This window comes from Schistocerca cancellata, chromosome 2, assembly GCF_023864275.1.
Source record: "Schistocerca cancellata isolate TAMUIC-IGC-003103 chromosome 2, iqSchCanc2.1, whole genome shotgun sequence".
Lineage (NCBI taxonomy): Eukaryota > Metazoa > Arthropoda > Insecta > Orthoptera > Acrididae > Schistocerca > Schistocerca cancellata.
Genome location: NC_064627.1, coordinates 784,147,518 through 784,435,875, shown reverse-complemented (window position 1 = coordinate 784,435,875; position 288,358 = coordinate 784,147,518). Strand labels below are relative to the sequence as shown.

The window sequence follows — 288,358 nt, the reverse complement described above, 5'->3', positions numbered from 1 at the left end:
CCGCATTGCAGTTCCTTCTCTAAATCCTCGCACAAACGAAAAAATGGCTGACATCGAAATAAGTGTCCAAGGAATAGAAAAGCAACTGGAATCACTCAACAGAGGAAAGTCCACTGGACCTGACGGGATACCAATTCAATTCTACACAGAGTACGCGAAGGAAACTTGCCCCCCTTCTAACAGCCGTGTACCGCAAGTCTCTAGAGGAGCGGAAGGTTCCAAATGATTGGAAAAGAGCACAGGTAGTCCCAGTCTTCAAGAAGGGTCGTCGAGCAGATGCGCAAAACTATAGACCTATACCTCTGACATTGAACTGTTGTAGAATTTTGGAACATGTTTTTTGCTCGAGTATCATGTCGTTTTTGGAAACCCAGAATCTACTTTGTAGGAATCAACATGGATTCCGGAAACAGCGATCGTGTGAGATCCAACTCGCTTTATATGTTCGTGAGACCCAGAAAACATTAGATACAGGCTCCCAGGTAGATGCTATTTTCCTTGACTTCCGGAAGGCGTTCGATACAGTTCCGCACTGTCACCTGATAAACAAAGTAAGAGCCTACGGAATATCAGACCAGCTGTGTGGCTGGACTGAAGAATTTTTAACAAACAGAACACAGCATGTTGTTATCAATGGAGAGACGTCTACGTGTGTTATGGGACCATTACTTTCCACAATATATATAAATGACCTAGTAGATAGTGTCGGAAGTTCCATGCGGCCTTTCGCGGATGATGCTGTAGTATACAGAGAAGTTGCAGCATTAGAAAATTGTAGCGAAATGCAGGAAGATCTGCAGCGGATAGGCACTTGGTGCAGGGAGTGGCAACTGACCCTTACCATAGACAAATGCAATGTATTGCGAATACATAGAAAGAAGGATCCTTTATTTTATGATTATATGATAGCGGAACAAACACTGGTAGCAGTTACTTCTGTAAAATATCTGCGAGTATGCGTGCGGAACGATTTGAAGTGGAATGATCATGTAAAATTAATTGTTGGTAAGGCGGGTACCAGGTTGAGATTCATTGGGAGAGTCCTTAGAAAATGTAGTCCATCAACAAAGGAGGTGGCTTACAAAACACTCGTTCGACCTATACTTGAGTATTGCTCATCAGTGTGGGATCCGTACCAGATCGGCTTGACGGAAGAGATAGAAAAGATCCAAAGAAGAGCGGCGCGTTTCGTCACAGGGTTATTTGGTAACCGTGATAGCGTTACGGAGATGTTTAGCAAACTCAAGTGGCAGATATTTTGACTAAAGTTCAGTTTTGATCACTCATGTATGTTTTAATGATATAGGTAACCGGTTTCGGTTCTTTTTACAGAACCATCATCAGACCTGTGGATAAATTTTAAGAAATACTAGATACCAATCTTTAAATAAAATGAAAGTGTCTAATGATGTCAAAATTTAACAAGATAAGATAAAATTAATTATACCCATGGCTCCCTTAGGATGGTAGGCGGAGCTCTCCTCGCTGCTACGCAGTCAACTGATGGTTTGAGTGCTGAGCACGAGCTTAAATATGCAGAGGCTCCGCCTACTTCCCGTCACACTACTTCACAACTGCCAATCAGCGTTCATAATATGACGCCATCGTCAAAGTATAAAAGTAGGAAATACACTAATAACATAAAATTGATTCATTTAAATGTCTGATTAAAAGATAGTTAGTATGTCTACAGCTTATTTATATTCTGGATTTTTCAAGTGGGAGACTCTGCAAGAGAGGCGCTCTGCATCGCGGTGTAGCTTGCTGTCCAGGTTTCGAGAGGGTGCGTTTCTGGATGAGGTATCGAATATATTGCTTCCCCCTATTTATACCTCCCGAGGAGATCACGAATGTAAAATTAGAGAGATTCGAGCGCGCACAGAGGCTTTCAGACAGTCGTTCTTCCCGCGAACCATACGCGACTGGAACAGAAAAGGGAGGTAATGACAGTGGCACGTAAAGTGCCCTCCGCCACACACCGTTGGGTGGCTTGCGGAGTATAAATGTGGATGTAGATGTAGTGCGTACTTCTCAAGCGTTATTGAGAAAATCGCAAGATAGTTTCGGTCGCCCAATATATATATACCTGAAAGTGGACATTTTTACCATGAAGCGGCGGCAGCCGAGTGGTGGCCGGCACGGTAGCTCAGCGTGTTCGTTGAGAGGGTTTAGCTACCCTCAGTAATAAAAAAACTTAATGAACGAATTAACGGACAACCTGAACAAGTGTCATCGGAAGTCCGCCCCGAACAAATTCAACGAACAATATAGAACAAAAATGAGATTAAAAAAAAAAGTGGTTAGCGTTCAAGCCCCGTAATCGCTGGGTCGCTGGATCGAGTCCCGCTCGTCAGTTATTTTTTATTTTTAACACAGTCATTTTCTTTACTATTTATAAAATGGTTCAAATGGCTCTGAGCACTATGGGACTCAACTGCTGTGGTCATAAGTCCCCTAGAACTTAGAACTACTTAAACCTAACTAACCTAAGGACAGCACACAAGACCCAGTCATCACGAGGCAGAGAAAATCCCTGACCCCGCCGGGAATCGAACCCGGGAACCCGGGCGTGGGAAGCGAGAACGCTACCGCACGACCACGAGATGCGGGCTACTATTTATATTACAATTGATATAATGGGAAAAATACGTGTAATCGGATGAACTTTTATTAAATTTAAAATGTTATTTGGCACTCTACAAATTTTTATTATCACAAATAACATAATATTCATAACTACCGACTAGTAAACGACCAAACGCATAAAGTGATACTGAAAATGTATGCTTGTCGTGTCTTCAAAATTGTTCGCATTTAATAGAAAGAGAACGAGAAATTGCTTCTCGTGAAGACGCTATTAAAATACACTTGATACTGCATGGCCAATGACCAATGATCAGCACCGATATTTAAGGAAATGCTGCGTTATGCATGGTTTGCTTCCAAATTATCAGCTGAAAGAGAGGTTTTGAAAATGTTAACGAAGTTTTTTTCCACGGAAAACCTCAAAAGACATTGCGTCTGCGGAAACATAGCATTTATTCAAATCAACTGGTGCCGTTTAACTTTGTTTTTCATGTTTTTACGAAAAATACCATCCCGCAACTTGTAATGTCAAAAGCGACGATTAATTGTACGTCTTTCGAAAACCGTCTGTGCCGGTCAAAACTTGGAGGTAACAAGTCGTTTCGGGCTCCTTCCAGGTATAAGGGATTTCTCAAATCACGGACAAGCCTACATTTTCAGTATCACTTTATGCGTTTGGCCGTTTAATAGTCGCTAGTTGTGAATATTATATTATTTGTGATAGTAAAAATTTGTAGACTGCCAAATAACATTGTAAATTTAATAAAAGTTCATCCGATTACTCGTATTTTTCCATTTACATCAATTGTACTATAAATAGTAAGGAAAAAGACTGTGTTAGAAATAAAAAACCTGACGAACCTGGGTCTATCCAGCGACCCAGCGGTTACGGTGCTTGAACGCTAACCATTGTTCTTCTTGCATTTTGTTCGGTATTGTTCGTTGATTTCTTTACTCAGTTTTTGTATTACCGAGGGCGAGCAGGCCTCTGGCCGAACACGCTGAACTACCGTGCCAGCGATCCACCCGGCTGCCGCCGCTTCATTGGTAAAAATGGCCACACACAGGTATATATTTGACAACCGAAATTATCTTGCGATTTTCTCAATAACGCTTGAGAAGTACGCGCTACTGCTTACACATTGTGTTGTCCTCGTGGAGTACTACGACTGTACGAAGTTTGCAGTAAATCCGCGTTCCAAACGTCGTGGCCTCCCCTTGTGAGTCCTCGCCAGGACCGGCTAGTGAAGCCAGTGGCAGACGATGCTCGCAGCCGGTAACGTAAACAGCTGTGATCCGTTTCTTTCCGTGCTTTGTTTGTCCGTGCGGCGAGTTTGTTTTGCGCTACAGAATGTCTGATGCTTGTGGTGGAAGGTGCAAAAAAGTGTGAGTGCTAAACGGAGAGTTAAGCGATCTGCTCATTTTCTGCGCGGTCACACACGTGAGTTCGTGTGCTCAGTGCAGGAATATTTCGATAAGGAGAGAGACAGTCGGTGCAACTCTACTACCTCTAAGGTAGTCGAAAGGACTGCAGATGCTTTGAACATACATTAAAATACTGTCAACGAAATTTGTAAGGAGAAATACTGAGCAGAAGGGAAAGAGCCTGGTTCATTCAAACAGCGGACACCTGGTAAAAAGAGGACGAAACCACGCATAACAAATTTGGACTCTTTTCATCAAGATGCTGCTCGTCGCTACAGTTATGGATATTACGAGAGAAAAAACCATCCAACTATAAAGAAGCTGTGCATTACTCTTCGCGAGACATTTATTCGGTGGCAGCAAGACGTCTTTCTTAACAGATGTCAGAGCCGACGGTTTTCGGTATAAAAAATTTAATGGACGTAAAATTATATCGCAGAGAGGTGACATTGCAGCGTGGCGTTGTTGATTTTTAAGAAATATCGTTAAAGTGCCGTTTGAAGACATTGTGTGTCTCGACGAAATCTGGATACACACCGGTCATTCCATAAGAAAAGACAGGACAGAAATGGAAGATATATAGAAGTTCTGCTGCTCCCTTGGGAAAGGACGCAAGAATTATTGTCTTGCATGCTGGAATTGCCTCTGGTTTCGTGCCTAATTGTCTCCTCGTTTACAAATCGAGAGAACAGACGACTACCACGACGAGATGATCCACGATGGTTTTCTGAAATGATAAACGGGGCAACTATTGGAAAACTTGAATCGGCCATTTGTCGTTGTAATGGATAATGCCCCATACCCCATACCATTATTAAGGATACAGCTCCCGCGTTGGCAACAAAAAAATCCGACGTTGTTGGATGGCGCCGGCCTTTGCGACCGAGCGGTTCTAGGCGCTTCAGTCCGGAACCACGCCGCTGCTACGCTCGCAGGTTCGAATCCTGCCTCGGACATGGACGTGTGTGATGTCCTTAGGTTAGTTAGCTTTAAGTAGTTCTAAGTCTAGGGGACTGATGACCTCAGATGTTAAATCTCACAGTGCTCAGAGCCATTTGAACCATATCTGTTGAATGCAAAAACGCCACATTGTGAAAATTCAGGATGATTTTCGTAAGTCGGTGCTGACGGAAATAGCGAAAACAAATAAGCCACAGTTTCAACAGTATGTTGTGGACGAGGTAGCTAAAGAACATAGCCAAGGGCTCTTAGGCTTCTACCGTATCAATGCCACTGAAATGATTTGGCATAGATTAAACGTTACGTGGCAACAAATAACAAAAGCTTCACTGTGGCAGAATTTCAAAGACTGTTAGAGAAAGCAGTGGTGCAAACAACGCCATACAAGTGGAGTAACGTTGTAAGCCACACAGAAACGGTTGTTAAGGAAGCATGGAAAAGTGAAGTGAATCTAGAAAGCAATATTCAAAATATAATTACATCCTTGGGCAATTTTCAGTGACTCTTCCACGGACCAGAGCTCAGATAACGACAGTGTCGAGGAAGAAAGTGATTCTGAGCTACGTGGGATTTACCCTTTGCCATTTTTGGGTATATGTTTCGTATTTGACTAAATGGCTGAATGGTGTGTACTGCCTTTGCACAATAAATGTCTAGGAATACTCCTCTGCACAAGTACGGCACTCTACATGCACACTACAGTGACTGGTAGTACTCATGCAGTTTATATTATTTTAATGTTGTTAGTTATTGTATTTACATGGACGACTCAGAGCCATTAAACGATCCCTTTCGTATCGAATGCAACAACTGAACCTGATTCATTCTGATTATTGTAAAAATAGTGCGCCTCCTGTTGCGTTTGTTGAGATATACAAATACAAGGAATACGATAGCATTTTATACATGCGAGTGCATTTGATAAGCCACAAGAATATTACGATCCTGTAAAGCGAACTCAGTACCGCGCATTAAAAGGCGGCATGTGAAGGTAGTCCAGTAAATGCTGGTTCCCACCTGGGCTGCCGCGCGTCAAAATCGCATGCAGGGCCTTGGTTGACATGAAAAGCCGTCAGCGGCACGGTGCAGCCGGCTTTGCGTCGCGGTTCGTCCATGTGGAGCAGCGACCACTGCCACGTGCCGCGCTGCAGATCCGCGCCGCCAATCACAGAACGCGCTGAGCGTGACGTCAGGTACAGAGCCTCAGCTACACGAACTGTCGCCGAAGCGCTGGCGCCCGCGAGGCGGCAGCTACGAAATACTTATCATCCGATTTCGAGGAAACTATTCCGTGAAAAAATTTGATTCTTCTGCATCTGATATCTTCGCTCGATAATGTACTGAATTTCTTTTCGTTATTCGTCGTTGCTACTTGCTGTATCATTATGTCAACCACTACACGAAATTTTGTTGTGTGTGTAGAGGTAAGAAACGCATTTCGTAGACTTTCCATATAGTTCATTTTAGGTAATACATTATTGGGTATCAAATTTAATCAACACATCGAAATTGTTTTTAAAGTTGTGAGCAGAACGATAGCTATTACCATTCTCAAGATATTGAACGATTTGTCGGCGAACGGGATGCGTGCGGGTCGCGCGCCCGTACTACGCCCTGGTCGCCGTATATGATGTGTTATATCAGCTCCATTTTTTTGTAAACGGTTCAAGGTGTGGTAACATGTATTTTTTTTTTTTTTTTGCAAATGATTGCTCATTAAGAGTCACGTATTTTGCCTCATGATCAATATACTAAACCTTTTTACCTATCGAGATGTGAAAGGAACTACGGTTTTTCACAATGGCTCAAGGAACTTCTTTAACCAGCATTTAAAAGCACGTGATTGAGAATTGCGGTGACATAGGACACATTAATATTTACTATATTCTATGCATGGAGGCTTTAATTTAAATATAAGGAATGCAAATATTTTTAGTAGCTGTTAGTCCGATTACGCTGTTTCGTAAACGGCTGGCCCTGACTAGTTTTAGTACGCAATCTGACTGCATAGAATAACAACAAACAATGAAAGAAAATTTTCGTTAACACAGTTAATTAATTAAGTCCCCAGCAACTATAAAACCTACGAAACCAACAAAGGACAAGTGTAGCTGTTCTGTATGTGGTAGTATGCCTCAACGCACATCTGGCACGGTTCTTCTTCAACAAGACAAGAATTTTTAAATACCAATTATACTGACGTGATAAAAGAAAATTAGAAATACTATAATTGTGCAACAAAACCAAAATTACACTCTAATACAAGAACACACGCCAGATGCTTTGTTGACTGAACCTGTAATGACACATTATTCAGGTCACTGAAAGAATAAAAGAATAAAAGAAAATACCTCCATATATATTGACGAAATGCACTCTGACCATTACAATATCTCCATTAGAACAACATCTGCTATCTCTCCCATCAAACCACTGCATAAAACATGGAACAACACTCTCCACTACCACATCTCACTCTGACTTCACGACAAGCAGTGTCCACCACAACTTCTCGGCAAGAACTGCCTGCCGCTACGTCTCAATAAGCACTGCCAGTGGAGGCGGCAGAACAATACTCTCTGGCGCGATCTTTGGCGCTGTGGCTCAGTGTAGCCACCTTTCATCTATATAGACCTATAGAAGTTAAACTGAAAATAAATTGCTGGTACATCATAAGGAGCAATTTGCTAAGTATCTGCAACTATTGATTATTTCATTTTGTAAGTAACAAACGCTTCTTTCTTAATGAAATGTATTTTATTTGTTCCAGACGAGTTTCGCCTTTTACTGTAAGTTATCTAGAATGACTCAGTTTTATTTTGATGTGCGATATTTGTAGATTATAAAACAGTTCACATCTAATTTTTTTTTTACTTGTATAAATGATTACTTACAGTTAATGGAGTTTTTGGATTACATCTGCTTTTCCTCTAATCTTGTAACGTGCTGGAGGTCGCACTAAACTTATGAAACATAAGCACATTTTCAGGTTCTAAATTCTTTCCTCACAATTTTCATGTTGTTTGCGCTAATTGGTATGGAGCACTGTAATTCTTCTGTCAGTAACTACAGATATTCTACCAAAAACTGATTCAAAATCGAACTACTGTGTATTCAATTTATGTCTCTTCTTATTTGGCCACATGGTTAGTGGCACCATGTCACGGATTGTGCGGCCCCTCCCGCCGGAGGTTCGAGTCCTCCCTCAGGCATGTGTGTGTGTGTGTGTATGTGTGTGTGTGTGTGTGTGTGTGTGTGTGTGTGTGTGTTTGTGTGTGTGTTGTTCTTAGCATATGTTAAAGTAGTGTGTGAGTCTACGGACCGATGACTTCAGCAGTTTGTTCCCCTAAGAATTCTCACACACACTCTTCTTATTTGGTTTGTTTGTGTACATGTTGTTAACCTAACGAAGTATATGCTGAAAACGTTAAGTCCGTTCATTTCTGTTATCTTTGACTGTGTGTGTGTGTGTGTGTGTATTTGTGTGTGTGTGTGTGTGTGTGTGTGTGTGTGTGTCTGTGTGTGTCTATGTGTTTGTGTGTAGTTAGTCAGGGCGAGTTATAAAAAGTTGAATGTGAATGTAATAGCTGTCAGATAGTGGGTGAAAGTCTTCATGTTCAGCTGATTAGAGTTTTGGTTCAAATATTTTATGGAGGGGTTCTTGTAAGAGTAAACTCACTGCTTACAGTAATATATAAAATAGTAGAACAACAGTTCAACAGATGATTATCATCAGAATGTTATCAGCAAACCCGTTTCTCCTCATTCTTACATGAATCCCTCTTCAAAATATTTTAACCAAAACTCGAATCAGCTGAAAATGATAACTTTCCACCCACCATCCGATAGCAGCTGCCGCCTCACCGCAGAAAACGCTTGCCGCTGGCGTTGCCAGTTCCCACAATAGCGCGGCAATGCGGCATCTGGTAAAGGCCGGTTCCCACTAGGGCTGCTGCGCGTCAAATCCGCACAGAAACGGCGTGGTTGCCATGGAAACGCCGTTTGCGGCACGGCATAGCGGTGTCTGCGTCGCAATTTGCCCATGCCGAACCGCTGCCGCTGCCGCGTGCTGCACTCCAGGTCCGCGCTGCCAATCACAGAACGCGGTGAGCGTGACGTCAGGTACGGAACCCCGGGCCACACGAACTTTCGCCGAACCACTGGCGCAGACGCGGCGGCAGCTATGAAATACTTATCATCCGATTTCAAGGAAACTATTCGATTGAAAAAATTTATTCTTATACCTGTTACAGCCTGATATCTTCTCTCGATAAAGGACTGAATTTCTTTTCGTTACTCGTCGTGGTTACTTGCTGTATCGCATTTACGTAAACCATTACACGAAATTTTAATGAGCGTGCAGAGGTAAAAACTCTTTGCATGGACTTTGTGTACAGTTCATTTTAGGTAATGCATTATTGCGTATGAAATTTAGTCAACATATCGAAATTGTTTCTAAAGCTGAGAACACAACGATAGCTATCACCGTTCTCGAGATATTGAATGATATGTCGGCGGACGGGCTGTGCGGTGACCGGGCGCGGATCGCTCGCGATGCGACCGATACTTCGTCCTGCTCGTCGTTGTATCAACCGCAAATTTCGTAAATGGTTCAAGACATCAAAACGTGTTTTTCTGAAAACGATAACTTGTAAAAAGTCATGTATGTCGTGGCATGCTAAACATCCAAAATATGTTTATCTACCGAGATATGAAAGCAACTACAGTTTTTCAGAATGGGTAGATGAATTTTTTGACTGGAATTTAATAGCTTGTAGAATGAGAATTACAGTGACATGGAACACGTTAATATTTACAATATTCTATATAGACTTACAGAATTTAAACCAAAACTAATTTGCTGGTATGTCATACGATGTAATTTGCTAAGTATCTACAGCTATTGATTATTTCCTTTGGTAAGTAACAAACCTTTTTTCTTGCTCCAGTGTACCTTATTTTTTCAAGACATGTTTCACCTTTTACTTTAAGGCATCTTCAGTGGGATCGAGAATGATTCAGTTTTGTTTTGATATGTGATACTTGCAGATTATAAAACAGTTCACATCTTCTTTTACGTGAATAACTGATTACTTACAGTTAATCGAGTTTTTTCCGGACATCTCTGATTCCCCTAACCTGGTCACATGCTGGAGGTTGAACTAAAACTTAGCTTATGGAACATAAGCACATTTTTGTGTTTGCTCTTTTTTCTTCTGTCACTAGCTGTAGACATTTTACCGAAAACTCTGATTTAAAGATGTGGCCACACTGTGTTCACTTCATGTCCCTTCCTGTTTAGTTTCTTTATGTACATGTTGCCAACCTAAAGAATTATATGCTGAAAACTAATGTTTGTTTATTTCTGTTCTCCTTATATCTGTATGTGTGTGTGGCTAGCCAGTGATAGTTATAAAAAGTTGAAAGTGAATGCAGTAGGTGTCAGAGAGTGGTTGAAAGGTTTGGTGTTCAGCTGATTTCAGTTTTGGTTTAAATGTTTTGTGGAGGAGTTCATGTAAAAGTGAATTCATTGATTGCATTAATAGATAAAATAGTAGAATAACATTTCAGCGGATGATTATTATCAGAATACTAGCACCCAACCCCTTTCTCCTCACTCTTACATGAACTGCTCCACAAGATATTTAAATCAAAACTCGAAACAGCTGAACACGAAAACTTTCAGTGCGCTCAGGCATATATTACATTCACGTTCTATTTCTTCAGCTCAGCTTGACTAACTGCACACACATAGAAACAGATATAAATAAAACAGAATGAACAGACTTTAGTTTTCGGCATATGCTTCGTTAGGTTGGCAACGAGTACATAAACGAACCAAATAAGAAGAAACATAAATTGAGTACACAGTAGTTACGACTCTAAATCAGTTTTTGGTAAATATTCGCAGCCAGTGACAGAAGAATAATTGTGCTCCACACCAATCAGCGCAAAGAACACAAAAATTGTTACGGAAAAAGTTTGTAACGTGAAATTAATGTGCTTACGTCTTGTAAGTGATTTTATAGTGCGATCTACAGCCTGCGACCAAATGAGTGGAAACGCAGACGCCAGCCAAAACTTCGATTACCTGTCAGTAATCACTTATTCACGTAAAAAAATAAGACCTGAACTGTTTCATAATCTACAAAAGACACATATTTTCCACTGGAAGTGCCTTAAAGTAAAAGGTGAAAAGCGTATAGAACAAACAAAGTACGCCACAGGAAGAAAATGGCGTTCGTTATTTACAAAACGAATATTTCTGTGCTTGCTGCAGGTGATGGCCACGTAAACCACTTTACGCGTTATAATCTAATTGCCGATTCCATATTTGGTAGCAAAATACCGTATTTATTTTTTGTTTAGTTTCAGACGACGTTTGTGCATCCTTTAATATGCGTGAGAATGGTCACATGATATCTGAAGTCAGCGGAAAACGTATGCCAGCATATGTGAAAGTGCAGAACGATACATTTGCCACCGATGACTTCTACACAGTTTAAGAACTGTCAGTGCATTCGAAAGTCATGGATAATGCGTAACCAGTCATTGGTTGTTTCATGAAGGAATAAATGTCTTATGGAAAATGCTACAAATGGCAGAGTGGCCACAATAGTAATTGAACTTTATCATTTGCTGACAGTCGCCATAACAAAACTTCATTCAAGTTGTAAATTTTCCTTAACATAAGGCTATTTGCAGCGACTAATAGAGATGTATACACAAATACATCACAAATATATGTGCTAGAGGCTACATTAAACGAATATTCCGGCAATAAATACGCAACTGACCTACCTAATGAAAAGTGATGTTATTTGCTGTTGGGCTGCATTAACAATAAATACATTTTGTCTGTGTGTTGATACAGTGTTCCACAGTAGTCTATCCTCCGCAGACCTCTTCATTTCTACATAACTACTGCATCCTACATCCATTCTAATCTGCTTACTGTCGGCAAGCCTTGGTCTCACTCTACCATTTAGCCTCGATTACCAAACTGACTTTGACGCCTCATAATATGTCCTGTCAACTAACCCCTCTTGTAGACAAGTTGTGCCATAATTTCCACTTCCTCCTCTATTTAATTCCGTACCTCTTCTTTAGTTACATTATCCTCATATCTAATCTTCAGCATTCTTATTTATCACCACATTTTGAAAGCGTCCATTGTCTTCTTGACAGAACTATTCATCGCCAGCACCATGGTGAGGAATCATGAAAGAATAATACACATTTGGAACAGAGTTTTCGAAACCAGATTTTAAATTGTAAGACATTTCCTGGTGTAGCTGCAAACTGACAATACTTTATTGGTTACAAGCTGCAGTTTACAACTAAAGAGACAGTAAACGATAGCAAATTAAGGAGATGGAACTTGAATAAGTCAAGACCCACAGTTTTTTGATAATCTTAAGGATACCGTAAGGCAACGACTGACTGAAACAGAGGAAGGAATCCACTACAAAACGAATGGATATCTTTAAGAGAAGTAGTGGTGAATTGAGCAGAGGATGTGAATCGGAAAAAGCTACAGTAGAAATCGTTGGATAAAACGTGATATATTAAATTTAATTGACAAGGGGGAAAAAATAAAAATGCAGCAAATAAAGTAGGCCATGGGAAATACAAATGTCTAAATATGACATTGACAGAGAGTCCAAAATCAAAACGTGATTTTGCACTTGGAAAACATAGGAGACTGAAAATGAGAAAGAAGAAATAAAACTATGTTCTAAGGAAAAGCAACTGTCGAGAACGCATTTGGCAAGCCAGAACTAAGTAAATAAGAGAAGACTATAAGGTGGAGGAAATTGTAGAGAGGAGAGGGGGGAGGGGTTATACTAACTAACATGAGCACAATGTTAGATTCCAGTGACAAGTCTGAACACACAAGGCAGTACTGATCCTACCACTCAGCTAAATAGACAGACTGAAGAACAGTAAAACTGTGTTTATAGCATTTGCATGTTTAGAAAAAGGTTTTGATAATCTTAATTGAGAAACATTCTTTGAAGCTCTGGAGATCTCTTCGATAAAACACAAGGACACAAGATTAACTACAACTTGTACAGAAACCAGACTGCATTTCTAAGACTGAGTGTAGCCTTGTTTGTAAGTGAAACGTGGACGATGAATAGTTCTATCAAGAAGACAATGGACGCTTTCAAAATGTGGTGATAAATAAGAAAGCTGAAGATTAGATATGAGGATAATGTAACTAAAGAAGAGGTACGGAATTAAATAGAGGAGGAAGAGGAAATTATGGCACAACTTGTCTACAAGAGGGGTTAGTTGACAGGACATATTATGAGGCGTCAAAGAATTGTCAGTTTGGTAATCGAGGCTAAATTGTAGAGTGAGACCAAGGCTTGCCGACAGTAAGCAGATTAGAATGGATGTAGGATGCAGTAGTTATGTAGAAATAAAGAGGTCTGCAGAGGATAGACTATTGCGGAACACTGTATCAACACACAGACAAAATGTATTTATTGTTAATGCAGCCCAACAGCAAATAACATCACTTTTCATTAGGTAGGTCAGTTGCGTATTTATTGCCGGAATATTTGTTTAATGTAGCCTCTAGCACATATATTTGTTATGTATTTGTGTATACATCTCTATTAGTCTCTGCAAACAGCCTTATTACGGAAAAGTTACAACTTGAATGCAGTTTTCTTATGGAGACTGTCAGCAAATAATGAAGTTTAGTTACTGTTATTACCACTCTGCCATTTGCAGCATTACATGAAACAACAACCAATGGCTGATTATTTATTATCCATGACTTTCGAATGCACTGTCACCTCTCAAACTATATAGAAGTCGTCAGTTGCAAATATGTCATAATGTACTTTTACATACACTGCCTTACGCTTTTTGTGCAGTGGAGGCTTTTCCCCGACTTCAGGTAACATGCGACCATTCTCAGGGATATTAAAGGATGCATGAAGGTCGCATAAAACTATTTTTAATTACCCTTTTTGTAGGGGAAAGCAGGTTAAACAAAAAATAAATACGATATTTTGGCAACCAAACATGGAATCGGCAATTGGATTATAACGCCTAAAGTTGTAACTGTGAAAGCAATTATTATGACTGTTCCTTCACATCTACTTGCAAGACTGCGATCAGTGAGACATTATGGATATTGAAAACGATTCACATAATATTATAGTTGGTACTTTATGCCAAGGTGTTTGATCAGGGACGTAAAATCTTTCGGTAAAAGAAATCGACTTATCAAAGACTTCACATCTTGCCTGTAAAGATTGTTTTAGCGATGCTGGAAAGAGTAATTGGCAATCTGGTGTTATTACATGTAATTATAAAGTATTCTAAACCTTGCAAATAAACAAAATATCTTAAGGCAAAACGAAATAATAAATAAGAAACTTTTTAGGGGGCCATCACCTGCAACAAGCACAGAAACATTCGTTTTGTAAATAACAAACGCAATTTTCTTCCTGTGATGTACATTATTTGTTCTATACGCTTTTCGTCTTTTACTTTAAGGCATTTCCAGTGGAATATTCGTGATATTTGTAGATTATGAAATAGTTCAGGTCTTATTTTTATACGTGAATAAGTGATTACTGACAGATAACCGAATTTTTGGCTGGCATCTGCATTCCCTCTCATTTGGTCGCAGGCTGTAGATCGCACTATAAAATCTTACGAGATGTAAGCACATTTACACGTTAGAAACTTTTTACTTTCACAATTTTTATGTTATCTGCGCTAGTTGGTATGGAGCACAATTATTCTTCTATCACTAGCTGCGAATATTTTACCAAAAACTGATTTAGAGTCGTAATTACTCTGTGTTCAATTTATGTCTCTTCCTATTTGGTTTGTTTATGTACACATTCCCCCCCATGAACCATGGACCTTGCCGTTGGTGAGGAGGCTTGCGTGCCTCAGCGATACAGGTCGCCGTACCGTAGGTGCAACCACAACGGAGGGGTATCTGTTGAGAGGCCAGACAAACATGTGGTTCCTGAAGAGGGGCAGCAGCCTTTTCAGTAGTTGCAGGGGCAACAGTCTGGATGACTGACTGATCTGGCCTTGTAACATTAACCAAAACGGCCTAGCTGTGCTGGTACTGCGAACGGCTGAAAGCAAGGGGAAACTACAGCCGTAATTTTTCCCGAGGACATGCAGCTCTACTGTATGATTAAATGATGATGGCGTCCTCTTGGGTAAAATATTCCGGAGGTAAAATAGTCCCCCATTCGGATCTCCGGGCGGGGACTACTCAGGAGGACGTCGTTATCAGGAGAAAGAAAACTGGCGTTCTACGGATCGGAGCGTGGAATGTCAGATCCCTTAATCGGGCAGGTAGGTTAGAAAATTTAAAAAGGGAAATGGATAGGTTAAAGTTAGATATAGTGGGAATTAGTGAAGTTCGGTGGCAGGAGGAACAAGACTTTTGGTCAGGTGATTACAGGGTTATAAATACAAAATCAAATAGGGGTAATGCAGGAGTAGGTTTAATAATGAATAAAAAAATAGGAGTGCGGGTTAGCTACTACAAACAGCATAGTGAACGCATTATTGTGGCCAGGATAGACACAAAGCCCATGCCTACTACAGTAGTACAAGTTTATATGCCAACTACCTCTGCAGATGATGAAGAAATAGATGAAATGTATGACGAGATAAAAGAAATTATTCAGGTAGTGAAGGGAGACGAAAATTTAATAGTCATGGGTGACTGGAATTCGTCAGTAGGAGAAGGGAGAGAAGGAAACATAGTAGGTGAATATGGATTGGGGGGAAGGAATGAAAGAGGAAGCCGCCTTGTAGAATTTTGCACAGAGCATAACTTAATCATAGCCAACACTTGGTTCAAGAATCATAAAAGAAGGTTGTATACCTGGAAGAATCCTGGAGATACTAAAAGGTATCAGATAGATTATATAATGGTAAGACAGAGATTTAGGAACCAGGTTTAAATTGTAAGACATTTCCTGGGGCAGATGTGGATTCTGACCACAATCTATTGGTTATGAACTGCAGATTGAAACTGAAGAAACTGCAAAAAGGTGGGAATTTAAGGAGATGGGACCTGGATAAACTGAAAGAACCAGAGGTTGTACAGAGTTTCAGGGAGAGCATAAGGGAACAATTGACAGGAATGGGGGAAAGAAATACAGTAGAAGAAGAATGGGTAGCTCTGAGGGATGAAGTAGTGAAGGCAGCAGAGGATCAAGTAGGTAAAAAGACGAGGGCTAATAGAAATCCTTGGGTAACAGAAGAAATATTGAATTTAATTGATGAAAGCAGAAAATATAAAAATGGAGTAAATGAAGCAGGCAAAAAGGAATACAAACGTCTCAAAAATGATATCGACAGGAAGTGCAAAATGGCTAAGCAGGACAAATGTAAGGATGTAGAGGCTTGTCTCACTAGGGGTAAGATAGATACTGCCTACAGGAAAATTAAAGAGACCTTTGGAGAGAAGAGAACCACTTGTATGAATATCAAGAGCTCAGATGGCAACCCAGTTCTAAGCAAAGAAGGGAAAGCAGAAAGGTGGAAGGAGTATATAGAGGGTTTATACAAGGGCGATGTACTAGAGGACAATATTATGGAAATGGAAGAGAATGTAGATGAAGACGAAATGGGAGATAAGATACTGCGTGAAGAGTTTGACAGAGCACTGAAAGACCTGAGTCGAAACAAGGCCCCGGGAATACACAACATTCCATTAGAACTAATGATAGCCTTGGGAGAGCCAGCCCTGACAAAACTCTACCATCTGGTGAGCAAGATGTATGAGACAGGCAAAATACCCTCAGACTTCAAGAAGAATATAATAATTCCAATCCCAAAGAAAGCAGGCGTTGACAGATGTGAAAGTTACCGAACAATCAGTTTAATAAGTCACGGCTGCAAAATACTAACAAGAATTCTTTACAGAGGAATGGAAAAACTGGTAGATGCCGACCTCGGAGAAGATCAGTTTGGATTCCGTAGAAATGTTGGAACACGTGAGGCTATACTGACCCTACGACTTATCTTAGAAAATAAATTAAGGAAAGGCAAACCTACGTTTCTAGCATTTGTAGACTTAGAGAAAGCTTTTGACAATGTTAATTGGAATACTCTCTTTCAAATTCTGAAGGTGGCAGGGGTAAAATACAGGGAGCGAAAGGCTATTTACAGTTTGTACAGAAACCAGATGGCAGTTATAAGAGTCGAGGGGCATGAAAGGGAAGCAGTGGTTGGGAAAGGAGTAAGACAGGGTTGTAGCCTCTCCCCGATGTTATTTAATCTGTATATTGAGCAAGCAGTAAAGGAAACAAAAGAAAAATTCGGAGTAGGTATTAAAATTCATGGAGAAGAAGTAAAAACTTTGAGGTTCGCCGATGACATTGTAATTCTGTCAGAGACAGCAAAGGACTTGGAAGAGCAGTTGAACGGAATGGACAGTGTCCTGAAAGGAGGATATAAGATGAACATCAACAAAAGTAAAACGAGGATAATGGAATGTAGTCAAATTAAGTCGGGTGATGCTGAGGGAATTAGATTAGGGAATGAGACACTTAAAGTAGTAAAGGAGTTTTGCTATTTAGGGAGTGAAATAACCGATGATGGTCGAAGTAGAGAGGATATAAAATGTAGACTGGCAATGGCAAGGAAAGCGTTTCTCAAGAAGAGGAATTTGTTAACATCAAGTATAGATTTAAGTGTCAGGAAGTCGTTTCTGAAAGTATTTGTATGGAGTGTAGCCATGTATGGAAGTGAAACATGGACGATAACTAGTTTGGACAAGAAGAGAATAGAAGCTTTCGAAATGTGGTGCTACAGAAGAATGCTGAAGATAAGGTGGGTAGATCACGTAACTAATGAGGAGGTATTGAATAGGATTGGGGAGAAGAGAAGTTTGTGGCACAACTTGACTAGAAGAAGGGATCGGTTGGTAGGACATGTTTTGAGGCATCAAGGGATCACAAATTTAGCATTGGATGGCAGTGTGGAGGGTAAAAATCGTAGAGGGAGACCAAGAGATGAATACACTAAGCAGATTCAGAAGGTTGTAGGTTGCAGTAGATACTGAGAGATGAAGAAGCTTGCACAGGATAGAGTAGCATGGAGAGCTGCATCAAACCAGTCTCAGGACTGAAGACCACAACAACAACAACATGTACACATTGCCAACCTAATGAAGTACATGCTGAAAACTGAAGTCTGTTCATTCTGTTTTCTTTATATCTGTTTGTTTGTGCGTGCAGTTGGTCAGGCTGAGTTGAAGAAATTGAATCTGAATGTAATATATGCCAGAGCATAGTTAAAAGTTTTCGTGTTCAGCTGATTCGTGTTTTGATTTAAATATCTTGCAGAGGAGTTCATGTAAGAATGAAGACAATGGGATTGGGTGCTAGTATTCTGATAATAATCATCTGTCGAAATGTTATTCTACTATTTTATCTATTAATGTAAGCAGTGAGTTTACTATTACATGAACTCCTCCACAAAACATTTAAACCAAAACTGAAAGCAGCTGAACAATATTGTAAATATTAACGTGTTCCATGTACTGTAATTCTCATTTCACATAATCTTAAGTGCCATTTAAAAAAATTCATCGATCCATTCTGAAAAACTGTAGTTTCTTTCATATCTCGGTAGATAAATAGATTTTGGATATTGATCATGCAACGAAATACATGACTTTCTACAAGTTATCATTTGCAAAAAAACACGTTTCGATTTCTTGAACCATTTACGAAATTTGGGGCTGATGCAACCACATGGTTTATGACGAGCAGGAAGAAGTATCGGTCGCATCGCGAGTGAACCGTGTGCGGCCACCGCACAGCACAGCCTATCAGCCAACATATCATTCAATATTTCGAGAATGGTGATAGCTATCGTTCTGCTCTCAGCTTTAAAAAGAACTTCGATTGTTGACTAAATTTCATATCCAATAATGTATTACCTAAAATGCACTATACGCAAAGTCCGCGCAATGCGTTTTTACCTCTGCACACGCATTAAAATTTCGTGTAATGGTTTACGTAAATGCGATACAGCAAGTAACCACTACGAGTAACGAAAAGAAATTCGGACCTTTATCGAGAGATGATATCAGGCTGTAACATGGATAAGAATCAAATTTTTCAACCGAATAGTTTCCTTAAAATCGGATGATAAGTATTTCATAGCTGCCGCCGCGTCCGCGCCAGCGGTTCGGCGGAAGTTCGTGTTGCCTAGGGTTCTGCACCTGACGCCATGCTCAGTGCTTTCTGTGATTGACGGCACGGACCTGGAGCATGGCACGTGGCAGCGGCAGCAGTTCGACATGGGAAAAACGCGATGCAGAGGTCGCTATGCCGCGCCGCTGACGGCGTTTCCATGGCAACCAAGGGCGGTTTTGCAGCACGGCAGCCCTAGTGGGAACCGGCCTAATCCTGCTGCTGCGCTGTGGTGGGAATCGGCCTTAAGAAATCGCCCAGTTGTTGCTGCTACAAGAATACTGTACGCGTACACATATGCAAACCGAAAACGTCTCCCCCTAACACGCTCAACTGTGCTACGCTGTCAATCACATTGTTATTCTGATCTGACTATTGTCTCAATCGAAAAACTTTTTCACAATCAGAGATCATTAGACAGGGTGCTCTGTGCTTCAAATGATGTCTTCTACAGAAAAACTTTGCAATTTCCAAAGCTTTGCAGTCAGCACGTCTTTAGAGACTGCAAAGAGGTGAGGTAGTCATTTCAGACTACTACTCATCGATTCCCATTAGTCGACTTTGAGAACGCTACCAAGATGGCGATTCCAGTTGATGGAATAACGCTGTTACAGGCAGATGTGAAGGAATCCTGACTTCTAGGATTCCAAGCCGGGTGTTATTGTCTCCAATGCGTACAGGCGATCTTCGAGGTGCTGTAAAATTTAAGCTTGCAGAGTAGGCCAGGAACTTGCCAACCAGGTTGCACTCAATGTCGGCAGCTCTTCCCGCAAACTCGTCGCTGCCAATCCTTAAGTGTGCTGGCAAGGCTTGCCTCCAACTGATTTAACCACTTGCAGCTTCTTGAGGCCTGTACCGGACAGGGAGAGCCCCCAAAAGAAACAACTTGCCAGCCATGTGCCAGACACACACACACACACACACACACACACACACACACAGTCAAAGAGAACAGCTTTCAGCATATACTTAGTTAGGTTGGCAGTATGTACATAATCAAACCAAATAAAAAGAGTGTGTGTGTGAATTCCTAGTTGACCAAACTGCTGAGGTCATCGGTCCCTAGACTTACACACTACTTGAACTAACTTATGGTAAGAACAACACACACACCAATGCCTGTGGGAGGACTCGAACCTCTGGCGCGAGGGGCTGCGCAGTCCGTGACATGGTGCCACTAATCACGTGGCCAGATGCCCCACAGGTAATTGCAGCATATGCTTCTGTCATTGGCATTCCTTAATTTGGCTCAAGTAGTGTCTAACAAATCAGTAGAGACCTGGCCAGTGATACCTGTCTCTGATTCTGTCTAGGGTTTTCACAAATCCCAGGTGACCAGATGTTGGAGCATCGTGGAAAAACTTCAGGATATCTGGATTTAGAGGAGCAGGGATTACAAGCAGCTATTTATACCCTGTTGGAACATAGTTTCTCTTAAACAATATTCTGTCAATAAACTGGAGTCCTGATTGGTTGTCTCCTTCTCCTTCAAGGCTTCTATGATTGTCAGCAGTGTTGAATCCTCCCTCTTTTCAGCAGCAATGTCATTTAATGTAATGATGACTGAGATTTCATCCACGTAGCCATATTCTGCCAAAGGATTCTTTGAAAGACAATCAGTATCTTATATTTGCACAAACTTTCATATACCACTGTGATGTTCTCTTGAAGCCTCAGTGTGTACCTCACCAATCGACCCAATAGAACCTTCAGGCTAGTCAGTCAGCAGGGGGATTGATCATTGAGCCATGGTGGCTTTAATTTTTGTGGCATGGCAGTCCGCTGGCGCCACTAAGTATTTGGGTTGCCGATATCGATCTGATAATATGTCGCAAGCTAGGATCTTTGATCAAGGCATGTGTTGTAGGTTTGGCAGGTCCGGGCACAGTCCGTTGGTTGGTTGGCACATGGCTAGCAAGTTGTTGCTTTTGGGAGCCTCCGTCTGACCATATCGGCCCCAAAAAGCTGCGAGTGGATAAATCAGTTGGAGTCAAGCCTTGCCATCTCACTTAAGGATTGGCAGTGGCGGGTTGCGGGAAGAGCTGCTGATGTTGCGTGCAAACTAGTTGGCAATTTCCTGGCCCACTCTGCAAGCTTAATTTTTACGGCTCCTTGAAGATCGCCTGCATGGATTGGAGACAATAGTACCTGGCTTGGAGTCCTAGAAGTCATGGTTCCCTCACATCTGAGTGGAGTTAATTGTTCTTTTCTTATCTTTTGGATATCTGACATTGCACATCTGTGTTTCTTAGAAATTAGGTCTGTTACATTAATGCGCCTCTGAGTGACTGTATCTCCCAGCATCAGTCAGTGTAACTGATCGCAGTTTATTATTCCAGGCCATATTCCGTGCAAGTGCATGAGTGTTCTGTATTATAAATTTTTTAACTTGTGTCTGTAGTCGCTTTTGTGGTAAACTGAGATTTCCCACATCACAGGCTTTCTCGTCTGTATTATTATTTTCACATATTACTGATCCCTTCTGATGTGTGTTGGCAGGGTAGCTTTGACAGTGGACTGCACGTTCCTGTTCCTGGGGCTGGAGCAGAGACATGTTTGCTTTCTGCTGTGGCAGCACTTCCATCATCACATGACGTCTAGGTTGGCTGGCAATCTAGTGCCTCTACCAGCCACGTTGTGGTGGCTCAAGTTAAGTAAGTTGATCGTTTATATGTGCCACAGCGGAGTGTCGCCGATTAATCGGGAACTGTTAGGCTGTCCTATTTGGTGAATTCAGTAAGCTCATGAGGTTTAAAATGTGTTCTGCGAGCCTGAAGTTGCTCCTCGCTACATCTGTTCTTTGACTAATCATTCAAACCTTGCACCATTATTGCTACTTATGGAGTGCTTTATTTTTTAAGGACTTTTACTTGTCGATACAAACTGCTGAACCATTCCTTTGATCCACAGTCATTATCTAACTCCATTCATTGTGAAACTTGCCTGCTTGTTCCTGGTTAGCTGTGATTGCCGTCTGCTGTAGTTCTCAGCTTACCTTGTATTTTGGGAAACTGGATTTTTATTAAGGGTCATTGTCAACGTTCCTGGTGACGTGTACCAGTGGGAAGTCACATTTAAATTACATGTCCTCCTAACGTATGTTGTATTTGGTCAACTGTATTTTTATTAAGGTTATTGTGAATCTTTCTGCTGGTGTGTATCAGTTGAGAGTCAGAGTTAAACTGTATGCCTTCCCAGCTGTATGCCTTCCCAGCTTTTCTTGTATTTTGGGGGATTGTGATTTATTGCTTAAGGGATTTTTATTCAGACTTATACATTGTTAAAGGCTTTACAACTGATACAATCAGTGCCATGGCTTGTTACGCTTTCTATATTTTGGATGGGCTTTGTCCACTTGTGTAACATGTTACCCATGTTTGGAAATTGTCAGTACATTTAGTGCCTGTCATTGTAATTCATTTTACTGATAAAATTGTGTGTTGAACCCGCATGATGTGACTTTTTTCTTGAACTTGGGAACTGTATACCCCTGCTTACAAGCCCTGCTCTTAATGGTATAAATTGTTAAAGTTTGTTGTTAATGATGAGTTTTTAAAATGATTATGAGCAATGTTAGTCTTTTAACAAGGTTTTTTAAATTTAACTGTAATATTAAGCAACGAAGTTCATTCTATGAAACAACAAATTACGAATTATGTGGATCCACCCTCCATGTGTTTTCCTTAAGGTTATCCCAACCCTAGTTGTATCAGTGTTCTGTCACAGTGATGAATGGTTTGCCAAATAAACATTGCCAGAACTTCTTGATGGCCCAAAAAACTGCAATTTGCTTTTTCTCAGTTGTAGAGTAGTTCAATTTGGACTTGGAGAGTACTATGGAAGCAAGACCTATCACGTTTTCAGCGATGTCCTGAATGTGAACGAGAATCATCCCTATTCAAAAATTGTTAGAGTAAGTGTGGAGTTCTGTCAGAGCATTTTCATCGTGCAATGCTAGAACTGGAGAAGTTTTAGCACTTCCATCAGGACAAGGATAGACCTTCCTTATGCCTTGTTTCAAGTAAATTTGGCGTCTCCCTGCAACAGTTCTTGCAAAGGACATGGCTAAATACAGAAGTCCTTTATGAATTGCTGGTAATATAAGCAAATTCCGAGAAAACTTCTCACATCATGAATGTGCCAAGGAGTCGGAGAATCTGTGACTGCTCTTATTTTCTCTGAATTGGGACGGACTCAATCGCCATTCACTAGGTATCCCAAGATTTTTATTTCTTGGGCGAAGAAGAGGCACTTTTTCGGATTTAAGTGGAGACCTACAATCTGAACACACATGTTTGTCAGGAGGCTTAGATGCTCTTCAAATGTCTTAGAAAAAACGATATTGTCATCCAGATAGCAAAGACATATCGTCTATTTAAGGAGTCGAAGCAGGTTGTTCATCATACTTTCGAAGGGGGATGGAGCATTACACAGTCAAAATGGAGTAACTTTAAACCCATAAAGGTCCTTCTGAATTATAAAGGCAGTCTTTTCGTTGTCAGATTCATCAGCCTCGATCTGACAGTAACCTTGCTGCAGGTCTGCAGCTGAGAAATAATTTGCTTCTTTCAAACTGACTAAGGTAGTGGTCAGCAACCTTTTAACAGGCAGGGACAAAATGAAATAAAGGCAGGCCACACATGTTAGTAATTTTGTGTATCTGTAACTATATCGACGATATTTAAAATCCAAAAACAAAAATATTTACATTTTCATTTTATTAAGCGTCATTTTATTAATAAGTAGGAACAATGACAAGAAGAAAATGATAAAAAACAAACAAATTAAAAGAAAACGTCGAAATGATTATACATGTGAGACAAATCAAAATTTAATGTGATTTTTGATGCTGTATTTGACAATCTATTTGCAGAACTGGTTATGTTTATTGCACAAGAAGGCCCAGTCTCCTGCCACAAAGTTGGCAACAATGGCCACAAATATCTAGAATCTGGTATCTACAGGATCAACTCTCAAGATAGTGATAAGTTTCATATTGGTCATACTGAAAGGAATTTCAAGACTAGTCTTAGAGAACACACATATAGCCAATGAAGAATGAATTTCGTACAGTTTTTGATAAAGAAAAAATGCAGAGGATAATATGGAAGTGTTGAATAAGGCGTCAGAAGGGCAACTATTGAACCTACTGGAAGAAATAGAAATTATTTACATAGGAATTGGCAACCAGGACCACTGCTGAATGAACAGAATGAGTTCAACCTGAATGTGCTTATTTTGATGTATTCAGAAAACTACTAGCTTGAGCAGTGTCATGCACTGTAGAAGCTTTGCGTGCTGTCATGTGCCCCGGCCACCAATGGTGAGGAGACTGGGCCTTCTTCTGCAAGCTCCAACACAAGAAAACAAAAACTTCCAAGGGAGAAGACATAAGGTGGCGCCACTGAGATTCCACTTCTAGTGTTTCATCGACTATCGAGATTTTAATTAATGTCATTGTCCTGTTAATTATCTTACTTACACTTATGTTTAATAGTTTTGTCATCCTGAAAGTTTTTGATTTGTAAATGTGATATTATTTTCAAACTTTTTACTCTGGCTTCGAAACAGTTGAATGTTCTTTATTCTGCCAGTCTATATGCTTCCTATTATTACACTTTACAAATTTTATGTGGGTTTTAAGTGTGGATTTAATTCCCACATTTGTATGTCGATTCATGTTTTATAGTTATATGCTCTTTTTTGCACAGGAAATAAATGCAGAGCTATTACTTAAAATTATTTCTATAAATACAGGTTACACCAAGCTCATTACCAGTACTTACTAAAGTACCTAGATATATAGACTGACATCAATATATCAAGATATTTTGTGGTATTTATGGCTGGTATGAATGGCTGTTAATCTTATTAGTATTTTTTATTTGTCTTATGTATTTTATAATATTGTGATATGTATGCATAACTGTCATTCATGTTATCATTTTTCATTTGCCTCATGTATCACTAGGCCTGTTATAGAAATTGCTTAGGTTCTTAAACCACTGTTTTTCTATTTGTAACGTATATGCACATGGCAATGGCCAAAACCGATAGTTGTGAATTGTACAAATTATGATCATGATGGACCTTTACAAATAAAATAACTAAAGCACATTGTTTTACTAGTTTGTTGTCGCTATACAGGCAGCCAGGTTTTGCAACTATTTTGGCTATCTTTAAACACACACATACACCTAATGTGTCACTTTGAACTTGAACCTACAAACTGTTTGTTGTTTCTTTACTGACGATTTGGGTGCATTAATTTTATTTTTCCATAAGTCACACACAAGACATTCAAATTTTGCGTAACGCTCACTACAGTAATGCTGTTTAAGATTACATTCGTTTTGAACAGCAATAGTTTTTATAGCGTATTAAGCACAGAGGTTTTCCTGTACAGCCAATAAAAAAGTATAAATCTGCCTATGCATTGTTATACACATTATTTTCTTCCAGTACCTTCTTTTTTGATCCATTTGTGACAGTTATTAAGCCCACAACAGGGAGATACAACAACAGAAATATTATTGTGTTATATGAATATTATTTATCTCTGTGAACTCCAGTGTGGTAAATAAAAAACAGCTCTCACACTTACCGAAATTAAAAAAAAAACCAGTTGTTAGTTTCGTGCAACGCCTTGGATGCACATTAACTCGTTCGCTGGATCCGCCCGCACTGGTGGCACGTGGGCGGCAATTGTCTTTGCGGTCTGCATTTCGTTCGGTCGTCGTTGTTACTTCTATTTCAGTAGTGACGTGAAATCAGAATAGTTCCGAATGGTAAGACCTGTATTTAAATCAGTTGCAGGCCACAAGGAGAAGATTCAAATGGTTCTGAGCACTATGGGACTTAACATCTGTGGTCCCCTAGAACTTAGAACTACTTAAACCTAACTAACCTAAGGACATCACACACATCCATGCCCGAGGCAGGATTCGAACCTGCGACCGTAGTGGTCCAGACTGAAGCGCCTAGAACCGCTCTGCCACCCCGGCCGGCCCAAGGAGAAGACACGTGGGCAATATGCAGACCACGCGCTGCGGCTTGCCAGCCGCAGGCCTAGCGTGTCATCAAATTGCAGCTATGGATAAATAATTTTCTTCACGATTTTGTCCAGTCTGTGGTAATTGATGCAGAAACGCCATCTGCCATCCTTCTTCTTCAGTACAACTACAGGAGATCTACCGTATCTTCCTTCGTCGTCGGCGTTGTCGTTGTTGCCGTCAGGCACCGTTATACCAAGTGGAAAGGCGCGTCGATCTTAGAGCATGAGATATGATAACCTTAAGTCATTGACAACACACAACGGTCACGGTAGCACCTGATTCCAGAGCAGCTGCAGTAGTTAGGATCTACGAATTACCCCCTCTTGACCAGGTCCCCAAAACTTAACTCGTAACGAGATCCCTTCGAAGCAAATTGTCATAACGATCGTTTATAAAGGCTTCGTACAACGATAAGAAATGTTACAGTTTATGGAATAATAACAGATACGACCAAACTGTCTTGTTTCTTCTGTTTTATTTAGGATAACTTTGTTCACAGTTTTATTTCGCATTCACCACTCATTCACCGAAACCCTTTGGTGAACAGGTTTGGTTGCTTGACACCAACCTTCAATGATAATGATACAGTTTTTCTCCTTTTCATTAATTGAAGCCCGCTCTCCGTGATATAATAAAAAAACCGGTCTCAATACCGCGTCCCTCGTGAGATGCGTGTAGATTTATTCCGGAATTTACCGCCCTGTAGGTGTACTCAATTTAATGACCACACTTCGCTATCCGCGATTTCGTGTAACTAAATGTCCATTTGTTAGTCTGATTATACACCGTAGCTATTTAAAATTCGCCCCTATATTTTTCACAACGCACAATTAGCACTTCTGTACTTGTTTGTTTTTCTAAGAGTAAACGGAAAAAAAGACGCCGTATCATCGGCTTAGTCGATATAAAGCAAAACACCTTAATATGCCCAATTTTACCTCTTCTTATAAGATCGGCTACCCTACTCATTAATTTACTACATATTATTTCCAATAACACTAAGCAGGTATTGCCGTTATATTTTAATTGTATTCAAAAGCATGTTACTATTATTATGACCGACCAAATCGTAACAAATTGCGCGGCGTGCGTTTTTAACGATAACTTTACGCTATTCAAGTTCCGTTACAGCTATCTTGACTCGTAATGTTACAGAGAGAAGCAAGGACTCTCTGAAGGTTCAGCGATATCATCTTGTAGGCCTAACACCTTCTCCATCTTCTCCCGGATTATCCATCATTCAGCCTGTGACACTCTATATGAGCGCTAGCTCATTGGTGGATGATACCCAGTGTTGTTGTGTTTCACCATGGACCGCTTGGTCTGTCTTTCCTCCACTCCTGGTCTGAAAGCATCCGAAAATTGACCCAGGACAGGAATCATTGACAGTACGATAGTAGTTTTCACCCCTGTGTAATGGTAGCAGAGCACAGTTCTTAAGCGATAGTACTACGTTGCCCTTCCTGGACTGTTTGGCTGTCCCTACCCTAATATGTTTAAGGATGAGTTGTGGCTGCTCGTCACAATCAGTGATTCAAAGTTCTCCTTAACCATCTACAATGCATATGGCTGTCGAGGGTATGTAGATTTCTTTTGCGAGCTTGAACGGCTAGTTGCAAGTGCCAAAAGCCTCACATCATCTCGACTGAGGTTTGGAGCTCGTGCTGTTGATGACGACAGGATGGCAACGTCTTCAGCGGCAAACAGCCCATCAAAGCAATGTTTGCTGTGTGTGCTTGTCCTAATATTTCGTCAGTCCGGTACTCAGACAGTTCATAGCCTATAATTGCTTGTGGTGCCTGCAAAACGTTCCATCCCAGAATAATATTATGATTAAATTCAGCTAAAACGACAGAATGTATTCTGTCAATGATAGTTATTCTTGCAATAAGTGTTCCTATCAGCTGGATGTATTTCCTATTTGCGACCCTCAGCACAGTTGCTTTTGTATCACAGACTTGTCGGATCTTCATCCATGGTGGCCTCACTTCCATAGATGGTCGCCTTGCTTAGTTTTCCTGAATTAGGTGGCTAGGCGAGATGCTCGTACCTCTGTATGGGGACTGTGAACAGCTACAATATATTTACTTGTAAATTATAGATTGCAGCGATCAGTCGTCCTTTCTAAATTTTATTGTGCGGATCTAGATTTCGGCTAGAAGCTAGCCATTCTCAATGCACTATTATTTTCGCTCAATGCATGTAATACCTGTTGGTCGGGCTTCATCCACAGTTCATTGAATGAACATTTGATGGAATACTTTTGTGTATAAATGTTGCATTTGAGTCGAACTGACTGTGGCGTACTTCTGTTGACAACTTTATCAAATCGTGTACTTCATTGTTCACGATTTGGAACTTACATTCCACATGTGGGGCTCCACCAATCTGTAGCCCCTGCTACGTTTTCTGTGCATAATATCTGTGTGTTTCTTTCTTCAAAGTAATAATAATAATCGTACATCTGTAATAGCTGCTCTGTTGATCTAAGTGATTTGTTTGTGAAGGGAAACTGTTGCCTATTTCTTCCTATGTTTTATTTGGAAATCTAGAAAGATCTCTTACTGATCATAACTAATACCTGATCATTTAACTAATTTCAAGATAGATCGTTATACATGGAAGTACCTTACCAATTTAGTTAAATGCTTTTATTGAATGAGACCGCAGCAGTTTTCGTGTTTTCTGCTACACTCTTGAACTCATTTACAGTATCTATCAGCCACAAAGTATCCTCAATCGAAAAGTTTTGTGACCACGAACGCTTATCATTCATGTTTGACCCACTATTTCTACAGAAGACGACTTAGTAAATTTGAAATGTCGTACGTGAAAATACTCAGAATGCTCTTCAGCTGTTGCCATCTTAACTGGACATCAACGCCATTCTGGGAATAACAAACCGAGAAATAAAATGGCGACGTACATTGCGCACTGGAAGTTAACCCGTGATTAGTCCATATCTCGGTTAGCTTGCCCTTAGTGGTGCAACTTAGGAGATGCAACTTTTGTCATACCACAAAAAGTTCAGATTGTTCGTACCTTGATGTGCAACTTTCACCACTGCTCCCTGGCGGTGGTATTTCGGAATACGAGCATTCTGTCGCAGTTATCGTGCAGTAGTTGCTACTGTGATCTACTTTGCAGTGCAGACAGCATTTTCATCTCTGAGTGTTATTTCTTGTATAAATGTGTTGTTTCCCTTGATTTATCCCTGTGCGAAGTCTATTTTCGGATTCAGCATTTGGGTTTCGTCTTTCTTGTATTTCACTCTTGTCACAGCTCTGAAGCCATAACCTGCACTGTAACATTCATACCCGCCCACATGATTTCAATTGATACCACATTGAAAGCTGGGCAGCGACATAGAATTTGTGGCGTCCTGTGTGAACGGTGGCTCACGATGCCACTACAGCAAGCCACAAACTGTGGTGCCACATTAGATGCGTGTGTGAACCCGGCTTTAGATACAGTGTGAAAGCAAAATCCATGGCTGTAGAGGACACCGCCACTGTAAGCACCAACATGACATGCCAGTCGGATGCCATTCTGTGGGTATAAAAGAGGGAACTTTGCCTGTCCATGTTCACGACAGTCAGTTTTAGCCCCTGACAAATATGGCGGAGGATTTCATCGAAATTTTGGAATTTTATCCGAATCTGAAGCAGCAAGTGAACCCAGAAATTGTTATACAAAAAACAGTTTTGTTTTGAAATTTCGTTTGATATTGTAAATCATCGGAATAGAAATTTGGTTATGAAGGGTGCATATTACGAACAGCCTGGAGTCTTGAGAGCTACTTCATCTTCTATACTGTGAAATAAATCTCTTGTACTGCAAGTTCTTTGCTTTCCATATTTTGAGAGGCGATACTATGGATCAAAACAAGAAAAAACTGTCCACTAAACATGGGCTCTAAAGTGCATACCTGAAGAGCTATAAATACTTGTTCAGTGAAACACATCTTTCCTGCTGAACAAGTGATCACAGCTCTTATGGTATGCGTTTAGAACCCATGTGTACTAGACAATTTTTCTTGTTTTACTCATAAAAGATTTGTTTCACAGTACCGAAGATGAAGTGTTCATAATTCTTAAGCTATGCATTTTAGAAGCCATCATTACTAGACTTTTTTGCTTCGAAAGGTAGTTCCTGTAGTATCCCTCTATTCATTTAATACACTCGAAGGAAAAAAGAAACAAAAACAATGCACAACGAAAGAATTATCCGAGTTGTTGGGTTGATTTGAGGGAGGAGTCCAAACTGCGAGGTCATCGGTCTCATCGGATTGGGGAAGGATGGGGAAGGAAGTCAGCCGTGCCCTTTCAAAGGAACCATCCCGGCATGTGCCTAAAGCGATTTAGGCAAGTCACGGAAAACCTAAATCAGAATGGCCGGATGCAGGATTGAGCCGTCATCCTCCCGAATGTGAGTCCAGTGTGCTAACCACTGCGCCACCTCACTTGGTGAAATTATTGGAATGGGATAGAAATCAGTAGATATGATGTACATGTACAGACACGCAAGCGAGAACAATTTAAGAAAAACTGGATGATTTCTTCAAGAGAAAGAGCTTCACAAATTGAACAAGTCAATAACGTGTTGATCCACCCCTGGCTGTTATGCAAGCAGTTATTCGGCTTGGCATCAATTGGCAGAAATTTTGGTTGTCCTCCTGAGGGATATCGTGCTAATTCTGTTTAACTGGCACGTAAGACCATCAACATCCTGAGCTGATTGAGGGGCCCTGCCCATAATGTCTCAAACGTTCTCAGATGGGGAGAGATCTGACAACTATGCTGGTCAAGATATGGTTTGGCAGGCACGAAGACAAGCAGCAGAAACTTTCGCCATGTATGGGCGGGCATTATTTTGCTAAAACGTAAACCCAGGATTGTAAACTATGAATGGCAAGAAAACGGGACGTACAATATTGTCGATGTACTGTTGTGCATTTAATAGTGTCGCAAATAATAACCAAATGGGTACTGCTATGAAAAGAAATGGCACCTCAGACCATTATTCCTGGTTGTCGGGCTTTATGATGAGTGACAATCATGTTCGTTCCCACAGCTGTCTGGGGTATCGTCAGATACATCTTTGCTGGTCGCCAGGGCTCCATTCCAAGCAGGACTCATCACTGAAGATATTTTTACTCTATTCAATGAGATTCCAAGCCTATTGTGCCCATCACCACTGTAAACGGGCATGTTGATTTACAGATATCAATGATAGCACAAGGGGTGCTGAACTCAGCCTCTTTCTTTGAGCCACTTATGAGTGGTCCTTGTGGTCACTGAAACACTAGTTGCATGCTGTATTGATGACTATGATGAATCCATGGCTCTGAGTGCCTCTCTGACGATTGCTCGGTCCTCACATTCAGTCATCTTTCTAGGTCGACCGCTTCCTTCTCGGCGCTATGTTCAGCCATGGTTCATCCATTCCTGCATTGTCGAACAGTGGCTGTGTTCCTATTCAAATGTTGAACGATTTGCCGATTACTCCAAAAGGTTTCTTTGAGCCTCTTTCAAATGCTGAGATATGCGTATATTGTTCACGCATGGACCGTAGAGTATATGTTACAGCAGATGTTCATGGGCAACAGCATCATTACGTTGCAGAGCAGGAAGTATGTTATACTCCCTATAACTACTGATTGCTGCCTGACTCACATGCATGTCATTTAAATATTCATGCATTATCTGTCATCTCTGTATGCTGCAGTTTATGTTGTTGAAACCAAGGAGCTGCCCTCCGATGAATATCTGCAGCTGCAGTATGAATCAAATAATGCATTAATGAGCCATATGTACTCTAGATGAGATGAGAACAGAGGATGCTGACCCAACAGATCGCCAAGATACGACTGGCAAGAATGTGACGGACGTGGGTGGCGAAAGGTGGTATGTAGTATTTGTTAAGGTGACCATATTTTCTAGACTCAAATTCAGGACATTAACATATTTCCTAGGTCCAAATCCTGGACACATTAAAAATTTTGCAAAATAGGCTATATTTATTTATTATATGAGAAGAAGGTTTCAATTAAATGTAATAAATACAAAATATAAATTAAATTTGTTACAAAGAAAAGCACATATACATTTTATTAATACCTTCTAAGATGAATGAGTGTGATCAGGGTAACTGTATTTATCAGTGCTGTGAATTTTCTTTATCGAGTCTGTATTTTTCAACAACATATGAAAGAACTCGACACAAGTTTCATCATAATTTATTCTACTTACTAACATTGTTTCATGGTTTCTACAGCCAACTGTGTTTTGACACTTGTCCATATATTGTTCATGTGCGAAAATACCCTTTCAGTAGCAGCATTAGTGCCAGGAAAGCAAAAAAAGAAACTCCACTAGCTTGAGTACATTTGAGAATGGCACATGATTCTGGCTGAAATGAGAAATCATCTCAACCCATCTTTGACCTGGAACAGAGTTGTTATCCGTCCATTCAATGATTTTCTCAGTGGTTACAAACTGTTTGACACTGACATACTCATCATACATTACATTTTCTGCAAACTGAACATATGGCACAGTTTCGCTAACTAGAGAAGAAGTTCTTTCAGTATCATCCCATACAGGTATTTGATTCAAGGTAACCCAATTACTTTTTTAAGTAGGATAGAGCAGTTTCATAGAAAAATAATACAGCACCATGAAAACTCTTTACCTCTGGTGGAAGCAGACCTACCTCTGTTTCAAGAGGTTCAAGAATTATTTTAATTCTTGAGGGAAGGAACTGGTCTTCAATTTTGGACTGCAATGTAGTTTTCAACTTACTAATACCATCAGCCGCTTCAAATATAGTGACTGTCTGTCCTTCAACTTTTTTAACTGCTTCATGAAATAATGAAGCCTGACTGTGAACAAAGTATAGCCATACTTCAGACAAAGGGTTTTGAAAGAAGTTTTGAAGTAAATGGACACTTTTTTCAGATTGGAAGTATGATTTTAGTGGTTTAAACATTTTGATGACTCGCTCAACAGCAGGCAACAATGCTAACCATCTTGTTTGAGCATAACCCAAAATCATTGCAAAATCTGTTTCAACAAAGCTGCAAAAGTCCTTCAGAGTTTCAACCCTCACAATGTATGATTTGAAATACAGAAATATTTTGGAAACTACCATTTCTATATCTACAGGCAAAATATCAGTAGCTGCTCGAACAGTATCATGCAGTATATGAGCAGCACAACCAACCCCTATCAGTCTATGACCAAGTTCCACTTGTATTTTAGTAAAAACATTATTCTGACTTTTTCTTTCAGCAACTCCAAAATTGCAATTAGTATTATCAGCACACAGTCCAACAACTTTTTCTTCTAGGCTGTTTTTTCTGAGACAGTCTTTTAAATAGCCACTCACAATAGTAGATGTTTTCCCAGGCAACGATTTTAATTGTAATAATCTTACTTTTACACCAGTTTTGTAATCAAAATATCTGACGAGGATAGCAAAGACCTTAATCTCTTTGTGGTTAGATGCATCAGTCAGAAGTGAAATAAATGTCACTTTTTCTAAATCACGCCGCAACATATTTAATGCATGACGAGCTAACACATTCACAATTATTGCCTCCGTTTTTGTACGTGCACTAGCAAATTTAGGCCCTAATGTCGCTTGAAGAAACTTCGATGTACAGTCCATAGATCTGAAACTATGATTGTACTGAATTGTATGATACGCAAAAACGCCCTCAGTTGCAACTAACCTCTCCTCACGACCACAGAGTTTCTCTGATGTAAAAATTGACTTTAATGTTCCACTAGACGCTGCTGCAGAGACTGCTGTTTTATGTTTGTCACTTTTTAAATGTAGTTGTATATCACCATGTGACTTAGTGAGAAACTAGAAGCACATGTGTAGCACCTCACTTTTCTTTTTGAGTCCGAAGAACTAATGTCACTGATGAATGGAAATTCTTTCTGCACTTGTTCATTGAAGGAGCACTTGCGCTTCTTTGGTTCAAATGGCTCTGAGCACTATGGGACTCAACATCTTAGGTCATAAGTCCCCTAGAACTTAGAACTACTTAAACCCAACTAACCTAAGGACATCACACACACCCATGCCCGAGGCAGGATTCGAACCTGCGACCGTAGCAGTCCCGCGGTTCCGGACTGCAGCGCCAGAACCGCTAGACCACCGCGGCCGGCACTTGCGCTTCTTTGAACTCATTCTTGTGAAGAAGTATTGTGTTGTTATTGACGAGGAAAAACAACTAAACTTATCAAACGTAATATACCATAACATGACGTAACACAAAATTCAATCTGATATAATATGGCGCACACAGATGACAAATGGTGGTATTCTAGTGACCAACATACACAGCGTTGGCGACGCAGTCAACGAGAGCATATATTACCGTTCGTCAGTTCGAGTTACTTTGTATTTCGTCCGCGCGAATGCGTTCGAGTGCTAGTTTTTCCCTGTTGCCGTGGTCTCTGACTGCCCATTAGCTGTTCGAGCTGTGGCCAACACGTGTTTGCACAGTAGAAACAGTTTGATAACGGTTTCGACAATTTGTCGTACCCTCTTGTCAAACAATTCCCCACCATAACTAAAACTGATAATAAAATATACCAATACAGGTGAAATGAATGTCTAATTCGGGACAAATTGGGTCATGATTGTTAATTTCGGGACAAACAGGTGTCCCGAATTACCTTTGAAAAAATTCGAGACAGACACACAAAAATCGGGACTGTCCCGAAAAAAACGGGACGGATGGCCACCTTATATTTGTAAACTTTTTTTTCCTTTTAATTCATCAGTTTATTCACAATCTAAGACTTTTATTCACACACTGCAGTCTCATCAAGATACCAGCCGAGCATCTGAAGGTGAATTATTTAATAAAATTAGTTCCCAACCATATGATTTGTACGATTTAGACTGTATTCAAACTTTAACGGATTTCTTTTAGAACTCGTGTGGATGAGCACACACTTTTCATTATTCTGAGTCAATTGTCACTTCTCGCACCATACATATATCTTATTTTATTTTTTAAAAATTGGTTTCCATATTCTGAGGGATCAGTTAATTACCATGAACTGAGACATTTTTGACAGGAAATCACGAATCCAGTCATCCATACAAAATTGATTGACCATTCACACAACAGATGTTTACATACTGGTGTACACTTAAAAAATAAAGCTGAATGGGAAGGCCTTAAGGTCCGTAATATCTGTATTTCTGGAAGTCAATTAGAGCCTCACACAACCAGGTTTACAACTTTTAAGTTGCTACTTCTGCTGTATATCTGTACAGAAATTTTTAAATTAATATTTTGATAATGGGAAAATGAAGTTACCTGAGATATTTTCGAGTAGTGAGTGAACAAGGAAGGAATATTACTCATCTAGTTTGGAAACTATGTGTGGATCACATATCCCTCACATAGAATGGGCCTATTCGTCTATAATAAATATGATTTGTAATTTTATATCAAAAGATGGTTATTTACAATGTTGTGTCATGTGGTATAGAGAGCTATTACAATATGTTGCAGTCGGCATGGCTGGGCAAAGTTATTTAGAAATCAGAAACTGACTTGGCTTTTTTTAAAAAAAAAAAAAAAAAAAAAAAAAAAAAAAAAAAAAAAAACAGTGAAGCGGTAACTAAAATGAGGAGGAGATGGGGGAATTCCAGGTAGCAAGGAACAACTGGCAAAAACGGGACTTACCTGTGTTAAAATCCCGATGAACTGTCATCACTTGAGAGATTAAAATATGTTCCTATGGACCATGTCGAGCAACCAAACAACGGACGATGCCCCTCGTATATTTTATTCAAGATATTGGGGATATTGAAGAATAAAAATAAAGGTGAAAACTAATTAAAGTAAAAAAAATACAATGAATAATAAAAAAAATTATGCTTTGGGAGCCACCAATGATCGAAAAGAAAAAGATTATGCTGAAGGTCAAACCTACCAGAGGCTGACAAGTTTGTGTGTGTGTTTGTCACCAACATAACAGCAATGAGCAATCGTAGCGGCTGACTACATAAGCTACAAGGTGTCCAGTGTGTTGCTGGAGCGTGCACGGTGGTTGACATCTGGGCGGTTAAGGAAATTAAACTTACGTGGGCAACACGGAAGGTAATAGAGGCGTGCTGCTAACACTCAGCCGAGGGATTGGTGGTCACCATGCAAACTATTAGACACTTTATCCGTGTTACATAAGTATAGAACGTGGGTGATAAAAATGTAACATTGTTACTAAGGTGAAACTTTTTTAAAACAATTTGATACTTATTTCCATAAAATTAAAATAATGTACACCTTAAATGAATGAGAATGTCATACTTGTGGACCAGCAGTCGGAGTAAATTTTAGTAGCACAAGAAAATCGTAATAAGCCATCCAATTAGTTAGATGCTAAGACCCTATTCAAATAGTCAAAATTGGCCAGTAAAGCTAAGTGTCTTAATTCTGTTTCGTTGTTGAGAGTATTACCAGGGGACTGTCTTACGGACTTTATTAAGTATATGTCCTCAAACACATTTAGAGCAGCACCATTGCGTTCTTTATGTAGTATCTCCAATTTATTGTCTCCAGTCATACAGCTGAGACGATACTCCATAGCCATGCAAATTCATTAGAAGTCACATCGTAGTCAAAAGGCTTCTGGAAATCTAGAAATGAGGTGACTTCTATCAAAACCAGCTAAGTTGCAAAATTGATGAAAAAGAGTTCACGTTATCAATTTAAGGTAGAAGTGTATCAGTATCAGTTGAAACAAGAGTATGCTTCAAAAACGATTCTGTCTTCATGTCGCAGAGTACTGAATTACTGGTCATGCAACAAAATGGGCCAAGTCTTGGAGGCAGTGTATTCATAATCAGCCATGTCAAATGAGCAAAAGTCTTGATGTCACAACATATTTTTGTCTGGAGCCCTGTGTTATTAGATTGTGACCATATCAGGGGACCAAATAATTCCTTATATCATATATTCTTTGAAGTCATAATACTTCATTTGTATGTTGGCCAGCCAAACCTTTTTACTCATTTCTGTATTTGCATGCTTGTTACCTTGACTGGCGTGAAAGCAGTCTGGATTCCTGATAAATATGAACAGATGTTATCTAATTAGGAAACTGTTGTCCATCTAGTTGTGACTTGCATTACTGAGTCACAGGGTGCTGATGTATCGAAGCCACTTCCTCAATTGCATTTTGCTTTTGCTAAAACGATAAAAATTACTATGGAAAAAAAGAAAGAAACAGAAGGCACAAAATTCTGTCCATGTAAAATGTGAGGCATTTTACAATAATGATATTAGGCAGTACAAAAGTTTGTGTAAAGAGGAAAATCTCTGGCCCAAATGAAATTCACACAGTTATCAGAGGCATTCTTCCTGTGTCTAACACAAAAGAAAAAAAAAATATCCTGCAGAAACACTTAAGCTCGATACTGGAAAATCTTGAGTCATCCTAGTTTGATAAAACAATATTATGTTTATATGTTTATTTATTAGCTGTTCAGCATGTTTACCATCAACTGGCTTCGTCAAAATACATTTTACATATTTCATAAAAGTATAGTTATTTTTACATTATACATTATGCATACATATACATACATCTTTTTAGTAGTTAGTAATTTGTACATTTTACTCACATCATCATTTTATATATACATAAATATATATAAATACATAAACTTCTTACTAATCAATTTCAGCAGTAATCATTACACAGTTTACATTCAAGAATTAATTATATGGTTTTACACATTTAGTTAATGATAGTTACATTATTTAATTGTTTATACATGCCTTCCAAATTACTTCCAAGATATTCTTCAATTGAGTAGTATGCTATATTTTTGAGCCATGTGTGTAATACCTCCTTAAATTTAAAGAGGGTGAGGGTTTTGACAGATTGTGGCAGTTTATTACATAACTTTAGACTTAGGTGTTTGTGACTGTTGTGCGTCTGTGACAGCCTAGAATACAGTATGTGAAGCATGCAGCAACGCAAATGTAAATTCATTCTCTGTGTAAATTGTTGTATATTTTCTTTTATGTATATTAAGCAGTTATAGAGACTTAGGAGTGTCATTATGTTTAACATACTGGAGTGCTCCTTACAGGTTTCTCTTGGACCCAATCCTTGTATACATCTAATTGCTTTTTTTGTCATTTGAATACACAGATTGTACCTGGTGAATTATCCCAGCAAATCAGCTTGCTCTGGTAGTGAGAGTTCCAACACAGTTCCTGAAGTCTGCATCAATGGCTCACATAAAATGCAAAGAATGCTTTTACTCGAGAAGGATATAGAAAGCATCGCTCACACAAAACTGAGCTTTCTCTTTTCTCACACAATGTGCCGCAAACTATGGACGACAGGCAAATTCCATATACTTAGATTGCTGAAAAGCATTTGACACAGTGTCCCACTACAGGCTGTTAATGAAGGTATGGGCATAAGGAATAGGTTCCCAGATATGTGAGTGGTTCAAAGAGTTCCTAATTAATGGAACCCTGTACATAGTCCTCGACAGTGAGTGTTCATCACAGACAACAACACTGACAAGAGTGCCCCAGTATTTTCTGCATACATAAATGACCTGCTGGACAGAGTGGACAGCAATCTACAGCTGTTTGTTGATCATGATGCTGTTGTGTATGGGAAGGTGTCATTGTTGAGTGTAGGAGGATGCTAGATGACTTAGACAAAATTTCTTGTTGGTGTGAAGTATGGTAGTTAACTCTAAATGTAGAAAAATGTAACTTAATGCAGACGAGTTGGAAAAACAAACCTGTAATGTTCAAATACAGCATTAGCAGTGTGCTGCTTGACACAGTCACATCCTTTAGATATCTGCATGTAATGCTGCAAAGCAATATGAATTTGGGCAAGCCGTATAAGGATTATAGTAGGGAAGAAAAACTGTTGACTTCGGTTTGTTGGGAGAATTTTAAGAAAGTATGGTTCATCTGTAACGAAGACTGCACGCATGTAGGACACTAATGAGGTCAATTTTTGAGTACTGCTTAAGTGTTTGGGATCTGCACCAGGTCAGATTAAAGGAAGACATCAAAGTAGTTGAAGAGGTGGGCTCCTTGATTTGTTATTGGTGGTTTCAACAACACATCAGTATGACAGCAGTGTTTCGAGAACTCAAATGGAAATCTCTGGAGGGAAAATTGCATTCTTTTTGAGGAACACTATTAGGAAAGTTTAAAGAGCTAGCATTTGAAGCTGACTGCAGAACAATTGCCCTGCTGCCAATGTACACTTCACAGATGGTCCATGAAGATAAAAGAAATTAGAGCTCATACAAGGCATATTGACAGTTGTGATTCCCATGCACTATTTGTGAGTGGAACAGGAAAGGAAACAAATAGTAGTGGTACAAGGTACCCTCCACCACACACCATACAATAACTGGCAGAGTATCTGTGTAGATATAGATATTGTAGGTATGAGAGCAAATAGAAGATTTAGAATTACAATATTGCTCAGTACAGTGTCTATCGTATGATTCTATTAATATACTTGATTATTTCCAGATCATTTTCTTATTATGGTGTTCAAGATCCAAGCAAAATCCTGTTTCCTATTCTCATCAGTTTCTGACGTCCTTATCCGATGTGTGTTGAAATGCCTTTTTATTGCTATAAGCCTAAAGAAAAATAATTACAGCTTCACTTTACTTTCATTTAATTGCTTTTTTCACAGGTGTTTACATTTTAAAAAGAGTATAGTGTAAACCATTAATGGTGTAGCTATGAAAGTTAGTGTTTATAACCATAATTGTTTTCTCTCTAGAGGTTTGTGATCCATGAAGAAAAATTTACTTTGTGTAACTTGGCCAGTTTTGATACTAGATGCCTCAAATATCTTTTTCTGCACCCATTTCTTCACTCTCTTCTTTTCACGAGTACTTAGGCCTTGAATTTATAGCAAACTTAATTTATTCCCTTACTAAATTGCTGTGTTTCATTCTCAGCATGATGTCAAGTGAAGCGAATCCTGTGGCCTTGTGGCAAACAGGATTTATAATTCTCTTAGATGGCCCATGAAGCATAGTTTTTATGGCAGTAGATCCTGCGCAACATATTCAGTTCTCTGACAACTCTTTTGCTCATGTTTCCTTGTAGGAAATAACCTTAAACTTTAATATGCGCCATTCCCCTATCAATCCCCCCCCTCCCCGTCCCCTTTCCCACAGTAATTCTAGTAATAAGGAAATTAGCAAACTTCAGAAACTACTGATACTGCATGTGTTTAGATGCTAAATACACATTGGTATGAGCAAGTGCAGGTAGAATAAACAAAGTTTATGATTTCTACTTAACTTTGTTTTCATTAATGTCGAAATTGTTGTTTGGCTGTTTGTCTAGATGGTAGATTCTCCTTCTTGTGAGACATAATTGGGCTGTAACTTGAAAATTTGTATGCTGAAATAATATCATGATGCAGATTTACTTCACATCAACTTTTTAATGACAGCAAACCTGTTTTAACACTAGGTAACACACACTGTAGCTTTACATCATCTCAGTTCACAGACTAACATAATGTCTTGTAACTTTGTGCTTTGGCTGTATGCTTCCAAAAGTTTTTGATGTGATCACAACTTTTTTACTCTGATTGAGAGATATAATGTAAACCAGTTGTTCCAAATCCCTAATTCCACACTGTAGCAGTTTATCCACAATTAATTCATGGCTGATAAGATCAAAGGCCTTTTGAGATCAAGGAATACTCCTGCTGTATGCTTTCTGTCACTGAGTGCAACATAAATTTCATTTAGAAATGAATATAGAACCCCAGTTATTAATCTACCTTTCTGGAAAGCTAAAATTATGAGGCCTCAACAAACAGTTACTTTCCAGGAACTTAATGGTACTTTCATATATTGATTTCTAATTAACTTTAGTTTGTTTAATAGGATTGAGATGAGTTTGCAGTTACTGACGTCACCCCTTCCACCTTTTTTAAAGAGAGGAACCACTTTTGCTGCCTTCAAAAATTTAGGGAAATGTCCCAACAGCAAGGAGCAGTTTATTACATCTGACAAGGGATAGGACACAAGATTTCTTTGAGCTGTGTATCAGATATGCCACCAAAAACTCATGCGCGTGACTGCATTCAATTTTATAACACTGCAGAGTTCACCTGGTGTGATTGGAACAAGCATAATATCTCTATGAAGCAGTGCTGAATAGATACTCTCTGCCAGTTTAGTCTGGATTTGACCTGTGTTACATTAGGGGTTTCAGTCCACAACAATATGCATACATTGTTTAAATACAGTAGTGCACCCTACTGTACGGATTCATGTTGTACCTTATCGCACCCACCCATACCAGAGTTCCTCTATTTGTGACTCCTCAACTACAGCATTGTGCTTTATTTTGTTGCTTTACTACCAAGTCAGTTGCCACACAACTGCAAAGCAGCCCTTTTCACCTTCTACTGCCACACATTTTGAGTGAACTGACCATGATTTTCCTGCATCTTTGTTTCACATGCCAGTCTACAAGGTAGAACATTCATGTGCAATGCAATGAATTGTGTTCAAACCTAAAACAACACCACAAATATCCAACCTAGATCATCTATGGTGTTCCGATCTTCATCAGTGTGCAAAAAATGGCTTGTTTGGACATGGAATATATAATTGACATGTTTGGTGCTGTGCAATGGCACTTTCAATACGTTCCACAGGACTTAAATTCAGATACGAAGTGTCATTACAGTGCCAGAGAGAGACAGTGCTATCCAACTAGTTAGACAATGTGCTCTATTGACACTACTGTTTTGACTGCATCTAATTTGGACAGTAAATATTTTCACAATTGTGCCTTTCAACCCACTGACCTGTGCTCGGTGCTTTCATACGATACACCATGACTTCACCCGACTGTCACTCATAAAGCCGGTATCCCCTCCCCGTTGTGTCAGTTGGCTGTGATGTCATGCCTCCATCTGAATGACACCAAAATGATGTGACTTGGCCCAATCACTACTTTGTGAGGGGATGACACTTCCCTACACTGGCTGGCTGACGACATAACAACTTGTCATGCAGCAGATACTGATCTCCCGCCACACACTACATGTCTATGCTGGTTCCACAATTGTTTTGGCTCTTCCACACCAAAGTGATGATGGCCACACACACTTTGCCAATGTGTTGCGCAACCCACATTGCATATGCTTAATTGCAAATGCTACCCAAGGTGCTCAGTTATTGGATATGACGACACTACCAATGACATCATGCTGCAGGGTTTGTCCAGCCTGGAGAACAATGTTCCTGCATTGAAAAAGATGTTCCTGCAACACAACCAGGCAACATCCAATGGCATGATGGGCAGTGGTTATAATGTTTTGGCTTATCAGTGCACTCACTTTTGTTAAAGTTAACTACTGCTGTAAAATTTGCCATATTTAATATACCAAGCAATATTTATTTTGAATGAGTACAGCTCAGGCGCGAATTCATTCTTCGACAAGGAAAGGAAAATAGACAAAACAATCCTTGCCTTTTCTTTTAAGGTAGAGTATAGACAGCAGACATCCAATAATTTTTAAAATTATGTAATTCTTCCAGTGATACACTTTTCCCCTTTGTTGTTGTTTTACAACAATTTCTTTTATATTTTTATTTATCATTTCTTGGCATTTACTAGATATATAATTCATGAAACAAGTAAAAGAAATTCATAACTATGTGACAACACAAAGGTTCATATATCATGTACATAAAATTTGAATATAAGGTCAAATCAATTTTCACCAAAGTAATGTATCCCTTCAAAAAAGAATGAACAAATTGAAATACTTGTACTTAATTTTTCCAAAGGCTAATTGTTCAGAAGTTGGATACATCACAGAGACCACAGGAGAAGTGCAACAAAGAAATATGTGTCTTTAGAATAACAATTTCCAATTTAATTAAACGTCCTACACTCTGTCCGAACAGGCCTCGGAAGGCCCAACAGTACCGACCGACCATCATATCATCCTCAGCTAATAGGCATCACTGGATGCAGATATGAAAGGGCATGTGGTCAGCATACTACTTTCCTGGCATCTTTCATTAAGGAGCCATGACTTCTCAACCAAGTAGCTCCTCAATTAGGCTCACAAGGACGGAGTGCACCCTGCTTGCCAACAGTGATTGGCAAATCCCGGCAATTACCCATACAAGTGCCAGCCAAGCCCAACAGTGCTTAACTTCGGTGATCTGACAGGAACTGGTGTTACCACTGTGGCAAGGACATTGGCAATTAAATCTCCTACTTTGCCAAAATGGCTCTGTTACCTGCCAGTCTCATTCTTTCCTTTGTAGTCAGATGCTAATCATTGTTGGGAGCAGAAAAGCTTGGCGACAGTGAAATATGATAAGATGTATAATGCAATAGAATAATGTGTAGTACACAAAGAAAAGACAGTAATTGGATATTGTGACAAGAAATTTATAATGCAAGGTCTGAATTATAGAAAAATGCTAATGTACATGCGATGGTGCACAGATGCTGTGCAATTGACATGTCACCAAACCAATCACTTTCCAACATTATTATAAACTGGAACATGAAAAGAAGCTTTACATATCATTAGGAAAGAATGGTGGTGCATTTTCTAATAAATCAAAACATAGCTCAGATTAATTACTTCTGTATTAATGACAAATTACAGAGATGTGGGACAAGAGAGTGTCAAGGAGGAGACCATATTCCTTACATTGTTTTGAAACAAGATGATCATCAAAATTCAGTCATAAATAAATACATACAGTGCAATGATATGAGTTTAGTACCTCAGAATGATTGGCTCAAAGAAATTATGAGATATATTACATTATTACAACACCTACATTTTGCCAGGTGGACACATAATGCCACAATTGTAGCTCAGCAGGGGGACTGGGGTGGGTGTTGTGTCAGGTGGAGTTGCTAGAGGGAGAAAGAGGTGGGAAGCACGACGAGGGGTTGGGAATGAGTAGCTAGTGGTGTGGAGGAAGGCAGCAGGTGTCCAGGTCAGGAACACAGTGGGAAGGAGTGGCAGTTGTATGAGCTAGGCACGTGACATGAGGGTACCAGAGCCACTTGAGGTGCAGCACACAATGAAAACGACATTGAGGCAATGACTGGAAGGGGTTGGCAGGGCAGAGAAAGTGGAAACTGTTATGTAGAGCATCTGAGGACAGTGGGGTAGTGAAGATTGAGGCCAGGAGGATTACAGGAGTGAATTATGTGTTGCAAGTGTAACTCCCAGCTAAGTAACTCAGGAAAGCTGGTGCTGGAGGGAAGGTTCCAGATAGCATGGGTTGTGAAGCAGCCATTGAACTCAAGCATGTTGTGCTTAGCAGCATTGTGTGCCACTGGGTGGTCGACTTTCGACTCTATGCTTGGCTTCAGTTTGGTGGTGACCATTCATACTGGTGACCAGCTGGATGGTGATAATGCTCACATAAAATGCTGTAAATAGTTGCAACATAGCTGGTATATGACATGGTTGCTATCACAGGTGGCCTTGCCTCTGATGGGATAGGACAATCCTGTAACAGGACTGGAGTAAGATGTGTTGGGCAGGTGAACTGGGCAGGTCTTACATCTGAGTCTTCTACAGGGATGTGACCCCTGTAGCAAAGGCTTGGGAGTACAAGTGGCGTAGGGAAGGACAAAGATGAAGTGTGTGTTACATGGGCTATGGAATGTCACATTGGGAGGTGCAGGAATGATTGTGGTTAGTATGTCCCACATTTACAGGCACGATGATGTATAGTTAAGCCATGCCAAAGGATATGCTACACTTGGTCCAGTCTGATGTGATATTGGGCATAGAGGGGGGGGGACCGCTCCTTTTCACCTGATTCTTGAGAGTGGTGGAAGGATTAAGTATGTGTGAAGATATGGCATGGGAATTCTGTCTGTGGACTAGGTTTCAGGGGTAGTGTTTGTCTGTGAGGGCGTTTGTGAGACTGGGCAAGGTCATTCTTGTCACTGCATATACATTGTCCAACAGGTAGCCAGACTATTGGGGAGCAGTTTTTTGGTGTGGGAGTGGCGACAGCCATCAAAATGCAAGTACTATTGGTGGATAGTGGGCTTGGGGTTTTGGGATGCTATGAATGTTTCCTCTAGATGGCCCGTAAATGGGTTGGCATAGGAGGGTGACATGCAGGTTCCCACGACAGCCATAGATTTGTTTATGTACCTGCCCCTCAAAGGATAATAAGTTGTATAGGGATATAGTTGTTAAGGTGTCCAATGATAATTTCCAGAGGTTATGTCTGGTGGACTTTTCCAGGTGTTGGAGGGTAATGGTTTCAATTGTGAACATGTGCATGTAGTTAGGATTGCTTAGTAACAATATCTTGCAGAGCAATCAGAGGTGGGTCTGGGATGCCTACAACATGAAGATGTGTTTGTGAATTACCAGATTTATGAGGGATAAGGCTAGTAGAAACTGAAAACATGAAGATCATTGTGAAAGGAGAGGTGGAATCCAGAGAATGGAATTTTATAGTAAGGTCAGTGAGGGGGACTCCAAGGCTTACACAGCATTTAAGGATCAGGATGTGGGATTGCGTTTTAGCAAGGGTTAGGGATACTTTTCTGAAATGATGCAGGTAGATGGGGCACAGGTCTGTTCTGGATGGGATGTCACTATGAACATGGGAAAGGTCTTGGGAAATGGACAAGTGAAAGCTTTAGATAGCTGTGAGGAAACTATGGACAACAATGTATGAGTTTGGGGAGTGGAAAAACTGGGTGTAATTATGCTGAAAGCAGGATAGTTTTGTGATGTGAGGATATTCCGACCAAGTGTAAGTTATTGTTGTGCACTGAAAAGATACAGAAAAGATGCATTGTGTGAGTAGGGGTGGGTTGATTTGGAGGTGCAATGTAGTGGTTAGATGCTAATTGTGGTTTGGCTGATGGGTCATTCACAGGATGGCATGCAATGTAGTTGAAACAGCAATGACCAATGCTACAGGATGTCGTAAAAGTCACGTATGACCATGCTGGTTTAAGTTGGTGATGCATACTCATAATAAAGGTGAGAACACAGAAAGATGTGGACAGACAATGTAGAAGAGACAAAGTATAATGTGGCCAAGAACAAAGTTGACTACCCAGAGGCACAACACACTGCTGAGCACAATATGCTTGAGTTCAAAATGGGTCAAATGGCTCTGAGTACTATGGGACCTAACTCCTGAGGTCATCAGTCCCCTAGAACTTAGAACTATTTAAACCTAACTTATCTAAAGATGTCACACACATCCATGCCCGGGGCAGGACTCGAACCTGCGACCGTAGCGGTCACGTGGCTCCAGACTGTAGCGCCTAGTACCGCTCGGCCACTCCGGCCGGTGCTTGAGTTCCATGACTGCTTCATAACATGTGCTATCTGAAAACTTCCCTCCAGCACCATCTTTTCTGAACTATGTAGATGGGAGTTATCCTTGCAAAACATCCTTTGCCCCCATAATCATCCTGGTCTCATTCTCCACTAACCCACTGTCCCCACACCCTCTAAACAAGTTGCCACTTCCTTTGTCCTGCCACCCCATCTCAATCCATGCCTTCATGTCATCTTCATCTTCCACTACACCTCATAAGCTTTAGCACCCACGTGTTAGACACTTAGCCCCTACATCTGTCTCTCTCCCTCTCGCATTCCTATTGTGAACACCTGCTGCATCCCTCTAAGTCACTAGTCACCAATCCCTCCTCCTGCTTCCCACCTCTTCCTTCCTTCCTTCTAAGCACAATCCCCATGCCAGTCAACCTGCTTGTCCAGTCGCACACCTCTCCCTCTCTTCCTTCTAAGCACAACCCCCATGCCAGTCAACCTGCTTGTCCAGCTATCTTTGCTTACTACACTCCTGGAAATGGAAAAAAGAACACATTGACACCGGTGTGTCAGACCCACCATACTTCCTCCGGACACTGCGAGAGGGCTGTACAAGCAATGATCACACGCACGGCACAGCGGACACACCAGGAACCGCGGTGTTGGCCGTCGAATGGTGCTAGCTGCGCAGCATTTGTGCACCGCCGCTGTCAGTGTCAGCCAGTTTGCCATGGCATACGGAGCTCCATCGCAGTCTTTAACACTGGTAGCATGCCGCGACAGCGTGGACGTGAACCGTATGTGCAGTTGACGGACTTTGAGCGAGGGCGTATAGTGGGCATGCGGGAGGCCGGGTGGACGTACTGCCGAATTGCTCAACACGTGGGGCGTGAGGTCTCCACAGTACATCGATGTTGTCGCCAGTGGTCGGCGGAAGGTGCACATGCCCGTCGACCTGGGACCGGACCGCAGCGACGCACGGATGCACGCCAAGACCGTAGGATCCTACGCAGTGCCGTAGGGGATCGCACCGCCACTTCCCAGCAAATTAGGGACACTGTTGCTCCTGGGGTATCGGCGAGGACCATTCGCAACCGTCTCCATGAAGCTGGGCTACGGTCCCGCACACCGTTAGGCCGTCTTCCGCTCACGCCCCAACATCGTGCAGCCTGCCTCCAGTGGTGTCGCAACAGGAGTGAATGGAGGGACGAATGGAGACGTGTCGTCTTCAGCGATGAGAGTCGCTTCTGCCTTGGTGCCAATGATGGTCGTATGCGTGTTTGGCGCCGTGCAGGTGAGCGCCACAATCAGGACTGCATACGACCGAGGCACACAGGGCCAACACCCGGCATCATGGTGTGGGGAGCGATCTCCTACACTGGCCGTACACCACTGGTGATCGTCGAGGGGACACTGAATAGTGCACGGTACATCCAAACCGTCATCGAACCCATCGTTCTACCATTCCTAGACCGGCAAGGGAACTTGCTGTTCCAACAGGACAATGCACGTCCGCATGTATCCCGTGCCACCCAACGTGCTCTAGAAGGTGTAAGTCAACTACCCTGGCCAGCAAGATCTCCGGATCTGTCCCCCATTGAGCATGTTTGGGACTGGATGAAGCGTCGTCTCACGCGGTCTGCACGTCCAGCACGAACGCTGGTCCAACTGAGGCGCCAGGTGGAAATGGCATGGCAAGCCGTTCCACAGGACTACATCCAGCATCTCTACGATCGTCTCCATGGGAGAATAGCAGCCTGCATTGCTGCGAAAGGTGGATATACACTGTACTAGTGCCGACATTGTGCATGCTCTGTTGCCTGTGTCTATGTGCCTGTGGTTCTGTCAGTGTGATCATGTGATGTATCTGACCCCAGGAATGTGTCAATAAAGTTTCCCCTTCCTAGGACAATGAATTCACGGTGTTCTTATTTCAATTTCCAGGAGTGTATTTTTAAGGAATGGCTTTACTTTGCATGGGCTCCAACTCAACAGGAGATGATCCAACTAACCTGTGGGGGTGGTGTGCCACCAAAATCTGTTCTTAGAAATCGATTAAGAGAAGGAAAGTTATTTTGATGAAGTGGGAAATTTAAGAATTCTCTTGATAAATTGTCGCAGTGTGATACAAAAAGTGGAAGATTTCTGGCACCTGCTAGAAATGGATGAGCCCAGGCTGTGTATTGTGTGCAATCTAGCTTAACATATTACATGTACTAGTGAGGCCTTTGCAGCTTCTTATGTCGCGCATCATGCAGGTGTACGATATATGCTAGACCCTGAGGAAGGGCGGTGGGGCAGTAATTATAGCTCAGGACATAAATCTGCCTGGGGTAAAAAAAACAGCAAATCGCAAATATTCTGGTATGGAATGGAGGTTTCAAACAGGTGCCAACAAATTACATACAAAAACAACAAATTTTGGATGCAGTTTTGGAGAAACTATCTACATCTACATTTATACTCTGCAAGCCACCCAACGGTGTGTGGCAGAGGGCACTTTACGTGCCACTGTCATGGTCAGTCATGATAGAAATTAGGGTGATTGGCAAGCATTTTGGGCAACATATAAAAATGGCATTATAATTACTACTCAGTGGAAGTAGTGAAACTATAACTATTTATGACGTAGTCGTGAGGTGTGTGTAGAGACTGGTGTAATTATATATGAAAATGGAAAAATTTACGGAACTGGTCAACATAGAGCAAAAACAGTGCATACCATGTTGGACATGATATGGGAACAGTTCCACATGAGAAAAAGAAAAGTTTTTATAACTATGTAAGATATGTAAATGGAAGTGACAACATTCCAACTGACTCTGAGAGGGAGGGGAGACATAACCAGTTACTGCTGAAGAGTGTGGATAGACTATGAGGTACAAACCAATCACAAGGGGAAAAAAAAGAATTCAACTTGCAACTACTGATAGCAGGAACGTCCAGATAAAAATAAGGAAAATTGCAAAGATGCTTAGAAACAGCAGTATGCGGGAGGCATGTTGGCCTGGCAATGTGACTGTTGATATGCTGAAAAAGGCTGATTCAACAGTGGTGTCCTAGCTGGTAGAAGTTTTTTAAGTTTGGCTTGAACAGAGGGAAAGTAATAAGACAAGCAGTTGTCTACAAAGGAAATATTCTACATGACTGATGCAGAAAATTATAGAGCAGTCATTCTAATGTCTATGATTTGCAAGAAAGATAAATAGCCAAATGAATCTATATGACGTGCTACTAAGCATACTGACTTAGGGAAATCCAGCATGTTTTACATACACTAGACAAGGAAGAATGTTGGATTAGACGAAATTACTCTGGTAACTGATTGAACTAAACAATGCATAGGGTAATTCAGAAACTTCATTTTCTGTAACTAATGCTCGAAGCTGACACCAAAACTCCGATGAATATTTGTCATCAGTAACCTCACTATTTAAAATCTCTTGTATGTGTTGTCACCTCAGTTTACACACATGTCAAAGAACACTGTCTTGAGGTGTTCATATTTCTGCACAGTGGGGTGTTGTGAATAGTGACTGACAATAATAGGAGTCTGAGTGTCCAGTGGCAAGTATAAATTGCAAATTGTCATCATCACACACGTCATAGGCAGTAAATAAAAAGTTCCAGCAATTTGAATCACAGGTCTGGCCAGTGTGGCATGCATAGTAGAATGATGACATTGTAAGTGGTGTGGAAATATGGTACAGGCAACTGACAAATGTTCGAGAACTGCTCAAAGCCCAAAAGTTCCAGCGAACATACCTCAGTTGAAGCATTTGAGACCCATTATTCATAGTCAGTCTGTTTGATTTGCTCAATAATGGATCTGGATTTGGTGAGGTGGCCTCTGTTATAACTGGAACCACAGATTCACACTTGATGTGTTTCTCATTATTCATAGCCGATACAAGACATATCCAGTCACAGTAAAAATAACATATAACTGCTGCAGGTGAAATACTGCAATTTATTACTGCACACTTGCAAAAGCATTCAAGAAGGAGAATATAAAACACCAACCACACGGGCATAAGACAAAATGCATGACGACAAAGGAACAGAACTAAAGATATTACACACTATATCCCTTCAATGAATGTCTTGTAAGTGTTTGATTGTGTTGTCACAAGCTTATTTATTACTTATTGTACATGATATCCACAGATTCATATGTGGAAGTAAGCCATCTGGATGCAGAACAAGACTGTACATATAATACTGTAAACAGAAAAAAAAGAGTAATGAGTAAAAAATTATAACAGAGAGTAGTAGTAATAAGCTTTACAAGAAGTGTTATGTTCACCATTACTTTTGCTATACTGCGTCAGATTAAAATACATATTGTTAATCAGTACAGATAATTCAGTACCACTAATAGCTTACAAATTATATACAATAAGAAAATGATTAATAGGAGTTTCTGTTTAGTATGCTATAGTATGGATTTAAAGCTTTTTTTCCATTTACTTCAGTTTGCACATAAATCCTTGCTTTAAATATTTTATTTGATACTGCAAAGGAGCTTTTCTATGTAATAAAATTGGGTGTCAAACTAATTATTTTTGAGCAAAGAAATATTACTTCTTGTGTGTTTGATATTTTTATTATTATTTTTCGTTTTTTTTTTTTTTTTTTGATAGACCCAAGACATTTGTTACTCTGTTACTTATTTCCATATCCAATCTCTTGATTGTTATGTTGTTATGAAAGAGTTTTTATTATTAAGTATCAATGCAGTGTCTCAATGAACAAAGAAAACTAAAGCTTCATCAACCAACATTTTTATTTTGCTCACTCATACTTGACTGATGTACAACAATAAAAAATAGTAAAGAGTAGAGCAATGACAACCAGTGAAACAAGCTGGTAGTACAGCAGCAGTTTAATGTCCCCATCTTTGACATCTAGAACACTCCACATGACATGTTATTGATAGTCCCATGGATCCTTAATCTGTACACACATGTGTAGTTTGGATTTCCATGATTAGAATGAATCCTCATCTCAGTCATCGAATATAACTTAGGGCTGTAATTCTGTTGGACGAAAAGATTATTCTCATAAGTATTTTAATCTCATTAATTGTTTGTATAAGGGGCATTAAAAAGAAATGAGCTGGAGTCTGGAATACGCAAACCAGTGACAGGAGGATATTATCGTGGTATGTGTAATGAGGTGTGGTTCTGACCAGAGTGTGGAAGTTCACAGCCTGTCACTAGAGGGCACATGTGCACATCATGTGACTATACAGAGCTAGCAGCAGCAAGCACCAATCATCCAATGCTGCCAGTTGCATTGGAAACAGTGACGTGGAGGCATCGACAGAAGAGCAAAGAGGTCTTGTTCATTTTCTGACAGCTGAAGGAGTAGGAGGAACGGACATTCATCGAAGAATGTCACAAGTGTACGGTGAACACTGTCCCTTGGAAGTGTCAAGGCATGGCACAAGCACTTCAGGGAAGGATGTCATTAGCCGATGATGCACAGTCTGGAGCACCACAGTGCATTGCCGATGACATCGTCCAGGTGGTGGATGCCCTCATTATCCAGGACTGCCGAGTGACAGTGAAAGCCATAGTTGCCATGGTCAGATTGACCGTTGGAAGTGTTCACACCATCATTAACGAACGACTGCACATGCACAAAGTGTGTGCCCAGTGGGTGCCCCACAGTCTTCAAACACACCAGGAAGCATGTTGAATGACCTACTGTGTTGCTCATCTGAAGTGCTATGCTCAGGAAAGGAATGCATTCCTTGCCACGAGTGGTGGCTGGAGATGAGTCAAGGTGTCATCACTTTGAACCAGAATCAAAACGACAGTCTCCAGTGGAAGCATCCAGGGCCACCACCACTAAAAAAGAGCCAAGGCCATCCACATGAGTGCAGGAAAGGTTATGCTGACATTTTTTCTTCGACCAAGGTGGCCCCTTCTGATTCATTTCCTGCAGCATGGGACAACAGTGAATGCCCAGCATTACTCGCAAATCTTGACCACCCTTCGCCAAGCAATCAAATCAAAACAACCAGGCAATCTCACCCATGGGGTAATTCTGCTCCAAGACAAAGCAAAGCCTCATGCAGCCAACACTGTCACGGCACTCCTGCAGAAATTCAAATGGGAGGTTCTCATATACCCTCCATACAGTCCGGACCTATCTCCCTGTGATTACACCATTTTTGGCCCCCTTACAAAGGCTCTGAGGGGCAAACGATTCACTTCAAATGATGGCATCCAGCTGTATGTGCAGAACTGTTTAACACTGCAGCCCCGGGAATTTTATGAGACAGCCATTCACCGCCTTGTGTTACAGTGGGACAAATGTCACAGCAGCCAGAGTCAATACTTCTAACATACAGGTCCTGTTTCTGTAATTATGCCTCTGGCTCGATTCTTTATAAATGCCCCTTATAATATGACTGGTACAACTTAAAAAATATTAACAATAGAATGAATGAACAACATCCTTAGTTCAGCACTCTAGTTCACATACACACACTTTGTTGATGTTTCCAATAGTATTTCCCTTAATTAATTTACTCTTTAAATCGTGCATTTTGTCACTTTTGGAGTAGTGTTTCCTTCAATCATTTATTGATTCATTCATCCATTCATTCATCATAATCTGTAGATCCTATCATGAAGGAAGCTGTAAGGGATATGAAATGAGTCAAGGTCTACATTAACAAAGTGCAGAAGCTGTTGGAATCTACATTAATAATGAACTGCCTTTAAACTGCTATAATCTTTTGGAGCTTACTCTAGCTAAACTTAAAAGAGTAAAATCAATGGGAATTTCAACTCAATGAAACTTTCTGGCCAATTCATCCAGTAATAATTAACTAATTTAAAATATGAAGGAGGAGGATGACTGTGTACTAATACACTGACAGATCATGCGACAAGTTGTGTTATATTACTCCATTATTATACATGTACTGGAAAGCTAAATAAAGAGGATCTGTTAGCAATATTACTACAAAACAGGGCCAACAGTACTAACTTTAAAGTAAAATTTCATCATGCCAGAATAACTGAGCTTCATGACACTCATAACTGAAGTATGAGTCTGATCTTATTCTTTGTAAACAAGTATATACCATAATATTATTTTTTAATATTTTTTTTTTATGTCTGATCCTATTCCCATTTACAGTGCTGTGAATAGGATTACAAATGTTACATTGAAATTAATTCTTTCCCCATACTTGGTACAAAAAAATTACACACATATATTTCTCTTACTTTGAATGATTTTTGAGAAGTATTCATGATTTGTGGTGACTTGGGGGTGTTCAGAAGAAGTTTGGCCTTAACCTCCACTAGATAATTAAGGATAATGTAAGACCCGTCACTGAAATTGTGAAGACGGTTCTTTAAAAATTGCGACGAGCCTAGGATGAAGTGTTCTGTCAAAAAATAAATGTGGAATGGAGAGGTGACTGGAGAGGTCCCTCAAGGGAGCATGGCTGGTTTGTCACTCCCTCACAAGGTTGCTCCACACAAGCTATAGTCTCAATTTTTCTGATAAGAGTTTAGTTGTATGGCCAATTTCCAGAAGCATTCACTACAACCAGAGCACTTTTCGTGCAACCCCTGTTAGGTTCAAATATTTTTACTAGATCATTTTTAAAATAAATGTTTCCAGAAGCAGAGATTCCAAATAACTGCAGACAGAGTAGAAACAATTAATGAAAAGGCAGCTTGGACAGTACAAAGAGTAACATTCCATCAAAACAAAAGAAATATGTTAATTACAAAAGATAGCTAGTTTACTTTGCTTATCTTCATCCTGTTATCTCCTAAGGTATCATATATTGCAGTAATTTGTACCCTCACCTGGAACACTGTTACGGTTGTCACATAGATCTACAGAGTCAGTTCACAAACATGGTGGAGGTCACTGTTCAGGTATATCTGAACTCTAATTTTGACAGTATTATGAAAAGGATATTGTTATTATTCCATCCTGGGTTTTCTATTGCTAGAATTCTAACTCTGTCAATCCTGTACAAATACTCCATCATGAGATTTCTTGCTGACATTGATGACTCATTCGGAAGAAATGAACACGTTGATCTGTTTTCATAGTTCAGAGTATATGCCTAGTACAATCTTCTTTTACTTACTATTTACAATAAACTGCCTTTTGTTTCACAACATATGATGTGTGACTTTGCTGCATCGATTTCTTCCTTTCTCCTTGTGATGAAACTAAAGTTGTTACTGTTTCTTGATGTTTTCCATTCTGTAGTTTTTCACCACTTCTTCAGCATTTTTTGTTGATGAATACCTTCCTTTGTTCTTTTGCTTTAAAGTCAAAGACACATTGCTGGCTGTTCATCAATTATAATACCAAATTTTTTTCTTGAGTTTTTGCAGGCGATTTTTCATTTGACAGATGTCTTCTCCAAACAAAATCTCATCGTCAATATGTATTGCAAGACATTTTTCCTTCTCAGTATCTGAACGATAAACACATTGGTTAGATTTCAGTTGGAAGCCATTCAGTTTCTTATTCTGTTGTAAAGGAGCTTGTTTCAACTCTTACAATGCCTTTTTGAGCAGAGAAATTTTCCCATGTGCTTTGTATCCCTCTCAAAGTTGCACGAAAAAATGTTCTTTTACATTGCCTTTAAGGAAGATCATAATTGTCAAATCTTCTTGTGCATTTCATGCAGATAGGAATCTCAGGGAATTAATTTGTACAACAGAAGTAAAAATTCTTTTAAATTGAGTTTTCTTTGATATTGGTGACATCCTTTTGCAACTAGCTTAGCTTAATACTTTCCATTATCCTTTTTCTTGAAAATCCATTTTTGTGTAATTATTTCTTTTCCATGAGCAGTTTGTTTATTCACCAGAGTCCATGTTTCATTTTTATTCAATGATTCTTTCTTTTCATTTATAGCCTTAGTAGCATGACATAATTGTCACATCTCTTTCATAAATTTATTTGACATTTTAGTCTCTGATATGATTTTTATCTTCTTCTGAAGTTTCTATTCTTTTCTCTTCCTTCTTCTTGAAAAAACATTATATTCCATACAACATAGCCACAGTCTGTATATGCTACAAAAATGCCTTTTCACCTCTTCCACTAAGTTTTTTCTGAATACTGCAACTCCAAATATACCCAATCATCACAAAGATGATGATCTCCCACACCACATCTGAGCTGGAATCACATGAACAGTTGTTGTCAGACTTCTGTTCATGAGATAAGCTGCAGTCAAAACTGCACAGCCCATTTTGTTTCCAACTTTTGAATCAAAGAACATGCAGCTTGTTTTTTTCATGGTAGTAAGATTTATTCCTTCTGCCTTACCATTAACTTGAGGAGACTTTAATTGTGGAGTCAATCATTATACTTTCTTTTCACACCACTCCTTAAAATCAGTACTTCCATCCTTCTGTGTCACATCTTATTTGTTCTCTCTTCAGACTGGAACAAGCATCACTTTCATTTATACAGGGTGATTCAAAAAGAATACCACAACTTTAGGAATTTAAAACTCTGCAACGACAAAAGGCAGAGCTAAGCACTATCTGTCGGCGAATTAAGGGAGCTATAAAGTTTCATTTAGTTGTACATTTGTTCACTTGAGGCGCTGTTGACTAGGCATCAGCATCAGTTGATGCTAAGATGGTGACCGCTCAACAGAAAGCGTTTTGTGTTATTGAGTACGGCAGAAGTGAATCGACGACAGTTGTTCGGCGTGCATTTTGAATGAAGTATGGTGTTAAACCTCCTGATAGGTGGTGTATTAAACGTTGGTATAAACAGTTTACAGAGAATGGGTGTTTGTGCAAAGGGAAAAAGTTCTGGATGGCCGAGAACGAGCCTCCAAGAAGCCCTGATCTTACCCCCTGCGATTTTTTCTTATGGGGGTATGTTAAGGATATGGTGTTTCGGCCACCTCTCCCAGCCACCATTGATGATTTGAAACGAGAAATAACAGCAGCTATCCAAACTGTTACGCCTGATATGCTACAAAGAGTGTGGAACGAGTTGGAGTATCGGGTTGATATTGCTCGAGTGTCTGGAGGGGGCCATATTGAACATCTCTGAACTTGTTTTTGAGTGAAAAAAACCTTTTTAAATACTCTTTGTAATGACGTATAACAGAAGGTTACATTATGTTTCTTTCATTAAATACACATTTTTAAAGTTGTGGTATTCTTTTTGAATCACCCTGTATATTCCTTGATGTGACCTTCTGTTTCATCTTTTGTGTTTCAAAACATACGTACAATCAGCAACCTTTTCTCCCCCATTCTATTCAGTTCCTCCTCACTAGTTAGTTGATCTACCCATCTAATCTTCAGCATTCTTCTGTAGCACCACATTTCGAAAGCTTCTATTCTCTTCTTGTCTGAATTATTTATCGTCCATGTTTCACTTCCATACATGGCTACACTCCACACAAATACTTTCAGGAAAGACTTCCTGACACTTAAATCTTTACACGATGTTAACAAATTTCTCTTCTTCAGAAACACTTTCCTTGCCATTGCCAGTCTACATTTTATATCCTCTCTACTTCGACCGTCATCAGTTATTTTGTTGCCCAAATAGCAAAACTCACGTACCACTTTAAGTGTCTCATTTATAAATCTTATTCCCTCAGCATCACATGACTTAATTTGACTACATTCCATTATCATCATTTTGCTTTTGTTGATGTTCATCTTATATCCTCCTTTCAAGATACTGTCCATTCTGTTCACCTGCTCGTTGAGGTCCTTTGCCATCGCTGACACAACTACAATGTCATCGGCAAATCTCAAAGTTTTTAATTCTTCTCCATGGATTTTAATTCCTACTCCAAATTTTTCTTTTGTTTACTTAACTGCTTGATCAATATACAGATTGAATAACAGTGGGTATAGGCTACATTCCTGCCTCAATCCCTTCTCAACCATAGCTTCTCTTCCATGCTCCTCGACTCTTATAACTGTCATCTGGCTCCTGTACAAATTTTAAATAGCCTTTCATTCCTTGAATTTTACTCCTGCCACCAGCTGGGTTTAGGATACAACCCTGCCACACTCCCTTCTCAACCACAGCTTCCCTTTCATGCTCCTTGGCTCTTATAACTGCCATCTGGTTCCTGTACAAATTGTAAATAGCCTTTCGTTCCCTGAATTTTACCCCTGACACCTTCAGAATTTGAAAGAGAGTATTTCAATCAACATTATCAAAAGCTTAAGTCTACAAATGCTAGAAACTTATGTTTGCCTTTCGTTAATCTATCTTCTAAGATAAGTTGTAGGGTTAGTGTTGCCTCGCATGTTCCAACATTTCTACAGAATACAAATTGATCTTCCCTGAGGTCAGCTTCTACCAGTTTTCGTCTATAAAGAATTCATTTTAGTATTTTGCAGCTGTGATAGTTCGGTAATTTTCACACTTGTCAACACCTGCTTTCTTTGAGATTGGAATTATTATATTCTTCTTGAACTCTGAGGGTATTTCGCTTGTCTCATACATCTTGCTCACCAGATGGTAGGGTTTTGTCATGGCTGGTTCTGCCAAGGCTATCAGTAGTTTTAATGCAGTGTTGTCTACTCCTGGGGTCTTGATTTGACTTAGGTCTTTCAGTGCTCTATCAAATTCTTCACACAGTATCATATCTCCCATTTCATCTTCATCAACATCCTCTTCCATTTCCACAATATTTCTCTCAAGTACATCACCCCTGTATAGACCCTCTGTATGCTCCTTCCACCTTTCTGCTTTCCTTTCTTTGCCTAGAACTGGTTTTCCATCTTAGCTCTTGATATCCATTTTAGCTCTTGATATTCATAGTCATGGTTCTCTTTTGTCCAAAGGTCTCCTTAATTTTCCTGTAGGCAGTATCTACCTTACTCCTAGTGATATATGCTTCTACATCCTTACATTTGTCCTCCACCCATCCCTGATTAGCTATTTTGCACTATCTGTCGATCTCGTTTTTGAGATTCCTTTTTGCCTGCTTCAGTTACTGCGTTTTTATATTTTCTCCTTTCATCAGTTAAATTCAGTATCTCTTCTGTTACCCAAGGATTTCTACTAGCCCTCGTCTTTCTACCTACTTGATCCCCTGTTGCGTCACTATTTCATCTCTCAAAGCTGCACGTTCTTCTACTGTATTTCTTTTCCCCATTCTTGTCAATCATTCCATACTGCTCTTTCTGAAACTCTCTACAACTTCTGGTTCTATCAGTTTATTCAGGTCCCATCTCCTTCAATTTCCATCTTTCTGGAGTTTCTTCACTTTTAGTCTACAGTTCACAACCAATAAATTGTGCTCAGAGTCCACAGCTGCCCCTGGAAATGTCTTACAATTTAAAACCAGGTTCCTAAATCTCTGTCTTACCATTATATAATCTATCTGAAATCTTCCAGCATCTCAGGCCTCTTCCACATACACTAACCTTCTTTCATTATTCTTCAACCAAGTGTTAGCTACGATTAAGTTATACTCTGTGCAAAATTCTACCAGGCACCTTCCTCTTTCATTCCTTCCAGTCCATATTCACCTACTACTTTTCCCTCTCTTCCTTTTCTTGCCATCTAATTCCAGTCCCCCATGACTATTAAATTTTTGTCTCTCTTCACTATCTGAATAATTTCTTTTATCACATCATATATTTCTTCAATCTCTTCATCATCTGCGGAGTAGCTGGCATATTAACTTGTACTACTATGGTAGGCATGAGCTTCGTGTCTATCTTGGCTACAATAATGCATTCACTATGCTGTTTGTAACAGCTTACACGCGCTCCTATTTTTTTATTCATTGGTAAAACTACTCCTATTTGGTTTTGTATTTACAACTCTGTATTCACCTGACCAGAAGTCTTGTTCCTCCTGTCACCAAACTTCACTAATTCCCACTGCATCTAATTTTAACCTGACCATTTCCCTTTTTAAATTTTCTAACCTACCAGCCCGATTAAGGCATCTGACATTCCAAGCTCTGTTCCGTAGAACACCAGTTTTGCTTCTCCAGATAATGATGTCCTCCTGAGCAGACCCCACCCAGAGATCTGACTGGGGAACTATTTTACCTCCAGAATATCTTACCCAAGAGGACGTTACAAGGCCAGATCAGTCAGTCATCCAGACTGTTGCCCTTGCAACTGCTTAAAAGGCTGCTGCTCCTCTACAGGAACCACACGTTTGTCTGGCCTCTCAACAGAGACCCCTCGGTATCTACAAGCGATTTCATGTCAGAAGACCTTTTGCAAGCTGGTTGCAGTGTATTTCATGTAACAAGAACTTTACAGTTTGATAGTTGTATAACTAATGAAAGTCATATTTTGTAAGTTATGTGATATGGTATCTATGTTAAAGAGTATCTGTAAATACATGTATAGCAATGTTAAGTTAAGAAATTAATGTCATAGAACTACAGATAAATGTAAGTAATATTTGTCATTACCATATTTGTTAAATACTTGTTTTAAATTGTAATACATAGACTATATTGTATCACTTCACGATAAACTGCTGACTTGTCCACTATGTGCCAAATGTGATCAAACAGAACAAAATTAACTCAACCACTTAATCAAACAATGACAGATATAAAAGTTCACTGCCACAAAATATCCCTAGCTCTAACAAAATACCTGATCTTAAATGTTTGGATTTGATAGTCTATACAGTGTATCCTGATTATGTGGTGACTGAAAAAAGGAGGTCTTAAATACCTTGACCTTAAAAGTCTGTACTGGTGGTCCTTTCAGATCATACAAAAATTGACCAAAACAAAAAGCATCTTCATCACTGTCTACTGAAGTAATACCCTGTAGAAAGAGATGTTGTTATAGAAGATGCCAAACTGCAGGAGATAATAATAATTAATAATAACAATAATTTTACTGTCATTCGGCCAATAAAGCAATAGACAATATCACACATATTATAATTTAAAAGAAACAACAGGATTGTTATTAGTGTTATAATATTCTATTACAGTTGAAATATTCAGTTACATCATAGACTGGCAGTATTTGTTTGAAAGCTTGTACAGATAATTTTTATACAGATTGTGGAATCTTATTAAATAATTTGTGCCTCACGAGTTCATAATCGTTCAGTGATTTTGACAGTCTGTGGTATTGGATATAAATACATCTGTTCTCTCTTGAACTGTAACAATGTACATTTTCTCCGCATTTTGTTTCTGGTAACTTCTTTTTTTGTGTAAATTACAGCATACTATAAGTTTATTGCAGTCATGATCTTTCATTCACAAGGAAGCAGTTTACAGTGTATCTTACAAGAAGAACCAGTAATTACCTAATAGCTTTTTTCTGCAGTATTAAGATCTCATGCACACAACTATACTTCCCCCATAAAATACCATATGTTAGTATGCTTTGGAAGAAAGAGAAATATGATGTTCTAACAAACTTTATGGGTACACAATCCATAAGTCTCCTTAACAGATAAATTACTCTTGACAGCTTACACTAATATATTGTACATGTTGACTCCAAGGTAATTTATCATCTAAATATACCCCCAAAAACTTAACATATGGGCTGTGTTTTGTTGCCATTCAATAAGAAGCCATTTTCTTTAAACCAGTTGGAAGCTTGGTCCACTGTCTTTGCAACACAACTTTTAAGACTGCTGAGATCATTACTACAATGAACTGTACTAGACTTCATAAATGATGGCAGATCATTGATCATTATTAGAAACATAAAAGGGCCCAGTGTGGCTCCTTGGGGAACACCTACCTTAACTTTTCTATTCTTGACATTTCCTTGCCAACATAGACAATTTACCTATGGTCCTGTAGATACGAGTTTAATAGTTTAAGGTTGTTACCTTCAGTGCCATAGAATCCAATTTTTTTTCCAGAAGTGGTGTGTACTCTACAAAGTCAAAAGCTTTACTTAGATCACGAAAAGTGGCTTGAGAAAATCCTTTTGTCCTCAAACACTTGATGTATGTATTTGACTACAGAGTCTATAGCATCAACTGTTGACAAATTTTTCCTAAAACCGTACTGTGATTCACTAATTATTCCTAGTTTTTCAAAGTAAACATATAATTGTTGGTAAATTACACATTCCAGTACTTTAGAAAACGCTAGGGCTATAGAAATTGGCGTGTAACTTGAAAGTAAGTCAGTATATCCTTCTTTCTGTATTGGAACTATCCTACACACTTTTAGCTCATCGGGGAAATGTCTCTCAGCTATGCACTTGTTTATACAATATGCTAAGGGATACACAATATAATCTATTACTGTCTTTAGTACATTACAAGATATGTCTTATACATCTACACTGTCTGATGGTTTTAGCTGTTTTACTATCCCCCCTTCTAACAGCCGTGTACCGCAAGTCTCTAGAGGAACGGAAGGTTCCAAATGATTGGAAAAGAGCACAGGTAGTCCCAGTCTTCAAGAAGGGTCGTCGAGCAGATGCGCAAAACTATAGACCTATATCTCTGACGTCGATCTGTTGTAGAATTTTAGAACATGTTTTTTGCTCGAGTATCATGTCGTTTTTGGAAACTCAGAATCTACTATGTAGGAATCAACATGGATTCCGGAAACAGCAATCGTGTGAGACCCAACTCGCTCTGTTTGTTCATGAGACCCAGAAAATATTAGATACAGGCTCCCAGGTAGATGCTATTTTTCTTGACTTCCGGAAGGCGTTCGATACAGTTCCGCACTGTCGCCTGATAAACAAAGTAAGAGCCTACGGAACATCAGACCAGCTGTGTGGCTGGATTGAAGAGTTTTTAGCAAACAGAACACAGCATGTTGTTATCAACAGAGAGACGTCTACAGACGTTAAAGTAACCTCTGGCGTGCCACAGGGGAGTGTTATGGGACCATTGCTTTTCACAATATATATAAATGACCTAGTAGATAGTGTCGGAAGTTCCATGCGGCTTTTCGCGGATGATGCTGTAGTATACAGAGAAGTTGCAGCATTAGAAAATTGTAGCGAAATGCAGGAAGATCTGCAGCGGATAGGCACTTGGTGCAGGGAGTGGCAACTGACCCTTAACATAGACAAATGTAATGTATTGAGAATACATGGAAAGAAGGATCCTTTATTGTATGATTATATGATAGCGGAACAAACACTGGTAGCAGTTGCTTCTGTAAAATATCTGGGAGTATGCGTGCGGAACGATTTGAAGTGGAATGATCATATAAAATTAATTGTTGGTAAGGCGGGTACCAGGTTGAGATTCATTGGGAGAGTCCTTAGAAAATGTAGTCCATCAACAAAGGAGGTGGCTTACAAAACACTCGTTCGACCTATACTTGAGTATTGCTCATCAGTGTGGGATCCGCACCAGATCAGGTTGACGGAGGAGATAGAGAAGATCCAAAGAAGAGCGGCGCGTTTTGTCACAGGGTTATTTGGTAACCGTGATAGCGTTACGGAGATGTTTAACAAACTCAAGTGGCAGACTCTGCAAGAGAGGCGCTCTGCATCGCGGTGTAGCTTGCTCGCCAGGTTTCGAGAGGGTGCGTTTCTGGATGAGGTATCGAATATATTGCTTCCCCCTACTTATACCTCCCGAGGAGATCACAAATGTAAAATTAGAGAGATTAGAGCGCGCACAGAGGCTTTCAGACAGTTGTTCTTCCCGCGAACCATACGCGACTGGAACAGGAAAGGGAGGTAATGACAGTGGCATGTAAAGTGCCCTCCGCCACACACCGTTGGGTGGCTTGCGGAGTATAAATGTAGATGTAGATGTAGATGTAGAGATCTCAGAGAAGGCAGACATATGTGTATTAGCTGGTAGTTTACAAAAAATTTTTGAAAGAATCTCTGATGAACTAATATCAGGTTTGATAAAAGAATTTCCTACTTCCTCAATTCATTTAACAAAATAATCATTAAATTTTTGGAGGCATATATTAATTTTCTTGTTTCTTTCATTTTTAGCAAAACTATTTATTAATTTCCATGAGGCTTTGCACTTGGTGGAATTCTCAATACTGCTGAAATTGTCTGCTTTTTTGGCTTCTGCAATGGGTTTTTTTATGCTCATTCCTATATTTAAGATAGGCTAATCTGGCATTGTCAGTATTCAGACTTTCATATACATTGCGCAACAAACTTGGTTTTTCACATTTGTTAGTTTTTCACTATACCATTGATTTGTTTATTCATGGCCTTGCTTTTGAGGCCTTTGTCTATTGCTTTGTGAGAATGTCATCATTAAATTATGTCAAAAATGTTTTAAAGAACCTTTCAAATGTTATATTTGCTGATTCAGATTTAACACATAAATTTGCATTCTTTTCATAAACAGTTATCCCATAAGAGAACCTCCTGAAGCAAAACTTACATTACTAAACGAAATGCCATTTTGAGTACGATGAAGGCAAATCTACAATATAACCGTAATAAAGAATGTGTAAAACTATTGCAATGTGTGAAGGAAAATTACACAAAAATCCTTCATTTTATATACTATATCTGAAACTAATAGGCCAGACTATGAAACCAATTTACCATGCAGTATTTTTAAGAGGGAAACTATCATAGAATGTAACAGTGTTTATATTCATTAAGAGAGACTCTGTCATAAAACATGGCACTACTTCTGTTCAAAGAATGAGAATGCATAAATAATACTTCACATGTAACAGACATCTATAACAACATAGGTTACATTAAGAGAAGCATTGATACGTTGACACCAAACATACTAAAATGTTTGAATATAATTACACCAAATTTGCAAGGTTTGTTAAAATGTATGTACATGCATGTGCACTAAAGGACATCTCAAGAAGTTCACACAGTGTAGAACACAACAACAAATTTGTCTGGTATAGGCATGTGAATGTAGTGAACATGCAGAATCCTCTCACAGTACTGCCAAATATTTAGAATGAACTAATGAATAAAGATAGCAGTTTTCAATTGAGCATGGCCTGGGACCCAGCCTTGAGCATGATTAAAGAACAGTGGAAATCTGCTCCCATCATAGTAACTGAAAGGACAAAGGATTATTGTCACAGCACTGGCAGAGGCCCACGCTGGTGCCGGTAGCAGTGTGATTGAGAACAATGGATTGAGCTGCAGCCACATGATTCCTTCACAACTGCATCAGTTCCACACCCAGAAACTGCCAGCTAGAGGCTGTGGGCAATGGGATGGGATATAAAGACAGCGCTCAGTAAAATACCGTCAGTCATCATGAAATCCTGAAGATGACAAGAAGTTGGCTTGCCAAAATACTGCACCTTCTTAATAATGGCATCTGGCTGAATGCCCAAGATATATTCAAAATAACTTTAAATTATCATCATTCAGGGGTTATTGTGCTACACGTGTTGTAAGTCCCCTTTAATAAATGAAACTACCGTACCCAAGAAAAAGACTTAGATTACAATGAGAGAAAAACTTGGAAATATGCTAGATTATCTTGTGCACAATTAAATGTCACTGTTACGAAGAGTGCATTTATCTGTATCTATAAATAGGTAGCACCACAGTTGTTTCAAATGAAAGAAAAGAGATTACTGAAATAAGTTGATGCACTATCTACAGCTGAATTAACTGCACCATGTTGATGCCTCTTGAACTCATATATAAAGAAAAGGGAAACTAATAAAATAGAATCACTAAATGTGAGTGGCAAAACCATATGTAGAACCAAAGAGGGGTGCAAAATTCAATATATGAGGGTTGGAACTGTAATAGTGGCAACTATTTATTTACAGCTTGTACAAAATAGATACATGTTTCAAATATTTGCTGACCTTCAAAGTAGTCACCAGAATTGTGTGTAACCTGTTGCCGGCAATGTAGAAGTTGTAGGATACTCTTAGCAGTGCCAGTTGTGTTGACAGTTTGAGCGTCGTCGTCTATTGCCCGACGAATTTGTAGCAGTTTTGAAGTGAATGCCATGAAGTGTTTCCTTCAGTTTAGAAACTGAGTTGAACTCACAAGGGCTTAAGACAGGGGAGTGCAGTAAGTGGTGTAGCACTTGGCAGCCCCATCACTCAAACAAATCAGTAACAGCTTGCACTGTACGTGCTTGAGTATTGTCCTGCAAAATAATGGCCACGTCCTGCAGAAAGTGTCATCACTTCTGTCTCTAAGCTGGTCATAGGTTGTGTTCCAAAAATGAACAGCATAGAGACAATAATGATGACACTTTCTGCAGGACCTGACCATCATTTTGCAGGACAATGCTCAAGCACATACATAGCAAGCTGTTACTGTTTTGTTTGACTGATGGGGCTGCTAAGTGCTATACCACCTACTGCACTCCCCTGACTTATGCCCTCATGAGTTCAACTCAATTTCTAAACTGAAGGAAACACTTCATGGCATTCGCTTCAGAACTGCTACAAATTTGTCAGGCAATAGACTGTGCTGCTCGAATTGTCAACACAACAGACACTGCTAAAAGTATCCTTCGACTTCCATATTACTGGCACCACATTATAGACAATGCTGATGACTACTATGAAGGTCAGTAAAACTTTGAAACATGTATCTATTTTGTACGAGCTGTAAATAAATAGTTGCCACTATTAAAGTTCCAAGCCTCTTATATCTTGCTGCCTGTTTAAAGCACAATTCAAAGAAATGTTCCCAATACCACAAAATTCAGTTTAAAGTTTCATTTAATAAGTCATTTACAAAACGGTTTCCCATGCTATCTTAGTTTCCTGTGCCCTCCCCTGGTGTCACAACCACTGATTCATTTCAGATGTAACAGAAGAGTTTATTCCTCCACTCGCAGAACCATCCTAAGCAGGAATGATTTAACCATCTCCCTTATTAATTCAGTATTTAAAAAAAAAAAATATGGCTCAAAATAAAGTCTGCTCTGCTTGCTATTTGTCTTCATCACCCATATTACACCACACTGCCTGTCCCCTACAATGTATTTTTTCTGTATGGTCTCATCTACTTGCAGTTGCTCTCATTTCAAAGTTTCCTCATGTTCTCCTGCTCAGATCCATCATCTGTAGGGCAATGATAATGAAGAACCACAATACTAGTAGAAGTATGAAAAAAAGAACAGAGGTGTAAAAATGATTGTGAGTCAAATGTAAGTTAAAATATTAGGAATATTAACAGAAATATGAGAAAGAGGACAGAGATGGGAAAACTGTAGTGAGCCACGTGTACATTAAAACCTGAGAGACAGAGATCCAATTTCCATCTCTTCATACAGAACCATTTTTCATCTTTCAAGCTTAAAAGAAACAGTAATGGAATGGATAATCAAAATGACAGTAATACTGAAATGCATTATGTATACACATTGCATCTGTCATCTTCCGTGACATTTCCAGCAATAGGATGTTAAATATTATCAGTAAATATTATTTTTTTGTGCCTGTGTTTGTCGAGAGTCTGATAGTAAATATGACTAACAGAAAGCTGCACAACAGCTGCAGTTGAGTTGATATACCATGAAAGTCCTTTCATCACTCAAGGTTTCATTCATGCTCTATTTTTTGACAGTGCTGGAACTGTAGTGTGCAGTACTACTGTTGTGTACCAAGGAACTTTTCCAATGAAGTTGTTTAAATGGTTATAAACAAATCAAGAAAGAAGTGTGGTTTTCATGTCATTGGAATTGACAAATATACTGAAGATACTGAGCAGGTGATAGAAGTTTACTTTACAATCTATTTAATTAAGTCATATTACTTGTACAGTACTTGATTAAAAATCATATTTCTGTACTGTATGAGGAATACTTTTATCACATTCAGGAGGGGAAGGAGTCACGATTCAACTTAGGCTGAGGTTGTGCAAAGATTTTCTGAGAGATCGTGTTAAACAAAATCTTGTATTTATAAATTTGGGAACACTTATAAAACAACTAATGTAATTAGTAAAACTGTCTGAGGATACTGTTTTTTGTTGGTAGAGCTATGCATACATGAATCTGAGTGTGAAAAATTGATACATAATTCCAAATATTAAGAAAAGTACTGTAAGCCTGGAGCTGGTCCAAAATTTCAGAAATCCAGGCTCCTCATAACTCTAGATAAGAAAAATGCCAGCTTTATATCTCTGAAATACATAGTGTTTATGCTAGAGTTAATAATTCAAGTAAGATAAAACTAGGAAAATAGATACTATTTTTAATATGATCTATAGTTTTAATTTGGTGCTTGATTAAAGACATATATGCAAGCTTTACACATATGAAAGCTGTATGACTGTGTGGCACATCAAACTGAAGAAGTACAATTCTTGGTCATAAAAGCATGCAATACAATAATTATCACTTGATGTATTACATTTTTTAAGAACCTACATGTTAGAACATAGAAGCAGTATATACCCATATTGAAAACTCTTTTGGTGCACTAGTCCTTTCTCCTGTTGGTGACAGGGCCTGAGGAATGTGCTCCAGGGTCACTGCTGTCACATAAATTTCCGTAATCAGTTTAATTGCTGCTGAGCCTGAACTGCCATGGAAAGCCCAGCATTCGCCGGGCAAAACATTTGCCTGCAACACAGCATTTAAGTACTGTTATGGAAAGGTTGTCTATTTTTGTAAATATAAGGAATAGTAGTAAATTTTGCACAGAACAAACAATTGCTAGTTTGGAAGAAACGTAATTGGATAATTTCTACTAGTCATCAACTGTATGAAAATATAGTTTTGTAGTTGTGAATACAGAATTAGAAGTATGACCAAGGAATTTTTATCTACAACCACATCTGTACTGTGCAAACCACCTTTCAGTGTGCAGCTGATAGCTCTATCCCCCCCCCCCCCTTTTTCCCTATTCCATTAGTGAATAGAGCATGGGGAGTATCAATGTCGGCAATTTCTGTGATTTTCTTGTGGTGGTCATATCTGGGATATATGGCCATATCTGAGAGAAAGTAATATGTTGTCTGACTCTTCCTGAAATATTGGAATATCCACAGTAAACCTCTCTGTAAAGCACAAGCCTCTCCTGTAGTGTGTGGCACTGGAGTTTGGTTAGCATCTCTCCAATTCTCTCCTGATGACTAATGGTAAGAGTCCCAAACTGATGAATAACATTTAATAATCAGTCAAACAAATTTTAAGCCAGCCAGTCACTACTGCACTTAAATTACTTCTCTTTTTGATTGTCTCAGTTCATCATTATTACCGTACTATCTAAAAACAGAATAATCACCTGCCAGTTCATATCATTTTTAACTTGGACTAATAGTTACAGTTCCTTTTTATAGTGTATCATCAAACAGTTTCATTAATTTTCAGTCTATTTTTATATGCAGTCCAGAAAAACATATTCTTATCAGAGCACAAGGTCAAATACTCTTCACTGTCTGAAGTAATTCTACATGTATTCTTTTTCAGACAGTGATCATTTTTTAACACACTCCTTCTGCATCACTTCTCTGATCTCTCAATAATACTCCTGTGCTGAGGGTGCATAAAAGGCAAGCATTGTTCAGATGTACTTGTATTGATCTCACAGATATTTTACTATATACATCTTAAAAGATTACTGAAGGCAGATATTTACAGCGTGGGAATTCATTGTGATGTTAATCACCCCTCACTTACTTTTACTCTGAACTATTGCAAATAACTATTATGGAACAATGTCAGGACAAAAAATAGAGTCTGCGCAAGACTACACGTCATAGTAACGGAAAATTTAAATAACATCATAAAACCCTACCAAAATTTGAAATTTGTGAATATTTTGGTCCCTTCCTTGAGCTCCAAAATTGCAACACTCATTCATACCTTCAATAAATAAATATTTCTGACAATATGAAATTAAACAAAACACAACAAAATGATAAACCAAGGAAAAATAGGGGGAGAGAGAGAGAGAGGAACACACACCATTCATTCACACAAGCATGCATGCACACCTCATGCATACATGACTGCCAGTTCTGGTAGCTCAGGCCAGAAAGCAACTATCATGTGGGACGGAAGCAGCAGTCTGGAAGGGGGGGGGGATAGCAGTGTATGGGTGGGTGGGGAGAGAGAGGAGGCTGTCTGATGGAGCGTGTAGGGACTAGAATTTCAACAGGCACGCAAAGCACCAAGAGGCTGTGGGGAAGGGAGGTGGGGAAAATGGAGCAAAAAAGAAGAGGAATGGGGAAAGATGAGTGGGTGTGTTGGCAGGGGAAGGCAAGCAAAGAGGGTGGGAGATGAGAATAAAGAGGAGGTGATATGACAGAAGGGGTGGAAATTGTTGGGCAGGGGGTGCAGGGACAGTAAGTTACTGCAGGTTGAGGCCAGAATAATTATGGAGGCAGAGAATGTGTTGTAAGGATAACTGCCATCTGTGCAGTTCAGAAAAGCTGGTGGTGAAGGGGAGGATACAGATGGCTTGGGTAGTGAAGCAGCCATTGAAATCAAGCATGGTATGTCCAGCTGCATGTTGTGCCACAGTGTGGTCTACTTTGCTCTTGGCCACACTTCGGCGGTGGCCTTTCATCCTGGCAGGCAGCTGGTTGGTAGTCATATAAGTATAAAGAGCTATGCAATGATTATGGCAGAGCTGGTAAATGACATGGCTGCTTTCATAGGTGGCCCATCCACTGGGGGCCACTTCCTGTGCCTTCCTTGGCACCCTATGCTGTCTTCACACAAATATGCACCCTACTCAAACCTCCTAGTCACCCTACTTCCTTAACATCTTACAAAGGTCTATGCTGGTCATAATTAGATAGAAGACATATATATCACCAGTTCTCCTGTGACATCAGCCCTACATTTCAAATTAAAGTTGTTACTTCTCCTGATATTCTGCATCACGCGTTTTCTTATTTTATGTATAGCTTCAGATCTATGATGTTCCTCAAATCTAACTACTCCTTGGAATGGAGTCTGACAGCAAATATACATTTTCATGTGGGTTTCGTTTTATAAGGGGCTATCACAAAGTTTTCCGTTTGAGGGTGTTGCTGCAGCATATGTACAATGTAGCATGAAACTGATGTGGAGAAATAAGCACTGAGAAGTACAAAAAAGTTCAGTGTGCCATTTTTGTCTTTCTAATTTGCATGAAATTTGGTGCTGTTAGCAAACAATACTGATGAAGCAAAGGTTCAGGTAGACCAACTAGAATGATTAGCGGCAAAGGTTGGATTGCAAATTTTATTTGAGAAAACAGAAATGATGCCCAGCTTCCCAGTTGACACATCCCATATCTTACTCTATAATGATCAAAAAATTAAAGTAGTAAAAAAGTTTAAATATCTTGGTGAGATTATTACCTGGAATGTTAATGAAAGAGCACAATAGGTAGTAGAACATTAAAACTTCAGCGAGCGCAGAGAACCACGTGGCCAACCTACAAAAAATGATCTCTCTCAATAAATGCTAAATTTCGACATTACTCCTCCATCTTTAAACTGGAAGCAATATATGCAAGTGAAACACTATTCAGACTAAATACTCAAGCAACAACTGACAAATTGCAGAAAGTTGTTAGAAGAATATTCTGAACAATTATCAGTAAGAAACATCAAGTTAATGGGCAGTGGAGACTTTTGCCCAATTCAGTAGTGCATAAGGAAAGTGAGTCCATTATTGATACAATGTGGAGAAGAAGGATTGCACTTTTTGGCTACATACCTCCCTTAACAGATACTAGAATCCTGAAGCAACTTTTTGACTATTTCTGGAACATTAAAACCAAAAACATCTGGTTTAAAGAAGTTCAAAGTGATCTGGAGGAACTGAACATCACCACACACCAAATTCAACTCAGAGAAGAGAAACTGCTTCTGAAGAACAAATACACATGGCTGACATTCAAACCATCAGAACGGAAGAAGTATGTCATATATGCAGAAGAACGAGCAGCCAGATCACAGCGAATGGAGAAGTTTTGGGAAACGAAGAAATGGCTGACTACTAAGACCTAAACTTAATCATTGTAGACTCTGTTGTGTTATGTTTGGTTTTAGTGCTCCAATGTGGGCGTAAACTATGTAAATAAATAAATAATTTACACTGCCAAGCACTTATAGATTGCCACCAGTATGGGTTTCAACACATATATCCTAAAGAGATTACATAAATTCTTAGGTACCTAAAATGATTAATTTTACTGTGCATAGCAATGTTTTTAATAGATCATTAATATCTTCTGCTAACGTCATCAGACCATCCTTGACCTACCTATGTAATCAAACAATGAATAGGCACACTTTTTGACATACTTAATAACATACAGTAAAAATGGAGACAAACAAGTGTCGTCTAATTATAGGCACATCTCATTCAAACCCGTTTAAGCAGCTCACAATATACCTATCATTATCAAATGCTTGTCAACATATATAGTTCAGCATGCTTACTTCCCCTATCACAGATGAAGGGTCCAGAAAACTGATTCCTTGATCCACAAGAATACAGTGGCATTGTGGAGACTTTTCCATTAATTAATTATTCAGGCCCCTCTTTCATTACAGAATTCTAAGGTATATTATAGAGTTAAAGACTGGGTTCAACTATTATGTTCTCAATTTATTGAATAGGAATTTTAGAAGCCAGAATCTCATTTTACTCAATAATTCTATTTGTTTTTATTACACAATGCATACTGTTATGTTGATTTTTGAAGTAGCTCAAGAGAAATACTTGTTGCTCCACAAGGCTTACCTGATCATCTCTTCTGTCAAACTTTCTTTTAACATCTCAAATTTTCTTAATTGAGAATGTATAATATGCTTGTAATATTCATTTCTGCAACATGTGCACACCTTGTTTGCTTTGGCATTTTTTTGTGAACTAGTCTACTATCATACCTCAGGAAGGAAGTCCTTTTGCTTTATAAGATGTACATGATCATTCCAATTATCAAAAGTATTCAAAGGTATAATTCCAGGAACTGTTTCTTTTTAACAGCTGAGTATAATAGCTGATTTTTGTGCCAATTTTAGGTCAGAGTGGTGTGTGACAAGTGTCCTAGAGAAATAATGTAAGTGTAATAGTAATTATCAACGTGTCTGCAGAATCATTTTATCTTAGTTGTGCCTTTAATGCAATGCATGAGTTGATTTATTTTTATTCATGAGAGTTCTCTCTCATGGGACTGGATCAGTGGGTCACATTTTCAGGAACTTGGGTATGGATGGGTGCAATAAGACATGACATGAATCAATAAATTAGAATTCACTACTTTATGTATATAATGTATGTACACTGTTGTGGACCAAATGTCCTAACATAACAGAGATCATGTCCAGACTAAACTGGCATAGAATCTACTCAGCACCACTTGATAGTCAGAGATGAAGTGTTGGGGAGTCTCCCTAGTCGAGCCCGCACAGAACCCTTTGGAGTGGAGCAAGGAATGAGGAGAGAAGATGGGTGGAATGTTAGTGTGGCCACCTTCATGCAGGTGCACATGATCACCTACATCATGGCTGGCTGAGAGATGGTACGCAGTGGACCATTTCTCGCAGGATGGTGTTGAAGATGCATGCGACTAACCAAGCCACAAGCATTGCTGGTGTGATGTATGGCCAGACCATTTCTCACAGAGATTGTAGGGAATGAGTTATCTGGTTGGGAAGTAACAGATGAGACAAGGACAGCAGATTACATGCCATGCACAGCAGTTGTCGTCTGTTGTGAGAGAGGGCTAATTGAAAACAACAAATTGTAGCCATGACTTGGTCACGAAGCTGTTGCAGACATTCAGGAGGGAATAGATGTTGCAGAGGTGGCTTATTGTGTGTAACAAGTCGTCCACTAGCTGTCAGTGGAACTATGGTATGCCTCTGGAATGTCTTGTTCAGTGCAGTATCATTGTCCTCCAGGCAGAAAAAATGCTGCAGTAATGTTGTCATTGATAGTGTTGCCATATCCGGTAGGTGATCACCTCGGGTAGCATCTACAATTCAGCATGTGCAATGTGGGTTACACAACACAGTGGTGAAGTATGCATGGCCTTGACACCTGAGTGCAGAACAGATGAAACGATGGTGGAACCAACATAAATATTTGACGCATGGCTGGAGATCGGCATCCACCACACAAGTTGTTATTGCATGGGCAGCCACTGTAGGGAAGTGTTGTCTCCTCGTATGGCAATGACTGGGCCAAGTCATGTCATCTAGGTGTCATTCAGATGAAGCTGTGACATCACAGCTGACTCCAACATTGGGGAGGCGATGCCAGCTTCATCAGCAAGGTCAGGTGGAGTCATGATGTATTGGACATCTGGAATGGCATGGTAGTGAGAGCATTGAGGGGGGTACCGTATTTACTCGAATCTAAGCCGCACTTTTTTTCCGGTTTTTGTAATCCAAAAAACCGCCTGCGGCTTAGAATCGAGTGCAAAGTAAGCGGAAGTTCTGAAAAATGTTGGTAGATGCCGCCACAACTAACTTCTGCCGTCGAATATATGTAGCGATTCACATGCATGTTTTTCAGGCACAAAGATAAATACTGGCGCCAAAACCTCTGTGTCAGTAAATAAATAAAAAAAAAAGGTGGAAGACGAAATTTTTTCTCCGCCCCGAGTTTCGACCACTGCATTTTCATACATTATCCAACGAAGTAAATACAAATTCCGTATTGTTCGTCTTCGAATGTAGCAACATTTCAATGTACTGTACTACGAAAATCCGACTGGCAAGACTGTTTGGGATGTTTGTCAATATGGCCAACTCTACGTTCTGAATTTTTTCTACCTATGAGAAGAGATGGTTGCTAATAGGAACTTTTATAAATTGTGAATCACATGCAGTATTCTCTTCACCATAAGAATAATATGTATATAAACATTTTGCCATGTATTCTTTCGTGTTTGCTGCTATCTCATTTAAATCCTGTCTGCTTAATAAACTACGAAACTAGAGTGAGACAACAGCAAACGCCGAAGAATATACATATCATTTCATGTTTATATTCATATTATTCTTATGCCTAATAGTGATACAGTCAGAAATGAAGCACGTCAATTGACTAGATTTTTAAATCTAAGATGACTAATTTCTGTGTAGAATGTTATGTACTAAAGACGTCTGCAAAGATTTTCAAACAGAGAAAAATTTTCGCTAAACTCTCGTTCAGAACATCTTCTATCATACGCAGTCTATTATTTGGTTCTTGTTGATCGTCAAAGAAAGCAGCAGTGTTAGTATTTAGTAACAACAAATAGCAGTCTCTTGCCATTGTTTCGCTAATGAGACGATTCCTCTCTTTTTATTTTTTTAATTGTAAGCGGCGGTAGTGCGCACAAAAGCAAGCCACGCCGCGAGCGGCGACAGGCCGTAAACACTGATTATCAGAATGTGACAAACAGTGCATGACACAGTACAGTAATGCATTTTCAGCTTAGAGTGACGTAAACACCTATAACAAAGAGAACGGCACTTATCAGATCAAAGAAAAATAAGCATTCGATCCAAACCAGACGAAGCACGTGAAAAATGAAGGGTACCCGTATAAATATGGACGGAGCGCCTGACGCATAGCAATGGCTACCTGGTAAAGCCTAACTGCTAAGCTTACTACGAGAACCAAACTACTGTAGCAGTATCGTCATCCATTCGACCTAAATTGTGTCTCATATTACAATGGACCAACTTTGTTTTGATTTGGAGGTGCGGCCTAAAACTTTACTCTCCCCTTGAATTTCGAGTCTCATATTTCAGGTGCGGCTTAGATTCGGGAAAATTTTTTTTCCTTGATTTCGAGTCTCATTTTTCAGGTGCGGCTTAGATTCAAGTGCGGCTTAGATTCGAGTAAATACGGTAATGTTTGGCTGGACTCATGAGTTTTCAGGTTTTTGCCACAGTGGATGAGTCGGAACCACAGTGAGGCAAGATGGCAGTCTCTATCGGTGGTGTTGGTTGTACACTGTTAATTACAGAAGTTAGGAGGACTGAAAAACATGTCTGAGCACAGTTAAACTGATTGAAAGGCACAATTGTGAAAATATTTATGGTCCAAATGCGGCGCAGTAGAAACAAAGTGTTAATAAGAGTACATTATCTAACCAGCTGGATAGTGTGTCTCCATCCGGCACTGTAAAGACACTTCATACCTGAATTTAAGTCTTGTAGAGAGTATTGAAAGTGCTGTTGTAGAGCACCGAACATGCCAATCATGAATTCCATGTCCAAACAAGCCATTTCTTGCACACTGATAGGGGAGTGGAACACTGTAAATGCACTGGGTTGCCAGTACACTACATAGTTATGGCATTGTTTCAGATTTGAACACAGTTTGAGGCTTTGCACAAAAGTGTTCTACATTGTAGTGTGGCATGTGAAACAATGATGCAGGAAAATCACAGTCAGCTCATACAAAATGTGTAGCAGCAGAGTGCAATAAGGGCTGTATTGCTGTTGCATGGTAACTGACTTGACAGTAATGCGAGGAAATACAGCACAATGCAGTAGTTGGGGGCCATGCATGGAGAAACTCGAGCATGGATGGGTGGTGCAACGACATATGATGTGAATCACTACATTAGAGTTCAGTACTTTATTTACATGAAGTATATGTACCGTTATGGTCCAAAAGGCCTAATGTAACATAGGTCAAGTCTATACTCAACTGGCAGAGAGTATCTACTCAGTACTGCTTGATAGCATATTGGTTGAGGCCCCACACACTGTATGAATAAATTAATCAATGAAAACTCCTCACTCTTGAAGCTCCTTGTGTTTGATAATAGGAAAACCTTCTGCAATTCAAAACAGTAACATGCCTTTTGGAACTATTATACATTTCTTCAAAACCTATTATACATTTCTTCATAACAGAAAGCAATTTGTGTGTCACTCAAATCAAACGATTTTGGTTCCATGCTGCATTTTCACTCAGTGATATTTTATTTTAAAAAATGATATCAGGGAACCAAACACTATTTACCCAAAACTTACAGTTGTTGGACAAAAAATGGAAACATTGAAGAAATGTGTGCCGATGCTAGCCAGGCCTGCAGGTTGCATAGTTGTATTTGACCACGAAAGGAACCTGTGCAATGTCAACAACACATTGCAAATGTGAGTCATCATCAGAACAGAATTCTGTGTAGTTGTTAATACATTATGTCAGAGCTAAGTGAATTTGAACTTAGGCAGATTGTTGGTGCTCATATGGTGGTGCTTCTGTAAACAAGGTAGCTGAAGTGTTTGGTGTTTCAAAAGGTATTGTATCAAAAATTTATACAGCATATATGGAAAATGGAAAGACATCATCTGCTAAGTTGTAATGAAAATAGAGGACAACAGATGCAAAAGCCACTGCACAACTCAATGTCCACTTTCACCAAAAAAGCAACATAAAGGAAGTTCTGTTAACAGGGAATTAGAGAGTGAGCTGCAATTCCAAAACCATTCATCAGTGATGCAGATTCTCATAACAGGAAACTATTGTAACAAAGCCATAAAATCTGGGTTATGGAGCAATCGAAAAATGTAGTTTGGTTGGATGGGTCTTGTTTCACATAGTTTAAAACTTCTGGCTGAGTTTATGTCCAAAGAGTGACACAGTGATGACTTAGTCAGTCATATCATGATATCCCTCGGGCCCTATGGTGACTCTGCAAGGCTGCATTACTGCCAAGGATTATGTGACCATCTTGGCTGATCATGTCCATCCCAGGATACAATGTTTGTTCCCCAGTGGTGATGCAGTATTCTAAGACAATAGGGCCCTGTTCACACAGCTCACAATATCCAAGACTGTTTTGTGAGCATGAGAATGAAGTGTTGCGTCTCCCCTGGCCACCACAGTCACCAGATCTCAAACTTATTGAGTCTTCGTGGTGTACTTTGGAGAGAAGGATGTGTAATTGCTAACCATCTCCACTGATGATGTCTGCACCGGCGTGAACCTAGAGGTGGGAGCAAAGTTGAGTGCCTTCTCCAGAACCGAAACTGCCTCATGAGACAGTTCCATGTCAGTGAGATTGATGATTGTCTTGCATGGTGCCTCCAGTGATGGTTTATCCGAGAGACATGAGAATTTTGAAATCTGACGTCCAGTGGCCTTTTCATGTGCAGAATCGGCTGTCGTTCAGGTAACACCATCCACCCAGTCCCAGGTCCATGAATTAAACTGATTGGCCAGTTTAAGATGAAGTTTAAATACTTCCTGGGAGTTGTAAATCGGCCACCCGCCCTCAGGAGCTCAGTTCGTCAGTGCACCTGGCAATGGTGACATGTATGATCACCGAAATATTGTGCCCGTTGGACACTGTGAACCGGCAGTATACCTGTGGCCTGTTCAAGCAACAAATACGCTGGGAGAAACTGGAGAATCATACTGAAAATTGTTTACTTTTTATCATTCACTCTATTCAGTGATGTAGATCAAAACATAAAAAGAAAACACCAATTCCTGTATTGAATCTGAGCTTCTATGAAGAAATTTCTCCAAATTAATTTTTCATAATCAGCCTTAATTGTTCTCCAATAGTGAAAAACTAACTGCTTTTTAGTTAAATACACATTTTTCAATAACTACACTTTTCTGGAATACAATACCACAATTTTATTTCACATTTACTTGGTATTTCTCACCTGTATTATACGATTGGGCAAATTCTTCTGGGTACAGAGTGATGTACCCATCAATGATACACTGATCTGTTTTGTCTGTGTACCGCGAGTGGTGATGACACTTCCTCCTGTGAAAAAAAAAGATAGTCATAGCTTTTACACTAGAAACTATGATTGTTTGTAAAATAGAGGTAAATGTATTGAAACATGTGGTTTCAAAAAGAAACTGAACTTTTGCTGTATCAGCTTTATTGCTTATTGTAGAACATTTTAAGTATTGTCCCCTTCAAAAAAGTCCCCTCGGCTGTTAATACACCATTCCCATCATTTCTTCCAGTTTTGGAAAGCCTCCTGGAACATATTTTGTGGGATGGGGTGCAGATTTCTCATCACATTGTCCTGTACCTCGTCTATGGTTTGGAAATGACATCCTTTCAATGTATTTTTCAGTATGGGAAACAGGAAAAAGCCTGCTAGGGATAAGTCTGGAGAATATGGTGGATGGGACACAGTGGAAATGTGGTGTTTGACTAGACAGTTGCAGACAAGGAGTGACATGTGAGCTGGTGCATTCTCATGATGCAACATCGAACTGTGGTTTCTCCACAATCCAGGCCTCTTCCTGTGCACAGCATCCCTCATGCGCACTAGGATTCCCTGGTAGACTTCCTTGTTTGCCATCTGGTCACATGGCTCAAATTCATGATGGATAATGCCTTTGTATTAAAAAAACACAACCTACATCACCTTGATCTTTGACCAACTCACGCATTTTTTTTTTTTTTTTTTTTTTGATGAGGTGACCCTTTGGCCACCCACTGCGATGAGTGCATCTTTGTTTCAGCATCATAACCGTACACACAAATCTCATCACCTGTTATGATGTTCTTAAGAAAGATCTCATTGTCATTAAGAGTGGCAAGCAGTTCATCGCACATTTCAACACAGGTCTATTTCTGATCTTCAGTCAACAAATGCGGTATGAATTTTGCCCTGACACAACGCATCTCAAGTTTTTTGCTCAAAATTTGATGGCATGATCCTACATTCATGTCCACCTCCTCAGCAACTTCTCAAACAGTTATATGACGATTTCCACGAATCACTGCACAAACGATATTCACATGGCCTTCATCTGTTGATGTGGGAGGATGTCCAGACTTGGAATCATCACAGACTGATATTCTGCCCTGTTCAAAATGTTTAAACCACTCACAGCACTGTGTGTGACTCTTACAGTCCTCCCTGTATGCTTGGCTAAGCATTTGAAATGTCTCTGTGAAAGTTTTGACAAGTTTGTAGCAGAATTTCACACACACATATTGTTCTTCAAGCCCCTTCATTGCACTAAACTGACAAGCATGCTATACATGAGCTTACTTCACTGGCTGTGGTTTGTTTGCTAAATGTCTGAGTGACACGAGGCAAATAGCAGTTTGTTGTCTAAACCTGCGGCTAGGTGCACTCAGTAGCTGCAGCACACTCTCTCTGCTGGTTGGTGCACTGTTTCAAAAGTTTGGTTTCTTTTTGAACACAGCTTGTATGTTGTAAGTCACATGGTTTGTATTTGAAAATGGATTATAAAATGTGATTTAGCATTTGCTTGCCAGATAACATACATACATAACATACAAGTGGTATGGATAGCAGTTTAAAGCTTTACATAGTACATAACAGTTCAAAAAGTATAGACTTTAGTGTCAAGAATGGTTACATCAGTACCTCCATACACATCAAACCCACCAACAGCACCTCCACTTCAACAGCTACCATCCATTCCATATCAAGAAATAGCTTCTGTACAACCTAACTATCCATGGTCATTGCATCTACAGTAATGTGCAGTTCCTCTTCAAATATGCGATGGGGTCTCACTGAGGCCTTCACAGACTGAAATTATACTCCCAATCTTGTCCAGAAACAGATCTCCAAGTCTTCTCTCACCAGTGACCTACAAACGCCCACAATCTGGTAGCAAGCACTCTTCTTGTGACTTGGTACCAAGCCAGGACTGGAGCAACCGAATTACATTCTCTGACAGGGATTGACTACCTCTCATTCTACCATGAAATGAGAAATATTCTCCCCACTATCCTCTATATTCTCCCACAGTGGTGTTCTGCCAGCCACCCAACCTATGCGATACTCTTTTCTGTCCCTGCTCCACCCTTGCTCCCAACCCCTAGCCTAATGGCTCCTATTCCTGCAATAGACCCAGCTGCAAGACTTGTCCCAAATCACCAACTCCAGTCCTGTCACTGGCATTTCCTACCCCTTCAAAAGCAGCCATGTGATGTATAAATTTAGATGCAACCACTCTGCTGCATTCTATAAGAGCATGAAAACTAATAATCTGTTGGTCTGCATGAATGGGTGCTGCTAAACTATGGACCACCCAGTTGCTCAACATGCCTCCCAGAATGATTGCTTCACTTTAATGACTGCTTCACAGCCTGTTACATTTGGATTCTTCTCACCAAAACTAAATTTTCTGAACTGCACGGGTAGGAATTCTCCCTACATTCATTCCTGTAACCTCTGTGGCCTCAACTTTAGTCCCTGTCCTCCACCCGTCTATCCCCTTCCCTGATCTCATTTCAGTACACACCCACTCTCTATCTCACCAATGTGCCTACAAGTCCTTCCCCTTCTCCACTTCTTTCTTCTCTACTCCCCCTCCCCTCCCATCCCAGTCACCCATTGCTGTACCTGACCTAGCAGTCTATCGTGTTCCCTGCAAGGTCCCAGCAGGCTTCCACAGGCAGACTAGTGTCTCCCACCACCCCTGCTCAGTTTACCCTCCCCTCCCCAAATACCGACACCAGCTGAATTGCAGCTCACGTCAGACGCAGTCATAGCCAAGGCTTAGTGCTTGGAGACAGTAGACGTGTATGTGATTTGTTGTGTGAATGTATCAGACTTTCATTCAAAATTGAAAAAAGGTCTTGCACACAAATATGTTGATCAAAATCTTGCACCACTCTGCAACCTCATTATGGAGATAAGAAAATTATGCCTGAGGAAAACAATGCAGATGCCCTGGACAGTTTTAAAGCAAAAGGTTTTGTCATTAAAATAAGAATTACCTTGTACATCAATCAGTTACAGCTGTACATGCGAACCAGCAAATTTAGCACAAATTGCTTCTCGATGCACTGAACAATAAACCCATCTGTCCATAGTTGCAATTTTTTTCTCTTTCATTGTCAACTAAATCTTTAAATCTTTTATGCATGATATTGTTGGCATGTTGGTGGGGTATCCTGCATCGCCGCCAACCTGCAACGTAGCACTGCTATGTGGGTCATCGCTCTAGCTCCGCAGGTGCACTGCCCAAAGTGAGCTGAATTTTGCCTGACCTGCAGGACGCATGCTAGTTCAGAAGGCACACGCATGAGCAGTAAAGGGTGCCCACATCAACAGACCTTCTGCTTATATTCTATGTGCCATTCTTTTCAGCAAGTCCGAGCCCACATCCTAAGACCAACAGCTGTTTGGTAGTCATCCGCCTTATGGGTACAACTGTCCTTGCCCTATAAGCAGCAGGCAGTTCTGTCTCCACTGTCCGAATTAGAAGATTGCCAGCACCGCGCTGCCACCCAGACTTGATGTCCCCCTTACCACCCGGGACCACCACACATTGCAACCAGCTGCTCTGGTTGTGGACTCTAATGCTGCAACTCCTTGTACTGCTCATGAGATGGGACTTTAATTTTCTGCCTACTGTTGATGTCTAAGAAGACAACTTTTCAGAACATAGTTTCTTGGAGAGATTTGCTTGTGTTGTTTTCCAAGAACTCCAGTTGTCAAAGAAGTCATTCCTATATTTCCAAGAAGGACTTCCCTTAGAATGAAATTTTCACTCTACAGCGGCGTGTGCGCTGATATGAAACTTCCTGGCAGATTAAAACTGTGTGCCGGACCGAGACTCGAACTCGGGACCTTTGCCTTTCGCGGGCAAGTGCTCTACGGACTGAGCTACCCAAGCACAACTCACGCCCCATCCTCACAGCTTTAATTCCGCCAGTACCTTGTCTCCTACCTTCTATGGCTAAGCCATGTCTTCCAGGAGTGCTAGTTCTGCAGGGTTCACAGGAGAGCTTCTGTGAAATTTGGAAGGTAGGAGACGAGGTACTGGCGGAATTAAAGCTGTGAGGATGGGGCGTGAGTTGTGCTTGGGTAGCTCAGTCGGTAGAGCACTTGCCTTCGAAAGGCAAAGGTCCCGAGTTTGAGTCTTGGTCCGGTACACAGTTTTAATCTGCCAGGAAGTTGCAGGACTTCCCTTATTTGTTTTGAACTGCCAGTGGACTGCGGAACTTATATTTGTGACCATAACTGACTGTGTCAATAAATTGATTTTTGAGTGTCATCAACTGACTTACTGTGAAAGTGCCGTAAGCCAAGACACTTCAATTGTAATATCACCTCATAGAAAATTTGCATTAGACATCACTTATGCAACTGCATAATATACGAAGGTTGGAACTTCAATAGTGGCAACTATTTATTTACAGCTCATATGAAATAGATACATGTTTCACAGTTTTACTGACCTTCAAATTAGTCACCAGCATTGTCTATAAAACCCATTGCCAGCAATGTGGAAGTCTTAGGATACTCTTAGTAGTGCCAGTTGTGTTGACAGCTCAAGCAGCACAGTCTATTGCCTGATGAATATGTAGCAGTTCTGAAGCGAATGCTGTGAAGTGTTTCCTTCAGTTTAGAAATCAAGTTGAACTCACAAGGGCTTAAGCCAGGGGAGTGCAATAGGTGGTATAGCACTTAGCAGCCCCATCACTCAAACAAATCAGTAACAGCTTGCACTGTACATGCTTCAGCACTGTACTGCAAAATGATGGTCAGATCCTGCAGAAAGTGTCATCACTTCTGTCTCTATGCTGTTCATTTTTTGAACACAACCTACGACCAGCTTAGAGACAGAAGTGATGACACTTTCTGCAGGATCTGACCATCATTTTTCAGGACAATGCTCAAGCATGTACAGTGCAAGCTGTTACTGATTTGTTTGACTGATGGGGCTGCTAAGTGCTATATCACCTACTGCACTCTCCTGACTTAAGCCCTTGTAAGTTCAACACTATTTCTAAACTGAAGGAAACCCTTCATGGCATTCACTTCAGAACTGCTACAAATTCGTCAGGCAATAGACTGCACTGCTCGAACTGTCAACATAACTGGCACTGCTAAGAGTATCCTACAACTTCCACATTGCTGGCAATGGTTTATACACAATGTTGGTGACTACTTTGAAGGTCAGTGAAACTTTGAAACACGTACGAGCTGTATATGAATAGTTGCCACTACTAAGGTTCCAACCCTCATATATTGGGAATTCTCATTCATCTCTTCTGTCATTCCAAATCATTTTGAAGGGTAGTGACAATAGATTGCTAAACTTCCTCTTTTTATGCAAGCAGCGACTGGACCTGAGAATGACCTTCATACCATGAACAAATAATGAAGGGTAAACAGCACTGACACAGTGATTTTGCTGAACTGAAGAGAGTTGTAGCAACTGGAAAATGTCTTACTGCAACACTAACTTCCAGGAAGGAATGAACAAAGTCCAGACAGGCTGAGCCTTGGCCCACATGCATGCCGCACAACCAGCCTGCATGAAGTTTGGCATGCCATGGCCAGAACTGATATAGGGAATCCAAAAGTGGATAAGTTAACATACTGTTTTTGTCTAGTGAAAGGTATAACAAGCAACACTGGTCAAAACTTGGACAATGGAAGTTTGTATAAAACTAGAAACATAAAAGTCTGCATTCAAATATACAGGTTGTTCAAAATTTCTATTCACTCTGAGATCTAATAACAGAATAAATACATTTTTGCCCTCAACAAAAAGTTTCAAAAACAGAAATAAAAACACATGTACAAATGTACGTTATGGTATATTAAAACATCTCCAGAAACACACTTCTGCTGGAGAGAATACTGTCATTTACATACGACATTCACCCTTGCATGCGAAATGGTGTATTCTGCATTACTCTTACAGGGATACCGATAAACTCTACATATAGAGGAGTCTGTATATATAAATAAACAAATGAGATAGTGTATAAAGGCAATAAAGAAGTAACCATAAACTTGCTTGAAGAAATGGCAGTTTTCTGGATGTATTAATACATGCTGAGGTTGTAAAATGAAATTTAGATACAATTTGAATTATGGATACAGGTAGTATCAACCTAGGGCAAAATATGCCTTTGCATAAAAGTTGTATTATTTAATTCCAATTTTTAATATTTTAACTGTGTAAATGTACATTATAGTGCTTTATAAGGTGAAAGATAAACAGAAAAAGGTCCATAAACATGGAAGGATATTTCCTTTGATTTTTTTTTAATAAAAGAAAAATGTATGGGCACTTTTTGCCCATGCTTGGTGGTTCTATTAAGGCACTGTGAGAGGACAGGAAGCCAGAAATGATTAATCTTAAGTCTGCTTGTAGTGCAGCACACTATGCCAGGTTTATTACAGTAAATATATATATATATATATAATAGAGGGAAACATTCCACGTGGGAAAAATATATCTAAAAAGAAAGATGATGAGACTTACATATATATATATATATATATATATATCCGTTACCCCCAGAAACCATCCTTGTAACCATTGATGCCACTTCCTTATACACAAATATCCCGCACGTCCAGGGCCTCGCTGCGATGGAGCACTTCCTTTCACGCCGATCACCTGCCACCCTACCTAAAACCTCTTTCCTCATTTCCTTAGCCAGCTTCATCCTGACCCACAACTTCTTCACTTTTGAAGACCAGACATACCAACAATTAAAGGGAACAGCCATGGGTACCAGGATGGCCCCTTCGTACGCCAACCTATTCATGGGTCGCTTAGAGGAAGCCTTCTTGGTTACCCAGGCCTGCCAACCCAAAGTTTGGTACAGATTTATTGATGACATCTTCATGATCTGGACTCACAGTGAAGAAGAACTCCAGAATTTCCTCTCCAACCTCAACTCCTTTGGTTCCATCAGATTCACCTGGTCTTACTCCAAATCCCATGCCACTTTCCTTGATGTTGACCTTCACCTGTCCAATGGCCAGCTTCACACGTCCGTCCACATCAAACCCACCAACAAGCAACAGTACCTCCATTACGACAGCTGCCACCCATTCCACATCAAACGGTCCCTTCCCTACAGCCTAGGTATTCATGGCAAACGAATCTGCTCCAGTCCGGAACCCCTGAAGCATTACACCAACAACCTGACAACAGCTTTCGCATCCCGCAACTACCCTCCCGACCTGGTACAGAAGCAAATAACCAGAGCCACTTCCTCATCCTCTCAAACCCAGAACCTCCCACAGAAGAACCACAAAAGTGCCCCACTTGTGACAGGATACTTTCCGGGACTGGATCAGATTCTGAATGTGGCTCTCCAGCAGGGATACGACTTCCTCAAATCCTGCCCTGAAATGAGATCCATCCTTCATGAAATCCTCCCCACTCCACCAAGAGTGTCTTTCCGCTGTCCACCTAACCTTCGTAACCTCTTAGTTCATCCCTATGAAATCCCCAAACCACCTTCCCTACCCTCTGGCTCCTACCCTTGTAACCGCCCCCGGTGTAAAACCTGTCCCATGCACCCTCCCACCACCACCTACTCCAGTCCTGTAACCCGGAAGGTGTACACAATCAAAGGCAGAGCCACGTGTGAAAGCACCCACGTGATCTACCAACTGACCTGCCTACACTGTGATGCATTCTATGTGGGAATGACCAGCAACAAACTGTCCATTCGCATGAATGGACACAGGCAGACAGTGTTTGTTGGTAATGAGGATCACCCTGTGGCTAAACATGCCTTGGTGCACGGCCAGCACATCTTGGCGCAGTGTTACGCCGTCCGGGTTATCTGGATACTTCCCACCAACACCAACCTATCCGAACTCCGGAGATGGGAACTTGCTCTTCAATATATCCTCTCTTCCCGTTATCCACCAGGCCTCAATCTCCGCTAATTTCAAGTTGCCGCCACTCATACCTCACCTGTCATTCAACAACATCTTTGCCTCTGCACTTCTGCCTCGACTGACATCAATGCCCAAACTCTTTGTCTTTAAATATGTCTGCTTGTGTCTGTATATGTGTGGATGGATATGTGTGTGTGTGCGAGTGTATACCCGTCCCTTTTTCCCCCCAAGGTAAGTCTTTCCGCTCCCGGGACTGGAATGACTCCTTACCCTCTCCCTTAAAACCCACATCCTTTCGTCTTTCCCTCTCCTTCCCTCTTTCCTGATGAGGCAACAGTTTGTTGTGAAAGCTTGAATTTTGTGTGTATGTCTGTGTTCGTTTGTGTGACTGTCGACCTGCCAGCACTTTCATTTGGTAAGTCACATCATCTTTGTTTTTATATATAAATGAAACAGTGAACAGTGCAATTCGCATGGTAAGTGAGGAAAGCTTGAGGATAAATGAACATAAGAATTTTTATTTTTCATATTTGAAATATATGCAATATAACTATAAAAAAGAAGAAAAGGTATATCTGATTTGATTTGATTTTTTATTGGTCCAGTTTTTGTCATATAGCACAAAATGTACAATTGATATTGGACAAGTCAAAGATAAGTTACAATAATACATGGTATTAGCAATTAAAATTAGATACCTACTACAATTAATTTTGATACTTATTCAGAAATTCTCTGACAGAATAGAACAGTGCTTTATTAGAAATGCCTTTAGTTTAGCTTTAAATATTGGATGAGTAGTATTTTTTATTTCCTCTGGTATCTTATTGTGTAGTATTACACCAATGTTTATTATGCTCCTCTGATGGGTGGTTGTTCTGTGATATTTTTGATGTATATTTGATTCCCTTCTGGTACTATAGTTGTCTACACTTTTGTTCTGTATCAGTTTGCCTGTTTTCAGGAGGTAGTTCCTAGTGAACAAGATAGTTTCATAAATGAATAAACTTGAAACATTTAGAACACCCATCTCAGTAAAATGGGATTTACAGGACTCCACCTTTTTAAGGCCACAAATTATTCTTAAAGCTCTTTTTTGCATTCTAAAAACCTTTACACTGTGAGTTGAGTATCCCCAGAAAATGATCCCATATCGGATTAGTGAGTGGAACTGTGCATAGTATGCCTGCAGTACTGTTGTTTTGCTTGTTGTAGCCTTTAAAATTCTTAAGCCATAGCACACAGATGATAGTTTTCTACACAAGTTATTTATATGTGTGTCCCACTTTAAGTCTTGCTGAACCCAAAGACCCAAGAATTTTGTGACACTTACATTTTCTAGAGGATCATTTTTTAATTGGGCTTGAACAGACATTTGATTAGTTGGAGGAATTAAATGAAAATCGACACACACAGTTTTTTCAGTATTTATAATGAGTTTGTTTTCTGTGAACCACTCAGAAAGTCTTTTCATAGAACTTTCTGCTATGGACCACAAAGTTTCTGGACTGGATCCAGTGAGCAATATGCTGATGTCATCGGCAAACAGGATAGTTTTTGTGGGACTCATATATTCAACTAAGTTGTCCACATAAATCGAGAAGAGTAGTGGACCTAAGATTGAGCCTTGTGGTACACCATATTTTATTGGTAATTCCCTAGAAAGAAAGGAGTTGTTTCTTGTTTTATTCATTTTGTTGAATTCATACTGAAGTGATACTTTCTGCCTGCAGTTTTTTAGGTATGAACACAACCAGCTATGTGCTACACTTCTTACTCCTCGTCTGTCTAATTTTTCGAGCAGAATGTTATGGTCCAGGACGTCAAAGACTTTTGATAGATCTAGAAAAATACCTGCAGCTAATTTATGTTGATCAAGGGATTTTAAAATGCAGTCTAAGAATTCGAAAATTGCTGTCTGTGTAGATTTAGACTTTCTAAAACCATGTTGTTGTACTGTAAGAGGTGCATATTTATTTATGAAACTTAAAAGCCTGTCATAGAAGACTTTTTCTAGAATTTTTGAGAAGGAACTTAACTGTGACACGGGTCGGTAGTTTGATGTTTTTTTCAGAAGAACCTTTTTTTAGCAGTGGTGAAACTTTTACTATTTTAAAAATATCTGGGAATACACCAGTTTTTAAAGAGAGGTTGAAAATTTTTGCCAAGGGGTTTGCTATGTGGTGAGCACATGCTTTTAATATGAAATCAGGTACTTCATCAAGACCACTTGACATTTTATTGCTTAATGATTTAATTTTACTTATAATTTCATTGGGGTTTGTTTCATACACATACATAGAAGCATTGAAGGTCACTGACTTGCTGGAGAAACTTGGGACTGGTCCTTCAAGATTGCAGTCATAATATAATCAAGTTAAAAATTCACTCACTAACATTACTGAAATTTGTTTTCCCTTTTACAAACTTCCAGTAGCTGCACTCATAGCACATTAAAATAACATTTAAGTCTAAACACAACAAAATGACAAAAAATCACAGGCACTAACAAACTGTGTTACATAGATAAACATATTAATTAGCATTGTTGGGAAAACATTGAATATTGACTCGAAAATAGTTTCAACTATTCATTTATTCACGAACTGTAGAGTCCATTATGAAGTACCCATATGGACATGCAGTAAGTGAACACGTACATTAACATGGAGATCTCATTCTAGGGGAAACCTGAAATGATCTCGTGGGAACAACCAGTCCAATAATTGATTGTAGAGTGTGTAACCATTGGTACAAAGTTTATCTCTGAAGTTACCCTAAGTCATTCTATGTCTTTTACAAACTTTCATTTGTGTAGTTAAAAATAAAAAGTAGTGGTGTATAAGCTTTACCCACATAATTGGCGTACCCAACAATAAAAAACAAGTATAATCATGGACTGTTAATTATGGCGCCATGACAATGGAAGACATTCACAATCAGTTGCAAGCCATCAATAACAAGATTCAAGAAATTCACAATGAAACTCAGCTTTTGGCGCTCACTGTTCCTGCAACACTAAAAGTGGACACAGTGAAGTGCAAAAAACTGAACATTACAACAATGCAAAACATCATGTTTATTGAAGAAACGCCAATAATAATGTTGACTACACACCACCATGCATCCGATTTATCCACTAGGTCAGAAGGTGATGTTAAGCCCGATATGAAAATGCCGACTCTTCTGCTGATTTCGTCCACATTGCAACCCCACTCAGAAACCATGAACTGTCCAACCACCAGCTTGAGCAGGTCTTCTGCATTGTGTTTGCAGTTGTAGGCCCCACTGTTTTTGCCCAATGAAACACAAATTGGGTTTGTGGTTATGTAAAATATTTTCAGGCACCAACCAGCTGTTGATGATCACAAACATTTTATGCTGGTGATCAGCAATTTAGACCAGCAGGCAACAGCACTGGTGTGGGATATACTTTTCCTAACTCCATGTCATCAAGCTTACCTTGCTTTAAAAACTGCATTAATTGTGTGCTGCACTAAATTACCACACCAAAGACTCAGGCAAGTGCTTAATCAAGAAAAACAAAGTGACAAAAACCCTTGGGGAATTTGACAGTGCCTGTGAGGTATGATGGACACAATTACGGTTTCAGACAATTTGTTGATACTTATTTGGCAACAGTAGCTACCATCGCATGAGCAAGCAGCATTGGAAGCATGTGAAGATCAACTAAAAAACAAGTTGCTAAAAGTGGCCAAAAGAGTATATGTGACATCGGAGTCACCAATAACAATTACCATGATGTCACTGGCAGACAAGCATCAGCCAACTCCGCAATGTGTGTAAGTTAACTGTATTTTACCTCACTATAACCTTGACTACTGATAAATTTTAAAATAATAAATGTTTGAAAAAAAAAAATGCTTATGGAGAAGAGGAGAATGAGGGCTGCATCAATTTAGAAACAAACATATATAAGCTCATTGCAGATTTCACCTTGCGAGCTAACATCCCAAAGATATTCAGACTTACATATGGTTCCTCTTTGTCAAAATGTCTTGGCTCAAACTTGTCTAGAGGTTGAACTGCACGTGTCACATTACATGCCCTAAATTAAATACTTGTGACCCTTTGGTTAAATTGCCTGGCTGATGGCAAGTTTGTGAAATACATAGTTAACATAACATATAATAACAGCAGTAATAATATTGGGAACTAAATTAATGACCCACAAATGATGTAGGCCACACAGTTGCGATTTGGGTAGAATAACGTTTATTCAAAAAGACAACTAATAGTGAAAGTGGTCGTATTTAGAGTTACCGTTACACTCGAGTGCATATCCGCTTGACACAGTTCGATCATTCTCAATCTCATTACGAAACACAATACTCCATTTCGATATTTATTCGGAAAGTGAGAGTTCACTCCAGGTGCGAGGCTGCTCACCGCTCAGAGACTAAGTCCTGCAATATCACACAATGTGAAATTTTCTAAGTCGTTTCACTTCCTAGCTGTCTAAAGACTGACTGTCTGCTTTTGCATCTCAATCTGAACTGTACCCTTTGGTGACTCCAGCCGAACTGTCCGCTTTTGCATTTGCCCCAGCACTGTCCCCTTTCCTGTCTCGACCAGAACCGCATTCTGCCCATCTCCAACCACGTTTCCTGCGCACAAAACATCTTCGCTCAAATGACTAGCGCAGTTCCCTTTCCCGAAGCCGTCCATATGATTGGCTACAGCTTAATCTACATTACTTTACATTTTAACACATTTAAATAATCAAAGCTTGACCACTTTCACATTCTAAATAAAGTAACAATAATATCCATTACATAACAAACGTCAAATTCTTTTACATAAAACAAATACAATCTCCTTCTTAACTTTGAATGTCACGGCCAGTAGCCTTGCACCAATGTGATTTCTCATAAATAAATACATAAAAAAGTAACTATTATGCACAAAACTTTACAAAAATATTCTATTACCTAATGATTCAATAAGGTGTCATGCTGCCATTGTTCAATGTGTTTTATGTGGAGGAAATGGTGATCTGATGCGTAACTGAAAATACTAATAATTTAAATTTACTATATTTTTTAAACAAATAAAATTACACAGTAGTTATTTACAACATTTGTCATTTAAAAGATGTGCTTATATATGAAATGTTGATCATTAAGATCGACCAAAGCATTCAGATTTTTGTTACAAAACTTATTAATTTCACTTTAACAGTAAATCCTAAACTATTATAGATATGATCAATATTCAAGTTTTACTGGGATCACCATGAAGTTTTATGGTGGATGGCAGACTAAAATTACTGTGGCTTCGTTATTTTCACTACTACAGAATTAAATATTTTTCATAAATGTTTCCCGTTATGGCCAATCTTAGGTATCCTACAGGTATCCTACACCATGGCCTTTACAAATGTCTGCTTGTGTCTGTGTATGTGCGGATGGATGTGTGTGTGTGCGCGAGTGTATACCTGTCCTTTTTTCCCCCTAAGGTAAGTCTTTCCGCTCCCGGGATTGGAATGACTCCTTACCCTCTCCCTTAAAACCCACATCCTTTCGTCTTTCCCTCTCCTTCCCTCTTCCCTGACGAAGCAACTGTTTGTTGCGAAAGCTTGAATTTTGTGTGTATGTTTGTGTGTCTATCGACCTGCCAGCACTTTTGTTTGGTAAGTCTCATCATCTTTGTTTTTAGATATATTTTTCCCACGTGGAATGTTTCCCTCTATTATATACATTATTGAGAAAGATATTTACCTACCCTGGGAAAAAAGAAAACATAGATACTGCTACATAGACTAAATATAGTTTTAAAAATTAATATTAGATTCTAGTTTGTAATTTTTGACGTGTCTCCTGTGCCATAATCATATGATTTGTAAGTGTATGTTATGAGATTAATAAATCACAATTCACAATTCAGTCAAGTGGACCCTGGAGGTAGAAAAAGCTACCCAAGATCTTCAGCTGCTCACCCAGTGTCATCTGTGCCCCTGGCAATAGTTGTAATCACAAAAATGAAACAAGCCAAAAATATAAAAAAAAATATTTGGGTAAATAGTAATGTCACTGAAGCTAGGGCAAAATTAAAACTACTCCACAGTGCAATGCTGAATAATAGAGAGATTCCTGAGCTAAAGGAAGCCTTCAAAATATGGTACAGTAAAACTTCGTTAACATGAATCCAAAGGGCATCTTCTAACTTGTGGACATCTTCAGTATTGCTATGTCTCCGAGCTCTGTTAAAGCACTTCCCTAAATGATGTGGCGATACTGAGTTCCAGGCTGCTGCAATGGCTTTTATTGCATCAAGCAGATTCCACTTTGTGGTTGCACTATTGTTTTCAGCAGCATGAATTGCAGCTCTTACAAGTCGCTTACGATAGGCTCTCTTTATGAGAGAGATTATGCCTTGGTCCAAAGACTGAAGGCGACTTGTGGCATTGGGTGGAAAAAACTGAACCTTTATGTTGGATAGGTTCAGATCATGAACGTTATGGGCAGTACATCTATCCAATGTAAGAAGAACATGTCTATTTTGAGCAAGCATTTGACTGTTGAAATGAAGAAGCCACTTGTGAAATTATGTGCCATCGATCCAAGCTTTCTTGTGGTGAGAGTAGATGCAAGGTAAAGTTCCCATATTTATGTTTTTAAAACAACGTGGTTTCTCGGATTTACTGATAACCCAGGGACGAAACTTCTCACTGCTGTCAGCTTTACAGCACAGTACAACAGTCACATGTTGTTTGCTTCGTGCTCCACCATGACACTTATCACCTTTTATCCCCAGGGTGTGATTTGGAAAAAGATTGTAGAAAAATCCAGTTTCATCCATGTTAAACACATCAGATGAGGCATACTTTTCCCTCACTCAGTTGAATTCATGTAACCAGATGTTCGCACTTTCTTCATCAACTTTATTTGCTTCACCACAAATTTGTACAGATGAAATTGAATGTCTCTTTTGGAACTGATACAACCAACCAGCAGAACAACGGAAGTCTTCGATGCCCATATCTTCAGCAATATCATTTGCTTCTGACTGATTCACAGGGCCAGTTAAAGGTATGCTAGATGCACGCATATTATTGAACCATTCTAGCAGTAACGTCTCGACGTCTTCATACTTGGCAGTATGAAGTCATTTAGATTTGTTTCCAGAACCTGATGCCGCAGCATTAATAATTTTTTCTTGATTCTTAATAATCACAGATAAAGTAGATTTAGGTATTCCTTTCTGTTTTCTTGGTACCACAGTTCACTTCATCTAGAATCTTAAGCTTTAACTGTGCATTTAGAGCTGTCTGTTTCCTTTTTGCCATTTTCGCGTGCTACAGTACCGGTTGTAACTGTAGCTTTTATTCAGTATCCCAACTCAATATGGCTACGACTAACAGAACACCTGTCAAATCTGGTACTGAGTATGTTCCTAAATGCTTCTGCACACATTATTGAATGTCTTACAATGTACAGCATACGCTGATTGTTCAGGTGATAATCGCGGCTACTGACCTACAATATGTTAAAAACTAGTTAACAATAAGTATAATTAGCTTTGTAGTTACATTTCCTACATTCATTTTGGAAAAAAAATTACGCTTTAGAATACTCTAAGGTTGGAAGTTTGTGTTACAGTGAAATTTAATTACGCTTGGAACTGAAACAGAGTTCGTAATTTGCCTTAACTGAAATTCGTGTTAACCAATAAAACATACCATAATAACTAATGTATTACTGGTAGGACCAATACTTTTTTTTCACGTTAACCATGAGTTTGTCTTATGCGAGTTCACGCTAATGAGGTTATACTGTATATCAAGCACACTATAAGAACTTACTCACATAGACTAGGAGCAACTATGTAGCAAATAAGCTTCTTAACTCACATAATGTAACTGCTGGCATCTGGGCAGTCATAAACAGTTTTAGAACCTCCAATGACGAATCGTGTATGGGCTTTACTATTAACCACAATGGCATGCTCATAAAAGACCAACTGGAAATTATAAATATTTTTAATGAATATTTTTCTTCTGCACAGAAAGCCATAAATGACAAACACAAAAACATGCACTACAGTTTTAATGGTAATGCATGTGACCATTGTATATATCTAGCCCCCACAAACTGTGCAGAAATAATGGACATCATTAACTCTCTAAAACCCTCTAATTCAGCTGTTTTAAAAGCCTGTAGCCAAAATGTCTCTGTACCTCTGTCTGAAGCAGGATAGAATCAGGCACCTTTTCCAGACAGACTAAAAATAGCACAGATAACACTCATTTTAAAAAAAGATGACAATAACAAAATAGAAAACTACAGACCAGTCTCGATCCTTCCTGTCTTTTCCAGAATAGTTGAGAAAGTTATACACAACAGGATTATAAACTTTTTTAACAAACACAATCTGATGTTTGAAAATCAAAATGGATTCCTAAAAGGTAAATCAACTAGCCCTGCAGCTGCTCAACTAATTGAAGAGGTGTTAGGGGGTATCGAAAGCAAGGAACATGTAGCGGGTGTACCTAGACCCAGAAAAATCCTTCGATTGTGTGAATGTTGACATCCTATTAGACAATCTATGGAACATGGGCATTAGAGGCGCTGCTTATGACCTAACAAAGTGTTATATGAGCAATAGAAAACAGTTTGTTCAGTTTAAAATGGAAAGTGGTGTCTACAAATCAGAGATCATGTACATAAAATGTTGCCCACTGCAGGGCTCAGTGTTGGGCCCCCTTCTGTTCTTGATCTATGAACTGATATTAAGTACTCTACTATAAATTCCAAAATTGTTCTGTATGCCAATGAAACATCCATTGTGTGTAAAAAGGACTCATGTAATGAACTAGAGGTGGAGTGTAATAATGTGACAAAAGAAATTGTTAATTTTTTAATGAAAGCCTCTTAAATGTAAGCACCAGTAAAACATGTTTGATGGAGTTTAACAAAAGTAGTTTGAATAATGAAATTAAATTATATGTTGGCAATGAATTGGTAAAGAAAGAGTCTAGTGTAAAATTCCTTGGCCTAACAGTCCAAAGGAACCTGAAGTGGGACACACATATTGACTCCCTGGCAACTAAGTTGTCAAAAAATATATTTGCAATCAGTACTATTAGCAAGTTCTGTAAAGACACTGCAGTCTTAAAAACTGCATACCATGCTCTCTTCTCCTCTCACCTGAACTACAGTATTGAAATTTGGGGGGCAACAACCAAAACTAATCTAGATAAGCTACTCATTCTTCAAAAAAGTGGTGTGAGAATAATCTGTGGAGCAAAATATAGGGAATCTTGTTGCAACTTGTTTCCAAAAACAGGGATGTTAACTGTTATAAACACATACATTCTAAAAGTCATATTGCTTGTGAAAAGACTGAACCCAAACACTTATTCGGATTTCCACCAGTACAATAGTAGAAATAAAGAGAGATTTTACATCAGCAGCCACAGAACAGCACTTTACAAGAAAGGACCTTAGTACGCAAGTATAAAATTAGCTAACGAAGCAGCAGGGGGAAGTTGTAATTGCCTAGGAGGCTACAGGGCCTGTTCCTTACACCAAGGAAGATGTGTATGTTACACTGAATGTGATAAGGCAAAGGAAATAAGATGAATAAAACTGGGCTACACTGTAATATCCAAAGCAGAAGTCAGTTACCTATACACATATTAGTGGACTGTATTACCATTGATCTTTGGTTATCAAGTTATAAAAATGCTAATGCAAGTCTCAGTTATTTTTCAGTGTTTGTGATTAATGAAGTTTCTGTTGGGCATCTAATATACTTGCCTGTGTTTTCCAGTGCAAAATCTGGCATTGCAACTTTGTCTGCATCATATTTCTGTAATTCATTGAATATCATCCTCTCTACTCTCTTGATGATTTCCTCCAACTCTGTAAAGTAAATACATCACTTTACTACAGTAACTTCATATTCAAAGCTGTGCCAAGCAGAAATCACGATTAATTGTTAATGTTCGCTGTCAAGGCTGCACTACAAACAGGAAATTAACCACATTCAAGGGGAAATTACAATACACTTTATAGAAAAAATCTTTCACAGTGAATTTGTTATGTGATTCTACAGTTTATCTAATAGATTGCAGTAGTTCAATACAAATGAAAAATACAAATGGTGAGTCACAGATACGCACAACAGAAAGACTGTTGGAAAGTGAGCTTTAAGCAAAAAGGCGTTTTGTCGAAACACACACACACACACACACACACACACACAAATGCAAGTTACATGTGCATGACCACAGTCTCTGGCAGCTAAGGCCAGAATGTGAGCAGCAGTGCACAATGGGTGAGGCAACAGGGTGGTGAGGGTAATGAGGAGGCTGGGGTGGGGAGGGTCAGGATAACAGGGCAGGGGTGGTGGCAATAAAGTGCTGCTTGTGGGAGCGTACAGGGATGAGGTGGAGGACGAGGGCGGCTAGGTGCAATTGGGACGTTAGATGGAGGGCAGGGTAGAGGAGAGGATGGGAGGGGTAGAGGAAACGAAGAGAAGTAATAGGACTGAGGGCCCACTGGTGAAACAGAGGGCAGAGTAGTTCTGGAATGGGGATAGGGAAGGGGCTAGATGGATAAGGACAATGATCAACAAAGGTTGAGGCCAGGAAGGTTACAGGAATGTAGGATATATTGAGGATATATTGCAAGGACAGTTCACACCTGCACAATTCAGGAAAGCTGGTGTTGGTGGAAAGGATGCAGATGGCACAGACTGTGAAGCAGTTCACTGAAATGAAGAACATCATGTTGGGCAGTGTGCTCAACAACATGGTGGTCCAGCTGTTTCTTGGCCATGGTTTGTCAGTACCCATTCATGTGAACAGGTAGCTTGTTGGTTGTCATGCCCACATAGAATGCAGCATAGTGGTTGCACCTTAGCTTGTATATGACATGAATGGTTTCACAGGTAGCCTTGCCTTTGATGGGATAGGTGATGCTTCTGACCGGACTAGCATAGGCAGTGGTGGGAGGATATCTGGGACAGATCTTGCATGTAGGTCCATTGCAGGGATATGAGCCATGAGGCAAGGAGTTCGGAGCAAGGGTTGTGTAGGGATGGATGAGGATATTGTGTAGGTTCAGTGGGCAGTGGAATAGCAGTGTCAGAGGGATGGGAAGGATAGTGGGTAGGACATTTCTCATTTCAGGGTATGACGAGAGGTAGTCAAAACCCTGGCTGAGAATGTAATTCAGTTGCTCCAGTCCTGGTTGGTATTGAGTCATGAGAGGACTCTGGATCTCTGTGGCTGGAGAGTGGGACTTTTGGAGATGGTGGGTGACTGGAAAGATAAGGCACGGGAGATCTATTTTGTACAGTCTGTGGACATTTCAGTGAGACCTTTGGTATATTTCAAGAGGGAGTGCTCATTATTACAGATGTGAAGGCCACAGGTGGCTAGGCTGTATGGAAGGGACTTCTTGGTATGGAAGAGGTGGCAGTGGCCCAAGTGAAGGCTCTGCTAGTGATTGGTAGGTTTGATATGGACAGAGGTACAGATGTAGCAATTTTTGAGATGGAGGTCAACATCGAGGAAGGTTGCTTGTTGTGTTGAGTAGGACCATGTGGGCAAATGAGGGAGAAGGTGTTGAGGTCCTGGAAGAATAAAGACAGGGTATCCTCACCCTCAATCCAGATAATGAGGATGTCATCAGTGAATCTGAAACAGGTGAGGGCTTTGGGATTCAGGGTGTTTAGGAAGGATTCCTCTAGATTGTCCATGAACTGGTTGGCACAGGATGGTGCCATGTGGGTGCCCATAGCCATACCCTGCATTTGTTTGTAGGTAATGCATTCAAAGGTGAAATAATTGTGAGTGATGATATAATTGGTCATGGCGACTACGAAGGAGGTTGTTGGTTGGGAAAGGTACTCTTGAATAGCAGTGAGGTCATGAGCATTAGGGTTGTTAGTGAAAGGGGAAGTGGCATCAATAGTGACAAGCAAAGCAGGGAGTAGCAGGGGCTGAGGAGAGAGATGGACTCCAGGGAGAGGTTCTGAGATGGGTTTAAGGAATTAAGGAGAGACTGGAGATCCTGCTGGATTTCTGGAATGGGATCATTGTGGCAGGGCTTGTAGGTGGTTGAATATGACAGCTGGCGGAGTCCTTCTGCCAGGTAATCTTTGAGGTTCAAAACAACAGTGGTGAAGCCTTTGTCAGCAGGTAGGGTTGTTGCATTCCATCCTGGATTTTCCATTGTTCAGTAATTAAAAAGCAATTTTTTCTGTATACTTTCAAAAGTGAAGTAGCGTTCTTTTCTTTGTAATGCACTGAGCATATATGTTTGACAATGTAACTGGAGAGGTGAAAAAACTATTCACCATGTGGTGGCAGGAGAAAACACATAAAAGATGTGGAAACGTGAGCTTTTGGAGCCAGCGGTTTCTTCTTTTGACAGAAGGATTAAGGCAAAGGAAGAGGGATGGAGGAAAAGAACATGAAGTTTAGGAAATTGGAAGAGTTATGAAAAAAATGTACAGAACCCCAAGCAAGGAAAGAATCTTTCCTTCCAATAAGTCTCCTCTGATCTAGATTTCTGTGTGGCTTTTCTGCAACTCTTTCAAATCTTTTGTTTTTCTTCTTTCACTGCCTAATGAGTAGATTTTTTTATCTGTCCATATTATATTTTCAAACACTGATTATTTTCATACATGAAAACATGCTTCCAGTTAGCATCAGGTACAGATGGAAAAAATAATGATGCATTGCTAATTCTGTTTGCTAATACAGATCTTATTTTATGTTTATTTCTGTTTATTTCTCAGATGAAGTTTATAGCAACATTTATTTCAACAACAGAGAGAAATACACTAGTTCTTCCCTAGAAATAAAGCTAATTGGATTTGTGTCTTGACAGTGTAATGAAATTCATATTTTTCAACAGATATAAATTTTGTTATTATTCTGTTCATTACTTCGATGCTAAGAATATGGATTGACTACTTACATGGAAAAAATATATGAAAGGTAGAATTTTGTATAAATATCATAATTCTAGTAAATGACAATAATTAAGACAGTTACTGGCCTTGTAGGCCAAGTGCCAGGCCAGAGCGCCCATTACCAGAGCCAGGAGAGTGATGCAGTCCCCTCTCCCCTCCCCCACAGGCTTTTAGGGAAACAAAAATACATAGTGTAGTAAGGAGTTTTTCCTTCAAGAAAATGATTTAAAATTCATCTTCCAAAGTATTAAAAATACTCTATCACCCAGCTCTAGATCTATGCCCCTAAAATTTATCGCATGGGTGCCCTTTGTGTGTGTCTTTCACTGATGAAGGCTGTGGCCAAAAGCTTTATGTGAGTGTCTTTTAATTGTCCGTGTCTAAGACTTGGCATGTATACTTTAGGGTAAGTAGCAATCTGTCTTTTCAGGTACAGCTGATATCCCTAGCTGGTGTTTTCATTGTTTAATTATGTTATTATTGTTGTTCTTAAACTGTAATACCACTAAATTTCCAATATCCTTGTAAAAGTGATCTACAGATGAATAAAACTACTCCTTCTATTAAGTTATTACTACTACTGCCTACTTATCAGCTTTAGTTTGTTCCTCATGGAACATTTCCAACAAAAAACAAGAAGCATACAGTGAAATTGTGATTGTTGCTATATGAGTATATCTATGATGAACCACATTTCATGAAATCGATGTGAGTCCTCTAATAAATACTTTATCTGACCATGATGATCCAATAGTAGCAATTAAGCAAATATACCAATCAGGTTTAGCTAACAAGAGAAAATTAGCCTGCTGTTTCATGGAATTATAACTAAGTAAATGATAACCAAGTAACACTATTCAGAGAAAATTACTACATGTACAAGGGAGAGAATTTTACAAAAGGCATACAGTGAATGAGAAATTTAATTCTTTCAAAATATATTTTTTCAAAATGAAATTACATACCCTGATGAGAATAGCAATGAGAAAGACTATGTTAAAAGCAAATGTAGGGCCACTAAATTCATTGAATTCTTCCTAACATCAGCTGAAAACACACGGGGAAAATCGATCATCATAAGCAGACCCATTAGATTTACTTGTCCATTACTGATAAACAATAAAAACAATAAAAAAGATCTGCAAGCACCAGAAGCAGAGACCAATGAGTGTGCACTGGCTGAGGCTCCTGATGTCAAGCTCCTGAGTGTCAAGGTGGATAATAAACTGATGTGGCAACAGTATGTAATAAGTGCCAGCTCTGCACTGCAGTGACCAGAATATGGGAGTACTACCACATGTTTCATAAATTCACTCAATGCTGTGCTTCAGAAAAATCTTCTGCGGCAATACAGACAATGTCAAAAAAGTATCTATATTACAGAAGTCCAGTGTGAAATAACAATCTAGAAAGGATAGAGTGCTACTTTACACTTAGAGGAGGCATATCAAGTCACAGACAGGCACAGGTGGGGGGAGGGGGGTGGGGGGGGGGAGTGAAGCTACAAGTATGTAGCTTTTGGAGAAAGTCAAAAACTCACATGCATTCACATAAGCACAACTTGCACACAAATGGCCACTGTCATCTCCAAATGCTAAGGCCAGACTGTGACTGCCTCTTGGAGATGAGCAGCAATCTAGCTGGAATGGGTACTGGGGGTACAGAAGGGGTGTGGGGTGGGGAGGAAGAGGTGTAGCAGGGCAGGGGTGGTGATGATACTAGTGGTAGTGGTGACTGGGGGAACATGCAGGGATGTGTTGGGGACAGGACAGGGCTACTAGGTGTGACACTGAGAGACAATGATTTGGGGGGGGGGGGGGGGGGACGGAGGAGGGAGCAATGGAAGAGGAGAAAATTAGAGAATGAGAAGGACCATAATCATTATATGTGCATTAGTGAGATACAAGCCATGTGTACTATTGGAGTGGGAGTAGGGAAGGGGATAGGCAGCTGAAGATGACAGAGACTAATGAAGGTTAAGGCTAGGGGGTTTACAGGGGCAAAGCTGTTGTTGGTGGGAAGAATCCAGGCAGTGAAGCAGTCTTTAAAGTGTGAAAATGTTGTGTGGCATACTCAGGAACTGGTTTGTCCAGTTTTCTGTTCAACACCGTTTGACATTGGGCGTTCAAGTGAGCAGACAGCTTGTTATTTGTCCTGCCCAAGCAGAAGGAAGCTAAATTGATAAAACACATGGCTGTTTCCACAGGTAGCCCTGTCTTTGAGGGGATAGGAGACGCCTGTGTTAGGACCAGAGTAGGTGGTAGTGGGAGGGATGTCTTACATTTAGGTATATTGCAGAAATATGAGCCATGAGGCATGGGGTTGAGAGCAGGGATGGAGTAGGGACGGTGAAGGGTATTAAATAGGCGGTATGGGCAGCAGAGTACTGCTGTGGGTCAGTTGGGGAGGATGGTGGAAGTGATATTTCTCATTTCAGGGTATGTTGAAAGGTAGTCAAAACCTTGGTGGGGAATGTGATTCAGTTGCTCCTGTCCTGGATGGTACCGAGTCTTGAGAGGAGTGCTCCCTCATAGCCGAACACTTGATATGTAAGAGATGGTAGGTGAATGGAGAGACAAGGCATGGAATATCTGGTTCTCAACACGCCTGGGAGAGTAATTTTGGTCTGTGAAGGCAACACCTAGACCCGTGGTATATTTTGAAGAGGACTGCTCATTACTAGAGATCAGATGACAATGGGTTAGAGGTTGTATGGAAGGGACTTCTTGGTGTGGTACTGATGGAGAGATCCTTAAGATGAAGGTCAACACTGTGAATCTAGCTTTGTCAAGCTGAGGATGACCAGCTTAAGTGAATGAGGAACAAGGTGTTTTGGTTCTGGAGGAATGTGGATTGGATGTACTCATCCTCAGTCCAGGTTATGAAGATGTCGTCAATGATTCTCATCCAGATGTGGGGTTTGGCATTCTGGGGAGATAGGAAAGATTTCTGTAGATGACCCATGTATAGGTTAGCATTGGATGGTGCCAAGTGGGTGCCCATTGCTCTACTACAGATTTGTTTGTAGGTGATGCCCTCAATGGAAAACTACCTGTGGGTACTAGTACAGTTGCTCATGGTGACTAAGGAGGTGGTTTTAGGTTTGGAGTCAGTCAAGCATTGAAAAAGGCAGTGTTGAATAGCAGCAAGACTGTGGGCAATGGGGATGTTAATGTAGAGGGAGTTGGGCAGGTCCACATGTTGCCATGGTTGTTTCCACTATGCTGCAGAAGTTTTGTTGGGAAGCCCTTACACATCATGTATTTGTGATCTCTCCCCATGTGATTTCCAAATTTTAGGAGCCCTGGAGAAAGACTTGCACAGCTGGGTAGAATCATAAAGAAAGCATTGTCTCACAGTGGGATAAGACTATTAACAGTTATGAAGATTACTTTTGAAATATGTAACAGTTTACTTACTTTTTTCCATCCGTCTCATTAGCATCTGATTGCCCGTTTTGGGAGTGTAGTTTACAATTAATAGGTTGAACGCGTTGATCTGCAAGGGCAAAAATTCTCTCTGTGGGGGCACAGTAATAGCCACAATAAGGCACCTAGGGTGTGGTTGGGTTTACACACTTTATGAAGCATGTGGAAGGTAAGAGTGCCTGGAGTTTTAGGGGTGAGGGGTGTGATAGATCCAGGGGAGAGGTTCTGGGATGGATCTAAGGTTTTGAGGAGAAACATAGCATCAACTGGCACCAGGCTGGACTAAATAAGCTCCAGTTGTAAGAAAACTTGGACTTCTTATTTTAGTTGGGAGGAAACTAGAAACCTAAGAGCTTTAACTAATTTTTATTTGCTGAGAAGCAAAGTTTCCTGCAAAAGTTATGTTCAATGTCAACATGTTGGCAGTTAGAAGTCTGCTCACCTTAGCCTGACACAGAGGTCAAACTTAATGAAGCAAATACTTACTTAAAAATTATACCATACATTGAAGTTTCTATCTTGATGAGTCATACATCCCCTATTAAGAGAGGTTTGCCATTACATTGTAATTCTATATAGATAGCAAAGGACATGGACAAATCTATTGAACACAATGGATAGTGTGTTTAAAACAGAATATAAGGTGAATGTCAGCAAATGTTGAACAAGGGTAGTAAAATTTTGTCAAATTAAATCCAGTTATGTGAGGGAATCAAAAAAGAAAAAGGGACTCTGAAAGTAACAGATAATTTCTGCTATTAGGGCAGTAAAGTAATGCGATGTCCGCAATTCAGAGAGAGAAAAAAAAGCTTTTCCAAATCAAAAAGGATTTCTTAACATTTAATTTAAATGTAAGTTGGGAAATCTTTTCTGGAGGTATTTTTTCTAGAGTGCAGCCTTGAACAGAAACAAGACATGGACAATAAGCAGCACAGACAATAAGAGAATAGATGCTTCTGAAATGTAGTGTAACACAAGAGTGTTGAATATTGTGTTGATTCACTGGATAGTAATTGAAGCTATACTGAACAAAATTGGGGAGAAAAGAAATTCATGGCACACCTTGACTAAAAGAAGGGATTAGTTTATAGGACAAACACTTAGGAAGGAAGGAATCATAAATTCAGGAATTGAGGAATTTGTGTGCAGTAAAATTACTTAACTACAGTAGGCAGGTTCAAAAGAAAGTTCCAGTAGGTATGCACAGATGAAGAGGCTTGCACAGAACAGACTAGCATGGAGAGTTTCATGAAACCAGTCTTAGACTAATTGCCACAACAAAAAGTATGAATATTTTTAAAATGGTTTGAGGCAGAAAAGGAGTTCCTAACTACCAACTGCTCGAAAAATAACAATAGGAATATGACGGACAGTAAATGAATCTCTATATTTTGGAATACTTCATCATTGCTGTTGTTGCCAGACACCAAATGAGAAGAACAAAGGTAACAGTTTTATGTGATGCTGTGAAAATAAGTTCCTTTTGCATACTTTAAAAAGAAGTTGGAATTCCATCAGCCATAACACTGGACAGCAGAAGCTCAGATAAAAAAATTAAGTGTACCAAAAATGTACTACAGGAAACAGGTAGATCAATCAGAATCTTAGGTTTCAGAGCTGGCCAGTGTGTCTGAGCAGTTCTAGGCACTTCAGTCAGGAACCGAGCGACCGCTACGGTTGCAGGTTCGAATCCTGCCTCGGACATGGATGTGTGTGGTGTCCTTAGGTTAGCTAGGTTTAAGTAGTTCTAAGTTCTAGGGGACTGATGACCTCAGATGTTAGGTCCCATGGTGCTCAGAGCCATTTGAACCTTTTTTTCCCCTTAGGTTTCAGAGTTAAAGTTTCTTTACTGGAGCTTATATCTCTCCTGTTTCACAATACAGAGTGACATGCTCCCTTAATTGCTATTTTATTGTGCTCCTGTTTGAGTAACAGCTTAAATATTTTCTCAAAGTGAAAGATCCAACTTGTGTGTGTCTGTGTATTCCTGCTTGATCAGTTCATTAAATAGGTCCTTGGTTTACGTCACATACGGTGTTGAATAATTTCAGTAATTATTGACACATTTTTAAATTGTTTGTTAAAGTGAAACATTTACAGATTTTTCACATTAAATGTCAATGCTACATAAAAGTTGTGTTTCCTATATCACAAGTTTTATAGGAATATATCTATCTTTATTAATTTTTTAAATCTTTACCAGGAAAGTGAAAAATGATTTTTCAGATGAAATAATTTATGACTGGTCTTAGTCTTAGGAGGAAATATCACAACAGATTCACTGCATCGAAAAACCCTATGTTTTTTTTTTTTTCACCAAAAAAGCTGAGAAAAGTCAGGGACATTTGTACATTTTTTTAAAACTGTGTTGAAAAAGTTATATGGGCCTGAATCATTAGATAGAAAACTAGAAGCAATGAAATTCAAGTTAGCATGGAAGAGTTCCAGATGTAAACATGAGATCTTCTTCATATTGTACCGTAATGATTCACTGCTGATGTAACTGCACATCAAATCAAAAATTAAAGTGTGTACTTTGTAGTGGCACCACAGTTTAAGACAGGAAAGTTAGATTCAGTGCAACATTTCTGAGCACAAAAGTTACAGCCAGGTGCGGGCTGGATTGCAGTAAGTTATGCTGACCAGCGGTTGCGAAAGTAGAATGGAGGCCACAGGGCCGTCCGAATGCTGAAAAGCGTAAATGCAGCAGTTCGCATGGCGCAAGCTACAGGCAGAAGGGGCCCACAGGCGCAACCGGGATGTGGTGAGTATGTGAATCGGAGTGGCGCATTAGCAAAAGAGAAGCACACAGCCAAGTACAAATAGGTGCCATTTTCAAACAAGGCATTCAAGTGGGGCAGCTCTCCTGGTTGGCAGTGCATATCACACCACCGGGCTACACACAGCAACAGATGGGGCGCCAACGTCCCAGTCCACGGCGGGTCGTTGGTTCGACCCTCTGAGGCCGACGCGGGGTCCGCAGCCAGCCAGCGGCAGGCCACTCTTGGGCTTGCTACTGCAGGCAGTCGTCTCGGCTCCCGACACATGCCGGAGACATCCCAAGGTGGGGCCGCAGATTTGGACACCAGATCGTGGGCGCTTGTTGGCGCTGCGACTCGGGCCACGCAGACAAGGATGCTCAGCGTGGGCACCTTGCGGTTGTCAGCATGCTGCGCGGTGGCTCCTGGCTGAGCAGCGTGGAGACATTGAGGACAGTGGTCGCTGAGTCGGCTGCTGGCACAGCCATCCTGATATAATTGGAACTCTGCAACTGGCGTACAAGGCCGGCTCGACACAGCATTGCATTACACGGGCTGCTAGGGTGCTTCCTCAGCATTGTGGGGCCCTGTGATGCAGACCAAGAGGAATGAGGGCACTTTAGCTAAAAAACAATAAATCCCTTGGAAAGTTCTCACCGAGTTTTAATATGGCACCTCCTCGCTCCACCCACTGCATTTGGTGTCAGAATAGCGGACACTGCCAGTACAGTACGATGTTTGAGCCCACCAGCTGTATTACGGTCACAAGATGTGGTGAGTTTTGACCAGTTTTCTTTCGAGTATTGGACGTTTTATTACCTTTGTTTTCTTATTTTTTCGAGTATGGGTCTTGGCAAGTCACATTTTAGATGTTTTGCGTGGGAATAGTATTTTTTGTTGTCAGATTAAGTGTTGGTGTATTTTGGGGAGTGAGATTTATTAATTTTTTTCGTGGCATTTAATTACTTTTGTATTGGTTTGAATATGATGTTAGTGAGTATGCTGATACTGAGCTGTAGGAAGTCAGGTTTTTCTTGTACTTAAATGTTTTGCTTCGGGACTATCTGTGAACAAAAGCAACACAATGGCAGAGTCAAGGACACAAGGTGTGTCGGAAACAGAAGCGGTGCGGATTTTGATGGAAGAGGTAGCACAACTGACAGTAGACAATATGCAGTTGAGAACTGAATTGACATCTAGAAGTGAGCAGGACACCTCATCTGATCAGTTGTTGTTGCCTAGGGAGCAGAAGATTGATCCAGCTGCTGTGAGTTCTGGCAAGGCATCTGAGGATGTGCGTTTGTTTGTGGAGGACTTGGAAATTTCAGCGGTGATGAATGGTTGGTCTGATGAGCAGTTATTACATGTCACTACGATTAGATTAACAGGTGAAGTGAAAACATATGTAAGGTGTTCAGAGGCCTTAAGGAAGGCAGAGCAGTATAATCAGTTAAAGGAAGGGCTTTTACAAAGGTACAAGAAACAGAATAGTGCTTGGTACTTTAGGGAGAGGTTGAGTACAACGATGAAGAGACAGGGGGAGACGGTAGAGAAATTTGCGGGGAGGATAAGGGAAATTAATGAGTATACTTACGAGTTGGGTCACAGTGATGAAGCCAATATTGTTCTGTTACAGGAGGCTAAGCAAAGGGCAGTTGATGTATTATTGAGAGGGTTACCGGCACAGAAAGTGTGTGAAGGGGCTCCGATAGATTTGTATTCAGACATTCAGCTGGCATTCCAATGTGAGGAAACAGATGTGGCAACAGGGGTACGCGAGAGGCAAACAGTGTTTGCAGTGGGTGTGAAATGTTTAAGTGTGGTCGTACGGGACATGTGCAGAGGCAATGTACCCAGTCACCGAGGAATAAAAGAAGGAGTGGAAATCGGCAGTGTGGAGGATGGAGAAGTGGAGATAGGAGAGGTGGACGAGCATTAAATGGCAGAGGGGGCCCAAGACCCACCTAAGGGAGCTCCCATTTAATTTCAAAGCTACAAATATGTATGTAGAGGTGGAATGTTCAGTGGGAGGATCCATAGGAACTAAAAAGTTTAAGATTTTGTTGGACACAGGGGTGCAAGTGTCAGTGGCTACTAAGAATATAATGCGACGAAGGAAGTTAGACCCACCATGTTATAGGTTGCATGGAGTGGGGGATAAGGAGGTCACGCCTTTGGGGTCGGTGACAGTTGACTTTCGAATAGAGAAAGTCCGATTTAATGCATGCATGGAGATAGTATCATGGCTGAGCAAGGGCTATGACATGATCCTAGGAGTAAATTTCTTGCATCAACATCATGCCAAAATTGACCTTGGACAATTTCCGCTAGGGGAAACTGTTGTTAATGCAGAGCTTTCGTGAGGGGCGTTCAACATAATGAACAAACCAATTGAGCCACGTACATTAGCATTAAGGCTTAATTCAAATTAGTGTGCGTCTGGTGGCACCGGGAAGTCGCTTTGAGTAAGTGTGGAGTCAAATCTACCTGTGGGTATGGTATGTGTTATTGAACCATTGAAGGATAATGAAGTTTTGGGTTCACTGGGTTGTTTTGTGAAACGTAGTGTTGTACGCGTACAGGAGGGGAACGACGGGTGAGTAGTTCCCGTGAATGTGGATAATTTTAGCGCAATAGACACGAATTTGAGGAAATGAGTTTTAGTAGCAAATTTGGATGTGCCAGATGACAAAGACTGGTGTTCGAGAGGTAGGCGAAGCGATCAACCACTAACTGCCAATAGAACTGCACTGCGTGACAAAATTAAGCATTTGAAAGGAGGAGAAAGAGAGCATATGGATGAATTATCGCGGGAATTTAAGGATTTGTTTTTTCCACAAGGGCCGTTACCAGCAACTCCATTAGTTCAACTAGGATACCAACAGGGAATGAAGCATCTGTTTACCATAAACCATTCAGAATACCAAGCCGACTGTGGAGGATTTCATTGATCAGCAGCTTATGGGTGGTATTATAGAGCATAGTAATAGTTGCTGGGGAGCAGGCATTGTCATTGTGCCTAAATAATCTACGGATGGAACTAAGAAATACAGGTTCTGTTGTGACTACCGATACCTCAATAATAAGACAGTAATAGACGAATACCCCATTCCAAACATACTGGAGACTCTGGATCACTTAGGCCAGTACCAGTACTTTTCTACGATGGATTTGACAAGTGGTTATCATCAGTTAGAGGTGGCTCCAGAGGATTGTCCAAAAACTGCTTTCTCTATTCCTGGAGGCCATTACCAGTGCATGCCATTCGGTTTGAAAAACGTCCCGGTAATGTTTCAGAGGATACTAGAAAGTGTCTTGAGGGGTTGGAAACCACGGCAGTGTCTGGTATATTTGGATAACATTATAGTGTTTTCAAGTAGACAGCGGTTAAGGGAAGTCTTTATGAGGTTAAGAGCAGCTCGTTTGACGTTGAGCCTGGAGAAGTGTAATTCTGCATTAGAAGAAGTAAAATATTTGGGTCATATTATCAGTAAGGACAGAGTGCGAACAGATCCAAGGTTGGGAACTGAAAACAGTTAAGGAAGTGCAGTCATTCAGTGGAATTTACAATTTCTATCAAAATTTTGTGAAGGGTTTTGCAGATTTAGCACAGCTGTTGACGTGATTTTTACGGAAGGGTGTGAAATTTGAGTGGACAGAAAAGTGTCAGAAAGTGTTTGACAAACTGAAACAATTGTTAACATCAAGTCCGGTTCTTGGTTTTCCAGATTTTGAAAAGGAGTTTATACTAGCATGTGATGCATCAGATCAAGCATTGGGATGTGTTCTTAGTCAGGAAATTGATGGGAAAGAACATCCTGTAGCCTATGCATCTAGGCAGTTGAATGCAACAGAGAGGAATTACTCAACAACAGAGAGGGAGATGCTTAGCGTAATCTATGGAAGCACAAATTTTAAATGTTATTTATATGGGAGAAGATTTCGGGTAGTGACAGATCATGCTGCATTGAAGTGGTTGTTGGGGTTGAAGGATTCGTCCACAAGACTTGCTCGATGGGCTCTAAGGCTTAGCGAAATCGACTACGAGGTGGTGCACAAGCCTGGGAAGAAGCACGGTAATGCAGATGCACTAAGTAGGAAGGTGGCAAAAGTAGAAGTCATAGGTTACGACCTAGCAGTATGGCAAGAATTACAGGATGCGGATGATTGTAAATTGTATCAGACACAGCCACAGTTTAATGTGTATGATGGACTTCTGTGCAGGGAAACGAAGTTAGGACCAAGAGTGGTAGTGCCAGCGAAGTTGAGGGATGAGGTTTTAAGGGAAGCACATGATCATGGTCACAGAGGGCGTAGAACGACGAATAGGAGAGTGGGGGAGAGGTATTGGTGGAGAGGTAGAAAAGTAGATGTGGATCAGTATGTCAAGAATTGTATACCATGTGTGCAGAGAGCAGATACAGCTACAACAAGTGCCAGAAGCGACATGTCCATTTTCTTTGTTAGGGATTGATGTCTTATGACCTTTTAGGTGAACACCATCGGGGAACTGATTCATTCTGACAATAATAGACCAGTTTTTGAGGTATATGGAGATGGTGGCTATGCCTAATCAGCAGGCAGCAATGGTCGTGCAAGCATTAGTAAACAACTGGATTTTGAAGTTTGGTGTACCAGAGACAATAATTACTGACCAAGGGACCAACTTCATGTCAGATTTAATAAAGGAACTGTGTAAATTGTTGAATGTAAAGAAGTTGAGGACAAGCGCATTGCATCCACATGTGAATGGAAGGACAGAACAGGTACACAGAACAATCGGGAAGATGCTGAGTTTTTATGTGGATTCTCATCACCATGAGTGGGATGAGTATTTTGAGGCATATTGTATCCACACACAAAGCAAAAGTCCATACAAATACTGGTTTGTTTTCATATGAGGTAGTGTATGAGCAAAAAATGATGTCACCATTTGATTTAGTGAAGCTACAAAAAGGAAGGACTGGTGAATTGGTATGTCAATTTGCGAGAACAATTCGGGATGTTTGGAAACGGGTACAAAAGATGAATATGAAGGCTTTGGAAAGACAGGAAGTTTACCGCAGTATAGTGTGGGGCAATGGGTAATGCTGTCCAGCCCCCACATGCAAAAAGGGAAGACGAAGAAGTTCCTCATGAGGTATCAAGAGCCATACCAAGTTGTTGAAACCACATCTCCTGTTAATGATAAGCTTCAACTGCCAACTAGAACAACGATAGTACACAATGGGCGGTTACAGCCATTTAAGGGTTGCCCAGATGTGATTCCAGGCATGTCACAGGTAGGAAAGAGGGAGAAAGAGAGAGTGAAGAGAGGTGCTAAGCACAGAGAAAACCAGGAAGATAGAGTACAGCATGAAGTACCATATGCTTTGCGATCCAGAAAGTAGTAGAGTATTTGTAGTTACTTTTGTTTTCTTGTTATGTATCATTGGGTTTGCATAGATTAATTAGGCATTGTATTTTCATATGTTGTATGTATTTTCGTATATGGCCTGCTGTGGACAGCAGTTCTTTTAAAGAGGGAGGAAGGGTGATGGTTACCCCTGTCCTCAGGTCACTGAAAAGGGAAGTGTAGTGTCTGATGTATAAGGAGTGTTGTTGGAGGAGAAATCAAACACAGTTCTGGAGAAATAAATGTGTCGCAGTAAATTTTGTGGCAAAGCCCTAATAAATATGTGTTGAACGATGTCTGAGTCATATGATTTCCTGTTTAAATTTTTAGTTACCAACAGTGCTGGCTCAGGAAAGTCGTGTTTATTGTACCATTTCATATAATATAAATTTAAGGATAACGGTAGTCACACAATCTGTGTTGAGTGTGGATCAAAAATAGTGAATGTTGGAGGAAAATCTGTGAAGCTACAAATATGGGACACATGTACGGTGGAGTTATTTTTAGCTAGGGGGAAAGGAATAGACTGTCCAAGGGACATTGTGGAACCAAAATTGAGCTTGCAATGGGTAGGGGTGCATTAAATCTTCTCCACCTATGAAAATTTGGTAGTAGTAGCAAGTTGTTTTGAGCAGGGAGTATTTGCAGAAGCGAAACATATAGAGCTCGAGGGGAATGGAATTTTAACCAATGGAACTGAATAAAACATAATAGGACCAACCTTCCATCTGCCAGTGTCAATTTCAGAAGTCACACAACTGAATGTTATGAAGCCACAGCTGTACTGGCCAGAAGCCACTTTAGAATTTTTGTCAAGGCCTCGTTAAATCAAACTCTGGAGCCAGGTCTGCTGAGATCTGTAAACCAGTTCATTTTAGAGCAGGAGGGGTGCATATCAGCCGAACAGCTTGTTCAACATGTCACACAGTACAGGGAAAGGCAACGGCAAATAACTATCATTTTGTGCACCTCTGTGCCAAGTGTCATCGCAGCCTTAACTTTGTTATGTGTTGTTTTCTTTCTGGTCAGGCAGAGATCTAATTCCAAGAGGGATCTGAGGGTAGTCCAAGTCCCAGTTGATTGGATATCGAGGGCGTGAGATGAGTGGATAAGGGGTTGATCGGGCAGTGGTCATCCAGTAAGGAATTTTTACGTTTTGTTTCATGTCATGGTTTTAAGAGGGCACTAGACCACATTTAAGTTTTCTAGTAGTAAGGAAATATGCCATAGGTCCGACCCAAACAAGTTTAGAGTATAAATAGGTGCCGTTTTCTAACAAGGCATTCAAGTGTGGCAGCTCTCCCAGACAGTGGCGCGTGTCACACCACCAGACTACACATAGCAACAGATGGGGAACCAGCGTTCCAGTCCACGGTGGGTTGTTGGTTCGACCCTCTGAGGCTAGCCAGTGGCGGGCGACTCTTCAATTCACTACCACAGACAGTCGTCTTGGCTCCCGACACACGCTGGAGACATCCCGAGGCGAAGGCCGCAGATTCGGATGCCAGATCACGGGCGCTTGTTGGCGCTGCGACTCAGGCCACACTGCCGAGGATGCTCGGTGCGGGCATCTTGAGGTTGTCAGCTGGCCGCGCGGTGGCTCCTGGCGGAGCAGTGCGGAGACATTGAGGATGGTGGCCACTGATTCAGCTGCTGATGCAGCCATCCTGACATAATCGGAACTCTGCAGCTGACGTACAAGGCCGTCTCGACACAGCATTGCGTTACACAGGCCACTGGGGTGCATCCTCAGCACTGCGGGGTTCTGTGACGCAGACCAAGGCGAATGAGGGCACTGTAGCTAAAAAACAATAAATCACTTGGAAAGTTCTCACCAAGTTTTAATATGGCACCTCCTTGCTCCACCCACTACAATTTTTTCTTAAAATGACAGAAAATCTTACAACAAGCAATTGATATTTTGTAGTACAGTCCCCACATTTATAAGATGGCATGGTTACAATCAAGGACAAAATGGACAACAAAAAAGTTGGCTAAGCTGAAGTTCTATAAATTCCCTCTTTCAACCCTAGCTGTACCATTTATTTTTTATACAAAAATCCAATTTTATTTACATTTATGACTTCTTATGTAATACATGCTAGTTACAAGACTTTGTTACTCACATTCTACACCTTCAAAAATTATTACAGGAAACAAAATGATCTGCATTGTAAAGTATGACTATGATTATACACTTGTGAAAAGCTAAGCCTAACAAAGAAAATGAAATTTACACGTTTGAATTTTTAAAGAAGTCTTTGGTAGATGACTGTTTCCACTCTTCCATGCTGCAATATCCCTCCACTTACACAAACAGATAATATCAGCTAGCGTGCTTCCTCCTGCTCACTAATTTACTGCAGCACTGCCTGAATAGTTTTGAATCCTTCCAAATATGAGAAGAGATTTCTCCTGTCATCAAAGTTTGTCTCCTCCTCCTTCTCTTGTATTAATTCCCCCTGCATCACCATTTCCACAATATCACAGTTAGTTCATCAACTTCATCATTCGTCATCCATTCTGTGACATCGTCTGCATCAACATCCTCACATCCCAGTACGTTTTTAAGCAATGAAACTGTACCATTGCTTTCACCTTTGACTTCAGTTTCACAAATGGATTCAAAGTTAAAATGTCCGTCTTCATGGTCTAAAAGAATTGTGCAGTACCTTACAAGTGATATGTTTGGAATCTCTTCCCACACTTTGACCAATCACCTTATGACATCTGGCAAGACAATTCTCATTGGAATGGTTATGCAGTCTTCATTATTATCAATTGCGGATAGCAATGAACTGAGGAGATAACGGCGATAATTCTTCTTTGGCATTTCAAGGATGCTCTGGTCCATCTGCTGACAAAGAGCAGTTACATGTGGTGCTAAAAATAATGCTTTGGTACCTCCATCTGTGAGTCCATCACTTGGAGAATGTGAAAGTGCATTATCAAGAACAATAGAGCTTTCCTTGTTAAATTGTTGTCTTTCATATATTTCCATACAGATGGTATGAATTCATTTTGAAATGAAGTTTTAAAGATTTCTGAATTCATCCACGCTTTCTTTTGATGAGTGTAATGTAAGTTTTTGAAAGCTGGAAGGTTTCTATGATTTCCTTATTAATGTAAGCCAAATATTGTGGTTGCGAGTTGCAGTACTGAAAGCCAACATGGTATCTCTTTGACTTAAAAAAGGGCTGAAAATATGGACGATGTAAATGACAGCCCTTGTTATCTTATCAGGGGATGAAACTTCATCGTTTCGTCATCTCACACCTCCAGTCTTCTAGCAAAAATTTATCAGAGACCTGATTAGTGCCATATTATTCCACAGTGAACTCACCCAAAATAATTATAAGTCCCACTAACTTCTATCTCCCAGAACAAGCACAGTTGGAAAACTACACAGACTCACATACATTCTGTATCAACCAAATTGCTCTGAGCACTGTCCTTGAGCAAAATGGATATCGCCCTTTTATAGTCTCAGTTCACCCCTTCACAGAAAATCAAATGTCTACATCACCTACCAAGTTTTGTACTTTCACCAGCCTAATTTACACCTTCTGATACTTAAGTAACATTGAGTTTCTGACTGCACCATTACAAATGTACTAAAATTATAGCCAAATTGATATCTTACACTGAATCCTATGTTCAACAGTTCATCCAATATTTAAGTTTAAGCAATTTCAAAACTTCACTGGCTTGACAACAGCTCATATTCTTCATGCCATCAAATATTACAACAGTTATACATATATCACCACTTTCAACTCATCAGTCATGCCCTCGACAAAACATTTCGTACATGAACTAAGAAATTCACCACATGATATTTACCTTCTTCACAAAAATACTTCAGTTTGGGACTCATCATGAAGTTTGTAGTCCCTCCTTGACTCATTCATGGCATTAGTAATGTTACTCAGCGTGGTCTTAACAGATGTGATCTCTCTCTCTCTCATTTCTGCCTCTTCATTTACAGCAGTGTGCAGTTCAGTTCTAAGCTCTGTCTGGCACTGAACTACATGGCATTTGCTGTCCAACATATAATTCAGACTTGACTCTATCTCTTTCACCTTATTATTGCTTCTGTTCACAGGATCAGTCCTCTATAACAAATCATTCTCTACCACAGTAATTCGATCAGCCAGGTTTTTCTCCTCATGTCTCACCTGCATGCTAATACCATCTAATTTTGCCATCAACTATCCCACTTTGACTCTTTAATTCCTCTATCCCATTAACTTTACTTTTCAATTCCTCATTTTGATTTTTAATGTCACGAATCCCTTTAATCTGTTCATCTATTTCCTTAAATTGATCATTAATTTTGTCTGTTCCAATATTATATGTTCCCATTGTACCAGTACAACTTCCTCCACACCAAATTTATTTCCTTCACCATATCTCTAATAGGACTCCCCATTATCACTACCTACTTAATTAGGCCCAAACTTGCTCAGCAGTTGCCAGATTACATCAGTCATGGCTAACATGCTGAAAACTACAAAGCAAGTATGATAGCAAATGCTATTCACACTTAACTTTAGTCAGTGACTAACATGCTGCTGCTGGTGTGAGATCAATAGCTGCGGGCATCACATAGGCTGCTAGGCTGGATCAACGTGGAGATGACAAACACCTGGTGCACTGGAAATGGACCCTCAGTATGTGAGCTGCACTATGCTGGGTCAGCATGGAGACAGTGACCTTGAGGCATAATGTGGCATGCTGTAGCCTGGACCATTGGTGCATGGATTTCACTGTGCTGGGCTGGCATGGAGGAAATGTTTGCCTGGCCGCTGCTGTGGTGCACTGGATCATGGCTGAACTATGATGTGTTGCTATGAAGACCCCACTGCTACTTATGGGTGATGGATGCAAATTCTCAATGAAATGAACAAACTGATGGCATTAGCTCCTCAGCTGTGGTTCACACCTAGTGAACCTCGCCTTCTTTCATGCCTAGTTGCATAGCAAACTAAATTCTGGATGAGCCCCCAACTGTGACTTAAATAAGGGCTGAAAATGCAGACGATGTAAATCATAGCTTTTGTTGTCTTCACAAGGGATGACACTTTGTTGTTTTGCTCTGAAGCACTTCAAAATTAAAACAAATAAATAAATTTGCCCATGATACTATTAATTAACAAGGCAGATAGTAAGTAGGATGTACCTAGGTGCAAATTATGTTAAATATCAAGCTGAAACACAATATTAAATATTTCACTAAAAATTTATTATCTTCAAAATATTCACAGTAATTCAAAGGGTGGTGAAACCAGCTACTCTATTAAATGGTTAAAAAATGACCCCCAATATAATGGTTAGTAAATCTGCTATATAAAATTAAACAAATTAAAACAGCTAGAAAACACAGGCTGTGTTGACAGCTAAACATTAAATGAAGATGAATTGCATGCCAACTCACACCTAAACAGAGTCAAACTGACATATGATGCTATAACCCAAGTGTTGATTAGTAGCTGAAATAATCTAAGTCTGTCACAGACAAAACAAGTCAAAGTCCAACCTCAGTGCACAGAATCAGAGGCCCAAACTCACTTTCCATGAAAATTCACAAGTTCCCAATCTGCTAGCAGAAAATAGAGACCTGACTAGAGCCATATTATTCCACAGTGAACTCACACAAAATAATTCTAATTGCTGCCAGCTGCCCAGCCCATGGATATTCATGTTATTCAAAGCCAGCCCGCCCAGAAGGTCGCGTTTAACGACTCTTCCACGGTTCGTGTGGGTAATAAACTTGTTCGCAATAAGCCACCCACCCAGCCCTCTGCTATGCGACCCAAGCGTAATTCAAACGCTGTAAAAAGTAAAGTACAGACTGCAAGTGAAGCGGGAGTTGTTGTTCCACCCGCCCAACCCACGAGTTGTCGTAAGCAGCGAACACGCGCTAAACGCGCTGATTTTGTGTCTTCCGCCTCCACTGCACCGATCGAGAGACAGTGTAATAAACTATTTGTGAAGCTACGCATCCAGGATAAGACCTTCAATTTTCAATTAGACACTGGTGCGTCTGTGACTCTAATAAATAGTGCTACGTATGCGGCTATTGGCCGCCCTAAACTTTCAGCGGCAAAACATTCTTTGGCTACTTATAGTGGCGAACAAATTCCTGTGTTAGGTGTATGTAGCGTGCCAGCCACATTCCATGGCAATACAAAAACAGTTTCATTCACAGTGCTCCGCGCTACAGACAGTGTAAACATTTTCGGATTAGACTGTTTTGACTTGTTTGGCCTGTCTATCCAAGACAATGTGTTGCAAATTACTTCTGTTGTTGTTCCTCAAGACAGCATAACCGATTTGTGTAAACAATACAGTGACATATTTAAAGACGAACTAGGTTGTGCTGCGAACTTTGCCGCTCATATTACGTTAAAAGATAATGCTCAGCCTCGATTTTTTCGTGCTCGTCCAGTGCCTCACGCCCTCCGGGCACTTGTAGAAGATGAACTTCGTCGTTGGCACAACAACGGTGTTATTCAACCCGTTTCAGCGAGCCAGTGGGCTTCTCCCTTAGTTATTATAAAGAAACCGTCTGGCAAGTTACGTTTGTGTGCTGATTTTAAGTTGACAGTTAATCCTCAGACTGTCATTGATTCTTTTCCTTTGCCTAGACCGGACGAGCTGATGGATAAGTTAGGGGAAGCTCGTTTCTTTTCCAAAATTGATCTCTGTGAGGCATATTTGCAATTGCCCCTCGACGAGCAATCACAACAGTATTTTGTCATAAACACGTCATTGGGGTTGTTCCGTTTTCTGCGTTTGCCTTTTGGTTGTGCGTCAGCTCCAGCTGTTTTTCAGCGTTTTTTGTCACAACTTCTGGCTAATGTGCCATCGTGTTGCAACTATTTGGACGATATTGTTGTGTCCGGTCGGACGCCTGCTGAACATTTCCGTAATTTGGAGTGTTTGTTTACAGTGTTGTCTCAGGCAGGCCTACGTTGCAACATCGATAAATGTTCATTTTTCCTTACGGAGATGGAGTATCTGGGACATGTTATTAATGCTCAAGGCATTCATCCCTCCCAGTCACATTTAGCAGCTATTCGTGATTTGCCCGCCCCTCGCAATCTGCATGAATTGCAAGCAGTTCTTGGCAAATTGACATATTATATTAGGTTTATACCTAATGCATCACAGATTGCTGCACCGTTGCATTGTCTCCGCCGTAAGCATGTTCCGTTTGTGTGGTCAGCTGATTGCCAATCAGCCTTTCAGCAGCTTAAAGAGGCTTTATTGAATGATCGTTGTCTGGTCCATTACGACCCAAACAAGCCTCTAGTGTTAGCTTGTGATGCCTCTTCTTTCGGCCTCGGTGCTGTGTTGTCTCACCGAGTCGGTAACACCGAACGTCCTATTGCGTTCACATCTAAATGGCTCAACAAAGCTCAGTGTAATTATAGCCAATTGGACAAGGAAGCGTTGGCTATTGTGTTCGGTGTCACAAAATTCCATCACTATCTCTATGGTAGACCATTCTATTTAGTAACAGACCACAAGCCTCTGACATCACTGTTTCATCCGTCTAAACCAGTTCCTCAGCGGACAGCTCAGAGACTACAACGTTGGGTTCTTTTGTTATCACAATACCAGTATGAGATACTGTATCGCCCTACAGCTCAGCATGCAAACGCTGCCGCGCTTTCTAGATTGCCAGTTGCTGCAGATGATGTCTTCGATTCCTCTGAAGACTCTTGCCATCAGATTGACGCCGATGAGCATCAATCCCTCCGGGATTTTCCGATTGATTATCGTCAGGTGGCACGTGAGACAGCTACGGATCCTCATCTGAGTTTACTATTACGTTTTGTTCATCATGGTTGGCCGTCCAAGGACATATCGGATCCTGTGGTTCGTCGCTATTATCCGCAACGTCATCTGTTGTCTGTTTCACAAGGAGTTTTGCTGTTACGCACCGAGAATGACCAGCTTCATGTAGTGGTTCCCCAAGTGCTCCAATCCAAGGTCCTCGACTTGTTGCATCAAGGTCATTGGGGAGTGGTCCGCACCAAGCAGCTTGTCCGCCGTCATTGTACATGGATCGGCATTGATAAGCAGATTACGCAGATGTCTACAGATTGTTCGACGTGTGCCGAACACCAAGCTGCTCCGCCTCAACGCTATTTTGAGTGGGCACGCCCTGCCGGTCCCTGGCAGCGAGTCCATATTGATTTCGCTGGTCCATATTGGAATTCTCGTTGGCTCATCGTGATAGATGCATTTAGTAATTTTCCGTTTGTTGTGCCCATGCAGTCTACAACGTCTGCACAAACTATACAGGCGTTGACTTCAATTTTTTGTATTGAGGGTCTTCCAGAAGTTTTAGTGTCTGACAATGGTCCACAATTTGAAAGTTTTTGTTCTGCCAGTGGCATTCGCCATGTTCTTACTCCGCCGTTCCACCCTCAATCGAATGGTGCAGCGGAACGTTTTGTACGCACATTCAAGGATCATATGGACCGCCTTCGTGCTACGCACTCTCGTCAGCAGGCCCTCATCACGTTCCTGTCGTCGTACCGGACCATGCCACGCGACGGCCCTTCGCCTGCGGAGCTTCTCCACGGCCGTCGTCATCGCACCCTACTATGGTTGTTGCACCCCCCCGGATCAACCCGCCGCTTCTGAGCATCGCACGCGTTTTCAGCGCAACGACGCCGTTTTTTTTTTTTCAGAGTTTATCACGGTCGCCGTCGTTGGGAACGAGGCACCATGATAAGTGTCCAGGGTCGCGGTTTTTCTACTGTTCAAGGTGCTACTGGGGTGCACAGCAGGCATCAGAACCAGTTGCGCCGCGCTGGCTGCCCGGATTCTGCTGCTCGTTCTTTGTCCACAGATTTGGTACGCGGCGGGTTCCAGCCGCGCCTTCTGACTTCGCTGCCGCCACCAGGGCAGCAGCAGCAGCCGTCGCCGCTACCACGCCGACAGCCCGTCCCGTTGATGCCTCCCGTGCAGCTTCATCCGGGAGCGCCCCAGGTGGTCGCTCCAGCGCCTGCGGTCCCTCTTCAGTCGCCACCGCCTTTGGAGCAGATGGACGTCGACCCCTCAGCCGGGCCGCCATCCCAAGCGGTGGCTGTGCAGCCTGTCCTGCAGCCGCTTTCCTTGGGCACCCCCATGGAGTATGACACCGCAGCGTCTTGTCCGGCGCCCACTCAGCAGCCGTCGACGCAGCGTCAGGAGACGCTAACTCTCTTCGTGGGTCCCGACGCCCCGTCGCGTCCAGTACCAGAAGCTGCGCCCGTGGTCACAGGCGTGCACCCTGACCTCGGTTTTCAGTCGGTGTTTCCCGAGGCCCCGCGCAGCCAATGCTGGGGTGCGGACCGGGGACTGCCACCGACAACAGTCTCCGCCCCGGTCTCTTCTGCTACGCCTGCGGCCAGACCCCTCCCCCGCCGTCGACGCTCGCCACGTCATTATTCAACGACGGTGCGGCGATTTGGGGGGGAGGAGTGTTATATCCTAGCCAGTAATGCCAACCGAGCCCGCTGCCAAAAGGTTGGCAGCATCAAAGTCCGGACGCCGTCCGCATAAGCAGCGCCAGCGATACAGGAAATCGCCGCAAGTCTGCGCGCGCCACCGCTGGCTTCTGGCTTCTTAAGCGCTGGAGTCGCGAGCGCTAGGACAGTTCTGTATTCGCCGCTCAGTTGTATACTCGCCACCGATTTGTGTACTTGCTAGTCAGTTGTGTGTTCATCGCAGCAGAGTTGTTGTTTGTCGTCATCCGACGCTGCCCTAGCTGCTCCGACTCGAACTAGACAGATTTCTGTAGACACGGAGTTCACTACTGTGTTTCTGTATCTTCGTTAATAAAGATAGGTACCGACTTTTATTTAATCAGAGTGTTTGGGTTTTCATCTTTCTGTTCACTGTTCCAGCTGACCGGTCGGCCCGCTATTAAAAGTGTGGCGGTGACTTCGTAAGCCGTTTCTACAGCTAAGTGTTTGTCGCTACGAACGCCGCCACAAAAGTGAAACCATTCTATAAGACTACCACTGATCCTATGCAGCAGACTAAACCACCATACAGCAAAATGAAACACACAAACATTCATTCATTCACACATGTCAGAGAGTTTTGGAATAGGATAACAGTTGGGTTGCATATAAAAACATGGAAGACTTATAATGGCATTATACATGCATTTGCAAGTATGAAAAGAACCAACATAAAAGCCATATGATGCTTAGGCCAGATTGAATCATAGCTCAGTCTTCTCTGGTGAAAAAAAAAAAAAAAAAAAAAAAAAAAAAAAAAAAAAAAAAAAAAAAAAAAAAAAGGTCTCTTTGTCAGCAGATAATGCCTCTCCACTAATGGTAATATGGCAAATAGTGAACTGTTTTTTTTCAACAATCCAACTGTCCATCACTGGCAATAAATTCTGAATATTCTCCAACTATTTGGCACTGAAATTGTGATGCTTATTGTTGCACTATTCACCCAGTAATGGACAAACACTTTTCTCTTGAATGTTCATGCAACAAAAATAAAGCTTGCTCATCATTGTCTTCCTTAGTTTTATTCCACCTCCACTAGCTTGGAAACCACACCACTCCTTCAGTTTTTCTTCCAATCTGCAACAGTACTTTTTCCTACTCCTGATTCCAAAGCAACAGTTTTTGCTGCTAACCCAGAATCCCGTTGCATTACAGTACAATTTCCAACCCATAGTCACTACATTTTTTAAAATTTTATCAGCCATTTTGAACTCTTTAATTAAAATACAAAGTACTACACAAACAACAATTTAATAACACACACACTTTGGATGTCTGATATGCGTCTGAAGAAACAAAGAATACACAAACAACAGAGCTGGCCTCTATGTGTGTTCACTGTTGTTTGTGAGCATGGGAAATGGGCTTGTAAGTATCATTTGTTGAAGTGTAATTCTGGTAATTTTTTCAATATTAACAGTACAGAATCTACCTTACAGTTGTGACTCCAGATGTGCTAGAAGCTCAAGATACATAAAACATCTTGAAAGCAACAAAGCATTGTAGCTGTGTAGCTGACAGCTGCTAGCTAAGGATTTAAGAGTACAGCATGTGCAGTAAATTAATCCTCATTTTATCACAGAGAAGTATTATTTTGATATTAATTAAGTAGGACAGATTAATTAGCCTGGATAGCACAAGACCAGACAGTCATGAGCCGGATAGTTGAGATTCTCCTGTACAGTCTGATATTTGTTATACATAAATTTATGAAAAGTATAAAGTCTGAGTCATTGTACAAAATATAGCAACTAAGGCTCTACTTTTTAATTACCTTTTTTCATGTTACAAATTTGTTTCCTATTTTCTTCAAGACCTTTGGACAGCGTTTCCTCAAATTGCTTTTCAATGTTTTTTTGTGAGGCTGACAATTCTTCTGTCACCTTCTGCATAAATAAGTGACTTGCATAATACCTTGTAACACAAAATTCTTCTTTGAAATATAATATATATACAACAAACTACATCCATGAATAAATCTTGCATACGGGGGTTCTGTTTGCTGTCAGACTATTCTATATTTCTCAAAAAGCATTTCACGGTATAATCTTATTCCAATGAATATTAACACAACTTTGAAGCTACATATGAACAGATAAAAGAGCAGAATGAGATTTTCACTCTGCAGCGGAGTGTGCGCTGATATGAAACTTCCTGGCAGATTAAAACTGTGTGCCGGACTGAGACTCAAACTCGGAACTGAGTTCGAGTCTCAGTCCGGCACACAGTTTTAATCTGCCAGGAAGTTTCAGATAAAAGAGCGATTTGTAAATAGGTCTCTGTCTTCTGTGTTTTAAAGAATCCCTTGATCAGTGAAAGACAGAATCAGGCAATGAGAAAATGCTGCAGAGAAGTGTGAGTCAAACCAAATAATACATAAGGCAAGACACAGATTCCAAGAAATAATTCTTAATTAATACAGTAGTCAGTTTCAAACCAAATAATGCATAAGGAAAGACACAAATTCCAAGAAATAATTCTTAATTATAACAGTAGTAGACTAACATCAAAGTTTGTAATTCCAGGAGATTACCAACAACAAAATACAAGGAATAGAAGTGTTTGTTTTTCGCACTGTAGATCACAACTGCAACAGAAAAACCAAAAAAACATACACAAGAATTAATTATGCACTGTTGAAAACCGAGCGAGGTGGCGCAGTGGTTAGCACACTGGACTCGCATTCGGGAGGACGACGGTTCAATCCCGTCTCCAGCCATCCTGATTTAGGTTTTCCGTGATTTCCCTAAATCATTTCAGGCAAATGCCGGGATGGTTCCTTCCAAAGGGCACGTCCGATTTCCTTCCCCATCCTTCCCTAACCCGAGCTAGTGCTCCTTCTCTAATGACCTCGTTGTCGACGGGACGTTAAACAACACTAACCTAACCTAACCACTGTTGAAAATGCTGATATTCACAATAAGCATCACTTGCAAAGTTCAGTAAAGATAGTGGCCTTGATTGACATAGTGATTAGTAAACCACTGCACAGCATTTAACAGAGAATACTTTAACAGAGCACTTTTCACGTAGTATTCTTAATAAGACTGACAGAGAGAAAGATCAATTATGTCATCACTGCAGTATCACAAAAACACAAAGAATATACGTGTGAATTTTAAGCACAATACATAAAATCAAAACAGGATTAAAGAAAAATCATTAAATCTCAACAACTCATGATAATTTTGTTCAGACACTTTACAAGCCAATGGTTTACTCAGTAGCACTTATACCAGCAAGTTGATTTGTGCTTTTAAATTGTTTGAATCTGAATAATGCTTATGAACTTTCCTGCAATTTAATATGCTTCTTGCTATTTTTTTTCACAAGTATTTGTTGTAAGGTGGACAAACAACACAACCAAGAATGTTAGTTATTAGACTGTGGCATGTATGCCAATCACCGTCACACACACTGAACACAATACAATAAGGAAAATGTATGCAAGCAGTAATAAAATATCTGAGCATGAGCATAGTATGGCAGGGTTTATATAAGCACTTGCTCATGGCAGGCTCTATCAGAAGTTCGCAGCATAGTTCTTTTGCAGCACACTCTCATGGATGACAACACACTACTAATGCATGCAGCTTTCAAGTGTCTGCACATTACTTCATGCCTCTTCCCATGGGGAGCAGCTCAGATTTGCGATGTGTCCATGACGTCTTCCTCTGCCAGACTCTAACTGAGATGATGTGATGACACTGGAGCATATGGTCAGAAGTATTTGGGGTGCAGGCAGAGTCACAGTGACATCAGTATCAGCTCCATGTCCACATCAGGTCCAGGGCCTGGTGCTGGTGGTGCCCCCACAGGTGCCAGCTCAGCAAGAAGAGACAGCTCCATTGTGAACAGTGGCTGCATCTATACTGGTAGCAGTATTGGAGAAATTGCGCTGTGTTCATCCAATGGTGATGGGGGACCCCTTGTATGTCGTGGCAGGAAACCAGCTGCATCAGGTGATTCAATGAGGAATACAGATTGGCATGGTGACATCAGTGTCCCAGGTGGGGTTGTCCAGTCATTCACATGCAGATGCGACTGGTCATAATGATGTGCACAGAGGCCCTCCTCTGCACAGATGTCACAGAGACAGCAATTATGGCATCAGAAGATGATGGTGGGAATCCATTTTGGGCAATGACCAAACATATGTGCCAAGACAGCCACCCAGGGCCAGAAATGGGATCATAGCTGCATGGGTTGGCTGGACCACAGGGGATGCAGGATCATCTGTTGTTGATGCCCATGGAGCACTTTGGTGGGGCTGTTGTTGCTGAATGGTGTGAACTGCTAGGAAGACAGAAACTGAATCAATGCAATGTTGGACAGGGACCAAGTCATGATGTACTTTCTCAGTGACATTTTGAATGTTCTAACCAACCTCTCGTCCTCACCATTGGTCTGTGGGTGGAAGGACAAGGCAAAAATGTGGTGAATCCTATGGCCGTTGCAGGAGGAAGCAAACTCCTGTGAGACAAACTGAGAGCCATTATCAGAGATCAACATTGCCAGAAGTCCTTCAGTGGAAAATTTTTTTTGACAGGACTGCCATGGTAGGAGACACCAAAGTTGATGGGCAATGAACAACACATGGGAACCGGGAGAAAAAAATGCATCAATTACTATTAGCCAATAAGCTTTAAAGAAAGAGACAGGAAAAATCGATGTGGAGAGGGTCCCAGGCCTGCAAAGGTTGTGTCCATGAAAACAACGTCACCCATGGGGCAGATTACTGTGATGAACATTGGGAACATACTGTAACCAAACAAATGACGTAACCTTCCAAACCAGGCCAAAAATCATGACGATAAGCTAATGCCTTGGTACATGACACCCCCTCCCTGTCCATTCAGTGTGCAGCAACCACAAGATTGCCAAATGGAGAGCCGAGGGAACCACTATGCAAGGAGCTGAATAGTTCATATCAAGGAGTAGAATGCTGTCAGTGACAGAGAAATGATGTCAAAATGTATAGCAGTTGTGGAAGGGGTTGGATGCCTGTGATGGAGGCACCTCTGGCCAGCCATGTTGTACACAGTGTACCTCATTCCGTAAAATCAGATCAGTTGCTCTAGCCTGTGCAACCCAAGCACTAGAGACTGGAAAACTATTAACAGTTTTTTGAGCATATTCATCAATGTGGAAACAAAGTAACTCCTCCCAATCAAAAACTGGGTCCAGACTGACTGGAAGGTGGGAGAGAGTATCAGCAGGGGCGGAAGTGAATCTCGTAGTTGTACCAAGAGAGGAACAGGGAGATGCACTGCTTTGTCTGGCAACGACACTGAGGGATTAAACAGCAAAACTAATGGCTTGTGATCTGTGATGAGATGGAATTTTACACAATATGGGAAAACATGTACAAGGTGCATTCAAGTTCTTAGGCCTCCGATTTTTTTTCTCCGGACTGGAAAGAGATAGAAACATGCGCATTGTTTTAAAATGAGGCCGCGTTCATTGTCAATACGTCCCAGAGATGGCAGCTCCGTATGGCAGATGGAATTTTACTGCCAGCGGCGAGAATGAAAACTGTTTTAAATACTTAAAGTGGCGACATTTTCCTTACTTGAACAGCATGCAATCATTCGTTTTCTGAATTTGCATGGTGTGAAACCAATTGAAATTCATCGACAGTTGAAGGAGACATGTGGTGACGGAGTTATAGATGTGTCAAAAGTGCGTTCGTGGGTGCGACAGTTTAATGAAGGCAGAACATCATGTGACAACAAACCGAAACAACCTCGGGCTCACACAAGCCGGTCTGATGACATGATCGAGAAAATGGAGAGAATTGTTTTGGGGGATCGCCGAATGACTGTTGAACAGATCGCCTCCAGAGTTGGCATTTCTGTGGGTTCTGTGCACACAATCCTACAAGACGACCTGAAAATGCGAAAAGTGTCATCCAGGTGGGTGCCACGAATGCTGACGGACGACCACATGGCTGCCCGTGTGGCATGTTGCCAAGCAATGTTGACGCGCAACGACAGCATGAATGGGACTTTCTTTTCGTCGGTTGTGACAATGGATGAGACATGGATGCCATTTTTCAATCCAGAAACAAAGCACCAGTCAGCTCAATGGAAGCACACAGATTCACCGCCACCAAAAAAATTTCGGGTAACTGCCAGTGCTGAAAAAATGATGGTGTCCATGTTCTGGGACAGTGAGGGCGTAATCCTTACCCATTGCGTTCCAAAGGGCACTACGGTAACAGGTGCATCCTACGAAAATGTTTTGAAGAACAAATTCCGTTTCCTGCAACAAAAACGTCCGGGAAGGGTTGCACGTATGCTGTTTCACCAAGACAACGCACCTGCACATCGAGCTAACGTTACACAACAGTTTCTTCATGATAACAACTCTGAAGTCATTCCTCATGCTCCCTACTCACCTGACCTGGCTCCTAGTGACTTTTGGCTTTTTCCAACAATGAAAGACACTCTCCATGGCCGCACATTCACCAGGCATGCTGCTATTGCCTCAGCGATTTTCCAGTGGTCAAAACAGACTCCTAAAGAAGCCTTCGCCGCTGCCATGGAATCATGGCATCAGTGTTGTGAAAAATGTGTATGTCTGCAGGGCAATTACGTCTTGAAGTAACGCCAGTTTCATCGATTTCAGGTGAGTAGTTAATTAGAAAAAAAATCGGAGGCCTTAGAACTTGAATGCACCTCGTACTTCTTTAAGGCATAAACAGTGCCAAGGGCTTCTTCTCTATTTGTGAGTATCTAATCTGAGCCAAATGAAGCATTTAGATGTGCATGCAATAGGCCACTTGGAGCTATCAGAACTTTTATGAGCAAACACCAACCCCAGCCCATGCTAGGACGAATCTGTTGCTAACACTAAATGTAGGCCCAGGTTAGTATGCTACGAGGCAAGCTGCAGATTATAACAGAGACTTCATTTTGGAAAATGCCGTTTCACATGCCTGTGACCAGTGGAAAGACATGCCCTTATGCAGTAAGGTATGTAACGGTTGTGTAACTGATCTCACCCTGACGATAGTAAGTAATCTTACCTAAAACCCTGAAGTTCTTTGACCAACACAGGATGCAGGAGAGCCACAATGGTAGAGAAATTCTGATGAAGGGGTTTGTACCAGATAAACAAAAGGTTGAAAGAAGTAGCACTTTTCCAAATTGCATTTTAATCTGGCAGTCTGTAACACTGAAAAGAGCATGTGTAAGTTGTTGAGATGTTCAGCATTGGAGCAGCCAGGGACCAAAACACCATCAAGATGGTTGGCACAGCCAGGAACAGACCTCGTGAGTTGTTTGACAAACCGCTGAAAAATCGCCAGGGTACTGGCCACATCAGATGGTAACTGCAAGTATTGATACAAGCCAAAAATGTGTCTTAACAACCAAGAACTGTTAAGAGTCATTATCAATGGGAAGCTGCAAATATGCATCGGAAAGGTTGATCTCGGGAAAGTACTGATCACCATGAACTTAGCGAGACGTTCGTCAGGGTGCAGCAAGGGATACATGTCAATGGTAGACTGAGCACTGACAGAAACTCTGAAATTTCCACAAAGGTGTAACCACACCAGAAACTTCTTGACAATGACTAAGGGGGTAGTCCAGTCACTGGATGCGATCAGTTGGACAACCCTGAAGGACATGATATGAGTCAGTCGAGCTCCACCTTGACTTGGTCATGAAGCACCATTGGTACTAGGTGAGTTCAAAAGAAACAGGGTCTGGCCAAAGATTTGATGTGGACCTTGAAATTATTGCCACAGATTAACTTCATCAGAAATAGTAAACCTGAAAAGGAGAAAGCCATCCAAACCAAATAAATTTTGGGTGCATGCATTGTTCACCACCAGAAAAGTCTACGTATGAACCACGGATTTATATGTGACTGGCACAGGGAAACTACTTAATATCAGAATGCTTTGATTATTGTAGGTGACTAATGTATGTGACACTGGCGCTAAAAAGGGAGAACCAAAGTCCACGTACATATGCAAGTTGAACAATGAAACGGCAGCACCAGTGTTGACTTGCATATGCAAAACCTTCTGATAAACCTTGATGTCAATAAAAAGCTTACTGGGCGCAATTCAGATTGTCAATACAAATTTGACATCCATGTCAGCATCTGCAATAGGCTGTTGGAATTTTGCATTACGAGCAGGAGCAATGTGGCCCATTTTGTTGCACTGATGAAAAATGGCCCACCACTTAGTACAATCAGGTCTACCATGAGTGACAAAACATGACGGACAAGAGGGAGGCGTGGAGCACTTGTGTTAGTGTTCGTTACTGGACTTGCTGTGCTGCTGATGCTGTGGCTGTGGCTGCCACAGTGAGTTGGGTGAGCTGCCACTATTGTCTCCCTGTGAACTGTCCAAAAAACGGTGGGGGAAACAGACTGAACTTCTGCAACCTCACACCATGATTCAATTTGGGCACCCACAGCCCTTGAAACCTCAAATAATTGTGCAATAGTCAGAATGTCAGAGAGGGAGGGGTTTTCACATTGAAGGACCTGCTCACAAACCTCATGAACAGTGGCCAACCAAATGACTGCATCACGAAAATTTGGGTGGCGTACAACTTCTTATGTACATCTATTACAAAATGACAATGATGGCTTAAAATATGCATCCCAGCTGCCCCAGACTTACAGGAATGTTCCGGTATTTTGCAACACTGATAGAACTCAACTCGAGCTGCAATGACGTGTGTCCATTAACAGCAATATTTCAAAAGAAGGTTGCACATGTTATCAAAAGAGAATGAGACAGATCCAGCAGGGGGCCAGTTGGCAAAGAACTTGATACATGCAAGAGAAAGCATGGTGTAAAGTAACATCAGTCAATCCAAACGCATGAAAATGCTGCCGCAACCATTTTTTGTACGCTCACCATTCTTCAGCAGTCTCATTGTAAGCTGAAAACAGTGAGGGATAAATGATCAGAGAAGCGACAGGCAAAGTAGGAGATGCAAGGGTGACATGGCAGGTGGCGTAGATTGAGACAGACCAGAACTGGCAAAAACAGAGGCAAGCATTTGCAATACCTGGGTCACTGTGGGGAATACCACATGCTGTGGACTGAAAAGCCACAATGCCACAGTGAGAACCACTTTTTGATCAACCAACTGGTATAAAAACTTTCAGTAGCACCATCAGACATTTTAGACACAATGGAGGACCAACCAGAGACTGAAAACTGTGCAGAGAACAATCCCATCCTCATAGGCACTTGTGTTGTAATGTGAACACACAACACAACCAAGAGTGTTATCACAACTCTATTAGACTGTTGCATGTATGCCAATCGCCATTACATACACTGAACCTAGTAAGATAAGGCAAATGCATGCAAGCAGTAATAACATAATAACAGTGCAAATGTAGCTTGGCAGGGTTTAAATAGGCTCTTGCCCATGGCAGGATGTATTGGAAGTTCATTATTTACAAGTCAATACAACAGTTGCTGAGTGCAACAGCCTTCCGAATGGAAGATAACCTGATGAGTTCACAATATTGCTCTTTCACGACACATTCTTGCAGATGACAAGATACTGCTAATGTGTTTGGCTTTCAAGTGTGTGCACATTACTTCTGTATTCTTTAATGTATGTATGGAAATTTGATAGTCAACACTCAGTCATACTGGATGGCTCAAACTTAAAATTTGAAATTCTACTCTAAGACATTGTATCCAACATATATCGTCAACCAAAGCCATGATAGCTTGGAACTCTGCTTCATCTGTTGAAGTTGTCACAAGTTGTTGCTTTCAAATGTACCAGACAATTGGTCCTCCTCACACATCATATTTCACCATTTTCCAGTGGCTCACCACTTTTTTATTACTAAATCTAATTAATTGATAGAAAACTTAATAATCAAAGTGAGACGTTATTATTAGGTACAACAGACTTTGATTAGCTACTTCGCAGAGTTCAGTTTTCTTCAATAATTCATTGTTCAGAAGATTTTCATTGTGTGTCACCATTCTACATTCCATACGTGCAGCTATTGGATTGAAACCATCATACTTACTATGTATGGGTATTTCCTCTGTTTAAATAGCTTTATTTATTAAAATTTCCAGTGAATTTATTTTGATTTCCATTCTGAGATATTTGATATTGAACCATCCTATCCAATGCTGTTATAAAGTATTTGTTCAACTTGTTCCAATCTTAAGTACTGCTGTCTGTCTTCTTCCCAATAACTAATCCACCGTTAACAAACAATTGTATAATGAAGCTGCAGTTTTCATGTCAATAACAATGATAATCATCATCAGTATGTAAAAATCCCACCATAATCACATTTATGAGAACTTCTCATTTCAGACTTTTGGAGCAAGTTTTAGGGCACAAAAAATCCTTTTCAGCTCATAAACTACTTGTACTGTGGTTGAATCCATCATGTCTAAACATGTAAATTTCTTCTTGCAGATCACTAAATGCATTGCAAGTTGTTATCACAGTTATATTTGTAAATGCAAGACTGAGAAGCAATCCAACTGATTTGGAACTCATGACTAAAAGCTTCTTAATAGTCTAGTCCTCCAACCTGCACAAAACACCTTGCAATTAATTTGGCTTTATAACATCTATCTTCCCTTTGATGCAACATCCAGCAACAAGCTAAAGTTTTTACAAACTTTGGAATTTTTACAAGAATCTGTGTTTTGGTTTTGAGAGTGATTTTTATTCATCAGATTTTGCTTTTTACCCTTTTTTTGGCTTTCACAGCATCTGAGATGAAAATATCTTTAACTACTGATATAACTTCAAAATCTGTGATTATACTGCCTTGTAAAAGATCCAACCTGTTGCCTGCAAATTTGACATGTGTTTTCTGTTTTTGTCTATCACATAGTTTCAGTGGTGATATTTTATTTTGAGTAATATAATCAGTTGTCCTACTGCACTCTTCAGGTGTGCCGTAGTGTCAATTACCAAGACACAACTTTTTTAAATATTCAAGTTCATTCATGTTTTATCTTGTGAAAGTTTAAACTTTAGGCAGTTCTTCTTTGTCTTTCAGTCTTTCAATGAAAATAACATTATCAGAGGCAACAATGTCTCTGGGAGGACCTCACTATCGATGATAAATAATATTAGACAAATAAGACCATTTGGCAGCAATAAGAGTTGAGCCCTCCTGCATGAAGGATCATCTTTGGCATTCTAGCTTGCACAGTTAACTATGAACAACTACTGTGCCCATGTGTTGTATGCCCATTGTTGGTGATAAAGTATGCCCTTGCAGCATTCTCCAAAAGAAGAGTCACTCCACCACTGTCATCTTTTCGAATACTTTGGATGAAACAGTGACTCACATAACTTCTTTTTCACTTCCCCCACCCAGATCAGTCTACGATTTGCACGGAACACAAAAGTGACATTGTAACATGTCTTACTGTTGTCAGTAACAATGGTGAAGGTGTGCACAAACAATGTGAAACCCATTCTGACCTCCTCATTAATTTTGATGCTGAGGCAAATCTTGCCTCACATCAACAAGACAATATTTGGGCAACTAATTCATGTCTGTACAACAACACCTTGTATGATTTTACTGTTCCATCCATGCTGGAAATAATTCAGCCAAATATGTTCATAATACAATGCAGGGCCCAGCCAACTGGGTCACAAGAAAATACTCTGTCTGCCACCATGGATTCTTGCCACCAGCACATCCCTGGCATATCACACAGGCCACAGCCACAAGGAGACACTGACACTCTAGCATTTACATAGACTCATGAGAGTGACATCAGTAGTGACCGCTCTAGGAATGATAACTTTCAGCCAACTACAATTGTCACAAGCATTGCCAACAATAACATTTTTCACAGCAGCTAGGGATGCAGCCACGGCTGTGTTGGTTTCACCTCATGATTGATCTGGCAGTCAGGCTCATAACTGCACCATGCCGTGCAACAACCAACTGTGACACAGTCTGCAACAGGTGATACTGATCACAGTGCACAACAAAGCCACCTACAGCTCAAGCACATGGTCAAAACTAGTGTTACCCCTTCTACAAGTGACAAGAGTAGACTGTATGCATCCCACAACGGCACTAAAGTCATCACCACTCCCATGGAATAGCCACAAATGGAACATATGTCTGTCATCCAACTGCATGCCACAAACAACACTCATATCAAGCTATAGGGAACTGTCACACACACTGCGGGCTTTAGTTTTCAGGAAAAATTTCCATAGCACTTTGTGGTTGCAGTTGTCCATGACTCAGTCTTCAGTGTGAATTTTCCCTACAGATTTCAGCTCTCTCTTCACCTAACAAAGGTTGTTGTTGTTGTGGTCTTCAGTCCTGAGACTGGTTTGATGCAGCTCTCCATGCTACTCTATCCTGTGCAAGCTGCTTCATCTCCCAGTACCTACTGCAACCTACATCCTTCTGAATCTGCTTAGTGTATTCATCTCTTGGTCTCCCTCTACGCTTTTTACCCTCCACGCTGCCCTCCAATACTAAATTGGTGATCCCTTGATGCCTCAGAACATGTCCTACCAACCGATCCCTTCTTCTGGTCAAGTTGTGCCACAAACTCCTCTTCTCCCCAATCCTATTCAATACTTCCTCATTAGTTATGTGATCTACCCATCTAATCTTCAGCATTCTTCTGTAGCACCACATTTCGAAAGCTTCTATTCTCTTCTTGTCCAAACTATTTATCGTCCATGTTTCACTTCCATACATGGCTACACTCCATACAAATACTTTCAGAAACGACTTCCTGACACTTAAATCTATACTTGATGTTAACAAATTTGTCTTCTTCAGAAACAAAGGTATACTCACGCAAATCACAGTCGAGAGTTGGTACCTGGTATCAATGGCAGACTGCCAGCACTTTCACGTGCAGCTTTGGAGAGGGCTATTCCAGTGCAACCCCTTCCAGTCTCTACATACGACATGTGTCTATGAATACTTAATGGCTGTTTGGCTTTCGAATCTGAATTAGAAATGGTGACACAGCATTATGAAGAAGTGAAAAAGATCAGGCTACATGACAAGAATTGAGATTTGAAAACTCAAGTACTTTCATTAGGAAGGGAACTGAATGCTGTGCTATATTGCCTACAGCAGTTACAATTGGCACAGCACCACCACGCACAAATTCCAAGCTCAAAAGAAACTACACTCATGGCAGTCACTGCATGCCCCACTGCACTACTCACCAAAAATGCAGATCAGTATGGTGCACTTGTCTAACAATGTGCATGCATCTGTTACACCTGCCCCCCATGTTCCACATGCACAATGTGTGCAACTTGTGAACATGGAGGTATCAGACATGACACAGTGCACAAAATTAACACCATGCCAGGCCCACTGTCTCTTTGCATCACCTCAATCCTGTCTGGATTTTGCAACAGGTACCCAATACATGTGGCACAAACACCAACTGGACACAAGACAATGTGTAAGAAGACAGATATGACAATGCATCACCTCATAAATATTTAAGAAAGGTCATCTAGGCCGAAATTAACTTGGATCCATTATTCAGATTATTATTTTTATTGAGCTCTTTCTTGTAGTGCATGTAGTTTTCATGAAAGTTTTGCTAATCAAAAGATACGGTTAATCACATTTCACTCAGCTCTGTCACATTTCCTCCACATGAAAAAATATCTGGGTACACTTAAAATATGTCAGGCTGTCTATTTCAAGTAAATCAAATAACTGACCTAACTAAAATACTGAAAAATACTATTAAAACATGTCTATGGTACCACACACCAACAAAGATTGACACTGTATTAGTGCTTAAACTGACATCAACCCTTTTGCTTCTAATATAGCTTCTGACAATAACAAAACTATATTGTACATTGTTTCAATCACATTTATTTGAAACTTCTTGGCAGATTAAAGCTGTGTGCCGGATCAAGACTTGAACTGGGGACCTGCAAGTGCTCTGCCATCTGAGCTACCCAGGCACAACTCACAACCCACCCTCACAGCTTTAATTCCACCAGTATGTCGTGAGGGCAGGTCATGAGTCATGTTTGTGTAGTTCAGATGGTAGAGCACTTGCCAACGAAGGGAAAAGGTCCTGAGTTTGAGTCTCGGTCCGGTACACAGTTTTAATCTGCCAGGAAGTTTCAAATCAGTGCACACTCCATTGCAGAGTGAAAATTCCATTCTGGAAACATTTATTCGAGTTTATAATTAAGATTTTAATACTTTTAGAAAATTAGTTACAGAATTTGGCTTTACAAATCATTGTGATCATTTTTGAATTAGTAGCATGCTGATATATTGTAATATTCATGACATATTCAGGCAAAGGAAAAGAGATGACAAAAATATGGTTGGTTATCATGCACTAAGGACACTGATTTTCTTGACCTACATTAATGATCTACCAAATAAAATTAATCTTTATGTATATACATGATGTTTCAGAAATACTTTTACAAACTTTGGTGATATGTTCCTTAAATCAAAACAACAAAAAATATGTCTAGTAAACAAGAGCTCTTAAATGCTTACCTTTCAAGCTATGGGCCCTTTTTCATCTTTGGTACTGTGAAACACATCTCTTCAACTGAACAAGGTATGCACTTTGCACTTTAGAGCCAATGTTTACTAGACATTTTTTCTTGTTTTGGAACCTTTTCCCAAAGTTTGTTTGAACCTCTAAGACCTAAGGGGCTGAAATAGTTGGTGAGAGTTTTTATGGAAATATTTCATTGTGTAACATTTTTTAAGCTAAATCTATGAAAATTTGTATTTGGCTGCTCAATTAGAAATAATAATAAAAAAAAATAAGTATTTGACTATTATTGGAAAATCATCCCCTAAGGGTATGAACAAGGGATGAAAATTTTTAAGGAATATTTTGCTCTATTTTTAAAGTTGAATCTATGAAAATTGGTGTTTCACTTCTCCATTAGATATAAAGAAATATGTGTTAGGGGATGAAAGTTTTGGTAATTGGAGCTTATAAACATATAACTCATAATAAATGCTCAAAAATGCCTCCTCTTACTTCTAAACATGCATGCACTCACTAAATCATGGACTGTCACACCCTTTCAAATAGTCTCTGGAAATTTTTACTGGTTTCACCCGACCTACATGACCTGTTGATCAAGAGTTTCTGTATTTGGGTGGTCTGCTGCATAGACCAATTGTCTGAGGTGCCCCAAGAGATAATAATCCACAAAACTGAGTTGGGAGGATGTGAACACCATGGAACTGGTCATCCTCTACCTATCCAATTGTGGGTATTAGAGAATGTTCTGAATAAAACCCCTGTGTCAGCATCACTGAGGTGTGGTGGGGGAACAAATGGCCCCACCACAAAGTCAACCACAGTCCCAGCCGAAACAGTAATTTTAAAAAAAGATGCTGGTGTCTATCTTCCACTATAAAATGAGGATTGCAATCATCCTATATGTGCTGATTGTGGAAATCCATTATTAAATCTATTCCTAACATTTTGTCCCCTGTAAACAAAACTGAATTGACTAACAATGAATGAGTAGACTGTGTAACAACCAACCACAAAAGTTCTCCCATGGTGGGTGGTTGGCAGGTGTAAGGGCCTGCACATATTGAAGATGGTATGGATACATGAGTTGCTCAAAACATATCCTCCATGGTGAACTTAGAGATGTACCATACGCCAGGGCCACTTGTCTTGCTCCTCTTCAACAGCCAGTACAACATGCTGTTCTTGCCTAGGCATATGAGCAACACGTGGTCTTTCTCAGTCAATAGTTTGTATTGCTACAGATCCTGTTTTGGCAGTGTGACGGTTTGATGACTTGGCTGTCTTTGGTCTGAAATGCCATCTGATATTGCTGTGCACTCTTGTGTCCATTAAAATTTGCAGTATATAAAAATCAGGCCTGCCTGCCCATGAAATGAACATCCTGCCATATTCAAATGGAGCAATTTTTAGTGAACTCATTGCCTGTAGTGCAGGTATGCAATGGACACAGGGGAAGACAGATGAATGATGCCAAACAGTTGTGCAGATAATTGAATTTGTAGGGCTGTACCTGGAAAAATATTGAACTTCAACTTTCATTAATAACCCAAAAATGAAAGTTTTTTAGATATGTTTATCTGAATCGTTTTTCCTGTTTTGGTAAAAGGAACCTGTTCCCAACCCTTGTACAAGTATTTCTGAAACAACCTGTAAATGCAGACTGTAAGTATTTATGACTGAGGTCTACTCCCAAACCCCTGGATTGATTTCAGCCAAATTTGGCACCTAAACAGCAAACTTCATGAGTATTAGCACTGTGTGGTTTACAACCTTTTAGCTCCAACAGGAGCAGAGATATGAGCAAAGAATTGTTTTTCAGCCCCTGTCATATAAGCTATGTTGCACAACACGCTTATTATGGGAGTAATATCAGCCTGTTTTGTTGAACTGTTTTGAGGGCCACAGCTGGAGAAAGGTTGAGATGGACAGAGGAGCGAATGGACAGAGAGAGCGGATCAAGAAGGGGTGGAGAGGGGTAGAAGGAAGGAGATGCATAGAGAAATGTGAGGATGAGAAGGAGGTGGATAGGGAGAGTGGGCAGGAGGAGGTGGATAGGGAGAGGGGTCAGCAGGAGTTGGAAAGAGAGATGGGAATGGGAAGAGATGGGTGAGAAAGAGGTGGTAGGAGGTGGATAGACAGTGGGGTAGGAGGAGATGGACAATAAGAAAATGGGCAGAAAGGGGAGGGAAGAGGATATGAACAGAGGGATGGGGTTTGATGAGGATAAAGAGATGCACAGTGAGGGGGAAGGAAGAGATGCATAGAGAGTGGGGGAGTAGGAAATGGAGAGACAAACAGGTGGGAGAATAAGACGGACAGATAGAGTAGGAAGGAGGAAATGGGCAGAGAGATGGGGGGTGGAAGGAGTGGAAACAGCAAGGGGGCAAGAGGTGATGTGATGATGATGATGTTTGGTTTGTGGGGCGCTCAACTGCATGGTTATCAGCGCCCGGAGAGGTGATGTGTGCAGTACATGTGTCAAACATATATACGAGTGAAGCCAAGAGGAAAAAGTTAGTCTATACATATTATTAAAGCAGCATGTTAGTACTCTAGTGCACAGACCATATTTGGTCAGAAATGCATGAAGTAGGAAGTAGATTACAGCCAAGCCAGCCACAGGCGAGCACGGATGTTATGCCCTACTAAACACAACAGAGCCATCATGTGTTGCAATGTGAGCCAGCCAGGCAAGATCTGAAAACAGTTGACACAGCAGCATCTAAGCGGAAGAGAACAGAGTCTTTCCATACTAGCAGCAGTGGCAGCGTTTAGTACACAAGGCATCGTAAAGCCCAAGCAAGTACATCTACATCTACATCTACATTTATACGCTGCAAGCCACCCAACGGTGTGTGGCAGAGGGCACTTTACGTGCCACTGTCATTACCTCCCTTTCCGGTTCCAGTCGCGTATGGTTCGCTCGAATCTCTCTGATTTTACATCCGTGATCTCCGCGGGAGGTATAAGTAGGGGGAAGCAATATATTCGATACCTCATACAATCTGTGAGTGTATAAATGCCTAGCCACGTTTGTACTGAAATATTCTTTTGTTAGTGTCAAAGCACTACCACCACATGGCTGTGACACTTGGGGCACCATCCAGAATGAGGTATGGCATCTGCAGTTCAACATGGTGTCAATGTAGCCTTGCCTGAGACGCAAGACACAGAGCCACCACCACTACTGGGCCTGCCGAGTTCTGGGACATAGCACACTGGCCACAAAGCTCCTATAGTGGGTCATGGCTGTCACAATGCTGGAGGCATAAGCTGTGCCTCAGCCACATTGCCACTGTTTGAATTATATCCTGGTGAAAAGCAACGATGAAGGTATCTGAAAGCACAAAACATATCTACTGACCCCAGTCCTATTTCACTGGTGTCAGGAAACTAGCATCTTTTCTCTAGAGCAGTATCAATGTATAGATTAACTGGAGTGGGGGATAAAGATGTCATGCCTTTGGTGTTGGTGTATGTAGGTTTTTACATGGGTACAGTTCAGTTCAAACAATGTGTAGAGATTGTGCCACACATGCATGAGGGCTATGACGTGATGCTGGTGTTGGATTTCTTATATCAGCATTGTGTCAAAATCAATCTACAGCAGCATATGGTGGAGCTTGATGAGAAAATGTTTCATTTAGGTGAAACTGCTGCCAGTGTAGTGATTTTGTGAGGTGACTCTTTTGGGAATGTGAAACCATTTTAAACTGCCAACAATCACACTAAGACTCGATTCACATGACTGTGTGACTGAAGGTACAGCAAATTGCTTTGGGTTAATGTTGAGTCTAACTTAAGGGTAGGAATTTTGTGTATAGTGAAACTGTTGGGAGAAAAAGAAGTATTGTAAAGGGAAGGGTTGTACATGTACAAGAGATAAATGGTGAGAAAATGGTACCTGTATTTGTGGATAATTTTAGTGCCAAAGATTTATGGTTAATGAAGGGGTTTTTAATCACTAATATGGCTATCCTGGGAGAGGAAGAGTGGAACACAAGGGGTGTCAGCAACAGACAAATACCAAATGTCTTTGAAACTGCATTTCAAGCAAAGGAAGAAATGTCTTTGAAACTGCATTACAAGCAAAGGAAGCAATAGTTAACAAATGGAAGAGTTTTTTTATTATTATTGTTATTATGCAGCACTGGATACTGACAGAAAATGAATCATCAGTTTACTGCAAATCATAGAGTTCAGTGGTACTTGCAACCAATTCTGGAAGAATATATCAATCAGCAGCTGAAAGATGGGATTATTGAGGAGGGTAATAGCCCATGGTGGGCCAGAATTATTGTGCCTAAAAAATCAGCAGATGCAAAACAGGTTCCATTCTGATTATCTTAATGATAAGACTATAACAGATGCCTACCCTTCATCAAACACTAAAGAAACCACAGACAATTTGGTCCAGTGCAAAGTATTTTTTAACAATGGGCTTAAGGACTGGCTACCACTGGCTGGAAGTTGCTCTGGAAGACTGACCAAAAACAATATTTTCTGCACTGTGGGGTCATTGTCAGTCCAGGAGGATGCCGTTCAGATTAAAAAATGCAACTGTGATGTTTCAGAGAAGGTGTTCTGAGAGGGTTGAAACCATGGCAATGGTTGTTGTATTTATACAATATAACTGTCTGTGCAAGTGATGCAGAACAGTACATACAATGCTTAAGATAAGTATTCCTGAGACTGAGGGCTTCAAATTTAAAGTTGAGCATGGAAAAGTATAATTCTATGTTGGCAGAGGTGGTGTACCTCTGTCACATAATAAGGAAGGAAGGGGTTAACCCTTTAACTGCTCTGGATGTGTTAACGCATGTGCCTTTGTATTTGTCCCTATGTGCTCTGAACGTGTTTACACATGCCACCAGTCCTTCTACCTGGTACTCTGAATGTGTCTACGCATAGACACGTTCAGAGTACCAGGTAGAAGGGCTGGTGACACGCGTAAACACGTTCAGAGCACACAGGGACAGGTACAAGGGCGTGCGCATTAACACATCCAGAGCAGTTAAAGGGTTAAAGGCAGACACCATTACTGATTTAAGCTGTACATGAATTTTCTGTGCTGAGTCAGTGAAGGAACTACAGTCTTTCCTTAGAGGCACAAACTATTACAGAAGATTGATAAAGGGATTTGCAGATGTTGCCAGGCTACTGATGCAATTACTGGAGAAAAGTTCAAAATTTGTTTGGTCAAAGGATGTCAGTGTGCTTTCAAGGAACCCAAAGAAGCTTTAACATCAAGTCCAATCTTAGTGTTTCCAGATTTCAGTAAGGAATTCATTCTGTCATGTGATGCATCCAACCATGCACTTGGCTGTGTTTTGTCTTGAGAAAGAGAAAACGCAGAGCACGCGGTAACCTATGCATCAACCCAACTGAACTCAGCACAGAGTAATTACTCCACGATGGAAAAAGAGACGTTGAGCCTTATCTACAGGATCACCTACTTCAAGTATTATCTCTACAGGGAAAAGTTCTAAGTTGTAACGGATCTTGCAGCATTGTTGCTGGGATTGGAGAACCCATCTATTAAGTTGACACAACGGGCAGCAAGACTGAGTGAGTTTGATTTTGAAGTCGTATATAAACCTAGAAAGAGACATAGGAATGCAGACAGCTTAAATAGAAAAGAAGCAGTGTTGCAAATAGATGGTAATGAGCTTAACAAAGGCAGATAGTGTGGAAGATGGATGATGAGTGGAAGCAGTATGGTAAACAATCAAAGTTTTGTAAACAGGATGGGTTGCTGTACAGAGAAACCAAGTAGTACTAGAGAGGCTGAGGAACAGAATGCTACAAGAGAAACATATTCAAGTGTTAGCAGGTCATGGAGAATATGTATACCAATAGGAGAGTAGAAGAGAGATGTTGGTGGAAGTATAGGAAAACAGATGTGAACCAGTATGTGCAGAATTGCGTACAGTACACAGAGAGAGCATGTTTTGTGTTGAAAGAGAGTATCATTGCAGAGATTATATGAAGCATTAGTACCATTTGAATTTATTGGGATTGATAAATAGGTCCTTTCAACAAACCACCTGAAGAGAATAAATACAAGGGTTTACTGAAAAGTAATGCCTCCACCTTCATAACTCTTCAACAGTTGACAGCATTGGTATGCAGCAAGTACTGGCTTGTTCCGTAGCCTCTTCTCTACCGGTCCACTTGGCAGGAAGCCTTAGCATTGAATGGTTGTGTTGTTACACAGTAAAGTATGGAACCCTGCACAGATGGTCGGTCAATGCGATTTAAGCAATGTGCAGTCATTGAATTCTTGACAACAGGAGGTGTCACCCCAAAGGAGATTCACCAGAGAATGAAAGCAGTTTATGGTAATTGTGTTGATGTGAGTACTGTGCTTCATTGGGTGAGAAAGTTTAAAGATGTTGAGGTGGGAACATCTGACCTGCATGACAAACAAAGAGTTGGACATCCTGTGACAGCAACCACTGAGTTTCAGAAGCAAAATGTTGCAGGATGATCATCGTATCACTTAGAGAGAAAACTGCAAGCACAATCAGCATTTCACAAGAACGTGTGGGTCACAATATTGGTTTGCTTCATGTGCCACAACAGCAGAACTTCAGAGACTAAATCTCACCACCATACGACATCCTCCATACAGTCCAGATTTAGTACTGTCTGACTTCCATCTGTTCCTGATAATGAAAGACGATCTGCGGGGACATCATTGTGCTTCTTATGCTTCTGATGAAGACGTTGAGAGAACTGTGAGACTGTGGTCGCAAAAACAGAGTGTCGACTTCTTCCATGATGGCTTCAGAAAACTTGTTCATTGTTGGCAGAAATGTATCCAATTGGCTGGTGATTATGTGGAAAAGCGAATATTGGTAATTAGGGATCAAATTCTAAGGATTATTTCTGTGTTTGATTTATGAAAATATTCCTATCCAAACCCAATTAATGAAGGTGGAGGCATTACTTTTCATTCAACCCTCGTACATACAATTGTAGATCATTTTTCTAGATATGTGGAAATGGTCACAATGTCAAACCAACAGGCAGCAACAGTGGTACAAGTGTTAGTGAAAGACTGGATACTGAAATTATGTTGGATTTGTTAAGGAACTATGTAAGTTGATATGTGTGAAGAAATTGAGGATGAGTCACCTACATCCTCAAGCTAATGGGAGAACTGAAAGTATGCAGAGAACTATAAGGAGGATGCTATAACACTATGTGAAGAGACACCATATTGACTGTGATGTATGCTTTGGGTACGTGGTCTCCATGTACACCTCAAAACAGCACATAAATGAAGGATTGTCACCATATGAGGTGGTTTATTCTCAAAAAATTCCATCAACATTTGCCATGTTTAAAAACAACAAGGGAAGACAGGAGACTCCGTTAAGGAGCTTGCAATGGTGATGAGAGAAATTTGAAACAAGAGTGGGTAGGGAAAATACACAGACAATGGAAAAGCAAGAGGAAGCGGTAAGCCTTAAAGCAAGACTGCCGCAATACAAGGTTCGCCAATGGGTGGTGCTATCAACTTCATACACTCCAATGGCGAAGGGGAAGAAGTTTTTACAAAGTATCAAGGGCCATATGACAATGTGGAAACAATGAGGGTTGAATGACAAGTAATGCCTCCATCTTCATTAATCAGTTTTGTATGGGAATAGTTTTGTAAATCAAATGCAGAAATAGTCATTAGAATGTGGTCCCTAATTACCAATATTCACTTTTCCACATAATCACCAGCCAATTGGATACATTTCTGCCAATGATGAACAAGTTTTCTGAAACCATCACGGAAGAAGTCAACACTCTGTTTTTGCAACCACAGTCTCACAGTTCTCTTAATGTCTTCATCAGAAGCACAATGATGTTCCCGCGGATCATCTTTCATTATCGGGTACAGATGGAAGTCAGATGGTGCTAAAGCTGGACAGTGTGGGGGATGCCATATGGTGGTGAGATTCAGTCTCTGAAGTTCTGCTGTCATGTCACGTGAAGCAAAGCAATAATGTGACCCATACATTCTTCTGAAATGCTGATTGTGCTTGCAGTTTCTCTCTGATTGATACGACGATCATCCTGAATCAATCTGTCAACATTTTGCTTGTGAAACTCGGTGGTTGCTGTCACACGATGTCCAACTCTTTGTCTGTCACACAGATCAGATGTTCCCACCTCAACATCTTTAAACCTACTCACCCAGTTACACATAATACTCACATCAACACAATCACCATAAACTGCTTTCATTCTCTGATGAATCTCCTTTGGGATGACATAGCTTAGATTGCATTGACAGACCATCTGCACAGGGTTTCATACTTTACATTGTAACAACACAACCGTTCAATGCTAAGGCTTCCCGCCAAGTGGAGCGGTAGAGAAGAGGCTACGGAACAAGCCAGTACCTGCCGCATACCAATGCTGCCAACTGTTGAAGAGTTATGAAGGTGGAGGCATTACTTTTCAGTCAACCCTTGTATATCCCAAGTGAACATCAAGATTCAGTTGTTGACAAGAACAACAATTGTGCATCTGGACATTTGAAAGCTTTTCAAAGGAGTCCTAAGGTTGTCTTAGGAAATGGAGGCATGGACAGTAAAAGGAACCTGGAGAAGAAGGTGGAGAGGATTAAACAGTAGGTTATAGGCAAAGAATCGATGGGTAAGGACTTAGGAGATAAGTATAAATTAATGTTTTTGTATGCTGGATAAAGGTGTAGCATAATGTTCAGCATAAGTGAAATGAACTACTGTGGGGCAGCTGTGGACTTTATGGGGAGGAAAGGGTAATAGGTATCCCTGTCCTCAGAGGACACAAGGGGACAAGTTGATGTGGGTCATAACTGAACTATTGAACATCATTGGGGTGGAAGCATTGTGGAAGCACTACACTGTTGCACTCACAGTTCAAAAGAGAACACACAAATGGTGACAAGCAAAGGTTAGCAGAGGTTTATGTGTCTGTGAAAATATGTACATGCAAAGCATACAACAACTAACACAGTCATACCTTAGCAAAAGATCCAGCGGAGAACCCAAATAAATTCTGGTCAGATGTAAAATCGCTAATGGGTCTAAGGCTTCTGTTCAGCCCTTGTCAACCAGACTGGTGTGGCAGCTGAAGACAGCAAAATGAAAGCTGATAATTTCACATTCAAGAAATTGTTCACACAGAAAAATCATATAAACATATCGTCAATTGACCATTAGACAAACTCCCGTATGGACAACATACTAATAAGCATCCCTCGTGCGTAGAGAAACAGATGAAAGATTTGAAAACAAATAAATCACCAGGTCTGAATGGAATCCTAACTGGTTTGATTTTACAAAGAGTATTCTACGGTATTGGCCTGTTACCTAGTTTGCATTTATTGTGAATCTCCCACCCAGCAGAAAGTTCCAAGCAAATGGAAAAAAGCACAAGTGACTCCAGTATATAAGAAGGGTAAAGGAATGGAAACCGCAAAATTACAGACCAATATCCATGACGTCTGTTTGCTGGAGAATCCTTGAACATATTCTCAAACAATGGAAAATCCAGGATGGAATGTAACAATATTATGAGAAGGAAAGTTGCTAATCACCATATAGCGGAGATGCTGAGTTGCAATTAGGCACAACAAAAAGACTCTCACAATTATAGCTTTTGGCCGTTAAGGCCTTTGTCAACAATAGTCAGACATATGCACACACACACACACACACACACACACACACACACACACACGCACACACGCAAATGCAACTCACACACACGACTGCAGTCTCAGGCAAATGAAACCACATTGCAAGCAGCAACACCAGTTCATGGTGGGAGTGGCAACTGAGTGGGGGTAAGGAGGAGGCTGGAGAAGGGAGGGGGGGGCATAGTATGGTGGGGGTGATGGGCAGCGAAGTGCTACAGGTTAGACTTGCGGGCAGGGGAGAGGTGGGGTGGGGGCGGGGGGAAGTAGCAGAAGGAAAGAGAAATAAAAACTGGGTGTGATAGTGGAATGATGGCTGTGTAGTACTGGTAGGGGAACAGGGAAGGGGTTGGATGGGTGAGGACAGTGACTAATGAAGGTTGAGGCCAGGAGGGTTACGAGAACATAGGATGTATTGCAGGGAAAGTTTCCACCTGTGCAATTCAGAAAAGCTGGTTTTGGTGGGAAGTTGGTAGGCTGCTTCACAGCCTGTGCCATATGGATACTTCCCACCAACATCAGCTTTTCTGAATTGTGGAAGTGGAAACTTTCCCTGCAATACATCCTACATTCCCATAACCCTCCCGGCCTCAACCTTTGTTAGTCACTGTCCTCACCCATCCATCCCCTTTCCCTGTTTCCATTCCAGCACTACACAGCCGTCATTCCACCACTGCACACAGTCTTTTTATTTCTCTCCTTTTCCAGTACTTCCCCCCCTCCCCTCCCCACCTCTCCCTTGCCCACAAGTCTAACCTGCAGTACTTCGCTATCCCCCATCCCCACCATACTACCCATCCCTCCCCCTCCCCACTCCAGCCTCCTCCTTATCTCCACCCAGTCACCACTCCCATCATGCACAGGCGCTGTTGCTCAAAGTGTGGTTTCAGTTGCCTGAGACTGCAGTCATGTGTGTGAGTTGCATCTGTCTGTGTGTGTGTGTGTGTGTGTGTGTGTGTGTGTGTGTGTGTGTGTGTGTGTGTGTCTATGGTTGATGAAGCCCTTAACGGCCGAAAGCTATAATTGTGAGAGTCTTTTTGTTGCCTAGGTGTACATTTCAGCTTCCTTTCAGAAGCAGGGCAGCAGACATGGTACCAATGTTATGTAGTCCATGACTGTCCTGTTAAGTGGGGGATGTTGAAGTAGTTAGTCACAGTGTAAAGGCACAGCAGTTATTATTGGTTGCAGAAACAAGAGTAAACATGTGGACGTGGAAGAAGTGGAGTTATGAAGTGTTACAGGGGTGTGAATATGGTTTGTCCAAACAGAGTAGTGGGAAATTACTAATGGGTCAGAAAACAGAAAATTAATGCAAGAAGGAGGTGATTAGGTCTGAGTTATACTAAAAGCATGTTGAAGCAGATTGATTGTACTCTACCTCTGATAAAGTAGTAGCAGTAGCCAGTTGTTTCAAGCTGCGGAAATACACGACAGCAAAATGTTACTGTTAGATGGGAGTGAATTATTAGTAAATGGAACATAATGTGAAATAATGGGACCTACTTTCTATCTATCTGCTGTAAGCATTTCACAGCCTCGATTGTACTGGTCAGAGGAACCCATGGAAATGCTACCAGCTGTAAATCTGACTATATTAAACCAGACTTTTGGACCCAAGCTAATGCATCCCACAGACAAACTTGTTAGCGATCAGGAGCGGTGAATATCTATTATGACATTGATGCAACATGTGAATCAGTACAGGGAGAGTCAGTACCAGAGGGAAACAACAATGACCACTGTCATACCAACTACTGCAGCGACACTGTTAAATGTAGTTCTTTTTTACATGTACAAAAGGCAGAACACAAGAGAAAGTCTGCACCCAGTCACTGTTTGAATTCCAGTGGGTTGCTTTCCCAGAGCCTAGGAGGCAGCTGATGGAGAGCTGTAACAATACAGTTAAGGGATCTAGGATAAATAGTGTTTAAGGGAACTTACTGGTAAATGCAATCATGAAAGAGTGGACTGGTTCCAGTTGGGCCAGCTACCAGGATCTGTCATTCTAATGTAAGGATAGTATAATGAAGATGACCTGAGGGACTGGGTCTTGTTAAGAGAGAGGGCAATGTAGCACACTGACTTCATTTGCTCAGAAATGCACAAAGCAGGAAGCAGATTACAGCCAAGCCAGCTGCAGGTGAGTGCAGATGTTATGCCCAACAAAATATGACACAGTCATTGTGAACTGCAAGACAAGCCAGCTGGCTTGTCAGGCAAGATGTGGAAATAGTTGACACAGCAGTACATAAATAGAAGAAGGCAGAAATCTTTCCACACTACAAACTGTGAGAAGTGTTTCGTATGCAATCTGCATGTCTCAGCAAAGTCCAAGCAAGTGTGGCCTGTTACCATATAAATACCTAGCAAATTCTGTACTGAAATATTCTTGTGTTAGTATTACTGCACCACCACCACACAGCTGTCACACTTTGGGCACCATCCGGAATGTTGTATGGGGTCCACAATTTGGCCTTGCATCAGGGCAGCTTGCCATGAGACACGAGACAGAATTGCCACTGCTGTAGGGCCCACCAAACTCTGGAATGTAGCATACCAGCCACAGCATTCCTGCAATGAGTCATGGCTCCTGCAGCACTGGAGACATGAGCCATGCCTCAGCCATACTGCTGCTGTTTGAATTGTATGCTGGTGTAGAACCACAATAAAGGAACTGAAAGCAAAAACTAAAATGTATGTTTGTATGTACAGGATCTCATCCCAAACCTCTGGGATCAATTTCAACCAAATCTGGCACACAAACAGAAAACTTTATGAGTATTAGCACTGTGGGGTTTACGACCTTCTAGCTCCAACAGAAGCATATAAAAATGTTAAAGTTTTGAACATGGCTGTGTGGTCAGCAACTGTTTACAAAGTAAAATTAAAGCAATAACAGCAATAACAGAAGTATTTTTTACCACCGAGTGGTGTTATTTCTTTACTTTTATTTCATATAAAAAGGATTTTTTTTATCCCCTGCCCTGGCATATTGTGTAGAAATACTATCAGCCAGCATTACTGGGCTACTCTGCAGGGCAGCCTATATCTCAGGGGAAAGAAAGGTTTATCCAGGCCCTGACATGTGGGCTGCCCTGCATGACATGTGTTGTGTTGGAATGGTATTGGTCTCCTTATTGATCTGCTTTGCAAGGCAACCTGTAGTCAGAGTCCTCCATACGCAGGCTGCCATGCATGTCAAGCATGTTTTGGGAGTATTACTGACCTGCTGTATTGGCCTGATTTGTAGGGGCCACACATGCTTATAGGGATTTGTAGGAGGGAATGGATAGGGTGCGAGGGAGCAGGATGGGATATATGGAAAAAGGAGGGGATGGATTAGGAGAAAGTTGGAGAGGAGGAGATGGGCAGAAGGGGGTGAGGATGAGGTGGACAGAGAGAGAGGAGGAGGGTACCAAGTGGGAAAGAGGAGATGGGCAGAGAGAGGGGAAGAAGGAGATGAATAGAGAAAAAGGGGAGGATTAGGAAAAGAGGGCAGGGAGGAGATTGACAGAAAGACAGTGGAAGGGTGAGAGAGACAGAGAGAAAGAGGAGGAGCAGATGCAGAGAGGGAGAGATTGGAGAATATTTGGTGTGTGGATATTATCAGCCAGTCTTGTAGACTTTACACCTGCAGACCGATCTGGCTTGGCAGAGAAGGGGGTAAGGTGACAGACAGAGAGGGGGAGGAGGGATGGACAGTGGAAGAGTGAGATGGACAGAGAGACAGAGGAAGAAGAGAGAAGACAAAGAGGGGGAGGAGTATATGTATGCAAATATACGTGACAAATGCATATGTGACAGAAGTCATTAACCTCAATATATATAAAGCCGAGAATATGTATGTATGTTCCAGAAACTCCTCCCACACCCCTGGACTGAAGTAGACCCAAAATTTGGCAAGCAAATTCCTTACAAGTTCCAACACAGGGTGGTTTATAATGCTCTTGCTTTAAATTTAAGAACATAGACATTCATAAATTTCACCTAGAACAACATATGGAAGCATGTGCAACAGACTTAGATTTTCACAAAAAATCTTTCATAATATTAAGTGTATATCGAGCACCTGCAGGTAACTTTAATCTGTTTGTAAACCACCTTGAAGCTGTACTGGCCCATTTAACTACCAAAAACAAAGAAATAGTGGTTGCTGGTGATTTCAATGTAGATTTCCTTAAAGACTCTCCCAATAAGAGCTTATTCGAGTTAGTAACACTATCATTCAACTTAATTCCCACAGTAAAGTTCCCCACTAGGATAGCCACTTGCTCACAAACAGCCATTGATAATATCTTTATAGAAAAGTCCAATGAACAAAATTATATTACAAAACCAATAGTCAATGGCCTCTCAGACCATGACATGCAGTTCCTTCTGTTAAATGTTAATACTGAACAGGATATAAAATCTGTTAAATCTGAGCTCAAGAGGGTAATCAGTAAGCCAAAAATTGATTATTTTAGGACACTCCTCAGAGACATTCACTGGACTGATGTTTACAGTGCTCATGGCATGAATGAAAAATATAACATTTTTGCTAATAAAGTGCTTACCTTATTTGAACACTGCTTTCCCCCAAAACTTACCAAGGTTAGAGCAAAGTCTACAAAGAAGCCATGGATTACTCAAGGAATAGGGGTATCTTGTAAAACAAAAAGAAAACTGTATCTGTCAATCCGCAACATTTCCAATGTTGATGCTATAGCACATTATAAGAAATACTGCAAAATATTAAAGACTGTAATACGGATGTCAAAGCAAATATATTACAAGGAAAAGATAGTCATATCAGATAACAAAATAAAGACAATATGGGATATAGTGAAGGAGGAGACCGGTAGAACCAGACATGAAGAGGAACAAATAGCATTAAGAGTAAATGATACATTGGTGACAGATGTGTATAGTGTTGCAGAACTTTTTAACAAACATTTTATAACTGTTACTGAAAAGATGGGGTTGTCAGGTTCGGTAGATGCTGCTATGGATTACCTTAGACCAGACATTTCAAGTAACTTCCATAATATGAATTTGACCCTCACTACCCCAACAGAAATAATGTCCATCATAAAATCTTTAAAATCAAAAACATCTAGTGGGTATGATGAAATATCAACAAAGTTAATTAAAGAATGTGATTCTGAGCTAAGTAACATATTAAGCTATCTGTGTAACCAGTCGTTTATCAGTGGAATATTTCCTGAATGGCTGAAATATGCTGAAGTTAAGCCACTGTTTAAGAAGGGAGATAAAGAAATAGCATCAAATTTCCATCCAATTTCACTGTTGCCAGCATTCTCAAAAATTTTCGAAAAAGTAATGTACAGTCGTCTTTATAACCATCTTATCTCAAATAACATACTGTCAAAGTCACAGTTTGGATTTCTAAAAGGTTCTGATATTGAGAAGGCTATCTTCACTTACAGTGAAAATGTGCTTAATTCATTAGACAAAAAATTGCAGGCAACTGGTATATTTTGTGATCTGTCAAAGGCATTTGACTGTGTAAATCACAATATCCTTTTAAGTAAACTAGAATATTATAGTGTAACAGGAAATGCTGCAAAATGGTTCAAATCTTATATCTCTGGCAGGAAACAAAGGGTGTTATTAGGAAACAGACATGTATCAAGCTATCAGGCATCATCCAACTGGGAACTAATTACATGTGGGGTCCCACAAGGTTCCATTTTGGGGCCCTTACTTTTTCTTGTGTATATCAATGACCTTTCATCAGTAACATTACCAGATGCCAAGTTTGTTTTGTTTGCTGATGATACAAACATTGCAATAAATAGCAAATCAAGTGTAGTCTTAGAAAGATCAGCCAATAAAATATTTGTGGACATTAATCACTGGTTCCTAGCCAATTCTTTGTCACTAAACTTTGAAAAAACACACTACATGCAGTTCAGAACTTGTAAGGGGTGTCCCAAGAGTATATGTCTAACATACGATGACAAGAAGATAGAAGAAGTGGACAGTGTTAAATTCTTGGGATTACAGCTTGATAATAAATTCAACTAGGAGGAGCACACCACAGAACTGCTGAAGCGTCTTAACAAATCTCTGTTTGCAATGCGAATTTTGTCAGACATAGGGAATATAAAAATGAAAAAGCTGGCATACTATGCTTACTTTCATTCCATAATGTCATATGGGATTATTTTTTGGGGTAATTCATCAAGCCGAGCTAAAGTTTTCCAGGCACAAAAACGTGCAGTAAGATTATATGTGGTGTGAACTCAAGAACATCCTGCAGAAGCCTGTTTAGGGAACTAGGGATACTAACTACAGCTTCCCAATATATTTATTCCTTAATGAAATTTGTCATTAAAAATATATCACTTTTTCAAACCAACAGCTCAATTCATGGAATCAATACTAGAAATAAGAATAATCTTCACAAGGATTTAAAGTCACTTAGTCTTGTACAAAAAGGTGTGCATTATTTAGGAACACACATTTTCAATAACTTGCCAGCAGCCATAAAAAGCTTAACAACCAATGAAATTCAGTTTAAGAGAAGCCTAAAGGATTTATTGGTGGCCAACTTCTTCTACTCCATTGATGAGTTTCTTAGTAAAACCAACTCATTTGTATATAAGTACAACATAACTTCTGCACAATTTCAGTGCAGTAATGTGTTCACTGAAAATTTGTGTGTCTGTGTGTGTGTGTGTGTGTGTGTGTGTGTGTGTGTGTGTGTGTGTGTGTGTGTGTAAGTATAATCTAACTTCTGCACCATTTCAGTGCAGTAATGTGTTCATTGTAAATAAGTATTACAGTAGTTGTATTACATGTTTATTACCTTATAAATAAATAAAAAACTTTTTTATTTTAGATTCAGTGCATTAGTATTTGTAAAATGACTCTTAGTGTTCATTAAAAAATGACTATCATTCCACTTGGGACCTGTGGAATGGTACATTAGCTTATTTGTTTTAGTCGTAAATATTTGTCATGTATTGTTGTTTTTCTGACATGTTCCACATCCTGGAGGACCTCCTCACTACGGATCAATTGGAATGAAAGTAAATCTAATCTAATCTAATCTAATATTTACGTTGATACAGGCAGCTGACATTATTTTAAGCCACTGCCTTATGCCCTGATCGGCAGGTGTATTATCAAACCTGCTCTGCAGGGTAGCCTACATGTCAGGTTCCTTAGGGTTGTACATAAATTAAGTCACACATATTGCATATTTTTGGAGCCCCCACCCTCTTCATCACAGGTGGTCACCTTTGCATGACCACGTGTGACGTAACATACTTTACAGTTTTAAATTTAGAAATTATTAAATCAAAACAATCCTTCTAAAATTGTTTATGTATTTCTATATAAAATCAGTTTCTTCATAAAATCAAGAACAAATCATGTGTTTTAGAAAATTTACAAAACATAAGAAATCAAATGAACAATACAAAGTTTGATAATCTTGAGTCCAAGGACTTTGAACCCATTCCCTTATATTATTTTTGATTGGCATAGCAGTCACTTCATTTTCATTTGGATAATGTTAGGTACATTCAATGTATCCACATCATCTTCATCCAACCTTATAGCATCATCATTGTTCAACAGACAATGAACTTCCCTGGAACATCTAACTGCAATATAAGCCACAGATGACACATGACCATTTAAATAAGTATGCCTTGACACTGAGGTAATAGCCATCTTATAGTACTTGCTTTAAATGCGATGATGCTCAGAGAGACAAAGATAGCTGCAGTAACAACAGAGCAAATTTACCTTTGGAGTCATCATTTCCTATAGGTACATAACCAATTAAAGTCTGTTTAATCAAAGCAGGTGGTGGTAAAAAACCCTGGTATCTGTTGGAACAACATATTTGGTAACTACAGGAAAATTGTCAAAGACCAATTGTTTCCATATATTAACCAGCATACTGCCTACACTCTCAAAGCTCCATTTTCTAACTTGAAGTCAGTAGCTCGATTACTGGAATCAAGAAGTGAACCAAAGCTGTCATGTTTTTACACAACACTAGTAAGTTCGCAAGAAAGAAATGCCACTCACCGCTCCAGTCTTGTTAAATGCACTTCTTCCTGGAGCATTTGGGACAATGTAAATAGCATACAAGTCAAAATCTTTAAAATATTGTACAGATGAAACTATAATTCGCTTGTATCAAGGATTTCTGTTGAGACTACCATTGCAAGTAAAAATAAACACACATTTTACAAAACCTTCTCAAGTTCTCACTAACTTTTTGAAAATTAGTAATACAGAAAGTCTACATACATTTGTGGAATGAGTCTCTGTGTTAGAGGGAGAATGTTCTACACTATTTAGGCCCAGAGTGTGTCACAGCTTCACATTTCCCTTCACTATCTTTCTTTATTACAATACTTGCATAAACAGAGGGAAGTTTACGTTTTTTTCAGTGACCACAAAATCATGACCCAGTAATTTTACAAGGTTGTCAAGATGCATTAATATTGGTGCTTGAGCATGTGCTGCTGCGGTACCTAATGGCACAGCTTCTTTGTCACCCACAGATAAGAAGAATACTTGACCAGAGCCCAGAACTGAAGCTAAAGATTCAAGGTTCTTCATAGTAGCTGTATAGAATTTGAAATCTCAATGATTTACAAGAAGTGAAGAGACTGGTTTGCACAATTCAAAAGGAATACTTGCCATTTGTTTCTCCCCTTCCCCCCCGTATTAACTCGTTTGGGAAAGTCTTAAATATAACCCTGATTGACTGATAGTACAGCTTTGTCTACATAGTTTGGCTTGTAAGTCATCCAGTGTTTTGCAGCACCTTATAATTTCAGTGTGATGTCAATCATCAGCTACACAGCACAAACTGCAGTCTCCTTAATGACTTCAAGTAAACCAGATTGATTTTCTGCAACTTTAGGTCAACCAACAGTATTTCGAATTTTAAGAGCAGCTACTAAGTAAGAATTACTTTCACAAAGGTGTTTTTTTTTCATGACCTTTGTCCTGTTGTTCGGCTGCACTGATCTCTCTTCAGTACATTTCTTTCCTGATAGGTGTCTTCCTTAATGCTGTTATTCCTTTCATTGCTTCATCTGTCGCAATGCCCGTGTTACATGCTAACTGCTAGCTACTGAACTAAGTTTCTAGCACTACTATTTTATTCCTAAAAGTGCTCTGACTAGTTGTTGATTTAGTTACTGTCTGAGCTAACTGGTTTCCATTTGGTTGCATACTAAAATATTTAGTTTAAAAGTAAACATGTAAAATGCTGAACATGGATATTTCACACATTATATGTACTACATCACCCTGAAGAATCCAGCTGCATGATAGTGAGAACAGCACTGAAATCAACCCTGTACTGTACCTTTTGAGATTACCTCCAACAGGCAGACAGAAAGATGAGGTTGCCAATTTTGCTTTATAATCAGAAGTGAATAACAGCTGAATGTAACTGACTGGGCTGTTCTATTTTTCAGTTTGCCACACAACACTAAATATATTATTAGCAGTGGAGAACAATATGTTAAAATAACATAAAACTCAAACTTACTTTTACGCCCATGGGCTACAGTTATTTGGCAAAAGAAGGCAGTCAGATGCATCCATGGAGTCAGAAATAATGAGTCTTGTAGACCATATTTCAAAAATCTAAAAATACTAGCAGTTGCAGCCCTCTTTATACTAAGTTGTCTGATACACACAAAAGAAAACCAACACAGTCACAAACTATGACAATCTATCCATCACCATGACACACGTATAAAACAGCAAATTGACATCCCAGTTGCCAGACTAAAGAAAACTCAAGATAGTTACAAGTACATGGGAGTAAAACTATTTAACATGTTGCCAATAGAGGCACATAATGTGTCACTGAATGAGTTTAAAAGTGTCACAAGAAATGGCTTAGAGAAAAAGCTTTTTATACAATAGAAGAGTTTATAATGTGCACTAAAGATGATCTTAAGTACCGGTACTAATATAGTTTCACTTAGATTAAACTTATACATGTAAATATAATGCAAATACCTTGTGCAGCATCAAGGACAAATTTTTGTATCTTATTAGACAATAATGATCTACAATATATTACACCATTTCTGTTAGTTATGTAAACTGTATATGTACACAAATGACGACATCAATTCAATTTTTTAAAGCCTAAAGATGGATAATAAAATAAATAAATAAACTAAGCACACCATACACATACATCTGGGGCTATCGAAATGGACAGCTAATGTATTGTTTCTTATTCACCTTTACTGTTATCAATGTCCCAAGTGCACATCAATGTGGAATTGTGCTGCAGCATCAAAGCTATAAAGTATTTGAGCAAGAGTGTCAGTAAGAGTAGTGACAAGCCATCTGTGGCATGTGTAATGTGTGACAGGAAGATGAGAGCACGCAATATGAGATCAGTAGATATATGAGCAATAAGAAGGCTGTATGGTAAATTCTGGGGTTTGCCATACATGAGCATTACCCCACTGTGACACATCTAAGTGTTCACTTAGAGAAAGGTCAATGTGTGTTACTCTCTAGGGAAACCACCCAGGCCATGGCTGACAATCCATCAAAAACAATTTTAATGTCACTCTTCATTTTATGTCATACAGATCCTTTTGCTCACACTCTCCTTTATCTGGAGTTAATCACATATTACATCTGGGACACTTCATGGAAAATATTTTGACTGCAGACATTTGGCCAGAATGACCGAGGCACTAATGCAGTGAGAAGTGATGTGTTAGATAGAGTATACACAATACACCGTATCCAATCAGAGGGTTACTTCCTGTGTATGTTACTGCATGTTGTTCATGGTCTGCTTAGCTATGAGGGGATCAGCACCATCAAGGGAGTGGTATGCAACATGTTCAGGGATGCATGTTGAACTATAGCATTACTGGAGAGTGACCAGCATTGGGAGTGTGCCACACGTGATGCCAAAGATGGTGCCAAGCTATGGCAAATGAGACTCTTATTTGCTATACTTCTCACAACTTGCAGCTTGGTAAATGCATGTCTGCAGATACATGTGTCTCTACACAAAATGAATCTCCAACCATGTCTGAGCAATTCAGTGACTATGTGTTCAACAGTTCATTAACTGCTGTTTAGGATCTATGTATGAGCATGTGCAAGAAATGATTAGTAATCCTTGGCTTGTTGGAGCCTAATGGGATGCACGCAGCCTAAACTTGATGACATATTCTTTCTAGATGCACACGGTGATACAGGAAAAACCCTTTCAGTAAATCTGCTAATGGCAGATACAGTTGCAAGGACATACTGCACTTGCCATTGACACTCTGGTACTGCCACTACATTGCTGCTTGAAGGAATGACAGAACATTCCAAACTATGTATGCCATTAGATACATCATGCCATGACACCCCATCATGCAATGTAAGCAAATCCAGTGAGTGGGCTTAGTGTTAAGTGTACATTCATTAATAGTCTGGATGATGGATCAATGGTAGTAATGTGTAAGGACTTTGCCAGACATTGCCAGTGATCACAAGGGCAACACTTGCAGATCCAATTGCTGCCTGCTTTTCTACATTGTGTGCACATGTACACACACTGTCATTATGGACAAACATGAGAGTGGGCCAAAGAGCCAACTCTGCATGCACCATCAAGCAACATCTGTTAGCATTGGAGGAAGGACGTCTACCCTGCAACCCTGAAGGAAAGGTGAAACTATCATTAGAGCTATGTAATGTTGTATCAACATCTATGGAGATCATATCCCAATGTACTGTTCAGTTACCACATTGCCCATTGGCTGTGCAAGGGCCATCCCTGCTCCAAAATATGACATGATATCCATGACAAACTGAAATTCTCGGCATGCTACCTGGTAATTTAACTTATTCCATAACTGTTGACACAGCAATCAATGAAGACAGTATGCTACAATTCCTGATAGAATTGTTGCATTTGCTGACACCACCTGGAATGCACCACAATGTTTGGTGATGAAGACAGGCATATGCATAATGGTACTGTGAAATCTGAATGCACTAATCCTGTGCAATGGAACACAACTGAGCATGATGAAGATATTACCTAATGTGATAGAAACAACAGACATAACAGGTAGGGGTGCTGGTGAATCAGTATACTTATCTCGCGTACCCGATTCCATCAGATGTCCTGGCCCATTTTATACACTGCAGTTTCTCATACAATTAGCATTTGCAGCAGAAAATGATGGAGGTAGGAGACATCAACCTTATAAAATGTGTTTTGTACATGGCCAACTATATGTGGAATGTAGCAGAGTGAGCTCACCCAGCAACCTATACACCATGGCACCTGGGAACATTACACCTAATATTGTATATAAGGGTATACTACCATGAACAAATGTATCCTTGTAGCCTTATATACCACCTGTTGTGTCAGCCTTTCATACCTATATTGTTTTCTGACAATCATTGGTGGTTGGTGGAGTATGGGGCAGGATGGCTGGGTGACACACCATTACACAAGCCCAGCTGGGATATTCATGGAGGGGGTGGGGGTGTAGGAGGAGGTTGATAGATAGAGAAGCAAAGAATTGGTGAGAAGAGAGGGGGAGGAAGAGATGTACCAAGAGATGTGCACATTATATGTGATATACATGTATACAGGTGAAGGTGTGGGCAAAGGCTAGTCGATATACACTGATGATCCAAACATTATGACTACCTGCTTCATGGCTTGTTTGGCCATTTTTGAAACAAAATAAAAAACTGCTACTGCTTATCAGGAACCTAACAGTTTTGTGGTATGTTTATGGAGGTATGTGGTACCAGATGTCTACACACAGGTCGTGTAATTTGCGTAAATAACAGGATGCTATTTTGCACATGCGGTGACTGTAACTGATAGCGACCTAGATGAGTTACATAGGATTTACATCAAGCAAATTTGGTCACCAAGACATTAATGTGGATTCACTATAATACTCCTCAAATCACTACAGCATGGTTCTGGCCCCAAGACATGGGCAATTATACTGCTGACATCGCCATTGGCTAAGGCATCAAGCATGAAGAGAGGCAGGTAGTTTGTAGCTGTCAGCATGTCTTTGATTACTACCACATATCCAGGTCCCATGCATGTGCAAGAGAATGTCTCCCATAGCATAATACTGCTCCCACCAGCATGTGTCCATGGCACACTGCGTGTTTCAAGCACTGTTCATCTGAATGATGGCATTTGTGGAGATAACCATCAACCTACAGTAACAAAAATCTGATTCATTTGAAGAGCCGACTCAGTTCCAGTGATTGATGGTCAAATCCTGCTGGTCCTGTGCCCACTGCAATCATAATTGATGATGTCGCTGGGTCAACGTGTGAACACGTAAGTGTGGTTTGTAGCGGAGCTCCATGTTCAACAATGTACAATGAACAGTGTGCTCTGAAACACTTGTGCATGCCATACTGGCTGCCCTGAATGACAAGCATGTTGTGTGGGAATACTACTGGCTTGCCATATTGACCTACTTTGCAGGACAGCCTACACATCAGACCAAAGAAATGGTTTTCCCACGTGTTGTATTTATGTGGTACTGGCCTGCCTCATCAACCTGCTTTGCAGGACAGCCTAAATATCAAGGGCAAAAAAATTGGTTTTCAAGCTGCTCATGTACAGGATGCCTATGACGACACATATGTCGTGGTAATAGTATTGGCTTGCTTTGTTGAGTGTTTCACGGTAGATATGTGTGTGGATGGGAATGGCTGGGGGAACTCTCAGATGGATAGAGAGTTGATGGACAGAGAGAGGGGGCAGCAGATGATGGACAGGAGAGAGGGTACAAGGAGATGGAAAAAAAGGGGGAGGGGTGCAGGAGTGGATGGACAGAAAGAGGGGAGAAGGAGAAGAGCAGCAGTCAGAAGGGGGAGGATAGTGGACAGGGTGAGGAGGAGGAGAGGTGGATAGTGAGAGGGTAAGGAGATGATTGACAAGAAGGGAGAGGAAGGAGGAAATGTATAAGGTGAAGGGGGGAGGAAGGGGTGTAGGGAGAGAGGGCGAGAGGAGATAGATAGGAAGAGATGGACAGAGAGAGAATGCAGAGGAGGAAATAGAGAGAGATGGCAAGAGGAAGGAGGAGATGTATAAGGTGAAGGGGGAAGGAAGGTGTGTAGGGAGAGAGGGCAAGAGGAGATGGATAGGAAGAGATGGACAGAGAGAAAAGGCAGAGGAGGAAATAGAGAGAGATAGGGGAGGAGAGGTAGATGGACAGAGAGCACAGGGTGGAGGTGTGTACAGAGAGAGAGGGAGTGGGAGATCAGGAGAGAGAGGGAGCAGGAGGAGGTGGGAAGAGGGGCAGGGGATGAGGAGAAGATTGGCAGAAAGAGGTGTGTGGGGGGGGGGGGGGGGGAGGGCGCATGAATCAGAGATTTGGGTCAGGAGGAGATGGACAGAGGAGGGAGAAAGGTATTGACAGAGAGGTGGGGATTGGAGGAGATGGCCCGAAAGTGGAGTAAGAGGAGTTGTCTGCAATATATATGTCAAACATGTATGCAGGTGAAGCTGCAGGGAAGCTTTATAAAGCAGCAAGCATGTATGTACATCTGGATACTCTTCTCAAACCCCTGGATTGATTTCACCCAAATTAGTTACACAAACAATACACTTCACAAATATCAGCACTGTTTTTATAACCACCTAGGTCGAGTAGAAGCAGAGATAATAGCAAAAACGTGTAATTTTTTTCGTCCTCTGCTATATAGTCTGCCCTGCACAACAGACTACTGTGTGGGAATAGTAGTGGTCTGCTGTATCTACCCATTTTGCAGAGGCCACACATGCGGATGGGTACAGCTGTGGGAAGGTTGAGGTGGGTAGAGGAGTGGATGGGCAGAGAGGGGAGTGCTGCTAAAACTGCCTGTTAATATGTATGAGGCCATCATTCAGAAATTTGTGCTGGTAGAAATGTAAATAAAGCTGTTATAATTCAGTGGAAATTTTATCATTCGCTAACTTGTCTCTCTACCGGCACAAGGTAACACGAATTCTGCACACTGTGGAATAATAAGGGCTTTACAGTGTTGGTGTGTAGCCCACCCTTTTTGATCGAGCCATATGATCTGTTAATGGTTGCACATTGCCATTACTGGCTGGGATGTGCTACACGCAAACTCAACTGTAGCAATTAGCGAGCACCCGGAAATAACATCATAGTCAGAGAGGGGGCAAGGCAGCAATGGGAAGAGAGTGGGGGAGGAGGAAGTGGTCAGAATGAGGAGGAGATGCAGGAGGCAGGTGGAAGGTGTAGAGTGGTAGTGGGCAAGTGAAAAAAGAAGAGGGGGAGGATGATATGGATAAAGGAAAGGGGAGCAAGAATTGATCTGAGAGAGGGAGTGAAGGAGATGGACAAAAAGAGATTGATTGTCTTTCGCTTGACAATTTATATAGTTTCATATCAGTCCAACCTCCTTCCAGAAGTCCTCTCAAACTGTGCCGTTTGTCTCTGAATGCATTTTGGTATGCAAATAAAATGGACCAAAATGTATTCTGTAGCACTCTCTCCATGAGAACTAGAAACCAGTGTTCAGTGTTGAAATGATGGTCCACCATGTTATGATCAACTTAGAGAAGAGATGCAGTTGTCTGTTTTACAATGTGCATGATCTGAAGTGACATTATCCCTGTCGGCACTTAAATTTGATACATTGCTCACAATTCCAGGTCAGTAATTTTCATTGAATGTCAATATACAGTATTGTCCCAGCAACAAGATGAAATCTGAAGATGATCTGCTAAAGAGGCCCTTGTTCAGTAGATCTTTGGAGGAAAAAGTGAGAGTTAAAGAATGAGGTATATCTACTCCAAATTAAATCTGACAAGGGAAGGTCATGGATGAGGCTCACTGATTTGGCTGAAACAATGTGAGGAGAATATTCTGCCTGAGTTTTTGTTGTTGTGGTCTTCAGTCCTGAGACTGGTTTGATGCAGCTCTCCATGCTACCCTATCCTGTGCAAGCTTCTTCATCTCCCAGTACTTACTGCAACCCACATCCTTCTGAATCTGCTTAGTGTATTCATCTCTTGGTCTCCCTCTACAATTTGTACCCTCCACGCTGCACTCCAATGCTAAATTTGTGATCCCTTGATGCCTCAGAACATGTCCTACCAACCGATCCTTTCTTCTGGTCAAGTTGTGCCACAAACTCCTCTTCTCCCCAATACTATTCAATATCTCCTCATTAGTTACGTGATCTACCCATCTAATCTTCAGCATTCTTCTGTAGCACCACATTTCGAAAGCTTCTATTCTCTTCTTGTCCAAACTATTTATCGTCCATATTTCACTTCCATACATGGCCTGAGTAGGCTGTAGGAAAATATAAAATGCTGTGTAAAGATTTGTGAGTATGGTATGAGGGATTTTTGAGCAACTGTTGATATGGTGGTGCAGTGGTAAAGAGCACCAAATGGCAGTTCATTGGTTGAAGTTCTATCTTTTTGCTACCATTTTCTTTTTTCATTTTATTTTATTCCTTCAATGTTAAGCTACTAACCATAAAATTAAAATATATTTAAACATTTAAATTTATATATGTAAAACTAATATATTTAATTTAGTTATGATTACTAACCTTGTAAGTCAGAAAGGCAGGTGGTGGTAAGAAAATTGAGGATACAAGAAAATTTAGTAAGACAGTGTATGAAAACAGTTCAATCTGAGAGTGTGATGTTCACAATGCACATTTTTGCCTTCCATGCTTATTATTTGGGAACAAAGACGCATGAGGTACAGGGGGAATGAAAGGTCTAGGTCATCTTAATGCAATAATAAAAAAATGTAGGGTAAAACATAAACACATAAGCAGTGGAGAGGTAAACAACATTACAAATGACATTATATTACAATCAGTGCATAACAATACACTTGGATTTGTTGTGTCATCCAAATATCATGTTGGTCAACAAAAATATTGCCCAAATGGTGATGGTTGCATTTGTTTTAAAAATTTGCTCAATATCCTATTGCTAGTAGTCAAAATGGCAAAATATTGCCCAATCTGGTCACCCGACAGTATTCAGTTATAAAAACCATTTCTGATATGGAAAAATGAGGAGGGATTTGCGGAGAGTGGAAGGGGTATGTAATGACAGCATGTTCCATAGTTTGCTCATTTCTAAGAGATTTTTTCAGTGGGCTACTTGAATTCATCCAAGCCAACTGTGCCCTGCATCCCTCCCTCCTCCTTTCATCCAAAATGTATTGTAATACCAGGAATTCCATGCACATTTTAATCTTAAAATATGCATGAATTCATGCATTATCAAATGACAAGACATGCACAACTAAAGGAAAAGCATGAAATATCAGAATTCCTTCTTTTGTTGCAATGCATTTTATTTTTTCAAAAACAATGTATAACAATCAGTTTTTCCAAATTCTCCAATGACCTGGATAGATCTGTGGGTTGAGATGTTCAGCTAGCAACACCTGGATTCAGAAGACAAGGTAGTTCAAATCCATCCACCAGCAACCTTGAGAATGGGTTTCATTGGTTTCCCATTTTCAATCTGGCCAAATGCCAGTGTTGGTCCCATGCTAAAGGCCAAAGCCACTTTTTTTAAATTTCTTTCTTCCCTGACAGATTCCAATTCTCTTAAAGATCCAGCCTCACTTTTTTAATCAAAAGAGGTGCATCGAAGGCAAACAGGCTATCTCTTCGGAAACTACCAGCACTAAAATCCACATGATAAATCAGTACACATGCAGCAGCAAGCATTTCCTAATATGTTCCAGAACTCCATACATAAAAGCAAGATTCTTCCATGGCTCATACCTTAGTGGTAGAATGGTAGGGTCAAGTGTTTATGGTAGCCCTTGGGCTGGGGACCATTTGTACACTCAATAGGATTATCGGTAGGGTCATTATCCCCACTATGTCAAAATATGAGTTTTACACACTTACTCCTGCTTAGGCAAATAGAGAACATCAGTTGTTTCCTTTTTCATTTAATGTGGTCTATTGTGGGTCTTAAGAACTTATGGAGGCATCATTAGTCCAGTGGTGATTCCTTAGAAAACCTCAAAAAGGGAGTTTTTACCAGTTTTTCATACATACAAAGACCAAGTCACAGGTTTCAAGATGATTACGCACAACAAATAGCTGAAATTTTTGCAAATGGCTGAAATTTTTTAAATATATTGCTAAGATCCTGATCTCAAACAATATTGAAAATTTTATTGATATTCTTATCCATTTCTGATGTACAGAGGTTCAAAGTTACCATACTTGAAGACATAAAATACACACGTAAAATCCAGTGCAAGGCAAAAACGTAGTTTATGAAGTGATGTAGCAAGAGAAATATGCTGCAAAGTGTCTCCATCATCATCATGTTGTAGTACTGAAACACATGCAAAACTTTTGTGCACCTAAAATCTGATGTGAGGTGTAAAACTAGTTTTGTGTTATTTTAATTTCACATAATAAAACTATTTTTTTAAATTTTACTGACCCATACAGTTCTTTTCATATACGAATGAAATCAGAGCAAAAATGCTCCTTTCAGAGCAAAAAAAGTCAAATATCCTCAGTTTAAAAGACTCTGATTGAAAAGTTGGGTACCAGCTGCCTCATTTTACCTTCCTCAGCACCTTTAAAATTTCTTCCAAAAGTTTGGTATGTGAGCATATTCATGCTTTTTTATGCTGAGAGCGAGAAAAGTAATAAATACTGGAGGAGACACTGGCAGTAAGAGAGAAAGAGTGACGCATTGGCAGTGGAACATAGTTCATAGTGACAGAGTAGTGCCAGGAAAAGAGTGAAGGAGACAGTGTTTTGGGCGGGAGGTGGAGGGAGGAGGGGGGTGGGGGGGGGGGGGGAAGAGGAAGAGAAATTGAAAATGGGTGAGAGCTGGTGACAATGAGAGAATGAGTCTATGACAATGAAAAAAAGGAAGAGAGAGATAATGACAGTGAGAAGAGACAGCAGCAGTGAGAAGGAATAAATGAGATGGTAAAAGGACAAGAAAGCAAGAGGGAGGCAGTGACAGTCAGAGGAGACAGTAGTAGTATGACAGAAAGAAGCAGACTGTGTTGTGAGATAGGAAACCATGACAGTTAGAGAGACACAAACAGACAATGACAACATGTTGTGCTGAATGAGGGAGTGAGAATGGGGAATGAGAGTGGATGGGTATGAGCGATTGTTGAGTGATGGACTAGTGCATGTGAGCAAGATACAGTTAGGGAAGCTTATGGGAGTGAGAAGTAAGTTGAACATTAAAAAGAGTGTGAATATGTTCATAAGTCAAAATGTTTTGGAAAATTTTTAAATGTGCTGAGGAAGGTACAATGAGGCAGCTGCTACCCCACCTTTCAGTCAGAGTCTTTTAAACAGGAGCATATTTCTGCTGCTAAATAATATCCACATTCTCCTCATTTAGGCTGATGCATTTATCTATGGAAAATAATCTTTTTCCATTGCAAGAAGAGATAGATCAATACCTAAACGAGGAAATCTGGGTAAGTATAAGACTGAATAATTACAGATCCTTTGCAATTTTGCTATCAAAAATTGTTCTAGCTTCTCTGTTGAACACAACAATATCAGGTATGTTTATTCCAACAACCCTATTAGTAATGATAATGGTGTCCCAAAAAAAATCACATTCAATGATTTCTGATCACTTCCTCAGCTCAAATCAAGATTGAAAGAAGAAGAAGGTGAAGGGAGATTAGAGCAAGACTGCTTCTTAGTGGTTTGCCAAAATACAGCACTCCAAAGTAACAAGATTATATCTCTGCTTGGTGAAAACTCTGAGATCATTGTCAAGGAAAATAGTTTATCATTCTTTATGGAAATTCCAAATTTTATTATGCAGAATGGTGTAACATGATGAATTGATGGCAGGGAAAGGTATTAATATGCAGGATTGAAGCATAAAATATGTCATAGTAAGCATAAATAAAATCAAAATATGCAATGTGTATGAGCTCAATTCCTATAAGGTTAAAACATTCAAAAGTACATGAGAAAACCTAGAGACTATCTCTTGTGATGACATGGCACAAATGGTATTGATCTGTTTGAAATGACTAAATTTTCATCTGACCCGCATGGATAGCCATGCCTGACAGAACACCACATCTGGGATTTGGGAGGTGACAGTGAGCCTTATATTAGAAGACTGAGCTGGGTGTTGATAGCAAAGAGGCAGTACATTATATTAAACAATGGAAAATCCAGGATGGAAAGTAACAATATTATGAAAAGGAAAGTTGCTACTCACCATATAGAGGAGATATTGAGTCACAAAGAAGCTTTCGACCAGCAAGGTCTTTATCAAAAATATACAACAAACACACACTCACACAAATGCAACTCACACACACATGAGTGCAGTCTCTGGAAACTGAAGCCACACTGTGAGCAGGGGGGGGGGGGGGGGGAGGTCAGAGGGATAGTAGGTTATGGGTGAGGGACAGTGAAGTGCTGTTGGAAAGTGCACAGGGAGGAGGTGGACAGAAGGTAGGGCAGCTATGTGAAATCATGAGATTAGATGGTGGGCAGGGGAGAGGGAGGGAGGGGTAAAAGGAGAGAAGTAAAAAGACTGGGTGTGGTGGTGGGTGAGGACTGTGTAGTGAAGGAATGAGAACAGAGAAGGGGTGGATGGGTTAGGACAGTGACTAACAAAGGTTGAGGCCAGGGGGGTTACAGGAATATAAGACATATTGCAGGGAAAGTTCCCAGCTGCACAATTCAGAAAAGCTGGTGTTGGTGGGTAGGCTCCCCATGGCACAGGCTGTGAAGAAGTCATTGAAATGAAGGCTGTTGTGTTGGGCAGTGTGCTCAGCAACAAGATGCTCGGTCCACTTGCTTCTTGGTCACAGATTGTCGACGGCCATTCATGTGGACAGGCAGCTTGTTGATTGTCATGCCCACATAGAGTGCAGCACAATGGTTGTAGCTGAGCTTGTAGTTCAAATGACTGGTTTCTCAGGTATGCCTTTGATGGGATAGGTGATGTTTGTGACTGAACTGGAGTAGGTAGTGGTGGGAGGATGTATGGGACAGGTCTTGCATCTAAGTCTATTACAGGGATATGAGCCATGAGGTATGGGATTGGGAGCAGGGATTGTGTTGGGATGGACAAGTATATAGTGTAGGTTCAGCAGACAGTGGAATACCACTGTGGTAGGGGAGGGAAGGATAGTAGGCAGTACATTTATAATTTCAGGGCATGATAAGAGGTAGCTGAAACCCTGGTGGAGAATGTTATTCAATTGCTCCAGTCCTGGGTGGTACTGAGTTATGAGGGGAATACTTCACAGTCAGTAATTATCCTCCCAACCTTGTACAAAACAAATCTCCCATGCCTTATCTTTCCAGACACCCACCACCTCACAAAGTTTCACCGTCTGGCCACAGAGGAAGATTCTCCTCATAACTCAGCACCACCCAGGAATGGAGCAACTGAATTATATTTTCTGCCAGGATTTCAACTACTTCTCATTGTGCCCCTCCCACAGTGGTATTCCACTGTCCACCAAACCTACACAATATCCATCCCTACACAGCCCCTGCTCCGAACCCCTTGCCTCATGGATCATATCCCTGTAATAGACCTAGATGCAAGACCTGTCCCATACAACATCCCATCACCACCTACTCCAGTTCAGTCACAAACATCACCTATCCCATCGAAGGCAGTCATGTGATCTACAAGCTAAGCTGCGACCACTGTGCTGCATTCTATGTGGGCATGACAACAAACAAGCTGACTGTCCCCATGAATGGCCATCAACAAACTGTGGCCAAGAAACAAGTGGATCACCCCATTGCTGAGCACACTGCCCAACTGACATCCTTCATTTCAATGACTGCTTCACAGCCTGTGCCATATGGAGCCTGCCCACCAACACCAGCTTTATTGAACTGCACAGGTGGGAACTTTCCCTGCAATATATCCTATATTCCAATAACCCTCTGGGCATCAACAATCGTTAATCTTTGTCCTCACCCATCCAGCCAATTTCCTGTTCTCATTCCAGCACTACACAGCACTCACTCCACCATCACACCCAGTCTTTTTACTTCTCTCCTTTTCCACTACCCCTCCACCTCTCCCCTGCCCATTGACCAACCTCCCAGCTGAACATAGCCGCCCTCCCCACTCTCCACCTCATCCCTGAGTGCTCCCCAGCAGCACTTCACTGTCCCCCATCCCTACCCTATCCCTCCCCCTCCCCACCCCAGGGTCCTCCTTACCCCCACCCATCATGCACTAGTGCTGCTGCTTGCAGTATGCTTGAGTAGGCAGAGACTGCAGTCATGTGTGTGAATAGCATTTGTATGAGTATGAGTGTGTGTGCGTGTGTGTGTGTGTGTGTGTGTGTGTGTGTGTGTGTGTGTGTGTGTGAGAGAGAGAGAGAGAGAGATCTGTTTTTGGCAAAGGCCTTGCTGGCCGAAAGCTTATTTGTGCGTCTTTTTCTTGTGCCTATCTGCAACTCAGCATCTCCACTGTATGGTGAGCAGCAACTTTCCTTTTCATAACATTATTACATTATATCAGAATTATAATTCACTTGGCAATAGAGAAAAGTTATGATATTTCCAAATAAAGACTTATTTAATTGTTCATTTGGGTATTTTTACATACTATTTTGAGTATATGTTACACTTTTTTAAGAAAAACTTTTGTTGCTTAATTTTGTAGACCAAATACCATTTCTATGAAGGCTTCCCAAAAGCAAATTATGTGCATAAAATTAAAAAATAAATAAATGAGTTTCCAGAATAAATGAAAAACATGAACCCTGTTAAGGTCTCTTTCATAATTAGGACACCCCTCCCCCCCTTTTGACAAAATCCTGGCTACATCATTGTCTATAATGCCTCAAATGTCATTAAAAAATAGAAAATCAAGGATGGGCTGTAGCAATGTAATGAAAAGCCTAGTTGCTACTCACCATAAAGCGGATATGCTGAGTTGCAGAAAGGTGCAACAAAAAGACTGTTGGAAGGTTAACTTTCGGCCAATAAGGCCTTTGTCAAAACTAGACAACACACACACATGCAGCTCCAGCTCCAGTTGCAAGAGACTGTGGTCACATATGTGTGAGTTGCATTTGCATGAGTGTGTGCATGTGTGTACATTGTCTATTTTCGACAAAGGCCTTGTTGGCCGAAAGCTAACTTTCTGAGTCTTTTGGTTGTGCCTTTCTGCAACTCACCATCTCCACTTTATGGTGAGTAGCAACTATCCTTTACATTATACTATAAACAATAATTACTGGAAGTTGAAAAGAAATGACAATAAATATAAAACTATGTGGGAAATGGATGGGTTTAAGTCAGATGTAGTGTGAATTGATGAAATTTGGAGGCAGAAGAAATAGGTATGTTTGTTATGAAGAACAGAATGACAGATAGTGGCAGCTATAAGATTTACTATGTAGTAAGTTCTGTGACAGCTGGCACAAATGACACTTAGTTGTATGTGTCTAAAGTAATAAATTCAGTGTCATATATAATGAAGATTGATAAGACTGATACTTTTTTATTATAATCATTAGTTTCTAAATAGTAGTTGCATACCGTATTTACTCGAATCTAAGCCGCACTTTTTTTCCGGTTTTTGTAATCCAAAAAACCGCCTATGGCTTAGAATCGAGTGCAAAGCAAGCGGAAGTTCTGAAAAATGTTGGTAGATGCCGCCACACCTAACTTCTGCCATCGAATATATGTAGTGCTACACAGGCATGCTTTGTAGGCACAGAGATAAATACTGGCGCCAAAACCTCTGCGTCAGTAAATAAATTTAAAAAAAAGGGTGGAAGACGAGCTTTTTTTTTCTCCGCCCCGAGTTTCGACCACTGCATTTTCATACATTATCCAACGAAGTAAATACAAATTCCGTATTGTTCATCTTCGAATGTAGCAGAATTTCAATGTACTATGAAAATCCAACTGGCAAGACTGTTTGGGATGTTTGTTAATATGGCCAACTCTACGTTCAGAATTTTTTTCTACCTGTGAGAAGAGATGGCTGCTAATAGGAACCTGATGAAATGTGAATCACATGCAGTATTCTCTTCACCATAAGAATAATACAAATGTAAACATTTTGTCATGTATTCTTTCGTGTTTGCTGCTATCTCATTTAAATCCTGTATGCCTAATAAACTACGAAACTAGATTGAGACAACGGCAAACGCGGAAGAATATACGTATCGTGCCATGTTTATATTCGTTTTATTCTTATGCCTAATAGTGATACAGTCAGAAACGAAGCACGGCAACTGACTAGATTTTTAAATCTAAGATGACTCTAATTTCTGTGCAGAATTTTATGTACTAAAGAAGCGGCAGCAAAGATTTTCAAACGGAGAAAAATTTTCGCCTAACTCTCATTCAGAACATGTTCTATCATATGCAGTCTATTATTTGGTTCTTGATCATTATCAAAGAAAGCAGCAGTGTAAGTAACAGCAAATAGCAGTCTCTTGTCATTGTTTCGCTAATGAGACGATTCCTCTCTTTTTTTTTTTTTTTATAATTGTAAGCGGCGGTAGTGCGCACAAAAGCAAGCCATGCCGCAAGCGGCGACAGGCTGTAAACATGCACTATCAGAATGCGACAAACAGTGCATGACACAGTACAGTAATGCATTTTCAGCTTTGAGTGACGTAAACACCTATAACAAAGAGAACAGCACTTATCAGATCAAAGCAAAATAAGCAATCGATTCAAACCAGACGAAGCACGTGAAAAAGGAAGGGTACCCGTATAAATACGGACGGAGTGCCTGACGCATAGCAATGGCTACCTGGTAAAGCTTAACTGCTAAGCTTACGACTCGAACCAAACTACTCTAGCTGTATCGTCATTCATTTGACCTAAATTGGGTATCATATTACAATGGACCAACTTTGTTTCGATTTGGAGGTGCGGCCTAAAACTTTTCTCTCCCCTTGAATTTCGAGTCTCAAATTTCAGGTGCGGCTTAGATTCGGGATTTTTTTTCCCCTTTATTTCGAGTCTCATTTTGCAGGTGCGGCTTAGATTCGAGTGCGGCTTAGATTCGAGTAAATACGGTAGTTACATAATATGAAGTTTTTGCATGACACCCTGAATTATCTCCCCTCTAAGTCAATGTTCTGAAATGTAAACTACTGACATGATGCTGAAGTTCAATCTTTAGTTAAATTCCAAGTTTTACAAAGAGGAAAAAATTAGCACTGTTTTGAAATTTTTTAGGATTGGAATATTAATTTACTAATTAATCTGAATCATCTTCACAGATCTACAGACTTTCAGTTGAACTTCAGCACTTCCAGGGCATTATACATTGTTGTTGCTGTTTACAGTCCAAAGACTGATACAATTCTCAGTGCTAGAGCAAGCCTCTTCATTTCTGCATTAACTATGCTTATTGCAGTCTTTGTCTACTCTCACTTTCAATATGGGTGTGTCTCTTTCATTCTTGGGCCTGAGTGACCTGCCCTTCCTTTTAATCTTTCTCACAACATTCCTTTATCCTCCTTAGGAATGAACTATTAGTTCTGAAAGTTCACTTATACTTTTATGTGTGTCTACTGCCATAGCTATCAATTTTGCCTTTGATTGGTAAGTACTGGCTTGCAATTCTGTCTCATAATTTATTAATTTTCTCAACTGAATGTTCACTGCTGCAAAACTGCATACTGAGTAATGAACCCCAGTCAAAATGGTACTCTACTACTATGGAAAAAATTTATGTACAATTTAAACATCGTATTAAGAACAAAAAATTTTTACAAATTTATAGTAGCACTTGAAACACATATTTTACTTAAATTATGCTGCAAAGTAAATAAGAATTTACTGGCAAAAATTTATTGATATATAGCCAAAAGGAATGTTATGATTTTAACTTCAGAATGGAAAAATAAAAATTTTAGTTTATGTGTCCTGTACACAATTGTGTATCTACTTAAGAAGTTCTTTAGAAATATATGGTTGTGTCATTATTGTACAATTGTGCACGGACAATCAGTATATGATTAGCAGATATTGTAAATTCATATTCTTTTTCATTAACATACGATTTTATGTATACATTAAAAATACAATCAGTATAGGGTTAGTAGATACTGTTAAAAAGGTGGGAATGTTTCATTATTATTTATGTACACATCAACATTTATTTTAGTAACATACTGGTATACAAGATACTTCATTTTGCTCATGAACAGAAAAATGAAGGATCATCATCTTGCACGCCAACATTACAGGGATGACCAGTAACAGGCTGACAGTATTCCAGTCACGTGACTTGCTTTTTTCAATAGTTACAGAAATGATTTTTCTCAAATGCAGCAATTACCTCTAAGATAATTATTCACATAGTAGCTGCTGATAATGATTTATACATGAGGGCAAATTACTGCTGATCTGGTACAAGGGACTCTGGCCAATGGAAATGTACACAGAAAGAACGATGGACTGCTTAACTTTTGATTTCAGACTTTCTTCAGAGCTAACAAGAAAATATGCACACAACTTATCAATACATGACAATGACAACAGCAATAAATTGGGCTACCAGAACAAAAGGAAAATAGTGCTGCATAAAATGCATCTAAAATCAACCATGAAAATGACAATATGAGTTTATAATAAAATGATGTATAACAAGCCTATCCCTATGCAATTCTGGAGTACAGTGGATGGAAATAAGGTTGTAACTAAACACAACACACACATATTTAGTTCTTACAATATTCTGTATGGCAAAGCATGTTTTCTTAGTGTGAGTTCATTGATTTATTTCGATGTTTGGGGAGCCATATTTCTTGTGTCATGTTTACTTATCATCTTTTCTGCTGAAAGCCTAGGTGTTCATATTTTTGAGTTACTAGGGAGAAACACTGATTACTTATATGACTAATTATGTTTCCACTTACCAGTTATTAACAGAGAAACTGTTAAAAATTCCTTATAATTATTGTTTATAGAACTAACTGATTATTCAAACTTTAAAAAAATGCAATTATTATTCGATGTAAACTATTCTACATATATGAATGATACTCTTATCATATGTTCATGTAAGAATTTTCTATCTTTGGTTTTCGTTACTCTTGTTGGAGACAGTTTGCAGAGAACAATGGAGGAGAGAAGCCATTTCATAACTATGGTGATGATTGGATGTAGGAAGGCAAGACTGTAAATTGTCTCCAATGCACCCATATAAAACATATTCACGATGTATGAAAAAATAAGAAAAACTGTTCTGTGCTAAATCAACAGTGAGAGAATGTAAACTATGGTGATTTCAATTGGTGTTTTATTTTGAAGAATTTAATATATATCTGCTTATATTATTTTGAGAATATGACAGAACTGCATTATCGTCAGTTTCGGTGAATGAATGAATTAAGCCAGACTACTAAGACCAAGAGGAAGATTAATTTATTGTTCTTAAACACTTTCAAAAGTCAGGCACCCTCTTGGAAAAATCATATCTTGTTTTATTTCAGGATGATGAGTAACAGTAACATCATCAACAACTACAGTAAGAAACTAAAAATGAGTATAATTTTTAATTACTGACTTTCACAACATGCAGTGTTAATGAAATAGATATAGTACCTGTGCCTTGCACCTTATCTTAATCAATTCTTCATCTTATATGCACTGACAGAATTGTGGTAGTTCTTCAATTATGCCAGTTATTCAGCAATATTTCAATCACATGGCAGCACAGGGTGGCCTTAGAAGTTCACTTAGATTTAGATTAGATCATATAAGAACACATCACACTTTATTTCTGAACTATCCATATATATATACTTCCCATCATGAATACAGGAGTTTACTCACCGAAAGTTGGTTCAGGCTACTTGAAACTCCACCTATCTCACTCTCTATTTTACGTAACACTCTCAAATAATAATGTTCAACCAGTGGACATGCAACAAGTACTGAAAAAGAAAAGGTAATGGGCTCATGATGTAAACTAGTTGCTAAATAATACTATAACAAGCTGAAATATAATTTTTTCTCAGTCATGTCAACTTCTAGGATTTGAACCAATTTCAAGTAGAGACTGGACTGCTCATTATGGTTGGTTAATGATACACCTTATTGAAAAATTCTTTAAAAAAATTAAAAACATTATGCCCTCAGTGCACTTGGCTACTTGGTTTTTCAATGCTAAGAATAGACACAGTACAGGTACAGGGATTGGACAAAAATTGGGAACATAAAAAACAAACACAGTAACATAAGAAACCTGTTGGCATTTAAAACAGCTTCCATTCAACTCAGAATCCATAAATACAGTTCTTGTATGGTTTTCAAGCGAATCTTGTATCATTCTTCCTGCAAGGCAGTTGCAAGTTCACACAATGATGATGGAGGTGGATATTAATCACACATCATTCTCTCCAAAGAAGCCACAACAGTTCTCTGTGATCTGGTGATTCTGTTGGCCAGTGAAGATTTGAAAATTCATCCTTATGGTCAGAAAATGATGCTTTGTGAATGGGGGCCCTGTTGTCTTGGATCACAGCATCACAACTGGGGAACAAACATTTTAATATAGAATGGACTCAATCAGCCACAATGATAACACAAACATTGCAGTAATGTGGACTTGCAGAGTAACTATGGGGTCCATGGAATGCCATGATATTGCTGACAAGATCATCACCGAACCTTCACTATGTTTCACTCTTGGGATGTAAACTTGGCCAGAGGTGAAACAAGACTCATCTAACCAAATGACTTTCTTTCATCACTCCACAGAGCAGGTTTTATTTCTTTGGCTCCATTTTTCCTGATACAGGCATTTGCATCATTGATGATTGGTTTTGGCACTCCAATTCACCCAGAAATTTCCTGCTTATGGAGCCTCCTTCACATTGTTTTGGTGGTGACATGGTTTATGAGTGTTACATCCCATTCTGCAGTGACTTTTGTAGTGGCCGTCCTCTTATTTTTTGTTACAATTCTCCTCAATGACTGTCTGTCATATCACTCAATACACACTTCCATCCTCATTGTGTCACAGTGGATGATATTTTTCTGCTGTCCATGTGTGTTGTAAAAATCTTCAATACGGGTGCCTCTTGAAAAACCAAACATTTTGGCTACCTTGGTTATAGAACAAGCCACCATACAAGCACCAACAATTTGACCATGTTTGAATTCACTCAGTTCTGACGTAATACACTCACAACTAGACAAAACACTGTTCTGGCCGTGATTGACACTTGCAATGTATTTATGGCATGGTTCAGGTTCCATTCATAGCCAAATACAGCAGCACAATCTGCTTGGCTAGCATCTGTATTTATGTTCAAGAATGCATTTCTCATGGTGTTGTAATATGTTTTTACAATCTCTGTACATTCTCAGCACTGAAAAACACTATTTCTATGCTGTGGCTTTGCTGAAATCCTTTTCTTCAAACAACTAAAGTATGGTACCACTGTTTTTATAATGATTTATTGCGTACAAAAATCTATATTTCCCTATATGCTTCAAAGCCACCTTTCTATTTGGGGTCACACTTTGACATATTAACCTCTCTAAACATCAATTGTGGTCTTGCACAGAAATTGTGGGTGTGCTTGCATTCACTCGATGTCTGTCTCTTGTATGGATTTAGTCATGTATTGCAGTTATTCATGTAATAAAGAAAGAGCTATCTTATACTGGGACATATTGTCTGCCACCCGACCCCATCCTGAGGTAGGACTCTGCATATTAACCCATGACAACCACATATTTTTATGCCAATTTGGACACTACACATCAACAATGCAGCCATTATGCAACCACTGTGTGCTACCACTCACAGGACAATACAATGACTTCAATTTTAGAGTGAACAGTGCTTTGTAGTCAATTCTTCAGCAACACACATTCATCACTCATGAAAGTGACATCAATGCAACAGTTAAATAGCAGAAAAAAAGTTGAACAATGGCATGCTACCAACAGCTTACTGTGTGTTTTCATTGCTACTACCGTTTCACACCAAAATCTGACATACTGAACTGTAATAATGCAGCCAGTCAGATTCGCGAATGTTTGCTCTCACTGATATGTCCTCTGAGCATTGTGCAAAATTGTTTGACCTAGTGCTGGTATAGCCAACTGCACAATGTTTAGACATTCCTAGCATGCTTCCCACTTTGCTTCGAAGAACAGATACAGAATATTTGTCTCTCGTACCCCTACCGATCTTGCCAGGGCAATCAGCATAACTGCTCACTGATATTGCCTCCACCCGCTTTAGTGCACATCCTACCCTTCCACCACTTTGCCAGACCAACCCACTTTATGGTTCACGGTAGTCAAAATAATCCTAGCCACATATGATGCCACTAGTAATGATGCTAAATTTGCTGCATTTATCAATCACTTAAAAGAGTATACTCATGTGAAAAGTGACATTATCGTCAAACCCCCCACAATTAACAAGTACACTGCAGCAAATTTGGCTCTCTTCCAACGCCTCTCATGATCACCAGAAGAACAGCTACAGCAAATGCTGATTCACATACTTTGAACCTTACGGGTGATCAAACTTCCATCGCAAGTGAAATTAACAATGATCATCAATGAACATGTACCACTGAATATCACATTCAAATTATCAGACAGAATCTTCACAATATTCCAATGTAGGCAGTGCATCAATACCATCAACAATATTACCAATGAATGTGGATTGCAGCACATGCCTAGGCATGTCCAGCACATCGTTGCAGCTGAGCCCAGCTGACCATGACCAGTCTCCACTGGTTTTGACATCATGGACCCCAACAAGGGCATTGCCCTTCATGCAAACACAACAACACCCCACACACCTGGTGACATGGTTTCACACAGCATTTGGCGACAGTGTAATCGTCACTCATCTTATGACTACCCAAAATAGTCGTGGCACACAATAGAAGAAATGGACGAGGAGGCTATTCAAGTTGCCAATCTCACACTGTAGCAATAAATTGTCTCACATCACACAGCCACAGAATGGCTGCAGATATTACATCCTCAATCACTCATGCCAACAGTATTATCTCATTGGTTCAGGCGCTGATGTATTGCACGTCTAGCCTTTCTTTCTAATGTCCCATGGCAGTTACATTATACAGCTCCATGCAGTAAATAACTCTATGATCACTGTCTATAGCTGCAAGTCTCACACACTGGATAGGGGCCTCAAAAATGTGATCACAATGAATTATCTCAATGCAAATGTCAGTGTACCTGAACTCGACACCGATTTCCTACATCATTTTTTATTACTACAGGATCCGGCTAGCAGTGCATTGATTCACTGAGACAGTAGCCGCTCCATTACCAACATCATGTGCCATGCCCTTCTGGCAGCACAGCACACCCTTGCCATGTCTCCTTCAGATGCCACACATTATCACACTTCAACGGATGGCTGTCATTGTTACCTATCCATGATGACTTATCCACCAATGATGCACCACTTCCTTCATGCCAGCCTGCTCCACCCCCTTCCACTGAGTTGGGTGGCCTGGCAGCACACACCGACACTGTCAACAACTCTGATTTATGCTTTGATGTCCAAAACTTCTTGCCAAATGACCTGAGCATCAAATTAGTTGACAATTTTCTATTATCAAGGGAGAATTTCTGGAACAGCAGAATGAAGATGGCTTCATCAACAGTGACTTCGTATGTATCTATAATATACCAAATGATGTGGACTCGGCCACTATTACATTGCGACTATCACCAAATGGCAACCACATTATCACTGCACCAGAACGTCACACCCACTCAACACCTCTTTTGAGGATTTTGATGCTGCAGGCTGACCCCATAGGCTCCACACCAGCTGGTACCAACTCAGCTTTGACTGACATCTATAATGACTCGAGCTCACCATGTATCTCCTGCCATTGGGGTGGTCACCTCCCACCAGTGCTCTGCACTAAAGAAGGGTGGGGGTTGGGGTGGGGGGGGTTTCACTGTAGGGATGCTGTGACCTGTTAATGTCGTTGACTATTGACTGAGGTCTTGCATAGGTGATCTCTGAAACTGTAAATTTGCTTTAGTTTGATTTACATGCCCTTATCAGAAAACTGAAGCAAGAAAAAGAAGAAAGAAACAATAGAATTTTAGACTTACGAAAGTCATTAGAGTTACATAAATGAGAAGCCAGAGAGGAAAGTGAGAGGAACCAGGTACGATAACAGTTTCCAGAATTATTAATACTTTAATACAAATGAATGAGGACAATGAACATCAACTGAAGAATGTGTATGAACAAATGAGTAAGGATAATGAACATCAATTCCAAAATGTGCATGACCAGCTGAAAAATACGCAAAAACAGCTAGAGACTTTAGAGATTGGTGAGGAAACTAGTTTGGAGTGAAACATAACAGTTTATTCTTCAAATGATTCCAAGAACTAATTTAGCTTATCTTTCACACAATGCTAAAGTTAATTCAGATCACTTAATTGTTGTATCATTAGGTAGGACCAATGTAGTAATTTCACATTTTGAAATGTTTTCAATAACATCATGTCAAAGTTCTCATCAACAATACATCCATCCATTTCTAGGAACATATATAATAAATTTCTCTAGCTACAATTAAAACTGTTTAATTGGAACAATCAAATAATAAAAAAGACACCAAAAATACTGTTTTTATAATGTTTGAAACCTGTAACAACTCCGATTAACATACTGTCAGCTTACCATGCAATTGCTTATCATGACAACCCCTAATTACTTAGCAATTACTGAAATTCATTAAATTAAATCTTATTGATGAGGTAAATGAAGTGATTATTTGGACTATTGGAATCTTTACTGAAATACTGTTCACATCCAAAAATAATGTATAGATATTTGAAACCAGAAACATATTAAAAAGATTTGACCTTGTATTGTATTTCAGGTGTTTCAGTTGTAACCACAAGATGATAACATTTTCCTTAATTATGAAGAACAGTGATTGTAATAAACAATGCTCCAAATGCCAGCAAATGCATATAAGACCTACAAGAAATCGCAGAGAGGGCCAGTACAATATAAGATTTCAACAAGGACTCTGTGAAGCAATAAATAGTACACCTGAAACAACAACTGTCTTTACATTATTATTCAGAACCATGCAGTTCTCTGGCCTGTTTTCACTTAGCAAACTTCCAGGGAGCGGCATCTGCAGCAAATCATCAAGAGCAAGATAGGTTGATGACATTAATTGTGATTCTGAAAATACTGAGTTGCAACCATCAAATTACAGCTGCCATTAACATTACAAAAAGACAATTAACATTCCATTTATCTTCTTTCTGGGGCAACATTCTTTGATACCCAGTGTTGCAGTTACACTGCGTCTGCTCCCAGTAGTTGAGTGATCAGCGTGACAGAATGTCAATCCTAAGGGCCCGGGCTCGATTCCCGGCTGGGTTGGAGATTTTCTCCGCTCAGGGATTGGGTGTTGTCCTAATCATCATCAGTTCATCTTCACTAACATGCAAGTCACCAAAGTGGCGTCAAATCGAAAGACTTGCACCCGGCGAACGGTCTACCCTATGGGAGGCCCTAGTCACACAACATTTCCAGTTACACTGCAGGAGGAAAAACTAAAAGTGATAGTTGATCAGAGATATCATGAACAAGATTTTATTTTCACTAACACATTTCATTTGGAAGAAGATGCTTTGAAGACAGAAGAAAAATTTTAATCAATATATGGGGTTCAAAGATGGACCATCAAGCTTTAGCATTATTAATGGTAAGTAGACTACTACATAATCATATGATTATTCTTACCACTGAGTATTGCTTTTACACGAATATGAAATAGATATACACTACATATACGGACCTCTCAATATAGTACCAGACGCATTATCATGACTGCCATTAGCGATGAGTATAGTAACAAAACATGAAGGACCTGTGTCCATCTTCATAGAAAATTTCATAAAATGTAACTATATAAATGGTGAGGTAGGAAAATTGTGAGGAGTATTATACAACATATATCAACTGATGCATACTTTAGGGAATAATAGCCATTGGTACAACAGCATGCATTGCCACGTATGGAAACAAACTTATGTTAAATTTGTGATGACATTTTGTTTCTGTGAAATGATGGAAATCCCAGTCACTGGAAACTGTGTATTCCCTAAAAGACAGAAACTGACTTAATGTGGTACATATACAATGTATATGGACATTTTGGTATTAGCAAATGTATTAACCATATGATAAAGTTTTACTATTTTAAGAAATTAAGCAGAAAGGTCACAAATATAATTAAATCCTGTAGAACTTGCCAAAAAGTAAAGGAAAATAGTTTTCAAATAAGATACATGTGGTACCCAACAATATCTAAGTTGGTTGATTTGGTGGAGGGGACCAAACAGCAAGGTCATCGATCCCATCAGATCAGGGAAGGATGGGGAAGGAAGTTGGCCATGCCGTTTCAAAGGAACCATCCCAGCATTTACCTGAAGTGATTTAGGAAACATAAATCAGGATTGTCAAATGCGGGTCTCAACCGTCAAACTCCCAAATTTGAGTCCAGTGTGCTAACCATTGTGCCACCTTGCTCAGTAATACTTAAGTCATTATACAACTTGACAGCAGTCAATTTCTTTGGGCCTCTTCCAAAAGAAAGAAGCTGTGTTACATGAATTTTTGTGTTATTAGAGTGCTGATAAAAATATGTAAAACTGTATCCTATTAATGCAGCCAACACCAACATTGTAACTTGCAGGTCACGAAAATATTTCATCAACACCAGAAAACCGCATCAATTGCTAGTAGAAAATGGATCTCAGTTTACAAGTACTAAGTTTAAAGAGTGTGTGGGAAGGCATTAAGCATATCATTTACACCCAAATATCATCCACAATCAAATCCCAGTGAATGGGTGTTGAAAGAAATTGGCAAACTGTATAAAATATTCTGCTCTGATTGGCATATTTCTTGGGCTCAGCTTGTTCAGAATTTCATACAGTTTTAAATAAACTATCTCATCTTTCTACAAGGTTCTCATCTGTTGAAGTTTTAGGTAAACCTTTCATAGGAGAACCTCTACAGAAATTGTTTTGTTGTCCTACTGGTACAGTTATACAGCCAAATGCAATCTGACAGACAATTTATTTAAGTAAGCAAATATCAGAGTAAGAATTTTAATAAAAGCACCAGTAGACATAACTTCTGTGTTGATGAGTTATTATTAGTGAAAGACCACTTGCAGAATTTGGGATTAAAAAGGAAATGAGTAAATTTTTTCTAACGTATGGTGCCCTTGTAAAATAATTGGAATTCCACCCCCTAAGGCAATGTTCCTAGTGGACCTAGTGACGGTCAAGGAAAAAGGTATATATAATATAGAAAAGATTAAGTAATTCATTGAAACCTAGGGGAACCATGATCTTAAGTGGTCCATTTATTGTGACATACGTAGGTCACCTGAGTTAATCAACGCAGTACTTCTTTTCCTTTTTCCCTGCATTGATTCTTCATTCTCTTACTATTCTATACTCTGTAAGTCAATATATTTACACAGGTACAAACAAAAAAAGGACTTACTCTACTGAGGTTGCTTCATCTCTGACTGGAGAGAGAAAGGGTGGGGAACACTAAGAAAGTAACCCTGCACCCCTCTAGAAGGAAATGAATGATGTGCTAACATCTTTAATGTATGGATAACAGTAAATCGGGCAACAAGACAAAAGGGATATTTAATTACTAAAAAGCAACCCCTTTGATAAGAAGGTAACATGGAATGCCCAAAAGAAGACAAACAATGGAAGGATGTTAGTGGGGGAGGGGGGGGGGGGGGGAATATGAAATACTGAAGGAAGAAAAATAATTTAAGGACAGTGTTACATGGGAGGATGTGAGCCAAATTAAAATAATATAGACTAGGAGTTCAGATGCTTCATGAGTTAATACTAAGGGTAGTGAAATGTATATATGGAGATTAGGTGGTAAATAACCTAGGTGGACTCATAACTCTAGAATGATATGACCTTTACCATTGTAGAGAGCAGAGTAGTTTTTATATAGAACACTGACCTAACAGGTATTATGAATAATAAAGGAGTATCTTCCTCTCTGAATGAAAGCAATGTATCACTTCTTATAAGAAATTAAGCGATGGTATCCTAAAAGCATCCTCCACGAAATCGGAAAGTAGCATTAATCACAATGGTAATTTTTGCAGGAGAATAATGAAAGAGTTATAGATTATGAGGTAAAGGAATGTAAGTAAAGAAGGTCATAAGATTCCAAAAATGTACGGAATATGGTTCCTCATACAGGCAGATGAAAAATAAATTTTAAAGAAAGACATTCTGAAGAATATGCAGAGGTACACGAAGATAGTAAAAATAAACTAAAAAGGTATAATGACATTCATATTTTCTCTTGTTCTTGAAAAATTATAATAACATCAGTAGTATTAAAAGAAATTCATAAAAAATCACATTAAGTATCAATAATAAAATATCAAAAAGATATAAGGTATGCAAGAAGTCGACAAAATATGTTGGAAGATTTCTTAATGTGTTATGTTAGGCAAAAAGACTGGGCAGCTCACTGTGTGGGAGATGTGGAAAATTCTGTGCAGAGATAGACTAAACCATGGAAGCTGTGAGTCTGGAGAGTGGTACATGTGTTAAAACATGGTCACCAGCTTTGATGCTGTGCCACTTATCCCATGCTTGTGACAAGCCAGAGATGAGCTCGGTCCATGGAATAATGCTGAATGCTGCAGACAACAGTGCATGACCAGCTGTTCTCTGAGGGGGGATATGAAATAAGAGTTGATTTGTACCGTGTGTGAATAGTTGTCACATAGGCAACACTGTCTGTCCATACAATTGTAATACTAATTTGGCGCTCTGAAAGATGTTAATGTGAAATGTTGTTTAAATCAAAGAATATATAACTTAAACAGACGTCCGGGTGTTTGTTGGTTTGATGAGAGTAGGAGAACAGTGTTCTTACAGCACCACACATAACTGTGGCAACTGAATTATTTATAGAAATCGTGAGTATTCATAACACCTGATGAGATTGTGCATGCACTTGCATGAAGTACATTTGTAAATAGAAGCATCAGTCAAACCACTATCAAGCCACAGTACTGCTAGCCAAATCAATTAGTAGTCAGAAATGGCGAATGAAATCAGCACTGAGTACAGGTTCACTTACATCTACAATGAGGAAGTTAATTAGTTAGTTTAATAGTTAGTCACACGTTCCACATCATTTGAACAACATGATCACATCTTCAAGACCCTGATCCAATATGTGAGGCTCAGAGCCATAGACAATGATCACAGAGTCATTTGCCACATGCAGCTGTATCGCAGAATTGCTGGATGCTTTAAGAGGAGGGGCCCAGAGGTGCAGTACACACATTGGAGCCTGAATCAATGTGATATATTGTTGTTGTGAGTGGTCAAAGATATGAAGTCTACTGCCATTCTGTGGTGGTGGCATGCAAGACAGTTCAATGCCCTGGTGTGAATCTGAATAGCCTTCACTATCAAGAGTATCTGTCACATACCGCTTGACTATTTTGTGTAGTCACAAGGCAGGCAACTGTTAAGTGTGGTGTCATCAGACTGCATGTGAAACCAGCAAAGCCAGTCTCATGTGGGCATGGCGGCATGAGGAGCATGGTTTCCAGATGTGTGAGAGGTTGTTGTTTTTGGGCGGGTCATCAATGTAGTGTCATATCCTAGAATACAATCAGGATGACAGATAATACACCCTGATATGAGATGGCACTCTCTTAAGTAATGAATAAGTGCAACAGAAGATAATGTCCATATAAAGAGACAACCATAGAACCAATTAAAGCACAGACACATTTCCAAAGATCACCTGCATGAGACCACAGTCATCAAAATCCAGCTACTCCACTTCGAGATGCATCTAGATTCTCTGTACAGCATGAAAATGATGTCATATGATCAGCAATCTACAAGGCATCAGAGGACATCACCAAAGTACGACATAATCTACAAATTTATCAGACACAACAGTCACCTCCACTCACCAATGACCACTTCATCATACCATCTCAACCTGATCTCAACATGGCAACAGCACTCTCTGAGGAAGGACCTCTGTCAACACAATCTTCACTCATCCAGAAGGTTTGTAGTATGCTCCTGCTCATGTGCTTCCCACTGAAATTCCTTGTGTTCTTGCATCCCAGTCTCTCCATAAATGTTCTTAATGCAGTCCACTAGCCAAAACAGAATGATACACAAGATTACCATGATTCCAGGTCCTCCAGTCTACCACAGACCATGCAGGTTAGCACAGGATGAGATCCATGCTGCTAAGGCAGTGGCTGATAATCTCCCAAAGGCCGAAGATGTGAGATCTATGGAGAGCTTGTGGGCTTCACTCATTAAGTACCCAAGAAAAATGAGACTGTATGTTTACATGGCGACTACAGGGTCCTTAATGCTTCTACAATTAATAGCAGCTACCTGATACTGAACATTCAGGATTTCACCCACTATCTTTCAGGTGCTTCGTTTTCAGTGTCGATGACTGGCAAGCAAGCATACCTGCAGATACTGATGAGTGTAGAAGACGCTCAGAAGAGAGTGACTGTCGCCCCATTGATGTTGTTCAAGTTCCTCTTTATGTCAAACAGCCTCAAAAACACATCTCAGACCTGGCAGCAGTTTATTGATGGTGTTTTCATAAAGCCTCCTTTCTGGTATGCCTACATCAATGACACCTTCATCTTTTCCCCAAACAAGGACATGCATTAATTGCACTGCCATCACAGGATTTCCAAGACACACATTGATTCCTATGGATGATCCCATTCATGAAGGTCCTTGCAGGCAAGAATGCCACAAGTAAATGTCAGGTGGCATGGACCCCCTGCATGTAGCATGGCTTTGACCAGCTTACAGACTTCCTTGCACATAGCACAGCTCTGACACATCCACTTGCTCATACTCAACTCAATATTGCATCTGATGCAACTGACTTTGGACGGGTTCTCCAGCGGGAAGCAGCAAGTGTACAGCAACTACTTTGATTTTTCTCGCATAAACTGTCAGGTTCACAGTTGTCTGCCTATGACTGTAAACTTACAGTGGTTAATGAAGGAATCTGTCAGTTCAAAGATGAAGTCATTTACACGGACTCTGACCATTAGCTGACTCAATCCAAAATCCATCAAAAGATATGTGGCCCAGGTGGCTCCACCATCTGGACTATGTCACACACTTTACAACTGACATCCACCTCCTGAAGAGTGTGAAAAATGTTGTGCTCTACCTTTTACAGATCACTGCCATCTCCATGCAAATCAACTAAGATAAGTTTATGAAGGCACAGCTGCAGTACCAGCAATGACAAGACCTTACCCATGATCCCACTACTAAACTCAAACTTGAATATGGCTCAATACTGGTCACAACTAGACATATCCTGTGTGATGTGTCATGAAACTGAACTTGCCCCTTCATCCTTCAGCGACTTTGGAAGATCAACTTCAAACAGTTGCACAGCTTGTCAGATCCCGGGATATGCCTGATGACATGCCTTGGGTTCAGTACATGCCTTGGGTTCAGTTCATTTTGTGTGGCTGAACATTAAGAAACATTGAAAAGAGTGGGAACACACAAGCATGCTATGTCAATGGAGTAAAATAGGGCATCACACGCAACTGCTTCTTGGCCTGTTTGAAATGCCAAAATGATGTTCTGAACATGTCCAGCTTGATCTGGTATGATCTCTCCATGAGTCCTGTAGCTATCAACATATTCTTCTGGTCATTGACAAGGATGTACTTCTCGGGGAGGATATCATGGCAGATTCAACAGCAAGGCCTTTTATTGATATGTGGGTTTCTTGGTTTGGATGCCCAATGTCTATAACCACCAATTGAGGTCAGCAATTTGAATTGGCCTTGTTCAGCGAACTATGCGTGCAATCTTTGCGGCACTCATCGATATCAGATGTCTGCCTAACACCCACAGAGTTACACTCATGTGCCTTAGAGGCCAATGGCCTGAATCCCTGCCTTGGGTGGTTTTAGATGTATGCTCAGCACAATAACATGATTTAGGGATTTCTCTGGCAGACATTCTATAAGGTGAAACACTCCTTACCAGCTGATTTTATGCTTCAGCAATAACCAATCATGGCCATGGACCTACCCACTCTTACTGCATGTACCTAAGTGCCATTTAGTGCATCTCTGCATCCCTCCCCCCTCAGCCATGCCCACAGCAGGCCCACACAAATTGGTTGAATGAGGGATACACAATTTTGAGATACTACTGAACATCAGGCCTACAACTGTTATGATAAACCATCTCAAGCCTGCAAGTAACCTGCACAATGACTCATCGACCAATGATGCACCACTTTCTTCATGCCAGCCAACTCCACCCCCTGCCCCTAATCTGGGTGGCCTGAAAGCAAACAGCAATTTTCCCAACAATTTTGAGGTGCATGATGACCTGAGCATCAGATTAGTTGACAATTTTGTGGCCTTTGAGGGACAATACCTGGAACAGTGGCACAAGGATGCCTTCATCTACCATCACTTCACATGTAATTATAACCAGTTGCATGTGTGGACTGAACCGCTATTATCTCACTGCTATCAACAGTCAGCCACTTCCTTATCACAGCAGGTAAAACTCGTATCTGCTCAACACCTCTTCCCAGGATTCCAATGTTTCCAGCCTGGGTGATCTCCAGGCTCTGCTCCAATAATCAATACCTATGACCAGTCCCGTTATAGCCAGTCTTGGTGAGCTCTAGTACATCTCCAAGACTATAAATTCTGTGTGATGACACAGGAACTGCTCCCACGTATAAACATTCCAGCCAACATGAACACAGCTTCGATCAAGATCTGCACTGACTCAGACCTCACTATGCCTCTTGTGTCACATGGGTGCCATACCATTTCAACTTTGTCAGATCATGGCTGTTACTTTCCCCCAATATCAGGGGCAGGGGAGGGAGGGGGGGGGGGGGTCAGTTCTGTGGACAAGACTTGACACATTAACCTCGTCGGGATGCTGTGGTATAATAACCTTGTCATTGACTGTGGTCTCGTGCGGGCAATCTTCAGAATTGTGTGTGTGGTGGAGTTGGTTCTATGGCTGTCTCTTGTAAGGGCATTGTCTTGCATTTTGGTTATTCATGTAACAAAGAAAGTAGTATCTCATATCAGGACATGTTGTCTGTCAACCTGATCCTATCCTGGGGTAGGATTCTACATTGATGATCCTAGTGAAGTGAACATGCAACCCAGCCAGCACGAACTCTGCTTCAACCTACATTTACTATGACTTGGACGTCACCATGCCTCTCCTGCCACATGACTGTCATACTGCTTCAGCATTGTCGGATCACAGTGGTCACCTATCCCCATCCCCAGTGCTCCACACAACTGGGGGAGAGGGGACAGTTCTGAAGGGACGTTACAACATATTAACCTTGCTGAGTATCGATGGTGGTCTTGAGCAGGCAATCTTTGGAACTGTGAGTGTGCTTGAGTTTATTCTGTTGGTGTCTCTTGTATGGACATGATATTGTATTCTGGTTAGTTATTATGTTTGACATGATCTTGTATTCTGGTTAGTTATGTTTGAAAAAGAGTGCTATCTCATAGAAGGACACGTTATCAGTCACCCTGGTCCTGTCTCAGGGTAGGACTACACGTACTGAAAAAAATAATAAAAAAAAAAACCTTCACCTATTGACCTCTCTACTGTGATGTGTCTTGCATACCACAATGATACATACCGTTATACTGTAGGTTCAACTAGAACACGCCAGACTAACTTATGGGGCCTGTAAAAAGGCACTATCCTTTTCTATAGTTGTCGGAGCACCAGTCTGAATGACTGACAGATCTAGTCTTTTGTAACATAAACCATTATGGCCTTGCCATGTTGCTACTGTGAATGGCTGAAAGCTAGGGGAAACTAATGTTGTAATATTTCCCAAAGCCATGCATCTCTACTGTGTGGTTTATTGAAGATGGCATGCTCTTGGGTAATATATTTTGACCCCTTCCAGATGGGACTTACTTAGGTGGATGCTGTCACATGGAAAAAAACAAATTGGTTGTTCTATGGGTTGGAACATGCACTGTTAGATCCCTTAATCAAATAGATAGGTTAGAGAATTTAAAAAGATAAATTAATAGCCTGAAGTTAGGTGTAATGGGAATTGGAGAAGTATGATGGCAGCAACGACAGGATCACGGGTCACATCAGTACAGGATTAAGGGTAAAGCAGAAGTAGGTCCAGTAATAAACAAGAAAAATGAAATGTGAGTAAGCTACTATGCTGTTCACAGAGCATACTGACTGCCTTACTGTAGGCAAGATACATACAAAGCCAACACCCATCACAGTAGTATAACTTTATATACCTATTAACTCCCCAAGTTAAAAAAGAGATTAACATAACGCATCAAAATAAAAAAATAAATTAATGTTTTCACTTTCAAATATACTCAACAAATATATCAAAAAATAAGTTATATTTTAAATTAGCATCAGGTTCCCAGTACATTTCAATCTAATTCAACTTGCAATTGTTAAATTGTCAGCTGAACACACTATTTCTGAGGTCTGTTTTACTTTACTACATGGAGCTATGTCATATACTGTAACTACCTGTGCATCATTGTAAAAAAACCATTCTTAACAGGATAAATGTTTATTTGATTAAATTTATCTTGGTCTATGAAAATATTATCTATTACTGTGTTGATTTTCTATACTACTGTACACATGTAGTAAAATCAAAAACTGGTGCAAATTGAAAGAAATGAGTAATTTGTCAAGGTCATTTTACTATCAAACTCTTTCAGAAAATCAACATTAAAATTTCCACACATAATAATGTCATAATAAAACTATTCAGCTAAATATGTAAGATATATGAGCAAGGCACAAACCCTTAGACATAGAGAAGAATTATCAAGAGGGTAGGTTCTGACATTTTTACTTATTTATTTCATGTTCCAGTGGTCCATATTGTGAATATGTCATAAGCAATGGAATGAGCCAGTTTTACAAGTTTGTATGGTTATTACAATACATTCCTTTGTAAACACATACAAACTTATGTATTTCACATAATGCTCTGTACAGTTTAGGTTTTATTACAGAAAAATGAAGTTTTAAATACTATTCGTATATGCTACAAATAATAATTAAACATGCAAATAAATGAAAGTCTTGCATGTACCTGATTAATAAAGGGACACAGATACTCTGTTATAGAGTACAAATATCCTTGCAATAGGAACTGCCTTAAGTACTTTCTGAACAAGAACTCATCATCCACAATATTTAATTTGTGATGGTAGAGCATTAAAAATCTTACAGCCTCTGAAATGAACCCTCTTCTGTGCCACACTCATGTTTATATGCTCTTAGTAGATGCATTTTTTTTTCTTCTAGTATTATGACTGTGATACACACTATTGGTTTTGAAAACTGGGCCTTTATTCCTTGTGAAACACCTTATGGAGGCTATTTATTGTGCAGCCATGAGGATTTCAAGTTAATTAAAAGATTTCTTCACATGTTTTATCGTGGACTCTGCTTGTGACTCTTATGACAGAAATGTTCTGTGTCTATAACATTTTTCTAACCAGTGACATATTTCGCTAAAGGATGATTCCATGTGTTATAATGGCAAGAAAATAACTATAATAAGCTGATCAATAGTTTCCATATTACCATAATTGCAAACAATGTGTAAAGAATAAGCTGCAGAACACAGTTTTTTCACAGACTCAGGGTGTGGTTTGACCAGTTTAGTTTGCTGTCAATATGTAAACCCATGTGAAGCTACCCTATCATCTGCTGGTCATCCAGTTATGCTTGTATTTCTGAATCTTTAGAAGCTGCATAAAAATGAATAAAGTTTGTTTTACTGTATTTAACTGAAACATTTCACAATATTTCTACATTTCTCATTAACTGACACCTCAAGTTTGCTTGATGAATTATCAATAAGGCCACATTGTCATCAGTAAAGATAGTAAACTTACAATATTACATACAAAGAGGCAGACTGTTAAAAGTAGGGAAACCTAGAACTGAGTTCTGATGCACTTGACATGTAACAGTACATCACTCCAATGATGTTGCATCACTTATACCTGGAAACTTTGCTTTGTGTAAAAGGACAGGAACAGAAGAGAACCAGAACATTTGGAATATGGCACTAGAGAATAATGTTGAAAATTAGGTGGACTAATAAGGTAAAGAATAAGTAAGTTATATGCAGAATTGATGAAGAAAGGAACAAATGGAAAACACTGACAAGAAGAAAGGGCAGAATGATAGGACATGTGTTAAGACTTCAAGGAACAATCTCCATAGTACTAGAGGGAGCCGTAGGGGGCAAAAACTGTAGGGGAATACAGAGACTGGAATAAACACATCCAGCAAACAATTCAATATATGGGTGCAAGAGGTACTCCGAGATGAAGAGGTTGGCACAGGAAAAAATTCAGAGGAATTCATGGTGGACTACATCAAATCAGTCAGAAGACTACTCAATAACACACTTTGTGACTGTCACAGTCAAACACTTTTGTTAGGTCACAAAACATGCCAACCATATTCATTCTTTGTTGACAGATACTAAAAGGTTGGCAGCAAATGCAAATATTGCATCTTCCATTGACATCCCTTTCTGAAATCCAAACTGACTTTCACTGATGATTATCTGTTTACTAAGGTATGTAACAACCATGCCATGCAGTATTCTCTAAAATCTTGCAAAACCTTGTGATTAGTGACACTGGAAAATAGTTAGCAGTATCTGCTTTATTTACACTACTGGCCATTAAAATTGCTACACCACGAAGATGACGTGCTACAGACATTAAATTTAACCGACAGGGAGAAGATGCTGTGATATGCAAATGATTAGCTTTTCAGTGCATTCACACAATTCAAAATTTAATATATTTATCAACAAAGTTACAAGCCCTTTTGAAGAAGCATTTCCTAAAATATCAGTGAGAGAAAATCTGTTCGAATCTGGAAACAAGCCTTGGATTACTAAAGACATCAAAATCTCTTGTAAAACAAGAAAAGAACTATATGCTGCAGTCAGGAGTTCGAATGATAACTGTAGGATTACACACTATAAAATCTACAGTAAAGTTCTGAATAAGACCATTCAGGCATGAAGGCAGAAATTGACAACTCGAGCAATAAAGTAATAACTATCTTGAAATTTGCAAAGAAGGAAACGGGGGAAAATGCAGTTTGTAGTGAAAATATCCAAATCAAAAGTGAGGGTAATCTTGTTAGCGGTCCAGAAACAGTTGCAGACACATTCAACAACAATTTTTTTAACAGTAACAGAAAAAATAGGTTTACAAGGGTCCATGAAGCAAGCCATCAATCTCTTGAAAGCTTGAGTAACTGGGTCAGTACAACACATGAAGGTAAAAACAGTCACTGTTCAAGAAACTGAAAGAGTTATTAAATCCCTGAAAAGTAAACACTCTGATGGAATTGACAACATTTCTAACAAATTATTAAAATACTGCTCCAGCCACGTAAGTAAAGTCCTTTGCCACATTTTTGATGCGTCACTTAAGCAAGGAATAGTTCCTTAGAGGCTTAAGTATGCAGTTGTAAAACTGCTGTATAAGAAGGGAGATATGACGGATACTGCTAACCATAGGCCAATATCACTACTGACAAGCTTTTCAAAGGTTTTAGAGAAACTAATGCATGCCAGGATAGTTAAGCATCTCAGTGAACACAATATCTTCAGCAAAAGTCAGTTTGGGTTTCACAAAGGTTTGTCAACAGAAGATGCAATATTTGCATTTACTGGCAAACTCTTGGAATCTATCGATAAAAAACTGAAAGTGATTGGCATACTTTGTGACCTAACAAAAGCATTTGACTGTGTAAATCACCAAATTCTTTTACAAAAAGCTGCACATCTCGGTATAAGTGGTGCAGCAGGGAAATGGCTTGATTCATATCTGTCAAACAGGAAACAAAAAGTTGTAGTAGATAGTCAAGAAACAAAAAGTTGTAGTAGATAGTCAAGATGGTGTCCCATTATCTTCAGAATGGGGTACCATCACATGTGGAGAGCCACAGGGCTCAGTTCTGGGCCCCCTACTTTTTATTATATTTATAAATGATCTCCTTCTCTGTACAGAATATTGTAGATTCACCATTTTTGCTGATGACACTACACTATTTACTGATAATTCAGTAGATAAACTTGAGGTAACAGCAAATAAGGTTTTAAATGAAATAGTGAACTGGTTTAACATTAATGGTCTTTCTTTAAATTACTGTAAAACAAACTACATTCAGTTCCACACAACATCCAAAGATGAGGAAATAGTAGTAAAAACAGGTGAGCAGACAATAACCAGGGTAGATTCCTCAAAATACCTAGCCTTGCATATTGATAGCAAACTGAATTGGTCAAACCACATCCTGGATCTATGCAAAAGACATAAGTTCAGCAACATACACATTGCACATAGTTTCTTCTTATAGAAATATGGAAACCATGAAGTCAGCATATTATGGTTACTTTCATGTAGTTATGGCATTTGGAATTATATTTTGGGGAAATCAGCCACTGGCTAAGAAGTACTGTGTGTACAAAAAGAGCCACAAGGATCATGTGTGGAGTCCATCCTAGAGCCACATGCAGGAATATTTTTAAGAAGCTTGAAATACTTAGATCCACTGCGCAATATATATTTTCTTTGATGTGCTTCATAAGGAAAGAAAAATCCATCTTTAAGCTGAATAGTGCATATCACAGTCACAATACTAGAAGGAAACATGATATTCAAAATGAACAGCCAAATCTAAGTATGGTGCAGAAAGGAGTCCATTTCAGTGGCTGTAAGATTTTTAATGCCCTCCCTTCAAGAATTAAGTGTTTGGTAGATGATGATCTCTTGTTTAAAAAAACCTTAAGGCAGTTCCTATTGCAAGGATCATTTTATATAATAGAAGAGTTCCTGAACTACAGTGTTTAACATTTCTTGTATCGTAAATTGCAAATGTATACCCAAATTTGTATTTGTAATACCGAATATTTTTATTGTAAACATATATTTTGCAATATTTATTTCTCTGTAACACTTATTATTTTGTAATCTTTATCTATCTCTAAAATGTATTTTTTGTAGTGGGACCTAAGTTACTGTTTTTGTTTTGTTTTATGTATTACCATAAATTCTTGCCAAAAGCTTGTAAAATTGGCACGTTCCATACCCTGTGATAGTGTCACAACATGGATCACCGGAACAAAAGATAAATAAATAAAATAAAATAAATAGTTGGCACCGGTGGTGACACCTACAATGTGCTGACATGAGGAAAGTTTCCAACCAATTTCTCATACACAAACAGCAGTTGACTGGCATTGCCTGGTGAAATGTTGTTGTGATGCCTCGTGTAAGGAGGAGAAATGAGTACCATCATGTTTCCGACTTTGAGAAAGGTCGGATTGTACCCTATCACGATTGCGGTTTATTGTATCGTGACATTGCTGCTCTCGTTGGTCGAGATCCAATGACTGTTAGCAGAATATGGAATCTGTGGGTTCAGGAGGGTAATACAGAATGCCATGCTGGATCCCAACGGCCTTGTATCACTAGCAGTCGAGATGACAGGCCTCTTATCCGCATGGCTGTAATGGATCATATAGCCACGTCCCGATCCCTGAGTCAACAGATGGGGATGTTTGCAAGACAACAACCATCCGCACGAACAGTTCGACAATGTTTGCAGCAACATGGGCTATCAGCTCGGAGACCATCGCTGCGGTTACCCTTGAAGCTGCATCACAGACAGGAGCGCCTACAATGGTGTACTCAACTACGAACCTGGGTGCACGAATGGCCAAATGTCATTTTTTTTTTTGATGAATTAAGGTTCTGTTTACAGCATCATGATGGTCACATCTGTGTTTGGCGACATCGCGGTGAACTCACATTGGAAGCGTGTATTCATCATCACCAAACTGGTGTATTACCTGGCGTGATGGTACGGGGTGCCGTTGGTTACACGTCTTGGTCACCCCTTGTTCGCACTGATGGCACTTTGAACAGTGGACATTACATTTCAGATGTGTTACGATCCGTGGCTCTACCCTACATTTGACTCCTGCGAAACCCTACATTTCAGCAGGATAAGGCACGACCACATGTTGCAGGTCCTGTACGGGCCTTTCTGGATACAGAAAATGTTCGACTGCTGCCCTGGCCAGCACATTCTCCAGATCTCTCACCAATTGAAAACGTTTGGTCAATGGTGGCCGAGCAACTGGCTCGTCACAATACGCCAGTCACTACTCTTGATGAACTGTGGTATCGTGTTGAAGCTGCATGGGCAGCTGTAGCTGTACACGCCATCCAAGCTCTGTTTGACTCAATGCCAGGCGTATCAAGGCCATTATTACGGCCAGAGGTGGCTGTTCTGGGTACTGATTTCTCATGGTCTATGCATCCAAATTGTGTGAATGTAATTACATGTCAATCCTAGTATAATATATTTGTCCAATGAAAGCCCTTTACCATCTGCATTTCTTCTTGGTGTAGCAGTTTTAATGGCCAGTAGTGTATCTTCTTGTACAGTGGTTTTGCAACTGCTCAGATGAGTCTTTCAGAAACTATTCCTTTTTCAATACAACTGCACACCCGAGTCTTTCAGGGAGATGCATCAAAACTGATAAAGGATTTTACTTAGATGACTGCAGCAGTATTTTAATAACTTGATAGACATGTTGCCAATTCCAGAAGAGATTTTACTTTTCAGAGACTTGAAGACTGTTTCAGTTCCCTGTATAGTGACTGTTGTTACTTTGATCTGTCATAATGTGTTAGCTTGTAGCAAATTCATGGCTTGACTCATGAAGCTTGGCAAAACAATCTCTTCTATTACTCTTAAAAATGTTTGTTGAATATATCAACAACTGTTTTTGGATTACTAACAAGACAATCCTAACACAAAATGTTCTCAGGAAACTTCCCACAACACATTCAGATAAAATCCCAAATTTTTTCAGACTACCTTCATCATCATGAGGTTTTATGTGACTGTCATGAAACTAGCAAGATTCCCACTTTTATGTCCAAAGTATGGTATGTGACTGGCTGGATTACATCATGGAAATGGTGCATACTGAACTGGTGCACTCTACATCCAAAGGTGGTGTTTGCATCCTCTGTCCAATGTAAAGCCCTAAATAAAAAAAGACCACCAAATCAGCAGATGCTGCCATTTTGGAACCAAGCACCCACAGCTGCCCTGCAGACAGAGCTGTTAAATTTTCATTTATGAGCAACTGAACTGAACTATATGTGTATATGATTTCCTAGTTTGTAAAGTAACAATGAACTACAGCTTTTAATTATTTCATGGTGACTTTTATAAGTTCATCATTGAGATGACAGCATTTTATTTTCCTCATAATATGGGTAACACTTTTTGCACTTACTTCTGTGATAAGTGAGACATGCTCTAGATGTAACAGCATTATATTTGATGCCCATTGTTTGTTTGAGGGAGATATTTATGGGCTGCAGACCATACTGAAACACAAATGCATACTTCTGTTTACTCATTAATGTCTTTGATGTTCCTTTTTGTTTTGCAGATTATAACTCTTTTTACATTTGCATAACTATCAATTTAACTTAACTAGCTAAATAAAGTAGGAAGTATATATCTGCCTGGTGACTGCCTCTTAAAATAAGTTTACACATCTCTCATGTCTATATTTTTACTGCTACATTTTGTGGTGGTGTCCATCTCTGCCTGGTTGTTGTATTTCCTCAAAAGAATATACATGCTTCTATCAAAAATATATGTACAATTTCCTCTGTGGCAGTGTGACAACATGGAATACCATGAGGGTGTTCCTTGGCTGCTTTACATGCATCTTCCTCCAGTACTTGAAGGACAACTTTGATTCTAATATTTAGTTCTCACTGTCCTGGAAAGATTTTCCTGCCATTTTAATAATGTTGAACACTGCTTCCAGTACACATCCTAAGCTGCCATCAGTTGTGTAATTCTGGGTTCAGTTAATCTAGAAACTTTTTCTCATTCAGAGTGTTCACTTTCTGAAAGTGGTACACAGTACACATCATACAATTTGTATTCCTGCTTAACTTCCTTTATAGTTTTCCCAATGAAGATGATTGGCATGTTTTGTGACCTAACAAAAGTGTTTGACTGTGTCAGTCACAAAGTGTTTTATTGAGTAGTCTTCTGACTGGTTTGATGTGGTCCACCATGAATTCCTCTGAATTCTTCTCCTGTGCCAACCTCTTCATCTCGGAGTACCTCTTGCACCCATATATTGAGTTGTTTTCTGGATGTATTTATTCCAGTCTCTGTATTCCCCTATAGTTTTTGCCCCTAGAGCTCCCTCTAGTACTATGGAGATTATTCCTTGATGTCATTCTGCCCCTTCTTCTTGTCAGTGTTTTCCATTTGTTCCTTTCTTCACCAATTCTGCATATAACTTACTTATTCTTTATCTTATCAGTCCATCTAATTTTCAACATTATTCTCTAGTGCCACATCCCATATGTTCCGGCTCTCTTCTGTTCCTGTCCTTTTACACAAAGCAAAGTTTCCAGGTATAAGTGATGCAACATCATTGGAGTGGTGTACTGTTACATGTCAAGTGCATCAGAACTCAGTTCTAGGTTTCCCTACTTTTAACAGTCTGCCTCTTTGTATGTAATATTGTAAGTTTACTATCTTTACTGATGACAATGTGGCCTTATTGATAATTCATCAAGCATACTTGAGGTATCAGTTAATGAGATATGTAGGGATATTGTGAAATGTTCCCATTGGAGTAAGCAGAAACTTGGTGGGGACAGGACAGGGCTGTTAGGTGCAGCATTGAGAGACTGTGATACAGGGGTGGGGGCAGAAGGGGGCGGGCATAGTCAGCTAGTTAAGCTAGCTACATGTCCACAGATAATCTGAATTATTCTTTTATGGAAGTGATATGAAAGAAGTCAGTTTATAGGATACATTTGAATATTAATAAATACATTATTATTTAGTCCTACTCATGCATTTACACTTAAAAATAAGGTTCTCTTCAGGCTACCATTTTTCTGATAGAAATTCATCCATGGAACTGAAGGAGTTGTCCTGCAGAGATGGTTTTTGGCTACATTTAAAACTTGTTTTATGACCTGTCAGACATTTTTATGTTATTGGGCAAATCAAAAAAGATTTTTGCTGCTGCATGTTGAATTCCTTTCTGAGCCACTTACAGCTTTAATAATGGGTAATAAAGGTTTATTTCCTGTAGTGTTGTAGGTATAGACAATGGATTATTTATGATGAATTTCACTAGTGAATATATGTATTGTGATGGCTACCCCACTTAAAGAAGTTCCTACATAATGACCACAGGTGAACATCACATATTCTTACTGCTCACTTTTGTGCAATCAGTACTTTCGTAAGTGGAGAGTTACTCCAGAAAATTGTTTCACAGAATATTATTGACTGGAAATTTGCAAAATATGTCAGGAGGCTGATTCATAGCCCTTGTTTTGCTGACCTTCACTTCTTTCATCCCTTTCTTCATCTGAACCATAGCCAAGATCTAAGACATCTCCCTTTTCCTGCCAAAAAACTGTGCACATCTACATAATGTCTGTAATTTCATAGATTTTTGCATTTTATTTGCTTGGTGTGGGAGCATTTTGGAGCTCTAAAGTGGAAGATGACTGAGGTTCCCTCTGAAGTCAAAATAGCTATTCTAAGTGCCTGACTACCTATACTATCATATAACACAGATAACTTTTTCATTCATACTCGATACATCTGTTCCCACAGGACACTGTGCAACACTGTTGACCCTGAGATACAAGTGAGGAAATAATCCTGTTAGTAGTAGATGCAAGCTACCAATTGGTTACTCTTTCCTTTATGACTATTACATCAGTCACTATAGTGTAAAGCTACAAAAGTTTTAACTGAAAGAGCTCTCACAGGAAACAAAAACGATTTTGTCTTTTCTCACACATAAGCAAGTTGGGCACACCTGAGGCTGCAGTATGTTGTAGGTAGGAGCATCAAGAGCACCACAATATAATATCCAATCTTCACTTGGTGTTCTGAAACTATCACTGTCCCTCATTAATGCTATTCTCTTTTACACACACCACAGAGTTTCAATGTTATGTTATTGTAGACTCAATATAAAATCACTTACCAACAGCACATGCTGATAAGACGAAAAGTGTTGGCCTCACGTAAGTATCGCAGCAATAATTTTCAGTGTGTTCTGCACAAACCACATTAGACATACTGAAACTGTCTCCGACAGCTAGCTGAAAGACAACAAAATATTTTCATATGTTAAGTCATAAATTTGCTGAACAAAGTTCTTTGTTGCCTTGTTCCATGAACTTTATTATTATTTTATCGCCTAGGTTTTGGATTATAAGCCCATTTTATAGTATGCAACTGACTCCAAAGATGGCAAGAAAGCAAAGATTAACAAATCAACTTCTTAAGCTATTGATTCTTCACTTAAACTATAAAAGTTCATACCCTAGCTGAGTTGGTGACCCTTCACTCACAGCTCCAGATGATGTTGGCTTCTGAGGCTGATCCCTCACACATGGTTGAGTTGGAGGTTGTTCCAAGATATGGTTGGCACTGAACAACTTTCAAATTGGCCAATTGTAGAGTCTCCCAATATGTTTGACAAATGGGTTTCAGGCACTACCTGTGGCTGACAAGGTCCCAGAGTCAGATGAAGTCACTTGCCCCATCCAGAGGCATCCTCTTGACCTGCAAGATCTGGGCATTCACAGAGTTGGGATTATTGGTAGTTGGAAGCTACAATGTTAGGTGCATAATGAGGCCTCTAAGGGGAAAGAATTCAGTGTGTACTCTGTGCGCATACGAGGAGGAGCCATTTCAGATGTGGAATGAGTGCTTCCAGATGCCATGAAGAGCACAGGGTGCAGCCAACTGCAGTTGGTGGCTCATGCAGGTACTAACAATGTGTGTCACTTGGATCAGAAGAGGTTCTCTCTGGTTTTTGGTGGCTAGCTGAAGTAGTAAAGACTGCTGCTCTTGCTTGCGAGGTGAAGGCGGAGCTCACAATTTGTAGCAATGTCGACAGAACCGACTGCAGTCCTTTGGTACAGATCTGACTGGAGGGTCTGAATCACAGACTCAGACTGTTCTGTAACCATGTAGGTTGCAGAATCCTCAGCTTTCACCATATGGTGGTGGGTTTCCAGGTCCTGCTAAATAGGGAAAGAGTTCCCTACACAGGTAGCAGGGGCTGTGTGGAGAGGACTGAGTGGCTTTTATATGCTATTGGGTCTCAAGAAAGAATGGGAAAGGCTTCAGTTTCAAAGGGTGCATAATGAACACAGGAAAAGGGTAGACATAGAAACAATCAATATTGTATTTGTAAACTGTCATAGCAGCATTGGAAAAGAACCACATCTCCAATGGCTAATAGAAAGCTCTGAAATTCAAATTGTTATAGGTATGGAAAGCTGGCAAAGCCAAAAATAAATTCAGCTGAAATTTTTACAAAGGTCCTAACTGTGTTCAGAAAGGATAGATTAAATTCAGTTGGTGGTGGAGTGTTTATTGCTACCAGGAGTAGTTTACCTTCTAGTGAAAAAAAACAAAACAAAAAAAAAACGCATGTGAGATAATAAATTAATAATTGGCTCTATCATGGATCCTTACCCCCCCACATCCAACTTAGATGATACAGCTGTTAATCAATTCAAAGAAATGCTGAGTGTTGTTTCAGATAGATACTCCAACCACACAATTTCAGTTGGTTGTGACTTCAATCTACCCTCAATGTGTTGGTGAAAATACATGTTTAACATCAGTCATAAGCATAAAATGTCAGCCAAAATCACACTGAATGTCTTCCCAGAAAATTATTTTGAGCTAGTTCAGGGGGCCACTCAAAGTGTAAATGGTTTTGAAAACATACTTGACCTCTTAGCAACAAATAACCCTGACCAAATAGGGAGCATCATGACAGTACAGGGATTAGTGACCTAAAGGTTGTAGCAAGGCTGAATACTGTAACTTCCAAAACCACCAAAAATAAATGCATTATACATCTCCTTAGAGACAGTCTCTGCTCCTTCCAATCTGACTATATATGCACATACCAGGTGTGGTTTAAATTCACAGAAATAGTATCAATGGCAAATGGGAGATACATACCAAATAAATTAGAGATGGTACTGATCCCCCAAGGTACACAAAACTCATCATAGTACTATTGCAGAAGCAACAAAATAAGAATGCCAAATTTAAAAGAAAGCAAAATCCTCAAGATTTGTGAAGTTGTGCAGAAGCTAGAAATTTAGCACAAACTTCAAAGCAAGATGATTTTAATAGTTACCACAATGAAACTCACTCACAAAATCTGGCCAAATGCCCAAAGAGACTTTAGTCATACGTGAAGTACACCAGTGACAAGACACAATCAATGCCTTCACTGTGTGGTAGCAATGGTGATATCACTGATGACAGTGCCACAAAAGCAGAATCATTAAACACGGTTTCCTGAAATTCCTTCACAAAAGAAGACTAAGTAAATATTGTAGAATTCGAATCAAGTACAACTGCCAACATGAGTAACTGAGAAATAGACATCTTCCGTGTAGCTTTATACAAATGATTGCTTGTAGAAAGATTCACACTCAAAGACTGGTAAGTTGCACAACTCACACCAATACCCAAGAAAAGAAATAGGAGTAATCTGCTAAATCACAGACCCATATCACTAACATCAATTTCATATAGGTTTGTGGAATATATACTGTGCTGGAACATTATGAATCACCTTAAAGAAAACAGTTTATCAACAAATAGCGAATGCAGATTCAGAAAATATCATTCTCATGAAACACAACTAGTTCTTTGTTCTCATGAAGCAATGAGTGCCATAAACGGGGTAGTCAAATTTATTCCACATTTTTAGATTTCCAGGAGGCTTTTGGCACATTACTCACAAGCAACTTTGAATTAAACTGGGTTTCTATGAAGTATCATCTCAGCTGTGTGACTGGTTTCCTTGATTTACTGTAGAAAAGTCACAGTTCATAATAACAAACAGAAAGTGATAAGAGTAGAACAGAAGTAATATCTTGCATTCCTCAACAAAGTGTCATAGACCCTCTGTTGTCCCTGATCTGCTTAAACAGTTTAGGAGACAATCTTAGGATTGTTTGCAGATGATATGGTCATTTACCATCACATAATGTTATCAGATGATCAAAACAAACTGCAAAATGATTTAGACAGGATATCTGACTCTAAATAATGAAAAGTGTGACTTCATCCACATGAGCACTAAAAGTAATCCACTAAATTTTGATTATGTGATAAATCACAGAAATTTAAAGGCTGTAAACTAAATACTTTGGGATTTCTATTATGCATAACTTAAATGGAAACTATCACACAGATCATGTTGCAGAGAAAGCAAACTGAAGACTGCAATTTATTGGCAGAATACTTAAAAATTGTAACACGTCTACTAAAGAGGCTGCTTACACTATGTTTGTCCACCCTCTTCTGGAGTAGTGTTCTTCAGTTTGGGATCTGCATCAGATGTAACTGATGGATGACATCAAAAAAGTTCAAAGGACAGCTTATTGCAAAATAAAGGAGTGCCACAGACAGGATACACAAAATGGGGTGACAGTCATTAAAACAAAGGAGTCTTTCACAGCAGCAGGACATTCTCATGAGTTTTTAGTCACCAACTTTCTCCTTAGACTGTGAAAATATTTCATTGGCGCCCACCTACATAGGGAGAAACAATCATCATAGTAAAATAAGAGAAATCAGAGATCACATGAAAAAATTTAAATGTTTGTTTTTCCTGCACACTGTTTGAGACTGTAAAAGTAGAGAAGTAGCTTAAAGGTGGTTTGATGAACCCTCTGTCAGGCACATAATTGTGAATTGCAGAGTAATCATGTACATGCAGATGTTGACAATTTTAACACATTAACGTTCACTGGGACAGCACTTACAGTAACTACAAATAAACATAAATGGAGTAGACCTATTTGCACATGAATGGTAATATGTGATTATCTGTTTATGAATTAAGCCACCAATATTCTTCTTCTTAGTGTAGGTTGTAACATTGTTTAAAAGGGGTGAAAAATTGAATGAGTTTCCTTATTCAACAGCAAATGTGGGGATACGCACATCTGTTTTGTAATTTATAATATTTCTAATTGAAATTTGCACACTCTCACTCTATGTCTAGGACTTCTACATCTATTATGTATTTATGGTTTTGGTTCAAGCAATGTTTGGAAAATGATGAATCTGGGTTATTTAATCTCCAGCTTTTATGACATTCTCTGAGTCTAATACAGATTAATCTCCCAGTCTGTCCAATACAGCGGGCCTACTTTTGTTAGATGATCTTATAAACCCCAATTTCCGTGCCTCCCTGACCATTATTTATTTATTTATTTATTCTTTGCCCATGGACTCCAGCTGAAAATCCAGCTGAGAGTATTGGGTGTGTCATACAATAGGCTATTAACATCAAACTTGATTTCATTATATATAAATGAAACAAATGATTAAACAGAAATAGTCCATAATCATACAAAGGTATGCATAAATCACAAATCTACAATATGTTCTCAGTGCATAAAAAGTTTCCCATACGGAACCTCAGGAAAAATAAACACAGATCTGCTGCCTTGATATGCATGCAGAAATCAGGCTTCCACTTCTGTTATGACTCCGACACACTGGCAATTTAGACCATTCCTTCCAGTCACATGGGGATAATCAACAAGAACAAAAACCTTCTAGAATTGCTTCCTCTGATCTGACCCTTTCTTCACCAGTTGGTATTGCGTCATTACTCACAGGCAATTCAGGCACAGATTCAGCATTATCTCTATTTTCTCATATTAATGCCCAAAATGAATTTTCCTGGAGGAATATCTTATTTTCATTTTTGTTGGGCATTGTCTTGCTCCATATCCATTCTGAAGCACTTCTCCAAAGCTTGAAGATATGGTAAGTCTTCCAGAGAATTGGTTTGAGAAATTTCTGCAGCAGGCAATTTTCTGAGGACTCTGGAAGAATGAATGCAACTGCTCTATTCTTTGCATGTTATATTAGAAGTGTTTTTGTCTTCATCCCCATTTACTGAAACATCCTTTCATTACATATCATATACATTAATGGAGGTAAATGGAAAACCCCAATGCGCAGCTTTTAACCCTCGAGTGGGTGTGCCTTTGTACAAAATGGGCCAATCACAAATAACATTGTCTTGTACAGTTCCACTGCTGTTTTACAGTTATGAACAAATATCTATTCTTTCTTTATTGCTCTGGCTAACAGAGTGATAAGTTGTGTTGTCATGTGTCCAAGCGAGTAGTATTAACATGAAACAAACAGGAAGCTAGGTGATAAAAATTTACCATCCGTGGAAAAAAATTACCCAGATTCCAAGCTAGCAGCACAATCCCACAATGAGGCAGTTATTTATTAGATAATTAGTCATCAAATAAGTGGCTGGCACGGATTTGATGTAACTGTGTTGTTTAATGCTTTGAGTGGGTCATTACTGTGGGATAAGACTTGTATAACGCTGCAGAGTGATATTATGAAAATTTATTTTATTAGTGCTTAGTTAAAAAGTGATTCACCTCATATCATTTAAGTTTATTTTATCATTGTTTGATTAAACTAAGATTAGCCTGTGATTTTGCTCATACTTGTTTACCTTGCTAACATAAAGACAGCTATTCCATACATTAAAATATGCCGCACCCAGCTCATGCTACGAAAAACAATGAGCCTGCTTGAGAATTAAGACAGCATAGACAAGTATGTTCTCTTCAGTGGTGCTTAAGACAGAAGGCCTTCCAGTCATTTCACAGTTTGCATTATTAACTTTATTCTCTAATGTTTAATATGGTAAGTTAAATTTGTTTCATGCCTTTCTGTACAATTGTTTTCCTGACCTTGTAGCAGAGCCCCCAAGATTTTGAGAGTCATAACTGGAAGAGCACCAGGCATCCTTTAATAAGTCCATGGCAGTGTCCAATATTCCCCAAGATATGTAGATAGCTGTAAATAGTTTACTAGACATTAGTGCAACTGGGGTGTGCAGACAAACTACATTCAAATTTTCATTCTTAATATCAAAATAAGAAAATAATGCTTACCACTGTTTTCTCTTCTACCGCTATGATGAAAATATTTGCAAAAGGTAATGAACAATAATTGTACGCCGTACTGAAGATTGCTAGTACTGCAGTTTCAATGTCCTACTGCAACAATTTGTGTTCAAATCTGCTTGACAATACGTAATGTGTAAACAGCGAAATGTTGTGTGAAATAATAGCTTTCATCCAATGATACCAACAAAATGAAATATACCGTCTCCATCCAAATTCACCCCTGTGTCCCATATTTTCTCATCTTATGGTACCAGTTCCTACGTATTTTTGGTTGTAGAATTAAAATGTACCATTATAAATGTGGCATCATGCAAGGTTTTTGAAATACTTCAAATTATATGTTATTTTTTTACATCTGCAATGCCAAGGAATGTATATTGCGGAGAAGGAAATTACTAAGGTTAAACCATTAGTACTGTCAAGTAGTCATACTGCCTCTGCTTCATATTTGGTTGGGTCAGATAAAGAAATACGAAAAGCTCTTCATAAATAACATGAGGCTTTCAATGATTTGAAAGAAGCTTCTCCCAAAAATCATTGAGGCTAAGTTGAAAGAAAGTGTGTTCATCAGTCCACAAATCTGAAAATTTTTGTTTGATAAAACCTTTGATGCTACACTTGTGAATGTCAAGTTACATGTCTGGACTTCTTATAAAACAATTGTTTTTGTTTTAAGAAAGAAAACATGGCCCAAACAGCCTGTACTGTATTTATTGTCTGTGCTATTAGCTAATTTCAGCTGTTATTCCTTTTTAAGTAGTTATTACAAGCTTCAGGCTTCACATCACATTTGACTAAATAACCAATACTTGTGTAAAGGCACACTTTAGTGTGTGATTAGTGCTTAAAAATGACCAACAGTCAAAATAAGCTAATAGCATGGGCAATAAATATATTACAGCCTGTTTCGACCATGTTTTCTTTTTTAAAATGTACTGAGGCTATGGATCCCCACAAGAACAAAATTCTAACAAATTATTTATGTGTTTTTGAGTAAGAGAAGAGAAGAGACTTAAGTTTCTATAGTGATTGAACTTTTTGGCACAACTATAAAAAATGAGCTTGCAATGTTCCCCTTTAAATATACATGTGTTCAGTTTTTTTTTTGTTTTTTTTTTTTTTTTAATTCCGAATGGTTGCCCCCATAATTTAAACTTTCTTCTTTGACTGCAGCAGTGCAGTTGTTGGACCTTGATATCACTGCAGTTACGTCTATACTGGAATATAATAAACTTCGCCAAATTTTTAAATTTCTAAAAAGGAATTCAATGTACTTATTCTTTTAACAGAGGCTTACATTGTGCCCCAATCATAAGTACAGTTTGAGATTGTATATTCGACTAATTTGATTTTTGACAGTTCTCTGGACTCTTTTGTTTTGCCATGATGTCATTCAGCATTTGCCATGGTACATCCACTTTCTTGGTGGTGCATAGTGCTACTCCAAACCAGGACACCAATTCACGGAGGTTACATAAACCTCACCACATAATCCTCCTATAAGACAAACAGTGTCACCGCAACTGGGTAACTTAAACAAATAAATATTTTGGAGGCCTTATATTTAAACTCTAAGCCTTTCCATTACTATTTTGTATTGGCATCTTTCCTCTTTTCTTAAATATATTGTTGATTATTCACTCCAAACTGGAATCAGGAAAACGTTACTTCTTTTTATGATGTTAAGATTAGATTACTTCATCTGGAAACTACTCACATATTGTTACATCATGAAACTTCTGTGAAATCAGATTTAAGTATACAGAAAAGAGAAGGGTTTATGGAACAGAACTATTAAATGTTGAAAGATGGAGGATAGAATGGTACCCCTGGTGGGGAAGTAAGAAAGGAAAGATAAGATCTGCAATGTTAGAACAAAGAAAGCTTGATATTAAAGTCTTCATTTGAGTTAAAATAAGAGATGAGCTTGACTACTTATACTCAAAACCTCCCTTAAAAGATATGTATATACCCAACTGCATCCCTCAGAAGATTCAAAATACAAGTGGTACAAAACTGTTTTCTACAAAACCCACACTAATTATTGTTACAACAGAGAAAATAACCATAAAAACCCTTACCAGATATTGTCATTTAATAAATTAAATATTGTAAAATCACACAAATGCAATATTAGAATATCTACCAACAAATTTTAATTCACTTTTTCATAATACGAAAATACAGACACCAAAATGACGTTGTAATAAGAACAAACACACAAAATCAGGTATCACCTTAATGCACAGGCTAACAGTGAAGTGTTCCTTAATCACATAAACATTAGAGCAGTCAAGGGCATGGTGTGCTGGCTTATTTATGGCATACATATGCACCACTTGCAACACTGTCTGTGTCAATGTGAGGCAGCCTCATTAGGCCAGCCACGGGGGTGCACACTGCTTAATAATGTGCACTTTGTGTGTAAGGTTACAACACTCCTTCCCCTTCTACATCTAAATGTACATCTCCATGCATACTCTGCAAGGGGTTCATCGAACCACCTTCACAATTCTCTATTATTCTAATCTCATACAGTGCGTGGAAAGAATGAACACCTATATCTTTCTGTACAAGCTCTGATTTCCCTTATTTTATCATGGTGATCATTCCTCCCTATGTAGGCCAGTAAATATTTTCACTTTCGGAGAAGAAAGTTAGTGATTGGAATTTAGTGAGAAGATTCTATCACAATGAAAAATGCCTTTCTTTTAATGATTTCCAGCCCAAATGCTGTATCATTTCTGTGACACTCTCTCCCACATTTCATGATAATACAAAATGTGCTGCTTTTCTTTGAACTTTTTCAATGTACTCCATCAGTCCTATGTGGTAAGGATCCCCCACCATGCAGCAGTACTCTAAAAGAGGATGGACAAGTGTAGTGTAGGCAGTCTCCTTAGTAGGTCTGTTACATTTTCTAAGTGTCATGCCAATAAAACGCAGTCTTTGGTTAGCCTTCTTCACATTTTCTATGTGTTCCTTTCAATTTAAGTTGTTCGTAATAGTAATACCTAGGTATTTAGTTGAATTTATGGCTTTTAGATTAGACTGATTTATCGTGTAACCAAAGTTTAAAGAGTTCCTTTTAGTACTCATGTGTATGACCTCACACTTTTCGTTATTCATGGTCAACTGCCACTTTTCGCACCATTCAGATATTTTTTCTAAATTTTTTTCCAGTTTGTTTTGATCTTCTGATGACTTTATTAGTCAATAAACGACAGCATCCCCTTGGTGGGAAATGTTCACTGTGGAGATATCCATGTCTTCATTGGAAGAGAATGGCTGCTGGAGCAAGCGTTGTGCCATCACAGGAGAATATGATCTGAAATGGCACAAATATGGACAGGTGCAGCACCCACTCCCTCGTGAAAGATCTTAAGGGAGCACTGGTGATGGAGGTGACACGTCTGTGTCCATTTCAGGGCAGGCTTTTAACAACAGAGGCAACAGAGAAGACAACGTAGGTGGCAGTGGCAGTGGCAACATTGGCGACAGGGGCTGTGGAGATGGAGGCAGTCCAGTGTTAACTATTCCACCAAGGTGGCAGTGGCACCTAGAACAAAGACTGTGCCACAGGGGCCAGCATGGGTGGTGGAGACAGTCACGGAGGCTGCAGGGTCTTCAGCATGTGGTCGGTCATATGTAGGTGAAGCTTGTTATAGTGTCTGAACATCAAGCCATTTGAGATGCGCATGACACAGAGGCAGAAGACGTGGCAATGATGGACAACTGCCGGTATCCACTTAGGTTGCTGTCCAAACACACAGGCCTAGACAGCAGAATCCAGACAGAACCGCTGTGAAGCAGGTGCCAGGCAGTGGTTGGAGCAGATTAAACAGCCTATCAAAGGCTTCCTCAGGAGAAAACATATTTTTTTCATCTGAGTTTTGAAAGTCTGCACCAGCCACTCCACCTCACCATTGGACTGAGGGTAAAATGGAAGAGCCGTAACATGCCAAATGCCACTCTTTGTATAAAAATCTTCAAAATCCTGAGACACAAATTGAGGGCCATTGTCTGTCACAAGCATGTATCCTTCCACAGAAAAAATCTTTGCAAAGGCTGTTACGTTAGCTGCCATGGGTGTGGACAGGGAACAATCCACATAAGGAAACTACAACAAGAATGAATGTGTTTCCAGGGTCACTGAGGATGGTACATGGGGAAAGAGAGGCTCCTTGGTGCTGCCTAATGGGTGGTGTACTGTGGGCAGGCCGACACATGACACACGATTTCATTGTCAATACCCAGCCAAAACATGAGGCAGCAGGCCAGCAATTTTATGCAATGGATCTGACCTCAGCCTGGAGCTTTATCCACCCAGCCATGGTGGACAAACTGAACAACCTGACGACAGACAATGGACAACAGGGGAGATGCAAGATCCACATAGGTTTGATGCTGCAACTATGTCTACCTGCATTTTTAATATGTTACCCATAACACATATTCCAATATTAAGTTTGTTTGGGGGCTACCATCATTTGGGAAACACTGTCTACAACCATGTTAATGTCTGATGAGTGAGAGTGAGAGTTGCACACAGACACAATATGTCCCTTTTTTTTTTAACAATGGTTGCACATTGCTCAATGCTTCAGGCATACAGCCCACTCATATTAAAGAATGCAATAAGGGCATGGCAGGAGAGGAGCACACGACCGCTCTTGTGATGCTGGCTGCAGCTGCCATTTAGAAATGTGCATTCCATGCAACTGCACAGCTCCTGTGAGCTAATCAAAAGTGGCTGAGGAGGAGATGCAATGGCAGCTACTCCACACCAAGCTTCTATCTGATTTCCTGCCTTCCTAGATACTTCAAAACACTGGACAATGTTCAAAAGCCTTGTTAAAGAGGTATTTTCACATTGTAATGTGTGTTTATGAACTTCTCTATCAGCTACCACACTTATTACAGCATCACACATTCAATCAGCATATGAGTCAAAGCGAGCTTCAGTAACAAACTAACAATGAAGGCTAAGGTGATGATGTTGGAGAGGGTTTTAAGGGTGCACGACGGCAAGTTTTTCAGTGCCCGGTCAGTAACAGATCGAGATGGTTGTCAAGAAAAGACTCAGAACAATAAGATAAAACAGAACGTAAGACACAGGAAACTAGCTTGGAAAAATATGTGCCTACCCACACCGAAGCGTGGGAGAAAGCATGCCGCCAGCAGTAAAACATGGACAACCCAGGAAGAAAGTGGTAGAGGGAGGTAAAACAATATAGCAGATGGTAGTGGCTGGCTGACCGCAAGGAAAAAGGGAGGAGCCAGTCACTTTGCAATACACTAAAACCTCCAGCCTAAAAGTTTAGGCCAGAGTCCAGACAGATCACAAAACTTTAAAACCCTAGTCACACACGTCTCATCATTAGCTAAAACACAGGGCAGATCCCCATCAACTTGTGCTTCTGCCCTTGCATCACGGTGTAAAATGTAGTCTGTTAAAATATGCCGGACAGAGATGTGCACACCACAAGCATCACAAATCGGGGGATCCTTTCACCGTAATAGAAAACTATGTGTGAGAGAACAGTCCCCAATCCGAAGACGCGTGAGGGTCACCTCTTCATCCCTGAGCACATGGCAGGAGGTATGTCACTGCCGAGTTGATGACTTCACCAACTGCAGTTTATTGGCCATCACCGTCAGCCATTCTTTCTCCCACAACTCCATGCACTTCTTGTGGAGTGAGGAAATGATAGACTGTAAGTGAATAGGACACTGGACCACATCCTGCTCTCTGCAGGCCTCCTTGGCAGCCCGGCCAGCCTGTTCATTGCCCCATATTCCTACATGACCAGGCACCCAGCAGAAGGACACTTCCTTACAACCTCAAAGGTCCCCTGCCCAAGCTCTGTGTCATTGTTGTGGCTATTTTTGACAACAGAAGAACTCAATGCAAGCAGCACAACACAATTACATTTGCAAGGATAATTAGAGAGCAACTGACACATTTCATCACAAGAGAAACTGGCAGGCTCCTGCAGAGGAGCTAACTGACACAAAAGATGATAAAAATGAGGAAAAATCCATTACAGAAACACACTGGGGTTAGCAACACCAAAAGCTTGGAAATTTTGCTGAAGGCATTTTTTGCATGCATCCCAGTCATCTACAGTATCATCATTTGGAGGAAATAGTGGGGGTTGTGTCAATGGCAGTGAACCCTGGTGTGACAACGAAGCTGCCAAATTGTTTAGTGCCATGGAAAGAGCCTGCTGCTAGATGGTGAGAACTTACTGCTGGTCAAAAAGATATTGAAGAACTTCTTCCACTGATGTAGTGACCATAGAGAACCAAGAAACAAAACACATGGGAGTGGAATCCCATCCTCATCACCAAAAATATTGTGATGTTGCACAAACACAGTATTAGAATTCCCAACAACAAACTTTTAATTCACTTCCACATAAAGGAAAATACAAACCCATGAAGAACAAACACATGAAAGCAGGGGTTACATTAATGCACAGTCTAACAGTAACCTGTTCCTTTGTCACAGAAACATGATCAGAGCAGTCAAGGTGCACTGGCTTATATATGACTGTGCTGATGTGAGGCAGCCTCTTTAGGCCAGCCCTGGAGGCATTTGCTGTGTAATTACGCGCACTCCCTGAGTAGGGTTTCACCACAAAACCCATTATGACATACACTGAATATACTCAAAGTACTTGTCCATGATGTGTGACTGGATGGGGACAATCATTATTATATCATAACATGTTACATAATGTTACTTACCATAAGGCATAGATGCTGAGTCGCTTTTCAACCTGGATTTTCCATGTTTGATCATGTTATCTAATGATGATTTTTCATAGCATTTCTATCCATAGTACTGATAGTTCATTAATCAAAACAATTTTTGTTCCATACCTTCTTCACCTCTAAATAAAAGCAACTAATATTATTCTGTATTAGCTTTGTGTCTTTGGATGACTGCAATCAAGCAAGTTGCAATTTAAACTTCTAGTAACTTTTTAGTTATGTATACTACAAGCTTTCCAGTGTAGGCCCTCCTTCCTTGGTACACCCACCCTATTCATTCCATGTTACAGCATCATGTTTCTCATGATGTCCCTCTCTTCTCTCCTTGTTATTCACATATTTTGCAGTAATCGTACTCCTAGTTCATTATGAACTCATACCTGATTGCATGTTTTCTTCCTTTCTGCCCTTTAAGTACTCCTCTATGCCCCACTAACACCAATAAAACCTTCTTCATATTTCATTGTTGTGAGACTATATTGTCATTGCACTATTTATTACAATTTTTATTAAATCATTCAAAACTGGTGCCAACTCTTGCTTCTATGTATGTTCATGATACTTTTTGGCTCTAAGCTGGATGTTAGCACTTCATCTAACTTAATTTAAATTTATTACTTTCCCCCTTCCTTTCTTCCCTTCTTTAATGTGACATCACTAACATCTGCACTCTATATCACATGTTAATTCTTACAATGCAGTCAACATGATATTCAAAAACAAAAACTATGAATCACTTTTGCTTGATTGTCTACAAATCACTTTTGCTTAATTGTCAGGAAAAATATATAAAGTTCCTATAGTTTGATACAAATAATTTCTGCTCTGAAATGGCTAAGAGAAGTTGCAAGAAAAAAGTAGTCTCTCAATTCTAACTAAAGCATCTGCCAGTCTCATTGCTCTATCTGTAAATCTCATCACACACTGCTAATGCAATGTAAGCAGTGTCCTGATGAAGTTCAGATATGTTTGTGTTATTCCTATGACAATGCAACACAACAGCTCCTAACAATATTTGTGCTGAAAAACACCAAATAATGCCTGTGAAATAAAAACAACATATCCATTAGAAACAAAATGTCTACCAACATTACATTGACTATGCTACAATCTGTCATCTATCAGAATCATTGGAATGGTGGAAAGTTCCACAGGACTGGAAGAAGGCCCAGGTCATAGCAATCTATAAAAAGGGGAGAAAATTGGATGCACATAATTACCGGCCAATTTCACTGACATCGATTTGTTGTAGAATCATGGAACATATTTTGTGTTCAGACATAATGACCTTTCTAGACTCTGAGAAGCTCTTCTGCAGAAACCAGCACGGTTTTAGGAAACAGCGGTCATGTGAGACACAGCTGGCCCTCTTTGTGCATGATATACAACAGGCTCTAGATACCGGCTCCCAGGTTGATGCTATATTTCTTGACTTTTGAAAGGCATTCGACTCAGTTCTGCACTGTCACTTGCTACAAAAAGTGCGCACTTACAGTCTATCCAATGACATATGCGGTTGGATAGAAAGTTTTCTAACAGACAGGGGTAACTTCAACATAAACAAGAGTAACTTGAGGTGTGCCCCAGGGCAGCGTAATAGGTCCTCTGCTTTTTACAATCTACATAAACGATCTGGTTGATGTTATTGACAGCAGCCTTAGACTGTTTGCCGATGATGCTGTAGTCTACAGCAAAGTAGTATCACACGAAAGTTGTGAACAAATCAATGAAGATTTGCAGAAAATAAATGCATGGTGTAATGACTGGCAGTTATCTCTCAATATTAGTAAGTGTAACCTACTGTGTATAACAAGGCAAAAATCCCCATTAATGTATGAGTACAAAATAAATTATCAGTCTTTGGAAGCGGTAACATCAGTCAAGTATCTGGGTGTGACTATTCGAAATGATCTCAAATGGAATGATCAGATTACACAAGTAACAGGTAAGGCGAACTCTAGATTGCGGTTTATTGGTAGAATCCTGAAGCGATGCAGTCCTACAACAAAGGAAATGGCTTACAATATGTTAGTTCGTCCAGTATTAGAGTATTGTTCATCTGTATGGGACCCTTACCAGTTGGGTCTGATTCAAAAAATTGAGAAGGTCCAAAGAAGGGTGGCAAGATTCGTGGCTGGTACATTTAGCCATCGTGAGAGAGTTACAAATCTCATAGATAGTTTGATGTGGGGCACACATGCAGATAGACGATGCGCTAAACAGGAGGGGCTGCTCAGTACATTCTGAAATCCAATCTTCGCCGAAAATGTAGAGCAACTTTCAAATCGGGTAATGATCATCATTCAAAGATAAGGGAAATAAGAGCTCGTACTGAGGTGTTCAGACAGTTGTTTTTCCCTCGCGCGATCCGTGAGTGGAACAGACGGGGGGGGGGATATGACTTTGGCAGGAAATGTGCCCTCCGCCACACACCACTTGGTGGCTAGCGGAGTATATATTATATGTAGATGTAGACTCCAGCATAGTAGATAGAGGCAGCAGAAGAAAATATAATTTAAAGAAAATAGAATAATAAGAAAGGAAGGATCATCATACAGAAAGCGAAATGTGAAAAAATGTAATGAATGACTAGGGCCTCGTAGACTTCACTCTACAAAATTTGTACAAATTGTGAATCCCCTGACAACTTTTTTGGGGTTCTGTACCTCAACTGGTAAAAACAGAGCCCTTATAGTATTGCTTTGTTGTGTGTTTGTCTGTCTGACTGTTAAAAACCCTTTTCCTCAAGAACTGGTAAATGCATCAAGTTGAAATTTATGAGGTCTGTGGTCCTTTGGTGGTGTAAAACACTGAAGCTTCTAAGTCAATGCAATCTGTCAAAGAGTGCATTGAAAAGTTAGGTTGATTTCTGTGTTATTTTGTTGATTGCATTTACATTAACTTATAGCTTGATGTCCTTTTAGGATTCATAAACACATTATTTTATCTGTTATTACTTCTCTGTTGTAATTTCATGTACTGAAACATTCCATGATCATGGAGCATAGCTCCTAAATTTGGTCCCACAGAACTTGACACGTCAAATAAATAAATAAATAAATAAATACAGCCATTTATGTCACACATTTTAATACTTGGAAACTCACTCATCAAAACCTGTAGGGTAGTTCCCATTTGACTAGAATCATGAAATTTGGCAAGAAGCAAGGTTTCAAAGTACAACCAAAGGAAAAAAAATTCTAAAACTGTAAATATGTAATTAGGAACATGAAAAAATGTTTTTTATAATTTGTTATCTGGCTGTTTTTCTGTCTGTCCATCCATCTGACCCCTTTTTCTTTGGAATATCAAGTTGAAATTTATGTCACATACTAAGGCCTATGGTCTCCTGGCAGTATAACAAACATTAGATTTTAAGTCAATGCAATCAAAAAATATGGCCACATATTTTAAACTTGAAAACTCATACATCGAACCCTATAGGCTACTTTTGGTTGACCTAGACTCAAGAAATTTGGCAAGAAGTAATAATTTTCAGTACAAGTAAGACAAAAAAATCCAAAAATTGTTATACTGGAATCACACCAGATGAAAAAAATATTTATATTGTCCTCTGTTATCCAACTTGAAACTTGAAATTAAAATAATCAATAATTCTGCATTCAGGCTGACTGGATCACAATGTTAAAAGTCAAAAATCAGGCAAAGAAGGGGTTTATTGTTCATATGATGTGTTTCAGAGTTTATCCATCATCAGATATCCAGAACCAATGTCTGCACACAGGTATGCCATTTCAAGTTGTATGTGAAACAAATATTCAGGAGACTAGTCCGTGAATGACTTTATGTCACATTTAATCAAACAATGAAAAATCCAGGATGGAATAATGATAATATTATGAAAAGATAGACTGCTAATCACCATAAGGCAAAGAGACGTTCGAGTCTTAGATAGGCACAACAAAAAGCTTAACAAGTAAGCTTTCAGCCAAATGGTCTTCTTCCAAATTAGATGACACACACACACACACACACACATTAACGCAACAGCAACTCTCACATGTGTGTGCGTGTGTGTGTTTGTCTAATTTGGAAGAAGGCCTTTTGGCCAAAAGCTTAGTTGTTAATGGTCTTTTTGTTGTGCCTATCTGCTACTCTTTATGTCATGTTCACTTTACTGAAACTGTTTTCTCGGAAATCTTGGAATCTCTGGGACTAATATCTTGCCAGTATCAAAGCAGAAAACAAGCTGAATTGGAATGTAAGTGTGTAAGTCCTATTCCTACCTGGTCAATTTTTTTATGCAATAAATCAATTAAATTTAAGTTGCATAATCCTTTTTCTCTGTTGTTTACAGGAACCATTAAAAATAATGATTTTTGTGTGTGTGGTATATCTGTGATATCAATGACTTTCATATTTATTAAACAATTACTCTTCTTCTTCTTTAAATTCAAAGTAAACTGTCATTAAATCCGTATCTCCCACCCAAAAATTCCGGCTTTATTGCTCCATTGGTTTCTGTTCTGCTTTTTAAATTAGTTCTTTCTCTACACTTGCTTGAACCTTATAATTATGGCAAAGTATACCATTGGGCCACTTAACATAGGTTCTGCAATAAATCTCTTGTTTAATACTTCCACTGGGGAAAGTTCGGTATATAAATGTGGCAACCTAACCTAACCTAACCTAACCTAACCTAACCTCATTTACCATAAGTTGGAATTCTGGTATCATCTCAGCCAGGCTAGTACATCTACTTAAACAATATGTTCAATGAAGTCTTCCAATCTCTTTCATTACTCTTTCTGACAGTTAGGATTGTGGATAATATTTAGTGATGGTTTAGACTGAGGATGTTATTTATAAATAGTAATGCATAATACACCTTCCCATGCAAAGATTCCTAAAACTCTTACTTATGAACCGTGTTCCATTATCAGTGAACAATTTCAATCAATTAAATTTAATTATGGATGTAGACGTTTTTAAAACTGACATACAATTACTTCTAGAAGAAAATAAAGACTTGAAATATCAAGAGAACTGTAGTGGTGTGAAAACACCAGTTCTTGCAGACAATAAACAAGAAAATGAGCAAAACTTTAATAACAAACAAAGATACAAAAATTTATGGAATAATACAACTTCTCACTCCTCAAAACAATAATTTACAGTTTTTGAACAAACTGAAGACTATATATCAATAAATAAATGTACATGGACAAAAGCAACACACAACAAAAGAGTAAATAAGCAGCACAGTAGTGAAACAAATACGGTCAAAGACAAGTTTCTCATTGTTGATGGCAGTATGCTTAAAAACATCAAAGTACCTTGTAAAAACTGATGTACATCCATGAACCAAGTCTCAACAAGTGAGTAAACATTTCAATAACACATTATACTTAGAAGAAACTTCAAGAGACGAATCCAACAGGAACTACAAATCTGTATTCCCACAGGTGGGCACAAACTCTCTTCAAAAGCAGCAGCGAGGTAGAAATCAGCAGTGAGACAAGAAACATGGTTCGAATGCCAAGGCACCTCTACAAAGCTTCTAGGATTGTAATATGTGGCATAATATACAGGAGATTAGTGAGAGAAATGTACGTAGTGAGAATAAACTTGAGTATTAAGGAGCACTGCAACAGGTTAGGAACAATATTTAAAGGTCCTAACAAATTCTTATGCAATAACTGTCTGGCGAAAGATGGTTTACATCTTAACAAATTGGGTTCCAAAACACTCAGCAAAAAGTTCACTGATATTTGACATATCATAAGAAATTATGGAAACTAATAAGTGCTGATGGGCATGTTAAAGAACGTAAGTGAGTTCCAACCAATAGCAAACCTAAAATTATAAACAGAGCTGAGAGCACGTGTATCATCTAAGTTAATCTAATGCACTAAAATGTAAATGTATTAAATGCTGAATATTCAGATGACAAAAGCTCCAAAATAGGCGAGCTTCAAATTTCTGGTGTCTCAGTTTAAAAATATTAAAGTAATTTGTTAAATGAATGTTGGCTTGGTGAAGATACAATAAATATCTCAAACAAAATTGAAAACTTTTAAGTTAGTTACAACATTTTGTAAGAAAAGCAAGACACAAGGAGATTCATACACACTTACTCATTTAGATTTAGATTACCATGTAAGATATGACGTTAACTGTTTAAGTAAGAGTGTATTTTTGAGGGTTGCTGTGTTAAATTAAGGAACCTAAACACTTTTATGATGTTGATTAATAGAATCCCAGGGAAAGTCACAGCTGAGCATTTCTTTTGTAAATTTCAATTTTTGCTAGAACACTCAGTAAAGAGAACAAGGAAAAAATTGTAACTGTTCCTGATTTCAACATCAATGTGTTGAGTGAAAACAGTGAAGTATCAAAATTCATTGACTTAATAAAAAATATGGTTTTAAATTATATTTTTTGAATAATGACAGAAAATGCTGAGTCTGCCACATGTATTGAGAATATGCTAATAAATTATATTTTTGAAGATGCACATAAATTTTGTTTGGGTTTACAAGTTTCTGATCATTCACCACTATTAACTGAGCTAAGTTCAAGTAAGAAAGTCCTTGTAAAAAAGTCTACATAAAAAGGATCTTAATTAGGAAAACATGATTTCCTTTCATGATTAGCTAAGTGAGACAGAATGGTACTTTGCCCAAAATATTTGAAGGAGCGCAAATTTTGAAACATTTGTAAGTAGTTTTTTAAATGATTTCAATTAAATGTTTCCATGTTTCCATGCAAAACATGTTTTAATAAAGCAACAAAAAACTGAAATAGATCAGTAAAGGCATAAAAATCTCTAGTGCTAAGAAAAGACAGCTACATAATGAACTAAGATACAATAAAAACACTGACTTAGTTGAATATGTTATATGATACAAAATTAAATTTATGAAAATTGTCACGGCAGCATAGCAAATGGCAAGTAATAGTTTTATTTTAAGAAATGAGAATAACTCAAAGGCAGTGTGGTCAGTTGTAAAATCTGAATTATGTATTAAAGCCTCTAGTCATGAAATTTGTAAAATCAAGCTTGAAGATGATGTTATCATAAATCCAGCTTCAATTTCAGAATACTTCAATGAATTCTTCATTAATATAGTGAAGTAAAATGTCAGTGTTGCAGATTATGACAAAAAGGTATGTCCCTTTGTTACCTCATACTTCTGTAATAGAAACAAAGATTGGTTGTCCCTATGTATGCTGCAAATTCCTTTTCCACATGGAAGACCGTAACTTGACATGTCCCTCAATGTTCTATCTTAGGACCTATTTTGCTTCTATTCTATATTAATGACCTATCAATCATTATAAATGTCCCAACTGTTTTATTGCAGATAACACATCTATATTAATTGAAGAGCATGAGCCAGAAACTATCCCTGTCTGCATCAATACAATAGATCATTTAGAAACATGATTTCATCTCAGTGGATTAATCTTCAACATCCCCAAAACCCATGTAATCCAGTTCAGAACAAAACATCCCAGGAAATTAAAATAAACCACAAAAATCGAAATCTGGAAGAAGCGGATTCTGTGAAATTTTTAGTATTAAACCAAGACAAGAATTTCAATTGGAATAAACATGTGGAATATCTAGTAAACAAATTATGCAGCTTTGGCAAATGCCACTGACATTGACCCAAGGAAAATTACATACTGTAGCTAATTCCAATTAGTTATAACATACAGTATTGTTTTTTTTGGGAAATTCAAGCATACTGAAACTACAAAAAGAATTATTAGAAATGTGTGCTGTGCATTCAAGGATGTCATGCCACCCAACATTTAAAAATCTGCAATTACTAACAGTACCCACCCTATACATTTGTGATGTTACCATTTTTTTACATAGCAATTTAGAACTATGTAAGGAGAACTGCTTTAATCACACTTATAATATAAGAAATAAAGAAAACTTTATGCTCCCTGCATATCATTTAAACTTATATGTTCAGGCTCCCAAGTATATCGGAATGAAAACTCACAACAAACTAAAAACCAAGAGCATTCTAGATTCACTAAAAAGAAAGGTTTGTGATACTCCGCTTCAGCAATGCTACTACTCAGTTGAAGATTTCATGAATGATGAACTGAATATTTAAGCAGCGTGTAATTTATTGGTTGTCTTGTTTTGTGAATATTGAAAGATTTCTTTTCACAAAAAATGTACATTGATGTTTAAATATAGCTCCACCTTACTAACTATAGTTTTATGTTAGTGAAACAGTATTAACCAAACTTTGAGATGTCTCCTATATTCTAATCGAATGACTAGCATATGTCTGTTATGAGACGAATACATCACACTTCACAATGATGGTCCCTTTGAAACTCTCAACACCATCCAGTTCTTTTAACTTATCCAGGTCCCATCTCATTCATTTCCTATCTTTATGCACTTTATACTGTTTTAATCTACAATTCATAACCAATAAATTGTACTCAGAGACCACAGATTCTCCTGGACATATTTTACACTTTTTAAAATCTGGTTCTGAAATCTCTGTCTTAAGAATATGCAATAAATCTAAAACATTCCAGTATCTCCCAGTCTCCTCCACCTACAGAATGTTCTTTTGTGATTGTAATGTAGCAATGATCAAATTATACTTGGTGCAAGATTTTACTATGTGGCTTTCTCTTTCATGCATTTCCTCCAGTTGATATTCTCCCATTATTTCTTTCTTGTTTTCTTTTTCCTAGTGGTAATTAAATTCCAGTCCCCCATTACAATTAAATTTTCCTCTCTCTTAACTCTGACTAATTTCTTTTATCTCATCACACATTCTTTCAGCATCTCCTGCAGAGCTAGTTGGCAGACAAGCTTGTACTCCTGTGGTGGGTATCAGCTTAGTGTCTATCTTGGTTGATAATGCATTCACTGTTATCCACAGTACCTTATCTACCGTCATACTTCTTATTCATTATTAGACCTATTGTTGCATTACCCCTATTTGATTTTGTAGTTGTAACACAGTACTCACCTGACAAAAAGTTCTGTTCATCCTGTCACTGAACATCACTAATGCCCACTATGTTTATTTTCAAACTATCCATGTGCCCTCTTAAATTCTCTACCTACTTACTCAATTAAGGGAGCAAATTTTGCACACTCTGGCTTATATACCTCAGTTTTGTTATGCTTCTTGACAACATCCTCCTGGACTTTCCTCACTTGGAGATCCATATAGGGGGACTATTTTACCTCCAGTATATTTTACTCAAGAGGATGCCACCTGTTCTGGCTTAACATCAAGTGCCGGCACGACAATCATGAATGGAATAGCAGAGAGGGCTGTGAGAAGATGTCAGCCAATAGTACACTGGCAGACCCCTCTCTAGGATGACACCGAGCCACGTGTGGCATCTAGGCCAAGAGAATATAGGCGCCTCTCCGCCTGGCTGTGGCCCAAGTTGACGATGAGCCATACTCTGACATACAGCAGTGACTTATGAGCTGTATTGTTTTGCTTATATTGGAATTGTATATACTGAAGAGCTAGCTTACATTTTTCTGTTGCCCCTTGCTTGCAACACGTCTATATCTCACAAAGTTAAATATTGTCATTTATCTTACTCTAATAAACTCCATTAATATGATTTGGTTGAATTGTTGTCTAGTGATCAGAGAAAGCAGCTTTCCTAGGCACCCTATATTACACTAGTGGCCAGAACGTAACATTGGCAATGAGATGTACCATGAACCATGAGCCGATGGCCACCACTGCTTCCCTGTTTTGACTTTTCATGGGCTACTGCTTTGCTGGCACCTTAATTCTGTCTGGTCTTTTCTTTTCAGGAGTGTTTACTTGCTTTAACAGTCTCTTATTGTGTTTTTGCTAATCAGTATTTCCAGATGGGCATTGCAGAAATTTTCTTTGCTTTTGTATTTATTTTTCTTGCTTGTCTTGTCTGTTTATTGCATTTGTCTCTTCCAATATGCCCACTGCACCTATCGCACTAGCTGCTCAGGCACCATAGCTGCAAGCGTTAGATGCAATGCAGCTAATGCAGATGTTTCAGTTTCAGGCCCAGCAAATATTCTCACTGCTAAACACAGTACTGCAGCTCCTGGTGAGCCCAACTACTAATGTAGCACAAGCAACACCTTCAGCAGCTCTAAGTGCTATACGGCCTTTTTGCCAGTTTCATGAACAAAAAGGCAGATGGCTCAAGTGGTTGCAACAGATTGAAGCCCACATACTTGCTCACAATGTACCAAGCACAAAGTACCAGGTATTGTGAAATTGCCTTATTTAATGTCGGCAGTGTTCTGCCTCATTCAAAAACTCTTTCATTACACCTTTCCGAGTGAACTTTCATATGATCAGGTTGTGGTTTTGCTTACTTACTATTATGACCAACAAGGGAGTGTGGTAGTGCCTAGGTACCAATTCTTTAATTGCAATAAACAGTCAGAACAAAGTTATTGCAAGTGGGTAACAGATTTGCAGGATGTGATGAGAAAATTCAAATGCAAATGGGCTTGTGGTGCTCTATATTCAGATGTTATGTTAAATGGTGCAATCTTGTACAATGTGTCTGATGTCAAATTCAGAGAACAGATATTGAAAGAGTCTGATCCATCACTTCAGCAAGTAGTGCAAATATTAGATCAGTACAATTTAGGTGCCCTGTCGGCTGACAAATTTGAGCAGCTAGCAATTTGTCAGGTTGAGTCACACCTGGCTAGTGACCAGCCCATTAAGCAACAGCTTGTGCGTACCATCTCGCATAAACAATTTACCACGTAAGCAGCTTGCTAAACAGGTGGCTACACAGGCAAACAGAATTAAGTCATGCCCTCAGTGTTATTCACAGCACAAACACCAAGACTTTTAAATAGATATGGGGCCCCTCCACACCCGCACCAACGTGGTGACCAGACCAAAAGTTCTACTGTCACCTCCATCAACATGTTAGTTATCTAATAAGTGGATCACAGGATGCTGGGCTGTGATGTTATCTGTGCATCTGCGTAAGACTAAACATTAACACGGTCCATCAGGTGATAGATAGTGGACGAAACGCGAATGAGGGTAGCAATTTGAAGAGCAGAGGGAAAAAAGTGCCAAGGCTCGTGCTGTGGGAAAAAAACCTCTGCGACAGTGGGATGGGTAGTAAGAGTAGTAGTGGCTTACTAGCTGCGATAGTTCATTCAATGTTGGATTTGTTAGTATGGGTATCATGCATCATTAGCGTGGCAATCGATGGTGATGTATCCCAGTTTGCTGCAGCCGCTGCATTCCTGGAACAATCAAGATCGTTATATAGTAGTGGGAGATTGGCCACAGATCATCTCACTGTGTGAAGCTTGTCTGCATGCAGTGTACGGTACAGCTTCCCTGCGTGGTGCCAGTTATTCGGCAGTGTATTCCAGCTGGATATCCAGTAATGGCGTCTGATTAATAGGGGCTCACCTGTACCATTGTGTTTGTGTATGCTTGGCCATAGATGTTAGGTCCTTACAAGTATGTCTTTTGGTCTTTTATGTTTCCATCTATGGTTGTGGTCGTAGTTCCCCAGATTCAGAATAAACGGGTTATGCGAATGTCTGGAGTTTCTGTATAGTCTTGTGGTGAGTTTGTGGATTACCTCCGTGGGAGTCTCAAGTCGGTATTCCCGGTGAAGGTCTGTGATGCGTGTGTATCGTGGAGCATTGCTTATGATTTTGAGTACTCTGTTTTGTATGAGCTGCAGATGGCACAGGTGTGTCAGTGCAGCGTATCCCCAGACAGGAGCTCCGTACGTCATCAGGGTCGAATAAGCATCATGTATATGGACCTCGACACCCTTTTCTTTAGTGTGCTACGCCTGTTGAGCATAGGGTAGAGCTGTTTGAGCCTCATGCTTGCTCGGTTGGTCATGTGTTGTATGTGGTCCCCCCAGAGTAATTTCCGGTCCAGCCAGACACCGGGGTATTTGACTTTCTCACGGAAATGTATTGGGTGTGCATGTAGAGTTATTGGTCTGCAGTTTTGGTGTCTGCACAGTTGCTTTGGTCTTCTGGTGAACAGAATGGCTTCGCACTTGTCGACGTTTACTCTAACACGCCATTTCTCCAACCAAGGCTCAGCCACTCTGAGTGCACTCTGTAAGCGTGACGTAATGTTTGATGGTTTCCAATCTTGTGCGAGGATGGCAGTGTCATCTGCGTAGATTGCCATCGTTGTGTTGTGTGTGGTTGGGAGATCGTTTATGTAGAGGTTAAACAGTAGGGGCCCTAGGATGCTTCCCTGGGGTACTCCCGCGTGTATACCGTGTTGTGTTGATTGTTTTCCCTGCACGTCAGTGTTGAAACTCCTCTCTGTGAGGCACAAAAATCTAGTAACAAGACTGATATAATTAATCCAGCATATTCACAGCCTGCAACAGGCATTAGCAAAACTAGCAAGTGAGCTGTTTCTTCAGTGCTATACCAACAAACTTTTTGTACATTTGCTTCTTTGTGGAAAACATGAAATTTCAGTTGGACACAGTTGCCTCTGTTACATTGCTAAATCATCACACAGATGAACCATTAGGCTCCCAACACCTGGCTAAAACTAGCACGCACCTGATGGCTTATAATGGACAAGACATTCCCGTTCTCAGAAAATGTACTTCACCTGCCATGTATTGCTCGCATATGCGAACAGTGACTTTTACAGTGCTACAGTCATACAACTGTGAGAACATATTTGGCCTTGATTTATTTGGTTTGTGCTCCCTTACTAGCTAGTCAATGCGCAAGTCCACTGGTTTTGCTCCCCTAATCTTCAGGTCACATTCACTTCTGTGTCGACTTTAAATCCACGGCCAAGCCACAAGCTGTGATTGATACTTACCCAATGTCACACCCAGAGGATCTCATGGACAGATTAGGTGCTGGTCACTACTTTTCAAAAACTGATTTGCGGAACTTGTATCTTCAAATACCACTCAATGAAGAATCTTAAAAAGTGTGTGTCATGAATATTCATTTGGGTTTGTTTAAATATTTGCATTTGCCTTCTGGCAGTGCTTCTGCACCCATCACTTTCCAACAGTATTTGCAATAGCTGACTGCTCAAGTGCCAAACTGTTCAAACTATTTGGACAATATTGTCATAGCAGGTCATACACCTGAACATCACATTAAAAATTTGCATGCTATGTTTCATGTGTTATCTGAAGCAGGACTAAAGTGTAGTCTGGATGAGTGTGATTTTATAAAACCTGAGTTGCAGTATCTTGATCATGTCATAAACAGTCAAGGTGTACATTCTCTTCAGTCGCATTTGTTAATCATACAAGATTTGTCAGTTCCTTGCAATGTCACAGAATTGCCGTCAGTTTTAGAGAAAATGAACTATTACATTCAGTTCACATCAATTGTTACACAAATTGCAGTTCCATTGTGTCGTAAGAATGTCCCATTTATTTGGACAGATGGGTGCCAATCAGCTTTAAGATACATTGATCAGTGATTGATGTTTGGTTCACTTTGCTCCTGACAAACCAGTTGTATTGCAAGCTGACACTTCCTCTTATGGAATCGATGCAGTGATCTCACACAGAATTGGTGATAAAGACAGACCTATTGCGTTCGCGTCGAAAGTGTTGTCCAAAGCTCAGAGTAACTATTCACAAATTGAAAAAGAGCGACTGGCTGTTGTTCATGGTGTCGCCAAATTCCATCACTATTTGTATGTCAGAAAATTCTACCACAAGCATTGTAGACCTTGTTTCACCTGACAACGCCGATTCCTGTAAGAACTGCCAAAAAATTGCAAAGATGGGCTTTGTTGTTGTCTCAATACCAGTAGGAGATTGTGTATTGTCAACGGCTAAACATGGTAATGCAGATGCACTTTCACGTCTTCCGATTGGCGCTGATACAATCTTTGATGCTTCTGCTGCATCTTGTTGTCACATCGATGTTCAGGATTCTGAATTGCTTCAATCTTTTCTGCTGAACTATAGGAAAATTGCACAGTCCACGGAAGCTGATTCAGATTTGAACATTTTGCTAAAATACTTTCACACATCTTGGCCTCGTTCCTTGCATGGCATAAAGAACTCTGCAGTGCACAGATACTTTGCATGTCAGCATAGCCTCGACATACAGAAAGGTGTGATTCTTGTTCAAAATGACAGTGGACAGTCACCTGTGTTGATCTCTAAAGCTTTGCATATAGAAGTGGTGCAGTTGCTTTACCAAAGACACTGGGGGGTTGTTTGTACAAAACAGTTAGTGCATTGACACTGTACTTGGCAGGGTATGGAAACCCAAATACAATAGATGACTTCACAGTGTCATGCATGTTTGTAAAATCAGTCTACTCTCTATTCTACCACAGCATTCACACTCCTTCCCCCCCCCCCCCCCCCCCGCCATTGTCGTGTTCCTACACAATGACAGTCCATAGCTTTGGGGAGGGAGGAACGTCCCAGCAGAATGTCAAGCACTGGAATGACGATCAAGAACAGAGAGGGCTGTGAGATGACGCCAGCCAATATTATACTGACAGACCCCTCTCGAGGACAACACCAAGACAGGAGTGGCATCTAGGCCAAGACAATATAAGCGTCGCTCCGCCTGGCAGTGGCCCGAGTTGAAGATGAGCCATCCTCGGAGCACTACAGCAGTGACTTATGAACTGTATTGTTTTGCTTATACTGGAAGTGTATATACTGAAGAGCTTGCTTATGTTTGTCTGTCACCCCTTGCTTGTGACATGTCTATACCTCACAAAGTTTTGTCATTTATCTTACTGTAATAAATTCCATTAATACAATTTGCTTGAATTGTCTAGCGATCCAAGAAAGCAGCTTTCCTAGGTACCCTACATTAGATGAGTGGGCAGAACATAACACCACCAACATTAAACCTTACAGTAGAGCTGCATGCTCTCAGGAAGAGTAACAGCTGTAGTTTTTCCTTGCTTTTAGCCATTCCCAGCAGCAGCATGGCAAGGCGAAGTTGGCTGATGTTCAAAGGCCAGATCTGTCAATCATGCAGCTTGTTTCCATTGCAATTACTGAAAATGCTGCTGATCCTCTTAAGGAGCCATGGGTTAATCTGGCCTCTCCACACTTACCCCGCCATTGTAGTTTCTTGGGGGGGGGGGGGGGGGTTATAGCACTGAAGCCTGGTAGTAATTAAAATAATTAAACATCTCAGAACCAATTTGCCTTTTTGTTGAGTATTTGTTAAAGAGACTACTTTGTAAAATTAGTACAGTAAAACTTTGAAACTGACAAAAATGTTACCTGAAAACATTCCTACTTCTCCCTGACCCTGACATCACATGTGAAATTATATGCAGTAATTCTTTTCAACTGTAATTAACATAGCACTTGCATTCAAATAATACTGAAAGTCGTTTGCATTGTCATATTATTATTTAAGGGACTGCAACCGCATCTGAACATATTCAGTCCAGGTCAGATCAGTTTTAGTTTTCATTGAGTAGTCAAGATCTGTTAATGAACATTGAAAAAATGTAATGGTTGTTGCAAATTTATTTATTAAGTGATAAGAATCCAATGGAACCCCAAGAAATTCACCATAGTACTTTCTGCACTGACAGAATACAATATGTCAAAACGATAATCAATAATAGCAACAGCTCAAACTGAGCAATTTAAGTATATATATATATATATTTAGTGGATTGTTTCCTACTCCAAAAGACTTCAGCTAATTACCTGCAACTACTGGCATTCAACACAGCATCTAAATTTCGTACTGTCTGAGAGTAGAATGTTTCAGGCATTATAGAAGGATGCTGAAAATTAAATGGACTGATAAGATAAGGAATGATGGGGTGTTCCACAGAACTGAGGAACAAAGTAACATGTGGAAAACACAACTAAGGAACAAAGTAACACTGACACAGAGAAAGAAGAGAATGGTGGAATATTTGTTAAGACGTTAGCAAATAACTTACATGGGCCTACAGGAAGCTGAGGAGTGTGAAAACCACAGGAGAGGACAGAGATTGGAATACATCCAACAGATTACGCAGGACATTGTAATGATGTTCACCTGGCTGTAAAGTAAAGGTGACTCATGCGGATCTGAAGTCTCATATCCTTGGTGGTTTCCCAATTCAATAACAGACACAAAACTATTGATTAAAAGTTGATTCATAGGCACATTTACTTTGCTCAAACCACACTTAAGGAAATCTGCCACCACAGTTTAGTGATCACTGGCACTGATTACCATGCGTGAAACCTGGGTTTGATTCCCGTGCTGGGATATTTTTCTTGATGGGAGGACTACTAAGGTGTGCACTCAGCCTTGTGATACCAACTGAGAAGTTACTCAACCAGTCAGTAGCATGCCAAGTCAAGGAACCCAACAACAACCACGAGAGCAGTATACTGGGCCACATGTCCCTCCGTACCACATCTGATGATGCTACTGGCAGAGGGATCACACAATGGTCAGTCGGGCCAATTTAGCCCATCTAGGGCCACATTGCAGAACTTGACATTTAAGCAATGACCAAAATGACTTATACCTTTATTTATATTCTGCAAATACCAAGCTACCACATACAATTTATGATCATTATCATGAGCCATATCATTTAATTCTTAACAAGTGATACCTCGTAAGTACAAAAATCCGACTTTCAGGAGAGAGGAAAACACAACTAAATACCTTTTGTTAATGACCTAGTTTGAACATTTGTGTTATTTGTTACAAACAACAACAGCAAATGGACTATGTCCACTCTGGTCTGTTTCAACATAGGTTGCAGGTGTTATAGTGAGATGAAGATGTTGGCACATGAGAGGAATCCATGGCAGCCTGAATCAAGCCAATTCGAAGACTGTTGACCCAACAAAAAAGTTCTTACATATGTGTCATGACGGAAAGATACTGGTTGCATCTCTGAATTCAGCACCCAAAAATTAATTAATTCCACTAAGTTAGAAACTAAAAGTAGAAAAAAGGTTCCCTTTCTTGAGCAGAGTTATGGAAAGGAGAAAATTTTTCAGTCATACATAGATGTGGCAACAAAATTTTGATTTTGTTATGTTTGTTCATGTTGGCTGCCAACACGATCTTCGTAACAGGTACTTTTATACGGGTTTTTAAAGTCATCATGTTTCTTCCATAACTTAGAAAACAGCAGAGGATGAACAGAGAGCATTTATGCATATTTTTTCTGCTTCTCACCTTCAAACTGCCCGCTGCATATAACAGCAAACAAATTTTAGCTTCAAGTTGAATGATCTGAGGACGAAGTGTTGAGGTATGAAACTGGAATTGGGTAACAATAATTACAAGTCTGTTGTTTGAAACTGGTGAACAATATTTTCTTCAAAATAATCTCCATTGCTATTTATACATTTCTCCTACCTCTCTGGCAGGCTACGAATGAAGTGAACAAGTTGCAAGGCGTTTTTGTACAACTTCATATGAATTGTTCAGCAAGAGCATGTCGCAGTGATGCAAACAGATGATAACTGGATGGAGCCAAGTCTGGAGAATAAGCCGCATGCCCTAGAATTTCCCTACTCAATGCCTCAATTGTTTCCCTGACCCGTTTTGCTGTGTGTGATGAGGCATTATCATGGACCAATATAGCATTGTGTTGCCTTTCTCCATATTCTTGTCATTTTTCACATTACACTCAATCTAAATCAATCATTTGCTGTTGGTAGCAATCAGTGTTAACGGTTTCACCTGGTTTTAGTAGCTCATAGTAGATGACACCTTTCTAATCCCACCAAACACAGAGCATTGACTTCTTTCCAAAGCGATTTGATCTTTTCAGTGGATTTCAATGGTTTGCCTGGATTCACCCATGATTTATGATGCTTAGAATTCTCAAAATATATCCATTTTTCATCACCTATCACTATTTGATTGAAAAAAACGACTTTCTTTTGTATCTGGAGAGTAGCATTTCACAAGTTATCTTTCCATTTGCTTGCTGTCTTTCATTCAGTTCCTGAAGAGCCCATTTTCCCACTTTCTGCACCTTTCCCAAAGCTTTCAACCGAAAAGAAATGGCTTTCTGCATCACATTCAATTGTTCCACAAGTTCCTGTTGAGTTGGGGTATCATCTTTATTCAATAAGGCCTGTAATTCGTTATCTTTGAACTTTTTTGGTGGTTTCCTGCACTCATTGTTTCTCACATCAAAATCACCACTTTTGAATTTTTTGAACCACTCAAAACACTGTGTTTTCCCAAGAGCTTGTTTGCCAAAAGCTTCGACAAGCATTCAATGTGATTCTGCAGCAGTTTTCTTCGAATGACAGCAGAAAACCAATGCTGTCCATAAATTATAGTTCGTAGGCACAAAACAAGACATGTTTACGTGTTTGAAACAGGTACCAACGTATGGAACTTGGGGTACTGTGTGTTGACATTCGTCTTCTGCCATTACAGGTGTAACATACACCAATGTATGGAACTTAGGTTACTGTGTGTTGACATTCATCGTCTGCTGTTCGTTTACAGGACGCAGATGGCACTACAGACATGGTTCCACAGGCCCTTCACTAACGGCTAGCACCATGTATAGGGAAATTCTGGTTTCATACTTCTACACCTGGTAAATGACTGTTATAGTAGAGTACCGGTAGTTCAGCAACTAAGAGCAGATGATTTAAAATAGCCAGCACTGTTATAACTGCTGCGTCACAGGCTGCTGGAATGCATTCTTTGTATAGTGTACATTAGAATACAAGTTCCCAAATATTTTTCACCTCTGTACAAAGCACGTGGCCTGCACGTTCACCCGAACTGGCGTCCCCGGATTTCTTTCTGTGGGTAAAGTTGAAGATATTTGCTATCATGATCCACCGACAACGCCTGACAACAGACGTCAGCGCATTGTCAATTCATGTGCGAACATTACGGAAGGCGAACTACTCACAGTTGAGAGGAATGTCGTTCCAGATATTGCCAAATGCATTGAGATTGATGGACATCATTGTGAGCATTTATTGCATTAAAGTGGTATTTACAAGTAATCACGCTGTAACAGCATGCGTTCTCAGAAATGATAAGTTTACAAAGGTACATATATCACATTGGAACAACCGAAATAAAATGTTCAAACGTACCTAAGTTCTGTATTTTCATTTAAAAAACCTACCTGTTACCAACTGTTCGTCTAAAATTGTGAGCCATATGTTTGTGACTATTAGGCCTACAGCGCTATCTATTACCAAGCGAAAAAAGTGTTCCAACGAAAACATTCATATTTCTTTACGTACTACACGAATATGTAATAAAAAATGGGGGTTCCTATTTAAAAAAAACGCAGTTGATATCCGTTTGACCTACGGCAGCGCCTATATATACACCAGCTGTGTAAACTATTCAAAATTATTTATGACATTGTATGAGATTTTTTTGCATGTACTAATTATTTTCAAATTTTCATGTGCAACATCACGACTGGGAGCAAAATAACCAAAACCAAACATTCTTGTGGAGAAAAGCAATTCAAAAAGGAAGCAAAAAGAAACCGGAATTTGCGGAAAAGTTTGGAAATACTCTGTTTCATCGCAGCAAAGGTAGGACCGCTGCGCAACCGCTTGATTAGCTATGCTTGGTAGCGTCTCCTGCGTAATAATGAGAAGTACCTTTCCTTAATTTCCTTTCCTATTTACATTGTAGTGAATTTTTCAGAAATTTTGCGTAATGAGTAGCGAGAGAAAAGTTTCAAGTCTCTGTGTCTTCGACCATATCTATGGTCGAAGCTCTGTGTCTAACATTTTGTGCGTCATAAGAGTAGCTAAATGACGCTTGACGACACGTAAATCGTATGTTTAAATTCACAAAATAGTATATTTCAGTTTTCTGTTTTTCAAAAATTTTAATTTTAATATTCAAACAAAGCGGCACAAAAATCAGTTTCCATTATTGTTGACAATTGCGAAAACGCAATGAGCCAAGATGGCGTACAATTGCAGGATAGAACATCTGAAGTACCAGCGTCATGTCTTCCACAATTAGACGTATTAAATAGTTCAGAGATAAATATGACCGAAATGACAAGTGCTAGTGAGCTTCCACAAAGCTCGAACTCAGATCATACGTTGATGACGATGGAAGAAACTACATCACGTATCTCCGCGAGCAACATTCTGTTCGCACAGAAAAACATAGAAAGCGCAGATAACATGATTTTTGACGACACTTAATAGAGGAAGGGTTTGAAAACAAACAATCAACAGGTGTAGCATTGGTGGACTAAAGTTCTGCATACGACGCCGTCAACCAAAGAAAGCTCATGGAAAAACTGTACTGTACATTTAAGGATCATCAGTTCACAAAAATCATTGAATCTCTGCTGCAAAACAGACAGTTCTATGTAATGCTGGACGGAAAAAAAGCCGATGGCGTCGACAAAAGAACGGTCTCGCCCAGGGCAGTGTGATGGCCCCCCTACTATTTAACCTATACACCAATGATCAACCAAAACCGGAACGTACTACCCATATCTTGTAAGCCGATGATCTGGCCATTACAGCTCAAGGAAATAGCTTTGGGGAAGTAGAAGGGAAATTAGAAAGCTCGCTACACGTAATGTCTGAATACTATAAAGAGAACTCCCTCAAACCAAATCAATCTAAGACACAGGTTAGCGCTTTCCACCTCCGCACAAAACAGGCAAACAGGAAGCTGAACGTCACCTGGAATGGCAACAAACTGGACCATACGGACAAACCAACATACCTTGGTGTCGTGCTGGATAGATCACTGCCGTACAGATATCACTGTGAAAAAACCTGCCAAAAGTTGCTTCCAGGAACAATATTTTAAGAAAACTGACGAATAGTAAATGGGGAGCTAGTCCGACTGTATTACAAACAACTGCTCAAGCACTTTGCTTCTCCACGGCAGAATATGCATGCCCTGTATGGTCTCGATCCACACATGCCAAAGAAATTCACTACAGTCCTTAATGAAACATGCAGGTTAACAACAGGATGCATGAAACCCACTCCACTTGGGAAAATATACAAAGCAGCTGGATTCTCATCTCCTGAATCCCGAAGAATTGCGCACGAACATACAGAAAAATTTAAACAGATTTTCGACGAGCGCCACCCGCTGCATGCTTCTTCATGTGGACGTAGCAGACTTAAATCCCGCAAGAGATTTCTCACTAGTGAATTGAACGAGCCTCCGAAGGACTACCCTGCCTCACGAGAAATAACCCAGCGGCAGTACATCAAGATGGAAGATTTGGAGAACACTGAACCACATCAGAACAGGCATAGCACCAGTTAAAGCAAACCTAGTCAAATGGGGCTTCAAGGACTAAGGAGGCAACAAATGCGACTGTGGTGAAGTTCAGGATATGGAACACCATCTACAGTGTTCCATCTGCCCCACAAGGTGTACCCTTGACGAACTATGGCTTGAGAAGAGAGAAACATTGGACTTGGCCCGACATTGGGCTGAAAGGCTTTGAAACAAATCTCCGGACACGAAAACGTAAAGTAAAGTAAGACGACACTAGACCGTCACCCATCACAAGAAATTCAAATGTTGAATTGTAGAGTACAGTTGTCAACAACCAAAGTACATTAAATAGCAGCCAAAATGACGCATGTGCCGCGGTACTTCAAAAACTGGATAGTATGAACACGAATTACACCAGTTTGCTTGCAGACGTAAAAAATATAAACACCAGTTTGCGAACGGACAAAAGCACAAAATTTGACAATTTGTCGCAAAACCTTTCCATAGTCACAGAAGACATAAACCACATAAAACAAGAGCAAAAATAAGTTTTAAGAGATTTTCAGGATACAGTCACACAGCAGATCAGTGATTTGACAAATAACTTTCGCGAGGAGATGAATGTGAAATTTAAAGACGTGGAAAACCAGCTAAAACAAGATGTACTTTCCAAAGTAAACAATGACATTACGGATATACAACAGAAATTAGACACTCTTAATGAGCTGAATGATACAGTAGAGCAGCAAATAAAAGCGATGAAAGACACACACACACACACACACACACACACACACGAACCTGGAAGCTACACAAACACAATTAACTTCCACAGTAAAGAACATCTCTACCGTAGTGAACAAACTGCATAAGGATTACGAAAATATACCAGCAGCAATAGATTAACTCACTTTAAAAGTAGCATCACTTGAAATCGAATCAGTCTGTGCCAAAATGGAAAGAGACAAAATTAATGAAAATTTGTCAGACGTAATTTCACAAGCTGAAGCAGGTACGGTACTTTAGACAAAACCAGTACCGCAGCGGAAACAGCAGTGAAGGAATGTAAATTAATCAATGATGTAGTTGAAAAGGTTATTCAGCAAAAGGAAAATGACATTATCGACAAAGTGAACACCAATTTGCAAGCTACAGAGCACAGGATACGCAACTACTTAGGTGAAACTGATACAGAGACACCAGTTATACACATAAACAAAGTACCAGCCACAGCAAACCAAAGTAATGTATGCACACAGATCATTGCAGACCCTACAAACAATGCCCATAGTAATGAAAGACCTCAGAGTGTAAGTTTACATGGCATAACACCAGAACCAGTACCTACGATAAGTGTTAATAATTATGACAGCTATGTAAACACAACACAAAATGCAAACAGCTTATCCACTATATTTGCTGAAGAAGGTCTATTAAGACACCGCCAATTTCCAACATTTACGAGTGAAGGTAAGAAGATGAATCGTGTTGTGTTCATTAGTGCTTTTCGACGTGTGCTTCCTAAAAATTGGACGGAAGCACAAAAGCACAGGTTTGTTGTTGGGTACACGCAAGGTGATGTACTTTTGTGGGCGACCGAGATAGCTGAGCGTTGTACCACGTATTTACAATTTGAATGGGCATTTCTTGACAAATACTGGTCAGAAGCTGTACAGGAGAGACTTAGGCGGGAGGTTTTTAACCCCCTCCTTTTAATAGCAAATATGGTAGCTTGCGAAGATATTTTGAGAAGTATGTCAACAAAACACGTTATTGGACGAATTCTATTTCTCATGTGGTCGTTTTAAAAATTTTAAAAAGTCGTTTGCCATCACACATTCGTGAAAAATTAATTACTACACCTGAGCAGGACACAGAATATTTTCTATGCATTTTAGATTCAATCGACCTAATATATGAAGAGAAAGTAGTAACAAATAGGGCATCAGACAGCCAAACACCACATCAACATAAATTGAATGGTCCATACAAAAAGCGACACGAACACACAGCAAATCTGCTGATGCATTAACCGTGGTAATGGATACGGGAATGGAAATGGTAGGAACAACGGAGTTAAACAAAAATTTCCGTATAACAGGAACGATTACCATCAACAAGCTAATTTCAATCCGTCCTCTCAAAATTATGCACCGCGTGTATATGAAAACAGTCAGCCGATCGGTGGCCGACGCGCAGCAACAACAATAACATACAACACGCCGTACCGCAGCCAACCTTTGCGCAGCAAAATCGCAATACGGTAACATTCCACAACAGCCATATGAATACACGAGAAAGCATGTCGCGAACTGGAAATGATACACACTGGAGAAACAATCACATAGTACAACTGACAGAGGTTGTCCCGTGTACCGAAGTAGATCAGACAACACCCCAGGAAAACCCGAATCGGTCGTAGTTGAGCCCCATAATATAGACCTGATAAGCGATGGGGGCAAACCAGATTTGCAAACATGTTTCGTACGATTCGATGAACAAGGAGACATAAAAGACGATCTGTGCCAAAGTGAACTAAAGTCGGTGAAAAATACAGTGGCAGAACAAGTTCAAGCAGTAATCAGAGTGAAAATTTTTGGTATAAATAATTGATACAGGGTCCACGACTAATTTAATGTCTGAAGCATTTTTCACTGAATTAAAAAAAAATGGTTCAAATGGCTCTGAACACTATGGGACTTAACTTCTGAGGTCATCAGTCCCCTAGAACTTAGAACTACTTAAACCTAACTAACCTAAGGACATCACACACATTCATGCCCGAGGCTGGATTCGAACCTGCGAACGTAGCGGTCCCGTGGTTCCAGATTGTAGCTCCTAGAACCGCTCGGCCACCCCGGCCGGCAGAATTAAAAAGACGGAATAAATTTCCTGTTCTTCCAAAAACTGCAAAGTACAAACCGCTACAGGTAGCAAAACCAAATTAGTAAAACACCAGGCACTTATCACCGTGAACATTGAACAATTTTCTGCGCAGTGTAATTTTTGAATAATAGCCAAACTTATAGTCAGTTGTTTGATAAGTATGGACACATTTAGAAGCTACAAAACTCAAATAGACATAAGTAATGGTAAGTGCCATTTCATTGTGAAGGACCAAAGATTTTCTATCAGCCTGGTTACCACAACGGAGAGGTATGACAAAGTAAACCCAGAACCCCATGTCACTGTACAGTATTCATATCCCACCGTGTATATTGTGAACAAATGTGATAACGAACACGAGACCGATACTGAAGTTAACCAGGGATTAGTAGAACAAAAATTGAACAAGTCAAATATTCGAGATGCTACACAACGACAAGAGCTTTCTGACTTACTTTTTAAATATGCAAGTGTTTTGAATAAGAATCCAGGAGTAATCATCAAAGATTATGAACATAAACTTCATGTCTATCCTCATGACACATTTTGTGTTATGTCTTACCCTATACCGTGAGCAAAGCGTGAAACAGTTAAGCAGGAAATCAATAGAATGTGCAAATGGGGAATCATACAGCCATCATTTTCTCCATATTGTAGCCCAATACTACCAGTTAGCAAACCTGATGGATCAGTACAACTATGCTAGAGGCATAAACAAAATCCTACTACCAGTAAGAACAAAACTAGATAATTTAGATGAACAATTGCTAAAATTTCATAACACCAAATATTTCAGCACCCTTGACCTTAAAAGATCTTACTAGCAAATAAAGTTACACGAGGAGAGCATAAAATACACAGCATTTGTCTGCAATGGCAAGACTTATGAATCTCAAGTTCTACCCTTTGGCTTAAACATTAGCACAGGCGTATTTATATCAGCTTTGGACAAGGTCTTAGGACCTGAATTGCTCAGTGAAGTTACCATTTATGTTGACGATATGTTAATAGCGACATCAACTTGGGCAGAACACATCAGTGTAATAGAAAAGGTATTTCAGAGATTTGCAATGTATGAAATAACAGCAAATAAAAAATCTAACTTTGTCAAAGAACAAGTAAAATTTTTAGGACATGTCGTATCAGAACAGGGTATATTACCAGACCCAAAGAAACTGGATGCCATACGTAATGGCCCACCCCTAAGGAACAGAAAACAATTGAAAGCATATCCAGGATTAACTTCCTTTTTTCCTAAAATTTATACCACAGCAGCTTATGAATAGCGAGGCCCTTCTTAACCTGTTGAGAAAGAATAAGCCTTGGTTATGGAATGAGAGGCGTCAGGAGGACTGTACCAAAACTAAAAATGCATTCATATCAGCAAACATTTTGAGTCATCCTGACATGTCCAAAAACTTTGGTTTAAGCACGGACGCCTCGTCTCAGGGGCTGGGGGCATGTTTGTTCCAGATACAAGAAGAAGAAGGAAAAACCATACCCAAAGTCATCAGCTTTGCCAGCAGAACTTCATCAGAGGCGGAAAGGTCATATTCCGTATCAGAACTGGAAAGTTTAGCAGTAATTTGGGCGTTTAAGAAATTTGAGTATTTTCTTTGGGGTAAAAACACTAAAGTCTATTGTGATCACCAATCATTATCTTTTCTCTTAACATGTAAACTATTACACCGAAGACTGGCGAGGTGGTGTTTGTACCTACAGGAATTCAATTTTGAAATAATAATTTTGAAATAATAATTTTTGAAATAATATATCAGAATGTTATTGCAGATGCATATCCAGATTACCGCAGGGACTAGACGAGTTCAGTGAACTGTCTGAACACGATTCAGAAATCCGTACATTATTGATGCAAAGTAGTACACAAAAATCAGACAAAAAATTTTTTGTAAACAGATGGGAATCATACAACACCAAGACAATAGATGGAGAAAGGTAATACAAAATCTCAACCAGAATGCAAACCATAAGGTAAGTAAATGGTATCAGTTATACAAAGGCGTTTTGTACCATCAGAAGCACGAAAGTTCTTATCATTGGGGTGTATGCCTTCCAGAGGAATACATCAACGAATTTATCTAACACACACACAAAGTATGGGGGCACTACGGAGTAACAAAATGTACAGATAAGATTTCCAAACTATGTTACTTTCCCAATTTACGACGATGTGTTTCACAAACATTAAAAAAGTGTGCTATTTGCCAAAGAACAAAACCATCCAATATGTCAAAGTTTACAGAACTACACTCCATACTAACCAAAGCTCCACTGCAAATGGTTTCTCTGGATATCGCAGGGCCATATCCTAGTGCAAAAGGTGGTGTCAGATACATAATAGCTCTTTTGATATTTTCACAATATACATCAAACTTTATGCTATCAAAACCACTACAGCCAGTAACATCATAAGGAGAATTGAAGAGGGTTATTTACGAGGAGTAGGGAAACCTAAAGTCATATTAATATACAATGCAGCCTATTTCGTAGGAAGAAAATGGAAACAAGTCATGAGTACACAGGGGATTAAACACATCTTGGTAATTTTTTTCCACCCAGAAGCAAGTCCCGTGGGGAGGGTGTTCAAAGAATTCAATAGATTTATAAGGACTTACGCTCACAATAAACATTCACGATGGACTGAATACGTGACTCCATTTATGCAAATAGTAAACAGTCTCCCCCACTCTTCCACAGCTTTCACTCCTAATGAACTTATGTTTAACACAAAGCAAAATGACAAATGGGAATCACCCATACCAAAATTACCTACTAAAGAGTTAACTTTACAGGATAAAATCAAACAAGCAGTAATTACACTTGATATAGAGCAGAATACAGAAGGAGAATATACAACAAAAGCTTAAAACGAGTTACACATTTTTTCGAAGGGCAACGAGTACTCTTGAAAACACATTCCAAATTGACAAAGATCGGTAATTTGAACAAAAAAATGGCAATTACTATACTCAGGGCCCTATATTATTGCAAAAATACCTTATCCTGGAACTTATAGGTTGGTATATGAAAGAACAGGGAGAGACAAAGGTCTCCGCCCTCCCAAAGACTAGAAAGCTTTTCACGAGTAGTGACACAATGTCACAGCAGTTTTCTTGTCATAAAATATATTTACAAGTAATGTCATAGTTTTATAAGTAAGAAATTTTATTACGTGTATTTTTAAATGAAATGTGTATAAACTCAAGTAATTTTCTTGCTTTGTAAGCAAAGACATACATTTGATTGGGAGGAAATGAAAAAACACAGCTTCACGTGAAGCGAAATGTAAACTGGAGCAGCGTACGACTCAGCTGTGCGCGCTCAACAATACATGTTTACGTCAGCACTAGGGAAGAGACATTGACCTTGCGCAAGCGCAACAGGCTAACTCGCGGCGCAACCAAATAGAAATGCGAAGCTGCACAAATATTAAGCCCAATTTCAAAATAAATAATTTACTATCAGGGAGCATTTTATATCAACATGAGAAGTTGCGTCAATACTAAAATATATACATTGTAACTAGAATTAAAGAAATCATTACAACGGACGTGTTAACTGACAAAAGGATAAGATACCATAGGAGATGTCAAAGTAACTTTCTTTGCAGGGTAACTGAATGAAAGGGATACTAATATATAAGCAAATAAGAATGAAATATGAAAAACGTCTGCGACCGAATGTGATCACCGAGTATATACGTGGCCTATTAGCTACGAAACACAATTAGTTTTTAAGTTAGTTATAGGTTTTTTATATTGCAGCGACCAGTGCATCGACACGGCGCAAATAAGAGATTTATGGTGGGTGTTATAGGTACTAAATGAAAAAAACGGGCTCCACCTCAAAGAAATGGTTTAGTATGTCTATGTGTATATTTTGGTCATCAAGCAAATGAAGAATAAGAATAAACATCATCGTAGTGCAACTACAAAACATTTTACCCGTACCTACTGACTACAGAACTTCTGCGTTCCGAACACGAAGCTACACGTAGACAATTATAAGCAACACAATGATATATAGTACATGATCGTTAATACATATCGGTTCCATGAAAAGGTATTTCCCTAACAATTGATTTAAGAAAGGACGAATAGCATTTCCTTAGTAATCCATAAACCAGTAGAATAGTATTCCTTATTCCCTCCCCAATGCAGGAGACGGCGCCAAAGCGCATTAAGTCAGCAACGCGTAAAGTAAAATCCTGATGTAAACGTTTTTTTCTGTTTCCTCCTAGGAAAACATTAAACTCTCATAACTGATGTATGCATGACTGGAAAATAAAATGCGGATGCATTAAATGCACATATAGTAACACGATGTAAAGAATGTAAATAAGTTATTTGTATTTATGTACAAAGGATTTTTCTTAAGTTAACAAACAAACTACTAACCAGTAACTGTAATTGAAGAAAGGATTTTGTAATGTTTTAGTACTTAAGAATTTTCTGTTTGATACAAATAATTGGTGGAATTTCAGCTTTAGATGTAAGCCATTGTAATATGCATTGTTATGTCAAAATGTTTATGTGATTTTTAAGTGTGTATAGAGCCATATGCAAAAGATGAAGTTGAAAAACTAACAGAATGGGAAAAAAAACCTCAAGGACTAAAAACAATTCCCACGCCAAAGTGAATGACGAAATAGATAGTGGTATCCAAACGCGTGTGCAATAGTTCAACCAATCAATTATAGTAATGCCTTGATACGCAACATCTGATATATTAATCAGCAAACTACAATTTGCAAGCATCACTTACCTTGACGTCTGGTGTTGATGTGCAGTGTTCACCCCACTGAAAATGTGGATACGACGGAGGAGTTCCTTCAGGGAGAGTAAACGCACATCCACCGCACTCACAATGAAGACCATGCCACAACAAATTATTCGCCGGACAGTACGTAACTCAGTGTGAAAGTGACACTAAAGCAGGAGTGGAAGCACGAACGACCGTACAAAATAATGTGGGGAGCATTAATGGCCGTTGCACAACCAACAAACATATTTCGTGCGCATGCACAAAGAAACCTGGCATTGTTGCCAAAAGGAAATGTAGTCGCTCTAGCAGCACTAACATGTAAATACTTAGTGAACTATCATTGTACCCCCTTCGGCACAAACTTAAATTTAAGCTATACGAACATATACAAAACACTGTGCGCTTCCACTGCATGTCACCGCACAGTGTGGGGGCAATTGTATTGGTACGTAAGAAAAGCCCTGACAAAAAGCATTAGCGCGACCGCTGTAAGCGTCAGCAAAAGATGTATTTTACTATGACGGAAGGCGGTAACAAATGAGGAAAACCTCATTCAACTTTTGTCAATTAATAGAGACTTTGTCTTTAGTTGTCGAGTGGAGAAGATGTATTTTTGTAAGATGTGTGTGGTAGCCATTTGTGTTGTCTGAATAATAATTGTTTTTTGTGCAAAACCGCGAAAGTTTTGCTTTCTTCCGCTCATCATCTAAATGTCAGCGGCCTGCATCGGAAGAAGAAGCCCAATAAAGAACTGTTATACACATAGTCAAGTGATAAATACTTATGGCAGAAGAAGATGAATATAACCACGGACACCAGAAGTAAGTTCACGACACGACTGGCTCACAATTTACGAAATTTGTGGATTAAAAGAAAAAACAATTTATTCCCTGCAAAAAATCATAAAAACCAAATACGCCAATAGTATACAATCAATTTGTTTAATTAACGATTACAGCCACTAGTGAATCATATTTATGGCACTCTCATATGTCGAAAGGAACCACCTTTCTCGAACCTATCTGCTACAGTAAAATTCCAACATGGTTTTAGGTAACCCCTATGTATCTTGCAACTACCCCTCCGACTCTACACTACCATCCCTGCAGCTTTATGCATGTGATCGTTCCAATGTTAAGTCGGAACTGAGTAGAAGTCGCAGAAAGCTATATCTACCACCTTCTGCAACCCATGTAGTAACAAGTGAAGCTGAGTTACTGCGACAGAGACCGAACGGGGTGGCGCAGTGGTTAGACACTGGACTCGCATTCGGGAGGACGACGGTTCAATCCCGCGTCCGGCCATCCTGATTTAGGTTTTCCGTGATTTCCCTAAATCACTCCAGGCAAATGCCGGGATGGTTCCTCTGAAAGGGCACGGCCGACTTCCTTCCCAATCCTTCCCTAATCCGATGAGACCGATGACCACGCTGTCTGGTCTCCTTCCCCAAACCAACCAACCAACCTTACTGCGACAGAAGTATATTTGGCCATTCGACGGAAACGAAGCCTTCTCCTGCAACACGAGGTAGTATAAAAGACAGTACGAGAACTGTGGGAAGCACGTGGATTTTGCTACTGTATTGTGGTGCTTCTCCAAACTGCAAGCAGGTACTACAGATCCACATCCCTCAGGGCCCATTCACATCTCTCGCCCTAACATTCTATGATCGTTATTCTGTACCATCCACCATAGAAAAATTACGAACTATAAAAGCTCCACTAACTTCATCCGGAAAGAGTACTCGATAAGATTTTTACCACATCTCTCTCCTCCCATATATAGAAAACAAATACCGCATACATGCCAGCATCGAGCACATGTGACGATCCTATTAAATATATAGGTATTGATACACTGCACAATAGCTTCATCACCTGTATTGTAGGAGGATGACCGTGTCCCACAGACTATACTGTAAGTCGCAAGTGACGCTCCATGTGTCCCTGTTTTGTTGTTTGAAGTACTGTTTTTTTCTGCTGTAACATACTTTGTACACTACTATACATTTTGTTTTTCCGCCACAACTTCGAGGTCTGTGTCAGGTTCTAAACTGACATTAACACATTCTGATCCATTGCCTCTCGCAGAAAACTAGACATAGCATGTTGTAAATCATGTTGTTACTGTGGCTACCATAACACACCACACACACTGGGTGATTTTAAATAAAAGACAGTTACAACATAAGGAAGAGTTTGGCAGCATTGTGGAAAGTTTCCAAACTGCTGTCCAAAAGTGATTGACGACCTCTACCATTTAAACTCATCTGTCACAGTGATGGAGTAGCTGATGGCTCTGCTTTCCATTTCGACTGATTCCTTATATTGCAGTCATGTACACGATCACTGTTTCTGTGCTATCCATCCCAGAAGGCGTTGTCTCTCCACGAAAACTCTTTCTCCAACTCAAACAAGTGACGTCACTCAATCATTATGTGGTAACCAATAGTGTACCCGTCGATGGATTGGGGCGGAAAAGACACCATCGATGTAGTCTAATAATAAGCATCACAGTTGATAGTGCAAACTGATTCACGTTTCCTGTTAATGGTAGGAGCCGTCTGAATGGCGAGACCTGTTGGAGTGTAGAAATGTATCTGACTTAACCATGTTGTCCTCTAGACGGCCGAATAGCAAACTAATACTTAGTGTATGTTGGATAGCTTTTGTGATCGTGTGTAAATCTGAGAAGATTGAATATGGACGTGTGTTTGTGCTGGACAGTTTATCCCTCCCATGTAAATTGTTCAGTTGACTGCTTCTGCACCATTATTTAGTTGAGGGAACATAGATTGTGGTGTGTGAATGTAGCAAGGAAGACACATTTGTTGCTACTCTAGACATGAGAAACACCTTAGTTGACTTTGAAAATTATAGAGCTGACATCGACACTGGTATTAGCGAGTGGAAATATCAGTTTCCTCTACTTTTTCGAAACGGGATAAGTTTCTAGTTACCCAGTGGTTGACAGCACGCTCCACCTTGCTAAAGTCTTGAGTTTGTAGAGAAATAATTTACAGTCCATATTTACGAAATTATGTTGTGCGAGCGATTGATAGCATACTGATGTGTGCTTGATATCGAGAAGTATCGCGTAAAAGGTATAATATTATGGCAGTCCATGCGAAAATACAAGTGTTCTTGTAAGCCCAGATTCTGGAGATGTGTGTAAAAAAGCTATACGAATGATGTAAAAGGAGAGATTTTTGGATATCGCAGGAGACAAATTGAATGTTTACTACATTGACATGGTATGCGGTGATATATTTCTTGGTTGGAGATCGGTTTCACACTCTAAAATTCAAGCTCCTGTCCTCAGTGGCAGACCAGTGTAATTGAGTAAGAGTCTTTCCATATTTGACGATCTGTAGGCCACTTTGCAAGGTTTAATTGTCGGTGCACATGCTGCTGCTTGAACATAAAGGTACTGTGGCATATTTTCTGGCATACATTTGTGGGAAATAATCAAACTACTATTCACATAAAACAGAAAGAAATTATGTATGTCTAGTCATAATGGAAGGACAGATTGGACATGGTGAATTGTGATTTCAATGCACTGAGGTGTATATCTGCATGTAAGTGCTGATTGATTCATTTCTTAAACATCTGCACAATATAGCAATCCAAGTCTTCAACTGGAGCTGCTGTAGTGTACAAACAGGACAGGCAATACGGCTGCAACAATACATCCCCCTATCGGCACCCCTAAGTGTACCCTCGCATTTTCCTTGCTGTTTTATTGATAGTGATGTTGATTACAGTACACCAACCCACATCAGTGATATATTTCAAAGCATTACGTCCGCGGGTGCGGTATTCATTGTCACACACAGTTCCTGACACCTGTACTTCATACCACTTGTTTCAGATAATCTTGGCAGGATGCAGCACCTACCAGGAGCACTGATGCGAAGACTTTGTCAGATAATTTCCTAGGACTGATGAGAATCGAGACATATAGCTGGTGTGAGTGTAGGCACACTATAATTTTTTCGGGCACCGTACAGATATAAAAGATAACTGCACTGTTTGGGTAAAATGTGTATATATTGCAGTGCAATGTTACTGTGGCTTGTCTTGTGGCGTGACCAGAGAAAATGAGTGTGTGTCCTATTGTGAGGGACGTATAGAATCAGTGCATCGAAAACTGTGAAATTATGAGAGAGATTTTTACATGAAAAACTACTTCGTTCCAGAACCACTTCCATCAAGAGGAGACATTACCTGAACATCGATTGGTGTCAGACTGCAGCAGCAATCGTAATATTTAATTGTAGTTACACTGGTAAATGTGTTCCTGGCTCCCAATATCCTTGTGAATATTGTATGTTTGTAGACAACTGTTGCGGGGTTTAACTATCAGTTTGATCTGTACAAAATAATTTTGCCACTGAAAGTCTTGTCTGCAGAAAACATTGGCGGATGATGCTCCCACATTGGCAGCAGCTGCAGTTTGATGGGTAAATTCAGTGAGGAACAGGCTGTCCCATTAGGATCGCTTGGAACAATGTATCCTGTGCTATTCTGGAAAGGACTGGAACATCTCTCTCAGCGCTGAGTCCCCACTGCAGCTATGCCTCATCGCATCAGCAACGCTAACTAGGTGAACAAATATTTCGATAGGAATTTCTCAAGTGCCAAGTATGAAAGAGATGCCGCCGCCTCATCCTTGCGGAGCCCAAACTGACACCTATTCATCACTTGGCAGCTGACGACCACGTTGTTACTTCACAGGGACTGCCAGTGCATCCCATCTCCTGGGGACATGTGCGGAGGCATCAGCATCACATGTCAAGTGGTGGGATGTGTTTTCTGCTAGTGATCTTTTGTTTAAACTATATTCCTTCGATTTCATTGACCAATAGGATGCTGCAAATTAAGAAAGAACTGCCCCATACATGTGGTGAATATCGATTTAATTAATTTTCGTAATTTTTTTATATTAACATGGCGTTAGTGGTACAATAGTTAAGGGGAGGGTGTGCGTGAGTGGGTGACATGGAGCAGAACAGCAGGTTAAGTGCAGAATACCAGGATAATCTGCATAATTTTTATGTAAAACGCAGTACAATAGTTTAAGGGGGTGGGTGACAAAGATGAATGCGTCAGAAATGGCGTTCAAAAGCATGTGAAATTCGAAAAGTGTACCAAAAAATGGTGGGAGGATTTAACTTAATTACTTAATTTGGTATCAAAGGCGGTAAAATAGTTTAAGGAAATGGGGGTGACGTGGAAAACCACTTAATAGAACAATGGGTTAAGTGCACACAAAGGACCAAACATTAGGTTAAGACACCAAGAGGACTGTGACGAACATTAGGTCATGCAACATGTTTGCTCCATGTAATTACTTCTTACAAGACCTACATGTTTCCAACAGCAGAGAACGATGAGCAAGAGAAATCCAAACCCCCACAAACTGATTTTTTTATAAATAAACAATATACGCTTGAATTTCCTGTTATGAGACCCTTCATCTCCACCACCCGACCGCCATCTTGGATTATGACATGGAAGGGATGACAGCGCCCTCTGGTGGCAGTTCTGTGTAGTAGGTCAGTTGGACTCTGGACCTTGGGGTGAACACACTTGATGGCAGTATTGTCTCTAATTGTTTAAATAAAGACCGAAAATAAAGACTTATGTCCATCCTATCCAGCACAGGCTGTGTCCTATTCCAGCCAATTCCTTGAAAGAGGTGGCAGTCGGATGACTTAGGTTAGTGGAGGTAGACAAAGTGCCCTGTTTTCCCACAATTTTATTAGGTTAGCGGAGGTAGCTGTTATTGTCCTGATGGAATTTGAACTTCCTGCCATTCTCTGGGGAGGAGAGGGGAGAGGGAGGGGAGTATGTTTACCATTGGGTGAGAGGTTAATTAACTGACCAATTTAATTAAGTAGTCCATCAAACTGATAAGAATGAGTGGGGCCATTCCAATAAGTCAGACCTGAAAGTGTACCTGTAGGAGTGAGGGGTGAGGTTTCCTGGCGGAGGAGGGGAGTGGGAGGGGGTGGGGGAGCAATAGGTCTTAGCAAAACAATATGTTAAGTACCTGCTAGTCAAAGGAGAACAATAGGTTAAGTACCTGTCAATCAAAGGAGAACAATAGGTTTGGCTCTAAATGCATACCTACCCCTGATGTAGGTAACCTCCACTATCAAAATGTGCTCATCTTGCCCTACTACTCACATAAAATACTCTGCATCTAGTTTTATGTTTGGCTTGAACTTTTTTTTAGACACAGTGTCAGTGAGGAAATACAGTAGTGAAAGAGTGTAATGTTTGGGCTATGAAAAAACACACAAGAAAGTGGTGTTTAAGAAAAATGAAAAACACTTCACAGTTGTTGGGAATCTGTCAGAGGTGTTGCTCAAATATCTTGGTCCTCAAGTAATGGTATTAGCATCACATCCATTGTGTGGGAATTACTACACTCACTACAAGAAGAAATTTAGTGACAACCCACCTGAATGATCACCATCACCCAATTAACAAACTGCTGAAGACAGTGTAGATGTTTCTATTCCTGAGTGTGAAGTTGTTGATGCATTGAGTCTTAGCATTCCTGCTGTAGCCCTTACTATATCCTCTCTAAACGTCCAGGAAAGGCAAGAAGCACAAGAAGAAAACAGTACGAAAAACGAAAAGTGGAAGAATTTGAAACAAGTTTTACACAAGCAACATCTTGAAAACTTTGTGAAGCGTATAACGCATATGCACTTGGTGCAGAACGTGAAGACAGTGATATGAGCACGAAATGTGATGTGTGGTTACAAAACATAAATACTGCTATCTCATCAGCGACCTATACCGAGGAGGTACAGTTACGGACACTGGTACCAGGTAGCTACTCTAAGCAGCAGATACAGAAATACATAGCCACCTCCTCACATTATTTGATTTCAAAAGCTCATAAAATAAAGAATGGTAAAGGTACTTGGGCATGCTCAGATTCTTACAGTGGGCATCTGTTGAAAGATGATACGTTTACTGATGCTGTGTTAGTGAAAACGGTGAAAAAGTTAAAAAAGATATATGACAAGATCAATAAGATAAACATATCTCCTAATGAAAAAGGAGAACCCGATTTTAAAAACTGGACTCAAAAAATTCCACTCTTTATGACCAAAATAAGTAAAATGCCAGCCATGGAAGGAAGTATGCATTTGTTTGTTTCGTTAAAAGCAGTGTCACAGGAAAGAAGTACAAAGAGATGGACCTAACACTTTTGTGCGTATGTCAAAAGGTACAAGATAAATGTTGTGTAACTGGGTTTTCTCTTTTGATGCTAGTCAGTTGTCAAGATGAGCATTACTGCAAAGGGCATTTGATTCTAAAGCATTATGTCAGGGTGAAAAACACCAAATGAATTAGTTTTTCTCTCTTAACAACATGTGGGCAGGGTGGGTTCTTCCTTGGCTCGGGCATGAGGTAGAATGAAACAGCATTTTTACATAAGATAACTTTTATTGAAGTTTTGTACAATTGTTTCCTTACTAGATTGTTCTGGCTGGGAGAGTGGCAGCAGTGTCGTTTGTGAAGCCTTCTGCTGCGTGGGCGGCGGCGTCTGACTACACCAGGCGGTGTGTATCTTGTGTCGCTGTTTTGGCCAGTTGACTGGAGACGCCGATCTTGCGGTGGCCTGTTTAATGCCCAGTGTTTCTCTTCTCTATGCGGCCGCGTGTGTAGTGTTGTGTGTCGGCCAGCGGGGGAAGGCCAGTGTCCCGGACTCAAACAACGGACTCCAGCTTGCCAGTCTTCGGCTGTTAGATCTTCATCACCAGCTCGCAGGTGACTGTTGATGTGAGGCCATCTCCTTCCCGTCCTCACAAGTCACCCGGGTACATAAAAATCAAATACCTTCTAACTTCTATCTTCTGGCGGCGAGGCTGCTGCTTGCTATTCCATTACAGCGGCGGACTGGGTGCTTCTGTGTACAATGTAGTCTCTTCCTGCATGACGGTCTTCAGCACCGACTGATCTGTACTGGAACTGAAAACTACTGTCAGGCCCACTGCGTCTCACATATTTATTTACTTCAGTTCACTGGAGATGAACGACTTCACGGTCATTGCCTCTTCTGTCACGTTGAAAAGCATCTTGAAGAATCTTCTTAACGTTGGTCATTGGCTCTTCTAATGTAGGCAAGACCCTTTGATCACATGTGACAATTGAGAAACACGTGAGCCTGTCGGGCAATGCCCTGACGGCTGAATCGACAGCGTCCGCTTATGTGGGGAGGGTGATGGCTTCTCCTGAACGTGCTGACTTCTCGGTCATTGCCTCTTCTGCTCTGCCCGCTGTTTGCCAGTGTGCAACTCTTCTAAACTAACTAAGTTTTTCATTTATTTTCTAATTTCTACTTCACTTCACATTGATTTTACTACTTTATTTACCTATCTTAAGTACCACTCAACAGTTGGTTGCAGGAGTGTGCAATGTGTCCTGGTGCACCGAAGTGATGACTGTTGAAGCATTACACCTTCAGGATATTGACGATGATGTAGCTTATGCATTGTGGGAAAGAGGAGAGTTGGTGAAGAAGACAGTAGAGCCAGAAAAGTTTGTTACAGAGATTAGGCATTGGGCCATGAAAGGAATAGCTCACCATCATATCCAGAGGCTTCAGAAACAGGCCATAGCAGAAGTAAAATCAGGCACATCCCAGAATACTGACACATTAGCTCTTCATTTTGCTGCAAACTGTTCTGTTGCTTTGCAGAACGAAATTCGAAGTTACCACTGGCACACCTCACAGGTATCAATATTCACATGTGTTGCTCAATTCCTTGGAATATCACACTGTTCTGCTATTGTTAGGGATGATCTCATTCATGACAGTGGACATGCATGCTACACTGTCAGCGTGATATATAATGGCATAGCATCTATAGGTCATGCATTTCCTAAACATGTGTATGTGACATGTACAGCATATCATTTTAAAAACCTCTTTCAGCTTTATGAGCTTGGTCAACACCGTTGTACAGGAATTAAGAAAAAAGTGGATATTTTCAACAACAGGTCATAGAGAAAGTGATTGGGCAGGAGGTTTCTATAAAAATCTTGCAACAAGATTTAACTCCAGCTTGAAGCTGTTGATGCTGTAAGAGATGCTACTGGATTTGTACACACTATATCAACATTAGTGACAAACATGAAACTCTTAATTCCAAATGAAAGTACATTAAGGGAATTCTGCTTAAAAAAGAGTGATCTGCTATGAAGCCTGTTGTAGGATCTCAATTAACTCACTACAGTTGCATCCCAGAGTGACACACATTGCAAGAATGGTTCTCCTCGAAATGCAGCCTGATAATGTGTGTGAAATGCAGAGCCCACAGTATACATTAGAAGACTTTGTAATGAGCCACTTCATTCGTTGTGTGTATGACAGTCATTGGTGGGTGGAACAGATAATAAGTGTCTCTCATGAGCTGCAAGATATAACCATCGCCTTTATGGTACCTCATAGTCCTGCTAATGCTTTCAAATGGCCATCACCAAAAAGTCAGTGCACAGTTCCCATTTTCCAAGCACTGCTCTTGTTGGATCATTCTTGTCCATGTGCAAATTCAGCTCATCTATACAAGTTCAATGAGAAGCAGATAAAAAAAGAACAAATGAGCTCTTTTCAACAGTGCAGTGTTGAATGTTACATTGTAGGCAATTTTAAGTCATGGAAAGTCATGAAGAAATAAAATCGTGGCAGAAGACAATAGTAATTTGTGAATAATATCATAAAAAGAAAACAGGTATAAATATTCAGATATCTTATTTTTTTAATAAAATGTTTTTGAACAAAATTATGAATTGTTTTCCCACTCACTTATAATGTTGTAAAGTAATTATTTTGATTAAGTAATACCAGTTTTGCATCACATTTACTTCAAATCAGTGGTCAATTTAAATATTTAAGTGTGCATGATTTCTTGACCTTGAGAGTAGAGCTAACTCTACCTAAAAACTTTCTTACATTTTGTACTGAGAAGTATTGCCCACTCTTATTGTACATTCCCTAAGTACAATGGCCAACTAATGTGCTATGAAATTTGTAGAATATTTAGGATTGGGGTTTTGGAGAAAATAATTTCTAAATAACCAAAAAATTTCACATTCTTTCGTCTTTATGTACAAATATTTTGACAATTTAAGGATTTCATACATTAATGTCATAGCTAACAGTTAGCAGTCGTTTCACTTTATCATTTCTCAAGACAGTTAACATACTGTGACTATTCATATTTTCAAAACATAATTTTGAAAATCGGAAAAAGGCACAAATTTTAATGGTTTATTTCTAAAAAAAATGAACAAAAAACCAGAAGTGTGTATGCATTAATCGTGTCTCATAGTGTTGGGAACAAAGTATATATGGAAAATAAATTCAGATCTCTATAACTTTCAGTTTCTTTCTTACAATTTTTCAATTTACCCTTTCCTTACAACATTTTACAAATACTCTCAATTAGAGAAGTCCTTAGCATTTTAACAAATCATTGGGAAATCAAAGTACAGTAGTTTTGGAGAGGTATCTGACATAAAATGTCAGAAATATGTAATTCTGACAACAGTCTTAAGCTATACAGAATGTAGTGAAATGAGAGACAGGACAACCAGCCACAGAACAGGATAACATCACTCTGAGCTGAATGGAAGGCCTATAAAGAGTGACTTCCTGATAGAAAATATATTTAATATTCATTTCTGAAATATAGTAGAAAGTATAGGGACAAACAGTTCAAAAGAAAAATCACAGCAGAAGTTGAGAAAGTAACTGTCATAAAATTTATTCGTATGACTGTATCACGAACTTCCCCTTCTGAAATTGAGAAAATTATACATGCTCTCAAAAATAAAAGCTCATCTATTTTTTGTGGTGTTTCCAATAGAGTACTAAAACTAGTTCCCATAAGCCCAGTCTTATCTGAAACATGTAATGCATATCTAACTCCAGGCATTTTTCTACAAAGACTGAAATTTGCCATTGTTAAACCACTCACCTTAGCAAGAATAATATCCTCAGCAAATCATAGTTTGGGTTTCAGAAGAGTTGCCCTACTGAGCAAGCCATTTACATGTTCACTCACAAGAGTTTACAAACATTAAATAATAAAACAAGGCTGGTTGGTATTTTCTGTGATATATCTAGAACATTTGACTGTGTAAATCACAATATTCTCTTAGATAAATTAAAGTTTCATGGGATTGATGATACAGCCAAACAATAGTAAATGTCATACCTAACCAACAGAATGGAGAAAGTTGTACTTAGTAATTCAACCAATATACTCGGGGGGTGCAATTCTGACAGGGGAGAAAGCATGTATGGGTTTCCCCAAGGTTCAGCCTTAGGGCCACTATTGTTATTCGTATGTGTAAACGATCTTCCATCTACTAGACAACAAGCAGAACTAGTTCTTTTTGCAGATGACACTAGTATTATAATCAATCCAAGCTTACATACAGAAGCAGAGGAAATGGTAACGTGTTCTTAACAGTATCATTGACTGGTTTTCTGCAATTGGCCTCATCCTCAATTTTAAAAAGATTCAAATTATTCAGCTCTCCACTTGTAGGAGTATTATACAAATGAAAAGTGTAACTTATAGTGAGGAAATCATAAATATCATGGAAACTTCAAAATTCTTACTTTGCCATAATGATGAGATTTTGGAGCTCCTAAAACAACTTATTTCACCCACATTTGCACTTAGAATAATTGCAAACCTTGGGGAGAGGCAAGTCAATAAGTTGAGATGTTTTGCACATTTTCGATCAATAATGTCACATGGAATAATGTTAAGGTGTAACCTACTTTCAGGAAAGAAAGTCGTCCTTGCTCAAAAACATGCTGTAAGAATGATACGTGGTGCTCACCCACGATCATCTTGTAGACAACCGTTTAATGAGTTGGGCGCTTCTGACTACTAATTCACAGTATATTTATTACCTCATTAAACTTGTTGTAAATAATACACTACAGTTAAAAAGGAACAATGATGTACATAATTACAATACCAAAATAAAAACGTCATTCATTACTCCATATTAAGGTTGTCTTTAACACTAAAACTGGCACATAATGCTGCAACAAAAATGTTTGTTCATTTACTCAGTGATATAAAATTTCTGGCAGACAGCAAAGTGAAATTTGAGAACAAACTGAAAAAGTTTCTCCTTGGCAACTGCTTGTATTCCGTAGAAGAAGTTCTATTATTGTTAAGTGTTGAAGATGGTAGTAGGAATTACTAACTCACTTCTCTATATAAAAAAACTTAAGAAATGTTCAGCATTTGCCATATCTACAAATAAATTTGCTATCTGAATAATGTAAACTGACTCTATCTATATCCTGATGATTTATTTTGGAAAACTATCAATGGGATGTGAAATTAACTAAATGGTTCAAATGGCTCTGAGCACTATGCGACTTAACTTCTGAGGTCATCAGTCCCCTAGAACTTAGAACTACTTAAAACTAACCAACCTAAGGCCATCACACACATCCATGCCCAAGGCAGGATTCGAACATGCGACCATAGCAGTCACGCGGTTCCAGACTGTAGGGCCTAGAACCGCACGGCCACACAGGCCGGCAAACTAACTAACTAACTGCAAATAAAATAGGCTGTTGCTAGTTACAGATGTCTGGTGATCCAAATGGTAAGAATGTAGACTCGTGGGATGCATGAGCCAGAGATCTTAGCAGTATAGTAACATGCCTTAAACAGAGCTGCAAATTGCTTTCGATCTCAGTTAAGTTCAACCAGGATTCAATACAGTATTCGTTAGGTGCATCGTAAATTGCTGTCAGAACATTCACTGCTAATTTGAATTCTTGATCCTATGAACAAGCATTTAGAGCATTGGCTCCTAACCAGTGGTGCATGGACCACCAGTGTTCTGCAGGAGCTAAAATAAGTTCCATGAAACATTTACACTTTCAAAGTTTAATTCGTTTTAAATTATTAATCCCTTCTTATAGGTTGCACAGGATATGGTGGCCGACACACAGTGACCAGTTTTCTTCCAAAGCACTGGGTGAGTTCATTCTTTGTTCAGAATGGGAGGCCGACAAGCGTTTGCAACCTTCCGGCCGGTCGACGATGACAGAATCAAGCACGCAACTTGCAATCTTTCTCAAACGATTTTACAAAACTGTTCAGAGAAAAAAAAATCATTTTTGCTTTACTTGTAGCTTTATACATCATGTTCGTTACAATGTGGCCATCATTTCGTTAATGGTCACTGTCATATTTATGTGGAAGTAAGACACTGCTCGAAATTCGAAAAGTTTGCAATGAAAAATAGGGGTCGCTATGATTTTGTGTTTGGGACACATCACATAATATGTTGCTGCACTGAAATTTAGCTAACATACTGAATTTTTCTTTATACTTCAGTGGAGATCTCTATCTGTCATGAATCTCGAGAAAACTGATCTGAAATAGCGCACTCATCTGCGATCGCCAGTGTGCCAGCGATAAAGCCAGTATGAAACGTCCACAACATTTGTCATATTTCATAAATGGTTTGAGATATCGAAATGAGATCTTGGCATATGATAGCACACAAAGAATGGTTCAAATGGCTCTGAGCACTATGGGACTTAACATTTGAGGTCATCAGTCCCCTAGAACTTAGAACTACCTAAACCTAACTAACCTAAGGACATCACAACACCCATGCAGGAGGCAGGATTCGAACCTGCGACCGTAGCGGTCGCGCCGTTCCAGACTGAAGCGCCTAGAACCCCTCGGCCACAACGGCCGGCAGCACATAAAGAGGAGAGTGTTTTTCTATAAGGCTGTTATGCAAAACTTCATTATCTACCATGTTATTCCACTAACTACAGACTTTTCCGATGAAAGATTAATTTTTAAGGGCCATTGATACCTAGTGAAATGAGAAATGCTATGGCTTTTGGAACAAGTGAGGTCATTATACATTTATTTTGTACCGAGGATCTCTTCCATAAGATGCTGACCTTAATTTTCCTCAATTCCTTACTTAATAAACCACTGTTTCAGAATTCTCTCGCAATTGCGTCTGTACAATTTAGTGACGTGAGGCTGTGTAAATTCCACTGTGTTTTGACAAAAGAAGCAAATGTTAACATGGCAACAAAAAAATGTGTAGGTTTTACTCAAAATTCCCCACTCATATCAGTTGTCTGAATGTTGCAAACGATGAACAAACCAGGCGAAAATAAATCGCTGCATTTTCGACTGAATACTTTTCAGATACTAACCAAAGAAGAGATGGCAGATGTGGTCACCATGCAAGTGGGGGCGTGAAGGGGCCCCACTTAATTTTTTACAAAAATGTGAGTGTAGGCTTCAGTTTAGAACGGCTCTTCCCCTCCAGCGCTCGGCATTTCCCCTACAGCGCCTGCCCACAGCCCACACCACTACAGTTCACCCCACGCCTGCTCTGCCACCTGCGCATCTACCGATCTTGGTATTCTGCGTGCGTCATGCAATATTCGCGAGTGGTGGAGCACTAACGCTTACGGTGAGTGTGCCTAGTGAGGAGGCCGTGGGCGAGGGGGCGGGGGGAGGTAGACAAGTGATCGACGTCCCAGCATGGCTCGAGCCGATCAGTTAATCATACTTCTTAGTACGCTTTCTTTTGTGTTGCTCGTCAGTCAACACGGTAAAAGCTGTGATTGAACTAATGTGAGTGACATCAAGAAGCAATTTGTTTCAAGAGTTAAAAAGTTGTCATGCTTTGCAGTGTGATGAATCGACTAACATTTGCAATTATTGTCAATTACTTGTGTTTGTCTATTTTTAGATGACGACAACATGACCAACGAAGAAGTACTGGTTTCGGGGGAACACAACGACAGCAAGAGGTATGGAAGTTATGAAAATAATAACAGGATATATCCAGAAATATACCAGTCAGTGATTATGTGTGGCTGTTTTGTGGTTTGCTTAAATGTCGGTACTTTAACTGACCATTAGTCCTCAACATTTTTATCAATTAATGATCTGTGAAAGAGATAAGTACATATTTGTGTATGTTGAACAATTAATCAGAGCTAGGTATTCCAAAACAGAATGTAGGCATGAGTATACCTATGTACAGTATGTGTGTATTACAAAAAGTTTACAATAGTTGGGTGCATTTCGTTGAATACCTAACTAGATCGCATTTCATAGCGATGTAAAGTTAAAGATAAAAATAGTGAAACTATATTTATTTATTTATTATTACATTATTTATTTTATTATCAAAAGTTACGTTACTCCTATGCTTTTGCTTGTTATGATCATATTCGATTGCATTTCTGTTTTATTTTCAGAAAATGGGGCCTAAGAGAAAATACGGCATTAACTACATTAAATTCGGATTTACTTCGTTAGAAAGTAATGGAGGTATAAAACTGCATTGCTTTTTTGCGCATCCGTTCTCGCGGATGATTCCTTCAAGCCAGCGAAATTAAAACGTCACTTAGAAACGGTCCGACCTAATTTCTCTGACCGATCATTGGAATTCTCTGATGCAAAATTATAGAATCTGAAGAAAATGAAACAGAAGCCTAATGGTACAAGATTTGCGTCAGCTTAGAAAACATTATAAGCGTCGTTTGAGTTATCAAAATTAATAGCGCAATCAAAAACTCCTCACACAGTAGGAGAAGCAGCGGTGAACCCTCGTTTGATCAAAGCTGTCAAACATGTTTTAGGGTTAGGAGAAAAAACTCTATCAAACAACGCGGTAACGGCTGTGGTTGAACTAATGTGAGTGGCATCAAGAGGCAATTTGTTTCAAGAGTTAAAAAGTTGTCATGCTTTGCAGTGTGATGAGTCGACTGACATTTGCAATTTTTGTCAATTATTCGTGTTGTTCATTTTTAGATGACAACAACATGGCCAACGAAGAAGTATTGGTTTCGTAGGAACACAACGACAGCAAAAGGTATGGAAGTTATGAAAATAATAACAGAATATTTCCAGAAATTACCATCACGTGCGTGCTGGATCCGGACCGCAACGTCTGTTCATAGAGTCAGCCGGCGGTGCTTGAATTTGCCTGATAAAACGTACGGAAAACAAAACATTGTGATACAGTTTAAATTTAAATATTATGTTTAGAGGAGATCTTTATAAGTGCGGACAACTCCTGACCGCTATGCGCTCTAAATTTACTATGTTCAATTTTAAATTGTTGTATTTATATTTTCTTGTTTATTGAAATGTTTGCTTATTTTGCGCCATCTCAAGATTTCAATTACATTTATAATTCAATATTTTTTTTCATTTTTACATCCAGTTCACAGTACATGTCTTATGCCTACAAAGAAAAGGAAGGGGACGCCGAACGTCGCGTTTTCAGTGAAGGAAGGGCAATAAAGTACTTCTTTATGGAAAACTGCTTGCGTAATATGCGGCGGAGATGTTATCGATTTAAAAAAGGCAATTTTCGGAGTCAAGGAAACAAAATATCTATTAACATATTAAAAGTTTTCTGAAATGTTAAGCACTGTGAAATATGAGACTATGAAACTTAATTTAGAAACACAAAGAAATATCTTTACCAGAAAGTTTGCTGTAAATGAATCTGTTACTCGTGCAAATTATATAATAGTGCAGATGATGGCAGAACGAGGTAAACCGTTTACCAATGGCACCTTCACCAATAACTCTGTAATGGAAGCAGTAAATGAATTATGTTCTAAGAAAGCCAATTTGTTTAGAAATATCAGCCTTTTGGCAATTTCAGCTCTGTGGACACGAGAAGAAACTGGAGAGAACAGTGTTACAGATACGTGAGAAAGCTTGGAACTTCTTGTGGTATTCTCTGGTGCTGAATCAGTCTACTGATCTCTAAAGTACGTCACAATTTCTTGTGTTCATTCGTGATGACATTTTACACTCTCAAATAGCGGAAGGATTGATATCCGCTTGCAGCATCTTGAAGCAACTACTGGAAAAGACTTTTTCAAGGAAATGCAAAAAAATTTGCAAGACTGTGAACCATCTTCGGGGTATTACAGTTGACTGAAGAGAAAACGACTGGAGTGAGAAAGGACCTAGTCTGACGGATCAGGATTCAGAAGAAGATTTGCAAATATCGGCCGCTGTTCGTCGCACTACATTATACATGAGCATGCGGCCTGCAGAAAAGACTTGGATATTTCTTGTGTACTGAAATCAGTCATTTCGGCTGTGAACCTCATTCAGCGATATGTACTCAGTCGATGCCAGGTCCAGGGTTTTCTTGAAGAAACTTATTCTCAGCTCTGTGACTTGTCTTATCCCACAGCAGTGAGGTGGTTCAGCTATGGTAAACTGGTGATTCGTTTCTACAAGCTCCGAAACGAAACAGAGGCTTTTCTTACTGAAGACGGTAGAGAGCTAAACCACTGCTGTCAGATCCTACCTGGCTGAAAAAGTGTTCACTTATGGTGACATCACATCTCACGTGAGCAAACAGAACTTCAAACTTCAAGGAAAGGGTAACGTCAGTTGTGATCTCTAGAGAACCATCAAAGCATTTCGGAGAAAGCACTAATGAAAAGAGAAAACTTTTCTCATTTTCGCTGTTTCATGGAGTATTGTGCTACAATCCCAGAAACGGTCAACTTGATTTTCCGAAAAAAAAATTATTGGCGACGTGAAGAAGCATTTGTGAAGAGATTTTCAGGTCTTGACAGAAGAGAGTGACATTCTACTGTTCTAGAATCCGTTCGGATGTAGTCTTGATGATGTGCCGACTGAACTACAGATGGAATTCATTCATTTGCAGATTAAAGATTTCTTGAAAGATAAACACAGAGAACAAAAACTTGTTGAATTTTACCACTACTTACCTGATGATAAGTTCCAGAAACTGAAGAAATTTGTGGTGGAAGGAATAATGCGTCTGTGACCAAACATTTTCGGAACTGAAGTATGTGAAGTCAGCAAATCGAACGAGATTGACTGATGAGCTTGTGAAAGTAATTTTCTTGATTAGATGTAGCAGTACCAAACCAAACACTGATGACATCTTAAAAGCAAAACATCAGTTCCACAAATCTCACTAACACTTTCTGCAGCTTAGTTTGTGAGATTCGGATGGCCTACGTGTACGCTAGGTCTGACGTAACTGTCTTTTTGCTAACGTCGCCTTCTTGGATAGCTTTTTTAGTAAATAACTAGGTAATTTCCCCGCGACTTCGATAGGTAATCATTCTTGGAAATTACCAATAACTATGTTGGTTGTCCTTGTTGTATGTGGATGGCATGCCACACAGCCATAATTGACAAGGAATGCAGAATTTAGTTTTTCATCTTTTTTCCCAGAACTTTCGTTTTGGCTTTCAAGTATTGCGCAGAATGATGATGCGACCCACGCTCGTCATTTTGTCGGTTACCCGGCCATCTATGAAAAAGTTTAGTGACTTCTGTGTTACGAATACGCTCCGGTGTAGTGTCGTTAATAAAACAGATGAATCTTTTGAAGTTAACAACGCATTATATCATACATCGCCAGGCATTGGCTTCCAACACTCTTTATTCTATGTTCCTTGGACTCTTCCTGAATACCTTCATAATACATTGCAATTGGCCATAAATATGGTAAATGTTATCAACAGCAGTGCCTTAAAGACAAGAATTAAAAAAACCGCACTGTAATGGCCTCAGATCATGAGACCATTGTCTTTCACAAAGAAGTTCGCCGGCTGACGGAAGGTAACATGCTGGGGAGATTACACAAACTCTTGTTTGTAGGTGAGAAAAAAACGAAAGATTTACTTGAACAGTTTTATGATTTGACACCTCAAATGCATTTGGCTTATCTTGTTGATATTTTCACACACCTGAAGCAGTTGAATTCGGAATTGCAGGGTTCCGAAACAGACTTTTAGCAGGCGTTGCAGATATATTTATCTTTGAAGATAAACTTCATGCCTTCATTTGCAAACATCAGTTATGTGTAGGTAAAATTGGCGAAAACAATTATTTTGCGCTAGCGACATCAAAATCACTCGTTGATGATAAGAAGTAGGTAATTTCCAAGAATGACTGCCTATCGAAGTCACAGGGGCCCAAACGATACATATCATACGTGTGATCGCAAATCGATCATGCAACTCTGGTGGCGGGTGTTATGAGTATGTTTACGGTGGTCGCTACAGGAACGACAATGGAAAAGCGTTACAAAAATAGTTGTAATTGCAAAGGAGACGACTTACTTACTCGACATCGGTGTTGTCATCATGCAAAAGTCCATTACTGTGATCTAGATGGATAATTTGGAAGAGTCGAACCATGTATTATTCCTGATACTCGTTTGTTTTCAGCACTGTCCGCAATGAAATTGTAAACGGTATTTCAGCATCTAAACTGTTCTTACTACCACAATCTACAGTCACTTCTTTCCTCGTCCGGTGGTACAATATTGGCGACAAAATGTCGAACACTTTTCTACGCTGGATAAACATGGAATTAGATTTTTCCATATAAGAGAATCCGCCGAAGAAACGTCAAGAACACCAGACATCCCACTTACTAACGACATAAAACGTCTGGGATTCTCTAGCAACTCACGAATAATTTGCGGAGGTATGTAATTTAGAGCAACTATGGGAACGAAGGAAAACATAAAAATCATGATCACCAGAGCCGCATGATCGATTTACGATCGCACGTTCGATAGGTATCGTTTGGACACCGCGACTTCGATAGGTTCATTCTTGGAAATTACCAGGAAGTATAACACGATTAAGGCAAATACACAAGATAACATCAAGAATTATCTGCAAATACCCGTTCATGAATTTAACCATTATTTCCCAGAAGATAACAAAACTGAAGCTAAAGTTGGCCAAAACTGATTACTGATTCGCAACCGTTTTATTACTAATGCTGGAGAAGTTGCAGAAGAAATTCATGACTTCCAGAATGACAGAATGTGTAAGGACGCGGTTGAATCTGATCTGTTAAGCAGTTTTGGTGAAAAAAATAAAAAGTAAAAATGCAGTTTCATACAGTGAAATTCGAGAAATCGCCTTGACCTCTCTTATGCTTTTCTCCACAACTTCTTTATGCGAACAACGATTTTCTGCTTTGCTGGTAATCATAAATAAGCCCAGGTATAGATTTAAAGTAAGTGATGACACGGGTGTAGCGTTGAGCAGTAATATTGGCCACAGGATTACCGATGCTGTATAGACGATGCATGCTCACAAATCACGTTGATGCACACCGAATTTAATTATCTATTAAAATATTGTGACTTCTATTATGAAAGTACAGTTAACGTATATTACTTTTGAGTTTGGCTGGCTGGTTTAAAGGAGGGGGGAACGGACCAAACTGCAACGTCCCTTCAATCCTCCCCCCCCCCCCCCTCCCCCCCTCTTTAAACCAACCAGCGACACTCGGAAGTAATATATGTTTGCAGTACTTTCATAATAGACGTCGCAATATTTTAATAGCTAAGTAAATTCGGTTTAACTTACATGTTAGAAGTTTTAATTAAAGTTTTTTTTAGACTGACACAGTTTATTTTTCTTGAATCTTGAGGTCCCTGCTAACAACAAAGAAACCAAAAAAGATTTAGAGCCTTGAAATATACTAAATGCAACAAACTGAAACGCACATAGAACATTGAGTAAATACTCCTCACACAGTACAAAATGTACGTGCATTTCTTCTGCTGAAAGCTTGTTGTCAAATTAAGTTATAGCACAATATACGAGTATTCGTTATAGAAACACCTGAATTTTTCGACAAGATGTTTGATAAACTGTTGAAGCCACAAAACGTCTTAACCAATACCAGAGTACTGAAAAACATGTATTTGAATACTCACTAAAATAGCATGCTCCTGACGTTCGTTGAACGCTAAGGATTGTCACGGAGAGATGGCTCTTTCCTGCTGTCGGCAGTGATATATCTTGCACACAGAACCAGTTGCACGATGTCTTTTGTTTACGGACATCGCAGCAAGGAGTATGCACTACGGACATTGTTTTGCGCAAATTATTACTGCTCGCGCAAACCGACATGATATAATTACGCTAGACATATCGGAGAAAAGATTTACCCTCCCATGCTTTTACCTAAAAAAAATCGGAACATGGAAACTTCAACAAAGAAGTAGCCTAGTTGATCTGATCTTTTTGTTATATTTTGTTGTATTCTTCGTTTAGCCAATGAAACGTGATTGTGAGGATAAGATAATACGGGAGCATTGCATATCAAGCAGTGAGGTGTTTCTGATATTTCCGTACAAGTTCCTACGGTGCTATGCGTCAGTGTTTCAAGATAATGCATGGCTTTTCGCTAAACTTGTTATCTTCAATACAGAGAAACATAAAGCGAGGAATGGATACGTTGACTGCATATTTTTAATGCATACGTGCTAATTCTGAGAGCTCAGGTTGTTTTTGTTAAGAACACTCAATTTCCTATCTTAAGTGTTTCATCTGATGAAGTTTTTGTGGATGTTCTTCGTGTGAATTCGTGAAGAACAAAATAGCACACATAAAAAAAGACTATCTATTAGGGTTGGAACTTTAACAGTGGCTACTATTTATTTACAGCTCGCACAAAATAGATACGTTTTTGAAAGTTTTACTGACTTTCAAAGTTGTCACCAGCATCGTGTATAATCCGTTTCCAGCGATGTGGAAGTCGTAGGATACTCTTAGTAGCGTGCCCGACGACTTTGTAGCAGTTCTGAAGCGAATGCCGTGAAGTGTTTCCATCACTTCAGAAATCGAGTTGAACTTACGAGGGCTTAAGTCAGGGGAGTGCTGTAGGTGGTATTTTCTCTCTATGCTGTTCATTTTTAGAACACAACCTACGATTAGCTGAGAGACAGGAGTGATGACACTTTCTACAGGACCTGAGCATCATTTTGCAGGACAGTGCTCAAGCACGTACAGTGCAAGCTCTTACTGATTTGTTTGAGTGATGGGGTTGCTAAGTGCTATACCACCTACTGCACTCCGCCGGCCGCGGTGGCCGAGCGGTTCTAAGCGCTTCATTCCGGAACCTCGCGACTGCTACGGTCGCAGGTTCAAATCCTGTCTCGGGCATGGATGTGTGTGATGTCCTTAGGTTAGTTAGGTTTAAGTAGTTCTAAGTTCGGGACTGATGACCTCAGATGTTAAGTCCCATGGTGCTCAAAGCCATTTGAATCATTTTGAACCTACTGCACTCCCCTGACTTAAGCCCTCGTGAGTTCAGTTCGATTTCAAAAGTGAAGGAAATACTTCACGACATTCGCTTCAGAACTGCTACAAATTCGTCGGGCAATAGACCGCGCCGCTCGAACTGTCAACACAACTGGCACTGCTAAGAGCATCCTACGACTTCCACAACACTGGCAACGGGTTATACACAATGCTGGTGACTACTTTGAAGGTCAGTAAAACTTTGAAACACGTATCTATTTTGTACGAGCTGTAAACAAATAGTTGCCTCTATTAAAGTTCCAACCCTTGTACATTGCGACTGCGCTTCCAGGACGAACAGGGATCTCTCTCTGTCCCAACTACGTAAACAGTTTAACGTATCCGTTTAGCACTGGTACGTCTCCAGTGACGTAATGAATGTAGCTGTCGCCCGGGGACACAACACTTTATACTTTATTGCCGCCCTCCTCCTCCCCCCCCCCCTTGGCGTCCAAAGTACGACGCTACACTTTATTGGCGCCTTCTCTCTCTCTCCCCCCCCCCCTCCCTCCAGAAACACGTATAGTAACATAATAGATAGAATTTATTCTAATAATAATATATTTTCCGGAAAATTTTGTTTGCCTTGGAAAAATTTGCGGAAGGCTTGCACTTCTGTCACGTTGAACGATTCTCTTCAGTCGTCGTTGGTCCCGTTCTTGCAGTATCTTTTTCTGATGGAGATTTGATGTTTTACCGGTTTCCTGATAATCACGGTACACTCGTGAAATGGTCGTACGGGAAAGTCCCCACTTCATCGCTACATCAGAGATGCTGTGTCCCATCACTCGTGCGTCGACTATAACACCATATTGAAACTCAGTTCCATCTTGATAACCTGCCATTGCAGCAGCAGTAGCCGAGCTAATAACTGCGCCAGACACTTGTCTTATATAGGCGTTGGAGACCGCAGCGCCGTATTCTGCTTGTTTACATATCTCTGTATTTGAATAAGCATGCGTGTACCAGTTTTTTTGGCGCTTCAGTGTAAATAACTAGATGTGTGCACGTGATAAACTTCCGGTCAGTTTATTAAAGGGGAGGAGCCCCTCCACGTCCGCAGCAGCGTGGTGACCATTTCAATAGATCTACTGTCACATGCTTATTGTTAGTAGCAAACAGAGGAGTTCAAGGGAGGGGGGGGGCTGTGGTGTTGTCCTTTCATCTGGGTAGGATTACCCACTAATACGGGCCCACTGGAGTGGTAGAAATGGAAGAAAGGCGATGAAGAATAGCGAGTTTAAGGACAAAGGAAAAAATGCCAAGGCAAGCGCCAAGGAGAATGAACATCTGCGACAGATCAAGCAAGAGTAAAGTTAGTGATTGGGTATCATGTAATGCTCATTATCAGTGTCACAGCTTAGGTTCGTCATGCGGGTCTCAATCACAATCGACATGAGCTCCTGCTGGACTGGGCACCAATGATGTCTCCTGGGCCAGCTGCAGCGTATGCGTACCTGTAAAAGTCATAGTCGTCGTATTAGTGGTCGATTAGCCACAGGATCGATCGCACGTTGTAAGAGTATGTATGAGTTCTGTTTTTGTTTAGTGTGCAAGATTGCTGTTGTGGCCAGTAGAGGGGCTGTGTGGTTCATCCAGTGGTGCTAGTCAGCTTTGCTGTGATGTAGGGGTTCGCCGTTATTTTCGTTGTTTGTTTGCCATGCTTGCCATAGGCGGTTATGTGTCCCTACTAAGGAATGTCTTTGGACGATTGTGCTTCCGCCTATGGTTCTGGTCGTAGTTTCCCAGAGTCAGGATGAAGGGGTTGTTTGAGTGCCTCGAGTTCCTGTATAGTGAGGTGTCGAGTTTTTTTAATACCCCCGACAGAGTCTCGAGGCAGTATTAATTGTGAAGGTCCACCGTGCATGTGTGTCGTGGAGCGTTGCTTATGATACATAGCACCTTGTTCTGTACGACCTGCAGGTGGTGCAGGCGTGTTGGGTTGCGTATCTCCAGACTGAAGCTACTTGCGTCATAGAGGGTCTAATCAGTGTCATATATATTGGCCTTGACGCCCTCCTGTACTTTGTGTACTTTGACTGTTGAGCATTGGATAAAGTTGCCTGAGCACCACGTGTGCTCGGTTGGCGACGTACTGTATGTGTTCCCCCCATGTTAGTTTCCGGTCCGGCCAGACACCTAGGCACCTGACTTCCTCACTGAAATGTACTGGGCGTGTGTATAGTATTATTTGTCTGCAGTGTTGGTGTTTCTGCAGTTGTTTCTGTCTACGAGTGAACAGCACTGTCTCACACTTGTCGATATTTACTTTAACTCGCCTTCATTCCAACCTAGGTTCAGCAACTCTGATTGCTGTCTGTAGTCGTTAGTTGATGTTTGATGGTTTCCAGTCTTGTGTTAGGATGGCGGTGTCATCTGTGTAGATGGCAACCATCGTGTTTTGTGTAGTTGGTAGATCGTTTATGTAGAGGTTACAGAAGAAGGGACCCAGGATGCTGCTTTGAGATACTCCAGCTTGTAGACCTACTCCGTGCCGTGTTGATGTTTGCCGTGAACGACAGTGTTGAAGTATCTGTTGGTGAGATATGAGTGTATGAGACGTACCAGTTCACCGAAAAACCAGCGTCTCTAGGTTTGCATATGAGGCGATTGTGCCGGAGAAGATCGAAGTCTTTTTCGATGTCTAGGAACACTGTCTCTATTATGTGTTCTACTACACAGAGAATATGTTGTTTTGTAGAGTGATGATTCCTGAAGCCGAATCGCTCTGCTCTCAGGGTGTCGTTGTTGTTGCAGTGCCTAGTAGGACGTTTCAGTACTACCTTCTCAACAATCTTGCTGAGCGAGCTGAGAAAGCTGATGGGTCGGTAATTTTGTGGGAGGGAATGGTCTTTCCCTAGCTTCCTGAATTTCATGACCTTGGCTGCCTTCCAACAGGCAGGCAAGTGTTGGTGTCGTAGGATGGCATTCGTGATGTGTGAAAGGTATTCTGTGGCTTCATCCGTGAACTCCTGCAGGAGGTGGTTTTGAATGCCATCAGGACCAGGAGCTTTTCTAGTCGTGGTGTACTTGATAGCCCATGTAATTTCGCGTGTGCTAGCACGTCTGATATCGGCGCGTGCAGGCTCGGCTAGACGTCGAGTAACCTCCTGTCCTCTTGAAATGTGAATTCTGTGTGTAAATGACGTTGCAAGTGTTCTGGCTATGAGCTCTGCCTCCTCCACAGAGTATGCAGGGCCGTGTGGACTTTGTAGAGAAGGCGTCTAGTGTTACTCCTTGCTGAAGTGTCGTGCAAGATTCGACGCGCAGGTCGAATGGCATCCAGCCCAGCGAATTTCTGGCCCCATTGTGTAGTTTTAAATTTTTGTATTTTCTCCCTATTATTTCTCCTGTTAATGTGCAGTTCACCCAACAGGCTCCTGCTGTGCTGCCAGTATCTCTTGAGGTGGTTTCTCGTTAAGATGAGGTCTAGGATTTCCTGGGACAAGGCTGTTGAGTGTTGTGGTGGTCTTAGAACTGGAATGGGTCAGTCATCGTGTCCTTGACAGCAGTAGTGAGTGCTTCATCAGCTACATTTATTTTTTCTGAGTGCGTAACTTCATACGTCTCTGCGATACGACTATCAAGCGTTTCCTTGAGCAGGACCGAATTTTCGCGCTTGTAGTTTAGTATCCGGCATGGTTCTATGTTCTGCAGTGTCTCTTCCGTGTGCAGTATTAGTGGTAGGTGGGCGGAGGCCAGAAGATCGTTCTCATCTTCAATGCTGAGTGCGCTTGTGATAACCCTGATGAGAGCTATGTCTATCACGTCCGACCTCTGTCACCTCTGTGTGGAAACGAGAGGGGATACTTCTGGCCATTGCATGATGTAGTTTCGGAGTTACTCGATCGTTGCCAATCACACGGAAAGGTGCTACGCTCCGGTATCGAACGCACCGTGATTTTTTCCGTATCAATAGCCGCTGAAATTCTCGGATGGCTTTGAAGATGACGGACATTATTGTGTTTCGGTCGAGTGTATATAGCACAATCTTGAGAAACTGTAAAAGTAAGCTTACTTGGGTTAAGAGTTTATCTGGAAAGCCCTTGCTTCGTTCTCGGTGTTTTGTTTTCTGTCCGCTCGTTATATTACAGAAAACTACTTGGCAAGTGCCTGAGATTACTCTCCACTTTTAAGGCTCTACGAAAATTGGAACAAAGAGGAGAAATTGTCTCTGACCTGTGTCGAGAGATGAGTACGATAAGACAAGTTTCAATCATTTTCAAAACTGATAATTTTGCGTATAAAATTTAGAGACAAGATACTGATCAGTTAAATGACAGTAGACTTTCGTTTAACGTCGTGGTTCCTGACTCCTTTGCATTATTCTTAGAGAGTTAGAACGTTTTACTTCAGTTTCAGCGAGCTGAGTAGTGCATCTGTGGACTGAAGACTACGAACAGAAAGTTCTCCAGCGTTTTCTAGCTGTTCACACAAATAAGTTTATAGCCCTTGTAAAAGATAGTGGTATCCAAAAACAGCACAAGACCACCGAACATTTCAACGTTCAAAATTAAATAAGAAATATAATAATTTTTACCCTCCGCCTAAAAACTTTGCTAAGTAAATTTTTTTTGTTTATTTATAGACGCAATCACATTCTTATGATAGTCATAACCGGTTTCGGCCATACAATGACCATCTTTAGATTCTAAAACAATACAAAAGAAGATTTACATTAAAGGCTAAAAATAAGTGCAATATTTAACGAGGCTTATTAATAATCTAACTGAATTTATGTGAAATACATATAGTTCATACCTAAATGCGGCATACACTGAACACAGGTTCATGCATTGTCAAACTAGCTATAAAATGTAAAACTCCCGTCTTATATAGGTATAAAAATTTGTTAGATTTTGTTCACCCTCTTTGCGCTAGATGCGCGAGTCCTCTATAAGATAGTCTTTATTTTTCAAAAGCCTAAAATATGACAAATTTACTGTTCATATTTATCTCAAATGTATATAAAATTTACAATCGTTAAATCAGTGAAATAACATTTCAGAACAAGGAGAAAACATTGCTATAGATGAAAATAGTAGTAGCACTTGTAGAGTGTATTTCACATAAATTCAGTTAGATTATTAATAAGCCTCGTTAAATATTGCACTTATTTTTAGGTTTTAATATAAATTTTCTTTTGTATTGTTTTAGAATCTAAAGATGGTCATTGTATGGCCGAAACCGGTTATAACTGTGTCATAAGAATGTGACTGCGGCTATAAATCAACAAAAAAAGTTTTACAAAATAATCAATCACTCACTGCACTGACAAAGTGTCGTTTTTTCCAAAAACTTTGCTAAGATCACACACTGTGAGTGCCGCCGTAGAACACTTCATAGCAACCAATCTAGAGCATTCGTATCAGACATGTGATGTTGAGGTTCTACTAAGCCCATTATAGTGCGACCTGAAACGTCATAGATTACAGGCTTCCACGTCATTCAGATCATGCGCTAAGTTAAGAAATTTTCAGGTATTTTTTCTTTTTGTGGCAGTTCGAAAACATTTCTCACACGGTGTCTACTACGAAATAGCTTCCAAAAATTAGGGAAGATAATCTCAATAACCTGGAGAAACATAAGGCAACTAGCACGATAGATAAGTATAAGGGACGATCAAAAAGTTTCCGTTCGGGGACCGTGCGGTCCAGAATAAGGCAAAATCGCTATGAGGGTTGAGGCAGTCATCCCACCGATACACCAGGCTAGTATTACCCGTCTGGTAAAACACCGTGAAGAAGTCCGTACTGCTTCCTGCACATCCACGTCCGACAGGAATCGTCGACCCTGCAAAGCCTTATTTAAGGGACTGAAGGTGTGATAATCGCATGGGGAAATGTCAGGTCTGTAGGGCGGAAGCTGGAGTGTGTCCCACTTGAGTTGGTGTAAACTTCTGCGTTACGACATTTGCGATATGGGGACGCGCGATATCATGAAGCTATGGCGCCCCTTGTCGCACCATTCCACAACGATGGTGTTCGACAGACATGCTGCCTCATACGCATTCTTTATTCTCCGATGGATGTCTACCGGTGTTCGTCCTTCGGCGGCCAAAATAAATAAATAAATAACAGCGTTGGTCCTGTTTGGACGCATTTAGTAATGACGTCGCCATAGTTCACGTTTTCGCATTTACCGCACACATGTCGGAAAGACACAAATGCCACACTAATTTCTCGCCTTGATGTCGATGCTTATATATCTGCATCGGGCTCGCGCTATGTTGCACTTACGTTACAGGGCCCTCGAACGGAAACTTTTGGATCGCCCCTTTTATTTTGTTACTACAGTAATGTTGCACAACATTATTCTACGCAGATCACGAAAGCTATCTTTGTGTCATCTTCATGTGAAACGTAACTCCATGTTTGAGCAAAGGATGGTATTGTGGGAGTGATACGGGGGTGATGAGATAGCTAATTTCGTCGTATAATATTTAAGTTTTATTTATTGGTCGAACTACAGTTGAGAATAATTGCCGGAGTACACTACACAGAGATGGTTAAATGTTCATGCTTCTGAAGCTCACATTCTGAGGCACTAATTTGAAACCACAGGTTCCGCAACTCAGATGTAAGTTAGGACACTTGTCAGTGCTGTTATGTAATCGAAGGAATAAGACCGTGCACATAAGGCCCTTAATTTAGGCTTGCCACCCACCGAGAGGATGAAATCATAGCTTGCCGTATGCAGAAAGTTACATGAATGTGACATGTATGCAAAACAGCTACGTATGCTCCACCAGCTGCTTGTCACACAGGCCAGCTCATGGTTAGCAGCATGATTATGTCCACTGGAGTAAAGATCAGTTGAAAACTGTTCTATTCACGGATATGTCCCAGTTTAACCCTCCAATTGGCAGCAGATCCTTTTGGATTTGGTGATAAACAGTAACTTGTTATCATTGGTCTAGCATCCACGAAGAGCTGAAAAGAAAAAAAAAGTGTTGCCCATTTAAATTTAGTATAAGTTGTAATATTTGGATCTAAGCGTCGTCGCATCAGGGGACCGCTACGTAAATAAAAAAATAAGTTAGCAGTAGCTATCCTTTCTAGAACAGCATATTTTCATTATTGTTGGGTATAAGCCTCTCCTGTTTGGCTTCATCTCTTCCAATCCTGCGCGTCCCGCATCCACACTGAAGTTATAATTAGCTATTTAAAAAAATATGAAAACCAATCCGTCTTTAACTAGCCTAACATTGTTAAACAACAGAGTTACCTATTTATTTTAAACAATATTTTTACATTGTTAGGTACGAACTTATTTTTATGCGTTAATCTTCTTACGAGGCCAATGTCCTGCAGCGCTGTGATGGTAGCGTACTAACTCACGGTCCATTAAACCTCAAGCGCGAATCGCGAGGTACGCGGTATGTGAAGCGCGAGGCGTGAGGAAGTGCGGCGGCCCGAACGGGAAGTTGCGTGAGGGCAGGCGTCGTCGGCGGTTGTGTCCATACAGTGTTGCGAATTTTTCGGAATAGATTAACTGAAACTTACACTCAGCGATCAGATAGTGTTGTTTTGATATTATCTACGTTGCTTTGGTAGCTTACTCGTATTTAAATTTCGTACTTCATCGTTTTTAGCTGCATTCTGTTTCTATTTTATTTACGTAGCAGTCCCCCTACGCCACGATGCTTGGATCAAAATATTACTACTTACATTAAACTTAAATGAGCAATACATATTACTTTTTACTTTTTAGAGGTTTCTGTGTGGGAGATTTTTTAAAATTTTTAATTTAAGCTTCATTTCATGCTTTTTAAACTTTATATTTTACTAGTTGACACTTGTCAACCAACACTCTATCCCCACATTCACACAAATATTTTCCAGGACGAAACACGAAATTGTTATGAGAGATCTTATCTCGCCAAAATCTGTGTAGATGCAATAGATGCATTTTCATAAATATTATTACAGTTGCAAGATTTTGGCAATGCAACATCGTACGTGCGGCTTTGAATTTCAACTTGTAATTATTATTTCGTCTTTTTTTTTCAATATAGAATTCGACAACAAATCGATTGGAGGGAGTTTTATAGACGAAAACGGATGAATTCCAATACGGCTACCATGTCTGACACTTTCTCTTACTTTTGCAAAAGGCCAAGCTTACGTGGCCTTAAGTAACTTTAAAGTCTTGCAGGGTTATTGCTAATTGTGAACTGCTTAATAATCGTCATGATAGATCAGCTTTAGCAGAAAAATTCTTCAAAACTTTGATATTGTGCTAAGTGTCATACTTTATTACTTAAAAATATTTTTACATTTAGAATACTATGCAACTGTCACTTGAAGCTACTGTTAGTGACACAATGCTTTAAACGCTATCATCTTATTTTACCATTGTCGCTTATGCGATTTACGTGTTTTAATTCACACATGCATTCATTGACTATGTTTTAGTATATATTCAGCTAATTTAGGTAACATAATCATAAGCAATAGCGATAATTTTAAATGAAGTCAGAAGAAAGTGAGCTGCCATTTCGCTCTCTTGTAGTAGGCTGCCTAAAGTATTAGGGTTAAATCATTTGATTTGGTACTGAACTGTAGACCTTAAAAAGGGCTATAAAAAGTCTGCGAAAGCATGTTTCTCTTTTACAGTTGACCCACAATCACATACATATTTTGCAAGCCATTAAACGTCCGACTCTAAAGACAAAAATAGTCATTGTTGGTCAACCTTAAAACATAAACATTGTTCTCGTGAACTTTTATTTACACGTTCTTGAGCTCTACAACATGGTACTACGTAACTTGACGTAGCTCTTATGTATTACATAGCATATATCAAGAGAGCGCCCTGCTGTAAACCATTTTCACTTAATTTAGCTAATGAAATTTAAATGGGTGAACAGACTTTAACGAAACATAGTTTAGAACCATCCCGATTAAACCAGTTACCAAATAAAAAATCTGCATTAAAATCGGACCTTTAGTTCGGGAGCTACGACGCCACAGACAACTACAGAGATACACACGTTAAACTTACAACACCTCTCTTTTTGAAATGGGGATTAAAAATGAATGGCTTTCGTGTTCTGAAGATCAGCATTGTGAACATATCATGAGATATGGAACGTGTCAATTTTGTTGTTACAGTACAATATTACATGGGATTAATTACTTTACTTTTATCGATCCAAGCATAGGTAGCGCCACAATGCCCAGTATACTTTTCTTCCATTATGGCAATGTACCTGACATGCGAAAAATTCTGAAAACTACCGTAATCAGAATTCCGCGTTAAATTATATGTCTTCCTAACAAATAAACACTGCAGAACTTGGCTTTTTTGAGCCACGCGTTGTATATTATTATCGCTGCAACTAGAAGAATGCTTTTCTGTAAATAAAACCTAAACCTGAAGGGATTGTAATTTGTACGTGCAGGATGTCAGCATCCAGTTAGTTGACTGCATAGGTACTATGCTATTAATCAGTCTGGGCACACTGCGTGCCAACGACAGTCTTAGAGTTTATAGGATGCTGCTAGCTCCTCAAACCCAGACGTATTAGTATCTCGTCGATTTTGCGCTCAAGGATAATCCTGCTTTTCTTCTCTCGTTACTAAATGCTGTAACTCAAAAAAGGAAAAAAGAATTCAGCAATCAGTTGCAAATTCAATCTGTATTTTTATTGCAGACCTACGTTTCAGCTACTGAGTAGCTATATTCAGTGCTAAAAAGATATCAAGAAAATATATAAGAATCAAAACTTAGAAGTACTTAAAATCACGTCGTACAAGAGTAGCGATAAAGCTAGGCAACGCAGAGTTTAAATCAAGTCATATAGACTCGTCAAGCTTTTCGCAATATACGTTATTTTGCGACTTTAGGACGTACATGGCCAGATTCTGAGGCTGTTGTTTAGAGAACAATACAAGTAGCCACAGCTTATAGCACAATTAATGTATAGAGCAACACCGCCTATACCACTCAAAGGTACCAGTACATTTTTTTATAAAACTGATATTAAATTTAAAAACTAAAACCAAGTAACATTTCGTTAAGGCTTTCGTAGCCACTTGTTGACAAACTGCCTATTGGCTTCTGTTCGGGTTCTTCGGCCGACGTTCACTGGCCGTATATTGCAGAAACATGGCGTAAAGACGATTTTCAAACCGACAAGGAAGATCAAAGAGTGTCTTAGATCGGCGAAGGAGAAAAGAGACCCACTTGCAATGTTGGGAGTATACTGTATACCATGCACATGCGGAAAAGTTTAAGTCGGAATGACTGGACGATCAATTAACACCAGGATCAAAGAGCATAAGCGACATTGCAGGTTGGGGCAGGTGGAAAAATCGGCCGTGGTAGAACACGCACTGAATGAGACCGACCACGTAATAAAATTCGCCGACACGGAAGTTCTGGCTGTAGAGAAGCACTATCACACGCGCTTGTTCAGAGAAGCTGTAGGAATACAAAAACACGGGAACAGTTTCAACAAGAAAGAGGAAAGCCTTAAGGTAAACGGATCCTGGCTTCCCGTACTGCAGCGAACGACCGTCGCAGGTAGCAAGAGGAAAAACGCACCGGAAATGACCGCGGAGAAGCCCTCGGACGTTGGCGCACCAGGTACATAGAGTCTGTGGCCGCGAGCTCGGCTCCAGTTCACCACCGGCAATGGAGGGTGAAGCTTTGACAATGCCAGCCACTCGTGCTGGCGAAACGTCAGAAAAATCATTAGATGAACGTCGGCCGAAGAACCCGAGACAGAAGCCAAAAGGCAGTATGTCAAGTCATATTTATTAAAATTAAAAGGTTTGGCATAAAGCAAATTACATGTTAAATGCAGCCGCTCATTGTTATCTGTAAATATGAAGTCAGGGCCGAATGCACAGCTGAAAAATCGCACATGGGAAAAGAATACATCACAGTAACATTGACTGGTGAGTGTAACGTGTTCAGAGATTTGGAGGTCAGTACGGACTTGCAACATTATGCCTCCCCACACCATAACACCCAGACCACCAAAACGACATGTTTGACAATGTTCCTGAGTGCATTATGGGTTCCCACGTCTCACCATATAATGATACATCCAAAATCACTACTCAGACTGAGTCTGATCTCATCCTAGAAGAGCACACGACACCACTACTCACTGGTCCTGTCCCTATGCTCTTGGTAATATTACAAATGGTGTCGCCAATGTGTAAGTGTAAACGGAACATGTATGATCGCTAGGCAAAGAAACCACACCCACACGGGCACCATGCCACTGTGGAGTGTGAGAGTGCATGTCTTGCAGTCCTGTTAAAAATGGTTGCAATTACATTCGCTGTTCGGCGTGAGTCCCTTCTTGCCTGTTGCACAATGTATTATCTGTCATTTGCCGATGTAGCTGACTGTGGTCGAACACCTCTTTTCCTTCAAACAGCAGTGCAGGTGGTTTGGTACAGTCCCCATGCACGTGAAACAGTGGTGTGATCGGTACCAAACTCATGAGCTACAGTCGTCAGAATTCTTCCTTCTTTTAATTTCTGGACGATTTGCCCTATTTGAAATCATTCAAAAGTAGCCTATTGTTGGATATGAGGTCCGCCAGTTATGCAAAACGGTGTTCTGCATAACTGGCGGACCTTACATCCAACAATTTTAACTGCAAAGACGGCCAACACAAGGAGCTGCAAATCAAAATGATGAACGTTCAAAAGTGGTTTCTGATCATCTTGTAATGAAGAGCACCACCGCAGTGCACAGCTCGCTGACTGACACACATTCTTTTCCCATTCCTTCAGCTGCCTCGTACTACAGGGCGAGCCCCATTTGGTGCTATAGCCCACTGTCCTCATTCCATGTAATCCGGCGGCCAAATGGAAAATTTGTACAGAGAGTGCATCACAATTAATGTCAAAAACTAATATATACACAAGTATACAATATTAGATACACAAACCGGACAAGTTCAAGTAGGACATGTGCTCCTAGGGTTCTGTACAAACTTAATTATCTGTATAGATAGTTCATACATCCCAGGAATCGAGAATGACGGTGATTTTTGTTTGATATCGATATTGATACTGGCAAGATATCGGTTCAGGGAAATCCGAGACTTTTGAGAATATTTTAATGTGCGTTTTTCATTTATTTTATTAGTTTTGCAGTTACATTAAAATACTACGCCAATTGGCTATTGCAGATGCGTTGACTTTGTAAGTAGGCTGTTTAGGTTCTTATATTGGTAACGCCGCCGCCACGTAGCGCTCTCTGTATGAAAATCACTGGCTGTGCTGTGTGCAGTCTGTGGCTAGTTTGCATTGTTGTCTGTCATTGCAGTGTTGGGCAGCTGGACGTGAACAGCGCGTAGCGTTGCGCAATTGGAGGTGAGCCGCCAGCAGTGGTGGATGTGGGGAGAGAGATGGCCGAGTTTGGAAATTTGTAAGACTGGATGTCATGATCTGTTATGTATATTATGATTTTTCAACACTATTAAGGTAAATACATTGTTTGTTCTCTACTAAAATCTTTCATTTCCTTACTATGCCTATCAGTAGTTAGTGCCTTCCGTAGTTTGAAGCTTTTATTTAGCTGGCAGTAGTGGCGCTCGCTGTATTGCAGTAGTTCGAGTAACGAAGATTTTTGGTGAGGTAAGTGATTTGTGAAAGGTACAGGTTAATGTTAGTCAGGGCCATTCCTTTGTAGGGATTTCTGAAAGTCAGATTGCGTTGCGCTAAAAAAATATTGTGTGTCGGTTTAAGCACAGTCTTGTAAAAATGTTCAAAAGGGGACGTTTCATAACTTCATCTGCTCTCATCCCTGTTTGCTATTATTGGTAAAATTTGATGGATGTCTCCAGAGAAGAATACGGTACAGCTTTATGTTTGATAGAACCACTGTCTTGCAATGACATTTCCGATGAGCAGTATTGTTTCATACGAAGAAGCATAGCACATGCTACAGACATATGGTCTGGCTATGGTGGCAATAAGCCTGGATAATTTCGGAATGGACGAAGTTGGTCTTCTGAAGGGGTTGGTAATAGGTACACTAGAAATACTCGATCAAGAAGACATTAATAGGTTAATGATAGAGGACAATGCCAGGCAAACAGTCAGCATACCTCCATAGTGTAGTACAGTTAGTCATTTAAAGGGTAACAACTGATCGATTATTTGAGGGAACAGAGTGCAACCAAGTGCAGATTGCGGCACACATTGCAACAAATGATGCCCGTCTTCTGGGCTTCGAGGTCATACTTGGGTCATTCCAGCGACTTGCAGAGAATGCCGAAAAGACCAGCCTTGTGCATGGAGTTTCAGCAAAGTTCCCCAGAACTGATCGTGGTTCTTTGATTCTGAGTCGAGTGGAAGGACTGAACCAGAAATTTCGAAGGTTCTGTGACAAGCTAGAATACGACTTCCTGGACTTACATCATAGGTTTGAAAACTGTATGGTCCTCCTAAATGAGTCAGAGACTGCTACTCAGGTAGTTGACTGTGTATGGGTTGCACACATGGTTTTTTTTTTATTAGGCGATTCTTCATGCAATCCAGATAACGATAGCTCTAGGAAACCCAGAAGTATCGATGTAAGATCTTAAGAAATAATAATTGGCAACCAATGTTGTACAATCGCAATAAAGTCATAAGATGTTCAATTGACTCTTTTATTATAACATGTTACGCGTTTCGGGATTACACCCATCTTCAGATATCACAAACTTCAACTCCTTCCTAACCAACCAGGCGTACAGCCTTGACAACTCAAAGAAAGTGTCCAATAACATATGACTATAACTGCGACACAAGCAGTCTTGAAGCAGAGTCTTGTATGTATATCATCTTAAGAAATGCCTCCCACAGGTGAGAGTACTAAAATCGTAATGGTAAACTGCCGAAGTATTCGCAACAAAGTGCCAGAGCTAAAACGCTCATGAAAATCAGTGAAGCTCATATAATACTAGGTACAGTAAACTGATTGAAATCTGAAACTGATAGTAGTGAGATTTTTAGGGAAAATTTAAGTGTATATGGAAAGGATAGGCGCATGGGAAATGGAGGTGGTGTATTTGTCGCAGTAGGCAAGAAACTTAAATCCGCCAAAATAGAAATTGAAGCTGCAGATGAGATTGTTTGGGCAAGGGTTAGTATCAGGGATTGGCATAAGATGACAATTGGATCCTTCTATCACCCACCAGATTCATCTCCTGATGTAACCGAAAACTTAAGAGAAAACCACAGTTCACTTGTATGTAAGTCTCCTCATCATATTATAATCACAATTAATTGGAAAAATTACTGTTTTATTAGTGAAGGGTGTCAAAAGACATCCCTTGAAACATTATTAAATGCCTTCTCTGAAGACTACCTAGAACAGATAGCTGGGAACCCCACTCATGATGGAAATATAGTGGATCTAATTGAAATAAATAGTGCTCTCTTTGATGTGTCCACATCGAAACTAGTATCAGTGGCCATGACACGACTGTGACAAAAACGCTTACCAAAGTAAAAAGGACAAGTAAAATGAGCAGAAAGACACAAATGTTCAGTAAACTAGATAAAAAATCAGTGATGTCATGTCTTAATGAGGAACTTGAAACTTTCAGCACAGGGCAGGAGCATGCAGAGGAACTCTGGCTCAAGTTTAAAAGAATAGTTGACCATGCACTAAATCGGTATGTACCCAGTAGAAGAGTCCATAATGGGAGGGGACTTCCGTGGTATACAGTCAACATAAAGGAACTTCTAAAGAACCAGAGATTACTGCATAATAGGCGTAAAACAACTGTAGGGCTACAGATAGAGAAATGCTGACTGAAACGCGTTTTATCTGACAAGACAGCAATGCATGATGCATTCAATGACTACTGTAGCAGAAAGTTGTCAAATGATCTTTCACAGAACCCAAAGTAATTCTGGTTGTATATAAAGAATGTTAGTGTCCAGCCCATAACAAATGATACAGGAACTGAGATTGAGGATAGCAAAGTAAAAGCTGAAATGCTTAACTTCGTCTTCAAATGTTCTTTTACAAAAGAAAATCCATGAGAATTGCCCCTATATAATCCTCATAGCACTGAAAAGATGACTAACATAAACATTAGTGTTAGTGGTGTTGAGAAACAATTGAAATCGTTAAAACTGAAAAAAGCTCCAGGGCCCAGTGGAGTCCCTGACAGATTCTACACCGAATTTACAGCTGAGTTAGCCCCTCTTTTACCCATAATCTATAGTAGAAAAAACCCGTGTCCAGTTCTTGAAGAAAAGCGAAGGTCAGACCAGCCTAAAGGTGATGCACAAAACTACCGTCCAATATCACTGACATCGATTTGTTACAGAATCTTATAATATATTCTGTACTCAAACGTAATGAGGCATTTGGACAGAATGATCTCCTCAATGCCAACCAGCATGGATTCCGAAATCATCGATCATTTGAAACCCAACTTGCACATTTCGCAGATGACATACTCAAAGTTTTCAGTCACGGCAATCAGGTAGATGATGTATTTCTTGATTTATGAAAAGCTTTTGACTCAGTACCATACCTACGTTTACTGTCAAAAGATCGATCATATGGGGTATCAAGTAAAATTTATGACTGAACTGAAGAGTTTTTGGTAGGAAGGATGCAGCATGTTATCTTGGAGGGAGAGTCATCATCAGATGCAGAAGTAACTTTGGGTGTGCCCCAGGGTAGTGAGCTGTTCATGTTATATATTAATGACCTTCCAGACAATATTAATACTAACATTAGGCTTTTTAAAGATGATGCAGTTATCTACAACGAAGTACTGTCTGAAAGAAGTTGCATAAATATTCAGTCAGATCTTGATAAGATTTTAATGTGGTTCAAAGACTGGAAACTTGCTCTCATTTTTCAGAAATTTTACATTTTACACTTCACAAAACATACAGACATAGTATCCTATGACTATAATATCTATGAGTTACTGCTGGAATCAGCCAACTCATACAAATATCTGGATGTAACATTTTGTATGGATATGAAATCGAATGATCACATAAGCTCAGTTGTGGGTAAGGCAAGTGGTAGGCTTTGGTTCATTGGCAGAATATTGGGGAAGTGCAATCAGTCTACAAAGGAGATTGCTTACAAATCACTCATGCGACCCATCCTAAAATACTGTTCATGTGTGTAGGCCCTATACCAAACAGGTCTAATAGGATACACTGAATGCATACAGAAAATGGAACCACGAATGGTCACAGGTGTGTTTAATCCTTGGGAGAGTTTTACAAAGATATTGAAGGAACTGAACTGGCAGAGTCTTGGAGACAGACATAAAGTATCCCAAGAAAGTCTGTTAACAAAGTTGCAAGAACCAACTTTAAATGATTACGCTTGGAATATACTACAGTCACCTACATATCAGTCACATAGGGATCATGAGGTAAGATTAGAATAATTACTGCAGATGCAGAGGAATTCAAATAATCATTCTTCCCATGCTCCATATGTAAATGGAATGGGAAGAAGCCCTAATGACCGATAGAATATGATGCACCCTCTGCCACGTGCCTCATGGTGGCCTGCAATGAGTAGTTGTAGATGTAGATTTGGACATAGATGTAGGCAGAGCCACATTTCATTGGACATCAGTGTGTCATTCAGCATTTCAAAATTTAAAAGGGCTATTGATCTTCCATCCTGGATTAATTTTTTCTCATTTTTACCAAAGAATTTATAATATAATGTGATGCAAGAAATACTACTTTAGGTGCCATTTTAAGTCCACAGGGCACCCATTATCATATGATATGCATTTCGACAGTTGAAAAAGGCTGAGTACAACTGTTTGACTATCGGAAGAGAGTTGTTAGGTTTATTTCTGTTGTCATTTATGTAATCATAAATTTAAAGTAGGTACAGATCATGCATCTTTCAAGTGGTTATTGTGACTAAACGGTTCTTCAAGTTGACTAACAAGATGATCTCTGAAATAAAGTGAGTTTCAATATGAAGCAGTTCACAGACTTGGTATTAAACACACAAACTTGGACACACTTAGTAGGAAAATTGTGGTGTTGCAAGAATCTGGGTTAAGTCTGATAGATGTGAAGAAGGCACATGCATCTGAAAAGAAATGACAATTATATAGCAAGCAACCTACGTTTCTTATGCACAGAGGTTCACTATGAAAATCAGCTAAATGAGGACCACACATCGGCATTCCTGCAGCAGTCCAAACCAAAGTGTTACAATGCACGAATGGCTGTGTACCTCTGGGACATGGAGGTAAAAGAGTTACTTGCAGAAATTTTCTAGAGAGATTTTGATGGAGAATGCAAGGTAGTGATGTTCTGCGTAACGAAAAAACTTCATTTTTGAGCTCAACAACTGCTCCTGAGGTTACCAGACTCAGGAAAACCTTTTCAGACAGTAGAAATTGATGTGTTCATACCGTTTAATACATGTTTAGCAGGGAATAAGTATACTTACTGTGATCGATCATTTTTCGAGATATAATAGCGAAACCAGATCAAAATGTGAGTGCTGTAGCTCAAGCCATGGTTATCAGTTGAGTACTTAACTTTCGGAGTACCAGAAGCTATATTCATAGATCAAGGAACTAATTATATGTCTTATCTGATGAAGTAGTTATGCCACCTATTGAAAATAAAGAAATTACATACTAGTCAGTCCACCCACAAGCAAATGGTAGTATGGAGCAAGTCCACTGTACCACAGAGAAAATGTTAAGTCACTACAACAATAGCCAACACTTAGATGTGGATATGTATTTGTCATGTGGTGAGTGCATACAATTCATGAAGTAGTATATGGGCGAAACATGTGGTCACCTTTTAACATGAACCAACCTAAGATGGATGCACATGGCAAACATATATAGCAATTCACGAAAATTTTGGAAGAAGTGTGGCAGTGGATAAAATGTGCTGATACAAAACCAGAGGAGCTTCAAGAACATGCTGGCAGGGTACGAGTAAGTTACCTCAGAGTGGAAGAGGTCATTGGGTCCTTCTGCCCAATCCTTATACCCCAAAGGGTAAAACTGAGAAATTATTGACAAAATTTGAAACACCATATCAGGTAGTGGTAGTTGTAGTTGTCAATAAGACCATTGATAGCGCATGTTAGTCTGATAAAACGTTTTGAGGGTATTGTAGATGCATTGCTGCAAGTAATGATGCTATTACCACAAAACATGAAGTCACCGTTCAGAAAAAAAGTGCACAGAATGTATCATACATGCACTTACGTCCAGGAATAAACGATATAATAACAGTACATTGTGTTTAATATTAATGTTGGGTTCCCTAGGTTAATATTATTTTGTCTAGTTTGCTGTAGTAAGTGTAATTCTCGGTGAGATACATCTTCACCACAAGGAGGGAGGATATTCAGGCTAATTCCATTCTTCTAGGTGGTGTCAAAGATGATGGCAAAATATATTATCATGGGCGTACATTTTTGCACACATGTGAAGTGAATGTATGCACCGCATTTTTTTTCTCAGCCGAAAATAATACTATGAATGAGAAACATTGCATTATTTGCAGTCTCCTGAGTGAGCGCTCAAAGTTTGTATCCCTTCCAACAGATAGCGTACCTACAGGACAGTTTCAAAATGGCGACTGTAGGTGATGCACGTTACAAGCAACGTGCCGTCATTGAATTTCTCAGTGCAGAGAAATAAGCTGTGGGGAATGTTCACAAACACTTGTGAAAAGTCTATGGAGCATCTACTGTCGACAGAAGTACAGTTAGTCGCTGGCAGTTCTGCGAGCTCCACAATTTGCAGAGGCCGGGGAGACCATCCATGGCTGTCTCACCTGACAGCCCTGAGCTAGCCCCCTTGGACTTTCACTTGTTTGGACCATTAAAGGATGCCATTCGTGAAAGACATTTTGAGGGCAATGAGAAGGTTATTCATATAGTGAAGCACTGGCTCCGCCACCAAGACAAGGATTGGTATTGACACGGCATACACGCCCTTGTTTTGTACTGGAGGAAGGCCATAGAACAGGATGGAGATTATGTGGAAAAATAGGGTGTGTAGATAAAACACTATTCTTTTGTGTGTGTAATTCTCGTTATGTTCAATAAAGAGTTGTTGAAGAAAAAAATGCGATGCATTACTTTCTGGGCAACCGTCATAATTAAGATCCAGAATCACTTGAGGACACTAGATGGAACACCAGTAGTAGGCAGTTTGCTACAGGAACTAGCTAATATATTGGGAGATCCCAGAATGGAGACAGAAAGGGTACAAGAAGTAATTCACTATGCTACACATAGACAGCAAGTGCATGATTTAAAACACTACGGAAGTTTCTATGAGGATGAAAGCGAGCAGAAAAAGATTTTCAGACAATATTATGACAGATTGTACCTATAGTAAAAATTGTATGAGCATTTTTCCTTCATTTTCCTACAGTTAAGGTTTATTCAGATCAGACTGGGATATACATTAACGTATAGTTTCCAGTAATATGATTAAACTTTCGTTACCAGTGTGTCATATGAATGAAATGGATAATGTACTTTATTGTCAGAAGTTTGGAGACTATTCCCAGGTTGTACGAAAAAGGAAGTTGGAGAATATACTTCATCTGAGAATGCTTTAAGCTTGAGTAAAAAGGTGGGGAAATTGCTCAACATGACGAACATACTCCCATTTTGTGTGAATAGAACTAGAGAAGTTTTCCACAAGTGGAGAGTATTCTCCGCTTTTTGAAGTACCAGACAGCTGTGTTACTGATATTTTCAGATGCTGATGGAATGAAGGCTTTCCGACCAGACGACACCGCTGCTGGTAAACCTTTCAAGGTATAAGGTTGTGGTCCGGGCACTCTTCTGTTCCTAATATTTGGTCCAGAACTACACTGGACATCTACAGAGACGTTGCTGCTCTGTTGAGTCTTGCTGACTTGCGGGTCGGACGTCTGAGAGCGACAAATATACTGTAGGAAAATTGGCATGGCTACAGTTACACGTGATAAGCAGAGATGACCCTTGTCAAAGATAAAACGTAACTATTGATTATCATCATGTCAAAGATAAAAAAACTGTTTGGCGATTCTGCAGAGGCAAGCTGTGGATAACAGTTCGTCGGCATAGATAAAATTTTTGTTTCGAAAACTTCACTTTGTAACTTCTTAGCTGAAGAGCACGCTCTGATACAGCCGATTTGTCTAGTTTCCCTAGTCGTAAAGACTTTGATGTTCCTTTTGACATGTATTTACGCTTCTCTGCTAATATAAACTTCACCACACATACACGGAACTTTATATATACCACATGCTGACAGAGGAGGGCGTTTATGTTTCACAGATCAGAGTGCTTGACCTATTTTCTATGTTGGTCTAAAAACCGATCTAATGTTATATTTCTGCAAAATCTTTGCTTTCTGATTTGTTACGTTTTTAGTAAAAGGGAGAGAAACTGTATTTTTCCCTCATTGTTTTTCATGTTCGACCTTCGGCCTTCCGTTATTGGGTTATAGAATTTTAATAGGAAAGAAGTGACCGTGAAACTTAGCGACATATAGACAGTGGCTCTGCAGAATCAGTAAACAGTTTTTTATCTTTGATAAGACGACAGTCGATAGTTAAGTTTTGTCTTTGACAAGGATCTCCTCTGCTTACCAGGTGAATCTCCGGCCATGCCCTTTTTTAGACAATATGTATGTCGCTCTCATATATCCGACACATCAGTCGGCAAGATTCAGCGGAGGAGCCACGCCTCTGAAGATGTTCAGCATAGTTCTGAACAAAACGTTAGGAGCAGAAGAGGTTCGTGGACCATGACCTTATACCCCAAAAGGTTATCAAGCAGCAATTTTCAGATATTCTTCATAATGTTTCCCCATAGCATAAATGTTATATTTTTTATATTAAAAATAAGTATGCGAATCAGAAAAAGTAATAACTGCTTTATTACATACCTAGCGATCTGTTTCAAATAATGAAACCGCAAGGGCGACCCCTTTACTTGACAGAGTTCCGGTTTGGAGTACATAAAAGTATAATGTATTTCATTTGCGCAATCCGTTAATCTAACTTTGATAACAAAAAGGTTTCCGCATATCGGAAATTCGGTAACATCTTCAGACAACGCATTTCAGTAAACTGTCCGTATATCATCTTAATAATTTGTTGCCACTCATAAAACGGAAATCGAAATGTAGTGCAACTCTTGCAGAACACACTGATGCCTGTTCCATATTTGTATATTGAATAGTTTGTCTGTTTTACAGAGTTGAATCAAATGAAAGGTTACACCTGCGTCCTGTGCTGGACACTGCAGACGATACACGCTGTGGCAAGAACTACCTCGTCAGAGAATATGCTTCAAATTTTTTGTCATACGATACTGATAACTTTCTCAGAGAGTATTCTTTTGCTCTGAGAAACTTCTCCAGAGAATGTTCTCTTCTTTATACATACGCCCAGTGCTCTATAGTCCATTCATATCAAAACAGATGGAAGCTTATCTGTAAGTGTGTTCAGGTTCAAACTGCTGAAGTACTTGTTTCAGAGCAGAGGAACACACATGTCATTATGTCTGTTAATAGAGCTTAGTGACTGTGTCAAGGAGTTAGTCATCACTTGCACAGATCGGTATTTTGCACCTACAAGCGATCGTGTGAAATTCGTTTTTTCCTAAAAAAAAAAAAAATATCTAGCGTGTCTATATTCTCTTCACATGATGTACTCAAGACTGAATCGAAACATCATCGATGCACACTGTTATGTTCTGTAAAGGTTCTTCTGCAAAAATCTCGTCCAGAGCTCGAACAAATGTTTAACCGGGCGGTATCTATCTGAGGTGGTAACAGTGTCTTGTGCAAGAATCTCGCAGACATTCAGCTGTCCTCGTCCAGCTCCAACTGCAATAATTACTTATCATATCCATACCACTAAGGTAACAAGCACCAGCAAACTTCTCAAAACTTTCTTCTATATTTTCGGGCTGATCGCCATGCAGCAAAATGATATGATCTATGGCTCCAGTATCCAAAACAAGGCCGCTGATCCATCCTTTTAGTTAACAGATGTCGGACTGAAATATTTCGAATCGAATCTCTCAATTACATCACACGTTTTATCTCCTTCTCTTGTGGCTAGCGACACTGAAAACGATTTAATTTTTAACGATTCGCATGGTCACGTATGAAATTGGCATTGAAATCCCTTCATCAGTTCAGGTTAAAATGAAAATATTTTGGCGTGCATACGTAAAACTTCTCACAATTGTTCCCTATAGAATGTGGGCAAATTAGTGAAATCATCGATTTTTTCCTGAATTTCTTACATGACTTCACGAATTTCTTCCTCTTTTACTGCGGATGCTTTATCATTCGTACATTTTGGTGACAAAAGTCATGGTGTACCTCCTATTATAGTGACGGACCTAATTTTGCCTGGCATAGTGCAGTAACTCAACGTGGAATGGACTCAACAAATCGCTGGAATTCTGCTGGAGAAAATTAGAGCCCTGCCGTCTCTATAGCCGTCCACAACTGCGAATGTGTTGCCGGTGCAGGATTTTGTGCATGAACTAACCTCTCGATTATGTCAATCTTGGTCACCAAATCATTCACACGAATTATCCAGAATGTACTTCAAACCAATCACGAATAATTGTGGCCCAGTGATATGGTGCATTGCCATCCATTAAAATTCCATTGTTGTTTGGGAACATAAAGTCCATGAATGGCTGTAAATAGTTCCCAAGTTGCTAAATATAACCATTTTCAGTCAAAGATCGTTTCATTTGGACCAGATGACCCAGTCCATCCCATGTAAACACAGTTCACGCCATTATGGAGCCACCACTAGCTTTCCCATAGCCTTATTAAAAACGTGGGCCCATGGCCTCGTGGAGTATGCACCACACTCGAAACCTACCATCAGCTCTTACTAACTTAAATCGGACTCATCTGACTAGTCGTCTAGGGTCCAACCAATACAGCCATAAGTGCCGGAGAGGGACTGCAGACGAAATTCTGCTGTTAGTGAAGGTAATCGCATCGGTCGTCTGCTGACATAGTCCAGTAACGCCAAATTTCGCCGAACTGTCCTAGAAGATACGTTCGTCTTATGTCTCATACTGATTTCTGCGATTATTTCACGCAGTGTTGCTTGTCTGTTAGCACTGACAACTCTACATAAACGCCACTGCTCTCGGTCGTTAAAAGAAGGCCGTAGGCCATTGCGTTGTCCGTGGTGAGAGGTAATGCCTGAAATTTGGTATTCTTGGCACACACTTGACTTAGTGGAACTCAGAATATTGAATTTCCTAACGATTTCCGAACTGGAAGAATATCCCACGTAACCAGCTCTAACCACCATTCCGCGTTCAGAGTCTGTTAATTCCCTTTGTGGGGACAATCTTTTTGGAAACCTTTTCCCATGACTCAACTAATTACAAATGACAGCTCTGCCAATGAACTGCTCTTCCACACCTTGTGTACATGATGTTACCGCCATCTGTGTATGTGCATATCGTTATTCTATGACTTGTCACATACTATGCTTTGATTCTACCAACTATTTTCTTCTTTATAAACCGAACTTCTATCCCTGCAGATGCTCCTTCTTTTCGTTTGAGGAATCCCATGAAATCAGTCTCCAGTTCTCTACTTGTATCATAAATGCTTCCTCTTCTAAAATCAATCCTGCATCATCTTGCTCACAGCCAATCACTACCAACACTCCAGTCCACAGTCCAAGAATCAATAATCAACACAATCATGTCAAAGCGCCTTTCTAAAATCTTATATCTAATGAGGCTGTCCAGCAACAGCACGACTTTTATGAGCAGTTGCGGTGATTATATGTCCATTATTTACAGGGAATACTGGCACCTGTTCTATTTCATGAACTTATTCATGTAACATCAAGGAGATCGCTGTAGCACCTTTTCCAGAATCTACAACTTCTGCAGTTTTACTACACTGAAGGAAAGATATCGCTACCGGAAGAAGGAGATGTGTGACATAAACGAAAGTTGGTAGACATGTTTCTACATCTGAAAGATAATGTCTGGTAAAATCTTGCGCCAGTCGCATAAGAGTAGCGTTAGTATTGCTACTATGAGAAAGCAAATCAGGTTTGCTTTAAATACGCTCGTTAGTTACCTCTGAGAGTGGACGTGACGAGTTGATGTGAATCAAGAATGCCTTTAAGGCGACAAAGACGCCGTTATCAACGCCTCACTGAGTTTGAACAAAGTTTTGTAATAGGACTACAAGAAGCTGGATGTATCTTCTGCGACACTGCAGAAAGACTTGGCAGGAATGAAACCACTGTACATGACTGTAGGCAACGGTGGCCACGAGAACATACAGTCGCAAGAAAACCATGCTCCAGACGGCCGTGTGGCACTACTGAGAGGGAAGACCATCGTGTTCGCCGTATGGCTTTATTGCGTCTTACTGTATTGTAGCAGAAATTTGAGCAGCAGTTGGCACCACAGTGACACAACGAACTGTTACAAATAGGTTACTTCAAGGACAGCTCCGAAGCAGATTCTTCTGATGTGCATTCCTCTGGCCCCAAACCACCACCATTTGCGACTTTAGTGGTGTCAAGCCAGAGCTCATTGGACGACAGGGTGGAAGTCTGTTGAGTCTTCTGATGAAAGCTGGATCTGCATCAGTGCCAGTGATGACCGTGTGTTGGTTAGGAGGAGGCCAGTCGAAGGCCTGTAACCAACCTGTCTGCGTGATACATACACTCGACCTACACCTGGAGTTATGGTCTGTGGTGCGATTTCATATGACGGCATGAGTACTCTCGTCATTATCCTACGCTTGACTGCTAATTTGTACGTCAGTCTGGTGATTCGACCTGTTGTGCTGCCATTCACGAACAGCATTCCAGGGGGTGTTTTCCAAAAGGATAACGCTTGCCCACATTCCGCTGTTGTAACCCAACATACTCAACAGAGTGTTGACATGTTGCATTGGCCTGCTTGATCACCAGATCTGTCTCCAGTCAGCAAACACGGGACATCATCGGACGACAACTCCAGGACCATCCACTATCGATATTAACCGTCCCTGACCCACCGACCAATCCAACAGCCATGGAACTCCATCCCAGAAACTCGCATCACGATGCATGCACGTTTGCATGTTTGCACTCAACATTCTGGCAGTTACACCGATTATTAATGTACCAGCATTTTACATTTGCAATGGCTTATCTCGGCTTGCATTAAACTGTCATCTTGCGATGTTCATCACTTACATATCTTACCTAGACAAACGTATTCCCGAAATTTCATTGCTCTGCATTAATTACTTTTTTGATGTTGCGATTCTTTTCCGACAGTGTATTTAAATTAACTTCAGTCACTGGAATTAGAGCATCATCTGTAGTCTGCACATCTTCTCTCAGAAGTTCGGCCTCATTGTCATCAGTAACGCATCTAATCATTTTAATTCTCATATCTGACTAATTAAATTGTTTGCATATTCTGGAGCGATCTCGTCCGAAACTATTTTAGTTTACCGGCGAGCACTCGTTTTGTCGGTGACTGTCAACCGTTTATCAGAGCGGTGAAGGATCCAGAAATTTATCTTGAGCCAACTGCTGGTTCTTTCCATCAGAATAATTCTCCCTGCTCCCGTCATTTCGAAACCGATCATAACTGCACACGTACTTTCGTGAGTGTCCTTGACTGTCGATTTGCTGATTTTACGGTGGGCGCACATAATTATTTAGCCAATGTGCGTCACGCTGTCGAAAAAGTTGATTCACCTTATGTTCCTTCACTGTCAATCTCTTCCAAACGATCAACAGCTCTTCACAGCTCATTGAAATCATCGAATGTTTGCGAAGCTAAATGCTTTCTTAGTTTTCACAGTAAACGCTTTATCAAAATTATGTTCACATCATCGTCACTGAAAGGGTTGTCTAAATAACTATTCCATTCCCAGTTCTTCTGAAAAAAAAATTACGCTTTCATCATTCATAGTGATCAAAATCGTATATCGAAAATACTTTCTCTATGATGCTTCGTCGTTTCTCATGGGACCAATATTTGCGGAGAAATGCATTTTCGGACACTGGTTTCCCCATGTTCTAGCACCATCACTCATATGTCGTACACAACTTTAGATTCAATCAGAATTCGTACGAAGATAACTTCAAACTGTTTCATGAAATCTATTGGACTAAATTGTTTGTGTGGGTCAAACTCTTTAAATACATTTGCATCAACCTGAATGTCACATAGTTTTGCATTCTTCATTGTTTTGTACTCCTGTAACTCTGATTTTAAATTGGAGTATTGTTGTTACATACCCAATACTACTTTCATAGCCATATATTTATTTTGTTTGCAAGCATCTTTAGCACAAACGACTTCATTATTCATTACAGCACTGTCCAGCAGGGCTTGTTTCATAATTTTCTGCTGTAAGTTTAGTTGGATGTATGTTTTAGTTACATCTGCTTCTATCTGTGTCGTTACCTTGCACATCAAACAATTCACTACATTCCTTCACAAATTTATTGAACTGACGCTGCATCTCCTTAAAAATATATACGACCTTTTGATCCAACATTTTGTCCAAATACATTTTCAACTTTTGATTTTGTTCCAGTTTTTTGTTCAAATTTTCCTCATGATCACCAAGTTTTTTTGTCAGAATCGTAGAGTCTTTTGTTCAAATTCTGCTTATTATCGTGTAGTTTTTTGACAAATCTGTGTCCATTTTCCGTAAAAATTGTATTAAAACACCCTCGCCTTCCTACATGATTGTTATCTACCCCTGCATCATGCGTTTCAATGTTTACAGTCAAGTTTGAATTTTTACTTCTTATTTCATCCTTACTTTGAATTCAACTAATTACTTCCAATTCATTAATGAGATCTATAGCATGACTGTCCTGATTACCACTGTCTTCTGCTTTCATTACATCACCATTCTCACTTTGACTAGCCATTGATATAGGAATAGATACTGCACACACAAATTATAATCACAATAACGGTCCACTATCTGTATTTTCCTTCATGTCCAATGTTGATTGAAGAGTCGAGAGCCCGCTGAAAATCCCAAATTCACTCACCATAGGTTGATATGGCCACTGGGCTCTGGATCAGTAGACAGTTGCAGGATGCCACATTGTTTTACCGGTCTCTATACATAACATGAACATATGAGTGGTGCTATTATTACAATGATGAACCTCTCTCCATTCCAAGAAGTTAACGATATATTTATTTCATTTAATTATACTTTGAGGAAGTGGACAACGATTGGCTCGATTAAGAATAGTGACCGTTAGCAGATCACGAACTGTACGGTGTATTACCTAAAACGTTACTCATTTCAAATACTTTTAAATACATTCAGTTTAGTAATATTGCCACCATACGAGATTGATCGTTTCACACTGAAACATTAAAGTGAACAGATCGCAGCTTGAATAATCATATTAAATGCAAATTAGCAAGTAAATCCGAGTAATGGATGGCGGACGCACTTCGTCTGAACACGGCCGCCCATCTCGCACTCGACTCGGCTGCACACTATTGCCTAACCGACACGCTAACACTTGGCCAAGTAACAACAATCACACACTATCCCAAGTATTGTCAGCGGGCGGCGATTACTCTGGAAAGCATGCCTCGGCTGAACCAGTGGGAGCCATTTTCACGTAATACGCACTCTGCGACGACGCGAATCGATAAGTTTACGGTCGAATATTACAAATAACATGCGTTGTGTATGTGGTTATAATTTGTCAAGAGAAGTTAGGTGCTTGGAAACTTCCAATAATTTGGAAGCTTGGTCGTATGGGTGCTTCCTGTCGAAACATCTTTAGGTACCACTAAGATTTACTTAACAGCTTATTGATGAACCACGGGGAAGAGTATGAAGGGTTTGCTTAGATGGTTGGTTGGGGAGAGGGGACCAAACAGCGAATCATCGGTCCCATCAGACTATGGAAGAATGGAGAAGGAAG

At 39.9% G+C, this 288,358-nt stretch overlaps 1 protein-coding gene across 1 annotated transcript; it reads right to left on the bottom strand.

Annotated features, from left to right (window-relative positions):
- Positions 1-50,727: 50,727 nt before the first annotated feature.
- On the bottom strand, positions 50,728-196,639 carry LOC126162636 (SUN domain-containing protein 2-like). Its single transcript, XM_049919267.1, has 8 exons — positions 196,576-196,639; positions 172,137-172,237; positions 121,880-121,991; positions 95,828-95,932; positions 78,093-78,199; positions 67,915-68,082; positions 60,306-60,401; positions 50,728-50,823 (listed from the first exon to the last, which is right to left on the bottom strand). Exons 3-8 carry the CDS (start codon positions 121,887-121,889, stop codon positions 50,737-50,739), a joined length of 573 nt encoding a protein of 190 aa, XP_049775224.1. The 5' UTR covers positions 121,890-121,991; positions 172,137-172,237; positions 196,576-196,639; the 3' UTR covers positions 50,728-50,736.
- Between the last annotated feature and the right edge of the window lie 91,719 nt (positions 196,640-288,358).

What these genes read in the sequence shown, in the direction of transcription:
- LOC126162636 (XM_049919267.1), bottom strand. An exon ending in CAAAAGAGTTTTCAATATGG is followed by an intron (nt 60,402 to 67,914) that starts GTATATACTGCT and finishes CTCTTTCTACAG; the next exon opens with GGTATTACTTCAGTAGACAG. An exon ending in TACAGACTTTTAAGGTCAAG is followed by an intron (nt 50,824 to 60,305) that starts GTATTTAAGACC and finishes TTCTGTTTACAG; the next exon opens with TATTATATGTACAGTCTTGT.